The following is a 281,687-nucleotide window of genomic DNA, read 5'->3' on the forward strand; positions in this document are numbered from 1 at the left end:
TCGTCCTCCTCCAGAAGAGGTATATGACGAGAGCTCGTCTCTTCAGGCCCGCAGGTGCACTTCTCTAGCTGACCGTGTCACTGCTTCCTGTGGCCAAGCTGCACCGTGCAACATCCTGGCACTTCAGAAGCACTGTCCTGTTTATTGCAATTTTATCATGCCTTTATGCAAGATGGTCCCTTTGGGTAGAACTGTCAGCCGAATGAGTCAGTGTCGTTATTGGCTCGCTAACACAGCTCTGGGCTGGGAGCGTGTGGCAATAGGAAGGTCTTCATCCAGCCGCAGGTTGAGAGGTGGTGATGATGATGGTGAAATCTGTTAGCTCACTTCACTCTTCCCTGAATGCCATCTGTTATTCCACTCTCTGTTCTTGCTTTCCAGCAACTGTATTGTTTTCCTTTCCTATTGATTACCTTGGAGCCTGGAAGTCTCTGTCTCAGAAGGCGAGCGCATCAATGTCCCTGCATGATCCGCTCCAGTGTTTCTATTCCTATTTACTTTAAGTATATCGCTCCTATTTACTTTACAGAGCCAGCCCTACCTTTTCTCTGCATCTGAACAGATTCGCTTAGATGAACTTGATTCTACTGGAGCCGTATGAAAGAAAATGCGTTTGTGCTTCGGCACGGCAGCAGCTCTGCAGTCATGTAAGGCTGAGGTTGCATAAGACTTTATTACTTACTGCTGTGTGCAAACATTCTGACACTCTTGTCTGATGTCTTTACTTCAGCCCCTCCTTCACACCCTCCTGGTGGTTTACAGGGGCTGCAGAGTGAAAGACTCAAATTAAACACTGCAACCTTTACTCCTGCTCAAAAGCAATGAGCAAATGACCTCATTATGTAAATATTGAAATATGGGTTCTGTGTGCTAACTCTATTGTATTCGTGGCTGAGTGGAGAAATAAAAGATTATTAATAGGTAATCTTGTATGGATTTATATGTTTACATTCATGTTTATTTATTAACAACATTCATTTAGTAATTAACACTTAATAAGTAAAGCTGATCATTCCTCAATGCATGGTTCATGAAGAACTAGTTTTTAAGCAGCACATTTTCATTACTGAGCGGGTGTTAGTATGCACTCTTGAGTAATGCGGATGTGCAGGTAATTACACTGTTCTGACCTTAGGAGCAGGCTGTGGCGTTTATGATGATTGACAGTGATCTGGATGAGGCAGATTGTGGAGATCAGAGTTTTCAATGAGAAAACCAGTTGGATCTGCTTAATTCCAGTCTCCTCTTCTTTACTGCGGGCCACTGTTCGTGTGTGTGCCTGGGTCTTTGCATAAGCTCTTCCACACATGCCACGCAATGCAAACTCAGCAGCAGTGCTGGTGACAGCGCAAGGGTGCAGAAACACCACCGACTGGCTGACGTTCTGCTGCTGGGGAAACTGCCTGTGGCTTGAAGGTGCAGTAGGTTCATTCCTGTGCCTGCCAGCTCCTCCAGCCCATGCCACATTCTGCAGGTTGTGCGGACCACCTCACGCCAGTACCTTGTACTTCTGCTTTTGAATGAATGAGCACAGTAAAAGATGCAAAGGATATGGCAGTTAGCTACTGTGATAACATTCACGTTTCTGTTCTGCTGATGTATCGACAGATGCGATCAGGCCTGATAACATCTCTCACACAGCCCTGCTCTGTTTGGCACAGAAACTCTTCCTCTTGGCCCCTGCTGTTCCCTTTCTCCTTTGTCCCCTAAAAGTCAAGTGTAGGAACCTACGAGAGGCTGCGGGCTGTAAATGGGGAAGCCACTTGTGATTTATACGTGTCATTTCAAAACACAAATGCACAGAAATGCATGGAGCCTTTGGGGTTAAATCCTGGTGTTGGTGCTAAGATCAGAGTGGAGAGCGGAGCTTTCGTAAGATGAGGTCGACATGTGAGTAAACATATCCTGTAGAGCCACCACTTCTTAAATCTCTGCGTACACCTGATTCCTGTATTGTTAGCCTGACAAAAACGGCCCTAAACAGGGTGTGTTTCAAAAGCTCTGAGCCTTGTTTTGATGGCAGTGCATTGTGTGTGTGTTGTGTGGGGGTATATTTGTCAGGACAGCTCACAAGCATACGAACCTTCCATACACAAGAACCATTGTTTTTTGTTTTTTTTTGCGACTGCTCATTTAAATGCAGTTCCTGTGTGTTTGCACACACTTTGGTCTGCAAACACACGCCCAAATCATGTCCTTTGAGTTCGCCATGAAGTGAAGATTCTTCTGTGAAATCATCATGAACTTTGAAGACTGAGGAAAGGTCTGATTTAGATTTTCAGTGAATCGACAGAACATACAACCACTCTGTTAATGGCTTTAGTAGCTATTACATACAGTACTCTTCTGTACCATACAGTAGGCTGAAAAGGAAATGTGATTGCATTTAGAGGTTGCTGGTTTGTGCTCTGTAAAGGTAAATCAATACTGCCAAGGGGCCTGATAATTATTCTCTTGAATTTCATGCTGAAGGCTGGAACACTGGGGAAAAGCATCAGTCTTGTCCAACCCTTCCTGACAGGAAAAGAGTAGGAATTGTTTATGCTTAAAACAGGGACTGAAAAACAGATTTTATCATTAAAAATGTGGAATGTGGAAAAAAACTGAAACTAAATCCCCAGAGAGTGTGGCTGATATTGTTGTCTACACCCAGGACCAAAGCGAGACTCCAATATATGCTTGCTTTAAACTATTTTGGTGTGATTTATAGAGTCCAAGACTGTAATAAATATATCTAGGTAGATAAAAAACAGTGTTTCTTTTGTATAACACACCATTCACAATCTGACTTCCCTGAAACCGTAAATACATATCACCTATGGGTTGTCTTACCTTCTTTCCTAGACAAAAAGAGCACAAATGAAGGCTTGCCAGGTGGGCACGTAGCTCAGGTGGGCTCTTTCCTTGCAGACTCGTCACGAGGGCCTGGTTAGTACTGCAGTGCCATTGTGCTGACACTGTTCGTATTACACTTCAATTACAGTTCAAGTTAGATTAGAAGACCTTTATTATCCCAAAACCTGGGGAATTTATTATAAGGCAGAAATCAAGAATTTTCACATGAGGGGTGCCTGTTCAGATGTTGCTCACTTGCTGGCTCGTAGTTTACTTATCCAAATCTCATCCCAGGTGTTTCCTGAAGAATCCCAGGGAATCTACCACTGTGACACCATCTCTCTGCAGCTTGTTCCGGGCACTCGCAGACTGACACTGTAAACGCCTCTAAGTATTTAAACGTCTGTATAGTAGACACCTACTCATTAACTCTTCTTTGAACTGACCATCTGTTTTCGAACTGCTTTATCCGAATCGGGGAATCAGGAGCCCATCCTGGCAAGCAGTGGGCACAAGGCAGAATACAGCCTTGATGGGATGCCAGTCCTTTCACAGGGCAGACACACAGACCCAAACAGCGAAACACACACTGCACACTCACACCAGGGAGGACACCAGAGCACCCAGAGGAAGTCCACACCAACACAGGAAGAACTTGAAAGCTCCAACCAGGCAGCACTCCGGGTCAGGAACCCGGCAGAGCCCCCTGGAACCTGACCTGTGCACATCCGCAGTTCGGGAACCGTCTGTGGCTGTTTCAGGGCCTTTAGCGGAGCCTGTGTTTGATCACAGTGAATTTGCCGCTTGTGATAAGGGGCAGGTTGCAGCAGTCCTGTTCCTGCACGTATCCAGGTGCTGTTCTGCATGCTGACCTTCCAGCGATGTCAATCAGCTGACAACAGATGCTCTCCTCTTCCTCGCCGTACTTTACTTTTGTTCATCTACCTGTACAATTTAGTGTAATGGTTTGGAGGCACAGCGCTCATTGTCAGTGATTATCAATATTTGATGCTCATTCTGTCTACACTGTAGAGTTTAAACATACAGAGAATCAACCGCCTCTGCTTGTTCCTTTGCATCTCGCACTCTGGCGCTGATCCCAGCTCAAATCCAAAACCTTTCAGGATTTCGGCAGTTCGGTCAGATCCTAACAAGTGCAATATAGGTATTTCCCAGTGAATGCGACAGATGGACGAGTGACTGTATTTGAGATTGCTGTAGCTCACCTTGCTCAGGAAATGGCCGCCAAGCCTGAAGAGGACAAGACTGACTGAGCCCCCCAACTCATTGTCCCGCCCCACCCCCGTTACTTTCTCCAGGAATGAGTCAGGGAGCTGCTTCAAGTGTGAAGTTGGGCGGCAGGAGGAGAGCGAGAGAGATGAGCACAAGTTCAGGAGATACAAATACACAGAAAAGAGGATGTAAAGCTCATATTAGGATCTCACCTTCCTCACGCATATCTGTTAAAAATTGCCTCACTTTTAGACATAACAAGAGCCAAGTCAACTGTCGTGCTGTTTGAATATCTTTTACAGTCCAACTGCCACGATGGTGTGGAATTTAAGTGCTTAATGGGAGTCACACTGGTAAGCGTTAAAATTGTAATTAATGTCATAATGCTCGCAAGAGGCTGTATATCACACTCATGCTGCCCAGGCAACGTCTCAAAGCAATTTTGTGAAAACCTTCACTGTGACCAAAAACGGGGCATGAAAAAGGTTTTCTTAAAGGGATCTGACACGGCATTTATTTATTGTGCTGGAATAAAATGCACAAGTTTTTAAATTAAAGATCTAAATTATATTTGTGTGGGTGTGGAAGCAACATCAGCAAATTGTCTCTAGAACCGCGTAAGAATTGTGCATTTATCCATGATAAAAAGCACAGCTGCATCGTACCCAGATGCTTATTATACTGTACACACCAGCAGTTAACCTGTATATGAGGCAGTACTATACTTGCTCACCAACAGTTATAGGAGAAAAAGATCAATAAGGGATCTATGACGCACTGCAGTTAACGAAATTCAGTTTACTACTGTGAGGAAAACGCGCTTGAAGGGTTTTCCACCCTTTTAAAAAAATACAGCGTTTTGTCTTTACACAGCTCTTGAATACGGACTCCGACTCCTACCCGAAGCGACATGGAGTTCGCATGTTCTCTCTGGGTCTGCTTGGTTCCCCCCCGGTTGATCCGGTTTAATCCCCCAGTTTTAAAATGCGCCGCCCTGACGTCACCCCGGGTCTGCGCCAAGCGATGGACTGGTATCTAATCCAGGTTGCAGACCCATTTACGGCCTGTGCCTACCGAGTTAGGCACCAGTTTCTCGGGACTTTTCTCCCGGTGGAAAGGTGAAAATGGTTAGATGACAATAAATACCGATTAGGCGTCCAGCTCCACTGCCAGTCTGTGTATTATTAAAACACGTTTCGTGACCTTCTTCTGTGTGCTACACTTTCTCGACTCGAATGCGCCTTGAGCTCACTGGAACTGTGCAGCATGTGCTTTGCATTAATTTCGGCGTTATGCTCAAAGTAAAAACGCATTTGTATTCATGTAACTTTACGCATGAGGTCGCAAATTCTTTTGGGATGTTTATAAATGAAAACGAGGTGCCGTGTTGCAATACAGTGCACGAGCAAACTGTAGCAATTTTGTAGCAACATCTAGAATTGCACAGTTTATACCAGCATTAAATCCCCAGGAAACAGCCTCGTAGACGTTAGTGGATCCTGAAGCAAAGCGAATCTGTTTAAGAAAACCTTCCTTGTTTCCTGATCCTGGACCAATCATAGGGCAGTGGTGTTGAAGCACAGCTACAGTATAAACCTCGACCCAGTGACTAATCAGCGCAGTCTGACTTCGCCTCAGTCACAGCACCCGCCTCGCAAAGCAGTCCCATCAACAGAAGTGCTGTAAGTACCGGTGGTTGCAAAGGTGGAAATAAGAAATAATTTTATCAGTGAGATGGTTGTTTGTTCTTTGTTGCTTTTTGTTTTCGTTAATCTGTGATGTAACCCCAGCCCCCTGCGGGTTGTTTCCAAGACACGCACAACGGAGAAATAATATGAATTGTCCAAGCAGATCATTTCGGGGCTGTTAAAATTGCACGCAGTGGCGCTTAACAGCTGCGTTCACGAAGACTTAAAAGTTCAAAAACTTTGACACGGTTCGTGTGCGCAGCAAGATTCCAGCTCCGCTGTCACATCCAGATGTGAGGGAGTTGTTTTCTGCTCTTCTGCTCTCCTGCTCCGGGGGGGTGGACGCGGAGACACTGTGCAGTCCCGGTTTCTCCAGCCCCGTCTCATTTCTAAGGTGTTGACCGAGATCTCCGCTGTGAGTTCACCGTCTGCAGCTACTGCAGGATCTTGTTTTTTTTTGGGGACAAGATTTAGAAGACCTGGTGGCTATGCAGACCGCGTACATTTCCATATTTTGTAACAAAAAAAAACACATCTCGATCTCGTGTACTGGTCAGCAGTGAGTATTGCCCTAGTGACCAACGTTTTGAAGATTCCATGGCCTGAAGCAAGTTAAACCTTTTGCAAAATTTGCGTGCATTTTTTATAGTAACTTTTAGCTACATTGCCTGTATCCTCGGCACTTAACGATGCGATAAAGGTTAAAAAAGTGTAAACGAGGACAGCACTGTGAAATATTTTTGCAAATATTCCATTTTCTTATTTCTGCATCAGTGGTGAAACTAGAGAATACCCCTCCCCCCATTTAATACCAAAGTTGTTTAATATTTAAACCAGCAGCATTGTAATATTACTTCGTCGCCTCTTGACTTCTCGGTGTCTGGGATGTGATCCGGGAATCCCATCAGCCGGGCGCGGCAGAAGACCCCTCCCGACTTCGAGACTCTCGTAGCTGGAGCAGCGCTGCACGGGGTTTCTGAGTCGGACGCTGAGATTTACAAGTGTCCAAGTTAAAAGTGGGGCAAACAAATAACCAAGAACATGCCAAATGCTTTGTAAAGCACTGTAAACGTAACGGGTTCGCAGATTTAGCATTGGAAGTGAATTGAAATAATTGTAGAGTGTGTCCGAATTAAAAAACAAACTCTTGCCTTTGAGGTTTCTCTGTTTCTATGAGTTTACGGCATATTTAATCCGCCTGAAGATGCGAGCTAGGGGTGATTTTATTCCGTATGAACGGAATAACCACCTTTTAAGGTTATAATTGTGCTTTTTTCAAGTGTTGTATCATATCAGAGAGAGCTTAAGTGCTTCGGGACGGGTTTCCCCATTTCTATACAAAAGCGGTTTTTGTTGGCAGAGGCCGAGAGCTGGTTCGCCCCTCGGAGCTGCGGTGCCCGAGCCTGTGCAGACGAGCAGGCTCTGGGACTCCTGTCGGCTGTCTTGCTGCTTGGCCAATTCCGTGCAGTTTTGTTTTCTCTGTGGCTCGCAGTCATGGTGTTGTTTTTTAACTAAACTCGACACAATAGTGAAAACCATTTAGTGACTCGGCGGCATTTCCTGACTTCGCATGTTGTTTCAATAAAACTTGCTCTCAGTGAGCAATTTGGAAATCCGAGCGTTAAAGACTCCTCCCCTTTCTGTTCAGCTTCAGCATTGCAACAGGAGAAGCGTAAATACTGGCCCTGCAAGTGGAAGTGGATTCGCAGCTGGGCGTTAGTACTGGACTGTGGGAGAACTGGACTGTTGCAGTGCTTCAGCGAAAGTGCACTGGGGATGTCGAAATGTAATGTCTGTATTACGTGGAATGGCTTTCACATGGTGACCAACATCTGACAGGTCCTCAGGTGGATATAGTTCTCTGAAAACAAAAAGACCTGGAGAGTCTAGAAAACTCTCAAGCAGATGGGAATGTGAAACCCTTTGCGTTTATGAGCTTTAGAGTGGAATCGTTTCTTCGTAGCAGAGGTGTCTCTTAGATCACCTGACGAACCTGGGTGCTCCTCATCGTTCTGTGAGCTCGGTACTCATTCGCTGTGTTGGAAACCTCCCAGTTTGTGGGTCTTTATCAAGGGTGTGGCCAGACGGAATCGACCCGGTCTTCCTGCACTGGTTTGACACCCTGAGGAGGTGCCAAAGGCAGGTACAGCTGAGGTACAGCTCGGAGGTAAAAGGCAGCTGCCAGGTGTGTTTTACAGCGAGCAACTCCCTAGATATTATTTTGTGAAACTCGGAGGCCGCAGCGTGTTTTAACAGGCCCAGGGGGTGGCAGATGAGAGGAGACCACAGGGAGAAGCTAGAGAGACGATAATTAGCTGTGTTTGCTGACGGTTGTGTTCTTCAAGCAAGAGGGCTGCTGTAATTACAGGGAACACATGGATTCTGGATTTCTGTGCATGTTGTAAGACTGGGAGCACCTACAGGAATGTGGTCACTTGAAATCCTTTTTACACATCCGTGAAACGCCCTCTGTGCTCAGTGCAGATCTCCTGTTCCCCGCGCTGCAGCGCTCAGTTACAGCTGCACTGGTGGCCAAGTCCTGCGTCTCTAAGATTCTCGTCATTTGCTTTTACGAAAATATATGAGCAGCAGGCCGTTTGCCCTGTTTAAGCCTGACGGATGGCTTAATTTTAAGATACGCCATGAAAGATATATTTGTTCTGCCTTGAGCAATGATCTAACTCCTGAGGGCAGGTGAATGAAGGTTCGTGGCAGGTAAGGTAATCCCGGCAAAATTCTACATGACGCCTTCTCCGGTCAGGATATGGGACACAGATAATGTGCGCCAAGTTCTCCTCTTCATCTCTCTTTCCCCCCTCCCCTGTAGAAGAGGCTGGGCTGATCAGGTTCCCTTGTCTGACAACCCCAAGCATGTGGTTTTCTTCGGAGCAGGGTGGATTAAAGGAGCTTCGTGATAATCAATGAAGAAGCCTGGGAACCCATAATCTGTGCTAAAATAAGGTACACATCAGAGAGGCAGCCTGGGAAACCAGCCCCCACGAAAGGGCAAGGGGCACCTAGAGCACAGCCTGCAGTTACGACAGAAGAGTCCAAATTAGAGAGCAGCTCACCCACAGCCAGTAGAGATCTGCAGTGCACAGCTTTGTGAAGTGAACGTGTGGACATATTGTTCTACAGATTAGTCCCCGATCTGCAGTCTTACCAGAACAGCAGAGCAGTTACAGACATCCAGCTCGTTTGGTTGCTTGGAGCGGACTGGTCTCGTCCGGCTGTTTCTTGTGCTCCCACAAGCCCTTGCGGCCCCTTCCAGGGCAGCGGAAGCCCGTCTCAGGGTGTGAAACCGGGCCGTGTCACCCCCAGCACTCCCGGGGGTGTTCAGGCGGCGGGAAGGAAGCATCGGTCTGGCACAGCGGGTTTCGTGCTCGTCAGCAGCAGGAGAGGGTGTGCCCCAGGCGCCAGTCCGCCCAGGCGCCAACTGCCAGAACCGCGCAGACCTGGGGTTCCTCACACCCCCCTTTCACTCGGCTTCAAATAGAAATTAAGCCAAAACGATGTCTTTGCTGATCGGGTTATGAGTTTGTTCCCAAGTTAGTGACATTTGGCATGACGCAGGCGATAGCGGAATTACATTTGGAAGGTCTGACACTGTAGTGTTCCAAACACGTGGTGAGATTGCAGTTTTAATGTAGGTCAGCAGTGTTCTGTTAAGGTTTAGGTTCCTGGCTGCTTATCACTGTAAAGTCACGGTTGCCCAACCTGAGCTGTAACCAAGACGTGTTACTTCAGCTGCTGTTGTCTGTTGGACAATAAAAACAGCAGGTGTGACATCATGGTTGTTACTCCAACTCCTGTTGCTCAAGAAAATTGCTGAAACAACACTGGGCTGTGGTTTAAACCCTTGTGTTTCTGTTGTTTCGATTGAACAAAAACATGATAAATGCTGGTCACAGACTAACAGCCTTCTTGAGTGCAGGGAGTGTACAAAGGCTGTCAATTAATTACAGAGTGGGAATTCTCTGAACTTGTTCCAGTAAGTGTTTAGAGCTACAAGTGCTCCACAAATCAGAGTGCTTGCTTGCCTGCTCTCTGTAGCTGTAAAGCAATAAAACACAGCACAGACCTTGTGTGGGGGAGGAATTCAGTGTTTTTCTTCCTTCTGTGCTTAGAATAGTACATTTGCATAGAAGCAAATACGTCATGTCGCTATAATGGTTTTGTCAAATGAAGTAAAATCTTTTTTTTCCCCTTGGCCACAGCTCAAGTGTATCTGTATCACACGTACCTGTTTTGGTTTCAGAAAATGGGGCGCTGTGGCTCCAAACAGCTTTGCTCAGAAAGAACTACCGCACCTCTGACTGCTCTGTATCTTATCAAGACTTTGTCTGATGTTTTTTTTCATGTTGATATGAAAAGAATGAAGCAGGATAAGAAACACGCCACCGTCAGTGCCATCTCAAATACATTTCCTGTCCCTGCCAGATATAGAAATGAACATTTCGTTTTCTTCTGTTGGACCAAATGTATCTTGATTTTAAAAATACAACAGTCATAGTAAAGGGGGAAAACTCAAGTGAGCTGAACTTATGTTTGTATGTTTTAAATAGGCCAGTGATTTTGTCCAAGAACAGACATAGGAAAGCTGCCAATATCACAGAGTTCTGCACAGTTGTGCTCAGGCCTGTCCCACTGCTGTAAGAATGTGGCTCAGTTATTCTCCAGCCAGGAGGAAGGGTCGTTGATAATGACTTGATCACTGTGCACTTGTCTGTTCACTCAGTGTGGCGACATGCATTGTCAGGTTCTGCTGACCCAAATACAGAAATCCAGTTTCTTACAGCCATATAACAACCACGATGAAGGATGGCCCTCTAACGCTGATAAAACCACAAATGTGTTTGTGTTCCCCTCTGTTCGATAATGATTACGTATTATAGTAATTACACAGAATTGTGTTTTATGGTATTAAAAGCATTAACTCTTTAGGTTTGGATATGATACTCTATAAATACAGAACAAGATATGAACATTAAATCAAATATCTGCATTGCCTTTATATTGTTGACAATTAACCGATTAGAGGCTATTTTATGTCACTGTATTAGAACTCCATTAGTGCGTTTCATGTTAATAATTAAGGAGGTGGTCTGAGGGGTGAGCTGTGTCAGTGTGCGATGATGCAGAGGAGCAAGTAGGATTTAATTCTAACACTTAAAGGTAGGAAGAAATAGAAAATAAATTTATCATTAGGTTGTAGAGCCTTCTTTAGGTGTGAGAAGGGTAGCAGGCAAGCAACAGGCGCAGGGCAGGGCAGGACACACACAGGTAAACACACTCACACCAGGGCCAGTTTGACCAAAAGCCAGTTAACCTCCCGGTATGTCTTTGAGCTGTGTGAGGAAACCCACACGAACACGGAGCATGCAAGCTCCATGTGGATAGGAGCCCAGGTGCTGAGCCCAGGGCAGTGTTAACCACTGCACCACTGTGCTGCCCAAAGGCACAACAGCTGCAACGTTATGATTTCCGAAGACCTTCTGCAGCTCCTAATCCTAACTGCTGCCAATGGTGACTCCAGTGCAGTGGAATGGGAGTATTTTTATAGGAAGACGCAATCAGGAGAAGTGTCCTTTTGGTTTATCTTACCCAGAGACGCTCACGGTCGCGTCGCTACAGTAACGTATGTTTTCTATGTGTTCTGCTTCTCTTAGGAAGCTCTCCAGATCTCCTGCCTGGCTTCCTGCCTGTGTAATAAATTGAGGCCGTTTCCTTGCCAGGACAAACCCCAAGTATTTTGATGGCAGGGTGCATTCCCAGCATGTGGAGGATGAAAATGTCAACACGTGTCTCTGTGGTTTACGTGCTCTTCAGTGGGGGGGGGTCCCCTCCTGTAGGTCCTTTGGGCTGGGGAAGAGCTGTACAGGTGGGAGGGCGTGGAGGAGGACACTGCGCTGTCTGTCCTGCCCTGTGAGTAGTATTCTTCTGTGCCGAAGGGAGAGGAGCCGCTTCAGACGCAAAGTGAGGCTCCGGGGGAACCGCGAGTCACTCCTGTGTTTCCTGGCATGGGTGTCGGCGACGTACCCCGGGCCTCGGTCAAGGGAACTCGCAGACTGACCTGCGGGGAGTTTGCAGGAGAATCTGCAGAACCAGATTCCTCCCTTTACTCACCCTCCGGCTTTTAAAAGGGCTCTTCCTTTAGTCTGTCGTCCGGCTTCAGGCCAGTTACTGTTCTAGTTACTATTCGTTTTTTTCTTCACTCAATGAAGCCCTAGACGTGCTCTAAGCAGTCTTTCAGACCAAGCCTCCCGGGACAGGGTGTCTGGGTGTCTGGTTTGGGATAACGCCGCTTGTCCTGTCCTTCCAGACCATGGTGTCCCACAAAGAGTTCGAGAGTGCTGGGAAGCAGCCCGGCCTGCAGATCTGGAGGATTGAGAACATGGACCTGAAGCCTGTCCCCAAGCCTCTCCACGGCAGCTTCTTCACAGGCGACTCCTACATCGTCCTGCAAACCACGGCCGCCCCCTCCTACAACATCCACATGTGGCTGGGTGAGTGGGCGTCGGCTCTGTCCACGCACGCGCAGACTCGGAGATTACGTTTGTTTCCTGTCTCCTGCACAAGGGAAGTGGTTTGCTTCTGACCGTGGTTTATTTTTGTGAGGGTGCAAAAAAAAGAGAAGAAAGTAGAACAGTCTTGGCAAGTGAAAACGCCTGCAAGGTCAATCGAAATGGCTTATGAGTAAGTTTTTTTTTTATATAAGTGCTCCTTAGAACAAGAGACACCAGGGTCCCAATTCATTAAATCCTCTTTTTCATGCTTGGAAGGTCAAGCATTTTGATTTGGGAGCTGGGGGGGCTTGTTCTTACTTCCCAGCATTAATTTGGTAGAAATCTTTCATGACTTTGACATTGAGATTGTACTCGTTAGAGTGCCTCCTACTGGCCCACAACATGAACTCTAGAGAGCATGTGTTTGGGGCACAACAGCTGAAGAAAGTTCCGTTCCTCTAGTGAACTGCGACTCTCAATCTTTTCCCATTTGACAGAAGGTTTCCAGCACTATTAGAATGTTTGTTAGGATATCTGTCACAAATGCACAAAAAGAGAGAGCTGAGACTCTTCTGGGGAGTCTGTAGAAGAACTAAAAGAACAGCTTTGCATTCTAAATGTTACACTTCACTTCCATATTACTTTGCCATTAAAAAAGACGCTCTTCAGCTGCTGGATCTAGATCAAAACCTTTCTCCAAAACGGCCAAAAAAAGAAGCTGGGCGGCAACCACAGACATATTGAAAGCAGATGTTTTAAGCTTTTCGGGTGCAGTAGTGTTTTAGAAGGCTTAAAGAGATAGTATCTTCGGGAGTGGAGTGCTGTTTCCTGAGCAGACAGGGGGCAGGTCCTCTCTCCTCAGGAGTGTCGGGAGGGAGGCTAAGAGCTATTTAACCTCAGTGAAGGCAGTTGATACGAGCGCACATGTCAGAGAAGTGCATACTTCACCAACAAAGGTAGCTTTGTTCCATGTGATCAGCATAACCCCTGTGCTTTTTGAACCCAGCAGGAGCAGAATCGGGGTGTGGCTTTTAATTGACGGGCCTCGTCCAGGGTCTGATTCGTTCGTGTCCCCGCAGGAAACGAGTGCTCCCAGGACGAGAGCGGTGCTGCGGCCATCTTCGCCACCCAGCTGGACGACCACCTGGGCGGCGGCCCCGTGCAGTTCCGCGAGGTCCAGGGCAACGAGTCGCTCACCTTCCTGGGCTACTTCAAATCGGGGATCAAGTACAAGGTGAGCGCAGGCAGCCCCCCCACTCCCCACCCCCCCCCCCCCGGCAGGAACAGCTCTGGCATTCTGGGAATGAGGGATAAGGGTCACTTTCAATCGGAGCAGTCACTGGGAGATCGGAGTATTAAAGTATTTCTAAGAAGGACTTTAGATTTTCATCATAGTGAACTACATTTCCCTTCTGTTTGTTCTGCTTTCATATCCTTATGCCACTTGTGAATCACAGACCCCTTTATTATTCTTGTTCCACTTTGTTATTTTAACCTTTTCAAAAAAGGGTATTGAAACGTCCTTTTAGAATAAGGAATAAAATAGATAAAAGGATTTAACGCTGAAAAAAACTTTAGACACATTCAATAATCAGACAACATGCTGTTCCTGAACTTGGACTTAAAATGACTGAATTAGAGCCCGAAATTCTCCGTCGTTTAACTATGTACTGTGTGTCACTACAGGGGCACAAGAGAAGCTGTCTAGTTTCAGAAACACAAAAGCAATTGGAAAGCATACTTGTGACTGCCATTGGAATATGTTACAGGACTGTTTCATATGCTGGACTGGTTTCTTGACGTCCACTGTTCCTCATTAGTCAGGAGGGAAAAAACTGAAAGACTGTCATTTGCACTGATCAGTGTTTTTGCTCAATTCAAACGGAGTGTTTGATCTGGATCCTGTTTTTCTCTTATCGGACTTGTGCTGAGCGTCTTTTGTGGCGAGAGAGTCGTTTCGCGAGAAACCAGGTGCCCTTTGTGGAGACTTTGTAATCTGTCTCAAAGAAAAGGACCAACACATTTCAAAAGTCAGGATTTTGCTTATTCCAAAATTAACGTGGTAGCTCCAAACGAGACTAATGGCACTGTAGGGTGATGAATATCATATAGAATATATCATACTCTATATGATATTGCACATTGGTGGTGGTGGAGGGGAGTCCCCATTACCTGTAAAGCGCTTTGAGTGGAGTGTCCAGAAAAGCGCTATATAAGTGTAAGCAATTATTATTAATTATTATATAGAGTACATATAATGTAGTACAGCATAGAGGACAGCTATGAGCTCCCATAAAAAATGTAGTGCTTAGTAATCAGCAGGATTTAAGGGTTTAAAGGTTTTTCATGAACAGTAAGGGTGTGAATCAGACCCACTGTAGGCACTGCAGCGTGTAGTTCTGGTTGAGCTCCTGCCCCAAGCTCATGTGGTGGAAAGACCTTTGACCCCCCTCTGCCTGGTTCCAGATTGGTGGCGTGGCCTCGGGGTTCAAGCACGTGGTGACCAACGACGCCAACGTGAAGAGGCTGCTGCACATCAAGGGGCGCCGGATCATCAGGGCCACCGAGGTGGACTTGTCCTGGGGCAGCTTCAACAAGGGAGACTGCTTCATCATCGACCTGGGCAAGGTGAGCTCCGCGGGCAGCCCTGTCCCTGCTTTCCTCCTGACGCAGGTCGGCTCGGCTGAAGTGTTTGATTGCACGAGCAGAACAGGGAGATTTTTTTCCCCAGTGCTCTACATGTGCTGACCTACAGCTGGGCCTCTGTTATGTTCTGTATCCTGGCTGTTGACAACTTGAGGCTGTTGTTTTCTGAGCTGAAACTCTGCAGAACTTTCAGTAAACGGCGTGTGTAGCTCCTGCTGCTGCAGCTGGTCCGTCTGGGTGGAGATGACCCATGACTCCCCAGCCCTACGGACGGGCTTTGGCTTAACGGTACCAATTCAAGTAGGGCCAGATGTGCGGCGGGGTCACCGGCGGCCCCACAGCTGCCGCTGCAGACGCCTCCCTGACCGCCGGCGTCTCGCCCCCCTGCAGGACATCTACCAGTGGTGCGGCAGCGAGTGCAACCGCTTCGAGCGGCTGAAGGCCTCCCAGGTGGCGATCGACATCCGCAACAACGAGAGGAACGGCCGCGCCAAGATCACCATGGTCGAGGAAGACGCCGAGCCCCAGGAGATTATCGCCGTGAGTGGGAGCGCTGTGCTTTCGCGGCGCGGCCTGGAGATGCACCCCACTTCATCACTGCGCGACCGCGGTGCTCATTAGGACTCAGTCTGACCCCACTGCCTGCTCCTCCGTTCTTCTCTTTAGGCCAGTGCTCGCTCACAATTAGAGAACCCCTGCTCCCCGTTCTCCATGCTGTCGGTATTTGCAGAATACTTTCCTTCTGCAAATATCTTACAGGAGGGGACCCACTCATCTACTGCTATTGAATACAGCCCCACCTGGGTGACCGGCGGCAGCTATTCTGCACCAGCAGCTCCGCTGCACAGCGTGTTAGGCTCGGAAGTGTTTATTTAATTTATTTCACCAGATGAATTATGGGGAACTTTAGGTAGGCAGGCCAGATGAAGCCAACCCAGCGTGAGATTTAGTCAGTGATCTGGGGGTTAACAGCCCTGCTTGTGCAACGTAGCCAGATAGTTTGGAGCTCAGCTTAAGATCTTATCTCAAGAATGGCACTTTCTGCTGCGTGGTGCTTGCAGTCATCTGTACCGAGGCACCGATTTGGAAATACTGGTTGAAAGGAAAGAGTGTCCCCCTTTCTGGTCCACCAGCACCACTTACAGCAGGCTGGTTCTCCCAAGGTGTCTCCTGTCCTAGTACTGATCGTGTCCAGCCTAGGTTCTGAGATCTGACGGGATCAGGGTACAGAGTGGTGGAGCTGCATTCCTGTGACACATGTTTGTTTGTTTCATTTCCCAGGTTCTGGGTGCGAAGCCTGCGATCCCACCGGGAGGCCCTGATGACGAGGCTGTGGAGACTGCCAACAAGAAAAAAGGCAGTCTTTACATGGTGACCAGCCCAGTCAATTCGTTAAGATATCCAGTAACTGCCCGAGCTTGTAAGAAGCATGAGATACAGTACATTTCGCCAACAGAAGCCTGTGAGATGATTGGGAGAGTAATTGAAAAAGATGCTTTTGAATGTTTTGCACCAAGACGTTGTTAAACCTTCTATAAAACTGAACAAAAGTCATTCCACGCTTTGGGGTTTCGTAGAAAATGTATCCCTGGCAGACATGCCAAAATGGCCATACACAGCAATATTCAGGTGGAAAATGGAAGCAATATTTACTCCAGCTCTGGGGTGAACCGTGACTTGAAGCTGAAGAAAGCGGTCAGACGTCTGTTCCATTTGCACAGGAGAAACTATGAAATTAAAACTTTTAATTTCAAAGTGAGTTCCCTATTAAATGTGCAGAATGAGAACTGTTCCCTGTTATTGGGGCGCTCAGGACATAAACACAGTGTGAAGCGTGTTGAAACCCCCCCTGTGTGTTTCTGTGCATGTGAGCTCTTTTCTTCTGCCGGGACAGGTCTCAGATGCTACTGGGTCAATGAAGACATCCCTTGTGGCTCAATCTAGTCCCTTCAAGCAGGCCATGCTGTCCCCTGATGAGTGCTACATCCTGGACAATGGAGTGGACAACAAACTCTTCTTGTGGAAAGGTGTAGTAGTTCTCACTTTTTTGAAACATTAGATCAGTAAAGTGATGTGACCTGCTAAACATACTACAGATTTCTGCAGCTGCATATTTCTTGCTGTTAAACTTGTTTTAGGTGTAAACTAAACTCACTGTGGTTATGGGTGGAATTTAATTATAATTCCTAAGCTAATCATTATTTTTTTTCTGTCTCAAATATTTCAGGATCGAATGCCAACACTGGTGAACGCAAAGCAGCAATGAAGACAGCCGAGCAGTTCATCAAGGACAAAAATTATTCCTCCAAAACACAGGTACAGCGATAATGAGACTGAGAAGAACTTCAAACCTTTCACATGCAGGCTCAAAGAGTTTTAAAAAACAACAGAAAAGCTACTTTCATAGCAGTTGCTTTTAATTTTATTTTGATTCACACTTTCATCAGCATGGTTTACTAAACACCAAGCCAGTTTATTTAATGTTTTTTCTGTGGAATGGTTTTTCTGCTAGAAGTTACTGTATAAGAGAAAAACATAAGAAATGTACAGACAGGAAGAGTTCTGCTTGTGTTAACTTGCCGGTCTTAGGATCACATCCAGCTCTTTCTAGAACAAAGTCTGGGTTTTGGCCTTAAAGCACGGCTGTGTACCTTGTTCCAGGCTCCCACAATCCTTTGCATAGGTTATTTTCTTTCTTGCATATACTCCTCTCATACATTTGGGATTCCTCCCACAGTCTAGAGATACACTGTCTATGTCAATTACTGTAGTGTCTTTCAAATTGTCCCCTTTCTGCCTAAAATCAGGAATGCTGTCAAGGGATGAAGTGATGCAGCATCACGTTAGTAAGACATTTCAAGCAATCATCAGTTTCGTTTATTTCCCGGCGTGCCAGAGACCGCTCAGACAGTGTCTGCAGCTTGTCTGAGCACCCGCCGCTGTGAGAGCACAGGCATGCGGTGTGCGTGTTGCTTGGCACTGGAGCGACTAGGTTCCCTCTCTCTCTTCCTGTGTGCCACCTGCAGATCCAGGTCATCCCGTCGGGGGCCGAAACCGCTCTCTTCAAGCAGTTCTTCTCCGACTGGAGGGACAAGGACGAGACGACGGGCCCGTCCAAGGCCTACACAATTGGCCGGATCGCCAAGGTGGAGCAGATCCCCTTCGACGCTTCCACACTGCACTCCAACAAGGCCATGGCAGCCCAGCACGGCATGGTGGACGACGGCTCGGGCAAGGTCCAGGTGAGACTGAGAGCCGGGCTGCACCAGAATCTGTAGACCCACACCGGGCTGCGCAGGCGCCCCACTGGTAAAGAGGTCCAGGTGAGACTGAGAGCCTGGCTACACCAGAATCTGAAGAACCACACCGAGCTGGTAGACCCAGCCCATTGGTAGAGCAGTGGTAGGGTTCCAGATCAGGGAGACCTTTCCTGTCTGGTTGCAGTCTTGAGGTGCTGTGATGAACGGGAGTACCACAGGGATCTGTACTTGGACCAGTGCTCTTCTTAATTAACATCAATCATCTTGATTCTGTTAAGGTTAGTACAGTAGTCAGGTTTGCAGGAGATATCAAATGAGGACAATTGGCAAGTACTATAGAAGCAGCAAGTGAAATTCAAGACTGGGCAGACACCTGGCAGTTGATGTTTAGTGTACACAAGAACAGGGTGTTGCATGCAGGTGGTCAAATCATCAGATTCATGTACAGAATGGGAAACACTGAGGAGGAAGAGTCTATGGATGAAAAAGACTATGATGACACATCATTTGCATCTTATGGACAGTTGGAAAGGTTGACAAAATGTTAGCATGTGTAGTTAAAAGCGTGGAATTAAATCAAGGCATGAATGTTTGTCTTGAATTTTGGTCACCTTGCTATAAAAAAAGATGTTGCTGCTGTGATCTGTGAGTTTGAAAGGTTTCAGTCTAAATTTGGTCAACTCTGTACAAGCTGAGCAAAAGATATAGACGCAGGTTGTGTGAAATGTTTATAGAGAGAGTATTTTAGAACTGGAAGGCGAAGATGAGCTTTGTCAGAAATACCGTTTGTACTGTGGTAATCTGTAGAATCTAAAGGTTAATCCTAAATATATACTGGTGCTAAAACATACGCTTCTCTAATACTGACACTTATGGTTACTGATGAAGATGGTCTAAAGTATAAAAGCTGCTCGTAAATGACTGAGTTCACATTCGTTCTCTGGAAATGGCCTTTTTCATCACCAACTCAAACTCAATTCAAACCTCCGCTGAGCTGCCTGGACAGGCACCTTTGATTCAATTCCACTCAACTTTATTTGTCATTATACGTACACAGGTGCAGAGTACAGTGAGCAGTGTTGCTCATGAGTCACTCGGGTGCAGTATATTAATAGAACAGAAGATAAGACAATAGACAGTAACACAATAACATAACAGTGTAACCAAACAGTGTAAATTCCTAGCAGAGCGTGTTCTGTTCACCTGTGCGCTCTGTGCACACCTCTGGGATTTAGATGTTTTGTTTTTTCAGATCTGGCGCGTTGAGGGCGGTGACAAGGTTGCTGTGGACCCTTCCACTTACGGACAGTTCTTTGGGGGAGACTGTTACCTCATCCTGTACAGCTACAGGGCCGGCAGCAGGGAGCAGCACATCATCTACACCTGGTGGGTCTGCCGAGTCCGGTGGCCATCTGCAGTCCCCGCGAGACACATCACCGAGTGCTGGCTGACGCGCCTGTTTAATGTAAAGGCCGATAACGTAGCAATTGTTAACTAGACTAATTCGGGTGTTTTTTTGTTGTTGTTGTGTTGTCGCAGGCAGGGGCAGAAGAGCACCCAGGATGAGCTGGCTGCGTCTGCTTTCCTGACAGTGAAACTTGATGACTCCATGGGAGGATCACCAGTGCAGGTGCCTCTCATCGGCGTTAATTATCTGTATGGCCCAGCGAGACTTCAGATCCCTGCGGGGGTTCCCTTTTTGCTTTTTCTCAGGCAGAGGCAGAGTCTTGGAATAATCCCTTCGAATTCCCAGCCGGGTCTCCTGGCTAGCATGGGTCTCTCTTTCCCTGTTCAGCTCGCTAGTGCGGACGTTGTCTGATGACCTCTGCCTGATGTTCCAGAGGCTTTGCTTTATTTCTCTGGTTGGATTCTGAAGTCCCAAAATAGAGAGAAGCATTACAGTGTATTCTTGGAACATCTGGAATTAGTCTTCCAGTAGGGGGCAACCTGCTTTTGTGAGAGACGTCTATGGATTGACAGTAAAAAAAATTGTGAAACAGATATTTCGGTAACAGTGGATTGAACTCTTGTCCTGTGTGCTAGCAGATAGTAAAAAGGTCCTGATCTTCCCTGAGGGAAAGAATTAAGGATGGATTTCTCAGCTGTGCATAGGAGTGTGCAGTTTGCTACCAGGAAAAACACCCCAAAGATTTTCATGCTAAACTATAGCAAAATCATAACCCTCTATGTCTTAGCCTTAGTAGAGTAAATAACCTAAAGGCCATGAAACTGATCTGCACGAGCACCCTTTCATGCCATTCGGTGTCACTTTAAAGGTGACCCAGCTGGCTACCCGCTTGTTCTCCTGCGCCCCTCTTGCAGAGAGTGGACCGGGCAGACACAGAGGGCCGCAGGCGGCTTTGCATGCGGCGTGGAGAGAGCTAGACAAGCCTGCTCCGTTGGCGTGCAGGCCTGCGATGTGATGCAGAGCTCTGCGGTGATAAGAACCAGATTGGCTGCCCCTAAGACCGCCGTGCTCGGACTGCAGGCAGCTCCTTCGGCGGTCGGAATCGCCGCGTCTGACGGTGCCTCTCGTCCCCCCCCAGGTGCGCGTGACGCAGGGCCAAGAGCCGGCCCACCTCCTGAGCCTGTTCAAGGGCAAGCCCCTCATCATCCACAGCGGGGGCACCTCCAGGAAGGGCGGGCAGACCGCGGCCCCGGGCAAGCGCCTCTTCCACATCAGGCAGAGCTCCACCAAGGCCACCCGCGCCGTGGAAGTAAGTGCCTTCACCCCCGGGTGCGGCAAAGCAGGGCAGGTGTGCGGATCACGTCTGGGCCGGTGGAGCAGTTTTTTAAGGAAACCGGCTGCTGAGGTAACCGGTGCAGACGCCCTGCGGTGAAGGGGTCTTCTCAGGCCCCCCGCGCTGCTCCCGGTAACCGTGGAGAAACACTCAGCCCCCGTGGTCTGAAAATAGAAATGCACTGAGGTGGAACATAATGTATTCTCTGTCTTAACCAACACAGCCATCTTTTGAGAGCTTCTTCCAACTTAGGGTCACGGGGGGAGCTGGAGCCTATCCCAGCAAGCAGCGGGCGCGAGGCAGGGAATACCCTGGTGTGGACACACAGACACACACACTCTCACCAGCAGGACAGGGAACACCCTGGTGTGGACACACAGACACACACACTCTCACCAGCAGGGCAGGGAACACCCTGGTGTGGACACACAGACACACACACTCTCACCAGCAGGGCAGGGAACACCCTGGTGTGGACACACAGACACACACCCTCTCACCAGCAGGGCAGGGAACACCCTGGTGTGGACACACAGACACACACACTCTCACCAGCAGGGCAGGGAACACCCTGGTGTGGACACACAGACACACACACTCTCACCAGCAGGGCAGGGAACACCCTGGTGTGGGCACACAGACACACACACTCTCACCAGCAGCTGGTAACCCACCAGCCTGCCTTTGGCCTGTGGGAGGAGACTGGGGAGATCATTCAAACCCCATGCAGAGAGCACCCCAGATCCAGAACTGCACCCAGGGCCCCCACAATGTTCACCACTGTGCTGCCGTGCTGCTCTCTCTCTCTCTTTTAATGTATTTGAAAACGGGGGTACCCTTACAGGCACTTTTTAGGGAGCCACTTTATCCCAGGGGTCCACAGGGAGAGTCTTGGGGGGCTGAACCCCAACCTCCGTTCTCCCCACAGGTCAAAGCCTGCGCCTCCTCCCTCAACACCAACGACGTGTTCGTGCTGAAGGCCCCCGACGCCACCTACGTGTGGAGAGGGGTTGGCGCCACCGAGGAGGAAGTGGCCGCCGCCAAGCATGTGGTGGCCATGCTGAAGGGCAGCGCCAGCGAGGTGTCGGAGGGCAAGGAGCCTGGTGGGTGTGGCGCGGGCGTGGAGGGGGGTCTCAGGAGGGCGCCAGGCCTTCAGCCTCGCTCGGCTCCCGTCACTCTGCGACGGTGTAGAAAGAGACGCTCGTCTGCCTCCTTAATTCCTGCAGTACAGATTTGGAAGGAAGGAAGTCTGTAAGACATTTTCGTGGACATCCACCCCTCGATCTGCGATCGCCCCGGTTCATGAAGTTTTGCCGTAACAAAATGTGTATTTTCACACGGCCCGTAAAAGCACCTCCACAGCACAGTGCTTAACATTTTTACATTGTCTGTTCTCCAGACTTGGGTTTATTGAACCTCAGGGTTTTACATGTAAGGGGAATTCCCTTTTCCATTTCACAATTTTCACCTGGGAAAAAGTTGTCAAGGAACAAATTACATTCGGAAATCAAGGGATCCGTAAATCTTTCTTCTGCTCTGCTTCAAAATTTATTTGGAAATTCTGTAGTGAAAATGAACATCTACCAGAAAACACCGCATTTAGGACATTAAGATATTAGGATTACATCCAGTAAAAATATAGACACAAAGTTTTTGCTGTACTGAGATCAAAGCTAGGTTATAAACCTAGAGAGGATAAGAGTGTTTGGCTGATTTGTGGTTTAATATCTCCTCTCACCTGTCAGACAGACTCCTCCCATCTTTGTGTGCAGGTTGGTTAGCTGTTTAAACCCCACTCCTTCCCTGCCTGTTCAGTCAGTGGCAGGTGCTGCCTCGTCTGTGTGTACCGACCCTCTGATTCCAGCTGTTTCCCTCTCGCACAGCTGGATTCTGGGCGGCTCTGGGCGGCAAGAAGGAGTACCAGACCTCTAGGAGCCTGCAGAAGGCCGTGACGCCACCGCGCCTGTTCGGCTGTTCCAACAAAACTGGGCGCCTCGTTGTGAGTAGAGACGCTGGGGGGGCGGGGGCGGGGGGCAGGCGGCGGCGGTGGGGTCAGTGTTTCAACACGCTCCGTCTCTCTCCTGCCAGGCGGAGGAGGTGCCCGGAGATTTCACCCAGGCCGACCTGGCCACCGACGACGTCATGCTGCTGGACGCTGGCGATCAGGTGGGCGCATGGCTGGACCCCCGACTTCTGCTTCCTTTCCGCCTCTTTTAAATAATCAAGGGCCTTGCAGTGCAACAGAGGCCGAGGCAGGAATCGCCCCAACCTCGCCTCCGATCCTGTTTTCTTATCGGGTGCAAGAAGCCCTGGGGGTTAGGAGGCGGAGTGACAGTGGGCTTTATTCCTGCGTTTCAGATCTTCCTGTGGATCGGGAACGAAGCCAATGACGTGGAGAAGACTGGCGCTCCCAAAATAGGTAAAGCAAGAATGTTCAAATACGCCTTAAAATGTCTGGAGATGGATTTTGCTGGACGCGGCTCGTCTTCCATTCCAGAGGGGTGACCTGCGCACTAACGCTGTCTGAGTTAAAGTGCATCGTGAGACGTCGTTTTGTTACTGTATTTGGCTTCTCCGTGGCGCGCAGGGCAGAATTGTTTGGATGCTAAGGGAATGTGCTGGGGCGTACAGGAAATTAGATTTTTCCGTTGTTTTTACAGCGAAGGAATACGTGGATTCAGACCCCTCCGGACGGCGCGGCATCCCAGTTACCACCGTCAAGCAGGGACACGAGCCGCCCACCTTCACTGGCTGGTTCATGGCCTGGGATTCCAACATGTGGGACACAGACCCCCTGGACAGAATCAGGGCTCATTTCTAAACCTGTCAGCTCTCTCACACACACGCACACACGCACGCAAGTTCGCGGGCCTCCTTTGGGTCACACTATCCGCATTCCGCCTTCCTGGGCAGGGGCTGCAGCGTCTTTTCAGTGTGGGGGTGGACATCCAGACGTGTCTGCTCACATCCGCAAATATTATTGAGCAGGGCCGTACCGGAGTCCTTTTTCCGGGGAAACGGCCTCTTACTGGAGAGAGTCAGTTCCAGGGCTGCCTTTCTAAGCGCATGCTTCTTCCTCTTCTTTCATGCCTTCTATCATTCTCAAGAGCCAGGTGCCAAAAGTGACAGCAGCTGTTGCTTGGCAGCTATAAGCTGTATTTGCCAGTTGTGAGATATGGAAACACTCGGCAGTAAGACATTCCCGCAGCACTGGGGGAACACAGGCGTGTTCCCAGAAACAAGACAGTCATTCAAACCATCATCTTCTATTTGTTTTATTTCGAAGGAATTGATTTGTTTTCAGATGTTACCTAAAAAACGTTCTCCTCTTCCAGGGATTACAAAGCCATAGGCTTGTGTTACTGGTGCCTCTCTTAAGCTGAGCTGCTGATGGCTTAAGTGATACTCGCTGGCATGACATTTTAAAATTCTGGTTTTATTCTGTTTCTGGTGTCTACAGAACATGGTTGGTTTGTAATAAACAACAGTGGGCTTTTTGAAGTGTTTTGCGTTCTTTTTTTGTCAGGTTCAAATACTACAATCTAGTTGTATCATGAATAATTTTAGACAGGCACATTTCGAAGGGATTGTTCATGGATAATTGCTGCACATCAGACTTGCTTGGTGCCGGTGAATTCATGAAGATCTCGGTGCCCCGCTGTGCAGCAAGGAATACTGCGATCTCTCAGAACACGTGTGATGTGTGGTTAGATGAGGCATGAAAGCAGGCTGTGTGCTGGAGTTAAAGGTGTTTGTGAAGACTGGCAATACTCGTTTCAAGAACATTAGAAAGGCCGCAGATGAGAGTGGCTTCCCTTCTGCCATTTCAAAACCACGAGCAGTCACCCACAGCAAGGACAGCGGGCGCTGAAGGCAGCGAGACGCTGCTTACAGGGGTTCCTTGTGCCCGTTGCTCACTTCAGAAAGCATCAGATACAAACAGACCTGTGTGGATCACAATGATACAAAACACCTGCCTGAGGTACCAGCGTCTGTGCAAAGACACAGCTTCCAGCCTGCTGGGCAACGTGTGTCAGATCTTCACACTGAAGCTCCAGCCCAGTGACGTCGGAGACAACGGTGCACAGGAGTTGAACAGTTTCACTTCAGGTTCCAATAATAACACAGGCTGCTGATCCAGCTATTGACACTGACAATAGTAGAGCTGCAGAACACCTACCGAACTGGTTTACTGACAAACAGAGAAGCTATAAACCCACCAAGTAAATCACACAACCCACCCGTATGCCATACAATCACTCTTTTATACAGCTATTTATGTCAGGTGACTTCATTCCAGAATGAGACAAGAGCCCGTTCTGAAGCACCGCATTGTGCCCTCTAGTGGTGAAGCTGTTGCCCTGCAGTCCCTCTCTCGGGTTCGCAGGGAAATCGGCTCAGCATTTTCCTCTCTGTCCCTGCTTTAAGGCCAGTCTGGCACTCAACACTGTCAGCACACATGATATTGTACTGGCAGGCAAGATGCACAGCCATCTGTCTGGACATCCTCACTTCCTGTGCTGTCCATGCTGCTAATATGATTACTGTAAGCCCCTGTGTCCATCTGGAGCTTGTGTAAGAGACAGGAGTCAATCCCTATAATCCACAATGGGCACAGGTGTGCGTTTTTCGCTGCTGCTGAGTCAGCGCTCCTGCACATAAAGCTCTGGCGACAGCAGGAGGCTGTGTTGTTTCGCCCACGGTCTAGCTGGAAGCTGGAAGCCCGAGCCCAGACATGGAGCAGAAAGTGGTGCTGATCACGGGCTGCTCCTCAGGGATAGGCCTGGCCCTGGCCGTCCGGATTGCCAAGGATGAGAAGAAGAGGTTCATGGGTAAGTGGCGGTGGTTGCTGGGGTGTGGAGAAATAAGGGGAGACCCGTCGAGATCCGCAGAAGGCATGATCGCAGCGGTCTCCAGCCCTGGTCCTGGAGAGCCAGCAGTGTCTGCAGGTTTGCTAGGTCTCTTTAAAGCACCAGTGTCTGGGGGAGGCCGTTAAATAGGTCCGGTTGAGCCCCTGACTCAGGTCAATAAGAGCACATCTGGACTGAACACCTTCAGACACCCGCCGAACCTCCAGAACCAGGACGTGATGCGACAGGGATCCGTCAACACGTAGTTATTTCCTTTGTGTTCACTCTAATTTGCCTTAGTTTTTTTATTCATGAGCAAAGACAGAATTTGGATGGAAGACAGATTACATGTCTGACACTCTACACTTTTAAAGGGCACAACCAGCCCTAGGCAGCAGGGTTATAGTTCAGGGCTGTGTATGTCCTCTTAAGTCATATACAACTCTCGAAGCTGTAACTGGAGCCCTGACTCAACCCTCCGCAGTGTTACAATGTTGATGGTTTAAAGAGACATAGAAATCATGCTGGATTCCGGACTCTGAGGACTGCAGCTGTTACAGTATGTCTATCCTCTGCCAAAACGAGCTGTGCACAAGATGATGTCATAAAGCCGAGGTTTGAGCAGTGAGTTTGGTCGTATTCCAACATACCAAATGTTTCCTCTGTCATGGTAATTTTTATTCATGTGGTAATTTATATTGTGTCAAGAGGGGCCAATGAGATAGCTCAAAGGGTGGCTAAGTTAAGTTTAAAGTGAAGCACTGGACTTAGCCATCCCCTCATTTCATCCAATTAAGCAGGCTTTCAGGCAGTAAAGTTTTTTGTTTGGCGATGTTTCAGAAAAGTAGATGGGTTTCAAACAGCAAAATAGGGGGAAGGAAAGGATTTTTATTGAACAGAACCCGAATTAATCAGGGTTACAGTAAAGGGTTTTCTATGTCTCCTCACAATGCTGTAACTGTGACGAGCGAGATCTGAGCATTAGGACTGACCAAGAAGCTTTCTGCTGCTGTGGGAGCTGGGAGGAACAGCAGCCCAACGCTCAGGCAGACCCTGACCCTGCTCCTGCCCCTCCTCAGTGTACGCCACCATGAGGAACCTCAAGAAAGCCGACGACCTGATAGAGGCCGCAGGGAAGACGTTGGGCAGGACGCTGGAGATCAAGCAGCTGGACGTGTGTGACGAGAAGTCCATCAAGGCCTGTGTGGACAGCATTCCCAACCGGAGGATTGACATTCTCGGTGAGAGACCGCCGGCTCCCTGACACAGGGACTGGAGACCTGGGGAGGGGTGGGGGGGTCGACACTGAGCTCATCAATCACTGGTGTCTGCACACAACGGTCATTAGTCCGAAGGCTCAGGAGTCAGGAAAAATATTCCATTGAGTAATTCAAAAATAAAAAGGCTGAAGGGTTATGTTTTCATGCAATACTTAACTTGTGACCCTTCAGAATATAAAATAGAATTTCTGAATATAGAACAGCACCTCTGACAGGCCTCTGACTAGACTCCTACGCTTCTTAATCATAATACCTACGATATTTCTTACCATTAGGTGTGAATGTGGGTTTTACAGTACATGCATCTTTTTATGCAGCTAGAGCTCTGTATTACATCACAGCTTCTGTTTAGAGTCTGCTGCCTTCTGTTGCCAGCTGTGTGAAATTACCAGTTAAACTGCACAGACTGTCAGAAGGCAGCGAATGTGACTTTTAAAGGGTCGGCATTTTACAGTCGCTGTTCATCTCCTGGCTATTTAACTCAAAACAGTGTGAAACTATTTGGTAATTCCACAGTAACCACTTTGTGGATCACACGTGCAGTAAAGAGATAGATCTTGGAGATAACCAGTCTGGAACAGATGTGTCTTCGGCAGACTCTCTCTGAAAAATGTCATCAGAGCCCTTGTCAAAAGAGCCGATTTCTCACCATGTTCCCATGATGCCTTGAGATGACCTTGCCCGTACACCCCAGCCAGAGTGCTTGTATCCGGGACGCGGTTTGAAGACCATCTGTGTCACTCTTCTCTGGTGATCCTGCAGTCAGCAACGCCGGGATGGGTCTGATCGGGCCCATCGAGTGTCAGACGATGGAGGAGATGAAGGCTGTGATGGACACAAACTTTTTTGGCCTGGTACGGCTCCTGCAGGAGATCCTGCCCGACATGAAGAGGAGAAAGAGCGGCCACATCGTTGTGATCAGCAGTGTGATGGGGATTCAAGGTAGGGGGGGCCTGCAGCCAGCGGGTGACCTTTGACCTGCATGCTGAGTGATCCAGGCTAGCTGCAGACACGGCCAGAATGCTTGTGGCCCATTCACGTATACATTATAACATCCAGGCCTGGTCTTGGGGACCTGCACTCCTGGTTTTCATTCCAGCTGAGCTCTCAGTTACACCATGAAACACATGATTGTACTAATAGTACTAATAGTGCTAATGTGAATTCTTCAATTATTTCTATTTTCTTTTCACAGGCATATTGTTCAACGACATTTATGCTGCATCCAAATTTGCTGTGGAGGGATTCTGTGAGAGTCTGGCTGTTCAGGCCCTGAGGTTTAACCTGAAGTAAGTTCCTCCGACGGACTGACATGTGAGGCAACTAAGACCCCCTTTTCGAAACGAATGGAAGCTAATGCAATCCAGACACAGTAAAAATAAACAACTGAAAAGATGCAGAGAAGTATTCGAAATCTGCATCAGATTTGTTAAACAGACCAAGCACCGGGCTTTTGATGCTGTCTGCTCTTGGAATTTTCCTATTCTGCTGTTAAGTTGGAAAAAAAACAAGTCACTTCCTGCAGAATTTTCTTTGCTGTATCATTTGCTTCCTCTTGTAAGTGATCAGCGGAACATACTTTCCATTTGTTGCTGGATCATTAACCCCTTTTCTTCCTGTTGTATTATTTCTGTCTTTAACTGCACACATTTCAGAGAACTCCAAAAGGTCTGTGACATATTACATTATTGCCAGGCAAACAGCCTGTTGGAAAACTGTTCCAGTGGCGCATGAACTTCTGGGGGTCTAAATCTCCTCATTCTGGAATGGTCCTGACCATCTGTTTCAACAACAGAACTGAATCAGCAAACAGAGACGTAAAAGCAGGAGTATTGACAAGGAACACACCCATGCCCGGATCTTTATCATTATTTTTCCTGTGATTACAGCAGGGGGGATTTCTTCTGTTCTACAGGAAAGCAGAATAAATCCTGGAGACAGCTGCGGTGAATTTAATCACGGACAAGGTCACGCTGTAAACCGAGCAGGGAGCTGCGTCAGCATGCCTGGGCTGCAGAGGAATAGGTTCATTCTTCTGGAAGGAAAGGGAAAGGAAAAGAAGAAGGCTCCGAAGCCTAAACAGTGTTTCTTTTCTTGACCTTTCAGAATGGAATAAACCTTTGCGTGATACCATACTGGCATTGATCAATAACCGTTTCTTTTAAAATGAGACAGTATGTCATTGGAACAAGTAAAGGTTTATTCCATGCTGAAAAGAGAAGAAAAGAAACATAATGTTTTGGCTGTGGAGCCAAAACTCCACTTTGGCTGTTCAGCATGGAATAAACCTTTACTTGTTCCTGACACAGCTCCCTACTTGAACTACTTCAGTATGTCATTGGCCAGCTCCTGTGTTTTTCTGCCTGAGAGCGTGAAAGAAATACACTTGTCTTTCCACTTTCTCAATTCCAGCATCAGCCTTATCGAACCAGGCCCTGTGATCACAGAATTCGAGCGCAAAGTTTACGAGGAAGGCCTAAAGACAGACCTCACCAAAGCGGACAAAGTGACCGCAGACATGTTCACCAACATCTACATGAAGAACTACAAACAGATCTTCGAGAGCCTGGGCCAGTCTCCAGAAGATATAGCAGAGGTAGGGATCGGAGACATGCACAATAAGCTCCTGACTTCCAGTATTCTGTTTGCCATGTGCAGCTCCAGTAATTTGTGGTCACTGGGTCAAATATACAATTATTCATTTGGCACTTTGAAGCTTTTTTTAAATAAAAATATAAACCTAGGAGCAGTCGATGATAATGGATCATCGTGTAGCCTGGATGATACCACAAAGCTGTGTTTAAGGCAAACAGCTGCTGATGTTGCATGTGTAGTTCAGGCAGTAAACACAGCATATTGCTGATTTCCTTCTATCACACAGCCTCTCGGAAAGTAACATTATTCTTCAGACATGAAACATATCGCCCATCAGCAAAGAGTTTCACAGAACAGAAAATGAATTATTGCCTATTCTGATTTTATATAACTGAACCAAAATGATAAATTGAAGTATTTCCTGTTTAATTTTCATAAAGATTCAGCTTTTTACATCTGCTTCCTCAGCACACGCTCAAGATCATCAACGCAGGGACCCCACCCTTCCGCCACCAGACCAACACCCTCTACACGCCCATGACCACCCTCAAGTACGCCGACCCCAGTGGCGACCTGCCCATCGACACCTTCTACAAGATGGTGTTCGAGCACGACAAGGTCTTCAACGCCAGCCTGAACTTCATCAAGCTGCTGCGCTGGAGGAGTCGCAAGAGCTTCTCGCTGGGGAAGCCCCAGTCCTAGAGCCGCGGGCATGCCCCTGCGCCGCCGCCGCCGCCCCCTGCAGCTGCTCTCCGGAAGGACGGCCTCGCCCGCGCCCAGCCTCTCTAGCCCCCCCTCGCCAGGATGCAAGCCTGCTCAGGAGACTTCGAGTCCAGGGCTGTCCCGCCCCGAAGGCGGGACAAGCGTGTGGATGAGTCTAGAGCAAAGGCCCGCGTGGTGCATCTTTAAAAAAAACAACTGATTTTCAAACCTGAGTTTTTCCTCGGCGCGCTAATGCTTCATTCTGTAGAGGTATTTTAATAGCCTGAGCTGGAGAGCGTGGAAGATCGAGTCTGAAACAAGTACAGTCCAGTCTGGTGCTGTGTGTGCTTGACGCCATTTCCCTTTCATCTGTTTTTTGGTGTTGAATGGTGAATGGTGTGCTGCCTTGAATGGTCACTGTTTGTCGCTTCTGCTTGTCTGTTGTTATATTATCACCTACAGTAATAACCCACTCTGCCAGCAAGGGCAGTCGAATGAGAGGAACTGGCGCAGAGGGACTTGGAGTGTTGGGCAGCATTGAATGGGCTCTCCGTCTCTCCTAGAGAAAAGGCACCAGAACGGTGTTCATAAAGTCTGAGTCTCGTTCTCGTAGTAAAAAACCCCATGGATAACAGGTACAAAAGGTTACATTCCAATGCAATAAAACAACAAAATGCAAATTGTATATGCTTCCTAAACTGTGTAAACGGATAGAGATGAGATGTGGTTCTATTTAGAGAAACTCTTCCTGTTAATGGAGTGTTAATAAAGGTTGTCAGAGTCCAAGAGTGTCCAGCCTTGCACCTGTGATACGTTTCTCCCAGCTGGTTGTGGGGGATGAGGATTGAGAGAGCTGTAAAAAGACAGTTCTCAGTAATGAATGAGGCACACTGTTTTTGCACTTGTGTTTGAATTCTTTATTCTCAGTTGTTATTGACAGGCAGCCCTGAAGAGCATGTGTACACTCCGTTTACAAGCAGCTCTTCAGAGCCACTGAATTTCTACAGCACATTCTTCATCTGGAACTCACCAAATAAGAATAACCAATTCACAGCTATGCATCTCTACATTATTCAGAGACCAGTGTACAGTATGTCTTCTCCTGGAATGCACTTAAGGTTAAATGCAATTGTCAATTGGCAGTTGAGGTCTTTTGTCAAAGGGGTGTACTGCCTGCATGAAGTACATTAACATTTAATGAAGTGCGTTCGTGAAATTGGTTACTCTGAGTAATAGCGCTATTTGGAGAAAAATATAACCAATCAGTGTCATACACTAGTACTAAAATCAGAAGGGCTCTACCTCTGAAAGTGGGGTATTGATGTACTTTAAATGAAATGTCATCATTTTGCCATTTTACCAATGGTATATCTTTAGTATTTCGTTGTAATTAGAATAAAATGATAACATAAATCAATGTTGCCTGATAAGGCAATAGGTTACTTAACATAAAATCTTTCTGTAAAGACTGTTGAGTAATTAAATCAAAGCCCAGCTCTAGAAACATATGGCCTGGTAATGGGATTTACTGAAACTAAATCCCACAACACAGTGAAAGATCTAAGTGACACAAACACAAATCTTCTGTATATGTAGCCATTTTATCTGCAACAATCAAGCAGGACACCTGGTAAATCTTACTCTGTAACTTCACTTGCCAATGGAAAATCAACCAGAAATGTGTCTATCCTAAAGATAAAGCCCATGTGTACTTTTTCTGGCAAATGGTGAAGAAAACTTTGGAAAAAAAGAAACATGACACCTATCAAAAGCACACCAGCAGCTTTTATAGAAACAGCTTTAGATAGATAGATAATACTTTATTAATCCCGTAGGGAAATTGATGTGTTACAGCAGTCCAGCCCAAGACAAGCAAAACAGACATCAGAATAGTTATAAAACAAAAGACAAACAAGATAAATAAAAATAAATAAATACATAGGTGTGTGCAAAATGTGCTGATCATAGTCACTGTAAAAACAATAAAAAGACTAAGACTAAAGACTTTAGACTAAGTTGTATAAATATAAATTTAATATTATATTTAAAAATAAAACTGAGGTTCTTGGAATAGAATATTCTATATATAATCCATCTATAGAATCACAGTGGTGTAGTTCAGTGCTGTTTATATGAACACTAACCTATCCTCATCTTTAACTTAACTATCATTCTACAGAGTATACATTTATAGTAAATTATTAAACTTTTTGCTATATTCAAAACTTTTTTAAAGATAAAAGGCTGCTGACTGTGCATCGCCCAGGTGGCGGATAACGTGAGATCCTTTTAGATAACAAACGTTATATAACCGCGAGGAATTATTATTATCCTGTGTCGCTAAAGCTCATGGCAGCCAGAAAGCGATCGAAGTAGATGTTGGGGGCGGCGCAGAGTACAGGTCTGTGAATCGGGAACACCGCTGTTGCACCTTCAAAGGAGGTTACTTCACCGCAGCGACTCCTACCCACCCAGCTGAGCAAACGAGTCCAGCATTTCCGTGGGTTAACCTGCAATGAAGTAGCAACCTGTAAGGGGGTAATTTCAGTCCTTTTACTGTTGCCGAACTCAGGATAAGATCAGGCTTGATAAGCCTCTAGGCTACGCTATGGACGTTATTCTCACGCAGAGTTAAAAATGCATTTGTTTGTCTATGCGTATACTGCAGGTCAGCCGACTTCAAGGGAGCTCCACGCTGGGCAATTTCAGACCCAGCCACAGAGCATCCCTCTGGCTCGAACTCCCCCTATTGGTCGCTGTGTGGCAACATTCCGTGACGTCGCCGGATGCGGAAAAACGTCACCCGTTGCAATATGGGATAGCTTCCGGAATCGATTAGAAACCCTGCTGCTTCAACGCCTGGTGCTGTGGACCGAGCACCGAAATGAATTAACAAAAGTATTATGTTATTCTCGGAGCTGGTGTTATAAGCCTTATTGTTTATAACATTAGAGAGAGAGAAAAACAGTCCCTTCGAAACTGTGGAATTACAATGCAGCGGAAGCCAGTCTAAAGAGTTTAGGATCATGTGTAAATTAAATAGCAGCTGAGGCGATAGGAAATCTGCTTGGAGACCGGCTGATTTGATCCTGTTGGTTTCTCCTACGCTTTTTTTCTGGTGGATGAAAAATCCAATAGGTCGCTTTGACAGCGTTAGACACTGTGCAGGGTGCAGCGCCATTGATGTAAAAGCAGGGATTTGGGGTGTACTTAGGAGTTTGGCGGAGAAGCTGTAGGTTGGTGCAGTTGAGACTCCGTTCGGGCCGCCGTGGAGTCGAATCGCAGCTGAGGTTCAGTGTTTCGGGAAAAGGACGGCAGGACAGAATGGCTTCTTCGTCTGGGAACGACGACGATCTCACTATACCCCGGGCAGCTATTAATAAAATGATTAAAGAAACTCTTCCTAACGTGCGGGTGGCGAACGACGCCAGGGAGCTGGTGGTGAATTGTTGCACTGAGTTCATCCACCTCATTTCGTCGGAAGCTAACGAGATCTGTAACAAGTCGGAAAAGAAAACGATCTCTCCTGAGCATGTAATACACGGTAAGAGTCGTTACCGATGCCTATTATTCAGTCTCTTTTGGGGGGGCGAACTGTTTTGCTCGCAGATTTGTGCGGCTAAATCGTTTGCTAATGGGTCTCGTTTTTAACCTCCCCCTTAAAACCACTCCCACTCGCTGACTTTGACAGCGAGGCTTCACACACTGTTGTTGTATTGTGTGGCTTGCTTGTTAAAGGGACAAGAAACAATTATGGCAACGCGTTCTACGGTTTGGGTACAGCCGAACCCTCTGATGTACATATTCCTTCACCTCCTGGATTTATTTAAATGTAACGCAGACAGACCAACCCTGCTGCGAAGCTTTGTCATGATCCTTACAATTCTGTACATGATGGGAGCAAAGTGCTTCCTGAGAGAAATGACAGGAATCCTGATGCTTAGTGTCATGAATTACAGCAGAGGTGCCGGAGGTACTGTGTGCTTTAAACCTGGAACAGTGACTTTCGTGGGTGTCTTAAAACAGGACTGTCTGTTTTGTCTAGCGCTCGAGAGCCTGGGCTTTGCCTCCTACATCACCGAAGTAAAAGATGTGTTGCAAGAGTGCAAAACAGTCGCGCTCAAGAGGAGGAAGGCAAGCTCCCGCCTGGAAAACCTCGGCATTCCTGAGGAGGAGCTCCTTCGGCAGCAGCAGGAGCTGTTCGCCAAGGTAAAGCCGCCAAACTCGCATTCCGTCTCCTCACCTTGTCACTGCAACGCTGGGGGGGTCTGCTACTCTGCCCCAGTGGTGCAAGTGGGAGTCTGCTCTTCCTGGATCATGCGTGCAGTAGTGCTCTGTGCTGTTTGAGGACATAAGGATACAAATGACAGGAGGCCACACCCAAGATGCTTTAGCTCATCCTGGTTGGCGTAGAATGATGCAGACAAGAGCCCCACGGCTCCATCCTGGTTTACCCTGGTGGAGCAGAGCTGGTTACAGTACCTCACTGGGGGTACACCAGCGCTCTGCAGTGGGGACTTGTACCCATAGCCTGCCAGTCAAGAGTCCAAAGGCTCACCCTCTACTCGACACCGCCTTGACCTTCGATCGGGTGTTTCATTTTCTGTGGATGTGCTGCCTTCATAGTCAGAACGCTCTTTAGCCCGCCTCAGCAGAGGAGCAGTCCTCACGCTTACTGAAGTGAGGAATGGGAAGCTTTCGGTGTGGTCCACATCCTCTTTGTCCTGCTGGTGCCGTGACGTTAAAGTACCAGCCCCGTCCAAACCTCGATCTCGTTGAATGTGTGGAAGGGCTAACAGAGCAGTGTACGGTACAGGGTGGCCTCTCCCGTCGGCTGCGTGCCCCAGCCCCTGTAGGGCCAAGACTGGTTTAGATTGCAGGTGAAGGTGAAGCCACAGGAAGTCCACAACAGGAAGATGGGAGCTCCAGCGGAGCCCTAGCAGCTTGAGCCAACGCTGCGGGCTGTGAGGCTGTGGGCTAGAGTGTCTGAACGCCAGTGGAGCTGGCGAGGTGTGCGCTGCAGGAGTGTCTGAACGCCGGTGGAGCTGGCGGGGTGTGCGCTGCAGGAGTGTCTGAACGCCGGTGGAGCTGGCGAGGTGTGCGCTGCAGGAGTGTCTGAACGCCGGTGGAGCTGGCGAGGTGTCCGCTGCAGGAGTGTCTGAACGCCGGTGGAGCTGGCGAGGTGTGCGCTGCAGGAGTGTCTGAACGCCGGTGGAGCTGGCGAGGTGTGCGCTGCAGGAGTGTCTGAACGCCGGTGGAGCTGGCGAGGTGTGCGCTGCAGTAGTGTCTGGACGCCGGTGGAGCTGGCGGGGTGTGCGTTGCAGGAGTGTCTGAACGCCGGTGGAGCTGGCGGGGTGTGCGCTGCAGGAGTGTCTGAACGCCGGTGGAGCTGGCGAGGTGTGCGCTGCAGGAGTGTCTGAACGCCGGTGGAGCTGGCGAGGTGTGCGCTGCAGGAGTGTCTGAACGCCGGTGGAGCTGGCGAGGTGTGCGCTGCAGGAGTGTCTGAACGCCGGTGGAGCTGGCGAGGTGTGCGCTGCAGGAGTGTCTGAACGCCTGTGGAGCTGGCGAGGTGTGCGCTGCAGGAGTGTCTGAACGCCGGTGGAGCTGGCGAGGTGTGCACTGCAGGAGTGTCTGAACGCCGGTGGAGCTGGCGGGGTGTGCGCTGCAGGAGTGTCTGAACGCCGGTGGAGCTGGCGAGGTGTGCGCTGCAGGAGTGTCTGAACGCCGGTGGAGCTGGCGAGGTGTGCGCTGCAGGAGTGTCTGAACGCCGGTGGAGCTGGCGAGGTGTGCGCTGCAGGAGTGTCTGAACGCCGGTGGAGCTGGCGAGGTGTGCGCTGCAGGAGTGTCTGAACGCCGGTGGAGCTGGCGAGGTGTGCGCTGCAGGAGTGTCTGAACGCCGGTGGAGCTGGCGAGGTGTGCGCTGCAGGAGTGTCTGAACGCCGGTGGAGCTGGCGAGGTGTGCGCTGCAGGAGTGTCTGAACGCCGGTGGAGCTGGCGAGGTGTGCGCTGCAGGAGTGTCTGAACGCCGGTGGAGCTGGCGAGGTGTGCGCTGCAGGAGTGTCTGAACGCCGGTGGAGCTGGCGGGGTGTGCGCTGCAGGAGTGTCTGAACGCCGGTGGAGCTGGCGAGGTGTGCGCTGCAGGAGTGTCTGAACGCCGGTGGAGCTGGCGGGGTGTGCGCTGCAGGAGTGTCTGAACGCCGGTGGAGCTGGCGGGGTGTGCGCTGCAGGAGTGTCTGAACGCCGGTGGAGCTGGCGGGGTGTGCGCTGCAGGAGTGTCTGAACGCCGGTGGAGCTGGCGAGGTGTGCGCTGCAGGAGTGTCTGAACGCCGGTGGAGCTGGCGAGGTGTGCGCTGCAGGAGTGTCTGAACGCCGGTGGGGCTGGCGAGGTGTGCGCTGCAGGAGTGTCTGAACAGGTGGCTGTTGTTGCTGCTGTTGCAGGCCCGGCAGCAGCAGGCAGAGCTGGCCCAGCAGGAGTGGTTACAGATGCAGCAGGCGGCCCAGCAGGCTCAGCTGGCAGCGGCCTCTGCCAGCGCCGCGAGCCAGGCCGGCTCCTCTCAGGACGAGGACGAGGAGGACGACATGTGAGCCGAGGGTCCCGGGGGCGCTGGCCTCGCTGCAGCCCCCCGCAGCGCCGACTTCCTCTTCTTCTGCACGTGTCGGGGGGCGGGGGCGTCGGCCGAGCTGCGATGCCTTCTGCCCGTCGGTGGAGTCCAATCAGACTGTACTGTCTCCCGTTCAGTTTCTTTTGTTTTGTTTTAAGATCGCGCCATCGGGGAAAAGCTGAACTAGCTGTTTTTCTTTTTGTGTTTTTCCCCCCATTACGTCATACTATGAAACCAGACAGTTTGGCTAGTTTTGTTTTGTGCTTTTAAAGTGACCATCATCTTACCTGTGGTTCCCCCACTTGCCCATCTTCCCTTTCGCCACTTTTTGTTTCTTTCTGTACCAGTATGGAGGTTTTCTTCAACAAGTCGGTGATCTTGCACACGTGGCCGAGATGAAAGACCTTTACATTTCCTGAACAGCAGCAATGTCAGCAAAGAGGATGCCTAAATCAAACATACACATAATCAAAGTGTGGTGGGAAAGTGTTCACATTCTTCAGGTATTGCCCCCTTATTTACCCTTTTGTATTAATATATTTTCCCTTTACAAATCTAAACCCCTCTGTTGGAATAGGTGTAGCAAAACAGGTCTTATTGATCGCGATTTCTTTTGACCCCTTAAAAAACTCATGTATGATTTGCCCTGTTCATATGGAAATATTCTCCCCTCCCCCCTCCCCCCTGCCCTTATAAGCCCTTTAGTGATGCACAGAGCTTCGCGTAAAGACTTTGAAGAAAGTTTTTGCACCGTTTTGTAAAATGAAATGTGACTTTTGGTTACTTTTAGGTACTTTTTTAAAGAAGTAGTGATGAGATGATGAAGATAGGTTGAGGCTTTTTTTTTTCTCAGAACAGTATTGCAGTTTATAACTTACTGCTCACAGGAAGTAAAACCTGGGGACAAATAGGAATTACTTTCATCCTGTAGTACCAAAGAGAGAACTACCCTGGCAGGAAACAACCCCCACGAAGAAGCCTTGGGTGCTAAGGTAAATTTAATGTAAGACATTCTGGATCTTCTCTGCATAAATTTTCCATGTATAAGAATAAACTTTAAGGTCTTCTGCTTGTGTAGTGAGTACAAAAATGTAATTTTCACATTGTAAGCTTGTTTGATTAGTTTTGATACCCGAGGATACGGATTTTTCATGAGCAATGTGTAAAATCTGCATTGTGAATGTGTGGTGAATCATAAGTGATGATTGGTGACTTCTAATGGCAATTACCTGTTTCACGCCTTTTCACAAGCTGTATTCTCTAAGCAATAAAATTGACGTTTTATAAAAAGTGAATTGTGATGAATGTAAAATGTATTTCAGAACTGTTTGCTGCCTTTCCTCCACCTCTGCTTAAGAGTTTAAAATAACATGCTGCTAAAATCTCATGCCCCCGACTCCCCGAATGTTAGTCTGATTTAAATTCATCATTCTCAATTGACAAATGAGAATTTTAAAGACTCGGAACATAAATCCTTCAGTTTTTTACTCGCGTCTTCTTATGCAGTGTAGCGGGAGAGAGAGCTTATCCGGGCAAGCAGTGGGTGCAAGGCAGGGTTCACCCTGGATGGGACACTAGTCTATCGCAAGAAAGACAAACACTCTCACGCCTGGGCCAGTCTTGCCAGAAACCAGTTAACGTGTCTTTGGACTGTGGGAGGAAACCGGAGAGCCTGGAGGGAACCTACATGAACGTGCTGTGACCTGTAATCAGCTTCCCGACTAAAGACTTGTCTTGGGGAATTTTTCAGGTGGGTGGGTGTTATAATTTCCTTTACTGTTTTGGTGCATTTTTCACAACCCTTTTGGTATTTTGAAAACCCACATTACAAAATGTACACGTGGAATCTGTAGGTGGGACAGGAAATCAAACCCATCCAACAGATTTCCTTTGCCCGATACCAGATGCCACAGGCATGCAGACAATCCAGTGTGGGTTCTTGCAGCTTCGTTAGTGACCACAGGGCGGCGCTGCTGTTGTAGCTAGAACCGCGTCTGGTATCACGGTTTTCCGCAAACAGTTACAAGGATGCGGTCTGAGAAACAGGGAGATCAAAAGCAGCTGAGTTAAGCATTCCCATGACGAATGCTTCTTCCCCCTCGCTCGCCTGATCCGTAGTGAAGTAACGTTCGTGTTCTTGTTGCTGCATGCTGCTTCAAGTCTGGGAAGCTGACAGAAGCTTAACTGAGAGCACGTTTACAGTCATATCTTCCAACTGGGATCAATTAAATGAAAAGCCTGGTTTGAGTAGCTTTGCCTCAGAGAGATGTAAGGAGAGATAAAAGCCTTTCCTTTTCTGACTCAGTTCCACAAGGCTCTGGCACCAGCGATTAATAATTGATAGCAATGTTTTTTTTTAGCAGGCAGCGAAATTAGCTGTTTTTGCAGCGGGCTTTTCTTTAGAGTAGAGATGGTGCTCAGTACAGCAAATGCTCTCCATCAGCTTTGTGTGAAGACTGGGCAAATGACAGGTTTTCCTGTGAGAGTCACTTGGTGTTTTTGTGAAGTATCAGATGTTTATATTGCAAAAAAAACCTTAGGTCCTGAGCATTTGGCAAGGAGAATTTAATACTTGAGACAGCTGACGAATATTTCCTGCTTGGGGGAGTCCTTAAGATATAATGAAAATTCCTTTGAAAAGCGTTCTCTAAAAAATGTCAAAGCACATTTGGAATCAATTTATTTTTTCTCCTTTTAATTGGTACCACATTCGTGATAAGCATGCCAAACACAGGCTGCAACCCGAAGTGCAATCGCTCTCAACAAGCTCGTGCAGGAAGCTGTTTTGTTCTGTGAGTCTCTATTTAAAGAGCCGCATTTCTAAATTAAGTTGCAAAAAAAGAGCCATGTTTCTAAGGTGTGTAGCTGCTGTGCCGTCCAGGACACTTATGTGTTTTGTGTGTGTGTGTTGAGACAGTTTGGGGTTGAAAGCCCTATGGGCTTTGTAATTGAAGGAAGCTGATCCCCACAACAAATTATAATAGATTTCACCCCCCTTCAAATCTCACAAGGAACAAGACTAACTGTAAATTAAATCTCTCATGAATCATGGCAAAGTCTATCTTCACACACGCGTTCATACCTACGTAAGTAATATGGTGACTCCAAACACAGGACAGTGAGAGAATTCTCCTTCCTGCTGGGACAGGGTGTTCTGTATCCTGGGGCCCAATTAAACTGCTCCTCTTAAGCGGTTTCAGTGGGAAGCTTGTGTTGTCCCAGAGAGTCGGATTTGAGTTGAATGGGGCGGTCCTCGCAGCGATCGTTGTGCCTGGGGCTCTGGAGGTGTGTGGGGTAACGGGGGCCAGTATAAATGTTGTTGTGCGAAGGCAGGCATCTCCACAGGCCTCCGTTCGAGTCACTACAACAACGCTGTGGGAGGTGGGGAGGGGAGGAGGGGGCTGTTCTTTGTATCAGCTACCCTCTGGGATACGGGGGGTGGCTACTTGAGAAATCATCCCATCTCCCCCCTTTCCGCTCCGGCATATCCAGAACCATCCATTCACGTCCGCAGCAGGAGAGCGGGGGATTACTCCGGGCGAGCGCTGTGAATTCCAGAGAGTGCTTTCTTTCCATCTCGCAGCTGGTGGCAAGGGGATATTGCAACATGAAAGCAGCCCTGTCAGTATCAATCATCGTTACTCGCGCCGCTACATTCCAGAGTTTCTGCTGGCCTCATTTTTTTTTGTAAAACTCCACAGTGACTGAAAGGACCCCCCCCCTCCCGGCTGGGATACTGCTAGGTGATTCATTCCAGTTTTTCGGCTCGCTTCGTCCTCAGTCATGGATACTGGGATATGTCCTCTAGTAGTGTACTGTTGCTGCTGCTGCAAGCTCTCCCCTCCCATGTGTTCCCATTAGCTTGGAGCCCATTTGTAAATAACGTCACGCAAATCTGCTGTTCCGGACTCTCGCCCCCTTGCTAAGGGTCTGCTAAGTTTACATTTCCCCCTCAGTCCCCCACTGCGTTCTGCCTCTTCCATAGAGAACGGAATAACACTAATAAGCCAGCATGACCACACTTGCACCTTACTCCCCAGTCTGCTTTCCAGCATCCCAGTTCATTATCCCCATGATGCAAATGCTCTGTTAAAACATGGAAAAAGTTATTAAGAAATAATATTCACTAACCAGTGTCTCCTGTGTGTGAGAGACATGACAATCCTGTCTTTACCTCTAGAGGTACGTGACTTTTCAAATAAATTAAATCGCTGAATGTCCAGTTTGCGTCCAGACATCCCTGGAAGAAGTCCAAATACTAAAGGAGTGCTCCATCCAGGTGCACCTCTCTGAGCGAGCAGCAGAGCAGTAGGGCTTTCCTCTTCCCCAGAAGGGGCTTCACACACTTGACTTGGACTTTCCTGAACACTTTGAGCTCCAACAGGCAAGCCTGGACATTTAGCATTCACATCACCTGCACGTCGCCCGAGATCAATGGACTTGGAATATCAGATTGCACTCAGGTTCTGTCTTGTAAGGTGCTCTCTGGAGGTAAGCCACAAGATCTTAAGGTAAAGAAGAAGTACAAAAAACCCAGAGTTTTGGAGATCTTATGGGATTAATGACAAGTAACACACGCACTGTATACCTAGGCTTTTCAGTGGGATTATCACTAACACTTTAATCTTCGTGAGGTTTAGGGTTAGTTTAGTGCAGTGAACATATAGTTTAAACATGCTGTGCATTGGAACCCATAATGCCTGGTCCTGCTCAACGCCAGTTAAAGGTGGCACTGAATTTGCCACCCTGTGATTAAAAGAAGTGCCTGTAAAAACAGACAAACTGGACTCATTGCAGCTGAGTAATAGGCGCTGGCACACCCAGCGTTTCAAAAGCCTCACTGTAAATATTTATTTGGCCAGATTCCCTTCACAGTTAATTTTTCTTGTGCTGGCCAGGGACGGTGTTTGAAACGAGATTAAAGCAGGTTCCTCTTAGATACAATAGCATGCGGGCAGGTGCCAACATGTAAACTACTCAGGCTAAGTGCAGCCCTGCTGGCCTGGCGGCACGATGTGAAAAATTGATAGCACAGTTTAATTTTAGCTGCAAGCATTTCACGGGCCTTCTGTAGGTGACAATGATTCCACGTTCAAAGCCTCGGATGGAAAGACCAGACAGAAGCCGACTGAGGGAGATGTTAAGTCAGGGAGCCATACTCTGGCGAGTCTAGACACAGGATCAGATTCTGTGATTCTGCGACCCCCTTCATGTCTGCTGTGTTTTAGCACTTGCTTTCCAGAAGCATACACTTCTATTCAACAAAACCCCGTTACATTTGGAAAAGGATGTCCCTTTTACTAGTATCTTGAAAAAAGGGAGCAGAGAAAATGGCTAGAGTTAAAGTAAATGTCCAAACACTCAAGTCAAACACAGGGCTATGGTTTCACCGTGGAACGCTGGGGCCTTTCATGAAGAACAAGTGAACGATGACATCACAGGGCTACTTAGGAATAATTTTCTTGTGGTAAAAATGTTTTTGTCCAACAATTATTGAAAAATGTTAAGAGTCACTGTATGTGCTTTACATTTTCGCTTAAAATCTTACCACTTCTTCACTGTATGATAAACACAGCTTCTGAAACATGCTTATCAGCCACAAAGATATCAAATATATGCTGGACTAATGAGTCACGTGAGGGAACAGCTTTAGTGAAGGAATCCATTCGTGTGAGGTGGCTGAATCCCTGCGATAGTTGACAAAGAATACACCTCTCTTCAAAACGCTTGCTGAAGAGATGAAAATATGCTTATCATTTACATCAAATGCAAATCTTTTTAAACTGACTCCAATGCTGCACTTCCCTGATTCTTTCTTATATCCCATCTATACAAGTGTTTAATTTATGCATATCATCATAAGCATTGCGTGTATTTATAAACTGCATTTTATAACAAATGAGGCTTTACTGCACTGAACTCACTCCCCAGCCACATCCAGAACTACACCTGAGAACAGAGTCCAAGGGAAAGGGAACACTGAGATGAGACGCTTCACTGGTGACAGGCTGGTCTCATTGTGCCTCCTGTTCTCAGTTTTCCTTCTGTCCTCTGGGTTCTGTTTCGCTGTTTGTTCTGAAGAGTTCCGCTGGGCTGACACTGCCCGTGTCTTTGAGGATTGTGAACATTTGTATCAGGTCTCCTCGTGGTCTTCTCTGTCCGAGACAAACGAGCTCCGGTTTCTTCAGCCTGTCAGTGTGGGACAGTCCATTAAGCACTGGGATCTATTATGTTGCTCTTCTCCGGACTAATTCCTGAGCAGTAACATCTTGTCTATAAGTGGTCACCGAAATTGTACACCTTATTCTAAATGAGGTCTTAATAGTGAATTATTTAATTTTAACATCCCTTGATTTAAAATATATGTTTGTAACTATAGATCTCCATACATTTGGCCTTTTATTGCATCTAGAAATAGGTAGATTCTTCTACCCATGTTTCCAATTTTATATCTAGAATTTCTGTTTTTGCTACCTGTATGTAAATATTTTTAACTTTCCATTAATCATGATCTGCTATGTGTTTCTTCCATTCTTAAATTTGATCTAATCCTTTTTTTTAATTGCATTTCCTACTTCAAATGTGTTTGCTGTTCCTCCTAGACAGGTTTTGACTGCAAACATGTCAGGCTGACATCCCGATCATTGCTATAAATTCAAGAGGGTCAGCGATCCTGTGGTACTCTAGTAAACACATCACCCCAGTCTGTGCATTCATTCCATATCTGTCTTCTTTGTTTTTATTCACTAATCAATTTTTAATCCAAACACACACATTTCCCAAATGCCTACCGCCAGTCATTTTGGGACTTGTGTCAATACTAGAGTTCTAGAAGAACTTTTTATTTATTTAAGCCTCCACTGCAATATTCCTTTCCAATGTCTCTCTTGGCTTTTCCTCCTATCTTTTTTAACCCGTGCTTACAATTCTCTGGCATCTCTTTCGCTTTACATGTATCCAAGTTTTCTTTTCCCTTATTAACTTTCTTATTGATTTGGTAACCATTGGCACACCATTATTAGCTTTCGATGTCCTCGCTTTTAGGACAAATCTGTTCTGCAATAGAAGCAGAATGTTTTTAAACGTTTGCCATCCGCCCTCCACTCTTCCCACACCCACCCTGTCTTATTCCTCCGAAGTCTGATTTCTTGAAATTGTGTCTTGCCGGAGAAGACGAGATGGATAGCACCTTTCCCCTACAGGTGTCCCAAGCGGTCATGAACTCGGTTTGCCAATTCTGTTTCTGCAGGTCGCCTTTCCCCAGTGTACGTGCGATGACTTCCAATAAAAAAAAAACCGCTTCTGCTTATGCACACAAGTTGTTCGTGTCATTGCAGGACGTTCAGCTCTCGTTATTATCTGATTCTGGTGGTCTACCGTGTGTAACAGTGTACCTCTGGCATGTTCATTTGTGTTAATTAGCCGGACCGGTATACATCCAGAGAATTCTGATTCCTCTAGTTTTAGTTCCAGAGCCTGAAATCTCGGTTCGATCTGTAACGCTACACCTCCCGTCTCTGCAGCGTGTATTTACTAATGTTGCCTTCATTCCCTCGCATTCCGACAGCCGTGTCCCTGAGATCCCAAAAACGTTACCAGTGTCTGCTGGTGGATTCCCTTTCCCCCACACAGCTTGTTCCTAATTCCCCTGGAATGTGGCTACAAGCGCTTAATTAGCTGCGTCTGCGACTTGGCTTCTCCCTGTGAGTTACAGTAGCTCCGCGTGTATTCTCCTTGTAGGTTTTCGTCGGCTGTCTCCTCCCTTCCGTTTTATTTTATTTTTATTAGTGTTGGTGCATTTCTAATCCTGGGCATCGAAACCGGAGAGGACCACCAGAAAGCCCCAACCTTTATTCCTTAGGGGAAAGGGTTGAATTCCGCCTTTAGGCGAGAAGACTGTGTGATTTATTCTGTATTAATGAAGACGGAGTAGCTCGCTCGCCCGTATTTAGCAGTCGCCGTCAGCCTGCAGGACGATCGGGAGAGTCATGTGATTGAGTCTTTTTCCCTCGCCCTCCTTTAAAAAGCTTGAAGGCAGCAGCGAACCAGACACAATCTCGGGCTCCGTGTCGGCTGTTGTGTGCACCGCTTTTTCTTTTTAATCTGTTTTTAATTGCGAAGTTTCCCCCCCAGAACTTTTAAAGATGGCCGGGGCAATTATCGAAAACATGAGCACCAAGAAGCTGGTAATCGTAGGAGTTACCTTGCTTATCTTCCAGGTGCTTTCGTTTCTAGTCGGAGGTTTGATTGGTGAGTTCTGCTTCGTTTACTGTAACTTTCTCCGGTGCCGTTTTGTCCCCCTCCCGCTTCCTTTGTTAGCGATGTGTTACAGTATCAGTGACTCGCTCCTATGATCTAATTAGTGCGGCTTTTGTACTTTGAAAAGCAGAGCTCCGTGGGGCTCATTGAGAGGACGTATCGGTTTTTTTAAAGGCTCTTTTTTGTTCTGAAAAGAGAAAAGTTTTGGCCTAGTTTCAGTATTGAGTTAAGAAGGGGGGGGGGAATGTTGGAGCATGGCGACTGGTGGCGTGAATGAGTTGTATAGGATTTCAAAGTTTTACTTGCACGCTGCTTTGATTTCAACAATGTCCCCGATTCAGCTTGAACAGGGAGGTGTTTAAGGCGACGACTTTGCTTTTTGTGTGCATCTGTGAGGAAATCCTCCGTCGGGTCAGCTGAAGGAAAAAACACCGCATTTGTATTGCATATACCTCGCAGGAGTGTTTCGTGTTTGCCCATAGCTACATTCTGCTGGGAAGTTGTCCATTTCTCGAAGCGATCGCTGCAGCAGTTTTGTTTTAACGCAGCGCTGTCTTTGTCGTTATTTTTCTTTCTGTTACAAAACATCTGAAGACGAAAGTTTAAAATGACTCAGCTGCAGACGAACACCGCGAATCCTAAGTGATTTTTTATGGATCCGCCTGTATCCATTTGCTTCGTCCTAATTGTTCATTCAATGGTTATTTGAAAACAATACCTTTTGCTGCACCGGCTTCTGTGAACTGCATTAGCCAGTTATAGGGTTTTAAAGTTAAATTCGATATAAACTTGATCTGGTTCCTAATAACAAATAAATGCTGGTTGATTCAATGTGCTCTAGTTGACTTGCAGAAACTGAAGTTCATCGACCCGGATATCTTTAAAAAAAAAAAATAGGGGTACTAGATTTCGATATCTGTGGATGCGTGTCTTAATCTTCACAGAACAAAAACAAAATCCGAACTAGTGCGTATCACTCGAGTAAGATGTGCTGGGGGTTTTTGCTGGAGCCGTGGATATGTAGCCTTGAGGAGGGAAAGACTTCAGATTTCAATATCAAAGGGTTTCTCCGACCGTCCTGATGACGGGAACAGGACAGATATGAAGCGCTGGGAGGGGAAACTCGTTCGTTGCAGTGCAGGTATTTTTAAATCTTGGAGTTCCGCTCCATTATAGAACTCAAGAGGAATAATAAGGGTGTCTTTATTTTGTCAACAGATTCTTAAAATATTATGTAAATGTACAGTACTATGGCTACATTTAATACCACCACCTATTTACTCGCTATCTGAACGTGGGATTGTCCACTAATGTAGTTATTTAATATCTGTAAGATTCCCCCCCCGTTAATCAACACGAATTGTTCCCCAGGCACTGCGTGTGTGTGGACCATGCGTACACAGAACTGCAGGCGGCCCCTGTCCGGTTCTAAACGGCTGAACCGTCACGCCAAAGATCGGGAACGCCTCCGTTATTGATTCAAATTAAGCAAATCTGTTCAGGGCGGGACGCTAGTCATTTTGGTGGTTCCAGATCTCTAAAATAATTCAGTGAACAATTCTGCTTAACCGATCACGGTGAAATCTTTCTCAGTCTATAGGAATGTCTTTAATGGTCGCTTATGAGACATGATCTGTGAAATTCTAAATGTGAGGGATTTTACACAGAATTCTCATAACCCTCTGTGTGCTGACTTCACTATCGCTTTTACATCGTCTGTAAAGGGACGTAGTGATGAGATTCGCAGTACGTTAACCGGGCTTATTATACCCAAACACACATTGAAAATCTACCTCTACCTCACATGTCAAAAGCTCACTCCCCATCATTTCTACCCCTTTATTTTATTCTGTTGACGCATATTTTTGCACATCGTCTGTTGTTGTTTTTTGCACACTGCCTGTTGTCTCTTTCTTTTGCTACACAATTGTGTTGTTGTTGTTGTTGTTGTTGTTTTTTTCTCTTTGTACTACTTATGTCCGAGAGCTAGCTAAATAGCATTTCGTTATACCACATACCATGTATATGAGTGTAATGACAATAAACTTGAAGCTTGAACTATATTGTATTTCCTGCTAGTTAGGTGTTGGAAGGAAATACAGAGAATCGAAGCATTGCCTTTCTCCTCAAGGTGGACTTTGCTCTCTGTGATGGAGGGGCAGGACGTGGTTCTGTGTGGAATCTAGCTCCATCCTCATTTCTTTCATGACGACTCCTTCCTGCCTCCGTGTTGTCCGGGGACTGCCTCGCTCCCTGCTTCTCCAGTCCTTGCACTTGCTCTCGGATTGTGGAGGGCTCAGCCGGCCTCCCCTCCCCTCCCGGCCCGCTCTGCGCTGCTGCAGTGAAGCAGCCTGCAGCAGGTCTCCTGTTTAGAACCCAGCTGGAACCTGTCGGGTTCTTGATGGGCTCCCGAAACGAGCTGGAGAGTAAGAGCTCAATATTTCGCGATGAGTACAAGTTAAAACTCATTTATTATTTTTCCCGAGAAGGTCTCATTGTGATTTATGAGGATACGCTCCTGCATTAGGAACAGGATAAGGTTTATTCTGTGCTGATAAGAGAAGAAAAGACGTTTTGGCTGTGGAGCCTTCCTCAGGTGTCACAGGCTCCGCAGCTGAAACGTTGTTTCTTCTCTTCTCAGATGGGAATAAACCTTTACTTGTTCCTTTACAGCTAACGCAGCTCCCTACTTGAACCTCTCCTACATTAGCCTGCTCCATACAAAAATACTTTTCTCTGAATAACTTGTGCAGGGGAAGACGTGGATGGTGGAAGTGGCCGTGTATCGGAAAGGCCCACGATGAGCCTTTTTTTCCTTTTCAGGCGGCACCCCTGAAACCGATATTGGTTCAGGGTTGATCCCGAACTCCATCTCCCACCTGGCCTCATCAGAGCTGGAAGCAGGCTTGCACATGCGCTCCAGATGACAAACTGGAGTTGTCATTGTCCTGCCTGAGAACTCAACTGGAGCCAGAACCAGAATGTTAGACCTCCCGGACCAGGGCTGGGAACCACAGCAGTAGTATTTTATTAGGCTGTAATGCTGTGTGAAAGCTTTCACATTGCATGGTCGTGAGCTTGCCTGAGCAGGCGGAGGAAGCCTGTCTGTTTAGCATGCAACCCCCGTCTCTTCCATTCACTTGGCATGAGAGCTGGCTGTCCAGGACCTTTCCAGAGGTCTGTAAGTGCTGTGGCTGGCCTGCTGCTGCCGCACAAGGAAGGGTCGGCCACCCAGAGCTGTGCCCTGCTGTCCACACCGAGCCCCAGTCGGCCGCTGTCGTGACGCAGTGAAGACCTCCGACTGAGGCCCAGGAGACGACAGGGCCACCGAACGCGAAGACTGAGGCTCGGTGTGGAAGAGCAGCCCCGCCCGGGGGAAGGCTAGCGATGCTGACAGGTGCTCTCCTACAGCGTGAACGTTTCGACCCCAAGGAAGGGTGTAGAGAAATGGAGGAAGGGGCCCTTCGAAGGCCTCGGTTTTCTCCTCCGGTTGTGGGTCTCTGTGGGGCTGCTCTTCTAAATGTCGTTGGGGAGTCTTGTGTGGGAGTGTTCTTGGTGGTGCTGTGCCCCATCACTGCTTTCGCTGTTTTTCTCCGCGGGCCCCCCTGCTGTGATTCCCATGTTGTTCCCTGATGACGAAGCAGTCCAGCACACCCAGGTACTAGGCCAAGCTCATGGGTTGCTTCTTTTTTTTTTTTTTTTTTAAAGCACTGAGGACAATCGCTATAAAGCAGTGATGTACTTAACCGGTTGTCTTTTCCTCCCTTTTTTTTTTAAAGCCGTTTTTGTAGAATAGCCAGTGTCAGTCGGAGTCTGTGCATGTATAGGTGACTGGAGAGTACAAGTGAAGAACCAATTCAAATTCCTCGTGGGTATTTCTGCAGCGTGAAGGTGTCCGAGGTGCATGTTTATTGCCGGAGATGACGAAGCCAGCAGCTCGGGTGATTAAGTAGCTTGTTTAGGCCATCCTGCCTGTTTGATTTAATGAAGCCGAGCGCTATTGTACTTGCTCGGCAGTCAGCAGCAGCGCTGCCACAGCGAGGGTAATTGAGTAGAAAGACACACGGCTCTCTCTGTGTCGGGCAGCTCCACTCCGCAGGCCTCCAGACTGCGGGCTGTAATCGCTGTGGACACTGCAGCGAGGGGCAGAGGAGCAAGTTGGGCATTCTGGGTCAGGGGTCAGTGGCCAATTTGATATCAAGAAGCATAATTTCAGTGAACTGCGGGCCATTCCTGTTGCCGTTTGTTTTTATTCTGCTGAAACATCCTGTAGCCTGTTGCTCTTTGACCTTGTGCCCTCTGGTGTCCTGTAGGGGAAGATCACTGTTTCAATTCTAAGAAGCTGGTTGTTGCCTTAATTGCAATTTGGCAATGAATGTCGGTATCAAACACTTGATATAGGAAGCTAAGAATATAGGCTGCAAATGAGAGGTCATTGTGGTCATTTGGCCCATCTAGTTGGTAATAAGTATAAATAATAGTACTGTGTAATTAAATATCTGAAGTAAACTTCAAATATTTTTTTGTTCTATGAGGTGGTTCATAATGTTGCAACATTGTTGCTTTATATCCTATAAAATGTTGTAGAAATCCAGAGCAAGCTACTGCTACCCAGCTGTGCTGTTGAAGCCGATGGCCGGTTTTCTCTTCATTTACACATTTTTTTTTTCTGAAAGATCCTCAATCAGCTAGCTATTAACTCCTAAAAGAGGAGGCACCTTTCTTATGCTCTGATGTAGGGAAAACTGAAGCTCCAGCTATTGCTTGGTTAGGGCTGCCTTTTCTTTAGATCTAGCGAAGACAGTGATTGTGCATTTACAAGCTGATAATTCCCCAGGTGTTGTACAGGGGGGTTTTCTTGTTCATCTTTCAAGTGAGGGTAGGGTTTAAATGTGTTTTATTGGCACATGCAATTCCTTGTTTTGTTTTTCCTTAAGCAACATGAAAGCTCAGAAACCGAGTTATTAGAAAATGGGGCTCTGTGATAAAGAATCTTATTTTCCTTTAAGAGTGGCCTAACTTAGAAATAATCGGATGTTTGCTCAGCAGTGTTACTCCACCCCACCCCCAGAAGAAATGAATACTTCTAGTGTTTACCCTTGCTGGCTAGACTGCTCACACCCTCATGTCTATGAGTAGTTCAGTCAGCGGTGGTGATGGGTCAGAAAATGTTCATTGGCAACCTTTTAAGGTCACCTCTGACATATTTATCTGATCAAACGGGATGTAATCGGCATCTGTCCGAGGCTCCTAAATGAACCTGTGGTCTCGGCGAGAGCCCTGGAAGACTTCATCATGGGCTGGCTGGCTTTGCTGGCTGAACTCTGCTCCACTGAAGTTATTTACTGAAGGAAACAGATGGCATGAAACTCCAAGATGCATTTCCCGGCAACCAGCCTGTAAAGAAAATGCTTTGTGGTTTTCAGGGCCAACCTATAACGTCTCGAGTCAGGAGGGGAGGATCTGTTTGCTATGAGGCAAAAAAAATAGTTTTTTTGGTGCGTTTCAGCTTTAGAGCAGGAATTTGCTTGACTGAGTTTCTCATTTGTTTAGACTGCAGCAGGAGGGTGTAGAGCTCTCTTCTGCGAAACGTCTTTGGGGTCCGCTTGCCACGCCTTCCCTGGCGAAGTGTCTTGTTAAAGGAGATGTGTGGGCCTGTCTTTAGCCTGGATGACCCAACAGTTAAGGCGCTGTCCTTAGTGCCAGCATCCGTCTGGCTCAAGGCCTTGAACAGGGCTGCTGTCCGTGCTCGTGCTGCCCCCGCCCAGCAGGTTATTGAGCCTCATCCCGGTCTTGTATTCCATCCTGTCTCTCTGGAAAGCCTTGGATCTCCTTCCGGCTCCTTGATGTCTTCCAGGTGACAGTGTGTTGGGGAGAATGCCATTATCCGCTAGCCCGCAGACATGCGCTCCTGAAGGAAGTGTTGGGTGAAGACTGAGTCTTTCTCATGGTAATTGTGGGAGGTTGCCCGTGTCTGATCTTCTCGTTTCAGTGCGAGGAGGTTTAGAAATGGAAGGAGGCAGTACCTGTTGGTTTGTCACTCCGCGACCTCAGTTATTCGTGTACCAGATCCTTGCGCATTTACTAAATAAAGTCTCTTATTCTTTGGAAAAAGCCTCCACGCCCCAGATGCTCTTCAGCCAAGATGATCAAATTCTCAGCACGTTGTGAATCGGTTCACGGAGGTTTTGCATAATGCTCAAGGTCGCAAAATGTCAAGTGCCTTTGAGATGTATTGCTTTCGGTGCTTCAGCCTTTTATGACAGCCGGGCCTCTTGCAGAAAGCAGCAGTGTGAGGTGGTGGCTGTAGGAGGGTATTCCGTTTGTTTTTTTTTTGTCTCCGTCTGAGGTTTAATGACTTAAAGGAGTTTGTTTAAATTGAACAAGCCGATTGTTTTCCTAGTTTTAGTATGAGGCCTTCTGTCTGAAGGCAGAGCACCAACGTCCTGCCAGACCAGGACAATCCCTAACTGGGGTAGTGCTATCCACAGTTATCTGGGGTGCTTTCAGTAAGCAGAGTCCTCTGTTTTGGTGCTATAGAGCAGACGATGGCTCTTATTGACAACTTTCGCTTTCCGGGAAAAAACCGAAATCTACCATTTTGAAGAGTTGACCCTGCATTAAGGTATGGTTTTGGTGTCGGTAGTAATTCAAAAATGATAACGATTGCTTGCTTTTGTAAAGCACTGCATTTATAGGACGGGAAACTCCTCATCCACCACAGAAGTGAAGTACCCCATTCCGAGGTATATTAGGTGGAGAAGCTGTTCCGAGCATTGTGATGAGATTTGATCTGCTGTCAGAACCTCCGTTAAATCTGTCATCTGAGGGACAGCACCTCCCACAGCACAAGGTCCATTTCAGTAATCATTTCACTGTTGCAAGGGTTCATGGGATGTACGTCTGCTGCGATTTTTCTCCGAAATCGCCTTTAAAAATTTCGGGCAGTAACTTGTTTGAATTCCAGATTTCAGTTTCTCATTTGCTGAGCAGTGGGAAAAGTCTCCTATTGGAAGCATGTAGCCAAGCGATGAGAGTGCACAGAGAGATCCATTGTGTTTCTGGCCTAATGCTCTCCCAGTCACGAAGCCTGCCAGCAAGTTCAGGTTCCAGTATGTGAGGCAAAGCTAAGGAGTGGGATAAAACAACTGTGATTAGCACCTCTCATTTGAGGTCTGTGAGTAAAGCATGAAAGCAGACTCACTATAGGCTCATTAAGAAAACAAGACCGAAACCTCTGTGGGCTGAACTAGCCCTTGAGTCATTCCTGAGCAAAAAGGTTTTCCACCTACTCGCTCAACAGGCCACAGTACGGGACAAAGCATCTTCCTGTGGTATGGAACACCGTCTAAGAGTTCAGGTGGTAGACCAGTGCGACCCACGTGTTGGAAAGTCTGTGTATTTGTCTAGGCTTTGAAGAAAAATATAATCCGTAGGAAGTGAGCCTTTAACTGTTAATACTCTTCCTGTTGGCAGTAGATGAAAATCCTCTCTCTGATGCAGAATGGCCCCCCGGTAGGCTGTTGTGTAGTGCAGAGGATTGTGGGAAGTGTCCCCAGTGATGGAGCTGACCTTGTTCCGGTTCTGCAGCTCCCAGCCCCACCTCTGCGGTCCACTACCTGGCGACCAAGTGCGTGGACAACCGCAAGCACCACCAGAGGACGAAGTGGTTCATGCCCTGGGGCCCGAACCAGTGTGACAAGATCCGGGATTTCGACGAGGCCATGGGCAAGATGATCGAAGCCAACGACATCGTGTTCGCCGTCCACGTCCCCCTGCCCAACAAGGAGATGAGCCCCTGGTTCCAGTTCATGCTCCTCATCCTGCAGTTCGACATCGCCTTCAGGCTCGTCAACCAGATAGGTAAGTGGTGCCCGCGGGGCTGCTGTGAGCAGGGGCACGCGGACGAGCCGGAGAGGCCCGGTCCTTGAAGATGAGAGCCCACATGTTGGGACCCGTTGCACGTCCTTGTGGAGGCTCAGGTTGCTGGTTTTTACTGGTGAGGCTTGCTTGATTTGCTAGCAGCTGCTTATTGAATCTACGTGCTACAATATATTAAGTGTGAAAATATCCAAGTGTGGTTTCATGTGTTGCACTTTGTTTTCAAGTGCATTGCTTTTGGCTGGTTCTGGCACATTCTTTTCCTCCCACCTGGCAGCTCCTTGTACTGACCGTGTTCTGTCTGGACAGCGGCCTTGAGGTTGGAGAGGCCACGCTCGTTTTAATCTCTGTGCCTGTGATTTCTCTTTAGATCTGTTTAATAAGTGTGCTTGCGCCCAGACGGGACATTGTGCCCTTCAGATACACAATCTGCCACATGCCAAGCCCAGAATAGCCTGGAAAGTGTTATGCTATGCAGGGGTATTGTCTGCGATCTGTAATTGGCATTTGCTGTTGCATAAAAGCCTTCATGAAAGAGAGAGAGAGAAAGGGGTGGAGGAGGGGTTCTTCCACACTGATTCAAAGGAAGTTCCGGCACAGCGCTGATGTGATATGTAATCCGCCTTTCCCTTTTTCCTTGTTGAAACATGATCGTGGGATTGTTATAGCTGCAGTCCAGTGCATATTTTAGACATTTTCCCCCAGAAACCATTCTGAGGGTTGGGCCCTGGCTCCGGGCCAGGGCCGGCTCTCAATGGGGGGATTAAGGGATAACATGGCTTCTTAATGAAGGGCCGCTGTTGAGCTGCACGGCCTGGGAAAGCGATCGGAACGCAGGCCTGGGCCTCATCTGAGGCAAGAGCCATTTTCTGTCTGCTGGGGACTCTGTTCGCCTGCGTCTCCCAACCGCAGGACGAGAGCTGTAAAGGAACCTACCGAGTTACTGTTTGTAAGGAATCGAACCCATCATCCTGTCAAGTTTTAAGATTCTAGCAGCATGTTGCATTTCTTGCTTGTAGATCAATGCTGGCCATCGCTCTGGATTTTAACAGTGCGTTTTAATTCGGATGTGCTCGTTGCTGTGCTGATATTCCATCTCTGACCAGCGGCCCGATGGGTCTCTGCATGAAGAAGTCAGCCTACACCCTGGCCTTGCAGACAGCAGGCGAAATCTTATCGTTCGAGCCCGTTTCACCCCAGCTGTTGCAGGGAGTGTGAAAGCACAGGCATCTGGGAGAAATGTCAGCAGTTCAGGCCCCCTGTTCTTTAAGGATGTGAGACAAGTGGTGTTTACATTGACGATGTCCCAAGACTTAGTTGTAACCTTTTCTTTCCACAGCTGTGATTTTTTTTTTTCTTTCTCTTCTGCCCTTTTGAAGGATCTCCTTTTCAACAGTCGGCTTTGTTCGTTTGGCAGGTTTTAATTAAATATAACAAATTAGGCATTGTGAGTTTTTCGGACGTGGCTTTTTCGGAGAACGGATTTTTTTTTTAAGTAGGTCCGATCTTTCTTCATGGAGTTGATACTTCTTGTATAGTGACAATGCTATTGAATGGGGAAATGCAAGACCCCAATGGGTGTTTTAACTAATTGATAAAAGAGGTAACATAACTGTAAATAGAACTCAAATCCCCTCTCAATGCAATAAAGCCCGTTCACACAAGCAGGGCGAAATGAATACCCTGCACAAACGACTCTGGCAGGCGTCCAGCAATAACACAGCTGTTGAAATGGCTTAGTCGCCAGGGCAGTGAGCGCTGTGCAGCAAGGGAATGCTTGTGAGGAGCAAGCTGACATTCAGGCGTTTGGCAGCAGCTCCGGGCTGGAAGAAAGATGGCAAAGAAAAAGTGCCAATAATCCCTCCATTCTGACCGCAGGAATTTTTTTTTTTTTTGGGGGGTCTTGTTTCGTAACAGCACAAGGGCCCCCTTTTGAAATGTGAAGTGCGATTGCATGGCTGTGCAATCAGATCTAAACGGGCCTGTTGCAGGCCGCCATTCCTCGTCTCCCTCATGCGGTCCAGACGAGGTTTGAAGGCCCGGCGTGCGAGTGTGGCACGGGCTCGTCACGGACAGGGAAGGGCTGCAGTCCCTGTGTCCCAGGCTGTGTTCTAAAGCATAGGCGTCGATGTTATTCTTGAGTCTTGGCAATGGGAGCTGCAGGAGAGGATGCTCACCATGTGCGAGTTCATGTTTAATCTGAGATGAGTTTCAGGTTTTCTGCCCTGACGTTGGGTGATGAATGTCTAGTCGGTGGACAGGCTCTTGGTCTGGGTCACTTGCAAGGCCATAGAAGTGACGTCAGAAGTGGCTGTTGTGCTTTTATACACCCAATGAATCTGGTTGAGGAGAAACGAGGCTCAAAAACCGATGGCCTTCGGCACACTTCTGAACCTGGAAAGAAAAAAAAACCTACCTCATCCAAAACCAGCCTCCGGACGGCTCCCTGGAAGATGGTAACCCAAGATGTTCAGGTGTTACGCGGGACTTCAGCTCCTCTGTGTTCCTCAGTCAGGACCCAGTTCGTCTTCCCTGCCGGGTTTCCCTCCAGATTTAACCGGCCTCTCTAATGACCTTTTCCAACAGTGCCAACTGCCAGCGCATCGCTCATCGGGGGCGTTTTATTACACCGCTTGTTTGGTTTCATGAAATAAAGCTTTGTTTGAAAACGTTATCTTGAAGCCTGACTGGTGACATAGCGTGTTCTTGAATGCTTTATTCACCTCATCTGCCTAATGTCGTGAAAAGCTGCTTCCAGGCTTGCTGTTTCGCACGGAGCCTAGCTGGAAACCATTACTGGAAGCCGTTTGGCGGTTCCCGAAGGGGGGTAACCGTTTTATCGAGCTACGAAGTCCTCAGTCCCCTCCCTGGTAACTTGGAATGCGAACCGTTTGTTCCTGCAGAAACGGGAGCTGTGGTGACCATCGACGTCGGCCTGGCCTACAGGGACGACACTCTCAGCGAGTGGACAGAAATGGCCCATTCCACCGAGCAGCGCAGGCTCAGCTGCAACTTCTCCACCCCCAAGGTGAGCTGGGCCAGCAGGGCGCCGGGCGTGTTGAGCAGAAGCCCGTGGCGGGTGTGGAGTATTGGGTCTATGATTGTCTGAAGACATTGCACTGGCCTCTCCTGTGCCGTTCCATTAATAGTTATGGTATTGGCAGCAGCCTTGGTTGATTAACATGGCTTCTTTTCAAGCTTCAAAGAAGTGCAATTCTTAATGCAAGTCTTCCGTGTTTAAAGTTCCTTGTAGTGGCAAAGCAAGACTGAATCTATTCATGGAAGAATCTTTTACGGTCCAGAAATTATTCATCCACAGCCATAAAGGGTAAAAAAAAAAAAATCAAGTGACTTTCTTTGCTGTGTTTAAAGACTTTTCTTAAGTGCGTAGGCAAAGCTTTGTTGACCACATGACTTATTACACTCCTCTATACCGAGCTGGGCATCTTGTCCATTGCAGACGCCCGAGAACGAGGGTCGTCACTACGAGTGCGACCTGCTGCCCTTCATGGAGGTGGGAAGCGTGGCGCACAAATATTACCTCATCAACATCCGCCTCCCAGTGAACGAGAGGAAGAAGATCAACGTTGGCATTGGAGAAATCAAAGACATCCGTCTGGTGGTGAGTATGCCGTCCCCTTCATGTCAATCCTGGTGCCCTGGAAGGCTCTAACTGACCCAAGCGCCTGCTCTTGCTTGTCCTAGGGCATTCACCAAAACGGGGGCTTCACCAAAGTGTGGTTTGCCATGAAGACCTTCCTCACGCCCAGTATCCTCATCATCATGATCTGGTACTGGAGGCGAATCACCCTGATGACGCGGCCGCCGGTGCTGCTGGAGAAGTAAGGTCCCGCTGCGCAGCAGGTGTTCATGGGCCGCGGACGGCGCTCGGGTCGCCTTCGTCGACTGTGTGCAGGGAAGCAGCCTTGTGTCGGTGGTCTTTCAAACCTTCGGGTTGTTGTCTTGTGGCTTGAATTTTTATATTGTTCTGCTTGTGTGACAGAGGAAGTCCGAGGCCTTGGGTAATGATGATTCCAATAACATTCAGTTTTTTTAATCCTAGAGCAAAGTTTTTCGGTTCTGTGGAATATGCAATAGTTTTTTTAAATAACTTTTACACGGAAAGCTTTTATTTAAAAACAAAAAGCTTCCTTTTGGCTGTCCTCCTGCTGCTGTGGTCACTTCTGCAGCCTGACTAGACTTAATGCAGTTACACAATAGATATACCCTCCTACACAGGCACTTCAGCCTTTTAAGGGCAGTCGGCATCGGAGATTTCCCAAACTGGGAGCTGTACCAGCGCACGGATGTGCGATTCACTGGGGGAAGTAATTTTTTAATGCTGTAAAAGCATTGGTGTCTCTCTGATGTCACGCTTCAGTATCTGAGCATGAGGATGGAAATTGAAAACCCTTTCTAAAGTTAAAGTGTGTGCTTCAAGTGGTCCCTGGTGAATCTCTCGGTGTGGGAACGAAGCCAAAAGGATACAAAGGAGATTCATTGAACTGAGGTTTGCATGTTTTTTTTTTCATGTTTCTAAACTAGATGCATTTATAGGCCAGCAGAAGAACATGTAGTGGCAAGAAAGCAAAAGTTATAATGTTTTGCACAATGGAATTCTTGGCGCGATGCTTACAAAGTAGAGATCTGTTGTTTGTAACATACTGGCACCAAAACAGAATTTGACCTTATCGTGTCTGCGCTCTGCAGTCCACGTGCAGGTCTGACCTGCAGCTCGCGTGCACACAAGATGAGCTACGCCGATCTCGTCGGTGCACTGGCTGGAGGTGCTCTTGTGTAATTCCACACTGAGCGCAACGTTGCCTTTTTTTAAATTTAAATTAACCCCTCCGGCGCAATGAAAGTCGTCGGCCGGCTGCCCCCCTCTGAGCGCACGTTGGTTTGGGCGCGCTCTGCAGATCAGCCAGGCTGGCCTCTGTGTGGGCTCCTGCTGCTCTCCGGCTGAATCGAAGGCCCAGCCCTGGGACCAGAGAAGAGCCCTCGCTGCCGGCCAGCTTGAAGCATTGCTCGGTTCAGAACCCCAGGGCAAAATGGCAGGACTCTCCCTGCGGCCCGGGGCGGTGTGGCACCGTTCCCGTGGAATCTTTAGTGCCAAGCGGAAGCACCTCTGTACACTGGAATGTCATAATTTGGACGTGTGTTTTTTTCGGGGCTGAGCCGCTGTGCCGCGGACGAGCTCCGCCGTTTCTGATCCGTCTCGCCGTTTCTGATCCGTCTCGCCGTTTCTGATCCGTCTCGCCGTTTCTGATCCGTCTCGCCGTTTCTGATCCGTCTCGCCGTTTCTGATCCGTCTCGCCGTTCAGGGTCATCTTCGCCCTCGGTATCTCCATGACCTTCATCAACATCCCCGTGGAGTGGTTTTCGGTTGGCTTTAACTGGACGTGGATGCTGCTCTTCGGAGATATCCGGCAGGGGGTTTTCTACGCCATGCTCTTGTCGTTCTGGATCATCTTCTGCGGGGAGCACCTGATGGTTCGTATCGGCTCTTTTCCTGCCGGACTCGCGCGTTGGGAGTGGCTAGCCGGCAGAGTGGTCTGTCCTTTTGCGCTTCCCACCCGAGGCGCGCCTGCCCCTGCGCTCCAGAGCTGACGTGCCCGGCAGTTACAGACCGCTGCATGGCCGCGTCCGCATCTGGAGCGTCTTCCTCAGATCGGAGCGTGTTTGGTTATTGAGAGACCTGACCAACCTCGCGTTTTGTACATGAACATATCAAATGCCATCGTAAAGCCATATTTTAAGATTGAATATTTATTGGCAATGAAGTTACCTTTAACACGGCTTGGAGTTTAAACTTTTGTTGTTTCCGTCTTTCGATTCGGGGCCGGAATGAGTCCGGGTGGCAACGTGAAATATCCCCACTGGGAATTCTCTTCCAGACGCACTGGAATTTATCTTGAGCACCTTTACGTGAGCAAGAATTTAGCATCATAATTTTTGCTGTGTAAATGCGCCGAAAAAATGAGCTTCGCTGACACTTGTGCTGTTAAACTGCTGTTCTTTTTACTCCACAGGACCAGACGGAAAGGAATCGTTTTTCAGTTTATTGGAAGCAAGTTGTCCCGATTGTGTTTGGCTCCTTCTGCCTCTTCATTTTTGACATGTGTGAGAGGTACGCCTCGAGTTTCATCTCGACAACGTAACTCCAGAATAAATGCTGGATCTTGGAAGCAGGCGCAAGCCACTTGCATGAGTTTGCCTCTGCTGAAAGCTCTGGACTTGAGGTCTTTGGTGTTTTACTTAGCTCCTTTCTCCAGTTCCTCCCATTTCTTGATCAGATGGGGAAGCATTAAGATTTTTCTGTGAAGTTTATATTTTAAATAGGAAATGTTTTATTTCAGGGCGACAGTAGAAAGCTGCGGAACTTACAAGTGCTCACTGAATAGTTGATCTTTCACCTCATCTGTTTTGATTGATCCACAATCTTTTTTTTTTTTCCCCCAATCAGATTTTTAAATCTGCATCAAGAAACTGAACTTCTAAAACGTTCCAACCCCTTCAGACCTGTATATGTGTGCCTCGGCACCTAAAGATTAATTGGCGCAGGAAACTCATTGGAAGGAATGGACGGTTAAATTTACAGTTCTTTTAATGGGCTTTGAATGATTTAGTTTTATGTAGAGTTATATTTATAGCCGACATGGTCAGCGTTGTGTGCGACCAGGTGTTTGAAGATTGTAAAGGAGCAGGCAGGGGCTCATTCCGCTGTGAGAGGGCAGACGGACGCAGTGTTGTGGCCGAGCGTCACTGCTTTCTTCCTGCTCTTCAGAGTGGAATCTGCTTCCAGTTCCTTGTGAGGCTGACAGAACCCCCCCCTCACCACCCCCATCCTTTTAGAACAGGTGACTCGTGCTTAAAACCAGCAATCGGCAAAGGCAAGTCAGCACTGGCTTTCTTCAGAAAGCTAGAGCCGGCTTCTGCGCTGCTTCTCCCTGGGCCGGGCGGGCGGGACCCTGCTCCGAGACGGGCCCTGCGATGGGCGGGCCGGGGGGAGCTGCACCCAGACGCAGGGGGGAGGAAGCCCTGAGCCGTAACGCACAGCTGGAGCTCGGGGGAGGGACTGCGGGACCAATAAATGGGGGAAATGTTCCTTTGAAGGGGGCGATGTCACCGTGTCTGGAGAAGAACAGCCAGGAAGTGCTTGAGCAATTTAAATGAAGCTTGTGGCTGTGAAGACGGCTGTAGGGTTGTTCCTGGCAAACTGCCTGCCCGTCTGCTCGCCTCTTCAGTCCCGGTGGCCTTGTGCATCATCTGCACACTTCCTTCCCCTTGGCGTTACTGAGTCGGGCTGCTTGGGTGAAAGAGCCCAACCTACAGGTGTCTGCACCCCAAAAACCCCGATCGCTCTGTGGTTTCTTGTCGTGTAGCAGACCGACATGGGCGGCGCGGTGAGCAACTGGAATGCAGGTTAAGTGCTCCGAGACATTTTTGTTCTTGGGTGTCTGGAAAAATCAATTTGCGCAGATTGGAGACAATGGTCTGCTTCCGTCAGAGATGGGCAGATGTGTACGGTTTCCCAGTCTACAGAAATGGACACACTGAGGAGTCCTGTGCAAGTCCTTTTTAATTAGGAACCAATTAAAGCCTAAATATCCCAGCTCCCTTGTCTTCCTAGCTGAATTAGTTCAGTTTAGCTAACGTGTGTAAGTGCAGACCAAAATATTATTTTATTGATATGATGGCTGCATTTATCAGGGATCTTTCTGCAGTTTTGAGCTCGGGGTTTTCATCCTGAATATCTTTTCTTACAGAGGGGTCCAACTGAAGAACCCATTTTATAGCATTTGGGCTTCGGATGTGGGAACGGAGCTGGCTGTATCCTTGAGTGCTGTGCCAGGGAGAACGAAGATGGGCACTGGATTCCTAACTTGTCATTAGGCATAAAAGGAATTTCTTAATTGCACCTTAGCTCTGACATCGGTTATGGATTGTAGAAGGGTAGTGGTTTTGTCGATTTTGTTCAAATGTTTGTATGCTTTCACAAAAGTGTTATCACAGCTGTGGTAAAAAGCAGAATTTTAAAGGGTTTTACTGGGAGTTGATTTGTTACAGCTGCTAAAAAAAAGTGTTTCAGACATTCAGATCTGTACCCTAGTACCAGCCTTTTCCCATTGGGTCCCTGGGAACTGGCCTGGAACATTGTGGTGGGGGGCTTATTCACCCAGCTTAGTGTGCCGGCGCCCCTGCGGTCCCTTGTGGGGGCGCTGTTGAGGGATGTCGAGAGGGTCTTTCCAGTGGGGTTTCCCCTGGTCTGTGATAACCAGAGGATGCCAGCGCAAGGCCCTGCTGGGGATATTTATTCAGCTCTCCATCAGACCCCCCCACCCTCTGTTATTGTTTTATTAGTCTAGGTAATGTTTCATGGTGAGTGGAGTCTGATGATTGTCTGGCAAATCCCCTCTGGAAACTGGCAGGGAAATTCAGTGCAAGTTTAATTAGCACTCTCGCACCCCAAAGACAAGTTTCAAAAGGGATGCGTATCTCGGCTCTGAATAGCTGTCCTAACACTCCCCTCTCTCGCTTGTCGGAGAGAGGCTTTTGGCTGCTATTAATTTGTGTTACTAGGCTGAGGTGAGCCAATGTGATTAGTTCCACCTCCCCCGAATTATGGCTCCTCTGTCCAAGGGTCTCTTCTGTTGTGGAATCCCTCTGCCTCTGCATTGGAAGGATTGGTTTCAGCTCCTTTTGTTTCGATCTCTCCAGTTAGAGGCCTTGTGAGCCTTTTCCACAAGGCTAAGGAATACAGATCCATACATTGACGTCCTCACGAATTTCATTAGTGTTTTGATGTCTGAGCTTTGCCACATCGGATCGCAGGCGAGTCCTGTAACGAGGATCTAGCGACCAGGCAGTGATGTGGAATTAGCCGGGTTCTGCCAGAGTGCACTTGGGTGGGAGGTCTAGGGTTCTTGGACACAGCGCCCCCTGTGGCCTTCCGAGTGCTTGCAGGCTTGTGGTGTTGTCGGAGAGGGACGCGCCCCACCTCCAATTGGTGCTGTGCCTCCACTAGGGGGCAGTGGTGCCTGTGACCAGTCAAAAAAGTAACGGACCTGACCGGGGGTGGAGCAGAGGAGTCCTTGCTCTCACCTGTGTGAGGTTGGGAGGTTTTTATCAGCGAGCCGAGAGGTGAGAAACGCAACTGGCTACTCCCAGTCGGATAGGTGTTGCGACAGTGGTTGGCAATTGTAAATTCAGCACAGTGCGGTGCCGTCCGTCCGTGTGTGTGTGTGTGTGTGTGCCATTTCCATGTGGAGATCTTGACCGCCTTCCTCCCTGAAGAGTTTTCCTTGACGCGAGCCAAAGATGGCATTCATCATCGTGGCGGGCATCTGCGCCTGCCTGTACTTCCTGTTCCTGTGCTTCATGGTGTTCCAGGTGTTCAGGAACATCAGCGGGAAGCAGTCCTCTCTCCCGGCCATGTCCAAGGCTCGGCGTCTGCACTACGAGGTCAGGGGTCGCTCTCCTGCTGTGGAAGGCAGGCGGAGGGTTAACGGAAGGGAGTTCTGGGGTGGCAGGTTGAATTGATATTCTTGCTCGGTTGAACGCTTGCCAGTGGTGGATTTGAGAGATATCTGCGATTTATAATTACTACTTCAGGTTAAAAAAAAAAAACATACAGTACTGCAAAGCAGGCTTAACGCTTGGTTAGGAAATCCAGAGGATGCTGCAGGTCTCCAGAGACTCACACTTCTGCTGTCGCTCTTACTTCTTGCACTGAATTTTAAAAGATTCACACTCCCTCTCTGTTTGGCTGTGCCCCACTTTTTCCAAATAAACCTCTTGACTTGCACTTTTCTAAAGACAACTTAAGACAAAGCACTGATGGCACTTAGTTCATTGAGGCTTTACATGACGGTCCACGTAGATTCCGTTTCATACCTTCTAGTGTGCAGCAGCGTTGTTAACACTTGTCACCACTACACAGCAGCTGTTTGAGCTTTAATCGGGATGCTTGCTCCATTTCTGTAATAGATTCTAATCTGCATGTTTTATTTTTATTCAGATTTTTTTTTTTTCTTCCTAGGGTCTGATCTTCCGATTCAAGTTCCTGATGTTGGTCACTCTCGCCTGTGCTGCCATGACGGTCATCTTCTTCATCATCAGCCAGGTAAGGAAGGGGCAGGCCTGTCTGTGCCTGAAGCCCTTTGAATGGGGGGGAAAAACATTCTTTCACATTTCTTAACACGTGACCTGTGTATCGGTGTAGGTTCTAACATCTGTTTGGGGGTAGTGAAGTGGGAATGTGTGACCTTCAAGAAAGGACTACTGTCTATATGCTTTTAGCAGTCACTTTTCTTGAAATCCAAGACGGTTTCTACAGCTACTTCTTCCTCTTGCACACTCTTGATGTGTGCACAGTTGGAGAGTCCCCCCCAATTTCACTGCTCTTGCGAAGTGACGTTTCTCCAGCCCCCTCTTCCTCCCTGACGCACGCAGCTGCTCCGCGTCTCCTTGGACTCACGGTTATGACTGCCCCACGCCGTTTTCTGTAGAATTCCCGCTGGAACGCAACGTCTTGGGGATTCGGATCTGGACATCCCTGTGAGTGGGTCAGTCTTGTCCCAGACATCCCGTGCAAAGGTTTTGGATCGCCCTTTCTGTGCACCGCGGGGCAGAGGGCCGGCGGGGGCAGGGGGCGTGAGCGTCTCTCTGCGTGCGACCGCGAGGCCCTGCAGGCCTGCAAGCTCAGCGCTGAGCAGCGGCGCCTGGGATCGGAGCTGCGCTGTCCTGTCCCGGCGTCGCAAGCGTCCTGGCAATCAAAGTCTGGGCCCGGTGAGGGACGAGAGGGGCCTGACGGGTCTTAACCGTCTCCCGCAGGTGAACGAGGGCCACTGGCACTGGGGCGACTACACGGTGCAGGTGAACAGCGCCTTCTTCACGGGCATCTACGGGATGTGGAACCTGTACGTCTTCACCATCATGTTCCTGTACGCACCCTCGCACAAGCGCTACGGGGACGAGCAGTCCAACGGTAAGACCTGGCGTGGGGGGGGGGCGTCGGGGTCACGTGCAGCTCGGAAGAACCGAATCCTGGTCGTCGCTCTCGGTGTCCATGTGCGTGCGTGTGCGTGCAGAACACTCGGCATCCGTGTAGCACTTTCGCGCCACCGCTGTTGAGAACATGCAAACGAGGTAACCAAAACGTTTTAACAGTAATTTCAAGGACCGTGATCTGGTATTAAGCCGACTCTTATTTTTGGAAAAATGTCCACTCTGGGCCTGTCAGGTCTGTAGGGTTTCAGAATCTTTGATCTTTTGCTGCCCATTACTGTGTCCAGCACATGAGTAACCGTGTTGGCAGATATACATGTATAACTTATGTCTGATGGACATCTTTCTGGGGCGGGGGGGAAGCTTTAGATTTGTAAATAGCGCCCGGGTCCCTAGCATGATCAAAGCGATTTGTTTAAACTAGGTGCCTCTCGTAGTACGAGCCAGAGTGCACCGTCGCATCTTGTCAAGCGTTTTCTGAGCACTCCCGGGGAAATGTGTTCAACGTTTGAGCCTCCCTGGAATGTCGATCAGTCCCCCCTCCCCCTGCACTGGCAGTGTGTGGACGGCCAGACTCTGCACATGCTTCCGTTTAAGGTTTCGACCTTCGAGTCCGTTTCTCAGGTCGGGTAAATTCACCCCGGGGGGGGGGGGGATGGAGGGGGCACAGGTATTCGGCATTCTGGAAGGCCGGAATGTATTTCAAGCGCCCCCCTCCCCCCCCTCGAGGAGGAGGGAGCTCCCCGTCCCCTTGAGGGGTCTCCCTCGTGAGACGCTTCAGGGAACGCCAGGAGGAGTCCAACCAGCGAGACGGCTTGCATGGTCTCCACTTTGGTCATCCTTTGTTCTATGAAAAAGAAAATGGAATCCCCAGCCAGCCTGGGTGAGCCCAATGCCATCCAGACTTCCATCCAGGACCGATTTGATTTAAAGCCGCTTTTCCCCCCTTTTGAACGGCATCTTGACTCTGGCTGAGCGAGGGCATCCTGGCAGCTCTTCCCTCGCAGTGCGGTTATTCGCTCAGGACAGATGCAGCCGATGCTCCTAGTTGATCTGTGTGATTTTAGCTCGTAATGAGACCAGAGCCCTCATAAGAGGCTGCAGACTGCAAGGTATCGATGCGTCTGTAACTCAAACAAGTCTCTTGTAGCTTCCTGACCCTCCCGTTCTCACCCAGTGCTCAGACACCCACGGTGGGTCGGTGTGAGGAGGCTCCCTCTGCCCTTGCTAGGTGTCAGCTCATTGATCCCGGGCCTCATCCAGACTTTTCTTGTAAGGTGTGAACTGCCTCCTGGTCTTGGGTGTGAAATGGCCTCTCCTATTTCCCCCGCGTGTCTGCAGAAGAGAAGGCCAGTTTAAGGCTGTCGGAATCCCTAGCAGACCTAAAGCTCTTCCCTTCATTAAGACGGTCATGTACGATTTCCATGGAACTGTTCTACTGCAGGTGATCTGGGGGTGAACAGTGGCGAGGACATTCAGCTGACAACCACCATCACGCATGTGGACGGCCCTACGGAGATCTACAAGATGGCTGGCAAAGAGGCCCAGGAGTAACTCATCGGAGCGTCTCCCTACTTCCTCTCTCTCCCCCAACCTCCCCCCCCCTCACCCCCCCCTCCCCACTCGCAAAGACGTATTTACATGACGCTGGTTTTCAGGAATGACACAAACACGCATGCACAACGCCCATCGACACGCAGTGGTGACACTTGCTCTGTAATTATTTCCTTCTGCAAAGCCAGTACTTACTGCTCTCTCTGATGTGGCAGCCCTGCAGAAATCCCCATGTAAACTGAGCAGTTTAAAGAAAGGGTACAGGAGAGGGCATCTGTGTGTCGCAGTGGTGGGAGTGCGCCATCTTGTGGACGGAAAACTAAAGTTGTGGAAGTGAAAAGGGCAGAGAAACGAAAGGCTTTTCTCTTCGATCAGCTCCTGGGGTTTGGAAGACTCGAAGTGCCTGGTGGTGACTGAAAGTCCAGGTTTATCTTCTAATCATACAGCAGTAAGTGTGCTAAAGGTACAAAGGTTATTGGTTCTGTGCATAAAAACACTAACATGTATTACATGTTTCACAACATTCTTGAAAATCTTTTGTATATATATATAGGGAACAAAGATTTTTCTGTTGGATTCATGTACATTTTGCCAACAGTTTTGGAGTTTTTATCCATACTCCAATAAAAATAGAGCACACGCATTTAAAGTTGTATAATAGGTGTGTAGAAGAATACGATCCAAAAAAAAAAGGAATTTTCTGTGTATTATTTTACATATCTCAAAAGTGTGAGAATTTGTTTTTACATCATGGCATGCATTTTATTTCTTATCCACACTCCAATATATTATTGCATTTAAGTGGCACCCCAATGATACCAGTGTTAGGAACACTCCGGCCCACTTTTGAAGTCCTTTTACTCCTGTGTTTAGGAATTTACAAGCAATTTATAAATGCTTAAGGGGATGTTGTACTACTGAGTTCCTTAACCGTCTTCCACATACTTCTCTTCAGGGGTGAGACACTTTGACAATGGGCTGAGGCAGGCGACTGGAGGGCCTGTAGGTTTTTGTACAGTGCACATTAAGCTCAACGTGTTACGATGTAGATATATTTCTTTTCTATCCTGTGCTGGTTTGTACATGTAGGGCAGGTTTGCGTTAAGGCGCGAGGCCAGGCATCGCCGATCTTCAGCTTGAAGATCTGTGTGGATGGCTGGCAGAAAGAGTTGATCTGTGTTACACAAGTGGGATTGTAGATTTGCCTTTTATGCTAATTTAAATAAAATACTTCTACTGGATGGGGAATTCTGTGCTCTTTCTGTGCCCAAGTGTGAAGTCTTGACTCTTGTTCGTGGATTCATCTGTCTGAAAAGGGGGGAATTTAACAGCAGCTTTGCTGTGACTGCAGGCCCAGTTTAAACTCCCACCACACATAACAAACCTTGGATTTGGTGGCCTCTTACATCTGTGTCCTGCATGACCAACAGGAATGACTGGGCTGGTCACTTCCAAGTGGCTGGGCGGGAGTCTTGCTGTGGTCTATCCTTCCTTTTTTGATCCGTTTACTGTAACCCTTACTGTAACCCTTGGCACCTGTTCTGCCAGCCTTGTGGAGAAAGAAGTGCACATGGTGTTTCTTCTTGAAGACTGGACGTGATTTTCAATAGGGCTCTTGACTTATGGGTTTTTTTTTTTTTACTTTTTTTGTATATTGCTTTTTAGCACGAGCATGTTTTTTAACATCTTTGTAATTTGTAGAGGTAAAAAAAACACCCAGCATGGGCAGTGGTTAAATTGGCACGGTGGTGATGAGGAAGGCCTTAAACAAGAGCAGGGGTGTGTGTTGCTTGTGGAGTTCTGACTGCATATGTAATCGATCACTGGAACAAATTGAAATCCCCATGAAGCAGGAAAACTCCTGCTGCAGTGACCAGACCCTGCACAGTGCAAGACTGTCTTCACTGCACTTGTTTGTGGAATCAACATCTAGTAGAGACTTAAAACATTTTTTTTTACTTGCGGATTGTTTTATGCTGGGACTATTGTTCTGTGCTATCGTGTGAAGACTGCAGTGCAGTGTTCTGTTCAGTCTCTAATCACCTTTAGCTGAGCTTGGAGCTGGTTTTGTGGTTTCTGGTCTGTGAATCTCGGGCCCTGTTATACAGCCTGTAGAGTGTGCTCTGCTCGTTTTCATTTTTCCAGCATTTTTTCATCGAACTGTCCAGTTACTTCTCCACTCAGGCAGGTGAAAACCAGTGCAGCCGGTGTTCCTCTGTGGACATCAGGAACGCCACTACTGCTCTGGCTGCATTGGCACATGCTTGTCTTCAGCTGCACCTACAGACTGTACGGTGCAATACTGACATCCTGTGGACAAATAAAGCATTACCTTCAGCTTTATGGCCCAAACATTCAAACGGTATTGAATAAAATATTTAATAGGTTCTTTATTCCAGATTGGTTCCATGCGATCATCTTAAAGATAAAGCAGTAGCAATACTTACGCTAAAGATATGTTACCCAAGGATTTTAACTTCATAAGTGTTGACTTCAGGACTCTTAATGTTGCAGAGATGTTTGTTTTTATGTCAGGATTTGTATTTAAGCTCTTCTGTTAGCAGTATATAATTGCTTACCTGTCCTACCAAGTCCTTCGGCTCCATCTCCCCTAAACCTCCATTCCCGTCTCCACTCCACTGTCTGGATGATGGATGGTAGACCGGAGGTGCTGTTTGATTATTGACACCTGCCACCATCTACATCTGGAACAGCTATATAGAACATTTTTTTTTGAAGACCACTGTCGTACGAAAGGGATCTCAGCCCCAGACCAATACCAGTGCGTCTCGTGCCTTACTGCTGGGAGGGAGCAGACCCAAGGCGCTGTGGTGCCCGAGGTGTATTTTCCTCCTGACTTCAGACAGGAAGCTAAGCAGAACAGGGACCGTTTCCTTAATCTACGGTAGCCTATCTGCAAACACCTGTCTGGACAATACCGCCCTCTCCCCTCCCTCTGGATGGGCCTCTGGTAGGCTGTAAGCGTGTCACTGTGTTATTCCACCTCATTTAGGATTACATTGAAGGATCAATCGAGGTGATCGGAGGGAATCTGCTTCATTCCCATTATCACCCAATGTTTTGTTTTTTATTTTGCACTTGGGAATGATTGCTTGTGATAAAGCATTCACTGCATTTTTCTGCTGATTTAAGATCATGCAGTAGCAAATCTTGATCAGAATAGTTACTCTTGCTCAATCAATATAGTTTTTAGCTACACGTTTATGAAGTGAAATGAAGCTGCGCTTCTGCACCTTGAGGAAGACCTAGTTGGGATTTTTCTTTTTTTTTTTTGTTGCTCTACCAAAAACTAACCTTAAAGAAATGGAGTATCTTCAGTCTTTCAACAAACTTTATCACAGAATACCTCTGGTTAATTTCTGAGGAAGTCATCCTGTTTTTTTAGCTAGAAATCTAGACTTAAACTTCAGCACTGTGCTTACATAACTGACTGGCCATCAGATACTTGCAAATGAATTTCTGAACAATGGAAGGGCTTTTAGTCTCTTCAAAATCAAGGACATGTTTGCAGGCTTTGGGTTTAATTAAAACTTAAAAGCTTCAAGGCTTTGGAGTTTATTTATGCATCATTGAACGATGCACTGAATTTGTAGTATGGCAGCAAAACCCATCTAATCCATTAGGAAGAAGCTGAATATGTGTCTTGTCAGCACTTGAAATATTCTGTATCCTTTTAAAATACTTCATCTGGTTTTTAAGGTTTTTTTTCCCTCTAATGCACCACATGTACTATCCTAAATCTAAAAGCAAATATTTCCTGGGTGGATTTTTGTGTTTGTCAGCACAGGTTCTGCGATCTAACAGTATTAGGTAAAGCGACTAATCCCGAAAACAACCTCTTACTTCCCACTTTAAAATGCTCGTACTTGTGAGGAATAAACCCTATAGAGCCACTTGTTGTTCTCGGGGATGGTGAAAGGGTCCTTGCCGATGACAATGAAGACACTACTTAGGTTAAAGGGGGAATTTCTATGGAGCACACTTCTGCAGTGTGTAGCTCCATGGTGTGAAGGGATGTAGGGTGGGGCATTTGGCGGGGCAGTGGCTCTGTGGCTAAGGATCTGCGCCTGTGGCTGGAAGGTTGCTGGTTCAAATCCCACAGCCGGCAGAGGAATCCTACTCCAGTTGGGCTCCTGAGCAAGGCCCTTCACCCCAGCTGCTCCAGGGGCGCTGTACAATGGCTGACCCTGCGCTCTGACCCCAGGCTCTCTCCCTGTCTGTGTGTCTCATGGAGAGCAAGCTGGGGTATGTGAAAAGACCATTCCTAATGCAAGAAATTGTAAAGGGTTAATAAAGTGATATTATTATTATAATTATTATTATTATCCACCCATCCATGTTCCTGGGGCAGCCAGAGTCTGTCCCAGCAGCACCTGGAGCAAGGTGGGATACAACCTGTATGGGATGCCAGAACTTCGCAGGGCACACGCACCCACAAACCTGACCACAGAATTACCCAGCCTCACTACAGAGCCTCATTCCCAGTGGAAGCTGTGGTGTCTGCCTGCGACCCCAAGTCACGATGTGTTCAATCAAGGAGAGTTTGTCGTCCCAGGCCGTGTTATAAAAACGTTAGCGCAGCTTGCTTTTTACATCGTGGTTTTGCAGCCGTGAGAGAGCCAGCTCAAAGGACCCAGTCGTGCATGAGACGGGGGCCTAGACACAGTATGCTCTCATCAGACACCCTCCCACTCGCGTTGTGCTCCTGGTGGATCGCAGAGCTTCAGGGACAGCGGTGCTCCCGGGTTACAGCTCCACCCCAGACTGCCCGGTGTGACCACTAGGCGGCCTCAGCCTCTCTCTGCACTACCCTCGGTCCCCTTCATCGTCCCGGTCCCGGTCTAGATGGCTTAAGGAAACAGCTTCTGCACCTAAGACACCCACTGGCTGAGAGGACGCCGCCGGCTGCATTCTGCTCATTTACTAACAACGATTATAATAATAATAATTTCCTTACACTTTTGTAGGGCTGTTCCGGACACTCCAGTGCTTCACAGGTAATGGGGATCCCCTCCACCCCGACCCAGACGATGCTCCAGTCCGCTCCCCACACACCAGCTCTCAGTGCGGAGGAGAGCAGAGTGATGAAGCCAGTTCAAGAGGGGGGTTATAAGGAGGCCATGATGGGTAACGGCCAGGGAGGTATTTGGCCGGGACACTGGGGTAACAACTAAAAATAAATTTTAAAAAAAGCACAAGCAAATGAACAGCCTCCCTCTCTGGAGCCCGTTATGTGGCACTGTGCTGCAGGACCTGCCGCCAATGCTAGATTTTTTGGCATTTCCGTGTTGTGTCTGTGTGTGTGCTGTGAACAATATCCGTGCCCTTTCACACTGCAGTCAACAGCAAGAACGATCATCTCTTCAGGCCCGCCTGCCCGCACCGCGGCCCCACTCGCAAACTCGTCGTGACCAAACTCCCACGACTCATCTGCGGTAATAAACGACAGGGATCTTCCTCCCACCACCGGAGTCCTTCCCCTCCACAGGAAAGGCAAACAGTAATCAAATCCACTGTCGTTGTCAATTCGTCTTGAAATAAAAGAACCTCTAGTTGACACAGCAAACCACTACTGGTTACGCCATTAAAACAGCTCGTTTTCTCTCTCTCCTCATCCTTCTTGCACCCCTGCTCATCAGTGATAAGTGCTATTGTACCTCTGTCAATGCCAGAAATCTTATTATATTGCTCTGGTCAAAAAAAGAGGTTTTTCACAGTACCTTTGGGATTAAAACGGCAACAGACAGCGTTTATCTAACGGCTTCTCTTGTGATCTTTCTTGGCTCTTAAATCACCCTTTACATTATTTAAATTCCTTAATAAATGACAAATCCCATAAAGCACGGCTTGATTATATCCCCCTCATTGAACGTCAAGCAATGGATATACAGTACTGTGTGAGATACAGCTGCGCACCAGCCCAAACCTTGAACATGCTGACGTTTGTACGTGTTGCGAAGTATGAATGAGAACGCGTCCGGCTAATGGCGAACCACATGATGTAATTTGGCGTGTTTTTAAGTGCGTCCCAGCCGGCGCCCCGGCCTTTCGCTGCGAGTTGGGTGTTTTGCTCGGGAGAGACTGACCGCCTCTCCTCTCGCGCTGGCCCACTCCCACTCCCGCTCCCGCTCAGCTCAGCCCTCGAGACGCGGACACGCGCTGCTCCCCGTCCCGGGAAGATCCAGTCCTGGAAGCGACCATCGGGGAGGTCTGTTGGCTGTTTTATATCCTTTGACTTTTATTTACCTGCGTTCTCGCATAATTTAATGAGCTCGACGGCGGCCATGTAAACGGAACTTTAAACGCCGTAGGGGGCTGGAGATACAAGACAAATGCATCGGGGCGAAAAGATAAAATTCCTAATACAAGACGTTGCATGTGGCCACTAAAGTGACGTGATCTTACACAGGTGACCGCGTTCCAACAGCAGCGCTGCAGCGTCTAATTGGAAAATTAGTGTTCCTTCGAAATCGATGACGCAAGTGCGAGTGATCAAGAAAAACTGATCCGATTCCGTTTCTGTGATGGAATAACTTGAAACCCGGTATGATAGTGGAATAGATTGCTTCTCTTACGCGTATACGTGTGCTTAGAATGCTGTTATTATTAACAATAACGTCAATCAAGTTGTTTCGCCCAGTTGTTTAAATATAATACCTCTACTTTTAGCTACATGCTTAGGATATTCTTAGTCTCCCAGGTAAGACTCAATCACAATAAACACAAAATATGGCACTTGATTCATATTTATAGAAGTACTGAGACACAGGTGGTTGGTTTTATTTAGGTTTTGAATAGTGCCAGTTTCATGTTGTGAACAGCACCGTGATGACAGCAATCCTTATGCAAGCGCGCAAGGAGCTGGCTTTGTGATCCGCTTTCACACAGACAGAATCGTTTGGGTATTATTCATTTTATACACGTAAACTTAATACAGGGTGTTTCAAGAAACCGGGAGAATACTCAAGCGTGTCCCCCGCGATTTAAATCCTATGTGTAGGCTGAGAGACTGGGTAATATTTAATGCGTTATCCAAAAATCCAAATAAATCAGAAAAATAAAATCGAAGGGCTGTATTTAAGGACATACTGTAGGATGTGTTTCAGTAAAACATGCAGCTCAGCTTCCGACCGGCGACTTCCACAGCCTCATGAATGGGCTGGACCATGCACCGGAGACATGAATGAACAGGAGGGGTCTCACCTGTACTGTCGCCGGCGCCAACACCGCGCTACCCCCGGGACGCGGCACTGCTCTGTTCACAAGGTGGGCGCTCGCAGGACGCAAGCGGACACCCCCCCTGAGCGACTAGTGTGGAGCTGGCGGCGGCGGGAGCGGGGTCCAGTTTCCCAAAGCCTGACCCCCTCCGTCGCCAGAGTGGTCTTTACCCACCGGAGGATTTCATATGCGTGACTGTACGGCAGCGGAATTTCTATTTACAACACGGCGGGCGGGCACGGGCAGCGAGCTGCGCGCAGGTAGGTGGGTTTGCCCGGAGCTGACCCAGTAGCTCTGTGTGTGAAAGAGCCGGGCCGGCTGGGAGCGCGCCCCGTCTTGCAGCCCAGGAGCCCATGGATCATTAGAAGCGATCGATAGCCGTTTTGTCGTTCGCAGGGAGTGTCTGCGCTCGTCCGTGGCAGCGTTCTCGAGGGTTTTTTCTTTTCTGTCCTTCTTTCAGGTCCAGCGGGGTAGCTGGTGGAGACGTCAGCTCCGCTCGCTTTCGTGATGCGTTTTGTAGAAACCGTTGTGTGCTCGCACTCGACAGCCGTAGAAACCCGTTACCTGTTGCTCTGTGTACCATAACGACCTGTATGATTCAACTACATGATAACTCTGCCGTCGCTGATTTTTTTTTTATGAAGCTGAATTACATATTTCACTCCCAAAGGGTGGCATTGCGTTGTCGGAAATTCGTTAAAAACAAACATCAAACACGTTTTAGCCACGGGGGAAGATTTCCCCTGTGGCAGACAACATTTTCAAAGGAGGTGAAGAGGCTTTAAAATTGCCTTTGACCGAAATCCAGCTCCTGATGATGCGAGACAATCCCCTTTAGTTCCAGATGCAAAGGAGGCGTCATCTCGCAGGTCGCAGAGTACAGGCTGAACAAGCCTGATGTCAGTTCTAGCTCTTGAAAGACGCAAATCGCCTGGGGATATCACCATGTTCAATCGCACATAGAGTCGCCTGTGTCACCGTGATTAAACACTCGAGCGAGGTAGGTGTTACAGGGGCGTTTTTTCGCAGTTTCAGTCCGGCACAATCCTTCCAGAGGGGCCGTTTCAGAGCGGTGTGAGGTGAATTGCATTGCGATGGACAGAGGCTGCTTGATCGATATTCTTCAGCCAGGTTCGTTTTTCCCCCTGCGAAAACCATCGATAGAGCTTCACATTTTCCACATTAAAACGAGCATAAGAAACTAGCAGTCGAGGCATGTTCGTTGCTAAGTTTAAATCCCGAGTTTATTTGGATTTGTTTTTACTGTAAGAAGCTTCACTCCTTCAGTGTTCTTCTACTACACTGTAGGTAGGTCCCTTCTCAGGACCTAAAGGCCCCTGGGGGAAAGGGCCACACTTTTTCTCAACCATCTGTCACTGGAGGTGGAGGTGATGAGATCAGCACCACGCTCCGGCCGGCCTGTTACCCCCAGAAGGATTCACCCCCGGTACTGAGGGGGCCTGTGAGCCGTCTGGAAGGAAGCAGAGCTCCATCGCTCGCCCCTGCCTGGGATTGAACCCGGGGCCTTCCGGTCAGGAGCCAGACGCCCTTGCCGCCTGAGCTCCCACGGTTCCCTGCTGCCCTGGAAGCCGGCCGCTTGTCCCGATCAGGACGAGTGCGTGTCGTCCCTGTCCTGCGCGGGGGTGTGGCCGAACGGGCTGTTCCCCCGCGCCTCTGACCCGACTCCCGCCTCTGGTTTTCCCGCACAGGTCCGCTGGGCATGTGAGCTCCGAGACTCGGCCGCGCCCACCCGCCGTCGACGAGCGTCTCGGCCGTCTTCTCCCGCGCCAGACCCCCGAGACCGCCGGCCGGGGGAGCAGGAGGCGCCATGCCGGAGCAGAGCAGCGACTACCGGGTGGTGGTGTTCGGCGCCGCCGGGGTGGGCAAGAGCTCGCTGGTGCAGCGGTTCGTCCGCGGCACCTTCCGGGACACCTACATCCCCACCGTGGAGGACACCTACCGGCAGGTGATCAGCTGCGACAGGAACGTGTGCACCCTGCAGATCACCGACACCACGGGCAGCCACCAGTTCCCCGCCATGCAGCGCCTCTCCATCTCCAAGGGCCACGCCTTCATCCTGGTCTACTCCGTCACCAGCCGCCAGTCGCTGGCCGAGCTGCAGCCCATCTACCAGCAGATCCGCCACATCAAGGGCGACGCCCAGACCGCCCCCATCATGCTGGTGGGCAACAAGAGCGACGAGACGCAGAGGGAGCTCCAGGCTGGCGACGGGGAGGCCCTGGCGGCGCAGTGGGGGTGCTCCTTCATGGAGACCTCCGCCAAAATGAACTACAACGTGCAGGAGCTCTTCCAGGAGCTGCTGAACCTGGAGAAGCGGCGGACAGTGACCCTGCAGGTGGACGGGAAGAAGGCGAGGAGGCTGAAGAGCTCCGACCGGCTGAAGGGGAAGTGCTCCCTCATGTGAGGCCGCGCCGCCCCCCGCCCCCAGAGCCGGACCTGCCAGCGGTGTGAACGTGGCGCCAGCGCGTTCATCAACACGCAGCGCTCAGATCTGTGCGCGTGTGCGCGGGAGTTCACACACACACACACACCAGCAACCCTCATTAACATTCCATCAGCGTGCGCTGTGCTGTCCAGATGGGCTTTGTGTAGCGGGGTGGGTGGGTGGGTGGGGGGACCTCTGTTTTTGTACACCAAAGATGTTCTGGTCCTTAACTGAAAGCTATTTTTTGTGCATGTTCAATGCAGCTGCCGTAATCCACAGATATATTTAATGCGTATTGTCATGGAACTTTAATTTTTACTGTTTATGAAAGATCAGTAAAGTTGGTTAACACCTTTTACTGTTTTTTGTGGTTTCTTATGTAAACATCTCTTGCAAACAGAGCCAGTGCTTTTGCGAATCAGATCTTTAGTTATGAAATGGTCAGAGGATCATTTTAATGTCTTTTCCGAGGTATTGCACACATACAGGAGGAGATCCCTGTATACAAGTACTTGCTTCCTGTTGTTGTCGCAGGAGGGAAACTTTCTTTGCAGGCAGGTAGAAGACACAACACAATACATTTAACAGTCCACATCAGGCTTCATCAGCACTAATTGAAGTAAATTAAAAAGCCAGAATTCTCACTTCTGCTAACAGCCAGGCCAACTCGGCGTCCCAGAATCCCAGAGCTCTGCTCGGGGTCTCGCACTCGTCTTTCCTGCAGCTCTCGGTTTCCTTCCCCTGCAGAGGAAGCCTTCCCGCAGTGCGTGGGCTCAGGGAAAGTCCTCCCACGCGGACCATGAGGCTCCTGCTCATGCAACACGCTTGCTCACCAGCGCAGGGCAGTTTTAAATGCAGAATAAAAACCCTTTCACAACATCTTGCTGAATATCAATTCAATACAGTTTTTGTAGGCCCTTTGTATCATTATAGAAGACACTATAGTTCCTCACCATTGGAATGTAATAGGTGCTTCTGGCAGGATAATTTTTCCTTCACATTTATGCTCCACTTAGCAAACCTGGCAAAAATGTGCATTAGAGGTACATGGTTTCCTAGCAGTGATAACTACAATTGAGGTATTTTTGTGACTGCTTTCATTGACAGCATTTGATTAGTTTGCATGCTGAATTGCTTTGGAGTTCAAAGACGTTACCGTGCAGCATTGCCTGCCTCTGAAGGATAGTTATTATAGAGACAGTATTTGAAGCCATGTTATCAAACATTGTGCTGGAGATGATGTTTCTTTTCCGCCAGATTTGCTGTTGTCAACAACCAGCACATACAACAAAAAAGTTAAAGACTCAGATATTTCTTCTGAATTCACCATTCAGGGGATAACTTTATCGACCCCTGAAAATGGCCCGTGATCTTAAATACCACAGATCTGAACTGGCTCATAAAGTGTGTTTAGGGGGATTACAGACTTAGAGATGGGATGCACAATTAAATGTACTCATGGAATGTAGAAGTATTTATCACTCCTGGGAATTACCTCTCTGACACATCATGGGGGCAGCAGAGACACAGACGCACACTGGGCTAAGCTGCCTCTGACTACCATGGAGACAGGGCAGCTATCTGCCAGCTGCAATTTGTCTTCTGAACGGAGCTGCTGCGTGCTTGTGTGTAGGTGTTAGGAGGTAGGTGGGAAATACGCTCATTGCATGAATAAATCTCAGCCCACAAGAAGCACAGTTCCCTTGCCTGTAGGCATTAGAGGTGCCCAGGAAATGCACATCAAAGATATAGACAGTATGTAAACACATTGCAGTGCCTCAGACATTGGCATTCGTCCACTCTTTTCAGAAAGTGTTTTTCCTTCTAAATGCAAGCTAAAGAAGATCTGTATTTTGTAGTATAAAAAGTAGCAAATGAATGGGAGGTGGAATTACAGACATCACCTCACAGCCTGAGCAAACCAAGCTCATGGAAGTCAAATAGCAGGGCTCGTTTTCCTTTTGCTTCTGTAGTGAAAGACAACATCAGCCTGGAAAACAGAGCTGAAACAGGTGGTGAACAGCAGTCAGGTTATTTGGGGCTCTGGAGGAGAGACGGGGCGATGTCTGTACTGGCAGATGTCTTGGTCTCAGCCTGATGGCTCTGGAGCTGCTGTGGAGATTGCACCCTTGAGGCTGTTCTCAGTCTGATCTGGACGCTGCCTGAGAGGGTGACAGGAGATTTCCCTGTGTCACTGCCCATGGTGAAATTCTGCATTGGCCAAGAATGTCTTCATTAATCAAGAACGAAAAAAGACGATCAGATAATGTTGTATCGTAAACGATGCCAACTAGCGATCCAGCGGTGTTATTCCCACGACCCGCTGCGCAGCGTCTGGGAAACCAAGGTCTCTGGGTTCCGGGGGGAGGATAGTTACAAAGGATCTGACGGAAGGACACCACCAGGAGTAGAGCCTGCGGCTTAATTTGACTCAAAATGCGAAACCTCGCCCGGCCCAGACACTGAGAGGACTGGCAGGGTGATTGCTCTGTCTGGGAGCAGGACAAGCATGTGGGACTCGACGCAGTGGAATAGCTGAAGTTTCCCTGCAGTTACAAACCTGTCGCTGCAGAAGCGAATCCATTATTCCCTTGTGCTCAGAAAATCGATCCCTCATCTGGCTGGCTGGAACTGGGTGCCTGTAATGACAGTGTCTTTTAACGAGCTCTGTGAATTACGGTCTCACATGACCTTATCATGGGAGCAATCAGAACGGGCCCACCTGCTTATCACAAATCACTGGCCTAGTGAGCAACTGGCCACCATCCAGCGCTGGAACAAAATTTGTCATTTGAGTTTCACTGTAAACAACAGTTGTCTAACATGCCCAGAAGAGTTTCAAAATTTGATATTAATATCTAGGAGTTAACTACTAGTGATTCATTTTTGGTTAAGTTTTATTAGGGGGTGGAAAAACAACCCTATTGTTGTTTAGATTAATACTTAAATCCTTCTTCTTAAATTATTTTCAAATGCAGGGAAATCCTACACCAAATGAAAACTCGTGAAAGTGGTCAGGATTGCAAAACAAAGCCTGAAAAAGCTGACTCGGAGCAGACGAGCAGATCACGTTTCGGGTGCCATGTTGGATTCTCGACATAATTCGGTATTTGTGAAAGCTCGTCTCAGAAACTGCATACTGCAGAGGTGTGGGACATGGCGGCTCGTATCACGCTATGTCCAAGAGAAAACCACACGTTCGGTTCAAGGTGAAGGGTCGTGTGCATTGGACTCCATCTTGGATTTGTCCGAAAAAGCATTTACACCATGGACCAATGAACTTGAGTGTGTAGGTCATGTGCATGTATCGCACTGTATCTCTGTCAGACTCTGGAAATAGCATGTAGTCTAACAGGTCCCACCTAAAGGGAGCCATAACATCTTCCACAAGAAGGCTTGTGGAAATTAACTTGATATGGCTACCCAAAGCAAGCGTCCAGGAATGTCTCATAGCTCTGAAACTCAGTGAACAGCACTACATGTTCATGTTCATGATTTAGATTTATTCAAGACAGATGGATTGGTCACATTGCTTGGCCACTACATTGAATTTATATTAAAAAATCATGTGATGCTGTCTGATGAATGCTCTTGGCCAATTGGAATGAGCTGTGATGTATGAAAACAAGAATCCATTTACTCCCACTATTTATCCCAACAGGTGGCAATGATGACACATTCGGCTGCCAGGCCCTGAAAATTGAATTTCAGGAGCCTTTCTTGTGACATATACAGTAGGTTTATTTGAGTGTTGTAAGCTTGAGCACAATCACAGAAGAACAGTAGCACGTGAGAATTATTGTCCACGTCTTAATACAGTTTATTGGTCGCATGACATCATTAGCCCGGTTCGACCTTTGACACATCTAACTGGTCCAATCAGGACCTAACCTCTAACTCCATAAGGAGCACAGACGGGGTCATAGAAGACAAATAGGAGTTACCATGTGCTCAATCAAAAAATGACCTTGCCCGTGACCTGTGATCTGTGACCTTTCCTAATGATCTATGTGAATCAATAAGGTCCCCTAAGAGGATTTTCCCTGTGACCTTTCCTAAAGGTCAAAGGCGAAATTCTTTTACCAGACCGAACACAGTTCACATAGATCCTGATTATACTGGAACACACACACAGCAAACCTTTTGTTTTGTATCTAACAACGTCTCTTGCTTCCGAAAGTGGACGTATTGGCCTGGTCGGTGATGTTCACTTCTTGCAGTCGTGTTTTTGTTGTGACTGTTTCTCAAGCGGGAAGCGCGACAGAAGTCGTCGATGGCGATTTTCATCCCACGTACAACATACGAACTGTGTTTAACGTTTAGGGCATCCTATACGTGACCCCGAATGACATCTGTGATACTTGTAATAGTTGATTTCGAAATTCTATCAATCGCATTCTGGGAGTCCTGGCTTGGTCATGGAAAGAGATATAAAACGGTAACATCGCAGCGCTTCATACGGGTTCCAGTCTTTAAGGTTCAATGTTGAGGGGGGTCACCGTTCCTACCACAGGGGGGCACCAGAGAAAGATTTTCGTAACAGTTTCGGTGAAGGAGGCCTATTGAGTATTGAAAGTTTTTTTTATTTTCAAAGAAAGAGCAAGGAAAACAAAAATGTCAATAAACGGAGCAGAATAGGAAGCGAAATGGTCAGTAAGCTTTGGGACTTGTTCTGCGGCACAGCGCTTTCACTAACTTTTTACCAACAGAGGATTTGTTTGTAGTTTGTGCTCTCCTCTGGTGAACTGATCCCCAAAACCAGCCCCCTGGCAGTTCTTGGACTTCTCTCTTGAATCATCCCTCTCTACGAGAGCTTCTACTACCGGCGACAAAAAAAATCCAAAATGAGTCACTCTATGTCTATGTGACTTTCTGCTAATTTTTTTTATCAATCTTTCTCTTCTTTGCAGAATGCCTAATAAAAGATGGGGCAGTGGCTCTGTGGCCCAGGATCTGTGCCTGTGGCTGGAAGTTCGCCGGTTCGTATCCTGTGGCCGGCAGAGGAATCCTACTCCCTTGGGCCCCTGAGCAAGGCCCTTCACCCCAACTGCTCCAGGGGCGCCGTATAAATGGCTGACCCTGCGCTCTGACCCCCAGCTTCTCTCCCTGTCTGTGTGGCTCATGGAGAGCAAGCTGGGGTATGCGAAAAGACAAATTCCTAATACCAGAAATAGTATACGGCCAATAAAGTGATCTTATAAGATACAGATTATTTTAAAATGTTGCTGTTTTAATTTTTCTGCATGGCAGAATAACAAAACCACATTTTCAAATCCAATATTGGTCTCCCAGAAGCTTACGGGTTTTTTCTCGGACTACTTCCGGGTCTGGGTCAACAGTTATTCTTCCTGCGGCCTCCCCAGCACAACGCACAACCCATCTTCCCCTTCTGCGCTGGTGGGACCTGGCCAGGCCGAGCGTCTGTCCGCTGTGGGAACGAACCTCTCTCCTTCTCTCTGTTTAGGTCCACCTGCACCTGCTCTCCTCGGCCTAGCTCTGCTGTTCAATCAGCCTTTCATTCCCTCCTGAAGAGACTGGCGCTGGCTGCCGGAACAGGCTCTTCTCTCTTTCGGAAGCAGGCTGGACAGGTGCAGAGGGTGATCTTGGAGAAAGCGGCTTCATGCTTTGAATGGCAACAGCGTTTTAAATAGCTGCTTGTTCTCTGCTCCTCTTGTCCTGGGGAAGAGCCTGTTCCAGCTGAGTCAACGCAGAAACCAGCACAGTGAGGAGCTCAGTGAAGATACCCCAGGCCATCCGGTTAATGTGTGAGGAAATTCCCCCTGTGTTCTGGATGAGGTGAAGGGGCTTATCTCTGAGGTGCCAACAAAAGGGATTTTTTTTTTCAGTCAAAGCCAGAGGGAGACGTTTGACTTAAAGGTCGAAACGAGTCGAATGCCATCGGCGATGTGTTGGGGGAAGAAAGCTCTCTGTGCTCTTGTGAAAGAGGGCAGCGCCCAGCAGATCGTCACCAGTTGAATGCCTTTTCTGGGACAGAAACAGCACGGCCTTGGATGACTCCTTTCACTCCAGGGGCGCGCTGTGGCCTGTATACGAATCAGCTGCTGGCCGTGCTTCGCGCTGGCTCCCGAAAGACCCCTGCCTCCCCCCCACCTCCCGCGGTCTTTGTAACCCCCCAGGAGGGACAGGTTAAACGCTTGCCGGTGGTTAGAAAGGAGAGTTGAAGGCAGAAGTCAAGCGCTTGTCTTGCCGAGAGACCTCAGGCTGCCTGATGCTGCCAGGGACCTCGCACTGCAGCTGGGGACGAGCACGACAGCAGAATTTCAGATCCTAACCAAAGACACTGATGCCTTCAGGCGGTCCTGGTCGTTCTGCAGGTTAGCTCACTCTTCCCTCATCTGTGCTCTTACTGGACCTTCGCCATGCCTCACCACGGCTGAAACCTGTTTTCGCTGCTTGTGCCTCACCAAGCAGGTGACTCCTGAGGGAGCTCAGAGCCATGGTTTCTGAAACCTGACCGGGCCCTTTCCCCCTGGTGCTTGGAGTTTGTGTGACTCATGATGTGAGTTTCTCTGAACACTGCACCAGGGGGAAAGTAAATCACGCCCCCCTGAGACCGGCAAGTGTCTGAGACCAAGAGACGACACATCGTCACGTGAAAGAAAAAGCACAAAAAAAATGAAATTAAAAATATTTTATTCATACCCAGGGTGGCGATTTAGTGACAAGTGCTGTAACATGCAGCACATTCCACATAAAACAATGATACCAAGGAAAATACAAATATGAGTAGATTTTGAAGGTAGCCATGTGTAATTTTAAGAAGGTTCATCTGTAGAACAGGCTCGGTTCAGTAGGGCTCACCAGTGATTTCTGAGCTGAGGGTTACAACATTTTGAAAGTGGTTTTTGACTAAGTGATGTGAAACAACAGACAAAAGAAAAGGTTAAAATACTTTTCACAGATGAGCTACAAAATGTTGATAGAATTTGTTTTTTTGGACTCCAAAGGAAGTCGGTTTTCTCACCCTTTCTGAGCATTGCGGGGATTTATTCTCAATGACGTCTCTGTGAAGTTTATCGTCAAACACAGTGCCCAGATATTTGATGCTGTGAACTACACAAACAGACTCGCCATAGATTGTTGTGGGAACGATCCTGCTTTGTTCTTTTTAAATCAACAATCATTTCTGTGTTGACAAATTCATCCAGAATGGGTCCACTTGTTTGTCCAGGCTCTGAGAGAGGAGTGGCTGACACCCTGCCATCAGCAAACCTGATCATATCGTGATTCTCACCAGCTGCTCTGATAGTCATCAGCACACAGATTGAAAGGAGGGGAGGAGAGCAGACTTGGGGTGAACTGGTAGAAGTGGAAATAGGGTCAGATGCCCATCCATTAATAAGAACACGTTTTGTGTTCTATTAGTCAGAAAGCTAAAGGTCCGCATGATAAATCGACAATCCCCATCTGAAATGTGTGACAAGTTTTTCAATTAAAATTTGAAGTGGCGTTGTACTAGAGGCTGATGAAGCATCCAGCTGAAGAAAATGTCACATTGCAATGTCTTCTCTTTTACATGTTTTAACCCATCGTATCTAAGCATATTTCCTTTAACACTGGAGTAGGGGTTTTGCCTTTCTGTAGTAATTTAACTTTATGCCACTTGCGATGAAACCATTTAACTTGAACTCCTGCCTGGAGCTGTCTGAGATTATCGCATGTGTCTGTGCCCTTTACGATTTCTTCTCCCGGACTAATTTCTTTCTGCGAGACAATGTTGAAGCTTTCCTTTACTGTTATACTATAGCATTTTAGGCTTAAAGCTACTGTCTCCAGTATGGCCTTCTGAGATTAATCCAGGTCTCAGTACGAACTGCCAAGTCATTTCAGTATGTATTATATTTTACCATAATTGTAATGTAAAACTTTTTTATTTGAATGCATTTGTAAAATGGCCAAAACTAATGAATGAATTTAAACAAAGGGCAGCGTTGATTTTGGAACAGAATGTCTGGGGAAGAAAGTGACTCTGTACGCTTGGTAAAGCAGATACTCACAGCTGCAGCTTGGGCCCGTGGGGTTTTAATGCAGACCCTGCTGCAGGAGGATCTTTCCAAGCTCCGTGTTTCAGAGACACACCTACATTTTGTTTCTTCTGCGGAACTAGAGGACCTGTGCAATGACGTGCAAAATCTCCGTGGCATCAGGGGTGAAGCTGTATGCTGTATTCCTGTTCTTGCCCTCGCAGACTCATAACAGACAGGTTGTGGGTTCGAGTCCCTGCTGCAGACACTGCAGATGTACCTTGAGGCAGGCTCTCTACCCCAGTGGCTCCAGCCCCCCAAGCTGTATGTAGGGGGACCAGCAGGGCTGGGGGGGTGACCCATCCAGCACCAGGTGTGTGTGGTGTGAGTTTAAGTAACCTTTTTTTTAAGCTAAAAATAACACATCGACATTTCCAAATAGGTGTAACTCTTCCTTCCAGTTGGTGGGTGCATTTTAAAAAGGTTTGTGGAAGGGATAAAGAATCACACCTATTATTCAATTATGACGTTGTACTTGTAGAAAAGACCAAATCTTTTTTTTCTGCTTGTGTCATTTAGAATTAACAGTGCTTAACCATGGGTCTGTGTTTTGCATCTCAACCACTACAGCTAACAAAGCACCACCACGTTCAAACCACAAAGTTCATTCTTTGTTTTTAAAGGCCATCATACAAAGGCAAGCTCATAGAATCGAATAGCTTCAGCCTTGAGCAAAAGAGACTAAGAGGGGACTTGACTTCAGTATTCGACACTCTCAAAGGTCAGTGCTATGCACTATTAGTGCTTTTAAGAAATAATTCCTTTTTTAATTTAAATTGTTAGGAATTTAAAGAATCAAAAGGCAAGCCTAATGGAAATAGCTTAATTTTCAGCTTTTATCATCGTGAATTCCCCTGGCTGTGAAGTGTGTCTATTTCTGTATCCGTTTTGATATTTTGTCTCTTTTTTTTTGTATTTCTGATCTTAAAATAAACACTTAAAAAAAAAGTGATGTTTAAAACAAAAAACATAAACAAATGCTGCATACACCCCGTCTGGCTTTCCTCTCCTAGAAACGTCCCTTTCCCATCCGGTACCACCCAGCTGATACGGGACGCACCCGTCCCAGCTGAGCGACCTCGGCGTATTCTTGAGGATAAATACTGTGGGGGGCGTTGGAAGACGTCATCACTGTGCGTGCATGTACGTACAGTACTTGTAAGCGACCAGCACGCCGGCTGACCTGCAGACCCGTCCAGTCCAGCAGGCCCTGGCGCACACGCTGCCGCCGCCAGGGGGCGCCCGGAGACGCGGAGGGGGGGGGAGTCCTCCGCGGGAGTCCTCCATCCTTCCCACCATTCCGCTTTCCCCACTTAGGCGGAGCGGAGTGAAAGGTCGTCTCTCTTGGTCACCGACAGAGTCGTCGGGCGGGGATCTGCGAGCAGAGACGGCGGGGGCCGAGGGAGATTATGTGAAAGAGACGCCGGGAGAAGGAGAAGAAGAGGAAAAGTGAGTGAGTTCGGGGGTTATTTCGCCGGGTGAGCGCAGGCGGGCGGGAGCGAGGCAGTCCGGGGGAAAGCGGCTCCGGCGAGGCGGTGCTGGGGCTCCGGCGGGCCGGGTGGGTGTGAGCCGGGGCTGGAGACGAACTGGGGCTCCGTCTTCCCCGGCTCCTTCCTCCCCCGGGGTCGGGACTGCCCGGTCGCGGCGTGTCGCGGCTGTTCTCCGGCACGGCGAGGGGCTCGGTGCCCGGTTCTCGGGGCTCTGCTCACGCCTCCTCGCCGGAGACGAGCGCCTCTCCCAGTGTCCCCAGTGTCCCCGGCTGCGTGCTGATGCACGGGCTGGTTGTGTGTTGGTGTCCAGGTGGTGGTGGGTGGGGGCTGTTGTGGTTGGTTACATAGCTGGGCGACCCTGTGGGGCTGTTGGCGGCAGCTGTTTTTGTGTGTGTGTGTGTGGAAACGCTGCGCCCACTTTTCGTGATGCGACGGGTTTTGTAGTCGTGTTGTCGTAGGAGAAACGAACTGTAGGTCGGGGACCCCCCCACACGGCGGTATCGGGGTGCATCCAGGACGGAACCAGCGCTCAGAGGCGGGACGTTCCTGCCACGGTCCGGTTGACTTGTCATCTTGTAGCCTTACAACGTGACGATTGTCTGGCGTCGCCTTTCTTCTTGCACCGTCGGTGCACAGGATTTAGATGTGTTCTTCTAACCTGACAGTGACACCGGCGCGGTAGGTGTGCTTGTGCGCGAATTGCTCTGCAAAAAAAAATATTTTTGTGAAAACCCGTTTTGAAACGCTTTCCGGCGCATGGGTAACCGGAGTTCGTTTCTGAGCCGTGATTCAACTCCTCCCTGGTTTTGGAGTTGAGTCTTGTAGGCTTCACTTTGGTCAATTTACATTTCACGGTTATTTCACGAATTGGCGTTAGTTTTCAGTCTTTTCTGTAGGCTGTGGTACCGCCTCACAAGAAAAGGGCGTCAAAATGTTCGACGGCGAATATTTCTAGATTTTAATGCTCTTCAGCGTCAGCTGAGCCTGATAGGCGATCTTCAGCCCTAGGGTGTGTCTCATGAGCAAGATGAAGGCGGTAATTTGAAACTGTGGACCGTGACACACTCTGACACTACGTAGTTTTAAGTATTTTTTTGTTAAATGACGAATTTCCGCGACTGAGGAGGGATTCACCCGTTGATATCTGACAGGACCCGTCGGAGACTCCTCTCCAACGAGGGCTGGTTTCTCCCCAGTGCACATGAACGTTTATTGACTGAAACTGTGCACTTGATTTGGGTCCTGGAGCCGGCGGGGTGGTCGTGATCTTTCTTGATCATAACTTAAATGATATTGTCTCTTTGAGACTTTTTTTTCCCCACCTCCTAAAAATTTGACTAGGGCTTGTACTTGGGATCAGCCCTGCATCGATTCCAGGCGCTCAAAAGTCTCCTCACTCAGGCGTGTCGTCTGAGTTGTAACCTATTGGTGTTCTACACAAGGGGAAAAAAAACACTTTGCGGGCGTCTGATAAAGTGTGATCTGCGCTTGTCTGTTCGTCGTAAATTGATTTCATATTCAGAGCCACTTAGACAAAGATAAGGCAGCAACCTCTTCAAGCCAAATTCGGAAGCCCCTGCTTGAAGTTGTGTGTGCTGGACGTGTTTGAAGTCGAGTATCTAGGAACCCAGGGACTTAGAGCAGAAATGGATCAAGAGGCAATAAGATTAATTCAGATTTTAGTTGGCATCGTTGATTAGGGAGCTCACCTGGACTGAAACCTGTCGAAACGGCGAATCCGCAGGTGCAGGGAATGTCTGCTTTGGTTCTGGGGTTCCCAGTCCCGGTCCTGGGTACCCCCTCAGCATTCATTGCCATTGCAGCTGAGCTCTTCCCTGAACCCCCATCAGGGCACGGACACGTTCCCTCGTTAGAGCATTCGCAATTGGTTTCCCCACTCAAAGGTGGGAGATTTGAGCTTGAGAGATACGGTAGGTAGTTACAAGGCGACCTCCTGCGTGTTTAGGAACTGAAAGCCTTTAGAGTTCGACTGAACCTCTCCGGCCTGTTAAAAGGGTTCAGTTACTCAATTGGGTGCTCAGGTGGAACAAAAAGCAGCAGTTGTGCGAGACCCCAGGGACCGAGACTGGGATTCGCTTCATGGTGGGCTGGCAGAGGGTGTGTGGTAATCAACAAGCTAACTGAGCTCTCAGTCCTTGAAACGCATTCCTAACAGGCTCAAGTTTGCATAAGCTGTGTGATTTGCATGGGTGTAATTTTAGATGAAGACTGGCATTATGTTTGCAGACATTTCACGGAAGGGGGTTTTCAGTGGGTTGTGTTGCGGACCAGCTCTTCCTCGGCATCAGTAGAGTTAAACCAGCACAGCCTGGGCCCTCCGCTGTGGAGGTCGCACCTGCCCTTGGAATTCATTCTTTTAGCTGGGGAGTAGGAGCAAATCCTCACTTTTCTTCTTAAACATCCCCCCCCCCCCCCACTTTGATACTGGAAATGGAAACGATAGTGAAGCGTTACTCTGCGCTGGTCTCCTAGACCTACCTCTATCAGGAACAGCATTCCTGTTGGGAGAAGGTGACTTCTATGGGGGTTGCGTCTGTTTAGGCATGTTCCTTGTTTGCCCCCCCACCCAAATACTCAGTTCTGGGAGTTCCTGGCAGCGCGTTGCTGTGATGTGGAGCAGGAAGGCCGTTCTTAAACGTCTTCATGTGCTGCCTGTCTGCAGCGAGCGAAACCCGGCTCCGGGGGCAGGCCGGGGCTTTTCCGCATTGTGAAAGAGGCGGCACCGCTTGCGTAATAGTCTCCCGAGTCACCGGCAGGGTAGGGCAGTGTTGGTCCTGGGGGAGGGGAGCGGGCGGGGGGGGGCAGCCGGTGTGTCTGCAGGTTTTCTAGGTCTCTTTAAACCACTGCGGTTGTTAGATTGGTCCTGTTGGGCCCGTTATGAGCTCACTGAGGTCCTTCAGTCCAGCGTTGGAATGGAAATCTGTAGCTCGGTGCTCCAGGGCTGAGGATCGCCCGGCCTTACTGCGTGCACTTTAAATGTCATGGAGTGAGCGAGCAGTTCTGCAGTGAGAGAGCATTAAGCAGTAGGGGGGGGGGTCTTAATTGGCTTAAGCTTAATGGTTGGTTTTGATGTTGCAAATGTCAGTGTTTTTGCGATTTGTCTTTAATTGACTCAATGAAAGATGAAAAAAAAATGTTTCAATAACTGCTTTTAAGGACTTTATGGCGTTTATCAATCAAGAGTAATTAAGCAGGCACCATCCGTGTAGCAGTGTGAAAAACATCTTAAAAACACTTCTCAGTACTTTTTTTTTTTTAACGTCGGACTAATTTTTAAAGTTTGGGCTAGAACAGATTTTACCAAGGGAAAATCTGATTTGAAACATTTGTCTCCTTCAAACACGAAGGCATGAACTGAAATTTGTCGTTCTGATAAACAGTAATGACCAAGAATCAGTGCCTTCCATGTGATTGCGTAACTTTAGCTTGCTTACAGACTACCACAGTATCCCTCAGGTAGCAGCAGAAAAAATTCACCCAAGTCTCTTAAATAAAATCAGGGTGAAAATCTAAAAGGCATTATTACAACAATTACAAAAAGACCATACTTTTCATCTTGTTCAAATATTACAATGGTTACCAGGAAGTATCAACATAACAGACTGTAGAAAAACTTGAGTGTTGCAAAACTGTAATGGGGAAATTGCAGCAAAGCTATTGCAGTTGAATTCCAGTTGTCGATGACTGTGCTGCGTTTTGTAAGAGCATCTAAATGCCAGATTTTGTTTTGTTAATTGACAAGTTGTGGTGTGTACTTAAGTTGCCTTGCTCTGTTAAACAATCATTTTAGAACCACCAATTGGGGAAAAAAAAAGTCAGATAACTAAATATAAGATTTCAGATTAAGCACAAAATCGTGAACTTTGCGAAAGTACTGTAAGTCGCAATGTTGTCGCAAACTGGCATTCGAGTTCCCACGGATTGTGACGTGATGCGGCCCTTCCTGCTCACTAGTCACTGTGATGACTGATGTGATGTACGAGCGAATAAACAGGTTGTGCGGCAGACATCTCACCACAGCACTGTTCCAACATGATCTGCCTGTAGAGTTAACAAGCAGTATTTGTTGGCAAAACAGTCTTGAAATTGAAAGTAATATTTGGATTGGATTAAAAGAGACGTATTCACAGGCCGGCTTCTTTACAATGTCATATGGCCACAACACGTCACCCGAAGTCTTGTTGCCTCTTCCTGGATCGCCCAAGACGGTGCTGGGCATACCTGGAAATTGGACCTATTTTGTGATGTAAATGGGTAGTTTTACGCGTGACTGTGTACCTTTTACTTTTATTGCGTCTTGAAACGCACTGATTCTTTCTAACCCCGGGATATAAAGAACTTAACGTTTCAGTTCCTTCAAAGAAGATGGAGCTGGTGGAAAGTGTGTTTCTGGCGCCCAGTTTCCCCCCCACCCCCAAAATTTGCTCACAACCTCCTGAAGTCTGAACCGTCCAGCTTCCCTCAAGCTGGCCAAGGCGATGTGTAGTTCCCGCTGAAGAGGCAGAGACCTGTCGATCCCGCCCCCAGCCACAGTCCTCTCCGCAGCACGGAGAGAACAGAAATAACCAGAAATCTGCTCCCAGCTGGATGACCAGCTCACTCTTCCTGCATCTGGGACCCATTGTGGCTTCCAAGTAAGAGTAGTTGTGTGTTACAGTTTTAAAATACTTTGGTGGATTGTGTAAAAGGTTTTGGTGTGTAAAACTGTTACGCGTTTGGATTTTTTTTTTGGCTACTGTCTGAGGCATGCAGGTTGGTCTGCCCACTGACGACGCAGCAGTGGTTAACTGTGGAGGGAGTGTGTGATTAGCAAGGGCCCCTTGTCCGTGTGTAAAAATCGGTTACGAAGACGCGCTCAAACTGAAAAAAACATCCTCGCATGTAATGTTTTAATTAGGCCTTGGAACTAAACCTTCAGCATGTGTGTTGACTTCTGCTCTGTTTTAACTTCAAAGTATGCCTTGAATACTGCATTGGTATTTGTAGTGCATCGTTGTGTTAAGATGCTATAGTTTTGTGCCAATTAACACTGCACTATGGGTTTGTGCTGCGAAATGTTTTGGGAAAAACACAGCTCACTTAGCGTCTTAGACATTCCAAACCTGCATTTAAGAGAAGGTTTTGAATGCATAAGGAATGTTCTGAGCCAGAGGAGACCAACTGGCCTGTCTGGCTCGTTTGGTTTGCAGTAGCTGACGTGAGGATCTCCTTCAACCTTTTCTTGTAAGAATCCAGGGTATCGGGTTCAATATGGCTGGGTACTTTGTTCCAGACTCCCACAACCCTTTGTGAAAGAGCGTCCTATTATATCCTCATTTGCCTGCTGATTTGCGTTTCGCGGTTTATTTTGAAGCGCATTCAGTTCGGTTCTCTTAGTCTGTGTGACTAGAAGCGGGAATTTCTGATTTCATCTTCCCCGGACTGATCTCAGATACATTTTTTTCGTAATGTGTTGAGCACAGTGTATGCGCGCTCTTCCAAATGAGGTCCTACTGGCGCGTTACGTTTTTTTACCTGACTTTGTTTGCCTTTTTCAAGACTTTTTTTTTTCCCAAGCGACTCTTTCTTTTCCTAGTTAGTTTGTTTAGTTCTACGTGAATGCAGTACTACAAGCTGGCCTCCCGGGTGTTTGCCCAGTCTTTTGCAATCTTTTGTTGATGGTCCAAATCTCTGGGAACCGGACCACCTGCAACTAAAACTCCTTCACCCTCTTCCCCTCCAGCAACACCCCCTCCTTGTAACTGAAACAAAGACACCTGCATGAGTGCTCTCTCTGTCTGGAGTCCCGGTGTCTGCTCAGACCTGTCACTATGCTCACTTGGTGTGCTTGTGGAGTGTGGTTGTTACTTCTAATTAAAAAAATATATATAGAGAGAGAGAAAAACAATTACATTTTTACGTTTTGGGCCTTCAATGGGTTATCATCCATCAGTGATTAAAATGATTCACCATTGTGAAAGTGATCTAACGCGGGTCAAACAACGGCTCATCCATGTGTGAGGTGAACCCTGGCAGCAGCACTTTCTGTCCTGATGATGAGGGGAGCCGTTCGGTTCGGTGTTGCAGCAGGGCTGTGTGCACGAGCTGTTCGCTGCCCCTCCTGTGAAAGGACACTGCCGATCTGTTGAGCTGCCTGTGAGCTCCCAGGGATGGACGCCTGGTTTTTGCTGGTTAATTACAGAGACTCGCATTAGTATGGCTTTGCTTCGTACTGGCGGCCTGCATCTTGCATTAGGGGTTTTAGTTTGCTTCCTGTGACACGTAACCTTCTAGGTGTGTTTCGTGATTTAGGAAATCTCTAGCTAGCGGTATGTTTACTGGTAGATGGAAGTGCCTATGTGCAGTGCCATCAAAGCTCATTTGGGTGGTTCTCTGCCCTTGCAGCTTTCAGCCTCTGTGTTCTGCTGTGACCTGCTGCAGCTGATTTCTCAGTACGGCGCACAGTTCCTGTAATTAAAAAAAAAAACATTCGAATGTTCAGTATAGTTCTGGGAAATTGAGTCTGATGACCATTTTATCAGTCTTAAATCTTTCCTGGAAATGTTTTCTTTTTAAGTGAGGGGAAGCCAGATTCCAAGGCTTTAAATTTCCGAAGTGTTGAGTAAATTATAATGCAGAATTAGAGAGAACGCAACTAAGTGTTGCCTGTCCTTGAAACAGGTGAAGAGTCTTTTGTTGGTGGGGGGGGGGGGGGGGGGCTGTTGTGACTTGAACTTTGAACCTGGAAACAGTTTGAAGGAGGAAACAATTGAGCCAGGGTTTCGCTCTAAAAATAACTACTGCTGCTGGTGAGAAGTTAAGGAAAGGAAAACTGTTAAATTACCTGAGGTCCTTATAGTCCTTAATCCCTACCACTGGGAGCCATTGCTCAGCCGCCATTAGGCAGGGGTCTCCCTCTTCCTGCAATCAGAGTGGCATGATGTGGCCCCTGCAGTGGCTCGTTTGCGATTAGCGTGTGAGAAACACAAGGACTGTGGCTCTCTGTGTAAACAGTGTGTGGTTGACGGGGGGGAGGGGTGGAGTGGCTCGACTGTGAGAAAATAAGATTTTACAGCAGGTAACGGGTTCATTGTTTATCGCAACTTCTTAAATCAGAACAAATAGGTAGAAATGTATGGCTTTTTAAATTTGATTTTATGATTTCTTCTTTTGCTTTCTGAGCTGTGTGACTGACTTTTTTTTTTGTGCAAAATCAAACCTGCACCGCTAGTGGCAAAATGTGACTCAAGCAACAGCAATAACCAACTACAGCGTTTACAGTGAAGAGTAAATATACTAAATATAGTTTTCACTACAGGCAGCTCTCATGCCTTTTTTCTTGGAAGAAGTTTTTAATGTATTTTTTTGTCATTTTTAAATAAGTTTGTTTGCAGCTTTTTTTAAATTGTTTTGATCTTGGCAGAATTATCTGGGATTTCCTTTTGTGGTATAATTATGGAATCGAGTTGATTCCCCCCCCCAATACACTGTTCTTAGAGGGATGAGTTGTTTGAATGATGTTGTGATATTTTTTGCTACACTGTTACTTTTATGCACATCTGTAGATATTTTTACCTTTTTTGCTCTCCCTAAATCTCCCGTAAAATATTTTGTTAGCTACAGGTAGATTATGTGGGTAATATACTTTTTATTTTCCAAGTTTGTTAGCAGATGACGCTGGTCATCATTCATGTGTTTTGAAATGTGTAGCACTCTTCTTTGATCTGTTTTGTAGACCGTAATCATCAGGAAAGGCAGTCTTTCCTTTCAAATTGAATGAATACATGCATCAAAACCATCATCCCTGGATGAACTGTTTAGAATCTGATGCTCTGGATCTCTATAGTAACCTGTGTGCTGTTAAAAATAGCGCAGCCTGTCCTCGGTTGATACTGCCGAGGTCGGCCTGCTCCATTCTGAGCATCTCTGCATATTGACAGTGACCTCCCTGTGGGCACATGTAGGGTCAGACCCAGTTTGATTATAACGAGGCTTTTGCAGATGGTATGCCCACGAGTCGTGTAAACTTTCTATGTTCCAGCTCGCCATGCAGTTGTGGCTACAACACGGTGGTGTACTACTGTGTAGCAGCAGTACTGCTTAGTTCTGAAAACCGTCTTATAATTGCATTCCTATAAGCTTCCCAGAGCTGGCGGTGACTGTGAAGAGTACGTGGCATTAAAACAGTCCTTATCGCATAGTCAGGGCGCCAAGTGGGGTAGTGGTGGTGGTGATCAGCACTGTTGGCTCTCACTTCCAGGGTCCTAGGTTTGATTCCATATAGAAGACACATTTGTAAATACAGGCTGAGCTGTGTTTTATTCAAACTGTGGTTGTGTGAGGCTAGGCAGGCAAGTATACCAGCACAGGCACGTGCAACTACTTTTATCAGGAGGTTGAAGGCTGTTTTTCTGGCAGTTTAAAATGAAAGTTGGATTTCAAGCTACCTGTGGCGTAATCTGTGCAAATTTACGCCCGTAACCTCAGCAGATTGATTTTATGCGCTTTAAAAAATAGAAACATGCTTTTGATTCATAGCAACAAGTGCATTTTCCTCAGAATTAGATTTTCTTTTCTTCAGAGTGGCAAAGGAGTGTTACCTGTGTACACTTTGTGCTTTCCGTTGGAGGTTTACAGGGTAACATTCTTGGGAAGAAAGTATTACTCATGCAAAACCCTACACCCACAGAGGGTGATGCTCAAGTCAGCGTTGAGTGTTTGCATTCATGCAAAAGGTTTTCAAGTTTGTCCAAGCATCCACTGCAGGTCACTGTCCTTATGCAAACCGACACCCATAGGGGTTTTAACTGCATTTAATTGAGAAAACTGATTAAATTTACCTTTGGCTAATAATACCCAAGTTCCACGAAATGCATTTCTGTTTGCTATAGTCAGTGTTGTGAGTAAGAGAAAATAAGCCTGAGAGTAAGAAGTTCAGGAAATCAAGAACTGGGTCCACCAGTTTTGGAACTGCTGAGCACACTGGGGCTGAAACAGAAAGGAGGACGTAAGGTATTGCCGAAAATCGCCCCCCCCCCCCCCCCCCTTCTTCCTGACGCACATTATCAGCGGCGCATGGCCCCGACAGGCTGGGACTGATCCGTCCGAAAACGCAGGCTGGATCAGTCGCTACACGTTGACAGAAATGACTCGAGCAAAGATAACGGTGAGAAAGAGGTGGCTAATTAAAAGGGGCAGGTTCTTTTTTCTGTAGCAAAGGTGGTGTTTGTTTGTTGTTGTTGTTGTTGTTGTTGTTTTTTGCTCCGTTTCGCAGTTCTTGAGTTATCGGGTGTTTAAGGCGCACCTTGATTTTTTGTGGCAGATGTTGCTGCAGATGCACTCGATCACGCTGTAGAAGAGAGGGCCTGCTGGACTGGGGCATAAACTCATGGTGTCAATAGCAGGACAGCACACCACAGCCTGGGCCTTGGGCCTAAAGCAGCAAGTGGGGACTGTGCTGAAAAAAGAGCACCTAGTGGAGGTGCTGTCCATCACGCTGTATTTCACCTGTGGCCACTCTGTATTCCAGATGTGCGCCATTCTCATGTTTACAGTCTTGTTCAAGAAAGTACGGATTTAAGTGTTTCTTTCCCAGCTTGTGGATACAGCGTGTATACCTTCCCCATCTGTAGTGGCTTTAAGTGGGGATGTTTTAAAAATGAACAAGTAATAGGTTTATTCCATGCTGAAAAAAAGAAGAAAGAGAACACAACGTTTTGGCCGTGGAGCCTTCTTCAGGTGTGTCTGAAGATAAATAATGTTTTTAAAACATTTTTAAAATAATGTTTTAAAATGATAGCTTTATCATTAAACTAGTTGTCTTGCCCCACAAGATAGTTTAAAGTTAAACTTTTAATTATTCATCTTCTGGTCTGGTCCTCTGTCATGACCCTGTCGCACCCTGTTGGTGCAGCGTGTTAGTGAGACTTAGTTGCTGCTTGATTTGTTAGTGCTGTAAAGTGCTTCGCGGTTCTGGGATTTTGCAGAAGGTGCCGTTTTGCAGCAAAGTGTGGCTTTGTCCAGTGCTTCTGGTTTTTCTGTGTTTAAATGACAAAAGTGTTACAAAATGTGAATGCGCTCACAGCAAAAAAATGTGTGGGGGGGGAAAAGAAGCTGGTTTGGAACTGTGCATTTGTTTCCAAGACCGGTGTAGCAGCAGAGAAACAGGGCGCTGAAGGTGACTGCTCCTTGACTGAGCAGGGAGGCACATCGGTGTGCTCTGCATAGCGTGGCGACAAAGGGCCAAGGAAACTCTAGACTGAGGAGCAGGAACGAAATACAACATTTTACCTGATGAGCCTTCTTCAGGTGTTCCTCAACAGCTGAAATGTTTCTTCTTCCTACTTTTTAGCATTAAATTAACCTTCATTTGTTCCTTGAAATCTTATCCCATTGGGTGTTTAGCCTTTTGTTTCCTGTTTTTTTTTTTTTAGAAGAGTGCAACGTCAGATTCTTTTTTCAGGTTCGGAGCACGCTTGCGTGTGTTGCAGTTGTCATACCCAAGTGCTTCCTTCCTTCCCATGGCTCATTACCCAGATCTCGGTGACAGAACTCCCATTCACCCCTAGAGCTGCAATTACAGGGGTTATATTTCCTGACTGCGTCATAAATTGATGATGTGTTTTTAAAGACTTTAAGAATCGTTCCTAATGATCTTTTACCCTTGTGTGCGGCATGCTGTTGGCCTTGGGCACACTCACTCTTTTGCTTCATAGAAGCATGCTGGAGTAATTAAGTTAGGAAAGATCGCCAACGTCATTACGACCGATGGCGGCTTGTTTCCTGGTGGCTGAAGCTTGGTCTGCAGCCGACAGGGACACAAAAGGAACTCATTTCAAGTAGCCTTGAATGTGGTGCATCTGGTCCTGATTACTTCCGAGAGATCCGTATGGGAATATTCTTGACGTTTCTCGCGAGGCATTATTTTGACAGATTATGAAAATTCCCACTCCAGTCAGCACTTCGGAAACCTCTGCTGACACTCTTTGAAACCGGCTACCCTTTGCCAATGCGCTTTTTGATCTCTCCGGTCCCCACATGCAGAATGGAGATGCAGTATCATCCACTAGCGCTCCCAGCCTGTAGCTTGCCGTGGCACTTATAGTTGCGGGCGTACACCTGGTCAGCGTCGTCATCTGCTCTCCCCACCTCCCAAATCTCAGACCAGGTTTTAATATGGTTAGCGATGCTGTTAACAGGTAGGGAGCTGCTCCCAGTTTGTTTCTGGTTTGGAGACAGGGTTCCTTTTCTGACCCCTGGGCGCTTCTAAACCAAGATGTTCCTACTGCTCCCTGGATACTCGTGATGGTGGGGCTGACGATGATGATAATGACTCTAGCCTAGCCCTCCTAATGGCAGAACCTTGTCAGGCTGTGGCGTAGGGGAACCTTGACATTTCCCCACCTCGTGTGGATCCCGGCCTGTCTGGACACAGGTACGGCGCTCTTTACCGGTCCGATCCACAGGGCCCAGGCACATGAGGAGGCTGGCTGTTCATGTCGGATCTTTATACCAGGGGTTCCTGGTCTTTCCTACAGGCGAGGTCTCAAGTTACACAACCAGACTTTGAGTTGACTTCATAGTGGTGCTTGAGTCTTCTCAGCTCTTAAACATGTTCAAAGTTGCCTTTTAACTACTGCATTTCTTACATAAAATGAAATCAAAAAGTGTGGTGCGGGATTGCAGCGGATTGCTTTCTGTATTGTTTCGCGATTGGCTTCTTGCGGCCCAGACTTTTTGTTCCCCCCCCTCCAAGCGCATCCAGTGTCAAAGGTCAAGTGACCCTAGTCAGATTGCGAGCTTGAAGTAATTCTAACATCTTGGCAAATACTGACAGAGGCAGTGTGGTAACAGTGTTTTAAGTTATTGATTATTCTTCTGAATCACGAGGGGGGGGAATAATACAGAGTTGATGAACAGTTACTCTGGAATTTTTTTTTTTGCGAGACACCACTGGTATAGCAAGGCTTGTTGAAGATTCAGGCAGGCCCCAGTGGTTGTCATGAAATGTTATGCCTGTGTAGAAGAAAATTTAATATGGAGGCTCTTATTCCAGTTTTCATGCATATAAACTAATCAGGCAACCACTTCTAGATCTCAAGGCAAAGCGCCTTTAGAACCTCAGAAATGTGTTATAGTATGTTAATGACTCCCCTAACCAGTGAATGCTTTTGTTACGGTAATCTTGAAAATGATACGGTGGCCGGTCCCGATGTCCTCGCAGTTCGGATCATTGATCCGATCGGAGTCTCTGTTCCTTTCCGAAGGTGCGCTTGTAGTCCGTGCGTTCTGTCACAGCCCTGTGAAGTGTGCACTGCAGAGCTCGAGCTCCGGTCTGGTCTCGCTGCAGCTGAAGCCGCAGTGTTTACAGAACAACAATGCAAATTTTGTGCCCCTTTCCTGGATTTAAAGCTGGTGCTGGTAGCTCTTTTCTCACAGGATCGTAGTACTCATTGTTTAGACACATCACAAGCGTTCACGGTCAGTGACGCTCGCGGTTCATGGCAGTGCATAGTGGATCACTGTGTGGCAGATAATATTTGGGATAACAGTGTTTATTTAGACTGTGGTTTTCTACAGGTTAGCTACTAAATGTATTCCACTAACAGGCTCGTTTGTTAAAATACATGCTTTAACTTGCCTTTACAGGGTTAGTTATTTCACCAAGATGTGTCTCTTCTGTAAGAGGGGGTGGCATTCAGTTGAGGTTTTTTCGGTTTTAAAAAAGGCGCTCGGGCGATTCTGGGAGGTTGCTGCTCGGGGAGAAAAGGGTTGAGGCATCCTGCTGTCCTGGCACCCATCCCATGGGCGTCGCGGCTCCGAGATCCGGCTGGGCAAGCCGAGGCCTCTCCCAGAGAAATCCCTCCGAGTTTGTGCCGATGGGTTTACAGGGACAACTTTGCGTTTGCTGGGCTCTGTACTGAAACCACCCCCCTCGGGCTGCGAGTGTTTGGACGTTTGTGCCGTCAACCAAAATTGAAACGACTGCCTGTCTTGAGTTTTATTAACAGGATTGCAAAAATACCTTGCCAAGATATGTTTATGTGGACAATAAGAGCCTCGTTGTCTGGATGGCCCAGCTGTATGACACTATGCACTGCTGGGCCATCCAGACCTAACTGCTGTGCCTGGGGCACAATTGTGTCTTCTGTAGATTTTTCTGTATTCGTTGAGGCCCAATTGTTCCTGAGATACTAATACTTTGTGTGATTTTTTTTTGGAAGACTGTGTCTTGCAAGTAACATGCGGCGAGTGAAGCTTTCCGATGAAATAGGACTGTTCTGAAGAAGGCCGAAACGTTGTTTTCTTTCTTCTTTTTTTCAGCATGGAATAAACCTATTACTTGTTCCTGTTCTGAAGAAAGTTTGTTTTCATTCTGGGATTTGTTGAGTTTGGCCTTCTGACAGCGATCGTATTTTGCACTTACACAAGGAAGTGAAAGGAGGCTTGAGTTCTTGTTTACTTGGTTTTGAATGTGAAAGTGCAGGGGAAGGTCAGTCTGACCTGTTACTGACTAGTGAGGCTGCAGGCCTCAGGCCCCAATTACTGCCTTGCCTTTGAAGTAGTATTGATCTCTTGGCCGCGGTAATTTTGTACTTTAAATGTTCACTCAAAACTGCATAACGTCAATAAATGCCCAATTAATACATCTATTAGGAAGCAGCAAAGAAGAGATGAAACGGTGCTCTACTGGGTTCAGGAAACAGCAGTCTCTTAGGTGTTTAATAAGATTTCGTAGGGCAGATGCACTCACTGCTTTATTTTATGTTGGATTAAGTTGCTATGGGAACTGAAGAGCATAAAAAGGCATCTGATGATGTTTTTGTTAGCTCTCAGGCCTGTTTCCCTTTGGGGAAAAGGTGTGCTGTCAGTATAACAGGAAACTTATATGGACTTATTTTGTAGGGATTTATTCAGGCACAAATTCTCCCAGCTGAACAAAATTCTCTTCCTCGTTTTGTTTTGGTCTGTACCGTTCTGTGTACTAATTGGCCCCTGTTGGTGTTTTAAATCTTTACCGCAGACAGTGACCTGACATTGATGGGACAGAGATCAGAGAAACGGAAGCTGCTTTTGATGTTTGTGTTCCCCTCTCTTTTGTACATTATTGAGTTGGAAAAAATCATCACGTGGTGATCCTCTGCCCTGATGCTGAACAGTCCTGTTCGTTTGCTACCTCTGAGGAAGATGTGGTGCTTAAATCCTCCTTAAATACTCAGCCCCATCCCGAGTATCAAAATTAAATATACGAAGTACAAACAAGTGGTCTTTGTACTTTACTCATCACTGGGCTGTGATGCTTCATGAAATGATGTTTTTTTTAAACTTGTAATCGTAATTTTTTTGGGTGCAATTTCTGTACTTGTATTATGCTAAATACCTGTGTCAGTTTGACTTTTTCCCGTCGGATATTGTGGAAATTGTGGAAATAAGCCCACAGGATGAGAAGTTTCTCATCACCCCACCCTGAGGGCCAGATTTAAAGGAGCATTTTGTTTTGCCAAATCCAGAGTTTTGCGCTGAGCCTCCTGCCTCCGAGAGAGCCCTTTTGGAAACGTGCAGTAGGACTGCACGTTGATGTCCTGAGTTTCGTTTGCAAAGTGATTTTTCTGAGGGGCTGGCCGGAGTGCGTGTGAGACAGGGCAGAGGGGGCCAGCTGGAGGAAGTTATTTCTGTAGAGCAGTGTGATGCCTGATGGTGATGACGTTCTTGGTTGCCATATGGAAACCGTCACACAGAGACCCCCCCACCACCCACTGGCTCTGCGTGTGCCTGACGTGTTTGTTCTCCCTGTGGGTGACGCGTGACCACCGCGGTGCGTGGCTCAGGGTACTAACGGGCAGGTGCAGGAGTGATCTGTGCTTCTGGCCGTCTTTGATTCCACAGATAAAGCCTCCGAATTAAATTTGACATCCAGGGGAGCTGATGACATGAGGTGGCAGCGTGAGAGAGAGAGTATTTTTTTTTTGTGCCACTGTGCTGAGCAGATTGGACCTATCACTCCTCTTGCTTCTGTGACATGTCCAATAACGTGGCTCCTAGCAATTCGGTTAAAATGTGCTTTATGATGTCTACAGCTTGTGAGATCTTAGGCGTCCTTGCCGTATACTCACTCTAGCTGGATTTTAGTAAAGAGGCTTGACCCTGTTAGGAGATGGATGTTCTGTGAAGTGTCTTGAGGTCTCTGGTCGTATCTGGAGGTGTAAGGCATGTTCAAGACCAGGCTGAAGGAAATGAGGACCCTTTTCAGCAGTTGACTGTCTTTGGCACACAGTTGTTTAATTTGAGAGACAAGGCATCATTTTCTCTACATTCGCTATATTAATCCACACAATATGTGCGAACTATAAAATGTTGTTATGCGGTGACCCACCAAAGTATTTGCTTTAGAAATCGTTGAACTGCATACCGCTTTAAAGAGCGTCGGTTGAAGAAGACCGATCTTACACGGTAGGTTGGAGATGTCCGAGCGCCGCGGTTCAGGAAGGATAGTCAGGAAATGCGCTTTCCAAAGGGGCCTGGAGTTTAAGAAATGTTTGCAAAGCGTGTTCAATGGTTAAACATTACGCATTGCTTTTAGAGTTCAGGTGGTGCACTAAAGCAATTAACTTCTCTTAGACTAATTATGGCCTTTGGCTTTAATCTTACTGTTCTTTATGTGAACAGCACTGACACTAGTCGGAAAGCTCTTGTGCACTGGCCAACTTATAATTTCCTGCCGGTTTTTCCATATAGGAGCTGTTACACACGAGGCAGCGGACTAGTGATGTACTTTTTCTCCTCGAAGCGCCACTGTCTCGAACCTCGGAAGATTTCCGGTTGGCAGCTCACCCGGTTGGCCTGGTAAAGCATGTCGGCGTCTTAACATAAAGGTTCGTCCTGCCTGCTAGTCCGTTTTAACAGAAACTGTAATGAAGGCTGCGTGCCTCGGTGAGGAAGGGGAAATTAAAATTTCGGCATAGACTTGAAGTTTCCGTTACAATCGCCTGTTCGGTACCCAGGGAGGAGAGAGAGCTGCAGGGCCTCAGGCTGGAAGTTGGTCATTCTCTGATGTGCAATGATTCTTGAACATTAGACCATGTAGTCACGGCCCATCACAGTGTTTCCTGGGGTCTCTCTCTCTCTCGCCGAAGCTCAGCCAGCTGTGACAAATGACCTCCTGAGTGACGTCACAGGCCTGTGGAGAGCGGAAGAGATCCGGCTGTCCCTGAGGACATGGTGCCTGTATCCGAGTGTATTTTGGGAGGCGAGACATAAAACTCTTTTATCTTCCCAGCTTTCCAGGAACCCATTGTAGGAGAAAAAAATGGCCATCAATTTTGCTTCAGCAACATTTCATATACTTGGCTTTGTTAACGTAAGAATAGACTATTATGGCTCTGCCTTTTGCGCCTAAAGCCTGGGTTTTGATGCCATCATAGATTACCCTTCAGCCATTTTTGTGTACTGAGCATCAGAAGGAACTTGTTTGGCTAAAGCATTTATCCAAAGCACTTAAATTTGCACCCCTTATATGTCTGGAACGTTTTATTGTATACGCCGGAGTGATGCACAGTGCTCAAATGTACTACAGCCCTAACCCATCTGCGGTTTGAACCTGCAGCCTTCCGATTGCAAATCCGGCGCCCAGAATGTTTTTCGGCTTAGTTTTGATTAATTTTCTTTTGTGGTAGGCTGCGATTCACTTGCTTGAGAGATTTTCCAAGCTGGTGAGACGTAAGTGCCAATAGTCCGCCAGTGATAGCCAGGATTTAGAAGACCATGGAGTCGTGGCATCCTGCCAAGATTGATGGAGACATCCATGTTTGATGCTGTAAGCAGTTTAGTCATTGCAAAACTTCGCTTGTAGCGATTGATGGTGGCTAACTGCATGGTCCCATTCAGAATGCTCATGTAACAACAGCTTTCTTGCAGGGTGAGGATGTGACTGTGATGTCATATATGCCCTGGTCACCAGCCTTGAGCCCCCTTGAACGTTCATGGGATGAGCTGGGGGTGATTTAGTGCCTTGTAGGAGTCGGAGACCAGTGAACAGACACATGCTTGTTCAGTATCGATAAATGGGTGCATTACCTAGCAATGCGCACTGTGCGTTTCTGGCAGTAGAATTGAAAAGCATGGGGTGGAGTGTCTCATTTGCTGGGCCTCCATATTTGTCCTCTATCAAGTGTCATATTTGCATGTCACATAAACAGGCTTTGCCTGGGGATTGAGGAACGTGTCTTCAAGAGTCTGAGATTCTCGTCGCTTTGCCCTCTGGGGGAGGGTGAAAGGAGACATTGCTGTCATTTCTTAAAGCTTCATGTTGGTAGAGAATCGCTCTTGGTTGATAGAGTGATGCAGTTAAAGGGAAGTATGGTAGGCAGACAGGAGAAGGTTTTAGTGGTCGGGATCATTGGCAGGTCCTGATATAATGAGTAAGCTGAGTAGAGAAGCAAAAAAAGTTTTGTTTTTGAACAATCGTCCTAACACAGCAGTATTACTAAGATAAATGAGTCTTTTGTAAAATTTTCATGCTTCACGATCCCTTCATAGTCCATTCATTATTCATTTGAACATGTGCTCTGCCAATAAAAATGTGGTTCTGTTTTTTTTTTTTAAACTTGCAGTTCCTATTTTGTGGCTGTTCAGTACTTCTTCACTGCCGAAATCTTCTTTAGGAGATGGGGAAATTGTTTAATTTTATTTGAGCACTGATCTCGCTTTGCCTTCCACAGCAGTGTTGGCCAAAAGCTTTTATGGAAGGGCACGGTGCTCTGATTAAACCCCTGCATTCTTGCTGAAGTGCTGTTTGAAAAGAGCTGGTCGCCTCGGCTCGGTTTTGTTCTCAACCGTGTCTAAACCAGGAGTTAGCTGTTCAACGTACCATTCCACACAATCTACTCTTTTCCTTCGGAATTAGGAATTTACCTTGGTTAAATTAACATTACCTGTTCCAGCTTCATTTAAAGCTTGCTGCTCTCAAAGTACTAACAGCGCAGTGTGAAAAGCAAAACCAGTCTGTTTAATACATGGGATATGAGGTATTAAAAATGAGAATTTGACTTTGGGTGCCTTAGGTTGGCTGTTTTTACTTGCTTCTGTTACTTTCTTTTTTAAAAGCGGTGCATAGCTCTCTTATCCACTCCATCAATAGAAGGCAGGGTTGTTTTCCAGATTAATGGGATGTTTTGCTTGCGAAACCAACGAAAATTAAAATTGAGCCCATAGCCCGTTCACAGTCATTTCTGTCCTTAATGGGGAGGGAGGAGGGGAGAGCAGGACCGCGGGGATCAGTTCGCCAGACTCGTGTCGCGGGCGGTGAATGCCGGTCTCAACGGCAGACAGTGCAGAGCGGAGCTGCGCTTCTGGGCTCCTCACGAGGCACAGGGTTCGACTCCTCTGCGCTGGAGGCCGCTGTGCCGAAGCTGTGCACAGCGCGCCCTTTGTCTGTGTGACGTGGACGGACGTCAGCGTTCCCGGGGAGGGGGTGTCATGGATGCGTCAGGCACTTAGGCAGGCTGTGTGGCATGATCCGCACAAGACGCGCTTGGGAGGGTCTGCAGCTGCTTGTCCGTCTCCCCCGCCCCAGCAGGCTTCCCCTCTCCACCCCCCTCCAACCCCTCTGGCTTTGAGGATTCACCCCGAGCTGGGGTCACGGGTCACGGGGAGGATCGGACCGCGTGTTGGGAACCGACCCACAGACCCGGCGTCTGCCTTTGGGGGGGGGGGGGGGATGAACGTCCGAAGCAGGTTGTCGAGAGGCAGCTTCTCTCGTCCCGTCTACTGAAACGTGCTGGCAGCGGGTGACATCAAAGGAGAAGTCAAGGGGCCGGCAGAAGCGAATTGCACACTGAAAAGCAGAGAGGGGGAAGTGTGGCGCTTTGGCTCTGGGGGGGGTTCTCGAGTTGCCTCTGTGTGAAGGAGGCTCCACGGCAGAAGAGGGTTTTCACTGTGGCTTCAGACTCGGGACTGATAAATGTGTCATTTCCATGTGGGGTTCAGAATCTCAGTATCGGTGCAGAAACATTTCTTGCCGTGTGTAAAAAAAAAAAAAAAAAAAAAAAAAAGACTGTTTTACATTAAAGTCCTCAAAGCGCCTGTTCTTGCAAACCCGAATTGGTGCCTCGCACAGTTAACGTCACGGAGGTACTCGAATGCACAACATTGCAAGCCACCTGAAACAAAGACCCACAGTAGAGTGACATTTGTTGTTCTTGTACCGAGAAAGTGCTTTAATGTTTCTTATTTATTTCCATAAATAATGCAGCGAATGCATGTTCTAAAACGGTATGAAAGACGTTATTGCCCGCAGTTGTTGATTTCGGATGTAGGGACTCGGGGAGGGTGATCAGCCTGTATCCCTCAGCTGATCTCAGATGCGTTCCCTGAGGCCAGGTGTTTCATCTCTCTGTACAGGGAGATAGGGATCATCAGGGCGAAGCTTGCACACTGTTGTAACTTCTTAGCAGATGTGAATCCCGATAGCGTTTCTTTTAATCAGCAGGTCTGATAAATGGGCATTGGTTACCACAGCTTCAGAACATTTGCCTAGCTGTGGCATTTTTTTTCACAAGGTTAGTTTAAGATAATAGGCTGGATGTTTCTCACCTTTTTCAGATGGTTTAAAGCATGAATTGTTCATCTGTAGCATTTGTTCAATTTATGGAATGGGCTTTTATCCCATGTAAGATTTTTGTGCATGCCTTTTCCACACCGATGCCCTGTTTCTTGTTTAGATTTTTTGCGTCAGATGTTGGTGTCCCTTTGCCAAAGGAGAGGAGATGCTGAGGGGAGAGGTCAGAGCATTGGAAACTGAATTAGCCTTGAGCAGTCTGAGACAAGTAACGCTAACTGGGATCAGCAGCTGTGAATCTCATGGGCTGCATGTACGTAAGCAAAGAAACACAAACCAGTAGGGCTAGTAGTCAACCTGGTTCAAGGTACACAAGCTAAAGCATTTGGATAATGCTGGTTAAGATTTTTATTTTTCCATGCTGTAAAGAAAAATATTCCCCTGGACTGAGAGGAACAGCAGTCTCTGCCAGACTCGATTTTCCAGATGACGTTGGTGCTCGTGCCGAAATGAATTTTTTTTTGCTGATGCAAACAGAACTGAAGGAAACACCTTGTGGGGTTCTCCTGTTTCCTACGAAACTTCAGCTTTGTTTTTCTGTCCTTTTACAACCTTTTTTCTTTTTGCTTGATACTGCAGGCGGGCTTAAAAATTAGCTTCTCCATCTCTGTACCTAGTGGTGCTCTTTCAAATGCGATGAAAACCTGTGGTTTTCTAGGTGTTTGCTTTGGGGGGGCGGTGGAAATCCTGATCTTTTTTTTTTAAAGGTTTTATAGATGAGGAATGGGCTAACATGCCACATTCATTTATTGCCAGAGTGGGGTTCATCCCAAGACCACATCTTCCCAGTGCTGTGCGACCAGGATGAGTGGTCGGAACAAAATTGACCTGCCAGCCACGCGTGTTCTCCAGCGGATCTTCCGAACCTCCGAGAGAGCACGCTTTTTCAGGCTCAGCGAGGCCATCGCCACATCCGACAACACGGGAGAATTTTAAGATTTCCTCCTCGTTCGGTAACGCTGTGGTCTGTTTTAGAAGTGCCGGTGGTGGTGGGGGGAAACGTTTTCTAGGTAATCAGAAATCTGTTTGTCACTGGGGCGTTTAATGATTGTCCCTCATGCCGGTTGCGCCCTATCAGTGCTCCGTCACGTTCGAGTGAAGAGGTCGTGTTGCACTGAGGTGGAGTTTGAGCTGGGAGGATGTGACTGGACGGTACAGGTTGATATCCACTGTGTCGGAGTGGGGGCAGCGTGGGGGAGTCCAGTCTGCCGTTTTTTCTTATTTCAGCTCCCCATCATGAGAGTTTTTAGCGCCTTTGTGCGGTAATCTTACATTTCAATCCTGTCCTCCAGCAGCAGCGCGTTTCCCCTTCCCCGCGGACAGGTCTGCGAGCCTTGGAGGCGGAGTGGAGATCAGACTGGCGGAGACGAGCTCCGGGCGCCACAGCCAAGGAGGACAGGAGGGGAGCGCTGTATTAACTTGTTGCTTGGCAACTGCTGGAAACCGCAGGCGGCAGAATCTTCTCCCTTCTGGAAATGTCACGATAAGAACTTGTTCGGGGTTCGATTCTGGCGAATGTGGCTGGTCGCGAAATGAATCCGCCTTTGAGTGACAGCACACAGTATAGTGCATCCATTAACATTGCCATGGGGGTGAGATGTCAGTAAGCACTGGTTTTTGAAATAAGCACTTTAAGAAGCGTTTAAGTAAGCACTGGAAATATATATGCAGTGGATTTAAAAAAAAATAAAGTAGCACTGCTTTAAAATTGAGTTCGCCTGAAGGGGCTTGGAAGCATTGTTCTTCCGTTTTCTTTCACATGAATGAATGCCTGACTGCATATGCATGTTTATACACTATATAGTCATACACATGTATAGGTTGCATTCTGCTGATGGGTTTCTCGTACTGTACTGTGAATTTGGTATGACTTTCCTCACCCCCTTGACATTTTAGCTTACAATGTAAGCTGTTTACATTGCAACAATTTCGACAGGACGTGAGATTTTTTTTAAAGGACACTGCCATAGTCTCTGGCGCTTTTGAATAAATACAGGAAATAGAAATGTTTGGACTTTGACAGCAGCATTTGTTCTGTTTGTGATCTACTTCACTCAGAGTGATTGCAGCTGTAGAGCCCTGGGTCGTCTCTGTGCCGTGTTTCATACCAGTTGCCTAGCAATCTGTAAACTGGCACAGCGTTTTAAGCCTCTATCTGAGAGTTTGTAATGAATTTTACACTTCATTTAGCAAAATAATGTAACGTACAAATGAAGGGGATCACAGTTAAGAGAAATGGGTCCATTTCTGTTTGAAATTTATAACTAAATAAAGCTTTTAATGGAGCCGTGAGTGTGAAAGAATTTGCTTATGCTTAATGTGAGACAATATATCCAATTTATGATGGCATCCGTGTCCTACATGTGTTTCATTCACTAAAATGAAAGAGATGAAGCCCTTTTCTCTGACTTGCATGCAGAAAGAATTGCAATTTTTCCCCCATTGTTAGGGGACCACAAGATAATATTAGTTTAACTACTGTTTGCAACCTTTTAATAAGATTTATGGAAGCGCTGAATTTTTGTGGGTTTTCCTGTAGTGGTGATTTTCTCTCCAGACTTCAGTATGCCCTGCTTACATTGGACAAAGCCCATTTTCAACACCCAGCTTCAATGCAGACATTGTGCACACATCTGTACTATTTGAATATGCACTAAAGAAGCACGTGCTTTCGTCCCCTCGCTGTATCATCTGCTTCATTCAACACAGAGGCTAATTGATCAGTTCCCCCTGAACAAATGACCTTCTCTGAAGATGCTGGGAGATTAGGGCATACCATGTGTTCAGAAAGCCTTTGAGTCATTGAAGGAGACGGAGCTCCTCGGATGGGAGTGTTTCATAAGGCAACAGACTCAGGGATTCTTTTCCTCGGCCATGTGCTTTCCAGACTCGCTGCCTGGGAAGGCTTTCTGAACACGCTTGGAGGCTGAGAACGCAGGGCAGAGTGTCTAGCGTGCAGCATCAGATCATTCCCCCTCTTCGCATCCCTTATATGTGAAGGTATATACCCACCCCACCTGGGTCACCCTGCTGTACACCAGGGGCACCAACACAGCCCGTGGAGTGGAGAAACGAGACATGACTTCACCAGCTGAGTGAGGGGGGCACAGGCCGTACAACCCTGAAGTGGGATATGGCCAGGGCACTCAGGTCAGCACCTGTACAGAGCCCACAGTATTTACTGGCGAAGCAGCCAGGGCTTCAGTTTAGAAATCTCATCGGAAGGATGGCATCTCCGGACAGAACGGTGTCCCCCATCGCCATACCTGGGCCTTGCCTTAGAAAGCAGTGTCTCCAGGGAGAAGCGCCACCTGCTGGTTCTCTCAAGCCAGCTTGAACCAGCGGTCCCTCGGAGGTCTCCCTTTAAACTGCTGGCCAAGCCCAGCCTTGCTCGGCCTGTGAGAGCTGACAAGATCAGGCAGCTTCTGCTGTTCGTCTGCTTATTCGACTCATGTTCTTGTGTGAATTACTGGGACGTTCCAGTCATCCGGCAGGTTTCCTCACGTGGGTTTTCAAGTTGGGGGGGGGGGGGGGGGATTTTTAAACTGGTGAAGAATGACTTTTCATTTTATTGCTTTTTAACGTGTGCAAAAAATGCTAACCTGCCTCAAGATATAATGTGTTCAGAGGCAACGTGAGGAATGCATGACTTTGCAAAGCAGGTGGCAAATTCACTGAACATCTGGAGCTCCACGCTGCGTCCTTGATCCTGCAGACACCCAGAAAATCAGAAGAATCATTCTTGATTACTAGTTCAGGTGGGGAGCTGCGTCAGCAGGCGTAGGCTGCAAAGGAACAAGTAACAGGTTTATTCCGTGCTGAAAAGAGAAGAAAGAAAACAACAATTCGCCTGTGGAGCCTTCTTCGGGTGTGAGAGAAGACGTGTGCTCACTGCTCACACCCGAAGAACGCCCCTCAGCCGAAACATTGTTTTCCTCTTTTCTTTTCAGCACGGGATAAACCTGTTACTTATTCTTTGTTACTTCTACATTTAAACAGTAGTAATTTGTTTTCTGGGAACCTTCATGGACAGTGCTAATACAGTATTCCTTGTTTCCCCATGTATATTAATACAGTTGATCTTGGTAGTATTGCTAATTATATTGCTGTTCTCTGCCGGAGGCTTGCTGTGTCATGTACAGCATGGTTCTTTCCAGCTATGTCACTATGCGGAAGAGTCCAGCTCTTTGGGATGCGTCCCTGTGTTTAATAGCATCATAAACCCAGGCAACCTTTTTTTGTTTAAGCACAGGACAAGTGAACCGTGTGAACTAGGCTTGTAAAAAGCCTATCGGTGTAGCTCATAAACCTGAGGAAAATTAATGTAACTAAAAATGACCTTTCTAGATGAGCCGTGGCTCAGCCGCCTGTTCCTTCTCGACCTGTGGCAGATCAGTGCAGTTTTGAAGCGACGCTTTGCTTCATTATTTAAATATAAGTCACAGGGGGCAAGGCCTTCCTACATTGTCTTCTGCAGATATTGCTGCGTTTTTGGACTTAAACTCCATCAGGTGTTAGAAATGAATGCACATTTGCCACCCTGTCCTTGAGTAAACGGTGGGGAATGTATAAAGTGTTTTACACAGCACTGTGGACCGTAGGGTGTGAACACGCGTGCGATTACAGGCTAATGCAGTGAACACAATAGGCTTCTGTTTTTTATTTTCCTCCTCTGGTCATAGGTGAAGTAGAATTTACTTCTACCTGGAAAGTTTTTTTGGTGGCTGGAAAATGGCTTGATCCACACCTACTGGTAAACATATGATCTCAATGGTTGCGAAATGATTAAGCTTCATAAATAGTGTACCTTATAATGAATGTCTGTTTGTGCTCTCCCATTTTAAGTTTCTAGAAAATTGAGCCCACGTCCGTTGTATTGGCTAAGGCATGGGTAGCTAATTTGAAATGAATTTTGTCTGTTGTCGAGTTTTTAAGGTTGTATATAGTGGGTAGCTGGACATTATCAGCAGAGAGAACTCTTAAAAGCATATCAGTCTTAACTCCTTTAAGATTTAGATCCTTGGTTTGTTTTTACTTTGTCAAATACATGAATCTAAGGAAATGATTTTTTTTTTCCCCCTGCTTCGCTGTGTGTCACAGGCAGGAGTGAAAAACGAGCCTCTTATTTGCCTTGACTGGAGGCAGTTGTTTCCGAGAAAGAATGGTCTTGTTTCTGAGAAGTTCCTTGGGGTACAGCAGGAGATTTGAATCCGTCAGCTGAGCCGTTGAGCACGGCCTCTGTCTGCCCGTCCCTTCTCGCCTGCCTTACCGAATCGCCTTTTCTCATCCTGCCTCTCCGCCGCTGCCCGAGGGTGCGTGGAGCCGAGTCGCCCGCTGTGGTGCGGTATTTTCAGGATGCTGGAAGTCGGGGGGGCTGGGGCGCGTCTCTGCGAGTCTAAGCCTCAGGTGTTGAAGGAAGCGGTGGAGAGTTCCCCCAGTCCTGCAGTCGGTCTGCACCGGGGGCAGCTCGGAGTGCCACAGGGCCGGGGGGGTGGATTCCCTACCTGCCCTGCCGTCTGCAGCCCTCCCGCAGTGGAGATACCTGTTCAGAGAGGAATGTGGAGAAGAATGCGTGTAAATAGCTCTTGGTGACAGAGGAAACAAAGCACAGCAATGCAGCATTAAAAAAAACAAAAAAACAAACTGGAAACACCAGATCACCAAAATGTGGTTTCAAGTGACGAAGCCCACCATCAGTGCTTCCTTGGGATTTTGAGATATCAGGTGTACCGTATTCCCGTTCTTCACGTCTGAGTAATTTTGACCATTTTGGGGGAGCGCTGGCTTAACGCGGGCTCAGGTAGGCCTTTGCTGCCCCCTTGTGGTCAGAAATGGAAATGTAGTAACAAGATGAGATCAGATCACTTTGTCTCACCCTGCAGCCAACCCTGCTTGAAAGTACTGTTGGTGTTTTTCCATTGTCTTACAGCCTGTAAGAACATCACAAAGATTATAGAAAACACAAAGCCATCAGATCCCTCTCTCTCCATAAGACAGTAATAGCTAAGTGATTCAAGGGTCTGTCCTTTCCTTGAAAATTTCCTGGGTGTCCCATTTCTGCTGTTATGCTTGGGGAAATTTCTACAAGTGCTATATTAGCACAACAGCAGGTTAACATTCTGTGGGGCCATGGGCAAGTGGGAGCTGTCCTGACTGTACAGTTTGCCGGTGTTAATAAGGGCGTGAAGGAATCCGCTGGTGTGCCAGCGCCCAGGCGATGTAATACACTTCTCTAAAGGCTTGGGAGGCCTTAGCAGGCCGGCGCTGTGACAGTGTTGCTTCACACTGGGGGCTGTACTCCAGGCAAAAGTAGTAATAGTTCATGTGTGATTCAACATCCTGGAGCCTGTATACATCTGCTAGAGGGAGCTCAAGATCTGTTCCCTTTTTTTTCTGTGCTTTGTCTCAGATCCCACGTTCAGACCGAGGCAGAGACGGTTCAGGGTCACCACCTTCGTCGCTACAAAAGGTGAGGTTTTGTTAACTCGTCTCTTTTGATTGACTAATGGGCTGGGAGAAAGTCTGTGCTTAAAAAAATGTACTGTGCTTGTTGATGGCGATGCCTTGTGTAACTTGCTTTCTTTTTCAACTGCTTCATTTTACTATGAAGGAAAGACGCTTTGATTTTATTTGCTCTAGGTACAGCGGTGTGACCTTCTGTCTTTTTCCAGCCTTGATGAAGTTGTTTGTATTGCACCCAGTACTGTTGTGTTTCCTGAATGTGGGTTTTTGTTTCCATTTTATGATTATGATTGAATGCAGTGTTCTTACAGAAGTAGCTGTTGCCCTTGGTCTACAGGTTCTAGCCAGCAGTCCCCTTTCCTGCATCTAAGCCATTCTGGCATGCTTGCTGATCTTCCAGAATAGTTTTTATGCAGTATGGTGCAGTGGATGCCACAATTAGCTCAGTGCAGTTATTCCTCTAGAGTTTTTTTTTGTAGTTAACCTGCAAAGTTTTAAAAGAAGCATAAGAACTCTCTTCTTGCAAGCAGTTAAGCAGGGCTTTTAACTGCAAGTCCTAGTGCCTAGTATTTCAGTGTGGGTCCTGTCCAAAACCTGTCAGTGAAATTACTTCTGTTACCATGGGGGTTGTGGCACAGTCATGTGCTGCCTAGGTTTACCTATCGGATGTTCCCCTGGGACTTAGTGAGAGCTAGGGAGTGGTTACTACCAGTCCCCTCCCTGGGGTTTATATCTTATTCTTTAAATTGTCAAGTGTTATTTTACCTAAACAGCTACCTAACCGGCTGTTAAGAGGTGACATACCTGACCTTTTTTGCAAATCGCGGCCTTTTTCTCTATTCATTAGTAGTCTTGTATGATGTGTTAGTTGATTCTGCCCTCTGGTGGTTAAGTTTGACTCCATGACTAGGATTCCAGCTCTTTTGCTGCTGTGCCGAATCTGGCCTTTCCTGTGTCCTCTATCTGGATAGAGCCATTTGGCCAGGAGGTGCGGATCTGGACTCCTGTCCTGTCCAGTTTAATTTAGGAGCCGGGATTTTCAAGCACAGGAAAATGGCTCAGTGTGGGCTGGCCTGGTAATACCCGACTAGTGGATCTTGCTTTTTCTTGAATGGTCAACAATAGAGGAAGACCCAAGTCAAAAGAAGAGTTGTTTCAGCTGGAATGTGTTTTTCTGGAGGTGCATTTTCACGTGCTCCCACCCGGCTTTATTCCTGCATGCAAATCGTGCTGAAAGTGCTTGGCTGAGATCTTCCTAAATGCTGGCTCATCCGCGCAGTTCTGCTTACCCAGCGCATGATCAGCATGGCAGTGACACCAGAGGCGGGCTTTGGTGTGCCGGAGAGGCTGCGCTTCCGCTTCCCGGTCAGCAGAGGGCGCTGGCCGCCCACGCAAACGCACTGGCACCCTCCAGCCCGCAGTCGGCCTGTTGCGCCTCTTTTTCGACCTCTGTCAACCTGCGTGCAAGGAATTCTAAGGGGAGGCGTTCGTGAACTACTTGTTATTGGAGGACGTTATAGTCATTGTGTTAAGAGGAGTTATTTATTAAAGTAGAAAGCAGCTGTTTCAAAAGAAACCGAGGCTGTCCATCACGCATGGAGCGGGACGCGGTGTCCCTTGCTCCGAGCACTTTCTTAGTCTTGTTTTACTGGACGCTAGATGGCGTGGTTGCTTCATTGGATCTTAAACAGCACACACAATACTGTACTCCTGAAACGTTTTACCATTTGTTTTGAAGTGCATTAAAGAATATTGGTCGCAGAGTTTTTAAATTAAGGGAGAAAACCTGTGATCGGATTGGTGTCAAAAAAAGGTTCAGCGTGTCGGTAATTGATGTTAAGGGACGGTAGTCTTTTATGGCACGGTTTTAGACAAAACTCGGTCTGGTGTAAACTTAATTTGGTAAAGAGTTCGTAAACCATGAAGCAGAACCTGCAAATTCTAGCACAGAATGTATAATTAAAAGCATCTAAAGTGAACTTCAGAAAAGTTTTTTTATTTTATTTTCCCACCACATGGTTGTACGGGCCCCAGTATGTTTTCCGCCTGATCGAGTCTGATGCGTCTGTAGACCATGTGGGCTGTCTGGCACTGGGCTCCCAGCTGAGTCACGCAGTGTTAAAAATAAAGAGGCTGCTTGTGTGCAGGTGCCTGGTTTCATCTCGTGTCAGGAATAAATTACATGTGCTGGAGTGTCTATTGTGCCTGTGATCCCCTGTAATTGCTGTGGAAGTGTGTGAGCAGAACTTAACCACTGCCATGCTGACTGCACAGGTGTCGCACAATGGCGCTTTCTCCAGCTTGACAGGTGCGCTGAAAGTCATCTGAACGAGCTCTCTATTGTGAGTTGTGTGGGATGGGTTTTTGTACAGATGGTACAGGAATGTGCATATGTGCGAGGATAATGATCTAATGCGCGTTGTCTATTAAAACGGACCGTATAAAGCAGCAGTCCTTTGTTAGATTTGATTTACTGAAATAGTTCTGTTTTTTTTCCCCCCCTGCCAGATGTGCTCCACTGAACAGACGACAGATGTAATGCGTGCTCAGTGGCTCAAGCACCTTGGCCTTAAGTTGTGTGTGCAGCAAAGGAAAGTGAAGGTGCATGCCGGTAACGTCCAAAAGCGAGAGAGTGGCATGCCTTTTGTCCAAACACCCAGGGTTTTAACATCCTGTTTACCTTGGTGCAACCACTGAGAGCGTTTCTTGTTTGCTAGAAGAAGAGCCCCGATTTGTCACCGTTGTTTTCACTCCACGCACTTGCGCCGAAGAGGTAAATGGGTTCATCTTGGTAGCGAACTGTCCTTGGCTCACGAGGAGTCCTGCGGCAGGTAGAGCCAGGCGAGACAGATGGCTGACCCACCTTGCGCGGTCGTGGTGTAATTGGCAGTTTCCTGCTTTGCCAAGCGTGTTCAACACTGTGCAGCTGCGGGTTTCGTTTCGCACCTGAGCCGAGAGAGATGTGGTACCAGGCTGTAGAGGGGGGAGAGAGGGTTTGTGCAGCGTTCCCGCAAATCAAGCTGCCTGACTGCAGGGTCCATTCTGCGTCGGGGTCTCAGTGTGCCTCGGTCGAGTAGCTCCTCACGTCGAGCAACTTTTATTGTTCCCGAACCTGGAAGTGCGGGTCCGAACGAAGGCGTCTGAAACGGTGGCGGAGGCTGCTGGCCCACGACGGGCCCCGAGGCAGCGCCGGCTACCGTGTTTCACTACCGGTTGTCCAAATATGGGCGGCTTTCCGCAGGGAGCTGCATTCCGCCAAGCCCTGCTTTTATTGCGGGCTTCCTGCTTGGCGTGTTTGGAGAGCGAAGGGGTTTCTGCGCCCCTGGGAGGCTTGGCAGCCGCTGCAGGAGGAGGTTCTCCCGCTCCGGCTGCTGGAAGCTGTCGCAGGAACTTGCCCGGCCGGCGCTGTGGCTCTGCCGGGCTGGAGCTCCCTTTGTCTGAATGTTCGGGCTTCAGACGGCTTTTGCAGACGTGCTGATAAAGTTTGCATGCATTTTGAAGACTTTAGAGAAGTAGCTGTAGGACGGGGAGGGGGGGGGATTCCTTGGGTGTGAAACAAGAGGAGGATTGTGAGAAATGCAAATTTTCTCATTTGACCCCGAGCACGTTACTGCCATTTCCTTTTTCTTTTGAACTCGAAAGCACCTGTGTTTAGTTCTGCTGCCCGCGAGAATAGTGTTTTTGCAGAAGCCTCTGCCTCTGGGCCCCGACCGTGGCCTGCTTTGTTTCATTCTCCCCTGCGGGGGCCAGCGCAGAAAGCTCCTTCATTGCCAGGTGGCATTGAAAGCACCGAAACAGCTTTTTTTTTTCTGTGAATCTTGTTACTCAGCTGTAACAAGTGTCGCTTTCTGCTCAGACTCTCTACACACGGGAGGCAAGCAAGAGTTTGAGAACTTGCATGGATGAATACACAAGGGCACTGGGTTAATTCCCCCCCCCCCGATCGTGGCACATGAGCAAATGATGTGCTGTAACTGGGGCCCCGAGAAACTGTCGTATGTCTTGGTGGTCCGCGTCTCATTGTAGCCCCTTGACGCCAGCTTCCATTTGGTGAAGAGGACACACTGGCCTTCATGATTAATGCCGTTTCAGGAAACGACCCCCGCGTGACCTACAGCCTGTATATTCTGAATCTTTCCTGCCCTCTCAGATCACTGACACAGAGGTGTCTGTGCCATGGTAAACACGACTCTGCAGACGTGTTTTGAATGCTGTTATGTAAAACGCTAAATCAAGATGAGGATTCTGATCCGAGCTGTTTTACGTTCTCTTTTTTTAGTAATATGTTTGCCAGCAACATGTGACTTACACTTCCCACACAAATTTTTCTTTTGAAACTCACGTTTTCTTGTTCTGTTGCTGCAGTTGTTGTCCAGGTAACAGTCTTTCATGCATGCTTAGGACTGTAAGAAAAGTTACAAACGGGGACGAAATTGGGCCAATCTGCTTTTGCTTGACAGAAGCCAGGTTATCAGCTTAAGTAGCGTAGCTGGGCACCATGTTTCTGACTGCCATAACCCTTGATCATGTAGTATAATTGGAGCAATGCTAAATTACAGTTTTAAGAGTCCTGAAGTCTGTAGACCACAGATTAGGATGCCTGAATCAGCTTGTGTATTTCTAAATTTAACAGTCTGCCTGTTTAAGAAACAAGACAGAATCATTTCGAAGCTGGAAACAGCTAACACTGCCTTCAAGTCTTCTTGGCATAAATAAAACATTAATATAGATGTTGCCTTTACTGTACATCTTCCAGTTAATGCGATTGAGCTGTGACGAGCACGCCTGAAATTTGCATTCAGCACACCCTAAGAAATGCTTTTTAATGTATTTCATTTTACACTCTCTGTGCAGTTTCACTTCAGGAACTTGAGTGCTTAATCAGCCTGGAGCCCACCCACACACTCCCAAATCACTGCACCTGCTGTATTAATTAGAAGTACTTGTTTTACCCCAAACATAGGAAATGAGCATGGTTTTTGACAGGTTTGTTTTATTAACCTAAATATTGTCTTGTGTAAGTCAGTCTGGCCTATTTTTTTTCTTAACAACTAGGTCAGAAAATCAATACAGATCACATTGCCAGTAGAAGGGCTGTCTCCACACAATAAACAGTGTTACTTTATTCCTGTGTGTTAGTTATCTGGGTTTTCAGTGACTGACTGTGCTAAGGTTGCAGTCCTCGGAAAAACACTTGGCAGTGATTTTAGAAAAGGTATTGGAAGGAATCAGAAGAAAGAGATTTGCTAGGTTGTAAAAATATCTGGATATTTTGAGGATTGTGGAATGCTCTAGAATATTTTTTAAAAAATATTTAATAGTTTGTGGTTTTCAGTACACAGCTCTTTCATTCACTCTACTGAGGTTCCTAAGTTGTGCTTGTGGGCAGGACATTTTTCACATGCTTGGGTTTGATGTGGGCTTGGGTTCTTTCATGTTTTTTTCTGATAAAATTTGATGGGGTTGTCTGATATGTTTGAAATGTCTTTTAACATAACGCTTGGTTTTATTTGTTTTCTACACTAGATGTGAAACTGCTTGCATCTTACATGATGCACAAGAGAGGTGTCGCAGTTCAAGGTGCAAGGGCAGCTGGAATGCGGGTGCTGCTCTACATTGAAGCATTTTTAACGTTTAACTTAGGAGAACAAGCCTTGCACACCACTGAGTTTTTTTTGTTGCGTAAGCAGTCTTGTGATTTGTTTTAATTGTTGAGTGTTTTAAAGTACACTATAGCTTTGGTGCTATAGTGTCTTGCTGTACTGAAGCAGAACTTTTGCAATTTTGCAGCTTCAGTAATGGAACTGAAATGAATTGCTACTGTATATGGAGGCCTAGACATTGAACATACTTGAACACTGAGTTACGCCTTTGCTTGATTATTCAGGAACGGTCTGTTGTAAGTGGAGTTTGATGAATGAAACTGTGAACCTGAATGAGTCTTTTAATATTCTCCCATCACAGTCTTGTGATGTGGCAGCCCGCCTGTCCAGCTGTCTCACGTTGGAGTGGAGTAGTGAATTGACAGCCCACAATGGTGTAGCTATACAAAGCCATTGTACCACTTAACAGCCTGGGCATGGGAATGGGCTGACTGGGGGGCACACAGTCGAGGTGTGTTGTCGAGAGGCTTGGTGTGCTTCACATTTTGAAACGTCTGGCTCTCCTGGTGTCTGTGGTGGTATTAAATACAGGTAATTATTCCGTCCAAAACTCTTAATTAGCCCGTGCTTTCTGTTGAGAGGAGTCCCTCTGGAGCGTCTTCTGTAGGAGCAAACAGGCGACCATCTGGCCCTGGAAAGGGGTCACAGCTCTCAATCTCTTTTCAGCCCTTTCCCTCTCTCCCTTGGATGGCATCCAGGCAGCCACCCCTCTCCTGATATTCTCGCCAAGCTGCCCCGCTTCACAGGGGGAAAGAGCCGTTGGAGAGCTTTCCTCCTGCTCGATAGTGATCTCTCCCAGGTGCGTCCAGCCACGTGTGTCTTTCAGTCGGACACTGGTGGGGGTTCTCACACATTAGGCCTCGTGAGGATTCTCGCAGTGCTTTATTTTTTATATACTTTAACTTAATAAGGTTCATTTAATATAGATCTCGGTTTCTAAATGGTTTCGGCCATTTCGAATAGACTGCTGGCTGGCACGGGTTGTGTGCGAGACTGTGGTTTTCACAGCTTTGTGTTGGAACAGGCAGGCAACGCAAACAACTTTGAATTGCCGGATCGTGGCACCTGCTGAATGGGGAGTCCATTAGTGGGCTGTTGTAAAAGTGTCTTCATGATCACCGCATCTGTGAAAAATCACCAGGTGTTTTACTGAGCTATTTTTGTACAGTAGCCAAACGTGGGATCTAGTGTTCACTGCTCGTCGGTGATGCTGATTGCAGTGGGCACTGCACTGGTAGCAGATGGGTTTGTGGGCGCTGATGTTGAAATAGCGGGGTGTAGTTAATGTGTGTGCTGAGAGGAGCTGCTGCTTTTTAAAAACTCGTATTAAATTCTGATCTAGGAAAATTCGCAAACGAAATGTAGGAAAATTGGTTTGTCCCAGCAGTTTGCAGTGTTCTCTTGATTAAAGTGTTGATTGTGTCCTGATACTGGAATGAAGTTGCACCACTGATCTGTAGGCTTAACAGCAGGTGTATACAGTACCTCCTCTTCAGCAGCTGGCACCTGGGGGCTGGGTTGAGAGTCGAGAAGTTCAGAAACTCGGTGCAGATCTTTGTCTCCTCAGTCGGGAAGATTTGTGCAAAACCGGGAAAGCGGCCCGTTTAGAAGCAGCCGCCTTGAAATGCCTGACAGCTTTCGGATAACCGTCCTGTCTCCCGCGAGAGCGCTGTTCACGCTGTCTGGCCCAAGTCGCCAGAAAGACACAGTCACGTTGTGCTGATGTTATCCAAGATTGGCCCGTTTCAAGTACAAAGAACGTTCATTCACGTGCCTTTATCTGTAACGTGTGGGGTGACGTTCATCTAAATGTTGGCCGAAAACCTTTTGCTGTTGCCAGATCCAAGAGCCCTCAGGATCTCTGGGGGACAGCCTTATTCGGCAGATATTACCTTAAATATGGCCTTGGCATGCTTCTAGATAACAAAGCCAAAATAATAAGAAACGTTATTTTATATAGTGCCTTTAAAGGTGGCTGCTCAAGGCGCAAAACCGCCTAGTGATCAGAACACATGGATGGTGGAACTTGGCGTGATGGGCGGACAGCATGAGGATGAGCCGATGGATACAGCCCTGCGGCTCTCCGTTTGAGACTGCCAGTGCGCCGGGATCTCCCTGTGACGCGGAAAATTGAAGCAGCGCACAGATTAAAAATAATTTTAACTGCTGGCGCTGTCTTATCCCCTTGACTCCTTGAGTAAATTCCCGCGGGACGCAGAGCCCTGCTGAGCGCACACTGCCAGTGTGGAGGAGATCGTCGGGAACGCAGGGTGATTGATGGGGGGGGGTTACATCCTAGGTATTCAAACATTTAACTCATTTCTTCAGGAATGGACAGAAAATGAACAAGTGCTCCTCGAAGCTTGCTCGTACTAAATGAGGGTACTAGTCTGAACAAGAGGGCGCCGTGAAATAATGAGTTTATGAAAATAGTGAAAATGTTGAGGGTTTTTTCCTAAAAATATTTTTGTTAACATGGTTAGCTATTGGCCATATACAGTGTATGGGAGGGGGGAGATCATAGATTCTGAAACCCTATGTACCCGACATTGAGTCTAAAATCTTTTAGGAATATAGTAGGGAGGGCCAATAGCATATCATAATATTTGAAATTACCAATGAAACTTGTTTAAAATTACCTAATGAGCATGCCATCAGCTGGGTGTTTGTTGTCCCATAATGGATGAGTGAGTGTGATGTCATCCTCCGAGACCAGACCGGACTGTTATTTAACCAAATTGTTTTTGAGGCAGTGGCAATACTGGTAACTGGTATTGTAACTGGTTACAATTGTTTGCTTGTTTTTTTTAAAAGCTGAGCTCTAAAAGATTTTGTAAAGAGAAAGTGGGATAAAATAAGTTGCAGCCAGTATATGCTTATGTTTTGCTGAGTCATTTCACTGACTTGACATTTCGTTCCTTGGGAAAAGGACTTTGACACCTTCTGTAACCCAGTACGAGCAAGAGGCCAATAGCATTATGTCGCAGGATGACAACACCACCTTGTGACACTCATGACAATAAGGTACATTATGTTCATCAGCGGTGCTGGCAGAGCATTTGATTTAATGCTTTTCAATCAAAAGTATCATAAAAGGGTCGTTTCCTGTATTGACTTTATGGCCAGCCGCTGAAAGCATTTGATTAATAATGCTTTTTTAATTAAGGTGCCCTAGGTTTTATTTAATGTCTTTTAATATTTGAAGAAGGGAGGTGTTTTATATGTATGTACAGTGTAGTAATACATAACAATGGTAGTGAAAAGCCAGGCAAATCCTCACAGTTTGTTACGAAATACATCATTGCAGTTTGTTAGATAGCTACTCGCAAAGCTCTGGATAAGGTGCATATTACCCTTCCATTTTAATAAGCTGCCATCACTGCTGTCTGCAGAATGAGGGACAGAAATACTGATGCTGTGCCTTTTGTCTTCATTCGTTCTGCTGATGTTTTCCAGCACCGACTCCTTAGAAAGCGAGACAAAGCCATTTGATCCATCAGGCCTTTTCAGTTTTTTAGTAGGATTTGTTATTTTTGTTTGGGATTTGTTATACCCAGCTATTTCTTTCAGCTTTCAACTTTTCTTTTTTTAAACTTAAATCATAATTATCGCCACTGTATCTGTGCAGGTCAGTATGACATTTAATGAATAGAGGAAGCCTACAGTTTAAGAGGAGGAATCCCCACACCTGGGGCAAGAGCTTAAGTGTAGACCTCTTGACATATAATGAATGTCATCTTTCTTGTAAGTGTTTCTCATTAATCGTAGATGATGCCAGAACTGGAGTAGAAATTTCGCAAGCCCTTGCTGGGAGTCACGCTGGTGTAGGGTCGAATTAACATATTATCCAAAGGCTGCTTCGGAGGGTGAAATGGCAAACGCGAACAGGACACCTTGCATTAGGTTACAGTGTGGAGGCGTGGTTAGGACTCTGGACTGGAAAGGACTGGGGTTCAGGTCCTGGTTAGGACTCTGCTTGCACGTCAGGGGTACTTCACTGAAGTTGCTCCTGTAAGAGCCCTTCAGTATATCAGTGCTGTACTCGCAGCCATCTCCCTGCACACAGAAAGAAGAATTAAAACCTTGCACCTGCTGAGAGGCCACTCAGAAGTGCCTTGAGAACATGCTGGTTGAAGAGCAAACCACTCTATGGGAGGAGTGGAGAGTGATCTCGGTTCAGTCCCTAGGTGTTGGGGGCTACCCTGCAGCCTGGCTAAGGGCTGTGAGGAGACCTGCTGTTGGCTTGGAGGAGACTCTGCTTCCGGGGGACACTGAGGTTCAGGTTATTTGTCATGTGCACAAGTGCAATTAAATGCTTGTCATTTGCAACGAAATACTTATCATTTAGGGGCTGAATTGACACTGCTAATGCAAATTGGCTTCCTCTCAGGGACTACAGCTGTGGTGGCTGTCTGCAGCTCAGAGCTGGCACACGTAATCATTTATGTTTCTGCTCTGTTCTCATCCTGTATCCCGGAACACCCGTCTGCTATTTAAGACCCTCAGCTCCCGTCTGGGGCTGTCCACCTGATTCCCAGCCAGCTCTGGCACGCTGGCACGCCAGCCTGGGGATTTTTTTTTTTATGTTGCAACACTGTACATATGGGCTCAAGCCTGACTGTGCAAATACAGATTTTCTTCAGCTTCTGGTCTGCAGACGCGCTGTGTCCCTCCCATGGCAGTGTGACAAAGAGAACATCGGGCTGTGCTGCTTCCCATCCGCAGACAGAATCGTTTTCCTCGTTGCTTATCCGCTGTTTTGTTTCTTGGGCAGGATGTTGGCCTGGTGGTGGAGTGGAAACCTGCCCACTGAGCCCACTAAGCAGCTTTTCTGTGCAGCCATTCCCATCATCTACTGTACTGAGCAACAGCTAATAGTCATGGGAATCTATTGTTATTGCCAAACAAGTGGTGGGATCTCGTCTTGATTTTGTAGTTCATTGTAAAGAGGATGAGAAGTGGAAGACGGTGGTCAAGTCCAGAGTGCTGACAAGGTCTTTTTTATTGTTCTTTTTACAGAACTGTTGAATTTATGAACTACTCCATTGTTAAGGAAGCTTTTAATATTGCCTTCAGAATCAATTTTTTTTTGACAAAACAAGTTTGAATTGAACCCATAACCTGGCCATCTGTGAAGAGCCCCAGTGATCTCTTATGCAGCAAATTATTTGAAGTAGAAATAAACTTAATATTTGTTCTTGATTTATTTATTTTTTCCTGGAGTTCACGCAAGGGCGACTTCGGTGTGCACAGAGGGTAAATTGGTAATCATCGAATCAGTATTTAATTAGTATTATTTCATTAGCTTTATCCATCTGCAAAGGTGCATCTAAACAAAAAACTTAAACCAGTCAAACATGTTGATGTCAGCCTTCTGCTGTGGGGAGTCAGCAAAGAAGGTTCTCAATTGCTGTTTACTTTTTATTGGTGAAATTGCTAGGTCTTACTGCACGTCTTGGTAAGTGAAAACACCCAAAGCCGTGTTCAAAAAGTGGGGTGGAGTTTGGGTCATTGTAGAGTGCAGGATTTTGCATTATTGTACCAGAGATAGCAAGTATCAGCAGACTTTGTTCCTCCTTTAGTGGAATTAGAGCAATTTCCATAATCAGTCCTACTAATGCAAATGATTCCAAGGAACACTAGAGGAATTTTGTCCCAGGCACGAGGCTGAAGAAACAGTTATACAACAGCACCCAGATAAAAGGGAGATGCACGATTAATCCCAGGCCCTGGAAAGGGAATCATTTCTGAAAGACGGTGGCGTGTGACTCTTAGAAATGTCATTTTCATCTTGGCGGGTTACAGAAGCGGAAAGATTTCAGAGCTGTGCAGAGGCTGACGTAATAATGCATTGAGGGAAAGTTCTGTGAAACAACTGCACTCTGTGGGGAAAAATAAACTCCACAGCCTTTGCGTCTGCAGAGCTTTGTGTGCTGCTATTTGCTTTCAGTTGTTAGGAGAGGCCTACATACAGCGGGATTCCTTGTTTAGTCAGCGTTACCAGCAAGCCTTTTGTCTTGTTTTTTCAGAACAGTGTTCAAAGGCGTAAACCAGGATATGAGCTTTTTGAACTTTGGTGCTCAGTCCTGCTTACGTAAATCTTGCTTTGTCTTTATTGGCGATGTTGACGTTGGATCAGGTTGCCACTGTTGTAATCAATTAATGAGCCGTCAGACCCCCTTGTACTTCCCCCGTGGAAAGACCAAGCACGCACATGTACCACCAGCATGCTGTCAGGAAATGTTCACATTTATAGGAAGGCACTTAAAAATTAAGCTGCCTCTTCCGATTTAAGACCTAAAATGTATCCTCAGGTTCATCATGCATGTGATAGCATCTTTAAAATTGCATATTGAAATGCCTGCATGTCATCCACCACAGCGTGAGGCTGAATGAGCGGAAGTGCTCTTTTTTTTTTAAAAACACATCCCGCGGAGTCTTAACTTCTGTTAAACCAGAGGAGTTTTGCAGTGGGCTTGCGTTCTGACCTTTTACTAGATGTACGACATGAAAAGTTTTCAGCATTGTTTTTGTGTGCCACGCTGTGCTAGCGTGTGTTCTTTACTTTATTCTCTGGAAAGTGTCAAATGAGTGTGTTTCTATTAGAGTAGTCAGGTGGATCGGTGAGCTCATGCGTTGCCCTTTTCCTTACCAGGAAATGAGAGCTGCATGTCACATCCAGAAAGAGGGGAGAATTGTGCCCGTAACCTTCCTTCAGTTCCAAAGTCTTTTCTCTGCAATACTGACCCTCCTGAATATTCATGGCCTGCTACAGCTGAGGATTGTTCTCTGCGCCCGGTCCTGTTGCGCCGAGTAATTGTGTGATACGGGAGGAATTTCCTGAAAATGAGATCACCAGCATTACTGGAGGCTAGCAGTCAGCCCCCTCCAATTAGCAGTGATTTCATCAGCCTGGGCAGAGAACAGAGCAGGATGACAGTCAGGTGACTGTGACAAGGCCTTTCCCCTGCATACAGAGGAGCTGGCTTCAGCAATACGCAGTGAAAGGCCTTATATGGAAAGATCAGGAGCACTGTGGTGATTTCATTTAGCTTCCCCTTACCACACACATTAAAGATTTTTAGGACTAGATCATTCTGGCATGCTTTCCTGCTTTCGTGAAGGTGGTCGTCTAGAATTGCTTTTTATTTCTTGCAAATGCAGGATGGGTTTTGGGTTGCTGGGGTAAATCCCAAAACATGCTGTAGCCTAAAGGGCATGAGGAGCAAAAGTAAAATCTGAACAAAATCCCTATAAAATAGGACCTTGAAGTGAGGTGCTGTTGTGGTTGGAGGACCACATGCGGACCGTCCTGCATTTCAGTGATTAGTTTGTCATGTGCACGAGTGCAATGAAATGCTAATTTGCATGTACAGGTATGCTCCAATACACAAAGACATTAAGGAAATGCCAACTTAAATGCAAAATAGCAGCATCAGGCACAACAGTTAAAGAACGCTCAACTTTAAGGATTCGCAGGAAGAAGCTGTAGGGCAGGTAACCCTGTAGCTGCTACTAGAGGCAGAGCTGTTTTAAGGACTCAGTAATGGCTTACATTTCTTTTTAGGTTTTTTTTTCTAGTTACTGAAGCAGTGGGGAGGATCCTGATGGGCAGCCCCAAACACCTCCCACCCCCCCCCCCCCCGCAATTTAATTTGTTGTGCCTGCCTTTCGAGAGCCAGTTCTCATCGCGGAAGGCCTCTCCCGCCGCTACGACTGCTGTCCCACACGGCTCAGTCTGGCGGTGTGGCGGGACGCTGCGGGACTGCCACGCTGCTCATTTCCCCTGAATTGCCCCCCCCACCCCACCCCACCCCCCACTGTGCACTGTGGCCATTCCCAGCTGGATTGTGCGTTGGGAGAGGGGTGGGATTCTCGCGTGACAGGCCTCGCCTCCACCAGGCCTCAGCTGAGGGCAGTCGAAAGGTTGGCTTTAAAGGACAGGGAGTCCTGCTGACCCTCTGCAGGGTGCCGAACACGTGCCCGGCCGCCCGCGTGGCAGTCCGGCCCCGGCCGCCGGTGGGCCGTTGCTGAGCACAGGGCTCTCCGGCAGCAGGAGGGCCCGACAGCTTCGCTCCACTGTGGGGTACTGAGCTGCCTTGGCTTCAGTGTCTAGGTGAATTGTTGTTGTTTTGCTGTTGTGCTACAACTATATCCGTGACTGTGTATCGAATGATTGATTCCCTGTATGCCGTGGCCGCTTCTGGTTTATGCAATAACTTGGCAATTCTCCCCCACACACACACTTACCGAAAAACCATCTTCTGGAGCGGCCCTGGGGTAACATTGCATCCATGGAATAGCTTATGTTATAATAATAATGCCTTACGCTTATGTAGCGCTTCTCTGGGCACTCCACTCAAAGCACTTCCCAGGTGATGGGGATCCGCCCCACCTGGATGACCTGCTGTGACCTGCTGGGCTGCGGTTTTCACGGTGGCTGCAAGGGAGCACGTGGGAATATATCGAATAGATTTTGCGATGCTGTTGCGGTGCTGCTTTTACGAATTTGCATGTGCGCAGATTTATACAGTAGATTTCATGCAGCTTGGAGAGATACCGTTTAAGCCGATGTAGACAGAACGAAAGGCTAATGGCATATTTGGTCTAGAGAGCGAGCTAACTACAGGCTGCTGCACAGTAATATACGTCTGCTGCAGCATCAAGTAACAGAAAACTGGACGCCTCCCTTGTCAGAGCATCTTGACCTCACACCCGGAAGGCATTGCGCTCTGAAAACCTGTTTGCAGAGGCTTTGCACAGGATTGACTTGCTGGCAGACAGGGCAGTAATGTGGGTGAACTGTGTGATGACAGAGAAGAGACCCTTCAGTACGGCCCATCCAGCCCTGGGGCAAGGCGGGAGGACACGGGTCCTTAATTATCCCAGAGCTCCACTCGGAAGACAAGTGGCCTGTCCTCTGGGCAGGTCACTCAAGTAGGCTTCCGCACACAGGTGGAAGTTTAACAAAATATATAAAAGTTTGTAAATCTCGCATTTGTTCTTCTTTGGTAGAATTCTTCTCTGTTAAGATATGTCTAAACGTTTTACGGAACAAGTTAATTCCATGCAGGATAGAATGTATAATGTATATTTTACCTCAGATTCTTGCTCATTAGGTTTTTTGTTTACAATATTTAATTTGAATATTTCCAGTGCAATAAAGAGGACAGTGCAAATTCTTTGTATTTTCTCCTGCTGTTAATCTACATAATGTTTATAGTAGATGTGTCATTATGATCTATAGCATTTATTTTTTTTAGTGTTCTCAGGAAATATTGCTCAAGCAATGCGTGATGCATGGGGATGGGCTATGTCATATGAGGTTAGTGCTTGAAATCTCATTGAGGAGTACAGTCTGCTAAAATCTTGGCTTGTGGTCAGTGGAAGTGCTTTTCTTTCTAAGAATCTCAGTGACTTTCATGTGCTTTGTTATTTTTCCCTCAACAGCAGATTCATGATTCGTGTGAGAAATTGTTCGTCGCCAAATGTTCTATCAAAACATATCTGCGGACTTTCTTGCACTTTAAGCGGAGGGTACTGCGGCATGCAGCTTTTTCCTGTTTTCTTCGTCTGTAGGGGAGGCTGCTTCAGAGGTGATGTGAACATGTCATTCTAGACGGTGCTGGGTGACAGCTTTACAATTGTTAAAACTTCATGGGAACTAGATATCCCCCCCCAGTGAGAGTACTTGTTCACATTCCGGTCTCGATAGTAAAGATGGTTTCTCATGCCTCTACTCTCAGTGCAATGCTTGTGGTTTCCTTTCCTTGCTGCCTTTGTCTCTGGTAGTTTGGCTGTTCTGTTTATGACCCTCCTTGGATTCCTCCTGCTGGGCTTGGGAGGATTATCTGTGTTTGCCTTGCACTGCTCTTAAACATGCGAGGCACAGCTCCTCCTTTAAGAATCTTTAAAACGTGCGTATGAGGAATCGTGCGAAGGAATTTGCAGTGACCCGGCTGGCCTTTTCAGTATTTTGTTTGTCAGAAGCGCTTGCGTGTTGCACAGCTACACTCCCTGCGCTTGAACAGAAATGCCGCCGATATAATTTAAGCGTTTCATTGCGATTGTGATTGCAATCATCAGATGAACAAACAGATTGTGACAAATAAACTGAACTGAATATGAATTAATTAGTCAGTTGTACAAATCACATCGAATGGCATTTCAACTATTTTTGGATGTGGAGCTTTTTAGGTGTTCAGCTGAAACTAGGCAGTACAAGGAGGAATTCTGTGCTTGCATTTTTCTAGTTTTATTGCGTCAAGTACAGTACAATGCACGGTGGTTTACTGCATGGGAGCTACAGGTTTCTGTGTTGGTACCCTTCTGCCTGCCTGGATGAGTCTCAGCAGAACCTCCAGAGGGCTTTACCGTTTCTAAATTGGGTGGATCAATTCATTTGGGATTGCGCAAGAAAAAAATGCAAGCGAATGGACTGTAATTCGATGAACTGCGGTTGTACTGAAACACTTTGGAGCCTAGGACAGTGCTCACTGCTAATATAAAGTGATGTTAGACTGCAAGAGGGTCAAATTTGTGTTATTTGTGAATTTGTGTGTAGTTAGCCTTTGTGCTGTTTTGGCAAGTGAATGAGTTTTTTTAACTGTTCACAAAGACATTGTGCAGGCAGTTAATGAAAGCATGACAAATTGTGCCTCTGAGATCCTTTTTTTGTTTTGCAGACAAAAGCTTTGAAGGAGCTTTGAAGGAGAAGTCAGCTAATTGTGCATTTCATGTTCCTACCTGTTGAGAACCACACTCAGAAATCAAGTGCATCTCCGACTGGCTGCCTTACCAAAAACAATATTTTGTGTAAACAAGAGTAATGAATTATTGCACCTGTATTTAGCTCAGGTATTGTGGTATCTGTTAGTGGGTGAAAGTGGGAAATGACCGAGAAATGTGTCCTTGATGGGACTCTGATAAGGGGAGAGGTTCTGCTTACACGTGGCATATCCAAGGTAACAGTGTGACAAGGTTTTCATTGTGCATTTGTTGGCGTGCAACAAGTGAAGACGGCTGTCGTGCAGAAATGGGGTGAGGTCTGTTCTTTTTTGGAGCATACAGAAAACAGCATTTCAAGTTGTGTTCGAGCTGCAGATCAATTTTTTGATCAACTATTATAGTTTCACGTTCAAAGAGTTTCAGAGCTTCTATACATCACCCAGTGAAGGTTCTTAGCTGATGCACGAATAATATGCCATTGTAAATTTAAGGTTCTGTTTTTGTAAAAGTGTGCAGAGCTATAATGAATTCTACAAAATCACAAAATTCAGAAAGCATTATAATGCTTTGTGTCCACCAGTATATAAAACGGAGCAGAGGAGATCTCTCTTCCAAATTCTTTTTGCTGTTGTGTTCTTCTGCATGTCTTTGGCCAACTTGCACTGGGGGTTTTTAATGGAGAGTTTTTGGAATCATTTGGAGAGGGTTTTGTGCAAAAGTTTATGGTTTTTCACATGCTTAATGAATGCCTCGTTGTATTGCTGAAAGAAAATGACGGCACACCTTTGCATTGAATGATCTTGGACATGAGTTTTCTTATTAAGCATGTCTCGGTACTTTTGCTCAAATATTCCCCATGCAAGCACGACCCTCACTGGGCCAGGTGGACTGAAGACAGACAGATTTCAGATGCACAATTCGGGCATGAGTCAGCACTGTGCATTTTAACTGTAAAGTAGATGTTAACAAAAGGGAATGCTGCAGCATGGATAAAGACATTCTCAATCAGAGAAGTCTGCACCGGTCCTGAAAACAGACAAATTGCCATTTATAATTATAAGTCTTGTGGGTTTGCAGGATTCCTCTGAAATGAGTTCAGTCTAGTCGGCAGTCTAGACAGGGAAGCACTGCTCTATTGGACCACTGGATTCTTGGTTGTTATATAGAGCCAGTCAGAATTGGAAGGGCTCCTCTAATGCTGTGGGAGTTGGATATTTAGCTTTTGGCACCTTCTTGATCCCTCTGGGGAGCTGAGCAAATTACCTCAGCTGTCTCCACTGTGATAGACCAGAGTCTGTGGGTATAACGTGCTCACAGTGTTATAGAGTAGCATTACACAGTCTTTGCTGCTGAAAACAAAAGCAGTCATCAGGGAGGTCATGGTTCAGGTTACGCTGTTACACAACAGGAAATTGAAACTGTAGTCCCAGTCTTTACACACAGAGCAGTGTCCCAGCACAGAGTAGCTACGTAACATTCCAGTAACTTGTTCAAACAGTGACTTGTAGTTAACCTCCAGAAGAACGGAAGTGAAGAACTTCCTAAATGTTCATGCATATAGTCTGGATGTTTGTGAAAGGCATGAAAAAACAGCACTAGGAGCTCCTAGGAGCGAAATGCGATTAATCTTTTTCTTCTGGCAGGTGTCTTTCAAGAGCTGAAAGTTCAATTAGCTTCTAAATGAAACCGATTGTGCTTAATTTTAAAAACAAGTGGTGGTTCATGTTTGTGCAGGAACTCCCTGTGCTGTTGATAGAATTAAATAACTTGGTAACAATCAAAAGGAGCAGACAAAAGCAACTGTCAGATTACATTATAATGTGATTTGAAACTTTTCTGTTTCTGCTGTTGCTGTGAAATTAAATACCTATTGCTTCAAATGTCTACTGGCAGACAGTGTACAAATACGTGCATCTCCAAAACTGCTGGCTCAGGTGGCAACTTAAAGCAACAGTGGCACAAACAGGGCATTGTGAAGCATAAAAGGAGGCTATTGTAAAGTGTTAAGATACAGCTCCAGGTGAAAGATGCAGGGTTCATTTGTTCATCCAAACTTGACGATTAGTCAGCTCGCGCTCATGGTGGCGATTGTTAAACCTGAGCCAGTGAAAATGGCAGTACTGTTCAAGAGAGGCTGCAGGCCAAACCAGGAACATACCACACACAGTGAGAGAAAGATCCCACAGATAACCCCCTAGGAAACGTTTGTGTTGAAAACGATGTGCACTTCCTGACCCATCAGAGGACAGGGGTTAATCGAGGCATGTGGGCTTCGTGGATATTGAAACGCCACTGAAAAACGAGAAGGGCTGGCGCTCTTTGATAGTGCCCATTGATCTCGCGCCAGTTTAAACTCATCTTTTGAAAGGCGGGCTTTCTGCAAAAAAAAAACAACAATGAGGAGGTGGAGAGGTGCCGACGGCAGTGAGAGAGACTTCAGAACAGAATCCAGTGCGTTTCGGTGTGTGAAAGTAGAGGTCTCCTGCATGGTGGGGGCAGTGTGACCTCATGTGTTATACAAGTAACTCAGTAACTGGCTTAGACAGGAGTGCTGAACCCTGAGCCAAGGGTCTCCTAACAGGGCACGTAATTTTAATTGAACACAAATATGTGTTCACTATATATGTGTTTATTTTAGATTTTTAAAACAGGGTGAAGACAAAGGTGAATACAAAAGCAGGGTGGGCTGTTGTCCGTTTTAAGCTGCAGTCTCCCTCTAGGCCCTATGTCGTCGCCCATTCAGCGCGGACACGCAGGAGGTTTAGACGAGTGTGTGGCGCCCCCGGGTGCACCTTGGTCTGCTGTCCTGCGTGTGCAGCAGGTATGGAAAAGCGAGCGTGCTGATGCCTGGAAAAAAACTGGAAGCAGGGGGGAAATATAGACGGAGAAAGAACTGTTATCTCTGTAAAATCGGCTTTGAAATACAGATAAGATGGACGACAGGGGCACCAGATCTTAATTCGCCTTTTACTTTAAGGGGGGAGTGAATGAAAAATGCTCCTGTCCAGCATCCCGATTTCATTGTGCCGGTAAAATAAACTCGAGTTCTGTCTCCGAGATCTCGGGTGGCAAAACCTGGCATGGAATTTCTCCGCGGGCTTCGCCGTATGTACATCGACGCGCTCGGACAGCCGGTTCCCGGAGGAGAGTGGCAGACTCGGAGCACCAGCTCCGTTGCCGGAAGCAGTGCCCACAACGAGAGCAGGAAAGCAGAGCAGGCTCTGCGTTCAATTAGAGCAGCATTCCCTGGCCTGCTCAGAGTCAAATCAGTCCACCTGGAGCATGTTTGTGTACTTTTGCAAGTGTGTACAAATGGAAGCAGCCGGTTAGGCCCTCATCTGGCCTGCCTGACTCTGTGCCAATGTGGATACTAGATGGCTAATGGGCTGTTTCACTTCCTGTCCTTTATTTGTCAGAAAGTTCCAGCTTCAGGTTTTATAAAGCCCTGTAAATGCCGAAGCAGTTTCTGATCAGGCCTCCGTTCTGACTGTGTTATTTGTTCTTCACCTCCTTGCCCACGGTGCAGATGGTGAGTTACACAGAGGGCCGGTGCACTTGAAAGTGGCTTTAATCTTCAGAAGCTCCTTACCTTCCTCCTGCAGGACGTACGAGGAGACATGAAATGAAAAACGGAGGAAGTGAGTGATCCGAGTCTGGAGTTTTTTTTTTTCTTTCTTTCTCTGGGAGCTGTGCGCCGGCGTTTTGTTATGCTTGGGCAGGAGTCATGAGCCTGTTGTCGGCCAGCCCCTACAAGATCAAAAAAAAAGCGTAATACCCACAGAACTGCTCACACACATGGGTTCTGCCCCACAGTAGGTCTGGATGAAAAACTTTTTTCTGCTCTTTTTCCCCCTCTTTTCCACCCACCTCGGAGCCTTTGATAACACAGACAGGAGACATGCCTACAGCTTGACTAATCTGCTTGCCGAGTTTTTTTGCTTGCAGTAGATTCACTGACTTAGCCTTGGCAGCTTCGAGAACTGTCAAAGAAAACAAAACGGCATTGCAAAGATTCTCGTTCACCTTCTTCAGACACCAGCCTGTCGATTCTTTAGAAAATTTAAAAGAAGGGATTTTTATGTGCGCTTTAAACTTTGCATCAAAGTGCATCCTTTGGATGCCAACTCCACATTCTCACCTCTGTGGGATCTGTGAGGTGGTCCTGCATCTGTACAGAGAGTTCTGAAGCTTAATTGTTATTAACAGAGCTGTGATTTAATAATTAGAACCAAAGTTATTGCGTGGCTACCGTATTCGATCAGGTTCCAATGACAAGCCCGTGCTTGACTAGCATTGTGCTGTGGAAACCCCTCGTACAGCTTTTAAAACAATTCCGGACTCCTTTTTAAATTCTTAAAACATATGCATGAAGAAACAATTTCCTGGAGCGCTTAAAAGATGTTGCTCATTTGCACTCCATTACCGCACAGGGGGTGCAATTAATCGCACAATCTCACAGGGATGAGATTCCAGCATTTTTAAAAGACATGATATGAAAAGTTTCCAGGAATAACAGGATTTGAAAACCTGGCTTTCTGGGTTGGTTGCTGCCATGGTTATCCCTCACAATCGAATTTTCTTCCATTTTTTGGAGTTACCATATTTACTATAGTTACTGCATTACTGCGAGATCAGGTCAGTTTTAGATTAGTGCTAATGAGGTGGTCGGTGAGACTGACCATTAAACTTTGTATAATTGCAGGGGTGATGTGTAAATGTTTGCCATTTGCATTTAATGGTTTCTGCTGTCAGTGCACAGGTCTGTCACAGCGGGGTCACGAATTCTTTTCACTGCTCAAGGTGTATTGTAGAACCAGATGCCAGTGGCATTGTTTCTTCACACTAGTGGTCAAGACTTCCTGTTGCTAAGGGATGTTGGAAGAGATAGTGAGGTTAATAGTCAGATAAGGGATCTCCTGAGTGTCCTTACTGAGAGGTCACCCACGTCTGGGCATGAGAAAATCTGGGAGATCTCATGGTTGCTCTTTCACAGTTGAGTTTCTCACAGTTGGAGCTTGCATACGGCATATTTTGCGCATTGAAATGCGCTGTGCTCAGCATGTGCAACTCTGCAGTTGAAGGTTTATGCCTTAAGGGCAATTAGTTAACCAGACTTTAAAAAAAAACGTTTCAAATAGTTTTATTACTGTTTTGACTTCTGTTTCATTTTGTCAAAACAGCGTTATGCATACAGCTTTTCCCTCCTTTAAAGAGGGATAATAATATGCTTAAACATACTTTATTATTGTAAATAAGGTGAAATTGAATCTTGTAAAACCTTCTTAATAGCACTGAATGGCAGAATATGCTGCATGGCAAATTAAAGGTTTGTAGATGCTTTTTTAGGTTTATTTCCTGCTTTAAAAAGCTCTGCGCAAGGTGGTCTCCTTGCTTCTAGCAGCATTGTGTTTTCTCTGATGTGCAAAATGTTAACACAGTACTTCATCATCTCTGAGCTGCCTAGGTGGTCTAGCTGTGGTTTTCCTGCCTGGGAACACAGACTTATTTAAGGAGCGACATTGCCGAGACTGGGACCACCAGATCAAAAGACGTAGGAAGTTGGCAAATCAATTCAGAAGGTTCCAAAACCAATGTCATAACCACAAAATACTCACCAGACATCCCTGCCTGGAACAGAGTGGGAGACATGCGGCCCTGAGCACACCTTACAGCACCGTGGAGGAAACGAATCTCGGCATATCCTTCTCCCTGTGCTGTAACCACTGTCATTATGAGCGTGCCGGCATTATGGGATATTCCGGCACATGTGGAATTGTTCACCCGGTCTACTCAAGGAGCCCTTTCCAGTATTGATCCATGGCGTCGGCACCAGTAAACCGTAGGATTTTGCTGTGCCCCTCATGGTATCGGGGGGGGGACAAGGCCCGGACAAGTTGCAGCAGCAAAGGGGCTCGTTTTGAGCTTCAAAGGCTTGGAGTGAAGATCTGAAAAAGATTGAAATTTATACTTTGTTCATTTCTTTATCATCAAGATTTTTTTTTTTGGCGGTGCATATTTGCTTAGTTTTTTAGGAAGGCAGTTTGCTTTATTTTACTCTTAATTAAGTATTTTTTACTGCTTCTGTCCCCGGGAAAGTTTAAAACTGCACCTTTGGTAATTATAGTAAAATTATCTTTCATTGATGTTGCTGTGGAACAAAAGGATAATGATTTTCTTACCAGCTTCCTTGTCTAACATAAACAGTTACCAATTCAAGCTAGGCTTTTTTGCACCATTGAAATAAGCCTGTCCTCAAGACTGATGTTATTTTTTTGTCGTTTTTGCCATGCTTGGGAGGAAACATACTTCTGTTTGTAAATTTTGTAGAGGGAACCTCTAAGCATGAAAATCAAGTCCTGCCCACAGGGGTGATAATTCAGGACGGGGGAGTGGGTGCCATAGTGAAGATGCACGCCTCTTGAGGCCAAAGAGACCGGAACGGGCCCTATACTGTTCTGTCCTGCACACTGGAGAAACGTGCCCAGGAGTTTCAGCTGTTCACAGGCAAACAGTAGTCCTATGTTAGGTTTTAGTAGTTTTTCTGACCATAAAAACTGTTTCAAGGAGGAGGAGGGATGAGCTGAGGGAAATGGCATGAGATATTATGGCCTTTGGTTAGTGTTCTAGCTCAGACTCGGTGACCTACAGTCTGCTGCAGAGAAGCAGACCACAAAACGTGCAGCTCGAGCAGGCTTTTTTGGGGGTTCTGAAAACTCTTAAGTAAGCAACATCTGTACCGATGTGGAGCGTTCACCACTGTTTTGAGGGGTCTAGCCTTGCATGCTGGAGCTGGGGCGAAGTGGTGGCTCTGTGGCTCAGGATCTGTGGCTGGAAGGTTGCCGGTTCGTATCCCGCGGCCGGCAGAGGAATCCTACTACGTTGGGCCCCTGAGCAAGGCCCCTTAACCCCAGATGCTCCAGGGGTGCCGTATAAATGGCTGACCCTGCGCTCTGACCCCCAGCTTCTCTCCCTGTCTGTGTGTCTCATGGAAAGCAGGATGGAGTATGCGAAAAGACAAATTCCTAACACAAGAAATTGTATATGGCCAATAAAGTGATCTGATCTTTTTCCTGTCGCTGTCTCTCGTGCGTCCTCACCTTTGCCAAACCTCAGCTCGTTCTTCCTGTCCAGTTGCCATTTTCACGGCACATCTTTAATCATTTAGCTTCAGCTAGGTCAAGGAAGTGGTAATATATTTGTTCCTGTTCAAACGGGAGGGAGCTGATTAAAGCAAATGGGAGCTTTATGATTTCCAGCGTGCACAGTATCCTGTGAATACTTCCGTTGTGCAATGCTTTCAAACCATGAGCGCTGGTCTCTGTATCCCAGCCCTTCGCCCTTTGGCACAGTTTTTCAGCACCAGGCCTGCCGTTGGAGCTGTAAAATCTGACATCCTTGCACCGAGTCTGACGTGTGGCTGCATTTTAGAGCTCGTCACCTGAGCTCGTGGACCACAGCAGTTGTCTTTTATTCCTCTTGCCCCATCCAGCACTGTGAGCTGCAGCTGGTGTAGGTTTGCCAGGTTTAATTCTGTCTGTCCTGCACTTTTCCAGGAAATGTTCCAGTAACATCTTTGTCTGATTCAGGTTTTTTGAAATAAATTAAAAGCACACGTGTGTATGGCAATATACAAAGTGTTAAAACCTTTTTAGTTTTTTTTAAATGCTGTGTCAAGTGCTGTGTCAGTGTTCAGTGCGCAGTAGCTTGGCTAGCTCTTTCTGGACGATCCTGGAACTTGAGAAGAAATAATTGGCAGATCCCTTCTGAGAAAGAAAGGGAGGACTTGCATTTCCCAGAAAATGCTGCACAAAGCTGTTCGTTGTAACCAAGTTTATCTGCCGTCTGTGGTGAAGCAGACAGTCAGGTCAGCGTTGCGTTCAGCTTGGCTCATCACTTCGGTCAAGCCCAGCTGCAAGTGTGCTTTTCCCCACGTGGGAGCAGAACAGTTCTTCCTCTGGCTTGGCAGCGAGCGCGGCAACAGGTGGGCAGCGAGCCAGCACTGTCCAGTAAAGAGCGTTAAGATGCTGGTGAGAGAGGCCTGCAATAAACCATCTGACAGCAGAGCTCTTGGAAGGGCATCGGTCTAATAACACTTCGTTTGCACCGCCGCACAAGTTAAATGGGCCAAACGGCTTCTTGCTCGTAACTCTTCTCGAGAGCAGGGCACCATCCTGCCAGCTGCTCCAATGCTGTAATTGGCTGGAGGTATTATGGTAACCGAAACTGAGCACCGCAAGCTAAACGAAGCCTTGATAGTGCGATATAAATGGTGAAGGTAACTTCCCTGGATTTGAAATCCACCTTTTTTTTTTGGGCCATAAACCCAAGCATTCAGTTTGCTTTTTTTTTATTGCTTCCCCACATTATCTTGATGAGGGCTGAGAGTTTTCTATGTAAACTCCCAAATCCCTTTCATCCGAAGCTTCCTGAAGCTCACACTCGCCCATGTGTTTACTAAAAATGTGCTGTAGGTTCCTACTTCCTCTTCACTTATCAATGTTAAATGTTTTGTCAGTTGTCTGCCCACAGACAGCCATGGGTCTTTTTTTTTTAATAATTCTCTTTCTGGTGTTGTTTAATATCCCTCTCTGTTTTTAGATCTGCAAATTTATTTTGCTTCCTTATTAGAACAGGATCTAAATTGCTAATGTAGGACGGGAAGAGCAACAAAACTAAACCATGGATTGAGCTGGGAGCTGCATGAGCACTGCACAGTCAAGGTTAATTCCGGGCTGGAAAGTAGGAGAAACACGGCGTTTCAGGTGCGAGGGAGAGAGGAAGGTGGCAGGAATATAAAAGCACAGGAGAGCCAAAGGACAGAGCAGGTGAGGATGGATACACAGGTGAGAAACTCTCCAAACCAAAGGACTAAAGCTGGCTGGAGTTTGTGCTCCATTTAACCCATTCTTGATCTCTGTGCAGGTGTTACCTTGGATTTCTTTGGTTTGCACGTTAACCAAACTGGTAACACAAATGCCATTTTCATTTGTTCAAAGAACTCCAGTACTTCTAAAAGATCTTTCCTAAAACCGTGTTGCTCAACCGTGAGGTAAACTAGAACACTTACAAAATGTCATTTAGTTGTTCTAGTTTAGCCCTTCAGTACCCCCTCAATTTATGTGTGGGCAGTTAAAATCTCCCTTTAACATCACGTTTACTACGTGCCTTGCAGATCTCACTGATAGGCAGGGTTCCTTTTGGCTTATCGTGTGTGCACATTGCTGTGGTAGTTCACAAAGAGGATAGCAAAACCTTACATCGCTGTGCGCTTCCTGCTCTTTCCAGGATATTCAGTCTGGTCGGAGATAAAGGTTAGGAGAACAACTGCTGCTTTTAAAGAAGAGGGGTGGTGATTAATGCCCCTTATCCCTGCTGCCCTTTTGTATGTTCAGTATACAGAAAGCCTGTGCAGAAGGAAAGTGAGAGGAAATGTATTTTTTGATCCTTAAAAAGATAAAAAGAAGTGAGCTATTGTCTCATCCCGTTCCAGTTGTGAACTGTAAAGTGAACAGTTGGGGGAGGAAAAGATGGCAGACAGCAGATAAACCTGACATTTCCCAGCACCACTTAATGCTGAAATATCAAATCAATTGTTGTTGTTCTTCCTCCCTTTTGATTTGAATAAGAATTTCCGCAAAGGTTTGGGAGGGAGGGAGTGCCGAAAATGTCTCATCACTGAGCACCTCTGTCCCCTCTGGTTGGATGTTCAGGTCCAGAAATCAGTCCAGACATTTCTCCCGGGGCCGAGCATTTATGGAAGCATTAGTTCTAAAGGGATGATGTAAAACAAATGACCTTTTTAAATCAATTTCATTCGGAACGATGCTGGAGTGTGGTGCACAATTTAGATGCCATGAAACTGACTTAAGAGGAGTGCAAGGAAAAAGTAGTGCCTGTTTATGCCTTACAAGGTCTCACAGAGCTCAAACCCCCACCTGCTTCAGCCGGTCATTGGTCTGTCCTGACTGGCTGCTCTGTGAGACTGCGGGTCTCATGCGACACGTCTGCTCTTTAAGTGAGCAAACAGCAAAGTGCTGCCTGCGTTTCCTTTATCTACAAGGATGTTCAAGGAGCAAATCCATTTTGTTAAAATGCTCCAGATGGTGTTTTATATACCTGGCAGTTTACAGTTCACTTGAGAATGTTTACCGACTGCAGAGCTGCAATAAGTGGTCTTGTTCAGGAAGCAGGTGCGCCGCTGGTGTCTCTTCCCCAGTTGCAAAACACTTGTGTACAGGTGTTCCTGTTTTTATATGGTTACAATTAATCAGTTAGGATGATTTGCTGCACTTGCTTGTAATGATGACAGCAGATAAGCTGCAGTTGTTCAGGCAGTACCTGTAAAAGAGTTAAAGACCCTTATTAGCTTCTCCATTTTTGCATATCCTCCTTGTTCAAAGGAAAGGAACTTCTTTGGCAAAATACGTCTTACTAATAAGTCTGCTTTTGAGTGATTCATCCCTTCAAACAGTAGTAAAGCTTTAAAATACAATCAAGGTACTTTTTTCCTATTTGTCCTGCAGAGCAATCTATGAAGCTTCAAACGGTTAAAGGCAAAGCTCTTGTAACAGGATCTGCGAAAAGCAACTGTTGTTTTTATTAAAGGTGGTCTAATAGTTTCCACAGTATTTTGTTATTCTATTGAGCTTGTGCGTAGAATTTCACCTGCAGTACTGTGGAACTCTGTGTTAATGAATACTGCTTATTTTTGAGTAATAAAGACAAGGGTGGGGACTGCAGCCTGAACGAGATCTTCAGTGCCAAGTTGGTTGGTTTCTGTAGAACTGCACTTCTTGGAATTCTCTGCAGCCACCGAGAGGCTGACTTTCTCTGACTGTGCACGTAACAGGCTCTCTGCCTTTCCGGCAGCCCAGAAACACACTGGCTCAGAGGTCAGGGCTTCTCTGCCAAGGTCACACAGAGTTTACAGCCACCTGGTGAGAGACTAGCTGTTAAACTCGGGAGTCTTTGTAGCAGTCTACCTTCACGGATTGCTAAAGGGGGGGGTCTCTGCTCGATCTGGGGAGGTGCTAAAGCTCTGTCTGGTGCACAGGCCGCAGTCGGAGGGAGAAGGGAGAATCCCATGACCTGGTTCTGTGCTGACCCACGTGTGGCGCTGTGCCTGGGCATGTTCCTTGTGCGCTGTAAATCATTGACAGGCAAGGAAGCTGCGTCCGCGGTCGTCACCAGGTTAAAGAATGCCGTGTGGATGGCAGCTAAGTTATGCCCTGCCCCAGGGGCTACATGTGCAGTAGAACTTCACTAGAATACGACTCGAATCGCCAGGGTCCCTTCCGGCCAGAGGTGTTAAGGCAGACTGAGCATGGTGGCAGTGCTTTGGTTGTGCTTTTCAAAAAGGGGAAAACTGCTTTCTGATTTTCCAGAGTGCAAGCAGGCTTTTGGACCTTCCCTTGCTGCAGCATGGTATTTTGGAGAATTGTAATTTTCTTTGGTTGGTTTACTGCTTTTTTTCCCCAAGGTTCGTGGGGTGTTAATCTGAATCATGTTAGGGTGACCTATAAGACTCTCACCTTGGGAAAAAATGGACCCATTTGTAGTTGAGTCGAGTTTGCAGTGCATGCCACAGTAGGAAGCGCAGAACTTCCTGTATGTATTTGCTTTCCTTCATACAAGAAAAACCACAGGTGTCTACTTTATGCTGATAAGGATTTATCTTCTGAAAAATCAGCTATTATTCCGATATATCATCTAGTCATTACTGCCCCAATTTTCCATGAGTTGTAGTCCTTTTGCAAGAACTTTGGTGGATTATTTACAAGTAGCATTCACAAATAAAGATCATGCATGCACCCTGATGGGAATGCGATGCATTTTTCCTGTGCTCTCAATTTGATGATGACTTGCAGATAAACCCCCCCCCCCCCAAACTGAACGGTGGCCCCTCTTTGTTTTCCACGAGCTTGATAATTCAAATCTAGCTGGCTCTTTCTGCAATTCATCTTTCTGCAATTCTTATCTTGCGCAACACGTCGTTCTTGGGCAGAACACGGCATTGCATTTTTGTGTAAGCGGGGTCATTAGAAAACCTACAACAGTCACTTTTGGGAAAGCGGTAGGAAGGAGAGCAAGCAATATGTGCCAGTAGTGGTTTTTAGACATGACATTGTTCCAGCAGTTTGTGTATGCTTGAGAACACAAGAATTTGAGAAGGGTTGCAAACACGTAGGCAGTTCTAGCGTGGTTAATTTTCCCCCCCCCCCCCCACTTGTTGACCATGGATCTCATTCAGCCATTGAAACTTATTCCTGTATGCGTTTGTGTAAAGAAGTGCCTCTGTTTTCGGGAGAGTTTGCACTTGTTTCACTGTGGATTCGGGTGAAATCTGCTGGATTGCAGGGTGAAATCTGCAGGTCCGTGTTCTGACACATGAAACCGTGGTTTTGAATATGCCGTCAGTCATGTAGCGGCGGTACGGCTGTGATTACTTCCGAAACACAAGGGATGTCTTCATCTCCGAGCTGCAGTGACGGCTGTGGAGCACTGCAGGGCTTTTGAAAAGTACACCAAGTGCCCGATGCTGCCGTAGGCACCGGTGTGACGTAACAATAGTACAGAATAATTTCGTCAGCTTTGTTCTGATCCAGCCCTCTGATGATCTTTTTGTTTGTTTGTTTGTTTGTTTGTTTTTCAGGTTAGGATCACCTCCTGCCCCACTGCAGTTTAACTGAATTGTTTACTTTCAAAGGTAAAGGTTAAGTCTTTTGTCCTATTACTGTCCTTGAGTTTTCTTTAAGGTCTTTTTGAGCAGTTTTATAACGTTTTTATTGATTTGTTTTGAAACAGGTGTGTGTCTAGTTTAAAATGTCCTCAAAGATGCCCAGTTCAAACAACATAGCGCAGGCCAGGAGGACAGTGCAGCAGCTGAGGATAGAAGCCAACATCGAGAGGATAAAGGTAACGCTGTTTTGGGTTTTCAGATGCATCCCTCCCAAAACAGGAAGGGCATGTCTCTCTGGTTTCACTGAAATGGCCAAATTTAATACCAGAAAAATGCAGTGCTGTAGAAGGAGGATGAGGCCCCTGGTCCTGTGTTCGTCTGTCATTTCGAGAGGCCACCCAACGCACTGCATGGCAGAAGAGAGGGGCAAACCGAGGGATGTCAATTGTGTCAATCTGCAAGCGCATTGATCTGTGAGAATAAAGCCCATCATTCTGCAGACGTTTTGCAGGCCAGTAAGACAGGCTGGCTGTGCCGCTCGGCCGCTCCACGGGTTCGATGCCACAGACAGCCGTGACCCTTTGCGCCTGCTTTCTCTTGCGGTGCGACTGGGACCTGGGGTTTGAGCCCCCAACCCCTGGGGTCCCCCGCGAGGGCCACACCAGCAGTGGACAGGCCCTCCTTCAACGCCAGCCCCCCCCCCCAGGCTAGGGGTCATGCACGCCCCCCGGGGGCCCTCGCACGAGGGGTCGCCTTCGTAGCGTGGCAGTTGTGAACGCGGCTGTCGGCCGTGTCGGATGTTTTAACCCCTGTCCTTCCTCTCCCCAGGTGTCCAAGGCGTCCGCCGATCTCATGCACTACTGTGGAGAGCACGCCAAGCACGACCCCCTGTTAATGGGCATCCCAGCATCGGAAAACCCCTTCAAGGACAAAAAGCCCTGCACCATATTGTAGTGGACAACTGAACTCGGCCTTTTAATGTTTTTATATCTATAGACCAATTTTTAAAAAATCTTATTTTAATAGTCTTAAGGTCTCCTGATTAACCCGTCCCAGACTGAAATACACCCTCCCCTCTCCCCCCCCCCCCACACACCCTGCAAGAATGGTTAAGAACTAAAATAATTTTGTTTTGTATTTTAGACCAGTAAAAAGAAGAAAAAACGTTTTTAAGAAGCACAAACCAAATCGTATAGTAATTAATGTGCCAGGAAACGAAAGGAAAGGCTTGACTTCAGATTCAGCTGCAGTTCTGGGGGAGGGAGTGTTGCAGTTTCTGACTCCTTAATATATTGTGTGTTTGAGACCAAAGTTTCCTGATAATTATACTTGGAGCAGATGTGCAAATCCAGGTAGGATACAATCTTTAAGGATATTGTAGGATACAATAATTTAATTTCTTTTAATTATTGAAAATTTGAGTTTTTGCGTGCTGGCGAAATCACTGAATAAGATTTGCTGTTATTGCCAACAGTTTGTATTAGGTTAAATGTTCTTCGGATAATTTATTATGGGTATGGGCAAGGCCATCTTGCATAATTACCTTGCATACATGTAAAACTGGCCAAGGAGTGACATCTTCCAGAAGACTGTGGCGTTCACTGTTAATTATCCTCTGTGAAGAAAAGAAACCAGTTCAGCCTTCCTGCTGCCTGTGGGAGGGATTGGGTTGGGTTAAAGGGGAATGGCTTGACATTAAACGAGACCTTGTTAAAGTCACATGGCTTTTGTGACATCAGCACAGTGACGTCACTGCAGTGACAATACGCCCACTGCAGCCACTCCTCTCTCTGCTGGTGGGTCATTTAGGGGCAGTGTGAGTTGTTAGGAGATTTCAACTCGAAAGGCAAAATTCCTGGGAGGATTCTGAGGTTTCCCAGTGAATCCAGGAGTAGCAGGGAGGGGAGGGGAGAGGTTTCTTGCTCATGGCTTTGGTTTAACTTCTGTAGAGGATAGCAAGCAATAATTTTTTTGGGGAAAAGGTATTACAAAACATTGTAATAATGTGTGATAATGGAGGAAAAAATGCATTCCAGAAACACTTTCCATATATAGTATTAAGGTTGCTAACTTACAGCAAAAGGAAATTGAAAATACATAGTCTCTGGTTTAAAATGTACTTAATCTGCAGATGTGAAACGTGCATAGATTAGTAAAATCTAGAAGTTATGCAGGAACGTTTGCATCATCGTTTACTATGAAGTCCTTTGTGGTTTGCAGAATATTCCCCCCAAAACGTTCAAGAGATGTTTATTACCGTATTTCTTGTATTTTATCTGTTGCAGTCTCATACACTAAGCGGGGTTCATCCTTACTTTTTTATAATGTATAAAGTCTTTCAATAACAAATGGGCACTAAAATAGTGAAAATAAAAAAAAACATCCACTTAGCCTGAAAGTAGAACGAATTTAGTCTTTGAAAAAGTCTTTCAAGAACCATTCCAAAATCCCTAACATCATTTGGGTACAATCTGCATAAAAACATTGATTTATATCTAATGTGTAAGTTTCACATTCCAAGTAATGAAGCACAGAATTGTATACTATACGCATTACCTTTGACAGCATTGATCCTTAGAAGAGATGAGCTGAGTTACCCCATCTGCTGCGGCTGTTTTTGTGTTAGGAAAGACTCTGGTATCATCGATCTTGGTGACACAGTAACTAACCCTTTAAATGAGTATGCCTTATAATAATATGAAGGATGTTTCTATTGATAAAATAATTTTTAGTACATAGTATATATGATTAACTCTCAACTTGTGTGCCATCTTGCGTAATGTACCAGATTGATTGTACCAGCAATAGAGAGAAGAAAGTCTGAATGTATTTTACCACATGGTGCTCTTAGCTCAGTTTTCAAACTGTTGTTGTCTAGCGTTAGGTGAGAGGTGTAGTCCTTTTCCAGTTGGGTCCAAAATTGAGTATTCCAATTAGTGTTCCACTTGTGGTCACGTCACTGAGATAAACATCTGCTGTGGTTTTGAACCTGTGTCATATTTCCGAATGTTGCACAACTTGTATGCCACAGTGCAGCGTAGAGACCAGCCTACCAACAATGGCCTTATTTATGAAGCGTCTGTTTTCATGTCAGAATAGTAGTTAAGGTCGCTTGAAAGTGCTTACATTCTGAGCTAACTGACAAGCCCAGTAACGTCAGCGCCACGCCCGTTCTCCCTTTATTTTGCATGAGCTCACAACACTGGTTCTAACTTTCCGATGCGCATCGAAAAGCCACCGCGCCTCTCGGCTGTGTTTCAACAGTTTGGACTTGTCTAGTGTCCTCTGATGGGTGGCAGGACCAGGAAGTCAGTTTGACCAACGCCTGCTCAGAGGGGGGAAAAAAAGGGCAAAACAACTGCTGGCCTGCGAGAGTTAAAGAGATGAGCTGCAGCTGCTCACGCGAAAGAAGAGCCCTGCTTCTGCTGCAGCACCGTGCCATAGTCTCAGACAGTCCCTCGGTGTGTGATGCTTTCTATAGTTTTGAAAAGGAGGCCTGCTTTCTATACTGTGTACTTATTAGTTATTCTGCTATTGAATTTGTTTTTGTATTGTAATATATCTTGTATAGCTCTGCAATCAAGGTTTCTTTCACGATCTGTGTTGCTTTTACTATTTGCATTTGAATTTCAACAACAACAGATTACACAGAGAACATGTTTCTGCCAACTTCACTCCCTGGACCGAAGATGATCACTATTACTTTTTTTTTAAGCTTGAATCTTTTCTTTTTCTTCATGATTAAATGCTGGAGCTGTATTTTTCTGGTACTGTAAATGTTATACTCCACTCTTTCAGACTTCATTAAATATTGTAAGTGTTTTATGACAGCCGTGTTCGTACTGTGGTCAGTTTTTGCATTTTGAAAGTTTGAAAAATCAGGTCCACATTAAACAGCCAAGATGTGGATTCTTGATTTGAAAAATGTGATTTGAAAAATGGTAGAGGAAAAGTTGAGCTCTAATAATTGACTTCAGGGTGAAAGTTAACTTCTAGGGATGTTTTCATGTGACATTAAATTCAGTCGTTGTTTGTGTAAATTGCTTCTGTCATTTTCAAACACTCAATCTTGATGTGCTGAGATTTTAAAGAAGGTGGTTGGTAACAAATGGTTTGACTTCTGTCTTTTTAATGAAGCAGTCATTTAATATAAAACTGTAATAGCACCATTTCAATGAGATGTTACTAATAAATGTTTCTAGTTGCATTCAGTACAAGCCCTTTCTCTTGTGTAGTTATCATTTGAGTGTTAAATGTGAGACCATTGACCAGGTGCTTTTAAACCGCTTGGGTTTCTGTGGTGCTCAGGGAGAACTCGGTGGAGCACACGACAGTAATTCCAGAGGAAAGATTCTTATTCCTTCGCGATGCAAACCCTTAATGGCCGCAGTTGGTGGCACATATAAAATCGAGTCCTTTTTTTGGGGGGGGCAGAATGAAACGTTGCTTGAAACACTGTATGACGTCGGTAGCAACTACTTCAGTTGAAATCTGCCCAATGCGTCCAGCTAATGTGTTAAGTATTTGTGCTAATCCAAAGAACGGTGGGCTGGTTCACATTGTAATTGCTAACGTCAGTGTAAAACATCATGAAACTATGCAGCTAGCATGGCTTTCTTCCACTCTCCAGCACTCACGATGGCTCATATCTTTGGATGAGTCGTGTGCCTTTATCGCCCAATTCACTGCCCTGGCACAGCTTTCTCCATCATTAGCCCAGATGGGACCTTTGTGCTACAGATGACACAGGTGCTCAGCTTATTATGCAAAGCCTCTATATAAGCCATGCATAATGTGGGTTTTCTTTTGTCCATATTAGTTATAAAGCAAAGAGGGGTAAAATGGAGCAAGCCTGCACGGCAATGTAAACAGTTTTCTTTGTAGTACCAGGCCATTTTCACCCAAATACTGTAGCTACCAGTTCTGTGTCAGGTCAAGTCAATATTACATCGTGCTCTCATTTCTATTTTGGGACTGCACTTAGGTGTGTTGGCGTCGCAATCAAATGTGTCTTGAATGGTTTTTTTTTTTTATTGCCGAGCTGCAGTTAAAATCCAGGTCAGATCACATTTGCTGCCCCATTTCTGATGTGATCTGCCCTTGTTTTTCTACTGTAGTGAATGGAAGGGCTCTGTGGCCTTCTGATCTCCACTGACAGGGCTTCCTGACCGCCTGCGAGGCTGCAAGATTAATCTGTAATACCCTCCTTGCCACATCCATGTGGTCATTGAAAAAGTCACCCGCTTTAGCAAGTTGCTAGTGGTTTCAGATGATGCATTTTAGATTCTACATGTGTGTTTTTTGTAATATCTTATCCACCTACAGCTGGACATGATCGTTGTGACCTCAATTGTTGTTTTGATACACTGGCTCTCCACCCCCCCCGTTCTTTCCTGGAATTACTCTTGACTTCCTGCTGTATTCATTCTTCTGTTCCCAGCCTCTCTGAGCTTGTGACTATCATTTTGAACGTCACCCTGTTCCTTCACGAAACACAAAGTCATCTCTAGCCCCTCTCCCTGTTTTCTTGTTATTCGTGGAGCAGCAAACGCAAAAAAAAAAACCTTCAGGGGCAAACACAAGCCTTGTTTACTCTCTGTTGCTGTGATGCTGGGCTGTTTGTATTTCAGGCTTAAAATATTTTAGTGAGGCTGATCTCACTCTTTCCCCTTAGTAAGACATACCTGCAGGACATGTGCACCCTCTTCTGGAAGGGTTCTAGGTCTTGTCAGCGTTGAGTCCCAGTCGCAGGGACCTCCCTTTTTGTCACAGGCAAATTTATATTTGCCTAAATATTTCTTCAAGTTCCTGGAACAGCCCTGCTGAAACTGAGCTGGCCTGCCTGGAGTTCCCACCCTCCTCCTGCAGCTCCTCGCACGCTGGCTTGTCCCATGGACAGCCCTGGCCTCGCTGAGCAGCAGCAGCCAGGTTATCGGCGGTGTTTCAGTGCCGACTGGAGACCGGAAGCCAAGTCTTGCGGTCCCAGCAGCCTTTATCCTACCCTGTGTTTTCAGCCTCACTCACTTGACTCCAGGACAGTAGATAACTAGGTCCTCTAAGCATACTAAAAACTTTTATTGAAATATGTATGCCTGAGTATGTATATTGTAATGAAGTTCTATTATCTGAATCCAGGGTTCTAAGGGTCTGTTTCAAGTCCTTTCTGGATTTCCATGTTCCCACAGTCTTGTTATTTTCGGGAAGGTATGTGTCCGGTCAGGAGCAAACCTGCAGCCCGTTGGCAGAGAGCAGCTGTGAGAGCAAACAGCTCTCACTGTGGAGGAATGTGCTGATGCCAAAGCGAAGCCACGTTTATCAGCCCTTTGGTCTTACAGTTAAAGCCAGAGTGCCTAGTGTGCAGGGCGTTAACGATATCTCGGCTCGATCCTGCATGCAGAACAGTTTCTCTTACTGTTTAAAAAAAAAAAAAGTGATTTACTTTGACTCCCACTGTTATAGTTGCCCTTATCTCATCGGTGGCTCAGCGCCATTTACTGCTCGGGCCGACCAGGCTGGGGTCCTCGAAGGGGCTGAGCTAATAGTGAATCAGCCTTTTCTTTCCAGTTGCGTGGGCAGGTATCAATTGGCTATTTATAGGCACCCAGAACAGAGCAAGGTTTCTTAACCTCGACCGTCCCACCGAGCAAACAAGGGGGGAATTTAAAAATAGCTTGAATCGCCATTTCCTCTTTGCAGGAGAGAATCTATTTTGGGAAACGTCAGAGTGCTGGGTGTGGAGCTGTTTTTTTACAAGAGGCTTTGCCGTCTGGGACATGTGAAAACATGTTCTTGCGAGTGCTGGCGGGGGCATTGTGTGAAGGGACCGGAGAAGGGGGATCATGCAGAAGTGCAATGTGGACTTTCGGCATCTCTTTGCACACTGTGATGCAGAAAATGAAACTATTTTGCCTCATAGTTATTCAGTCAGACAGGATATACCACACATTTAAAATGAAAATGTTTAATTTCTTATGGGAGGAAACCCTTCCCTGCAGGAGGGAATGGGTATCAGTTCGCATTTCGCAGGTATGAAAAGGCGGTGCAGATCTTTTACATTTTTGTTTTTTTGTTTTTGTCCTTGTGCCGCGTCCAAAAATGTTATGCAACTGCTCACGCAGATGTTGTGAAACAAAAACCGCTTGAAGAGAGATTTTCAGTAACTGCGCGGTGGAAGGAACAGGAAGAGTGGACGTCCTGTTCCGGTGAAACTGCGGCAGTGCGAGTGTCTCAGGATGGAGGCAGTCAGTGATCGGGCCTTTAGCTGAACTAGCACCCCAGAACCCGTCGACCTGCAAGAACATGTTTAACCACAACAGAAAGATCAGATATTAACGTTTTTTTCTCCTTAATGTCCTGAATTGCACTTAAGAAGCTCAACTGAATATCTTATAGTCTTTTGTTTTTATAGCTAATTCTTTCATCCCATATTTACCCTTCCATGTATCGCAAAGGGCTGAGCCTTTGTCTGAGAGACAGAAAGGAATAGCTCTAAAGCCAGGCCCCGAGTCACTCTAAAGCAAGCTCATACCAAAGACTACCTCTGACTGGAAGAATTCAGTCACATTTTTAAGTCTAAGCAGTTAGTCAGAACCGTCAGGCTCCACCAGGAATGCTGTCACATCACAGGTAATGGTCTGCAGAATTCATTTTTCTAACGGGTCATTTCCAAATGTCGTGAAATGTGTTCAACCTCGTTATATTGAAGCCCTGTTGAAGGGGTGGTCATCACCGGTGCTGAAACGATGTGGCACGTTAGGCTTCCGCTCAGGGAAATTAGAACAACTTTGGCCATCGTGCTTTCGAGATCTGTGTGCTACCCTACCCTGCCTTACCCAGACTCCTCTGATAATTCACATCAGGGTCTTCGACAGCCCGCCTCAGGTTCACAACTGCTCTGCACCTGCAGGTGAAGTGTGGAACTAAATCGGTTTTTGCCAATGCTGTGATGTCACAACCCTTGAAAAAGAAGACTTGAATAAGCGTTGTTTCCTTCCTGATTTCTGTTACAGCTGCTGGCAGAGTTCACTGCGATTCTTTTTGTAAGACGGTTTATTTTCCCAGCCACTGTACTCCTGGGATTGACTGAAGCTCGGCGGACAGGAATATAGACCGGAAATTACTGCTGGGAGAACCTGATAACTCTTAGTCAAATGCTCCCTTCCAGTGCCACCTGATCTGTAGCCTGTGTGAAGGAACAGCAGGTTCTGCAGAGACACTGGAATGGAATGTGCTGAGGTCATGTTGACAGCTCCTGCACCAAGAGCACACTCGGGGAATAATAGCACCTGAAAAACTCGTTAAGTCTCATACTTCTCTCTCTCTCTGTACTTTTGCCTGAGATCACTCTCCAGCTCCAGCAGGGCGAATGCGAGCCCTAGACGTTGGCACAAATGTGAGCTGGGAAGCTGGTCTGCAAAGATTAAGCTCCCTGAAAGGTGACGAGGCCTTGAAAGCGATAAGCATGTTTGCAAATAACCTGAGCCAAGAGGCTGGTGTCTTTGTGACACCTGCACATGAAGTTCCAATGAATTTATCTGATGAGAACGCGCTGCTCCAGTTGGTTTTGTAAAGAGAGGACAGCAGGCACCACTGGCAGGAGGATGGAACTTAACTCCCTGCGAAGAGTATCGAGCTCTGAGCGCTCGCTGTGAGCATGACGCCAGCCTGCTCATGCGGGCTCGAGCCTGTCCTTCCTCTCGGAGCCTGAGCGCTCTTCTGCGTGGGGTGTGTGAATGGCTTTCAAGGGGGACAATTAGTGCTCTGAGAGCTGCACCGAACGATGGGTTAGCTAATGGTATCAAATGCAGAACCTGCACCCTGTAATAATCATTATATAAGTTTCATGAAGAGGTGTTTTTTAAGACAAACTTTTATACACTTACAATAGCACACATCATCAATGCGACAAAATGGAAGAAAAGCACAGCTCGTTGTCTTTGTGAACCCGGGAGCGGATCTTTAGTTCTGAAGGGCCCCGACGACTGGCAATGGGACGTTTCCCTTAGACAGTACGTGCTAAACCATGCACAGCCGCCCAGAGCCCTGCCCGAGGAACAGGCCCATCGGCACCGCGCTGCTGCCAGGACACTGCACCTCTCCTGCAGGTCCCTCTCGAACTGCGGATTCCCGAACGGAAGCTTTGTTTGGAAGAGAGTGTTTTGAATAGATGCTGCTCATTTCAATGATGCTGCAGTGAGACCATGGTTGCAAAGGTGACAAAGAAGAAAAGTGTTTGTTTTTTTTAGTTTATTGCACCTTATTTATTGTGGGTTTTGTAGATGCCCCTCTTTACGTGCTGGGTTTGATCCTCAGTAATGTAGGGCACGTCGGCCTCATACACTGAGAAGCAGGGAAACCACAGAAGGGTCACAGCCTGGGTCTACATGGTTAATCTCGCTCACGTCAAACTCCTTAAACTTCCTGACACACAGGCTTGCCCAATACACTCCTGCTGTATATGCCATGAGCTCAGTCTGTGACATATAAACTCCACAACACAACATCATAAGGACCAAGCAGTCAGGACTGGTCACAGAACAGCGCGATTATTTCTTTAGTCGTTGGTCACACGATTCTCACTGCTGATGTGAAGACTCGATATTTGCCCATTCCTTGCGTGCAAACCCGTTACGTAATGGTTTTCAAGCTTTTTTTTTTTCTTAAGACTTCTAAAACATGTTGCTGGTGAAGCTGCAAAACGAGATACTGAGAATGTTTTCTCTTCACATGATTTTATTCTGTCCTGGGGATCTCGATGGAAGACCAGCAACAACACACATGCAGTGGGTCTCCATCCTTTAATACACAGTAGCTAAATGTGTGCAGGGGAATTCTGGAAGCCCTCCAGGGGGCACTATCTTTAACCCGCAGGAGAAATCTGATCGTGAATCAACAGGCACTGCAGTCCGAGCTCTCCGCTTTCACAGCGCCGAGGAGAGCGGGGTCAGAGACTGACGAGCGAGCGAGTCAAACGTTAGTTTCGACCTTTGAACTTTTCACAAGGACAGTCGGCCCCAGACCACACAGGAGCAGGCAGGGTTGGGATGCTTATCTCTGTGGTCCTCCTGTGTTTGTCTTAACTCGCGTCCGTCCCCGGAGATGCCCGTGCGCTGCTCTGATAAAAAAAGACTATCTGTGTCCCTGCGATATGGCTTTGGTTAATGGAGGTCTGTCATTCTTGGGCTTTCATGAGAAAATCCCCTTGCGTCAGGGGGTGATGCTAGGAGACCTTCTCATGAAAAAGTCTCACGGGACTGAGACTGAGACTGTGTATACCGTAGTTTGTGATATTTGAAGAGGCTCGACAGCGTGGGAGCTGCTCGTAACAAGGCGAGCTTAATTCCACGCTGGAAACCGAAAAAGAAAAATGCAACGTTTAAGTCTGCAGAGGCTCCTTCACGCACCAGAAACGTTGTTTGTCCTTCTCTCTGTTTTTTTTCTTTAAACCTGAAATTAATCTCTTGGCAGTGTGAGACTTTCATACACGTAACGCACTCAGTCCAAAACCTGACCAACAGTAAATTGTTTTTCCTCTGCGAAAGCCGGCGTCATGCAGTTTTATTTTTTTTTTCTAATGATAACCTGCACGTCTCGTCGCGGCCAAAATACTTTTTTTTCAGTTGCTGATAACAGCGCTATAATACGCAGCAGAGGAGAGACCCGTGACTGACACGGGAGGGCTATTCGCGAACAGGGTCTCGACAGCCTTCGACCCCTGAAGCAGACGGTGCCGCTCTCTCCGGCACTGTCGGTGCTCCTGCGCCTCATTTCTCGTCCCGCCTCCGCTCCTGTGCGGGACGAGCGCTGCGCAAACTGCGCTTTTCCACATCCACGCTGGAGTGTCCGGTCTCGACTGCTTCGCCATCTGCGCCGAAGGCCGGTATAATATCGCACCGCTTTCAGCTGCGCCGCGGGCTGCAGAATGAAGCCGGTTGACAGAGCGACACCCGGAGAAGTTTCCGAATGACGGTGTCCGTGACCGGGGTCAGCGGGGCTCTTTCTCCATGGAGACCCGGCTGTGGTGCTTTTGTCCTTTGTACAGTTCGCACAAAACACACAATGGAAAAACGCGCGTGTGTGCGTGCGTGTGCGTGTGTGTGCGCTCTCAGTGCCAAATCCTGTTCTTTCCTTTCGTTTCCAGTTTATGACCTTGGGCTTTTATCAGTCAAGGTCGGGTATTTTCACACGCTGCTTTAAATAGCTCTTCCCAAAGTCGTCCCCCCCCCACACACACACCACTCCACTCCGAAATGAAGTGTTGACCAAACCTGAGAAAGAAAGCCCACGCCATCCCCAGCTGTAACATCAGATGTCTCATTATGCAAATAACCGCTGTTCTTAACAAAACAAAAAACACCTTGAAGCTTTCAGCCACTTTCAGGTGACGGGTGGGGGCAGTTTCAGGCCATCCAGAACAGCGCAGAAGGAAACAGAAGAACCAAGCGCTGCTTTTTTGGACAATTTATCTTGCACGGCCTATGATCTTACGTGCACGCACAAATGGTTTATTTTTCCCTTCATCTGCTGCATTTATCCCAAGCCGTGTCCGCCCGCAGCCGGTTCCACGGCCGGGTGGCGCTCAGGAGCAGCGCAGGCGAGGTGCCGAGCTCAAGGACACAACAGCGGTGTCTCCCCTGGGACCCGCGTCCAGGGCCGGACCCGCCGGTCCACACCGCTGCCCTACATCTTCTTAAGCTGTCATGACTGGCAAGTTCCTGTGTTGCAGCGTTATGTAACTTCATGCATAACACCCTCCCCTGCCCCACTCCGAGCCTCAGATAACCTCATCCGAACTAAAGCAGATTTTAGCGTTAGGCGCCAGATAAGCTGCTGAGCATTTGAAACTGCAGCAGTATCTTTGAAACCTTGCAAGGAAGGGAACTGGTGGCCTGGGCTTAGGTGGGGAATGAGCAGCAGCTGGGCTTGCACACCAGCAAAGCCAGTACTTGCTGTGCCAGGAGCGGAGAGAACACGCAGACTCCCCACGGACAGGCACTTCAAGCTGGAATCCACACCAGGGGCTGTGTGGCAGTAGTGCAGCCCACGTCACAAGGAAAACCTCTGTCCCGAACCCTGTGAACGGTCCCAACGCATCAAAATCCTCCCCTGCAGGCACTAGCAGAAGCAGAACTCCCCTGTCTCCTCTGCTCCAGGCAGGCAGAGAACTCGACCTGCACACGAACACGAGGTCCAAGCCATTTATTCAACAAATCTGATGTTGGTAGAAACGGCAACATAAATACAATAAAGTTAATATAATAAAAAAATAACTTAACAGCAATGAAAACAAAAGTTACCGGTCAAACGTTTCTTACTCAAAATAATTCACTGCAATGGCATTCTGCAGAAGGCATCGTCATTGCTTATCCAAAAGTAAGGGTCCGAGCGCTTCTCTTTTAAATAAGAGTAACAGAAAAACAACAACAGCAATAGTCATGAAGATAACGGTAATAATTAACTCCAGAATCTCAAAACACCCCGTGTTTCCTGCTGTAATACCTAAAATGGGGACCGGCTCGGCCCGTGGCGTCTGTCCAGTTTCAGAGTCCCGGCTGAACCACAGATCCCCTCCTGCGAGGCTGATGAGCCCCCGGACACGGCCCACTTCCTGCTGCAGAGCAGGCCGGCCCCCAGTCTGCTGAGTCACGCCGCCGGCCCACGGCCCGCTGCTCCGCCGGGCCGGCTCCGCCTCTCCCAGCCCAGCTGCAAGTTATTTTCCACCAGCGTGAGAGGTGGTGGTGGTGGTGGTGGTGTTTTTCATTTTTTTTTTGTGCCTCCTGAGTTCCTCAGCAGAGCATTCCGGCAATCCAGTGCAATTCATCGGAGAGAGGGAGAGAGAGGAAAACGAAGGGCTGGCGTCGCAGTCCGGCCCTCAGCGCTCGGGGAGATTGACGAGGGGCACCCACTGGTCCAGGCACCGGCTCTCCCTGCAGAAACCGTTCACTTTGCTCAAGGCGGGGTCTTTCCACGCCGACGAGTGTGGGTTCTAGGGGGGGGAGAGGAGGAGAAGGGGATATGAATAGGTGCGGTTTTGTTTAGCACTCTTTGAGGGCACCCCTGTGTAGAGGGCCGCAGTCCCAGAGCTCCCTTCCTCTGGGGGGCGCTGCAGGGGCCCTGAAGGGGCTGCTCTCCTCCTGGGTTCGGCCGGCTCTGTGCCACCCCTGCTGGGGCCCAGGGTTATCGCTTATTGACAGGCACCCAAACCCCCCCCCCGAGGTTCACAGGCACCAACCATCACAGCGCCGGCGGCGGAGACCAGTCAGTTAGTGCCTGTGGAGACCAGTCAGCCCCCCGCCTGCACCTCTCTGCCCCAACAGACACAGAGAGCACCAGCCGGCTCCCCTGCAGCGGCACGGGCAGGCGGGCGGGCACACTCACCGTGACCAGCACGCAGTGCAGGTCCTGGGGCTCCCCGCCCTGCTTGGCGGCCCCCAGGATCTCGGCCAGGCGCCCCATGTTGCCGACGCGCAGGATGTTGATGTCGTTCTCGCAGCAGAACGCCTGGATCAGCGTGAAGTGGATCTGCAGGGCCACGTCCTTGACGTCCTCCTCGTCCGTGGCCAGCAGACACAGCACCACGTTGTCCGGATCGCTGGACAGGAGGGCAGAACAACAACAACAACATCATCATCATCATCCTCCTCCTCCTCCTCCTCTCAGCGCGCCGCCCGGCCCCGGACCGGCCCCGGGGCTGCGGCCGGACCGGCAGCGGACACGGCGGAGGCGAAACTCACACGTTGAGCGACTTGGCCGCTTCATAGACCCCGACCGTGATGCATCCCTGCGGCAACGCGGAGTGCAGCACTTCTTCCAAGGCTTTTCCCACGGAATCCATTCTGGAAAATAACAGGGATGGGGGGGAGGGAGAGGTGAGTCAAAGGAGGAGGAGAAGCGGCGTCGGTCCCGGCCGAACTTCCCCTCGACCTTTGAACAGCTTTTCCGTTACAGACGGTGTCCGTCGACGGTCTGCGAGCTCCGCCGTGTGCAGCCCCGCACACCCCCCCCCCCCACAGGACACGACACACGGAAGCCGAGCCCACGGTTGCGGGCAGGACCGACCTGGGTGGGAACCCCGACCGGACCGGACCGGACCCGACCGGACCGGCGTGCAGCCGGGCTGTCGCGAGCGCAACCCGCCCCGCGGCGCGAGCTCCCGGCCGCACGGGTGTCCCCGAGACCGGCCGCACCGCGACCCCCGACTTGATCTACACGGGCACCCGGCTCGGCTGCACCCCCAAGACACCCGTCCGCGCTTGGCTTTCGGAAAGCAACAGGGGTGCTGCGGGCTGGAATGAATGAACCGTTGTTGTTGTTGTTGTTGTTGTTGTTTTTAAAAAATAATACACGTCCAAAACACAAGGGTAGGCTCGGGACTGAAACTACCGCCGCCGGTGCAGTCACCTTTCTGCGGCGTGATCTCCACTGAGCTCCTCAAAAGTCATGGTGCACAATCAGATCCGGGAAGGTGGGGGGGTGGTGGGGGATACAATATCCAAGGTGGAGGTAGTCTCCCGGGAATCCCGGCGCTGCTCCAAGGAGAGTAATTCCCAGACAAGGCGAGGCGTCCGGCGGCTCCCGATTCTGTGCGCGTCTGTGCAACAGGCGCTCCGTGACTGCGGACGAGCTGTGCCGCTCGCCACCTCGGCACTACATCTGCCCCGATTTGCATGCGGGAGCTGATTGGCCCGGTGCTAATGAGGGAGGAGGTGTGACCCCGCAGGGCTGGGCCGCTGCGCTCTCGCCGCCCCGGCTGGCTGGTCTGATTGGAGCTCCGTCCTACAGCAGCCACAGCCCGGTGCACAGCGCCTCAGTCCAACAACTCGTCTTTTTAAATCCGTGCGCGGACACAGAGACAGAGGCAGAGGCAGAGGCAGAGAGAGAGCATGCAGGTTTCATTTGCATGCAGGTTTCCCCCGACAGACAGGAATGAGAACCCGAGAATAAGTTTTTCTGTGTGTTAGTGGATTGGAGCCCTGCACTGTCAAGTGGGATGGCTGTGCAGCTCAGCCCCGGGGGCGGTGCGTGCGGAGACAGCCGCTTTATTTGCAGTTTAAATACGTCGAAAGAATCTGGTGAATGGCGACCCCGAGTGGCCAAACCGAGGGAGCTCAGCCCACTCGGGTGGTGATTGATTGCCTTAGCGGGGTAATGGGGTCATTTGCACAGCCAGAACCAGACGTTGGTGGGCGAATAATGTGCTTGTCGGGGTGACAGGGATTACAATGCAAATTAAATATAAGGCAGCGCAGACGGAGAGGGGGGTGTAGAGTTGAAAACCCGCGCTGAGTTAATAAGGCAGGGGGCGTCCGTTCCCACCGACGTCCTGCGCTTTCCGAGACGCCTCTGCCTGCAGTTCCGAGGCAGAAATAGAAGTTCGTGAAAAGACGCTTCCGGTCCGGTGACCCGGCAGCAGGAGGGCGGCGGGCGGCGCACCCGCGCGGGCCCCGGCAACAGGCTCCTGATTGGCCAGCCGCCCGTCCAGGCCGGCACGAGGCGGCACAGGGGATTTGAGCGCGAAAAACCAGGTACCCGCGAGACCCCGAGCGCGGGTGCGAAGGACGACGTTTCTCGGGAGTCGGATTCTTCACGGCCGCTTCACACACGTCGATATTAACGTAAAGAAAATAAAATAACCGACTTACGATAGGTACACTTATTTTCCTCCTCGCACTTTGCTGTTCGAAACTCCCCATACTCCCTGCGAAGGGCCCATGATACGGCCTCTACACCGGTATCTGAAGTAACAAAACATAAAACAGTTTGAAATTGGTTAGTCCATAATTAATTTCAAATGCGTTTAACATAATCGCTATATTCACCGATTCCTTATTTCATTCCACATGAAATAAAAGTATAAACTAATGTTATATTAATACAATGCAGCGTGCGGATAACCCAATTTTCGGTCAGTAAATCAATCAGCATGGTTGTGATAATGTTTCTGAAACTAAGGCAGCTGGCCTCTGGATTAATAGTGGTTATTTTTATTAGTCTTTGTTGTCAGACTCCATGCCTTTAAGATTAAAGGAAATTGCTGTTTTTCTATTGTGTGTGTGTGTGTGGGGAGGGTGGGGGGGAGGTTAAATTCTAACAAATAATAATTAATTTTTTTCTGCAAACAAAACAAGGGAAGGTTATTCAAAAAAGGAAGTTTCCTTACCTACGAACCTCATTAATCTGTAGAGTGTTGTATGGATAACCTTGGAGAGTTATGTGGGTCCTTTAAGGCTCCCCACAGGCTGAAAGGGATGGTTGAGAGCTGTTTACTGTATTAATTTAGCCCTGACGCCTGGCAGACTGCGAGATTCGACCGGTACGGGACTCCTCCTGCGATCAGGTCCACCGGTTACACTGACCCACACACGCTTCGGATTCTTCACGTGAAATGGAAAATGTTCCTTTTGGTTACAGAAGGCCTTGAAACAGTTCTCTATAAAGACCCGCTTGATATATTTATGTACACAGATGCTGTAAGGAGCCTGTCAGAAGCGTTGAAGACGTTAGGGTTGGATCAGGGTCACATACCTGTACAGTACATGACTCTTAATAGCTTTTAGTTTGCCCACTGAAGGTTTAAACAGGCTGTATCTCCAGTAACCCCTTCCCAGGTATTGGAAAGTAGTGTTGCTCAAATAAAGACAACATTTACTGTTCCAGGATTTATTTACTTGAAAATGTCCACATCTGACCTGCAATCCACTGGGTGCGATGCAATTTGTATCCAGCTGTGATGATATCCGATATTTACAATAAATACGTTAGTTGGTTTGGGGTTTAGGAATTAGGATGGGGACACCAAGCTCAAGAACTCAAAAAGAAGGAAAGACTGAAGGAAGTGAAGAATTACAGGGTGCAAAAACGAACCCCCAACACACACACACCAACCCAGTCAAAGGTATGACCTAGAACTGCACAGACTAACATAAAACACACCAACACCCTGAAGCTGAGTTCAGAAACAGGAAACCATGTGACCCACTAACGTCAAGCTGCTGAGCTAAACGTTGTAGCCAAACTGCAAGCTTAAAACATAAAAACACCAGTCTGTCCCCATAAACTGCAGAGCCTTGGAAAACACAACCAGGCAGCAAAACTGGCCCGGCCTTTATCCCGCCACGCTTTGAAAGTAAACAGCGCTTGCTGTTCAGACACAGAGCCGTCTCATGACTGTCCTACTGTTCGACTTGTTTCCAGTCAGTTCTTTATTGCAAGAAAAATAAAATGACACAGCTCTGTTTCACAAGTTGGCAGTTATATTGTCTTTTTTTTTTCTGGCACTCCCGGCTGAGAGGATTCAAGGCACCTCTGTAATTGTGGTTTCTGCGTTAACTGCAGCTCAAACAGAGAGGCCTTTGAGGAAACAAACACACACTCAGTGCTCCTTGCTCGCACCCTGGAATCCCTGTTTAACCCAAGACTTGCACCTGAGCCAGCTTTCATACAAGCAGTGTAAGGTTCAGTTTATCAGGATATTTTGTCCAAGAGCTATCATGTCTCCTTTTCTTATTGAATGTAAAAATTAATGTGAACATCAAAGGCATGCCCGTATGATGTTAACAGTGGTACACCAGAGTAAAAGCATAGAAAAGTCCAGTGAACCACAATGAAATCGCAGTCCATGCATGGTTATGCATTAAGAGTTATGGTATAGAACTTTAGGAAAGCATGGCCAAGGAAACATTGTCAATGTTGTCTGTCTCCGTACAGGTGATCCCCTAGTTTAGCTCCAATAATTTTTTTTTAACCATACATGTAATACAAGTCACACTTTTTGGTCTGTAATAACATGGTGCGGTTTTATATTTACAGTATTTGACTGAAAATCTTCTTTAGAGCAAACTATATTTCAGCCCATTTATACATTTATATGGGTGCAGTACCTCGCTCAGGGGTGCAACAGCAGGGTCTCCCCTGGAATTTGAACAAACATCCTTCCGGTCCAGAACCCTGCACGCCAGTGCCCTACTCCTGTCCTGTCACTGTTTGTGTGAGCACCATTTGTATGGAAATACATTTCAATAACAATTCTCCAGTTCGCTTCTTTAGCAGTTGTTGCAAGAGCTGTGTTAAGGACTCTTAATTATGAGTAGCATCTCGTTTCGCCATCGGGCCCTGGAAATTTATTTTCACTGACCTGCAACTCTTCTGCCTTCTTCTTTTATGTGAATGGCATTGAATACAGAACATATTCCTTCTGTTGCCTGAGGCGTGTGGTCGAGTTCTTCCTCAGTGAACACCTGACTGAGAAATTAATTTAATACATCAGTCATTTCCCTCCCATTGTCTAGAAGTTTCCCAAAATCATGCGGTATGTTTTTTTTTTATAGTTGTAGGGCTGAAAGAAACTTTATATATTTTAGCCTCCACTGCAGTATTCCTTTCCATCTCTCTCTGGCTTTTTACATTTTCTACCTGCATTTGAAATTTAATGTTCTCCTAATTTAACTGGATCTTTTACCTTTAATTTGCCCTTACTGGTTTGTGGAAGATTTTCAATACCGTTCTATTTGTTTTTTATTTAATCTTGGGATAGTGAAAGGAGCTTGAACACTTAATTCATCTTAATTACTAACCTAGGAAAAAAACCGAAACTAAATTAGCACATCAGACGTTTCATATTCTGGTTTTCCAAATATAGAAGAAAAACGTTTCAATGCCTACACCTGAAGAAGGCTCCACGGCCGAAACGTTGTGTTCTCTTTCTTCTTTTTTTCAGCATGGAATAAACCTATAACTTGTTCCTTTGCATAATATAATATATAAATTATTAAACACAGAGGTACATTCAAAACTTTGCCTTGCGTTATTTTATCCATCACAAACTGGTCATCGCCAGCTAGCGGGCTGATTTATTAAAGCATACCCACACAGAACCCAGCAAATTTCAAAACGCATGACATATGTGAATGATAATCGGTTTTAGAAAAAGTGTGAATCGTGCAATCCACTTTCAGATAAAATAAAGTTGACTTATGTCTTAAGTCCCTTCTCCACATGGTGGGCAGCCAGTGCCGTTTTGATTTTCGGGTACACGATGAAGTTCCCCGAGAAACCTCGGCCGGGAAAGAATGGTTCCGTCCTACGTGGCAGAGACGCTTTCGGAGAAAGTCTACGGGACATGAACGGAATGATAATTAAATTTGCCATCTAATTAATTAAAACAAAAAACCAGAAAAGAAGCTCTTCAACGTCACAAAAGAATTCAGAAAGAATTTAAAATGTGAGTACACCGACCAGGTTATAAGTTTTGTTAGCAATAACGTTTTAGTTGTTTTTTTTTTCCCAGTTCTTAAGAAGAGCGACTTTTTTTTCCCCCAAGTAGTTTTGCTGCAATCCGGTGTGATTTTTGTCAGATAACGGACAGGTGCGGTCTTGCTGAAGGTGAGGTTTTTTTTTTGAACCACTACGCCTTCTTGGCCTTATATTTGTTTCAGAGACGAGGTGCAGTTGACCTCGTATGTAATACAACATGAACTTATCTGTGTATACGCGTGGATTATGTGTTAACAGTTTTTTTTATTGCCTTTTAAGAAGGGAAGCATATTTTATTGATCCGAACGGCTTTATTGTAAACACGCAGAGATGGTAACAAGTACGGTTATGCGTTTAAAATCGTAGATCGAATTGACCCTTACGAGAAAATAAACTACAGCGCCTATTCAAATGTCCCACTTTTCGGTTATTTTCGCAAGGCGAATTGTCAAGCAAATATTCAGTCTGTCAGAACCGGCCGTGTTTATTACTATACTTTTTGTGTATTCCAGAGGACACGTTTTTTTTTTTTTTTAATATTGCAGTAGGTATTGTAAGGAAACCGCGATTGCCCTTTTCTGTGACTCGTTACTCGCTTGGTCTGATGGAAAGTTTGAGAGCAATTTGATCCTAACTTCTCTCCTCTTCACAGACAGATCATCGAAATGCGAAATCGGTTCGTTTTCGGCTGACGTCTCCAGTGTTTCAGGCTGGGGCCTTACAGGTAATGTCAAATTTAAAGACCGCGTTCCCCTGCCTATAAAACGGGGTTATTTTCTATTGTTTTCTGTTTTTTTTTTCTTTAAAGATAAAATTACACTTCTGTTTTTTTTTTCTTAAAGATAAAATTACACTTCTGTTATTTTTTAAACAAAGAAAGATTTGATGTTACTAAGTGTTTCAGGGCAAAAAAAAAAAAATCCAAGCAAAACTGTAATCCTAATGATGGAGTACAAGTGGAGTGCGAGGAGAGAATCTGCACAACAGTCCATCCACCTAAGCCTGTAGGAAAAATAATGCCTTTGAGCAAGAAAAAAAAACGTCCTAAAAATGCTCCAAAGGAATTCCATAAATACTTACACAAGATTCGAGATTGACCAAACACCAGTCGGATGACATCAATGGCGTTTGTTAGTGTGTGTACAGTATCGCAGTACATGCAGGTCACAAGAACACACTCCTGTGGAAAACACTGGGCTCAAAGCGTTCACCTTTTAGTCTACAAAGACTCAGCTGTTTATGTTGATGCATCGTTTTCTTGTTCTAGACCATGTGGGGAAAACACCCATTCCTACAGACAGAATGTTAGGATCTGTAAAAAAAAAAGTGCAGATATTAAATCATACGTACATTATGGATACATTCTACGGTGCTCGGTCCAGGGTATCAGGCTCCACCAGCATGGCTGAGCGGCTTGTTCCACACTCCCACCGCCCTCTGTGTAAGGAAGCACCCTGCTTTTGGTTTTAAATGTTTCGAAATGCACTGCCATGTGGTGCAGATGCACTTCCACGTTGAAGCTACTGAAGAGCTCCCCATGGATGACAAGCCCTTCAGGAATTGCCTGTGATGCAGGGGTTGTTAAACTAAGGGCTCTATTGATTAATTCCTGAAGGCAGGGAGCAGGCCGCTGTTTCAACGGCCTGCACTTTGCCCGTGCTTGCAGAGGCCCAGCCCTGAGAGGGGTCAGGCTTGCGGCTGTGCTGTGGTTCGGAGAGGGCTGATGTGGAAGGTGTACTTTGACAGCAGGGCGAAAGACTGTTCACTCTCCTTCAGGCCAGAGACTGTGAAGAAACCACGTAAGTCTGAGCGAATACCCCTGGTTTTCTCCTCCTGCATGCAGAAATTCAGTAGGGTTTCTTTTTTTTGTGTTAAACTGTAATGCAATCTGTGCTTTTTAAAGATGTTAATTGGCATATTAGTTTAAATAAGCAACTGCGTACAACCTCGTGAAGTCAAACTAATCAAAACCGAGAGAGACGCTTTGCTAGTTTTTACTTATTCTACAATTGATTATGGTTTTCCAAAAAAGGATTTGTTAGTTTTCAGATCAAGGTCTTTTTTCCCGTGAAAGCAAACATTTACATTTCTGAAACCACTTTCGGAGTTTGTTCACCTCAGAAGATGGTGAAGTAGATAAATATAGACTTGCTCATTAGCTACAGATGTTTTTCAGTTCAGTTTTCAAATGAGAAAAACGACGAAATGGGGATTTCTAAGGAACGTTTGTTTCAGTCTGTGGGTAAAACGGGTCAGCCTACAGCTGTGCCTCTCCGTTCTCACCCCAGTCTAGTCAAGCTGACGTTCTTCAAACACAAAATGTTGAAGAATTCGAGATTGCAAACAAGATTAATATTTCATTGGCATTTATTTATTTCAAAAAGCCAGACTGCTGTGAATCAAAACTTTTGGGAACCTCCCAGAAAGTTTTTGGTCTTGTACCAGTTTTTATTTTTAGGCAGGCCAGTGACGCATGCCATCTTTACATGTGAAATGAAGCTTAATTAAGTGAGAATGATCGTGCATTGAACAACAGGCCCAGGGCCGGTAGCTGTGCGTGGTGTCGGGGAGTCGGAGCCCCTGAGACTTTTTTCCTCTCAAAGACACACCCAAAAATTCTTTACGAAAAGATCAGTTTTACTTCCTCTTTCTGCCACATGTGAAACCCCAGTTGTTGGAGTAAATCGGTCCCCCTGTGACAGTACGGGGGGGTGGCGCCATCGGCCCACTTACAGCGCCTTGCAGAATGTTTCGAACCCTTGCAGCAGTCTTTGCCTTTGGTTGCTTTCTTCCTTTTTTCGGTCCAGGCCAGTTGGAGTTTGCCCAGTGGTGTGAGGCGTACATGCCCCCAGGGAGGCGCTAGGCGCTCGCGGGACGAGGATGGACCGCGGCGGCTGCCAGAGAGCCGGTTCTGGCCCGCGGGCCCCACAGCACCACCCGCACAGGCCCGCTTCCAGGACGGGCTACCCGGAGAGGCCCGGCGACAGGGAGGGTGGCTTCGGGCACAGGCCTGGTCGTTACGGCGACGCCTACGCACCCGGTCGCTATGGTGACGAGCGCTACCCACAGCCGGACCCTAGGGGGAAGCACTGGCCCGTGCAGGACCACCGGGCCAGACACCATGCCAGCAGCCCCCTGCCCAGAGCCGCCGTCGCCCCTGGATACTGCAGCACCCCCATTCCCAGGGGCTCCTACAGCACAGAGAGGCTGCCCGACAGGTCACAGCATAAGGGCTCTCTGCTGGTTTAGAGATTTCTGAAACATGAAATGGCTGATATCGTGACGGACGCGAAACCTGAGAATGTTGGCTCGCTGCTACTACTATATCTTACAGCTGATAGAGCTGTTGCTGCCACTATTACTGCAAATTAAAAGCTGCATGCACTCCACTGAAAGAGGTAGATACTGTTAGGAATAACAAAACCTTCCAGGTTACCTGGTGAGGTGTGAGTGCAGCTTCTGGGCTCCTTCCAGAAGTCACCAGCACCTGGGTACTCTCTCCACACCCTGACCTGACATCAGTTCAGCACATGTTCAGCCTCTGGAGGGCAGCTGGGTACAGAATGTTCCGGAGGAGCTAAATTTAGAGTTGCTGTGTAGGTGCATTCACCTTGCTTGGCTTCAGCCCTGCATAGCTGCAATAACAAACTGCTAACAAAGCACTCCGGGCAGTTGCGGACAGTTTGCTGGAAGACGTCTTTTATTTGTTCCCCGAAACGAGAGTCTTTAGTCTTGTGGTCTAAGACGTCATCGCCTCTCACTGGTGTGGTGTAACGCTGTCACAGAGAGGGAACGAGCTCAAGACAGTTCGACTCGCCGAACGGCTCTCGCCCATTGTTTCTGCCTCTCCTGTGCACAGGAAGGGAGCTGCAGTCAGGAAGCCTTGATCAGAGCTCCCCAGGCAGGGGGAGCAGATCTCTCTGTGGCAGAACGGCCCTAGACGGGCCGCTGTTCGGCGTTTCTTTAATGCATGTTAATTAATAGAGCAGCAGTTCGCCATTAAGCACTGTTAAATAACTTGTCTTTATCAAGAATTTATTTGGCTGATTATTTTCTTCAAAGCGACATGATTGTTGTTGCAATCTCTGGTTCATTTTCCGAACATATTTCGGTGCCGGTTTGTGCAGTTGGGTTTGCTGGGTGCAGTGATGCCCTCTAGTTCAGGTTCAGGCAACCAGCAGCCTACTCAGTATTCCACACTGTTTCCCAGTCTGTTTCCCAGAGTTCATGCATTGAAGTGTGCGACTGCCTCTTGTCTTTTAGGCAGGTCTATGACTACCCTCCTTACAACTCCCTGCCCTGGGCCCCCAGGGGGGATTTCGGCTACTATGATCACGGCTATCACCAGTGGTACCACCCACACACAGGTAGTAAACTCATCTGCCCGCCTGTGCAAGAACGCTTTCCCATTCTTAGCTGGCTTGCTGCCCCTTTTGAGTTCTCAGTGGCAAACATCTTTAATGGTTCTTGTGAAAGTACAGTCTTGTCTTCATAAAGCGTGTGAGCTGCTGTGGCTTAGATTGTAACTCAACATTTTCCTGAAACTGCTGCTTGTGTATGAATATCCGATCTTCAGAGACGTTCTCGCACATGCTCTGCATCTTACACCCTGGTCTTCTGTCTCACTGTGGTTTCAAAGCTCCGGGTTTCAGATGCAGTTCACTGGAGGGTGGTAAGAGTGTGTTGTCTTTATCTGAGAAGGTGGTGGTTTAACAGAGAAGCCTCAGGTGTTCCCTGAGAAGCATGGACAGTGCAGGACATTTTCTCCAGCTGTCGTATCTCTTGTGGTGAAAGCCATGTTGATGTGTTACCTTCAGTACAAGGATGGATTGCCAGACACCGTGGACGGGTAGTGGTTTGTAGTGCAGCCCCCCAGATCTTAGGTTTTGCTCTCAGGTTAAGGAGGCGGGATAAACGTCTGTGTGGAGTTTGCGTATTCCCCCGTCCATATGGGTCTTCCCTGGTTTCTGCAGTCCCTGGAATCCTGTCCCAGCCATAACCCCTCCTTGTGTGTGCTGGGTCAGCCTCTGGGTTGCCACCACCCTCTACAGGAAGGAGCATATCCCCTTTGTCACTTTGCAGTGATATTATATGAGCATTTTGTTTAGTCACTTAGCTGGAGCTTTTATGCAGAAGGGCCATGTTGCATTTTCACGGGGGGGGTGAACGGCGCTCCTCGAGAAAGGCCTGTGATGTTTCGTCTCAAGGGCGGCGAACGGGGGGGGGCTCTGTCACTGAGACACGGCGTGAACCGGGGACACGAGAGAGGAGCTTGAACTTTTAAACCATCGAATGCAAAAAAAAAAAGAAAAGGTTTAGCTGAAAAGCAGCTTGTGTTGACGTGTTTTTTTTATATATATATATGCAAGGATGTGCTAATAAAGTCAAGAAAAGTCAGAGTGTTTCAAACCCTGTGATTCTGTCCAGAGGCTGACAGGTGGGCTCCCAGCGTCCCTCCACAGGACCCCTGGAGGCAGAGCCCAGGCCAGGGGTGGAGGCACGAGCCGGACTGGAGCAGCCCCTCTTTCCCAGAGCCGCCCACCGGCAGGTCAGTAGGGCCCTGCAGACCGGACCCTGGCAGGTCGTTCCGGCCCATGTGCTCCCTGGAATGAGTAGCTTATGCTTTGCTCTGTCTGTTTGGTTCTTGAGACTTAACTGCAGGATTCTCGGCACACGGGGACGAATGGTCTAGTGTGCATGACGGTAGCAGAGTGTGGTCTGGAGAGAAGTACTGTTGAGTCCAATATCAGTTTGCTATTCCTTGGACAGTGTTTGGGAAATCTTAAATAATTCATTCTTGCAAAACCCTGAAAATTTGCTTAGAATACTGAAAAAAAAAATTAAGGGATGCTTGTCTTTTGAACCAATGGCATTTTTTAATAAAAACGTTTTGTAGGGGGGAAAAAAAAAGAAAATCAACAACCCAGAATGGCAGTGATTTGTGTTCTTGGATTTACAAGAGCGCAGCAGGTTGGGTGATATTAACACAGGGCCCTCGACTGTCGGATTGTTCATGGCAGCCGGCTGAGCCTGCCAGGCCAGTACCTCTCTGCCAGGGCTTGAAACCTGTCTTTTCACTCTGTGTTCCTTCCAGCTACGACCAGCGCCACAGAAACCCCCGGCAGGACTACAGCACTCCGGGGAGCCCACACCATCCCAACGGAGACGTTATCCGGGAGAACAGAGAGCGTTTTGGAGAGGTGAAGCTCAAGTAGACCAGCGAATAAAAATGAATGCCAAATGCCACAAAAAAAAAACAAAACAGCCCAACACTCGCAGGCTTGGCGCACAAGTCCACACCCGCTGCCTCCACTACAAAGCTGTATTCTTCCCAGCTCACACCTGGCCTGCATGATGTGTTGTTTACGTATTCAGTCCATCTGAGGGAAAGGTTATTGCTGAGTCATTCCTGTTTTGCCTTTCGGTCTAACTTAGAAAGATAAGTCGGTCGGAAGCTGTTATAAACAGATCTGCCAGCTCTAAACGGGTGTTTACTAAGGACAGAAGAAAGGTCACAAATGAGAGAAGCCCTTTGGCCCATCATGCCTGCTTGGTGGTTAACAGCTAATTGATCCAAGACTCTCATCCAGCCACTGCTGGAGCTCAGCAGTGTGAGCCTGGTCAGGACCTGGAGGGGAGACTCCTGGGAAAGCTAAGGTTGCTGCTGGAAGAGGTGTTAGTGAGGCCAGTAGGGGGCGCTCACCTTGCGGTCTTTGTGGGTCCTAGTGCCCCAGTATAGTGACGGAGCTCCCCTTTGGTGTTCATGGTTCTTACCTCCTCGTAGTTTCCCCTGGTGCCGGTTGGCTTGTGTTCCTCCTGGAGAAGTCCGCTGGGCTGGTCTTGTCCTCCTGCAGTCTTCTCGGTTCAAGACCGAAGAGGTCGAGTTCCTTCTGGGACGGTCCCTCAAGCTCCGCCTCTCTCCTTCTCCCTCAGTTCCCTCCCGGCGGGTCGGGGAGCCTGGCGCGATCAAAGGCCTCGGGCTTGTCGTCGAGTGGCTACGAGCTGAGCCAGTACATCACCGACGGCACCGAGCACAGCGACCTGCTCCCACGCTCTCTCTGGGGCGACTCGCACACAGGTGGGCTCGGGTGGGCCCAGGTAGACTCTGGTGAGTGAAAATAAAACTACCCATAATTTTTCATGAGGCTGCATCTCTCTTGCAAAATGAAATCCTTTCCCAGTTGCTCAGTGCCGCTGTGGAGTGTGGGGCACCCCAGTTTATCTGTAAACACCGGAGTGACCTGCCAGGGAGTTGGGGTGACTCTCCCCAGCCCGCCACCCGATTTGCTTCAGACCGAAATCAGAGAAACAGGCTGAAATCACAAATCACAGTTAACTGTCTGTGATACTCTCATGCACTCTTGAACTTTTCTGCTTTTATCAGTTCATTTATGTTTAATTATCCAAATCTTTGTCACGTCAAATTTTTCTGAATGTGAATAAGTACATTTTTAGAGATGATCTATCGAAGAGAAATATGCAGCTTGTACTGTATGCGTGTACGTGTTTTTCGTAAACGCATTCCTGAACTGAGCCAGAAACTAGGTCAGTCTGTTACCTGTCGCAGGTGGGTTGATCTGCTCAGATTTACATTGAACTGTATGTATTCAAAACAGTGAGGCCTTTTATTTCAGTCATTTTGTTTTGTTGCAATATGATTGCAAACCGCTTCAATAGATTTTACCTGGCACGGAGAGTTTGGATGCTGGGATTTGGTTACCAACACGTATGCCTCACAGCAGTTCCTCCGATGTCTCCCTGCAAGACTTTGACTTGCTCCCTCCAATACAGGGTCCCCTCTCTTTTGTGGGAGCTCTGGGGCGTCATGCTTGACATCTGTGGGGGTCCTATAAACACTGTTACCCCGACTGCAACATGTCACTAGAGCCTTATGGAATTGAGAGCAGCTCCCGTCTTCTCTGAGCTGCCCTGTGTGGTGGGAATGAACCATTTCTCTCGGGGTGTTTCAACGTTGTCACTCTCTCCCTTCCGTCCCCTGTCAGACGGCGCAGACGTCCCCCAGCTCTCCGCCCCCCTGAAGTTCTCTCTGCCTCACGTGCGGGCCGGATTTGGGCCCGCGGGCCAGCTGGTCCGGGTCAGCCCCAGTCTGCCCACCCAAGGGGAGCCGGCGCTGGTGGAGGTCCACAGTCTGGAGGTATGTCTGCCTTCATTTCCAGCTGGGCTCCCTCGCTAGCTAATCAACCAATCAATCAATCGAAAGGCCTAGATGTTCGTTTGTTTTATTCACAATGGTGGTTAACTGGTAAGTCACATGGTGCCAGGACACGGTGTGAATGAGGGCGCATGGAGGTCCTGGAGTGTTTAACAGTGACGCCGTCAAGCCACCACTGTTGAGAACAAGCAGACAAAGTAGCTGAAACATGCTTAAACAGTTACTTCAAGGACCATGATATGCTCTTGGCTCTACTCCAGTTTTTAGAGCTTTTCCACTCTGTCGGGCCTGTCATCGGGTCTGTAGGGCTTCAGAATCTGACTACAGCATCTCCCACTAGCCTGCACAGTATGTAGTTAATGGGTAACCGTATTGACAGATATTTCCGGGGTAGAATTCTCATGTTCTTGAAACCGTGGTTTAACCATTTCTGGATTCGAAAGGGTAGAAGCAGATGTGTAAGTTCAGACTGGGAGCCTCCTCTAGAATTAACCGGCTTTTGGGAGCACACCGTACTGTAGGTTGTCGCCTCATTTCTGAGAAAACGTGCCGAGTGTTGAGCAACACTGCAGTGTAAAGGCCTCTTCAGTTCCTGACAGTCCACACTGGCACTGCCACGGCACATCACGCCTCTCACTTCCCTGGGGGAGCTGCTAATGCAATCTTCGGATTTCATCTTCCTGCTGCTGTGACTTGGCTTTTCTTTCTTAACCACGGTATTTACGGCAGCAAAGTCCTGCCTCATCTTATTTGTGAGAACAGTCGATCTTGTGGTTTGTGTTTAACTTGTTGCCGTGCGGGAGATCCGGAAAACCCACTGGGTCTGTCAGTGTGGTGTCTGAGAGCAGCGCTAGCCTCTCGGCGTGGCTGCACCCTGGCATGCTCAGATCAGCTCTGTGGAGACCGAGCGTGCCAGCAGGATCTGAGGTGTGCGGATCGTACCTGAGCAGATCCTGTCTGTCCCTGTCTCGGGTCCGCTTGGCTGCAGCGCACTGTTGTGCAACCTGTGAGTTCGGTTCATGGTGACCTCGTCGCTGAAACCGTTCCTCTGCTTCAGACGCTTGAAATCTCATTTACCAGCGGCTGGATTCTCAACCTGCAAGCGACCCGCACTCTCACTCTGGCGTTTTTCACAATGATTGGTGTTGTGCTGGGCCTTGCAGAAGTATCCAGACCTTTTCTAGCATGCGATTAAAAATAAAACCGGTGTACACACGTTTTATAAACTTAATATTTTATCCACAACCCGAGTGCTCAAACGGAAGACTTCTAAGGGTGAGATAGGTAATTGCAAATGCCGACACAAGCGTCAGAGGAAAGAACTGAAATATGTTGATTGTCCAGGTCCTCAGTATTTGACGTTAGCCCTGTAGACAGCAGTTCCAGCCGCATGTCTTGTTAGGTAGGCCTCTGCCAACCTTACCACCCGGTTGGCGCAGTTTTTGCCCACTTGCCCTGGCGGATTTACTTTCACATCCTGCATGAAGATCAAGGATGGGCTTAGTGGAGCACAGCCTCTCGATGGGCAGATGTAAGGGGTCAGCTTCAGCCCTCTAGTGTGGACAGTTTCTCACCTGTGTGTCCATCGTCTCCTGTCACCTGACTCTCTCTCCCTCACACCTGAGCACTCAACAGCTGTGAACAGTGCATTTCTCCTCTCTCTATTAGGGACACACGCCGAGCACTCAATTCATTTAGGTTTGGCCCAGCACAGTGTTTTAATACGAATGCCACTTTATTCATGTTCACACTAATTCCCCATGCATTTCTTTCTTGTTGCATTCGTGCTTTGAGTGTGTGGAATAGGTTGTGCCTGTAACATACAGTAAATTAACTGCTACTTCAAAGTGTCGTGAGATCCTGCTTTAGCAAAAAAAAAAAGGTGAAAACCTGGCCAGGGGTGTGAATACTTTAGCAAAGCGCCACGTGTATAGTAGTGCCTGTGTGCTACTATACTTAAACTTAAAAATAAACAGAGTTAAACGACAGGCAATTGATTCCAGTTGTCAGATCACTTATACGTTTCACTTCTCCCCGGATTGTCACCTGGGGCTTTTGAGTCCAGCAGAAGGCAAGCCTGCATCATCTCACTCCCTGCTGATCCCTGAGCGGATACAAGGACCGGGACAGTAACAGGCTGCCCCTTTGCTTTGCCCCGAGCCTGCGGTGAGGCCGGAAGGGTGCCGGAGGGTGGCGGGGTGACGGAGGTCAGGCGTGGGTGTCTGCCTGCAGGAGGCGAGAGAGAGATCGGTCGCACATTAACGAGCACCTGGCCTCACCTCCGCAGGTCATCCTCATGGACACCCCGGAGCAGCAGGAAGCGAGACTCTTCCCCGGGCCGCTCGCCAGGTAGTGACGCTCTCTGCACCTGCGGGCGCCTGTCCGTGTTCACCTGTGCACCCTTCAGGTGTCGTAGTGCTTGTAGTTTCTTCTCCATTTTTTTTTTTTACTTTGTGCGGAAGTGTTGTGCTCGAGTTGCTTCCTCTCGTTGTCCTGCAGGTTGTACACATGGCACGTGTTAACACGGAGGCTTGTATAATGACGTAGTCTCGGTCTAATCTGCCTTCTGACTGCGTGTGAACCTGGGGTGGGTCAAACGGGAGCACCGCTAGCTGAAGTCCAGCCCCGGCCCGGGGCTCCCTGCTGCGTTGCCCTTTCGGAGATCGAGAAGAAACGATCACGCTGCCTCACCCCAGCCTCGTTCTTAATTGTGCACCACTCTGTCGGCACTCTACAGAGGGGCCGTCATCAGAGCACGGGTCTTTAAAAGAAAGGAGAGAGCACAGCAAGGTTGCTCCTGAACCTGACTGACCTTTCTACTGTGCTGCCATGTTTTTCTGTAAATAAAACTCCCCCTTTTGATGTGGCTGGTTGAGGCGTGTGGTGACAACGGAGCACATCCATCTGCTCCTGCTGTACGTTGTTACATAGCCGCTCTGTGCACGACCAGCCTGGCCAAGAGCATATCCTGCATTTACAGGGAAGACCTGCACAAGGTGGATGCAATCACATTTGCCCAGAACAGAGCAGACACCTGCTTGAAAGACAAAGCTCTGCAAGACCAGACCTCTGCTGCCCTCCTGTGGAACCTGCTAGTATTGCTCTGCAGACAGAATGGGGTAAGTACTGCATATTGCCCGTTGCAGAATGCTAGTGCAATTGGAAAGTACAACATACGCTGTTGGTCAGTATATGGATAATTATACAATTATTTGAATAATTGACAGGGACCTTTGTAGCTTACTTTGTGCTCCACACTGAGATAGCGGTGCATTTTATTTCAGCTGTAGTCAGCTTATCCGATGCCTGGATCTGCGCCTGGCTGCATCTTCTTTAATATCCTGTCTGTCCAGTATTCCTCTGCAACAGAAGCAAGGACCACAGATTGTTCTTCCCAGTTTGCTGTAATACCCTCACCTGTGTGTGATAACCAAGACAGACATCTGCGCTTTGATTAAGGATAATCGTCCCCCCCCCCCCCGTAACATCAACACAGCCCACGTGCATGTAGGGGAAAGATGGCGTTGTGTGCTGGAAAAAATAGGCACTTAAGCAATACTGTTTGAAACGCTGCCGTGCCTTTCCGTCTCCAGAGAATCGTGGGCTCGGATATCGCCGAGCTGCTGCTGAAGGACAGCAGGGCGCCGGGGCGGTGTGCTGGTGCCGCGGGCGGGCCGGGCCCCGAGAGTCTGATCGACCTGAGCGAGGGGCCCCCCCCCGCCCCCCCGAGCGACGCCGCGGACCTGCTGACCGGCGAGCGCGTGCGGGGCGCGGAGTCCCGCGGGCAGGCGCTGCAGAGATACACGGGGCTGCTCCTCCGCGGGCAGAGGAAGGTAAGACCCCCGACCGTCCTGAGCTTCACCCTGACTGGGAGAATGGGCCCTGTTCTTGCTCCGGGTCGGGCGCTGCCAGAGGTGGTCGTTGGTCTGGCTGTTGACCTGGGGGGCTCTGGGAGGGCCTGTGGATCCTGTACTGGCGCAGCTGGCTGAGCCTCTCTCACACTCTTCAGGAGGCCCTGGAGGCGGCGATGGCCAGCGGCCTGTGGGGACACGCCCTGCTCCTGGCCAGCAAAATGGACAACCGGTCGTACACCACCGTGTTGAACAGGTAACTGACCAGCCGGCGCCACACGCGTGTGTTTTGAAGTGCAGTCCTTGTCTTAGAAGCGAGTGTCGGCATTTTGTATCCAGCCAGGACAGGTCCCTACCACGTTCCCTCATTCTGCCAGCACCCCCAGCGGGCGCCTCCTGCTGCTCGGTTTACCGCAGTACGTCACCGGCTTGGCCGTGGTTGCCACGGTTTCAACTGCTCCACTGTGGTTCGCTGCACTGCATCATGGGAATTTATCAGCCCTGTATAACCAAGACCTGCAGAAATACCGTGGTAAACTTGCAGTTGAGAGGCCTGCACATCAAAAGGGGCCTAGACACTCGTCTACAATAAAGAGTCAACTGCACGTGCAGAATTGCACTGCTTAGGTCTTGCTTTCTTTAATTCTCGAGCTCATAGTTCAGCTGACGAGTGGAATTGATTGTCGGCGCGAACAGCCGGAAGCAGAACACTGTCCAGATGTTCAGCCACAGCAGTGGAGATTATCAGCCCTGGTGCTGTTGTACAGGAGGTCACGCACGACTGTCAGGTGGTGGGGAGGGGATTCCCAGGGCTGTGCGCTCTGCTGTTGTAAAGTGGTGACCTGACCATGTCTCATCTGTTCAAAGGTCTGTTTTCCCTGTAAACATCATGCAGCCTGTTGCAATTGTGTAGTATCTCATTACCTCCTTCTCCTTCTCATATTGGTGTAATTTAGCCGTTTAGCTGTGAGTGATCTCATCTTTCAAAGGCTTCTGCTCTTCTGACATTTATCACCCTGTTGTTGTGCCCTCTGCCTGCCTGTGCGTGTCAGGTTCACAGGGAGTCTGGCTGTGAACGATCCCCTGCAGACTCTGTTTCAGCTGCTGTCCGGACGGACCCCTGCAGTGTCCACGGTACATATCCCTTCTCCTGGTAACTGCGAGCTGTCCGACCGGCCAGAGCCTGTCTTGTAATGAATGTTTGGACTTCTGTCTTCCACACATGGAACGTGTTGGTAAAATGAATTTCTTAGTCCTTGAAGAGAAGTAGGTGTGTAAGGAAAAAGACCTAAATGTACAATTTGATAGACTTTGTACAGTTTTTTTAGTTTAGCAGATATTCATTCTATAAAGCAAAATGGAAAGCTCTGATCGTATTCATTTCGTTCCTTTTGCACGTAGTAGTTTCGTCAGGTTTGGCGCGTGACTGTTAAAACGCGTGGGGAGACTGGGGGATGCTGGGAGTTGGCTGCTGTGGCTTACGAGTTCTGAGCCACAGACGTTTGCAGGGAGATGAGCTCCAGGTCTGGAGTCTTCTTCATTTCTCCTCTGTCCCTGTCGTCTTAGTGCTGTGGGAGTGAGCGATGGGGTGACTGGAGACCCCACCTCGCGGTTATACTCTCCAACCCCCCTGGAGACCCCACACTGCATCGCCAGGCGGTCACTACCATGGGGGACACGCTGGGTAGGAGCCAGAAACCGATTCCTCGGCGTCTTGAGTTTGACAGTTGCTCTATGTGGGACTGCCTCACTGAGCCTTCCACTCAGTTGAACGACGGCCAGAGAGGGGCCTTTAGAGTAAACAAGAGTTAGGGAGATGTTACGATTCACAGAAAGAGAAATACTGCACCACAGTGAAATAGCCCCCCAAGGCAGTTCCCGTAGATCGGTTTAGAAGGGTCTTCTCGGAAGTCATTTTTGGAAGCATGGGTAGTTGCCGTAGCAACCAATCACTGTAAGAAAGGCATCAAAATAAACCTCTGTGTCTTGAAAAACCCACGTGTGAGGCACACGCTGGAGGTGATCCCCGATGTGAAATGAGATAAAACCCCATCCTTGAAAATGTGGCTGGTTGCTCTGCGAGAACAATATTGTTTAATTTGTTGTTCTAAATAAATTAAAATTATTTAATTTAAAAATTATTTTACTGAGAGTGGGACAAGGTCTTTCACCTTTAATCTTCTGTGAGGTGAAAGACCTTAATGTTTTGCAACAAACCGGGTGGGAGGATTGTGCAGCGTCTAACCGTGAGCAGTCAAAGGGCTTCAGCGATCACACTCTTCACTTTGTGTTCACCTCCCCCAGCTGCCAGAGGGCTGATACATGCTGCCCATTTCTGCTACCTCGTGGCCCAAGTTCCCTTTGGGGTCTACACAGCGAAATCGGAGAAACTGGTCCTCCTGGGTAGTAACCACTGGTAAGCCCTGCTGAGCGGAGATCTGTGTCCTATTGCTCTGTCATATGACGGCTCACAGTGCAGTGCGGTTCGTAATTATGGGGGGCCTCAAGTCTGGGTCTTGTCACTAGCCGGCTGTGACGCACTGATGAGGGAGGGGTTAGTCGGCCTGGGCCCCTCGCGACACACGGCGCCACAGCGCCCCCCTGTGGTCTCCCGGGTGATCGCAAGCTTGCGGCGCTGCCGCCGAGGGTCCGGAGATCTCAATCCACCCGCGCTCTCCTGAGCGCCTTCGCTCCCGGGCGGCCCAGGCGCTGTCCTTGCCGGGACGGTCCGGTCAAACCGGGGCCTGTGAACACTGGAGTCTGTGGGAGTCCGGGGGTGAGGTTCATACTCGTCGATGGCGAACGTCGCTTACCGATTTCTCCCTTCAAAACGACCACTCCGCCGTCACGAATCATAACGTGACATCCAAAAGTAACAAAAAAAATTTGAATGACGCGTACCTTGAATCCAGAGACGGAATATACCTGATGGGGCGCGGAGATCGCGCGTGCACCTCGTGTGAAAAACACGCGCCCAAGCGCCCAGCTGGGTGGAGGGCGTCCTGTACCGTTCTACAGCGGAATCCCCTGCGCTGCCGTCTCAGCCCTGTTTCTGTCTCGAGTTGTGGCTTTTGTTTCGGTCTCTGTCGTTTCGGATCTCGGGTTTTTCTCGAACGCTCGACACGGAGCGTGTTCCGGGGGGACGCCGGCAGCCCCTCCCCGATCTGTCTCGCTCGAGGTGCTGGATCCTGGGTACGCAAGCTCCCTCTCTTTTTCACAGCCTGCCCTTCCCGCAGTTCGCCAGGAGCTCAGCCATCCAGAGCACCGAAGTGCTGGAGTACTCCCGGCTGCTGGGCGACCCCTCCGGCTTCATCGCGCCCTTCCAGGTACCCTGCTCGCCTGCGCCGCGGTCTTGTGTACAGTTTAAAGTGTTGTGTGGCTGGTGATGACTGGCCCTGCACAAGGTACACTTCTGTGAGCGTGCACGATCCACTGCTTGTGCCTTCCATCTCCTGTAGCCCACTTTGAAATGCATAGACGCTTGGAAGATGTACATTCGCCTACATTTATTTATTGTCTTCTTGTTGCCGAAAAAAGTAATAAAAAATGCAGACATCTGTCCCAAAACAGAGTAACCAGCACTTGGTCATATTTTCAAGCTGCCTTACTGGGCAGTAACGGAGACCTGCAGATCTCTCTAGTCCCAGAAGATTGAAATGCTAATTAAATTGTGAATGAACCTCTGTTCTGTCTCGTTTGTCTGTGTTCTCAGGTTTACAAATTTCTTTATGCGTGCCGCCTGCTGGACTGCGGGCTGGCTCCTCAGGCATTCCACTACTGCGAAGTGATAGGGAAGGCACTGCTCAGGCAAGAGACCCTCCATGTTGTGTTAGTGGAAGAAGTCATCAAGGTACCACTGCACGGCCCTGCACCTCACTGCATCACACTGCACCACACTGAATCATGCCACACCTCACTGCACAACACTGCACCTCACTGCATCACAACACATCACACTGCGCCTCACTGCACTACACTGTACCTCACTGCATCACAACACATCACACTGTACCTCACTGCATCACAGCACATCACACTGCACCTTACTGTACAACACTGTACCTCACTGCATCACAGCACATCACACTGCACCTTACTGCACAACACTGTACCTCACTGCATCACAGCACATCACACTGCATCACACTGCACCACACTGAATCATGCCACACCTCACTGCATCACAGCACATCACACTGCGCCTCACTGCACCACACTGTTCTGTTGTGTACCTGCAGCTGGCAGACAGGCTGAAGGCGTCAGGTCCTCAGTTTCGTGCTGGAGGAACAGAGCAGCTCACTGAGGACCCCGAGTGGCTGGTGGAGCTGCGGCACAGATATGGTCTCCAGCAGGTGAGAGACCCCTTCACAGCACACGGGCCCCACTGGGGACAGCCTTCACAGCACACGGGCCCCACTGGGGACAGCCTTCACAGCACACGGGCCCCACTGGGGTCTGCCGTGCTGGAACAGAGGGATCGTCTCAGTTCTGCACGTTTCGGGGACCACGTGCTTTGCTTTTAGTCTAAACCTCTGCCCCAGGGAGCCAGCTTGTAGAAATTCCAGTGGGGGCTCTCTACACTTCTTGGGAGAGGGGGGTGCATAAATATCGGGGGACATAGGGGTACATAAGCAAGCAGGTGAGGGGGTGCATGACCGCCAGTGTGGGTGCAAGGTATGAAACATGAATGGTACTGCACGTGCTTACGCGAAACTTAAGCCGGACACTTAATCCTTCAGGTGTTTTCCTGGTGTGCACTCAATGTCGGCACCCCCTCTCCTAGGTTTTTTCATGAGTTCATGACCCCCTGAATCGCCGACAGAATCTGGCCTCTCTGTCCCTCTTTCTGGTTTTCTTTACTGAAGACTGAATACACCACTGACACACGGGACTTTTCTGGGTGGCAACATGAAATCAATGCTTCTCTTTCGTAACAGGCAGCTCTTATTCCTCGGGATGCTTTTCCGGGTGAATTACGTCAGCAGGGGCACCAGGCTGCTGATAGTGTCTTGAAAAGGGAGCTTTGTGGCACAGCAACAGGAAGGCAGTCGGGAAGGCGCTGAGCTTGCAGGACTCTTTCAACAGCAAGTGCAAACAGCATGGCTATATAACGCCTGTTGTCTTGCCAGTTCACAGCTATTAAACTGTAAAACTGCTACAGGGGTATTACAGCAGTTGTATAATGTTATGGGTTTATATTCAAGTGTTTATGAAGCCATTTTATAAAATGCGTCATTACTGATTGAAAATAGAGATACAATGTTTTACTTTGCTTGACATGTTGCACTAAAACAAATGTATTTATTTAGATGGGGAGCTATGGTGACTGTGACAAGTATCAACCACCTGCTGATGAAACCACTAGCCCATGGGAAGATAATGGGATCGACACAGGTAAACCGATGTGCACCGACAGGCCGAAGTCCTCTTACAACAGCACGTGTCTTTTCTAGTGGGAGAATGAGATGCCTTTTCACTTGGCAGCCACCAGGGGGCAGACTTGAGTGTCTTGTGGACCACATGAAGGAGACCACTGTTGGGAAGAGGCAAGGTTTTCCACTTCCTGTCTGAAAAGAAATGACAGCTGGCAGCAGCAAGGTTAACTAAATCACAAAGGGTCACATCTGATCTCACTTCGATCGTCTGCTGTTGAAGAATGTCCCATGCAGGGAGTTTGTTTGAGAAAAAGAAGACCTTCAGAGTTGTCTCTTTGACACATCCAGGGCTAATGATTTGTTTCCAGCGAACCGCGACGGGTGTGACATGGAGCTCCTGCCGGGATTGCTGACGGCCGAGGCACACGAGCACAGTCCAGCTGAGCTGCTCCCTCAGTACGAACTCCCTAAGGATGCGGAGCAGCACCCCGGCCGCACCTGGACTCCTCCCCAGGCGGCTGCAGAACATGCACACAGGGAGCCTGCAGCGCCCCCTCTGCCCGGAGGCCAGAATTACCACTTCCGGGTCCAAGATGCCACCAATCCACAGGATGCCCACCTGGATTCCAGCAATCCTGGGCGGCTCACCGACGGTAAGGATCGCACAGGGTGGTGATGGGATCCCTGTGCCTCTCATAGACACAAATGACACCCTAACCGGTGGATGTCAATTCTAAAATACCAACATTACATATACAAGCTGGGTGCAGTTTTTTTGTTAATTGTTTTGTTCATCTTGCATTGACCCACCCCCGTGCCGTAGATGGGACTGAGACAGAGCCTCAGCCAGCTGTTGCAGTGCTTGATTGTACAGACACAGCTGACGTCTGCTGGGTCTTAACTGACAGCTTCGCTGGGCTGACGGAGCCGGTCTGAGCTCTAGTGCACAGGCCTGCGGGCAGCAGAACTCATCGGGGGGACAGTGAGGGTTTATAAAGGAATATGGACATGGAAAAAAATGATCTATAATCTACCTATTTTATTTAATAATAATAAAATGAATTTGGATTTAAAGAAAATGGACTTGCAGAGTTTTAGAAGGGGCTGCACTGAATCTGCAGGTGATTTTAGATTTGTGACTGAGAAGCGAAAGCTACACTGAATTGAAGAGGAGCTGGAATGTTTGTGCAGCAGGGGAGAATAAAGTCGGTCTTCTCCCTTGGTGTCAGCTTCACAGCTGCTGTCCTTTGTGCTGATAGTCAATCCTGTTTCTCCTTACAGGTTGCGAACGGCGCTGGGGGGACGGAGCTGTAAGTTTTCCAGCAGGTTCCTGTTACAGCCCCTGCGGCTCACAGGCCAAGTGAGGCTCGGGTTCTCCTGCACATGTGCGAGATTTGATACTAGAGCAGACGCTGCACTGGGACATGATATTTGAAATCCTTAAGATTTAAAAAAAAAAAAAAAAAAAAACCTCCTGTCCTGTTTCTTGCAGTTAGTTACCTTGGCGTGTACTATAACTCTGCAAGTTCTAGCCTACACCTGCTCGATACTCATTACTTCACTGCTGGTGAGCATTGCCTTGGGGGAATGATCATGTCTGACGTATGGAAAGAATGAGCAATGATCGGCACTGTGTACCGTGAAAACTCTGGACACAGAAAATAAGAGTAAAAGACGTGCTGTGTCCTTTGCAGTAGGATTGTAGTGAAGACCTGAACGTAGGTGGGGTTTCTGTGGTGGCGGAGTTGTGATTGAGTGTCTTCTCTGCCTGAGGGCGACGCACGAGGGGGTGGCGTCCCGGTGCTGGCGGGAGATGTGGATCCGCGCCCTGCCTCAGAGGAGCGGAGCGGCCCCGGGCCGGGACAGGTGGGTGACGTCACTGCGCCCCAGCTCGCCGCTCCTGCCTCCTGGATTGCTCACATCTTAGCGCTGTGAGCCCGGCGTCTTTCCACACCAGAACCTAGGCCCTTCCTTAACAAACCGGAGTTGGAGCTTGGATACGTTTTTGAGATGTTCGATAGGAGGAGGAAAAACACTTCACCATCCGCGTCCCTCGTTTTACCGCCTCCTACTTCCCTAGCCAACTTCTTTGAAGAAAGCGACTGAAAAGACGAGGGATTTTATTACATTTCAAACGCATTCACATTCAAACAGCTTTATGGGCATGACTGGTAAATTACAGTGTTGACAAAAGCGTACACAATCAATACATCAACATACATTTATAGTACAAATGCAGCGCTGGCCATTTACATACAACAAACGACACGTCGAACATTACTGACAGACAGGCTCACTGTTCCTCAGGCTGTGCCAGGAGATCACATACTGGGCTGCCAGTTCAACCGAGTTCCCTCTCCCAGTAGGATTGGGAGCTGTTCTCACTCTGGCAGGTGTGGGAATTCTGGGATTAGATTTGTTGTCTTGGGGAAGAATGTTTGTCTAATGCCAGAGTATCTGTCACGGTGCAGTAGTCCAATGTTAACTCAGTCCCTGTCAACAGCGTTTGGATGCACGGTGAAGTGTATTTCTCCCTTTTTCTCTTTTTGTTTTCCAAGAGCTCTAAACGGGGGTGGTTCAGTTGGTTCAAGTCCAAACCCGCCTCGCGTGTGGAGCCAGCCGCCCGGGTGGAGGGAGATCGAGGCACTGACGGGGCTGGAGAGGTACAGCGCCTGTCCGCCCTGCTCCTCCAGCCCTCGGAGAGAGGACTGAAGTGGAGTCTCTGAACCCAGACTTGCACAACACCGTGTGGCTCTCTGAGGCGAGCTCCGACGCGCCGCAGGGCGACCCGAGACCGATTCCCGCCCTCCAGAGTCGCTCGTTCGACACCGTGGGTCGTGCGAGTTAGTGTTGTAGACTTCGGATACATCCAATTTCAAACAAACCCATTTTCCCCGTGAATCTGCCCCTCCCCGGCAGACCGGAGTCAGACTGCAGGTTCTTATTTCACCAGGACGCCTCAGCCCCTCCTCTGACGGCGCCCCCCCCAGGAGGATCCGGAGCAGCGTTCCCCCCCCCGGCCTCCACAGGAGTCAACCCCTTCTCAAGACGGGCGGGTAAGGAGCACGAGCAGCTGAGCGACACTGCCCCCAAGAGGCTTCTCAGAGCACCCCCCTTACCCAGGGATTGAGTACCTGCAGTGCCTTGTTCTTACCACTGGAGGCAGTATAGAAACAAGGAGCCAGATTCATTTCTGGGCTGAGAAGAAAATTCTGCTCCTTGAGGGGGCTGAATCTTTTTGGGGTAGTCGAATAGAAAGGCAATCCAGGTATTGGTCTAAGTATAGGTATAGATATAGGTAATCCAGGTCAAGCCTTGTGCTCTGTGATGGACTGCTGTCCTGTCCAGGGTGGGTGCGTGTCCGGTGATGGACTGCTGTCCTGTCCAGGGTGTGTGCGTGTCCGGTGATGGACTGCTGTCCTGTCCAGGGTGTCCCGTGCTTCCGGGATGGGGTTTGGGCCTGCAGAGACGCTCACCCCGCATGAAGGGTGGATGAATGTTAAGCTCATGTGTGGATGATTTGCATTGCTGCCGAACGCCGGGTGTGGTAATCCGTCTCTGTGCTTTGTGTGTGCGCACTGTGCAGGGAGACGGGACACGGTGCAGGAGGGGAGGCCTCAGCCTACAGAGGGAGGGCTCACGGCTCTGTCTCAGGTAGGCGATGCTGCAGAAAGAGGAGCGGCTCTTCCTCACCCTTGTACTCTTGGCAGCCTTTCCCGCAAGAGCTGCCGAGTGTCTGAAGCGGCGAAATCAATCAGGCATTACTAATCGTACCTCGAGTCACTTCCTGTTGTCATTCCCTGACCAGCAACTCATGACGCCGGGAACATTCGTGGCCGTGGTGGTATAAAAGACGGTCTCGCTGCTGCACCTGGTCCGCCGCGCAGCATACAGTTAATGAGTATTATGCAAGTAATTGTTAATTAAATCTAATTTTTTAATTTCAGGAACTAAAAATACCTTGTTTTCTTTTCTGTCAGGGACCTTGAGCTTAAAACTTAGTCACCCAGTTCAGCGGGACTGGATTACTTGGGTCCAACACAACTACAGGTCTCAGGAATTATTTTAATAGCCACAGCTGGAATCCGATTTTACCACGGAACAGAAGAACTCATTTGAAACCCCGTCTGTGCCTCCACTCTGGAACTCGGAAAACCCTTCAGTTCTCGTGTCGATCTGGAAGCCTCGTTGAGCACATCGGAGAGTCCTGGACATGTTTTTTTAGCCTTTATGCTACCGAGGCAGTAAGAGGGGGCTCAGGTTAAATCTGCAGCCTCGCACGCTGGTGGCCGTGCTCTTGTGTGATCGTGAGGCTCCTCTCCTGGCTTGTTCCCCGCTCTGTTCAGCACATGCAGGGGATGAACTGCAGCCTGGCGGGGTTTCGCTTGCTCAGTGCAAATGGGCACACCAGCCACAGCACCTCCTTCAGCTAATGTTACCAGTTTATTCAGATACTTGCTGATGAACATCATTCCCTAGGCAGTCGTCTCAGCAATTCCTTCAGCTCCTCTGTCTATGCTAAGTGAAATGTAAGAGGTGGAGGGAAAATACATTTTTATGCCAATATTACACACCTACGGTATATGACAAGTTATTTTTTATTTATCCTTTTTTTTTGGCAAGAAGCACAAATCTGGAAAACAGGCATGTTTCCCTAGTGTCTGTTCATAGTTCTGTTCTGAGTGAACCTTGACTATTAACTTATGCCTGATGTGTCTGACCCACAGTGGTATAGTCTGGGGGCTTCAGGAGTATACAGTTGAAATGCTTAATAAAAAAAACAAAACTTCTAACAAAGTATCAAGGGTGTAGGGTAAAAAAAAAAAAAATCACTTTCCCAGTTTTAGCTTGAACTTATTTTCTTTTGTAGATATTTTTACAGATGAATAAAATGCAGTTTTGAGTTTGTTATTGCTATCTAATTTGATAGCAAAAAAAATCTGGTCACCTTACATAAACACACTGGCCTCAACTGAAGATAGACGAAAAGCAGTTGTCATTTCTTTCTAGAAAATTGGCCCCACTACAGCAGCAGCTTTTAATTACTCCAGAATTGTTACTCATTAGCAAATCTCCTTTTACCATTACTCTGCAGATGCCTGTCCTGCACAAGCCAAGTGTTTTTTCTGGGCTGGCGGGGCCGGCGATGTGGGCTCTGCTCCAGCTCGGTGCAGATGTGTCCCCGTTAGCAGGAGTCAGCTCCTCCTCCACAGACAGCTCCTCCGCCAGCCCCAGGGTCACAGTGGCAAACACGACCACAAGCCACGCCCTGGCATAAAACGCCCCCCAGTTCATCCTTTTGTCAGTTGCAAGACTTTGGCCAACCAATATATTTTAGAATTTAAGATGCCCAAAAAATTATATCCTTTGATTTTTTTTTTAAATGTATTCTCTAATGAGTTTTTGCTAGAATTATCCTACTCACTTCTTACTTTAACATATGGGGATCTTTAATCAGTGACAGAAATCTACTATCTCCGTAAACATACATTAAACAAAGGTCTGTTTCATTTTAAAGAGACCAGGGCACTGTAAGAGAGGGGGTGTTAATGCTGGTGTCCTGGTTAAGTTCCACTCTGTGCCAATACAATATGCCCCCCTCCCCGTTCCACCTTCATTCAGTTGCTGAAAATTTCCTACCTGCTGGTGCAGAATGGCTGCCACATGAAAGCCAGGTAGGGCTGTACCGAATTGGGCTGTGAAAACCACTCTGGAATTCTTCAGGATGAAAAGCACGAATATAGATGCAATACATTATTGTTATTATTGTAACAAGGCAGGAACAACAACAACAACAACAACAACAACTGAGTTTGTGCAGTGCAATGGGAGAGGATCTCAAGAGTTTTGCATGTTTGACAAAAAAGGGTAATGTTCCCTTTTAACAGCTATACTATGCCAGTTGCCATAATCTGAATATTACAAGACTGTTTGGCAGGTGAGATGCTATTTCACACCCATTGTGCCAAACACTGCCAACTATTCAGCAGGGACAGCTTCTGGCAGAACATCTAACATCTGTAGGCTGAGACTAATTGAGCACTGTTGACGCGGGCAGGACAGTGAGGACCTGTTGTGAAGATTAAATGCAGCAGCTTGATTTTAGTGTGATCTCTGCTGGATTCCACTCTACAAACTTACTGTATTAACGCTCCACCAGCTACTTGAATTGTGGCTTCTCATAGCCTCTGTTCCAAGATTCAGTTCTCACTGCCTGGCAGTGCAGGGGAAAACACGGCTCTTGTCCTGTACTCCTATCTGAACACTCTGAGCTTTCAGACAACTTTAGTTTCAGGCAAATTTAGCTTAAAACTTACAAATGTTTTTTTTAAATTATTTCTCCAGACTGTTTCTTAATGAAATGTTGGATTCAATGGCTTTTCTAATTGTTGTTCTTTTGATTAAATTATTCAACCAATATGCTATAAGTGAATGTTTTGTGTTCTCAAACAGAAATAATGTTCGAGCAATTAAGTAGTTTAATTTTGCAAATTTCTCAAACAGTATACATACATTTTTTTCTCCTCCATAAATACATCAGACATACTGCAAACTTCCACCTCTGGGCTACTAAAGAACTGGCTGAAGCAGTAGAGTCTGAAGGGACTTTACCTCTGGAGTCACTTCTAGTTTTTCCCCAAAGATGAAGCCATTGAGACAATTTAAATAACTTTTTACTACAGAAATCACCTGGGGCTCTTTTCACACACTGCGCAGGCTGTGGTTTCAACTGGTGAGAAAACTCAGTGAAACTGCCAACCTCACTTGTTTCCTGTGACCAGCTAGTCACAGTTATACACCACTTTTACACTGTTTCGGAAACAGCCAACCAAGTCACAAAGAAGGGCATCTAGTACCACCATCTGCAGCGAGTCCCTAAGTAAACTATGCACGATTCTCCAATCGTGGAAGAAAAACCAAAATCCTTCGCATGACTTCGACCTGGAGAACCTTCCTGCAGATGGAAACTCTGGTACCGATGGAGCTTCAGTAACTCACTGCAATGAATCCGCACTGGCACTCGCCCTGAGCTCCCTCAGTTTCAGTCATGCTCTGCTTTTCTCTCGCTCCTCGTTACAGGACACAGCAGAAAGCTCTCATAACTGAATCCTTCCGTTAAGTGTTCGGGATACCAGGCCACAGATCTATGGCAAGATAAACACATTAGTACCAAATGCATAACCAAGTAAACGGATTCTAAATGCAGATGCCTATCTGAACAGCTGACGCTCGTAAGGGGTGTTGGATTCAAGTTACAAGCTCAGGGAATGAAAAAGAGAGGCAGGGCAGCACAGCGCACTCCTGTAAGCTTGGGTTGATTCTGTTACTGTTTGCACTCTCGTAAATTGAAATTGAGTGCTGGCCTTTAACTGGCTGGACACTGTGTACTTTTCTCAAGGATGCCAAGTGAGTAAAGCAGACCCAGCTGAGGTTGCGACCACAATAGTGCGGATATAAAATGCAGCAAGTGTCACGTACCTGTTTGTGCCAACCCTCACTCTGTATAAAACTGTAGCACAGGCTGAGATGGCTACAGGTTACAAAAGACGTGATAATGACCAAAAACACGGCAGGGATTCCACTCTCTGATGCAGTCTCCACAACGTGTATTAGTATTGGCCAAATTTCAACTAACTCTTGGAGCTTGAATGTGAAATCTCACTGGGAGCTTGAGAACTAACTTTTTTAGGTCTTTCTGAAGGCAAAAAAGGTGTCAAGTAAAGAGATTAGACTACAGACATCAGGCAACGACAACAACGTACTGCTGCCTGCGACGGATGTAACAGCACACAAACAGCCACGGAAACTTCCTGCAGGTTCCAAGTTCAGATTTATTTTCCCCCATTTCCGAGGCCGTGTTTTTGTTCGGAAACCTGCCGTTTTCCAGGAGCGGGCCTCATCCCGGAGAGGCGTTTCCGAGAGGAGCGTCCGGAGAGGCGGTTGAGCTCTTCGGTTCGAGCTGGCCGGACCGGAATGCTCGTCGCCGTCACCGGACCCCAGAGCGAGTCCGCGGGCCCGGCCGCACTCGGGGGGAAGTGGCGGTTTCCGGGGAGACGCGTGGGCACCGCTTGTTCACAGGCACAGGCGTTCGGAGGGGTCACGGCGCCGGCGGCTCCTCCGTCCCCAGGGGCAGGGCCGGTGCCTGCCGGGGGCCCCGGAGCGCGGGGGAGCGGCGGCCGGCGGCGTGGGCGCGGCGGTGGCGCGCCAGGCGGGACGCCTGGGCGAAGGCCGCGCCGCAGTCCGCGCACGCGTGAGGCCGCAGCCCCGAGTGCAGCGTCTGGTGCTCCAGCAGGTTGGAGGACTTGGTGAAGGACTTGGAGCACACGGGGCAGGCGAAGGGCCGCTCGCCGCGGTGCGTGCGCTGGTGCTCCGCCATGCGGCTTGGAACGGCGAAGGCCTTGCCGCAGTCCGGGCAGCGGAAGGGCCGCTCGCCCATGTGGGCGCGCTGGTGCCTCAGCAGCGACAGCGGCCGGTTGAAGGTCCGGCCGCACTCCGCGCAGGGGAAGGGCTTGTCGTTGTGGTGCACGTTGCGCTCGTGCTTGCGCAGGTCGGAGGAGCGCACGAAGGCCTTGGCGCAGGCCGCGCAGGCGTAGGGCCTCTCGCCCGTGTGCGTGCGCGCGTGCTTGCGGAAGTCGGAGGACCAGGTGTAGGCCTTGCCGCACTGGGGGCACTGGTAGGGCCGCTCGCCCGTGTGCAGGCGCCGGTGCTGCTGCAGGGTGCCCTGGTGCGAGTAGGCCTTGCCGCACAGCTCGCAGGTGTGCGGCTTCAGCCCGCGGTGCGACCCCATGTGGCTCAGCAGGTTACCGGACTTCTTGAAGGCCCGGCCGCACTGCGGGCACGTGTGAGGCCGCTCCTCCCCCTCCCTCCTGCAGCCCAGCGGGCCCGGCTCGGGGAACGACCCCTCCCCGCCGGACAGGGCGGCACCGGTCCGGCCCGCGCCCCTGGCCTCTCCTTCTTCCGCACCCTCCTCCTCACCCAGCTCGGTGCCCCGGGCCGAGAGAGCACCGAACCTCTCCGACAGGCTGCGGCTCGGCCCGCCCTCGGCGTCCGGGAGCTGCAGGCTGCCCTGCAGGCGTGGGCCGAGCCCCCCTGACGGCGGGCTGCTGGAGTCGGGGTCCGAGGGCAGACTGTAGTCACCTGCCACCCCGTCGGCATTGATGAAGGTGATCGTCGCGCCCGGCAAGTCGAGACCTTCCTCGGGGCCCTCGTCATCCTCCCGCAGGCTGCAGGCCGACGTCAAATCCACGGAAAACTTCAAGTCACCTTGGAGGCTAAAACATCTTCCTTGAGTCCGATGGGCCATGTTCCTTCACCAGGAGCTCCTGGGCGCTGCTAAATCAGGAAAGGGCTCCTCCGGGCAGACTGTCCACTTCTTCAGCACACCTGCACATTTCAAACACACATCGGGTTTCGCAAACAAGCAGGCACCTTTCTTCACCTAAATGTTTGAGTACGCGTGATCCTGAATGTACAAAAAAAATAATTATACTGGTGTTTCAAACGGAAAGGCAGCTATTAAGAGTGAGAACTATACAAAAATACTAAATTGTTTTATAGGGCACCATTAAAAGCAATACTCATTCACCCAAAATGTATATAAACAAAAATGTGTTCTAAATTTTATATTCCTACAGTTATGACTTTTTTTTATTGCAAACATCACCACACCTCCAGAGAAACCTTCAACCCAAACACACTTTTACAATAATGACATTCCTAACACATCGCCGCCAGTGGCAGCTTTTCCAAACCCCTTTTTAAATGATTATAGCTAGTTCCAGAATTAACAGTAATTGTACATAACACCTCAGTACATTGACCAATTCCTTACCTACCCTTCTGTATTCGAGCGTCAATGTTCTTACAATCGCAGCTTTCTTGCGTAAAGCACAGGTAAACACATTGCAATCGAGGCAACGAATCGTACTCTTACGCAAAAAAACAACAAACGCTTCCACTGCGCCTATTAAAATGAAAAACTTTTTCACGCCTTGTGGATGAAATTGTCGGGTCAGTTTCGGAGAACCCGCTGGCTTTCCGTTTATAGCTTTTGAACGGCCAACAGCGACAAGCTGGGCTGTTTGCACCCAGATCGGATGACTCCGAGCACACCTCACCTGTTCACCGTGCCTGCTGACGGGTCTCCAAAAACGCCAGGCGTCGGAATGCATTTAAAAACGCAGTTAAATTACCCCCCAGCAAAACATCGTTTAAAGATGAGATCCTTTATCACTATGCACTCCCTAACTAACGTTTCCTGTGTCAACTCATTTAAAGCACTTCTTAATAAAGTTACTTAAGTATCAGCAGGTTTGAATTACGTCTCACATTACCGTTGTATTTTATATGCATAACAGCGGCTTTAGTTGTGTAGACCAGGATTTATAGGGTTGGAAAACAACCCTCAACATCGCCAGCAGCAGCACGGGTGCCACACGACTGAGTTGAACGAGCGTCTGCAAAGCTGTCGTTTCTACCTACACGGCGTCTCGCCAGGAGAGCCCTGGTCCGCAGGCAGACACCAGCTCACCGATCTGTCAGTCAGGGAGAGGGTACGAGCTGGCTCGTCCGCAGCAAGCAAGCATCATGAACTGCAAGCAGGGAGCTGCGTCAGCAGGCGTAGGCTGCAAAGGAACAGGTAACAGGTTTATTCCTGCTGAAAAAAAGAGGAGAAAAGAACGTTTCGGCTGTGGAGCCTTCTTCTTGACACCTGAAGAAGGCTCCACAGCGAATACGTCGTTTCCTTTCTTTTCAGCACGGAATAAACCTGTATATTTTTCCTTTAACTTCGTCTTTCCTGAAGCCCTTTATCGACGCCATTAGGAAAATACATCGAGAAAAAAAAAACGTTGAAGTGACCTGGGATGTCTTACTTGTTTAAATCCCCGACTACAGCTTCCGTTTTTAGTTTACTGATGCTTACCTGTGCTTTTTCCAGGTGTACCTTTATACACACTGTAGGTTCAACCGCTTTGGCACCTTTGTAATTACAGCCAGTTCTCGCACGTTGGACCGGACGCCCTGCGTGTTTTTCCACAGGTGACGCAGGCTGCGGTTTCTCTCGAGTGCTACTACTGTCCATAGGGCAGCAATTTAACCGTCCCCGCTGTCCTCCGCCGCTTTAATTGATAAAATTGAGAGAAGTAGCTCGCTTGCTTGTCTTACGCACTAAAGGACTTGACCTCACCTTTACAATAACCGCTTCCTTGTTTGACATTTTAAGATAGCGTGCTCTACAGCTGCTGTCTTTGCGTCGATCAAGACATTTTGACAACCAACCTACCGTGTCGGCGTGTTTACGCGCTCGGCGGCCCGTGTGAGACGGGCTGAGCTGTACTGGGCTCGCTGCTCGCTGCGAGAGGGACAGGCTGTGAGCTGGGCAGAGCTGTCAGAAGACTCTCCACCCCGGGCACACGATCCGGCCACTGGACACGTCCCGACGCTCCGCGAACGCAGGGGATCGGATGTCCAAACGCGAGACGACCCTCCCCCGCGGCGCAGGCCCTGGAATCCGACGGCACATCGAGTAATTTGCGGTGCCGCGCTGGGGGGGAACAAAACATTTTTTAAATCTGTCGGTAGATTTGACCGAGATGAATTTAAAATAACCCGCCGCCGCAACGCGACGCCTCACTTCCTTTCAGAAGTCGTTTGCGTTGTCTCTACAACCCGAACAGAGGCTCGGAGGACAGGAGAGGGGACGAATATTTATTCATCTTCATCTCATGTCTTCCGTTCTCATTTTGCAAGGAAAAACTTCGACGGACACAAAACCTCTTAAGATAACAACACCATACACTTATGTAAACGCCGTTACATTTCCTCTAGAAACGCGGACTTTGAAATCATTCAAATAAAAAAAAATGCGATGAACACCCATTCTCGTCGGTCCTAAAGTAATACATGAATGTATTTTCAAAATATCGCGCTCACGCCTTTAAATATTCGGAACTGAAAGGTGAATATAGGTACAGCCCAGTGGAGAAAGATCACAACCAGTGAAGACATTTAATACGCATTGAGCATCACAAGAATCATCACTCTGTGCATGCATAGTTCTTAGAGAAATGTGAACATATATATGGATTAACTGATTTCAGCGTCATTTTTAATAATTGATGATCCCCGACTCATTCGATTACACGTGTTCGAACTTCTACAGTGTGCTAGATCGCCACATGAGCGAGAGGTGTGATCTGGCACAGTGGGATGAGGGGGTTTAACCCGCTGGATGCCGCGCAGTGAAACTCAACGTGCAGTAACGGAGAAGAGCCCATATACCTCACGTAACCAAGAAACCGGCACCTTCGCGCCATCGGCCAGGTGGTCTCAGGCGCCCTCCGGACCCTCCAGGTCCTCATTAGAGAGGAGCTCAGGGTTTGTGCAGAGCCCCTGTCGCGCTAATTGCCCTGAACAACAGACCAGTCGGTCCCGGAGCTGCTCGACTCTGTGGAATAACATGCCAGTGCGCCTGCCACGTTCTCCTTTTACCGACGAGACCGTAGCGAATCTGTTCGTAGTTAAGGTGCAAATTATAATAATAATAATAATAATAATAATAATAATAATAATAAACTAGTTTATATAGCGCCTTTAAAGGTGGCTTCTCAAAGCGCTTTACAGGATGACAACAACAACAAATAATACAAATCTTAATGTATTGTATCGCAACGGGGAGCTCAGGCGGGCGCCCTTGCCGCATCTGGTCGGCCCCATCCCGACTGAGGCTCGAACCCGGGACTCCCGCGTCTCTCTGCAGCGACCCAGCCCCGTGAGCTAAAGAGAGATCTCTCCACAGCCCAGTAGCTGTGGTCCTGCTATCACAGGGAAGGGCGGCGACGTCACCCGCTCTGGTACGCCGGCTCTTACACAGTGCCTGTTGGCCGTAAGCGTTACAGTATTAATCCATTATCTTAATATCTTATTTACGCGATTAGGATTCTGCGGTCACTCAAAACGTACCGTAAAGCCTAAATCAGACGTGGGCAGCGCAGGTGCCGTACCAGTGGCAGGGACAGACGTGCTGCTGCTGTGGTGGGGGTTCTCACCTGTCTGTGCTCGCCGGAGGGGAAGCACTGGAGCTCCGAGCGGACAGCGACACCTGTCCGTCCTTAAGAGAGGCCACAGTAAGGAGCTGCATGGCGTGCGCAGGCCACAAAGAGGACGTTTTATTCCACGCCGAAAGGAAAAGAAAAGAGACGCAAAGTCTCGGCCGCGGAGCCTTCTTCAAGCGACACCTGCTAGAATAGTATGACAGACGAAAGCAGCAGAACGTTAGTATAGCCGATCGTGCGTAGGCTCACGGTGCCACGACTTGTGACTGTGAATGTTACATTACAGAAATAATCTTAATTAGAAACGCGCTTCAAAGACGTACACACACAGCAAAACACTCAGAAGACGGGAACTCCAGTTCTCGCCCAGAGCTTTTTAGCAGCCGAAAAGCACAATTCCGCTACACTAGGTGGCTCCGTCTGCAGACTTATTCAGCCTCTGTGGTACAGGATCAGCTTTTATAGCAACGATGCCAAATCAGAGCAGCGTTTATTAACCAACACCGCGAGGATGAAACCGCAGATGGTCGGATTGATTTAGCCCAGCTGGTAGACGGTTGTGTCCTTTTTTCAAGTTATTACCGCCACTCTGTGTGTATCGTACCTTACTGAGAGGCGATTTTGTGCATTTTTAATCCTAAAGTTGCCCAATGCTAAAAAGATGGGTTCTTTCTCCAATGCCAGTTAACCCAGCGAGCGCGTCTTTGGAAGTGAACCGGAGCTCCACGCGAACATACAGACTAGAACCACAGAAAATCATCTCTTCTGCATCCATTGGTAGGTAGGTCCCCTTTTCAGCACCTAAAGGCCCCTGGGGAGAAAAGGGCCACACTTTTTCTCAACCATCTGTCACTGGAGGTGGAGGTGATGAGATCAGCATGTTTAAAATGTACGTTTATATAGTTTTCTGACAAGCTTAAGTGTTTTTTGGGCAAGGAGCAGGTCTGTAGAAACAGCGTGATTAAAACACTTGTCATAAACGCATTTCTCTGTGCGTTTAAAGAGGAACGTTATGCTAAAATAAATACACTTGAATATATATTTCAAGTCTAAATGTACTAGTACATTATGGGTCTAAATTATCATTTAACTATCGGTATTAATGTTTAAGAAAATTATTAACTGCTAATATAGTGGTATAAAAATATTGATTAATATTAATAAAGTGGAAAGTCCCTGCCTATGTAGCACTCCTGACTCAATCTAATCTAGTTTCTGCCTACTCCTTTGCAGTAGAAAGGCCGGAGTCCGGGTCCTTGAGCACAGTTTTCACCGTCACCGCTAGGTGGAGACAAAATACCATTCTTCCATCGGCCCTACCTTATTCTCCCATACTACAGAACCCAATTAACAGGTATATGGGGAAATAGCTGTAATTGCCAAGGAACAATTGCCTTCTGGTTAATTGGAGTCAGATGTCTATAATGTGACAAACCGAGGCTAGTGAAATTGATCCCCCCCCCAGATAACAGGATAGATTATTCTTGTAGGTCCTAATCAAAATTAACAGTACCAATTGTACATGTTTAGTTAAAAAATGACTGCCCTACAGAGTTTGGGACGTTTCGCCTTTTCAGAGTGGTGAATCACGCATACCCGGGCACTGGTACATTTCGCAACACGATTGACATTCGGATGCAGTGCTGCCCTGCGTCACTCTCCAGGGGGTGTATTGGGAAGGAACACTGCTGTAGCTCCTGCTCTTGCAAAGCCTTCATAATGACTGCCTTCAATTTGTATAGAGTATCCTTCCGTGTCCCTCTGGAAAGGGTTATGCAAGCATATTCCATTCCATACCCACCATTGCTTGGCTTGAAGGTTTGGATGTATCAACTTACACAGACAGAAAGCCCTTCACACCTGTCCATTCCTCACCATCAGCAGGCTGACCTTCACTGTAACTGCACAAACAGCCCCCCAAGAGCATACCGTCTAAACCTGGACCTGCTGGGTCTGAAGGTCACATCGCGAGGCAGACCTGCACGTCATCTTTAAATGGCTGCCTCGCACCCTGTCTGGTGGGAGGCTGTGCAGGGGAACAGGCTGTGTGCGCGCATGAGGCTCGTAGGAACAGCTGAAAGACGGAGAGAGAGAGACAGAGAGGGCAATTGTTCAATTGGATGAGAGAAGAATTAATACCTGGATGGGCTCTCTTCCAATCAGAGATATTTGCTCCTGGGGCACTTTATCAAAAGTCAGAAATTGTCTCGTCACACGAAACAACACTCTTGATTTGGAAACAGGACTCAGAATCCAGTGTGTATTGGAAAAAGAGCTAGACTGGTTCTCTCTCTTTGTGCAATGGAAGCTATTCTGGGTCTGTGAGAAAGTATTGGGTCAGATGTATATCCTCTTATCTGTAGCTTCAAAGTCTTGGCTAGACTCGTTTTCTCCACAACCAGTTTTGCACAAATGACCCATCAGCCCATTCTGAAGTCAATGTCTTTTGTTACTAAGTAAGGAAATACTACGTTTAGACCACAGCGCTTGCAAATAAGAGGAGGTCATTAGGGCCACATAACTTGTTTGGTAATGAATGGTCACTAGACCTGAGGATCAATACCACACTCCAAAAATCACAGAATTGCAACACTCGTCGACATCACCTACAAGTCTCTTTGCGCGCGATCCGGTTTCCTGCTCGAAAAGGACATCCTTCTCCAGTCTCACTGCCACACAGCGCGTCTCCGTCTCCGGCCATCGTCCGCCCATCACTGCAAAAACAGAAGTTAAGGCCCCAGCCGCGCTCTGGCTGCCAATGTACTCAATCCAATATAACCCACATAGTCTGGCACAATCCACTGTGCCTTCAGCTTAATAGGGCTTACAAAAGGCACACACAAAAAAAAAACACTCCCGTTTCATGAGGCGTGAAGAGGTGGACTCTGGGAGGCTGGGGCGGGGAGCAGCAGCACACAGACCAGCCTGTGTCTCGGATATTACTGCATGACCTCTCTCGAAGCCCTGTCCGCCGGCCCGGACGCCGTCACCTAGAGGCCTCTGGTGGGGGAGTGCAGCGGGTCCCCCCGCCTGGTGGCGAGATCGGGGCGGAAACACGCACATGCACCCCGTTTTCTACGGGGAAGTGGGGGGAACCGGGCTGAGGGCGGACACTTACTGCACCCCAGTATGAACCGTAACCACCTACTCCCGACTTTCCCTGCTCGTCTCTAACCGGTTCTATTTCTTCCGACCCCGTTTCTACATGCGGCAGCAAGCCGGTGTTTATCGATAGTTCTCTTTAATCTGTCGCCTATTTCTACAGTCTAAAGAATCTTTTTTTTAAATTGTTTTTATTACTCGCACCACCTCTCCTCCCCAGAACCAAGACAGACCCCCTCTGGTGGTGTTGAGCGCATATATGCAGAAATCAGCCTGCAGACAGCTGAAGCCGATTCCTCTTTCCGACTTCGTGAGGAATTCAGGTCCACTCTAGCGGCTGACTCGTATGCCGCCCTCTAGTGGCCGAAACTAGTATTACACCCCCCCAGATCCAGCTGCTCTGCTACAGACAGGTAAGACATTTGCTCTGAAACCTAGCACAGTGACTAACAGTACGCTTAAACCACGCCGCACCTGTTCTCCAAAAATATAAAAAAAACTATTACATAAGAAAGAACATCTTTCTTACACCCGAAGAAGGCTCCACAGCCGAAACGTTGTGTCTTCTTTCTTCTCTTTTCAGCACGGAATAAACCTGTTACTTGTTCCTTTGCAGCCTACACATGCTGACGCAGCTCCCCACCTGAACTAATAGGAATCTTTGTATTATTAATTCTAGTTTTCAATCAAGCTGTCATCAAAACACAAGTGTAGAGTGTTGGTGCTTAAGTTGTGTTCAGAGCCGTAGTACAGAAAAAGCAATCCTACAGTAATTATTCTAGAAATTAAGCACATTTTATGAAAAGGATTTTGTTTGCCTAAGTGGAATTCAGGAATGTTCCAAGAGAGGCAATGTTCTAACAGTGAGCCAAAGGAGAAGTTAAAGGAAGCGGACAAGAGGCTTATTTTCATCATTTAGACACAGGGAATTTCGGAGATTAGATCTGAGGTTATGAAACGTAATCTTTCATTCATTGTTACACCGCATTTTTGGACAGCAGCAGCTATGTGCATTAAGGGATTTGCTGGACGCATCGATTGCCAAAAATACCACTCCCCCCCCAACAAATAATCACCAGATCCTCAAATCTGCATCACACACACTTGTTCTATTATAGTTACTCAAACCAAGGCCGTATGTGTGTTTCGAGGAATTCTAAACCTGGGCTGTATTTCCCGGGGTGAAATGCTGTCTGGTGAAGGGTTTCCATCCATCTCTTTTCTGACCACTTCGTCCACTCCAGGGTTGCGGGCGAGCTGGAGTCTGTCCCAGCAAGCAATGGGAGCAAGGGACTGACCACTGCCCTAAGAACTGCACCAGTGTGCTGACCGCAAAGAGTTTCCAACAAAGAATAAACCATTTTACAGCCACCAGTGGCAGTAATGTTCTGTCATAAAAAAAAGTTAAAAAGTGAAACTGGGTCAGGATAGTACAGGAACAGGTCTGTTATTCGCTATCATTCGAAGATATCCTGATGCTAGACATCTCTTTCTCTTATCGGCTTTAAAACATCTATAATCATATTTATTGTTTTATGTCTGGAAAGTTACTAATATGGTTATTTGCTACTTGACCATGGCACCAGTTCTCTGAGGGCAAGGGTCAGACTGGCTTGTGATAAGCTGATAAACTCAAGAAAGAGCAGAGCAGGAGTCTGTCCTATGATTCATGTGAGGGCCACGAGGGTAAACATTACCTTTCTCCCTGCATGCCAGCAGTGTCTGCTGTCTGGAGTGACTAGACACCACGCACACTGCTGCCTTCAGAAGACAGGGGCTGACCAGCTCAGTCACTGATTACAGAGTGAGTGTGCTAAAAAAACAGTACTATGTAGTGAATTAAAAAAATAAGGAGTTGGTGAGCTCTGATTCCTTGATTAGTGGCCCTATGCTTTATTCCATTGGAAGGAATCTTGACATATAACAAATTGAATTATTTCATGTATGTTTTATGTTAAGGGTGCATTTTGTTATTTTTATTGATAAAAGATGTTAAACGTCAGTAGACAACAAAGAAAAATAAAATTAAAATATTGATTGAACGAGCACACCCTCCCTACACTATGGCAAATAGGCGAATATGGTAACAGTCCTTCACATGACTTTAGGATAAATACACCTGTCTCTGTAAGGTCCCTCAGTCAGGTAGTATGGTTTTGAAAACAACTCAGGGATAAAGTTGTAGAATTGTTCAGATCAGGACAGGGGTATAAACACATTCCAGACACTCCATGTTGGAGGCAAACACACCAGCTGGTTTATGTTCTAGTCAAGTGCTCACAATAGATCACTTAATTGACTTAATAATAGGATTAATCTGAATTGTTTGATTCTTTACAGCTCTCAAACATGTTGGGGTTTGCCTTTTAACTGCTGCATTTCCTAATTGAAATTAATTCCCAAACGTCTGAGCAGAAATAAAAACAGGCACATGTTCTAATCAAGCAACTTAGTAGTTCAATTATGGGTTCTATTAAGCAATTAAGCTTGGCTGGAGTGAAAACCAGGAGTGTGCAAGTCTCCAGGATCAGGATTGGGAATCCCTGTCCTGGGCATCGGCCCTGTGAGCCCTGGTGTATTGGCGCTGTCTTAAACGGTTGAGATCTGGTGCTGTTTTCATGCCCCTCCTGGTCTTGGTCAGTCTTCTGTCAGGGCTGTAGGAACTCCTGTCCCCTGGAAACAGCTGCAGTCACCAGCGAAGAGGACAATGATCGCCCAGAAAGATTGGGACAGCAGGCTGACAAGATGAAGAGTCAACAGCGGTCATGCGTCACTAACCTTCTTATTTGTACCTGTTTAAGAGCTTTTTGTATGCCGATGAAGGCCATATTAAACAAAGTCTTTGTGTTTAAGGAGGACACCCGGTATTTACTGTGGCAGAGTAGGAGGGAGGAAATCAAACCTCATTTTTAATCCTGATGCAAGAAGAGATGAATGATGATTGAAGCGGGGCTGGTTTATGGCTCTTCCTGAATCCCGCGGGGCTGTCACGGTTGCCAGGCGATCCCTGTTGATCGTGCCCGGCACGATCCAGCACATGAGCTTGTAGACAGAGCACCCGTCTTGTGACCTTTTTGGTAGCTGCGGGCAGCATTTTCTCAGAGGACCCCTTGCCAACAGGATCATTTCTGGACTTGCGATCATTTGTACCTGTGAAAATACCTGAGGGTGAACGGTACAGTATCTGTGCAGGGCCACATGGATCGCATGGAGAGAAGTGGAAGGAGAGAATGTAAACACATTAGACGCAGATGAAATATGTGTCTTCTCCCCTTCATTAGCCCTTTGTGCAAATTGAGAGTGTATTAACAGGCCTGTCATTAAGCAATGGAATGAGTAAGCATGCAGACTTGCCTTACCTGGCTGAAGGACTTCCTCAGCACTTTCACCAGTCGGTGCGGTACTCCTTTTCAATACTGCAGCACATTCCTGAGATTCTCCCGCAGGAGATGCATCAGATGGGAGCAACCCCCTGCGATGAACTCGGGAAAGCAACCAACAAAAACACCAGGAGTTCATTGAGGAAGGATGTCCCGCAGCTTGTGGACATTGTGATTAAAACAACAAGGGATCTGATTTTGTTTTATGCTTCATGCTTTGAGCAACAGATGGTGCACAGATCTCTTTGGCCGTTGTGTTACCAAATAAAAGCTAATGGATGTTATGCAGTTTCTGCATACTGATTGCAAATACAGCTGGGCTCAATTTCAGCAAAATATCCTCTGTGCTTGATTATAGGGAAACTGACTAGTTTATTAATGTTGTTTTCTTACACTCGATGCAAAAGACACTAGCCAGTCGGGTAATGACGGAGATATGTAAAATCATTATAAAGTCTGTATAAGTCTATGTAAAGTCTATGTAAAGCAATGCCAAGGGGTCCAGTGACTGAGACTCAGTGGGAGCTGCAGAACAAAAGCACTCAGCTTTCAGAGTAAGTGGGAGTTTTAGATTTGGAGATTAATGCCTTACAAAAAAACTCTAATTCTCAAAACTGGTCTTGGAATACCAATTGATCACGACAAAGGTTTCTTCTTACAACTGTGCAGCTTCTCTCTTTCTGAACTGAACACTTGCTGAATTGCTGCCTTTGCTGGGCAGTCCTGCTTTCATCTCTGTATAAATGCCTTTAGAGTTTGGGAGCAAAAATGCATGACGATCATTATTGAGAAAATGCATCAACATCAGTGTTGTACCCAGTTCTTTGTAAAAGTGAAAACAAAACAATTGCCATTATCTTTCTTCCAGAGCAAGCTCAAGTGTGTTAAATACAGATGGTTAAATTGTGCACCAACACTCATATAGAGCTTGTTTTTCAAGGATATTACAAAAATAATTATTTTTGCATGGAAAGCTACAGTATTTATCTCGGCATTCAATGATTCAATGACTCACTGAAGTGTTTTTTCCCCAAAAAAACTTACTGATGTGCTTTTCCAGAGCAGTGAAGCTCAACGCTGAAAATATTTCGCTTACACTTTCAATCAGTAGTGATGGCCGTTTTGGGGAATGTCTCTTGGCTACAGAAACTGTATACAGTACACAGGCAAGGGCCGAATTGTGCATAGCCACTATCAGCTATTAGTCCAGTCCTGGCTCCCAAATAACTGTCGAGGAGGAGGTGGCAAATCTATATGAAACTTACCAGGTCACATAGAACATGGTCCCTGATTTTGGAAAGGAAGAAGGCACGCACAACCTATTTTTCTGCAAAATGGTAACCAATTGCAGTCTATCCCAGATCTGTAATGCTGTCTTCTCTCTATATGATTTTAGCTCATGCTTTTTAAGACGTTTTTTAGAAGTGCCATTGCTCTCTTAAACTCTGATGTACCAGCCCTGTATTATTCGGAGCACTGTATTAATATATCTGCATATATGTCACACTTGAGCCTAATGTTTTTTTGTGCATTATTGTATGTTATTGGTATTTACACTGCATTAATTGTATTTTGTAAAATGTACTCGATATATACAGTTATTATTGTTGTCTCGGGAAAGCCAAAAAAAAATTCCAAAAAGGTGGACAATAAAGGAGATTGTGATTCTGTTTCAGATTCTGAGAATCCGATTCTTTAAAAAAAAACATCTTGCTTTGTGCTATTCCCGATTATGTATTTGATCTTCGTCCCAATAAATAACCTTTAGGCCGAATTCTGAATGTATCTTCAGTTAAAGCTAAGAAGAAAATACATTTCATGTCCTACATCACTTGTGCAGTGCATTGGAAGTGAGCAAGTGTGTTGTACATTTCCACCTGGCTGTGGTTATGCTGCTTGAGCGCGAGACCTGTTTGTAACTTGGATAGTCAGAATTTTCCTTTTCAGGAACATTTCACTTTCCATGTGGTGCGTGCAGGAGGCCTTATTGACACAGTGTGGTATTTGATCAGATACTGAACGTACTGTACAAATCACCGTCGTCATTGTCTTGTCGGTGGATTGGACAGGATGGTAAACAAAGTGCAGTACCTGTTTTCTGTCAGCAGGGGGAGCCTTGGGCTGCAGAACTGCTTCAGTGAGAAAACAAAAGTAAATGCAGGCACAGCAAAGCACATTCACAACACTGAGCAAAGACACTGTGTACCCAATATCATATTGCATCTCAGCTCCTTACATGACTTGCAAAAACTCAAGCTCGCCAAGTCTTGACTTAATTCCTTTCAGCTGTGCTCTTATACTGTACTTGAATATCGTGGTCACATTGACTCACTGATGCCCAGCAATGCGTAACATTCCTTTCAGCCCCTCAGAATGGCAGCAGGTCCTGTCCACAGCCGGGCAGATTATGGCTCAATTCATAGCTGTGATTCAGATGACTTTGTATTCATAATCAAAGGGATCAGGGGTCTGGTCTTGAGCACCGGACTTCCACACGATGCCAAAAATGTCTCTCTTTTGTGAAATAAAAAAAAAAAGCTCTGGCTCTTTGGCTAATAGGGCAGCTCTGTGCTGTCCGCAGCTGTGACGTGTGAATTTATTTGTTCACAGCACAGAATCGGTTTTATATGTCCTCACTGGCTTGCAAAAAAAAATATTCCCCCCAATTCAGAATGCGGGCCGCAGCACAGGAGAAGCTCTCTGGACACATAATTAAAAATGTGACAAGATGAGCCCTGATACAATTTTAGAGGTCCATCATTTTCTAGGTTCTGGGCTTGTCGCTCCTTCTGTCTGGATTTTGCACGCTCACCCCAGTTTGGGGCGCTCCCCAGTTTCCTCTGGCATCCAGAGACAGGCTTGCCCCTACAGCCGGGCCCTCTGCTTCCGGGCTCAGATCCGACCTGCCTTCCTAGGGGTAGGTGACTTCCCGATGATGGATGGACAGAACGCTAGGATTCCCAGCTGTTTCGTTTATTCCGGTCAAGATCCAGTGGAACCGGCTGGGAAGCGCAGGGCTACACGGCCGCACACGCAGTTGCCCTGACCCAGACGAGCCCCCTGGTCACATTTACGGGTCTGCTGTCGCTCCTTCGTGCTGAGTCGACAGCACCTGCCAATGGGAGACTCTGAAAAAGGGGGAAAAAAGCAGCAAATCAAAGCAGAGTGTGCTATGATATCATTAGACGTGGTACCGTTTACCACATCTTATTATACCTTGTTATTATTGTTGTAGATTACGTCAGTGATGTCTTAAGGAAGAACGAGTGCTTATACAGTAAGTACACATACTTCAGCTCTACATACGCACTTGAATGAGTATTTATTGAGTAACAGGTTGCAATGTGCACCACTGTCCTTCGAGCTGCCCCAGCCTGTACTGTACTGCCACCAGCGTGTCGGGCCGAGCCCAGCCAGCAGGCCAGGGGAGAGGAGCAGCCCAGACTGCTCAGCGCTGCTGATTTCTAGTGGCAGCTGTAGATATGAATCCCCTTGCCTTTCACTGAATGTGTTCGGTTAAAAATGAGCAAGCAAGCGTCGAGCACTGTGCTGCACTGGAAAAGAGCAGGGAGGGGGTTGAGTGCTTTGTGTTGTAAGACACTCGGAAGCCTAATGAAATTTCTGCATTCCTTCTGTCAGGGAGTTTTATTTCCTCAAATGCGCATCACTTACTTTAATAAGTGTTCAGCATGTACAAGACAGAATGCGTATAAAACATTTTATATCCCGAGCAGTGTTTGTAGGCAGTGAGCTTTGCTTCCCATCAGAGGCAGAAAGAACTGCTCCTGGGTTTTTCTCTCTTCACTTTGAAGACCAATTTCCCGAGAAGTTCGTCTTCCGATATAGTTCCTGAGTCACTCTCGCTGCGTGAAATGTTTTTCTGGGAGCGGAGCCATCAATTCGAGGAGACAGGTGTCGTATTGAGTAATCGCTGCAATTATGGTACAGACAAATAACGCTCAGAAAGTAACCTGATGTATTTACTACTAGGACAGAACTTAAAGGATCCAGACTGATCATTTCAAGGCTGAGTCAAATTTAACTATTTCGAAAGATTTGTTCAGGGGTTTAAATAGAAGTGTTGAGTGAGGTCACACCTGTTGAAATGTTATATACTGTGTATTTGCCACTGTGTACTGCAGGAGCTGAAGACAAACAAGTATCAGTATGCACGTCTACAGCTGGGAGAATGTTTAGTAATGTGTTGCTCCTGTGGTTTCCCTCGCCTTTGATCGATAATAGTGAAACCGTACACTCTTCCAATCCAAATACTCTGTTAAATAGAAAGAAAAGGGAAAACTTTACATTTTAATGACTTTCCCACAGTATTTCAAAAACAGAAAGGCAGAGGCTGGGAAGCGGGCTTCACTAACAAGGTTAGGATAAACAGAATCCCTGTATGTCCACTTCTGCGATTTGTCCCTTTGCCAAGAAGGGGAATAATCGCTCTTTATATCTGAGGGGCCAGGGGGACAACATTTGCATTGTCCAGTACAGCTGGAGCAGGTCTCTGGAGCGGACAGGGTGATGCGATTACACCATGTGGATCTCGTGTTGTGACATTACAGAACACTGCGGTTCAGCTGAGCGGGAACTGGACCGTCACAAACAAGCTGACTGGCAGCACATCCATCCTCACCCTCAATCTGAGAGCAAGGTGTGTGCGCAGATTTCCTTGATTTGACAGTGTAAGCGAACCCCCTCTTTGCTTCTGGAACGTTTCGGCCTGTCCTCTATGTAAAGAGCCCAACTGTTTTATAGTTCAGGTGGGGAGCTGCGTCAGCATGCGTAGGCTGCAAAGGAACAAGTAATAGGTTTATTCCATGCTGAAAGAAGAAGAAAGAGAACACAACATTTCAGCCGTGGAGCCTTATGTTTGTTCTCCAAGAACATTCCCTCCTTCAATCTCCTGTCAGCTCTGCTGATAAAAGATAAAGCAAATAGCTCTAGATCTCTAGTCTGTTTGCAGACTGAGTCTGACAAACTGTTCCAAGTAAATTTGTTGTTCCCAGTGGCACTTATCTTAAAACAAGTAGGCAGAAAAGTTGCCTTTCAGCAAATACAGAGATCCAGTACAGGCAGGCAAAGAAAAGAGAAGTACGAATCTCAGCAATTAAAGCAATCCCTGGGACACTTCAGGACGATGCAGTATGGATTCCCGGCCATTCATTGAGTCAGATTAGCCGCCACTGCACCCTCCCCAACCCCGCCCCCGTTGTGGTTCCCATCTCTGTCAAACTGTTCTCCAGCGTTTAAACCTTCATGAGAGCAGTGTTACATAACTCTAGCGGACAGGAAAAGAAACTCTTCCTTTTCGCAGCAAGAACACGTCAGTGAGGAGGGGATGGCAAGCAGGTGAGCAGGCTCAGCCCAGCGGAAGGTTTCGGGGTGTTGAAAGTTCACGGCAGAACCGTCCTCAAACCCGTCACCATCACCTGGACTTGCAGGTCACACCACAGACACGCACCTTGTAAAAAAACCTCAGCGATCCAAGGTTTGTTGTTTTTCAATATATACAACCCATGGTGCAGTGTGCAACAGCGGACTGGTCAGCGGTCCCCGTTCTGCTGGTACCGTTATGTGGGCAGATGCAGGTTAGGGTGTGCAGCACTTCAGATCTCAGAGCAGAGGAATCCGGGGAAGCCTCCTGGTTGTGTTTAAGCCCGACAGACCCGACATGTGCCTCAGTCTAGAGGAAGACTCCCGGAGAGGCACGGCTGGAGAAGAAAAGGCTGGTGGGCGTTACTGAGAGCAATGGCAACGGCTGGGTGAATGTTCCCATCATTAGGCTGTTCTCTCGGCGTTTTATTGAAGCCTAAGAGCTACGTGGTCTGTCCCTCGTCGCTGCCCCCGTGTCCTGCGCTGCCTGCTACGTGCTGTTTGTGTTTGTTTGGGGGGACCTGGGCTAGTGTGTTGGGGGGGGGTGTTGTTGGCGGCACAGAGGGGTACAGTGAGGGGATCTGCCTGCCCACCCCGCAGGACCTCCGAGTGCTTTTCCCAGCCCGTCTCCAGACAGAGAGGCAGAGAGGCAGACCTGGTGTGCTGAAGCTTGCCTGGGAAGCCAGAAGAAACCCGCGTTATAAACGAGCGAGCCGGACCAATGTGTTTCTTTAACGGCTGTGGCCAAGAGAACAAGGGGAGAGGACGATGTCGCGCTCGTTGTGTACCACTCGAGAGGCTTTAAATACGCGAGCAATGGCGTACTCCCCTACAGCGATGGCTCTGTAGCTGTTTCAGTGGGGCAGCAGAGGCTCGGCCGGTGTGAAGAGCAGACAGAAGACAGCGGGCTGAGCCAGGCTGGCCTGGCGGGAGAGAGGTCCAGTAGGAATAGCCGCACACTGGAGTAGACGCTGGGGTCGGGCCACCTCTACTCCAATTCAACACTTGGTCCCCTTTGGCTTCTGCCAGTGTGCAGCTGGGGGGAGTGCAGACAGCTGCAGGTCGATGCACCCATCGGCCTCTACTCGTCTGCAAGTCCTCTTCTCCCTTCTCCCCTGTTATATCAAGTGAGGGGACGCTCTGATGAACGAATCCAGATCACAGTCTTGCTTTAGGAGGCTGTGAGAGATCCCCCTTTCTGACAGTGTGGCAAGGGGTCTCCACATGAACCGTAATCCTGTCTTTCCACTGACAGCAAGAGCCTCACGCGGTCGATTCCGGGTGGCCAGGTGCCCTCACTGACCGTCTTCCTTTTTCACCAGGCTGCTACCAATATCATCCCGCGGTAGTCTTTCTCGGATTTGTTGTACCGCACGGAAAATGGACACTGCCGCTCACTCAGAAGCTGTCTCACCACTGTTGGACCTGCTGCTGCTCACAAGAGCCCCTCTGAGAATCTAAGTGGCAGAGGGGTTCTGTCTTCTCTGGAATCAGAGCTGGGCTGTGCCGTATGATGTTCCCATCCAGAGAAGCTCCTCTTGGGTGAATGGAAATGCATCCTAAAAGACAAAAGCTGACCTCCAGGAACAATCGCCTCACTTTTTGACGTCCATTGCTCTTCCCTGCTTTGTGTCCATTCACCGTGTGGTTTTTGGAGAGGCATTAAAGTCTCAGATGAATGTTGACGGACTGGAGAGAAGAGCAAGAACTAGGCAGAGCTTAGCACAAATCTGTGATTGGCATTTTGCTAAAGCGATGCGCTGTCCTCTAGGATTTACATGGGAGACTCCTGACTAACACTCTGTCCTATATTCAAGGTCTCTTTGTCCATCAGGCCTGGAGTGCATTTTCAGTAGTAGCGTTTGTCTTGATGTTCTGTAATAATTACACTCTAGTTCTCAATTACCCTGATGCCCTTTCATTTTTAACGTCCATTGTGCTAAAAGTTTTATTCGATGACTCTCTTGTCCCAGGATGCCAGCTTTTAGGGTTTAGTGTGTCTCTATAGAGAATTGTGTAATGCTGTTAAGAACACTTCTCTCACCAGAAGGTATTAGTCTGGTCTGCAACTTCACAAATTCATTAAAGAAAGCCTTTCTGTATTTTACTCACAATACCCCATATTATATTTCTGGGAAGTTCACAGCTAGTGTTTTTTTTCCTGAAAGGCCCCTCGCTGGTTTGTTTCATTTAGAAAATGCAGGCCTTGCAATCTTTTTCTCACATTTACTGGGTTTAATCCATTTGCAATCTGCTTACTGGACAAAAGTAAGAGTTGTGAAACTTTAAATCCACGTTAGTGTAAAACAATACTAGTGCCATTATGTTCAGGAACAAAATGAACATTTAACAAAACCAGTCAATAGTCAATTTAAGGAAATGGCTGTTACTTTCTTGTGCCTGTTGAGGCGTGTTGGGCCCAGTTCTCTCCAGGTCTGAACGGAGTACTTAACTACTAACAACTCTCCTCAAAAACAATTGCTCATCCAGCAGATTTGTGCTTCTAGAGTAATAATCTCTTGAACTTATTGAACTAAGTGCTTTTCAGTCTGCATTTAACCAGGAAGGAGCAACTCAACTGTTTTTTTCTTTTGTGCAAAACAAGAAGATGCAAAAATGAGGTGGATTCATAAGACTCTGGCAAAGTCAGGGCACTAAACAGACTAATAAAATCAAACACTTTTCTTAATGGCAAAAATTGCTCTTGGCATGAATTATGAAAAAAACATAACCAAGCAATCAACATCTACTATGTCTTCAAACCTGGAAAAAGGTTTTAATACAGTTTTCTTTTACAGCTCTTGCAGGTTCCATACATTCACTTTTGGGAAGCGATTAAAAAAGCACTCTGAATACGAGAGCATGCATGGTAAAACTGGACGCAGAGAATCCCTATCAGTTAGCCAGCCTCCGGTTATACTATTGGTAAACATTCAGAACCTGTTGGCTCATCGGGGTAGTAAAGCACATGTCCGCGACAGTGTGTGTCAGTCTAAAATGACACACAGCGTAGAAAAATGCAAACACAGCAAATTGTGCTCAATGCAGAGTCAGGCAACAGCCTGCGCACCCCCCCCCCAGATGACTCAGGAAGTATCACACACTCCAAAAGACAAGCACCGCATGACCTTAGAGAGCTATATTGAGGGCTATGAAAACACAGCTCCACTCTTCCTGTATATGCACTGCTCTGCTGCTGTATGCCAGCTAGTTCAAAAGTCACTGAGTGCTGATGAGGCACTGTTTCGGCTCAGGACAAGTGGTTTTGCTGAGAGCATGTCTCCTCCGTCTCCCGTGCGCGGTCTTCATCTTAAAATAAAAAGTACAGCTTTTTTTATATTCCAGCCAAGGCTGCTGTGCTATTCCTCAGAGCCTGACGCCTGGGATATCTGACTGACCTACTTCTCTTAATTGTAAGTGCCTGATGTGATCGTGGTCATCTGTGATAGTAAGTGGTTAGCACTTGCTGCCCCAGATACCCTTCTGGAAGCACATCCATCATCAACAAGCCCCCCGTAGAAAACACGCTAAGGGACTTTGCAGTGTACAGTGAGACGAGCAGGTGGCATGTTTCTCCCAGTCTCATTTCCTCTGGCCCACAACGACAGCGACGCAGGGCTCAGCCCGGCTGTGGCTTTGAAAGCGCAGGGCCACCATAGAATCAGGCCTCCAATTCTCGTTTAGCAATTCAACGAATCCACCTGGCGCCTAAATCTTGTAGAACATCACAAACAATTCTTGCGTTAACGTGCTCCATCGTCCCGGCAAGCAAAGTCATTTTGTTGACAAATGGAGTAGGAGGAGCAGCTGCTGGGATGGGGGTGTTGTCATATGGTGACACACAGCCACATGTCTCCTGTTATTCCCTGTCCATTCCCGCTCTGTGAAGCAGACGTGTGGGCAAACAGACGCATGTTGCTGTAAGACATGAACACAGGCACAGCAAGTTTGGGCACAGCAAGACAGCAAGATGAAGAACCGAATTCAAAGCCAGTATAAAGATGCCCCTAGCCTTGGAAAAGGAAGTTAAAGCTTCCTGTGTGGGTAACATTTCTTCATCAATTACTTGTTCGTTTTTTTTTTAAAAGATCTGGCTCAGCGAGATTCCCCAACTCGAAGTGCCTGTAACTTAAAACCGAATGGATCTGGCTGAATCAGAAAGTTCATTATTGTGAAAGATCGACTTTGCAAGGTGTTGATCACCAGAGTTGGCAGCTAGGCTGCATTCTCACATTAGGGTTGAGTGACACCAGCTTTCACTGTTGGGGTGTTGTTTTTCAAGTCATGGTGAAAAGCCAGTGTCTCGAAGAAAGTGAGAACTTACAGGAACAGGTTCCCGTGCCAACCTGTTTCCACTGCACACAGCTTCAGCTCCCCTGAGCGAGAGGATACAATGCTGACCGTCTTGGACGAAGAGTGAAGGAAGTAGTCATTTCCTGGTTACACCTAGCCTGCTTCCTCAGAGGGGAGTTTAGGCCCGTTGTGCCCAGGAGTATTGAAATGCTCAGCACTTTGTGAGTTTTATAGCACTCCTCTTTAATCTTCCCTGGTCCTCACTTGCTCCTGCCTTTGTGTATAGCATCAACATTTATTGCGCTAATAAGAGCTGGTGGCTCATGCATCCTGTGTCACACTGCACCACTTACACCCAAGATTTATGACCATATTAAACTGGAAAACTCCTTTCTGGTCAAGGTCACACGAACGTATAACTCAACCTCATCTGGATATGTGTGAGGAGGGAGCAGCGTCAGAGTGCTTTGGCTGCAAAAAGCAGGGTTTCATTCCACTCTGCAAAGAAAGGAAAAAACACGACATTTTGGCTCGGGGTCTGAGGTGTCACAGCTGAAGAAGACTTAAAACCTGAACTGTTGTTTTTCCTTTCTGCTTTTCAATGTGAAACTAACTTCTTTTCTCTTATCATTTGATGCAATAACTTTTACAACCATTCTGATTTTTTCCATTTTCCCTTGAAGTTCTCTTTCATTATTTAGCACGAGTGAAGACTTGGAAAGTTACAACCATGTGGTTTTGAGACACGTTAGTGCTGACTCAGCATTAACTAACCAGTTTAAAATGTCCAGCTAAGCTGGTAGAGATATTGTAACAATTTTCCCAACAATGTAAACAATGTTCACCATCAGCACTCGTTAATCAGGCCCTGTCAGACTGTCATTGATTCTGCTCTTTCTACTGTACAGGGGATCTTTAAGAGTTTCAGATTGGAGGAACTCATTTCAAGAAACCCTTCTCAAAAATGAGCTCCCAATTATATTTTCATAGACAAATACCCTGAATAATTATTGTGGATTACAAGCAGGATTGCAGGTCAGCAGAGTTTATCCCACACGCTGGATTGGAGCCAAAAGCTCTCCTTGGTCTCTTCAAGCTGCCTGGACAGAATCCAAGGTCCTGCAGGTGTTTCTAAACCCCAATTTCAAACCCCACCCTGCATGGTTGAAAATTCAAGAATGAATCACAATGTGACCCTGTCGGTTTCTGAAGAGGACGCTACGAGACCACGACCACCAGTTCCCGGCCAGCTGTGTATACTGTATATCATGAACAAAAAGTATTCAGGCTGTAACGTATTTCAGATTCTTCGGCAATCTATCCTTCTGCAAATGTGGCAAAGGAAAAAACATACCCTGCAATCACAAATGTGATTTTGCCTCAAGGACAACGTAACATTTCATTTCAACCTAAAAAATTATTGACATTTAAAAATGATCTTTCATCCCAAAGGGCCCTGTATTGTTTCGCGTATAGATGGGGCCCCTATTCACCTTTTACTGGAGTGCAGCCACACCTGGGAGACACACAGAGGCCATTCTGCACCAGCAGCCCCACCTGGGAGACACACAGAGGCCATTCTGCACCAGCAGCCCCACCTGGGAGACACACAGAGGCCATTCTGCACCAGTAACCCCACCTGGGAGACACACAGCGGCCATTCTGCACCAGTAACCCCACCTGGGAGACACACAGAGGCCATTCTGCACCAGTAACCCCACCTGGGAGACACACAGAGGCCATTCTGCACCAGCAGCCCCACCTGGGAGACACACAGAGGCCATTCTGCACCAGCAGCCCCACCTGGGAGACACACAGCGGCCATTCTGCAACAGTAACCCCACCTGGGAGACACACAGCGGCCATTCTGCACCAGTATCCCCACTGCCCAGCAGGTCAGGGGGAGGAGAGAACCACTGATGCACCAGCTGAAGTAAGAGGGGACTTGGGGGGGCCAGTCTGCCCAATCCCATAATGGAGCTGAGCCAGGACACCAGAGTTAGCACACCCCTACTCTCGCGCGCAGCCACGTTTGTGACCGCAGGGCTGTGAGCTCATTGTAAAATGTGAGTGTTGGACTCAGTGTCCGGGAGCTTTTCCCTTTCTTGTGTTTCGACTCATTCTCTTACATCCCAGAAAAAAAGACATCAAGCGAGGTTTTAGTTTTTTTTTTAACTTAAATGAAAATTCAGTGTATCCCTAAACTAAGCCTTGTGCCTCACATCAGTCCTGATGGATTAAGGACTGGTTTCTGCTCTGGGAGTAACTCCCTGCACAAACAACATGAAAAGTGGAAAAAAAAAATATAATAATAATAAACTACATGCAATATGAACAAACGAAGAGAAGTACATTTCCTGTAAGATTCTGTCTACAGTGCAGTGATGTCTCATACTGACATCATGACATAAACCGAGGAGCAGACGGAAAAACTGAATTAACTGCGATTTCTGCATCACTTCTCTGCAGACGTGAAAGTTTTTTTATGGCATTCATGCTTACTGCATTAGTGGTGGTGGTTTAGTTGATGCAGTGAGCAAGGCAAAACGTCTTGAAACGGACACACCAAGACACGCCAAGAGGGAGGCCAGCTTTGAAAAGAGAGGCGCTGTACAGTATGTGAACAATCACTCCATTAATTAAAAAGGTGATACCCGCACTCATCCTGCAGGGTTTATATAACTCCTCAGTGCTCATCTGGGCTTGTTTTACCCCAATATAAAAAAAATCTCAGGGTATTATTTTAGCTCATCAGGGTTTGACAGAAGACCATCCCTGCTTGCCCGAGAAAATGATTTCCGAATGTGAGCTGGAGAGCAGGCAGTGGAATTTCTGTCGCAGAAGTGTGTAGTGCCTGCTCGTCTGAGGAACAAAGTGAGCACTGTGCTAGCTGTTCTCTCTTTTCTTTCTGAAGTATCAGTGTCCAAAGTACTTGACAACCGCGGCAGGCTGGGAACCAATCAGAATCCACGCAGCAGCACTGTGCTGTGTGTAGAATCTGCAGGCTGTCGATGCTCCAAAGCCCCGGGTGTTTGATTGCGTAAGGACAAAGAAGAAAAAAACAACATTTTTTAATGCTTGAGAAGAAAAAGAGGTTTACCACCTTGGTCACTGGATAAGAAGAAAAAAAGAGAAATAAGTGAGGCCCATTCGTTACCAGGCCGTAGCTCTGGAGAGCGCTAGGGAGGAAAAGGGCACAGTCTCTACACAAAAGGCTGAATTCAAAACGGAATAAAGGACCTGGAGGAAGAAGGACAGTTATCTAACAGAGCTGTTTGCGAAGGGAGGAGTTAAGGAGAGAATAAGAAAGACGCAGGGTTGGTTTAGTCCAGATCTGGCCAGTTCTAAAGACCTGCTGTTGTGTTTTTTTTTTCTCCTTTGCTGATTTATCAGATCTCTGCTGTTAAGATGTGCATCTTTGACGCACAACACGCACCGAGTTTTGCACAGCGAAAGTGCCAGGCAGCTTTGCCGCAGGAGTTCCCCGAGACAGAACCCACTTTCTAGTGCGAAGCTCGGTTTGTGACCCCAAAATTGCAAGCACCCAGGTGCCGGAGTGGGAAACATGGGATTTGACACGCAGCTTGTGTGCTTCCGTTCCATTTTGGCTCAGGAGGAGAAATGCCTTCTGCTAGAGAGGTAGACCTCAAGGGCAGCTCTTTGCCTACTGTTGGAAACACGTTCAGAAGGCGGAAAGGGGAATAAGGCAGCGTGGAAAGGCCTTGGGCATGCGAGGAACTGACAAGGCACTGGCGGCTCTGTGCGTTTGTGCATCTGCCCCTTCCGAAGGCAGTCCTCATGCTTCGCTCTGCCGATCCAAAGGGAGTGCTGGAGCGGGGCTCTCCTCGTTATATAACGTGTGCCGTGACCGGAAGCCCCCGCACGGCAGCGGGAGAGGAGCTTGGGATCTCTCCGCAGACAACAGCGGCCCTCGACTCCGCGGGAGCTCCGCATCTGGGAACGGGGGAGGGGGACGAAACGTTTCAGACAGAACGACCGGCTTGCCCGCAGGGAGGGGAAGAGAGAGGACGAAACCTGAAAAAAAGGCTGAATTTTAACCCGTTCCAAAGCAAAACACTACAGGGTTTACACAAAGGCATGGGCCTAGGTGGTGGTGACGCCAATGCTGAACAATGAGCGCACCTTCCTTTACATCCAGAATCCCAACTCTTCTCCTCTCCACTCTCCGCCTGCCCCCCAGCCTCTAATTTGGAGGAGGAGAAGGACCTGCTGTCCTGCAAACACACTGGTCAAGACAACTGTCCCGGCCTCCTAACTCATGCTGCAAGAGAGCAGCTCTCATTAATAACACAAAAGGCACTTTCCAGAGCCTGATTCTGGGTCACGGTAAAATAAAAAGCTTTGTGTTGAGGAAATTAGCGTTCATAACTCATAAAATAGTGGCTGCAAACATGTCCCTGTCTGAACTTGCTCTAACAAGGATACCCTCCTTGTTACTCCACAAAACATTCTCCCCAGTGTTCAGTGCCATGTGCAGAGAGACGTATTCACTGGATTTATTTTTCTGTTAGCACACACAATCAGCACAGTACATTGCCACATCACATGTCTTAAAATTTGATTGATTATTTTTATACACATATTCCTAAAGATGCAGCTGTCTCTCCAGCTCTGCTATAGATTTGTATTCTTGCACAACCTGGCTGAAGCAGGCTGGCCAAAATTTACTATGTAAATTTACTATAAATTTTCACTACACTTAATTCTTGGGTGTAGTTATTTCCCAGTGAAATGCAATTTTAAAAAGTCCCTCGCATGTAGACCTTATGTGTCATCACTGGGTATCAGGAATCGGATTCCACTGAGTCTTTTGTCTGAACTCTTTTGATTTTTCTTCTGGCTTACTTCAATAATAATCAGATTTGAAATATTAAAAACAACATTTTGTTTTAAGGTCCAGTTGAAATGTGGCTGCGGCTGATCTTCACACATGTCATAACAATGATCGGTTTGGCAGTTTTGACACAGGATGAACATTGTTTCAGATCCGATGCATCTGAAATCACGTAAAATCAATGGCAAACCGATCACTTGTACTTTCCCAGGCTCCAGAGTTTTGAGACAACAGATGCTGTGAAAGTCTCTGTCTGGCACCAGCCTTGCTGCCTGCCCACTCAAATATCACCACTATGTCCTGTTTCAAGTAATAATTATAATAATAATTGCTTACACTTATATAGCGCTTTTCTAGACACTCCACTCAAAGCGCTTTACAGGTAATGGGGATCCCCTCCACCACCACCAGTGTGCAGTACCAACTCAAGAAGAAACTCTCTTTCACCTTGTGTATCAGCTTGAAAGCCATGGAGGTTATCTGACTCTTTAGTTTAGGGGGGAACTCTTCTTGACCAGTCTGTCGGATGACTCGTGGCATTGATGAGATAGATCAATATTCGCGAGACGGCCGGGAGGTGAGCGTGTCTCTGAGCTGAGGTTTTAAATCATCAACACAGAAGAAGTGGTCCTTCATTGAAAGTGAGGATCCTTTCGCTACAAACATGAATGAACTGGGTGCCCATTGGTCTCTTGTGAGATAAGGAGAATGGCCCCATTGACAACAGATAAACAATACCAACAGAGCCAGCTCATTGTTTCCACGTTAAATACCTAATGAATCTTGTGACTGCGAGAACAGGGTGTATGTTCTGTTCTTCTTGGCTCACAAAAGAATTTCCAGCAGGCCTTTGCAATTTTATGGTTTCGATGCCCTCATGCATTTAAAATATCATTTCTGACTGATTCTTACTTTCGGAAGGTACATGTGCATACACAACCTCCGGCAGCAATACTGAATCCCTTTATGAGATAGATGGCCGGCGAGTGCCAGCTCTGTTTTATCTACGTATGGTTCTTATGATGAAATCGGTAATTCAATTCTTGCTGAGCAGCAGTCAGCAAATCAAATGCAAATCCAAGAAGAAAACATCAGAGACTCTCACGCAACAGAGAGTGCAGGAAGACTGGAGGAACAAAATATTAAAAACAGAAAGTACAGACTACTTTAAATTCTGAGTTTTGAAGTGCAGAGGGTTCAGGCTGAAGGTTGTCAAAGTAAGCAAAAACGAAAGTTTTCCAAAGTGTATTTTGTAGCAATCCCATTTTATGAACCAGAGTAGACCTGAAACCAAAACCACAACATCATAGGAATGCCAGACTTCACCCATTACAAACGTGTATTGAACACTACAGTGCTCTCCAAAGGAAGAAAGACTGTATCACAAACAGCTTGAACAGCCGTCTCAACTCCTCCTCCTCTTACCACTCTGGGGACAGGAGTCCCAATTCCTGCCATAGAAAGTAAAGCCACCGATCTCCCTGGATCAGAGGGCGAACGAGTGTGTCGTGATGGACGAGGCCCAGTTTGCAATGAAGAGGGAGAGCTGGGCATGTCGGCTGTTTCAAACCACCGAGAAACCATGGGTGAAATGAAAGGACTCCCCCAGTCACAGACCAACAGTTTTGCCACGAAGGACGGCACGCTGATCTCTGTCTCACGCAAGCGAAAGCTTGTTCCGGAGAGGAGCTCGCTCTCTTAATCCTGGGATCTCACACCGAAGAGACAGAGAAGCTTAGCTGAGCTTGCACTTGTGCAATAAGGAATCATTTCACATTCCGGCCCGTAAAGCCTTTTGATACGACACTGTAAGACCTTGTTCACGTCACTGTGCTGCTGTGGGAATGGTGTTCTTAAAGTGATTTAATCCCTCGCAAAAATAAGTAACACAAAGATGCGAAGGTCAACGAACGTGAGTGCTGATCTACAGGCATCTGATTTGTGACATTCTTTCCCTTTGGTCGTTTAATTGTCCAGGTTGTCGAGTTTGTAGTCCAAAACAAACCTCCTCAGTATAAAGAGGGGAGCGTGACATTAATACTCTCGGTACTGCAGGCTCAAGCTCACCATGAGTACAGAGACATTGTTTTAAGTCTTGGTAGTTCTTTCTTTTGGAAAATGACATTACCGTCAACCTTTCAAAACATGCCACTATCACAGAGACACGTATAACTTACCCCGTGCAGTTTGTTTGGGGACTGACTTCACACCTAAATGTCGACAAATGCAGGTAACACAATAAGCTATAGACATAACACAGGAATCACTGAGCATGACGATGCTACCTATAAAAAAGACTTGTGGTGTGCTCCTTTTCATTTTATTAACAACGAGGAGAGGAGATTAAAAAGAGAAGGATATGATATATTACTTAAAGGTATAGAGTTCAATTCAAGAGATGTTGAGTTACAAATAGCACAATGCCATAGAAGACCATGAGAAGACCTGATTCAAGCACTCAAAACCCTCAAAGTCACTGATAGTTAACCCAGTGGGCTTCTTCAGAATCTGTTTTAAACAGAAACCAGAAGACACAAGTGGAAAATATGTGAAAGTAAATTTAGAACTGAGTACAGGAGGCCCACAAAACACAACAGGTGGTGGGAGTTTGGAACGAACTACTCATGTTGTTGAAGTCAAAACCCAAGCTTCTTTCAAGAAACAGCCAGATAAGATTCTTAAACAACTTAGCTAACAGCATCCAAATGACAGAATGACCTCCTCTGGATTGTAACCTCTATTATGTTGCCAGGTTTTATGAATCAACACAATTTACAGTCCCACCACCCTACACACAAACAAGTACAAAATTGTTGATCGCTGACTTCTTGGCTGAGCCTTCGATGTGAGCATTGTGTGGGAAGTAAGAGGCTTACAGGAGTCTTGAAACTGGACTGTGCTTCTGAGAGGATTAACAAAATGCAAACCCTTTTTCAAGGAAATGGTTGAGTTATTTCAATAAATGACACATACAGTATCAAAGCGCATACCTTTTTAAGTTCATAACACTACCTCTCTGGTTAAAAGCACTGGCTAGGTGTAGAGAGCAGGGTACACAATTCTGAAAATTTCTTCTAGCACTATAACAGTGTAACATAACCTCGCAATCACGGGTATCTCACCCGTGATTGCGAGGTTATGTTACACTGTTATAGTGCTAGAAGAAATTTCACAGAAACACAGTCATGACCGAAAATTCCTTCTTGTAAACAATACCGACAGAGCAAGCTTGTTTGAGGCCACTTTGAGGCCAGTTCATGTAAAGACAAATCAGACCATCACATATCAGGACTGTTTGCATCACTCTGGTTTTCCGGGAGAATGGGCTGGCCTACGCTTACTCAAGAGAGGAAATCTGCTCCTTCCTTTCTATTGGCCTATTTCCATTTCTATTGGCTTTGCTCATTGCACTCTATGTCTAAGCCTGAGATATGAGGAAGGGCATTCCAGCCTACCTCAAATTTAAATCCAGAGAGCTTGATTGGTGTGACTGACAAATAAGTAACAGTTAGCAAGACACTTAAGGACATTTCCCCAAATATTATCATCTATATTATTATTATTATTATTATTATTATTATTATTATTATTATTATTATTATTATTATTATTATTGTTATTGGTTCAGATTCTGGAAGGTGCAGGAATTCTAGGATGAGGTTATTTATTTGGGGGAAAAATGTTAGTTTAATCCTGAAATATCTCTTGCTGAGTGCATCTCTGTCTCCGCTTCTCACCTGCTGGCTGCCGAAATCTGTTATCAGCACGTTTGACAACGGCCGTTACCCGGACACTGAGAATGGTGGCGATATCTTTAGGGAGTGGAAGCAGTGGCAATGACTCCTGGCTGTATCCATTCCAGTCCCCAGTCCCCACCCTGGTTTCTCCTGGCCCTGCCATGCCCATGTGTGGTTGGTGCTAGAAGTCCTTTTGTCAGGGAGATCCCTTCCAATGGAATGCCAAGTGACGGTGTTGTAAATGAGCTAGTTTACTGTGGCCTCCTCCCCTACTACCACAGGCTCAGCCATGCTATCATCTGAATTGCAAAGTCCAAACCTTGAGGTGGTCCAACCACAGCGATTAAACCCTTAGAGAACACTCATGTCTGCTACACATGGCTGCTACACACTGAGGAAGTATCCTCTAACAATTAAAGATCATGGCTATTCTACAACATAAGAATATAATAAATATTATGAATGAGAAGCAGCTCTTCGGCTCATCAGGCCTGTTTGTTAGTTAGTACCTTCTGTGCTCAAAAATGCAGTTTCACAACATGAGCATGGTTTTAATTGTGTTTACAGCACAGGGAAAGGAAGGACGGTACTGAAAATCGTTGTCGCTCACTGAAAAAACAAGCAGCTCTGTGAATAAAGAACTCCGCAGTGTGAATCAGGCGCCTTCTTGATTTGAACGAGCTATCTGACTGTGCCAATGTCCCTCTGGAAAAAGACGCTCTGTGAATTCTTTGGAAGTGGCTGGTTATCGCATGAAGAGAAGTGCAGAGCACAAGTACGCAAGTACAGCTGTTCATTAAAAACCCAAGTCAGCGAAGGGGGAAACAATGATCTGTCACACCTGGGGAAAAATATGTGACAAAATCTATAATAACGTACATAAACTCTTCCCAAGCATGGCTGCACAAGCTCAGCGCTTTGCACTTAACATTTCTTTCATCGTTCTTTTACAGCATGCTGTGCCCAGGAATTCCCCGCCATCACCTTAAGCAGCAGGGAAACAGAACACGAAAATGAAGACGTGGACTTCAGGCAGCTGAAAGGCTTTTAACCACGAACAGACAATAAAACAGAGAGGGCACTCAGCTGTCGAGATCGCCCTTCACAACTGACCGCCTCAAAATACTGGATGAAAAAGAGAGGACGAAGCAGGGCCTGTTTCCAAGATCATTAACCTCCTGCTATTATCACGTTGTTTTTCGTTCCTTCGGTATGGCTCACCTACAGTATTGCGCCTCAAGGGCATTTCACTTTTCTCCAGCTGTGTTTTCCGACCGGTGCGCCACGCCTCCAGAGATGTTTGCGCAACTGAATTACGGGCAATTACAGCACGTGAAGGGACTGGTACAGAACCAGGACTGTGCACGCACTACTCAAGCACGGGCGGTAATTATTTATTACTAATAATAAATCCCACCTGAAGATTTGAAAGTGCAGTTTAAAAATGAACCATTTCCAATAGTTCTAAAGCGTCCATGTTGAGCTGCTTTATATAATCTGTATGTGCATCAATTCTGTACACACTGGTTTGCAGGGATTTTAGGTATTTTCCATTGTTCTGCTTTTTTCACTCAGTGTTTTTCCTTCTGTGCCCATGCATGCTTTTTCTGACCGCTTAATCCAGCACTGGGTTGCAGGAGAGCCAGAGCTTATCCCAGCAAGCGACAGGCACAAGACAGGGTGCTTCCCGGTCCTTCTTAAAGGTATAACACAATTCGACAGCAGCCTTCCACTGAAATAGTAGACACTGTGTTTCAAGCTCACAGCGAATCCTGATAGACCTGTATTTCGTGGCACAGGAGGCAGCCTTTTTAAATGTATAGTTGTGTAGAGAGAAGTGAATCATGTTCATGGCGAGGAACGCCTGGCATGAGTGACCCGATTGGCCAACAGGATGGGTTCGTGAGTACAGCCCTCCACGTGTATCTCACATGTCATTTACCTCGGGTTGTTGTGATCAGACTTTTTTTTAAATACCGGACAATTTGAATTAAGGACTGACAACTGGTAAGCTTGGTTTCTCTTCACCCAAACCCAGCTGTACTCGTAGCAACGTTGAGTGTTCCAGTAGTATAAGACACTAATAGAGGCTTTGAGGAAATTGCTGACACTGATATCACATCTCTATAACTCTTGATTGTGTCTAAGATGTCTAAGACTACATATATTTAATTTATCCCTTACTCTACATCTGGCCGAATCTAAATAAGGATTTTTTTTTGAGAGAGCCCTTATCATGTTAGAAACCTGTTCCCATAATGTCAATTTAAGCGTGATGAATTCTAACAGGAATACTTCATTCCTGCTCATACAAAATGTATTACATGCAGGTATATCTGTGATACTGTCAAGTCACTGACAGGAGAACTAGGGATTCTTACTTTGAAGCTTTAGTAAGCACTTCTGAAACAGCACTGCTCTCAGACTATAGCTCTTGTAAGGTTAACAGGAGAAGGGTGATGTGGGTCTGCCTCAGAGGAAAAAAAGTAAAGAGTTCTGTTTCTACTAAAACAGTTTTCTGATTAAACCATTAGTCGCTGCAGACATCTGAACTATATTAGACATGCCCTACTGAAGTTCACTTAGCATAACCGAGCACTCCTCATGCATTGCAGATCCTTTAATTTGATTCCCCATTGCAGCTTTCTGGGCCTGAGTCAAACAGGGAGCCCTATTTTAAAAAGGGGGTGCTCTGTTTTTCGGTTGCAGGCCACCCTTCTCCCAGACCAACGACAAAAAAAGAGGTCAGGTACAGTACCATTCCTGTCCAGACAGGTTTTGTGTCAGACACCATGGGAAGGAATAAAGTGAGGTTTATCCTCTCGTGCCGGAATTCTGAAACCTTCAAATGGGTCACCTGCCTATTGAATTCTGTCCTTATCTCCGTCCCGATTTGCTTGCAGCTACAATGGAGTCCCTGGCGTCTCAGCTCTTCCCACAGTAAGACACCTGTGAGACTGAGTGCCATCACCTGAAAGCCAGGCTCCCTGGGGAGGCGAGGAGACACAAAGGCAGGCTGTGCAAAGGGAGCACCGAGGAAGGAAACGAGGCCAGGGACCCCGGACAACGGTAACCGATACTGACGGACAGAGCTGGTGCTGTTGCTGGTGCTGTTTCGGGACAGTGCTGCTGTTCGCAAACAAGGGCACACTGTTTCAATAAAGTCAGGCCCCGCTTAAAACGGGCTGCTTGGATTATCCCCGTGCTTTTAATTTCTTCCATTCTCTTTGCCCCGGACCAAATACTTTCACCAAAACAGCTGTGGTAGGAGCTCAAATGGTATTAAGCTGGGGTAAACAGACGTGTGGGTACTGTATATGTATACAGTATATTTGCAGAAGTTTCCATTGGCAATCGTGCAATTTCTGGTAACCGATGAGCGCAAACAGCACCAGTAGAGGAAACAGAAACCTTCAGTGCCACCACACTAAGATTATCTCCAAACAAGACCAAGGTTCCCTAGTCCTGGTCCTAGAGGCTCACAATCCTCCTGCTCTCGATTCCAGCTGAACCTAATTACTTAATTACTAATGAGTTGCCTGATTGGGACATTTGCAGGGTTTTTTTTGTTTTGTTTTCATATCAGACGTTTGAGATTTTATTTTACGCGGGTGGCGCGATAGTTAAAAAAAAGACAACTTCCAACATGGCCAAGAGCCAAGAACAGCTTAACATTTCCAATAAATCCTATTAAGTGAATCAAGGGTTTAATTGTGTAGCTGTTGTTAAGCTGGACTGGAACACTATCCATGCTGGATTCCTGTGGGCGGTGGTCAGGGAGTTCCCAGCACACCTGGAGATGTGCCTTGACAATGGTACTCACTGGGGTTGAGCGACTCAAGCACACTCCTGCTAACAATTCTCACGGAAGGCTCCTCAGCCCCTCAGATCCCACGCGTAAAAACCTGTCAGTCCTTTCTTCTTACAACGCGAAGCACATTTCTTTTCTAAAATAAAATATGCCTTTTTTTAAAAATAAACAAAACAAATCATTCGGCTCGCCTTCTCAGTTTCAGTATATAAACTGCAATGTTTAAAAATGCATTAAAGACAGTGACGACACACCGTCCTGCACAGCTCTCTGTCTGGAGTGAAGACGAAGATGACCTCGCCTTACCCTGAGATAGCCCTGCCACCGCCTGATCTGTGTCATTGAAGTTAAGACAATTCTCCTCCAGCTTCAGATGTTTTTTCAAATTCAATTCCCCGTTGAGTGGACCGCGTGCAACTGACTTATCGCAATCTTTTAAAATGGTCAAAGCACACAAAAATCTCACTCACGCGGTGTTCCTTTCGGTAATTCACACTCCTGACCGAGCCGAGCGCAGCCGGGAGGCAACATCTGACTTTTCGCTGGCGGGCACGCAATTCCCCTGTCAGGGAACAGCCGATACCTGCTGGTCCCTGGCGCTGCCTGCGCCATCCCGGTCACCAGCGAGCTGGACAAGCGGCCAGGAGAAAACATTTACACACTCAGGCGAACAAACACCTGCTGCTCCCAGGGTATGCGTGTCTGCAGGGCACAGGGTACATCAGAAAGATACGTTTTTTTAATTTCGCCCGAGCAGACAGAGTCCCGGGACGGCGCCCCGCGTACGATCCTAACAGCATGACTTCAAAAAAAAAAAAACGATCTCCATGAATCCTACATTTCCGTTTGCTTAAAATGTCCGGACAGGTGTCACATACCAAGAGTGTAACAAACCTCGAAAGTCAGAACTGTTCACGTTCAGCCCTTTTGAAAGAGCTGCTTTTTCACAGTGAGGGTCACAGCGGCCAGGAGCCCATCCTGGAAGTGTAGGACACACGCTGGATGGGTGTCTCTTAGCGAGACGGGCTTGTTTTTAGGAGGTAAAATGAAACCAGGACTGCTGGAGAACCCCCTCCCCTCCCTTTAGATGACATGCAAACTCCACACAGAATGTGCCCGGGGCCAGAATACAATTAGGGATCTGAAAGCTAGCAGCACTAATCGACTCTCACACCGGGCACACATTAACACACGAAGGTCCATTATTTCCCGCGATGTAATGTTTTCCAGCTTCGAAAGTTGAACTTGTTCTGCCAGCAAGCTAAAAGTATAATTGTATCTTGTTGCTAAGGGTAGGCTTTTGGCACCGTTTTCGTTCGGAAAATGTTGCATGTTCGAGTCAAGATGAAGGCAGTGTCACAGGAACACAGAGGGCTGTCCCCGGGACCGAACTGGTTCTGGTCCCGAGAATTACCATGAGACATTTGGCTGATAATTCTTAAATCTCGCTGCTCTCTGGCCGCTTAATCAGGAGTGTTCTTTAAGGCACGTACTTTCGACTGATATCAAACTGTTCTGAACTCTTTCACAAGCAGACCTATCGGAATGATTACGCTTGAAAAATGGAAAAGGAGTCAAACATCTGTGAGGGAGATTATCGTCCGTCTGGGAGACTCATTAATCCCGGCGGCTTCACCTCAGAATTGACGTCAGACAGTGGGGTTTCTTTTAAAAATGATAAGTTGTTCTTTTTAAATAGAAACTGATTAAAATATCCCAGCTGCGCACTTACTTGACTTCCTTTGATATCGTCTTATTAAAATCTGTGAAGTAGTTGCGTACAAAGATAAAACCGTGATAACACACAAACTCACTGCCCACAGTAAAGAGTCCAGTCTTTCCTAGAATACAAGCACGCCCGAGAATTACACAGTCCGGGGAAATGTGAGTCTGTTTTCGTCTTACTTCAGAAAGATGTAGAAAACACCCCATGTTCCGTTGGATATAGCCAAATGTTTTAATGCAGATAAAAATCTCTACCTTTAAACGGAGATTTCAAGAAAAATAAGTGGGTCGTGTAGGCTGGGAAAACGTGTGACGATGCACCAAAATTGAGAATGTCAAAAAAACCCTGTACACTACTACTGAGATCCCTTAAAGGGGTTTTAACCAATACAGGTAGTCGCTCTTATTTTCTGATTACATTAGAGAGTGGAAACTACCATAACAGTTTTAATATAACATGCGCCTTTAATGTAACTGTCAGAATAATTCAATCCTTCTTGTTATTTAATGCTTTCATCAATTTCCCTACGGGGTGAATAAAGTATTATCTATCTTTCCAAAGCAATTTACATTGATCTGATATTCGGTTGGGTTCAATATTGGAGCAATCCGTGCGAATGGGTACCGCAGGACACCGGTGTCTCACCCACGATGTGAGCCCACAACCGTTCAGCTAAACCCACAGGTTGTAGTGATCTATGGAACTGGACACATTCACCGTTTGACACAAAACTACTGGCTTCCAACCACGGCAGCGCTAAACAGCAGACGTGGATGAGGCCAAAACTCACTGAAAACTGCAAAGTCATTCCACGGACATTCCATTAAATTTGTGGTTTTGATATCGTCACGCAAGCTTAGTCTCCTCCTCCGAGGATGTACGAACAGGCCGCTTCGATACTGCTGCCGTGCGAGTAGTGGGCTTGGTTCACCGAATACCGCCCGGGTAAGGAACTAATCCTTTCATAACTCGGAGCTACTAATTGCTTTTCATAAATATTCTTTCCTGTATTATCTCCACAGACGTTACAGGAATATAAATTATACAAATATAAAAAGCACATTACAGGCCTAAAATAAGAACAGATAAGAAGACAGATGCACACAGACCGTTTTATAAAGTCTCTCAATATTCTCAAATAGTATACCCTAAGAAAATGTCCCTATTCCTGTACCGTGCACACTCTGGCTGCTGTCGCATCATCCAGGTGGGGCTGCACACTGGTGGTGGTTGAGGAGAGACCCTATTACCTGTAAAGCGCTTTGAGTGGAGTGTCCAGAAAAGCGCTCTACAAGTGTAAATGATTATTTCCTATTCTACGTCATTGTCTATTGTTTGTTTGTTTGTACACTGTCTTGATGCACTGTTTGCACTTTGTTTTGTTTTTTTTTACACTTGTTTTACAATCGAGAGACTTTCTGTAAGTAAGAATTCCATTGTACCAGCACCGGTTACATATGGCAATAAAGTTCAAGTCAAGTCAAGTCAAGGTCTCGTTTGCAATTCACTGTCCCCCTGGAAAACTGTGTGAACGCGGATGCATCTCAACGCACATGCGCTTCGGCGTGGCCTGTCAGGAACCCCGATTGTGCGTGACACGGCCGCAAGGCCGACGGATGCCTGCAAGACAGTTCCCTCGCTCAGTGCCATAGGCGCGCGGCTTTTACATAAAAAGCAAGCCTCTCTTCTAACGGAACGATTTAAGAACCGTAGGACGGTCATGTGATCGCAAAAGGTGGGAGAAATGTAGTGGGATATTGGAGCAACATGTTAGTCCCCGTGAGAGGCACAGGGGGAGGAGGTTAGCTGTTTTGCCAGGTCAATGGGCTTCTGGGAAGAGCGTGGGCGTTTGTGCCTGTGTGTGCCCTGCGATTGACTGGCGTCCTGCCCACGGTGTACCCGGCCTCGTGCGTGCTGGGATGGGCTCCGGCTCGCCCAGAAGGAGTCGTCTGAAAACGAACGGGTGGTTACTCCCGATCACATCCAGTTCTGTATTTTTTTTTACAGTTCCTCCCATTAAGCATTATAACTGTAACTGTTGTAATTGCCGAGTTATCTCAGCACAGAAATTCGGCTCTGACCGAGCTCTGAACTCATCCACGGCCTATTCCATGAAAGCAGCTGGACGTGGATGTGTTTGTTGCTTTCTGGCCTCCTGAAACAACACACAAAACTGCGGAGACGACTGGGAAACACTTAAGAAAACATTTTACATAAGAAGAGTGTGTGATATCATACGTAGAAAGCGCTGCCTGGAATTCTGTTTGGCGGCACATCTGGCCTGTGCCAACATTCCAGAGGCTGGCTCCGCAGAGCACCCACTCCTTTTAAAGCAGTGGCGAGCCCCTCGAGCGCCTGGTGTTGTTGTTCGCGATGGAAATATTCCACCGAGCCAGCGGGGGGATCAGGAGGTTGAATAATAACGGCCGGGGTTAGGGAAAGCACGAAGCCGTGCACGCAGAGGCCAGGTGAGGGAGTCGTTCCACCGCAGCTCGGAGCCGAGTCCCCTCTTACAGCCCCGTGGGCCGCGGCGCTCATGCTGCAAACACACGACGAGGAAGCAAGCAAGCCGCGTCCTCGGACCCCAGTCCGGCCGCCGACTGGGCTTTGTTTCGTGACGGCAGTCTACATTCCGAGACGACCCCTTGCTTTTCACTTTCCCTTTCACCCTCCGAGCTGAATCAAAGAATACATTTTGCGGGTGTGAGCAGGGCTGCAGGAAACTGAACAACAGTATTGCTCTCCCATCTGTGGTGTGTAGGATCACTTAATCCTTCAGGAGACGGGCCCTATTTTGGGCAAAGCCATGCCTGCATCTTCTGGTCACTGCTAGTTTTAATACTCGGAATACTTGGCCAGGGGACGAGGAGACTCGAACCCGGAGTCAGACGGAGTGAGCCCGGGGGCAGCTGCAGGGTGGAGATGGGTCCGAAGAGGGAGGTGTGTGAGTTCGATATATATATATAGGGCTGATTTGGTCATGATGGTGATCAGGAACAGCTGTGCGAGAGTGACTTATTGTCATTCTTCCCAAAATCCATCCCTGCTTTCTGACTAGCAAGTGATTGCATAAAAGGTCCCGGCGAGCCAAAGCACAGTTCGTCAGGCACAGGTCTAGCAGGTTTCACAAAGAGCGTGAAATACTGGTTTCTCTTTCTCCAGCCGTCAGGTGATCACGTCCAGCACTCGCTGTGTGAAAGCGCTGAAGTCAGCTCACTGATGGACGCTGGCCTTTTGTAAGACTTTTACACTGGTGTGGCATCTTTTAAATACGTCGCTCTCCCTGCTTCATACTCGCTGTGGTTTTCCTCCTGCTTTCTCGTCTTTTTCCTCATGCAGATAATTCCCCCTCTCCGTGGAACAACTGCAAATGTCATCTATCAGAGCATTAAATACACCTCACCAAGAGTCTGAAATGAACAAACCTTTGAACTGTGACAGAGCTCCGCAGATGGGCTCTTTCAGAGTCACCTTTGTGTTTCCCTCACTGGTTTGGCTATTTGCTTGCCTGTCTGTGTGTCTGAGTGTTTTTTCTTTCTAGCTGGTTGGGTCAAGAGGCCCCTAAATCTTTCATCTACATTCTATTGTATATGACATGAATATAAATATATTAAATTAATATATGCAATTCACAATTCTGTAATAATGTGCATTAAGGAATATAAACAGATTAACATTTATGTATCACTAAAGACATATGTAATTAGTGTGACGCACATACAGTACATTCAAATATTCAATTCTCAATTTTTGCCATCTTTCATCTGTAGTTTATTTAAAGGATGAACAGTGTCTTTAAACATAACTATTTACGTTAAATCTACCACAAAGGTAGGGAATTTCAGTCCAAGAGGTATGCGAGTCGGTTTTTGAAGACCGAGTTCCCATAGCGTGGAGGTGACTCATCAAACTGCAGAGTGATCAGAGTCATCTGAGGTCAACAAAGCAGTGTCCTCACCCTGGTAGCGCAGGACTAGCAAGAAATATTACTTCCCGATAAAGGTCTTTAGAAACCAAAACTTCCTCTCATTACTTCCTCATGAGAAGAGTCCTGAAGTACTAGCCTGTGGCTAAAGACATATTCCTTTACGCGTCTCAAAGAGGGAGTAATTCCTGGCTATCAAGATAACTAGTCTTTGAGAGCAGACTAAAATCTAGGAACTGAAATGTTCTGTATGAAGACCTCAGTTCAGCTTAGTGAAATGCAATGAATACACTCCAGGGTGCAGATGAGCATTCCCATGGAGACCCTCTACACGTGCAAGAAAATGATTGCGACTGTCTTCTGCTTGTCTCCGAAGACAGTTACCCAGATGGAGTGTCCATATGACCGTGATTCAGCACGGGTGCTGACTGTACACGTCCACAAAACTACAATGTTCTTTGCTGAAAGTCATTTTTTTTATTGGCACCGGTCCTGGTGGTGAGGCGGTTAGCACTGTAGTTCATAGCTCCTGGGTTCTGGTCCGAGGGGCTTATTGGTTCCAGTGCTCAGACAGCATGTTGTGTTTTTAATGCCTCTTGGAAAACACTGTGTACTTGTTGATCCCGTGTGTGGATCACGATAACCGGAAACCTGCTTGCTTCGCAGTAGACACAGCCTACTTGGGAAGAGTTACCAGTCAGAAACACATATGAATAAAATCTCAAAATAAAATATTAAAAAAAAGAAAAGAAATATTAATAAAATTGCAAAAATAATGTGAATATTGTATTTTGATTTTGGCTTTTGCTTGCATTCTTTATCGGAAATCGCCCCCATATCATTATTCCCTTTCTTTAACTTCCATTTTAAGGATCAAAGTTCTGTTTTACTGAGACACAGTCCACGGGACACAGTATGGTCACATGACCCAGTCTCGTTATGCACATGCAGGTTAAAGAACAGAGCTAGTAGACAGACAGAAACGAAAGTACACTGATAGGGTTCATGAAGAACACAGGTTTGTGACTATCACCAGGAAGGTTAAAGACAAGAGACAGCTTTTCGGCACCATCTAGCCCACTTGATACTTAGTAGTTAATTGATCCAATGACCTCCTCCAGCCACTTCTTGAAAGAAACCAGGGTATCAGCTTCCACAACATAGCTGCTTGTTCCACACTCCCACTTGTCTTTGCGTAAAGAACCGCTGCCTTTCCTTGGTTTTAAATGCACTGACACACAGTTTCCAAATGTGTCCTCCAGTCTGTGTTTCACTGTCACATAAAGATGAAAAGATCAGACTGATTGGGTTTGGGGGACAATTTAAACAGCAAAAACAATAAGGGATTGTACGGGGCGTTAAAAGGCCCGGCTTGGCCACAGGGTGCGACTGACGAGTTGCGAATAGCCCACCGTTCCCTCACCTTGGCTGAGAACAGGCACTGTCTGCTGCCCCAGGCCTGGAGGGGGTGTAACCACCTGCTGTGCTCAGTTTACCTTGTTAGCTATGTCCCTCCAAAACCTGTCTAGAATACAATCTGGTCCCTTGCGCAAACAGCAGTTTTGTTCTGTGACACGCAATGTAATTATACGTACTTATGTACAGTACATGGGAGTAAACCTGCTGGCAAGGAAAGGCATACATTTGGAGCAAGAAAACAAGAAAGGGGATTGACACACCTACTGTGGCCTGGGTTTTTGCATTATTTGGTGCGTTTGCACCACTTACTGCTAATATTTTCTTCAGGGAAAATAACTTACTTGTCTGTTAATTTTCCAGCTGTGAATCACACCTAAAAGAGAAATCTAAACTTAGAAACTGCACTAGTTTGCCTTGAAAAGCAAATTGCTTTTCATGAGCAACTCAGCCCGCAGAGGGCCAGTTCCTCTTCCCTCTTTCATTGACGCAAGCAGAGGGGGAGGCGTGTGTGGGGTCTCACAATCTCAATCAAAAGCGTTGAAATGAAAGCCCTCTCAACTTTGGGCCATATTTTCACAGAGCACTGATTACTTCACACAACAGGCAGCAGGGAGAAATACGTTGTTTTCCCCTCTTTCCACGCTCATCTTATCACAAATGCAGTTTTACTCCGTCAAAAATCTGCATTTTTGCATTTAGCGCTGTGACTCAACCCAACAACAAACGACTCGACGACAAACACAAGAGTGGAGAGGGACAGTCTGTACCAGGGTGGAGAGGCGGAGTGAAACACAAGACTAACCGAAAGTCCAAAAATAATTATCTTCCAATCTTAGCCATATATGACACTTCATCAGGTTGACTTCTTCCTTGGCGGCCTTACTGAATTCTCCCACCCTGCCACCGAATTGCATGTGAAAAGCATCAGCTGCAGCGATGTGCTCATTGAAATGTGTGTCGAAGGGTGCAGTGCTCCGCACAGCTCTTAAGGCTCCATTGTTTCTCATTCATGCCGAAATGGGCTGCAGTTCAAGCCCTCTGGGCCGCACTGTCCTGAGTGGCTTTCACCGACCAGGCGTCAATAGCACCGCGGGACACCGGATTCAAGGAGGGAGAGGAGAGGGCAGGGAACTGGCGTGCAGGGTGGGGAGCAGGTCCAGTCCGCGAACGGCAGGACCGCACTGTGGTCTCCCTCGCTTGTCTACTGTGCAAAATGTGCAAAAGCAAACAGAGGAAGTGAAAAGTTCTGGGAAGGCCCGCGCTGGCCCTGCCCGTTGAGCAGAAAAGGAGAAAGCTGCATGCCTCTCGTTAACGATCAAGGTTTGAAAGACATGACTTCTTAACAAATCTGCCCAGGCTCTGCTTGTTCTTCTTCCGCCAGCTTTGAAAGAGCTGGGAGAGCCGAATCCTGCCAAAATGCTGCCGACTCGATGCTACTCACTTTCAGGCACCTTTTATGTTTGTTCTTCCTGCAGGATGAGGGAGCTGGGAAGCGGCTCTCCCACTGTCCTTCCGTCTCCTCGTTCTCTGGTCGGTCCACCAGCTCCGTCCAGCTTGCTGGCGTCAGCGCGGGCTGTCCTGCAGACGAATACGAATCGAGTCACGCTGGACACCAGGGGCTGCCCTTCCTGTTGGGACTGTTGGGTTCTTATACACATCACCCTTCTGCAAGGCAGAGCTGACAAGCAGACAAACACCGTCTTTATTTCCCATCTGAAGTGGTTTTTGCATTTCTAGAAGGTCCTTGTAATGTAGTTCAATTATATTTGACCTGCAACTCTGTATGCATGAGAAAACAGGCCCAGCAGAAGCCAGCCACACGGTCTCTATCGAAAGCCTTGGTGAAATAAAGCCCACCTGTAGAATATAGCGCTTAGTTTTCCAAATTTCAGAAATGCACCGTCGGCGTCGACAGGATATTTCCACTTTCTGAGTTGTGTTAGGGACAACAAACTTTGGACATCAGGATTGAGTTATGGCAACTCCATTCTGAGCTACGATGCTGCACGTTAAAGGAAAGTTGAATAATGAATGTGTACAGAATTAAAATGCATCAGATAATTTGGTAACTGCACAATGAGGGTCTTTTGTGGTTGTGGATTTGGTTTGTGGATGTGGTTTTCCAGTGTTTGCTGCCAGTTAGAATGATTATACCAAACTTTCAGAGATTTTTTTTCCAGGTTCATCCCGTTACCAGCTACGTCAATTCTCGTTTACAAAAATAATCTGCTAATTCATTTGAGTGCAGTCAAGCAGATTCCTTCAATCCACAGGTCCTGAGGCCTGGACACTGCTTCAGTCTGCTGGCTCAATCCCTTTCCTGTCCGAACGCTCTCTCAGGACTCGCTTCTATCACCCGCAGAACTTTTATAACAGCGGGTTTTGAAAGCTTATCATGCTCAGTTAATGTTTGCCTTTGTTCTACTGCCAGCGTGTTCATTTAACTACGGTCTGCAAGGCGGACAATGTTCTCTTGCTCCTCTGATGCAGATCTAAGCGGTTTCAGCCTGTCCTGTTGCTGATTTGCAAAATCGTCTACATCGCTTTTTATGTTAGATAAAGGGCAAATGCAAAACTCCGCCTGAAATCAACTGCTGCTCATAAAAGAATTGTGAGGTTAAAGATCTTCTCTGCATTTGCAAAGAGAAACACGAATGAGGAATCACCGTGGAACTGCTCGTGTTCGTGTTGCCTTCATCACCATTTGCTCAAGAGTCCTGTTTACAGCACTAACGCAAACCAGGTGTGGCAGCTTTTACTGAACTCCCCAGAAGAAGTGGCCATTACAGTCGTCCATGTCCCTCAGCCCTGGATATTCTATTGGCTGAATCAGACTCACCTCTGTGAACAACTACAGCTTAAGCACCAGCTCCCAGCTGCGGAGACATTCTTCAACAAGAAGCAGATATCTGGGGTATATCTGCCCAGATACCTTCACATAATTGCTTACATTTATATAGCGCTTTTCTGGACACTCCACTCAAAGCCCTTTACAGGTAATGGGGACTCCCCTCCAATGTGCAGCATCCACCTGGATGATGCGACGGCAGCCATAGTGCGCCAGATCGCTCACCACACATCAGCTATCAGTGGAGAGGAGAGCAGAGAGAGCAGAAACCAATTCATAGATGGGGATTATTAGGAGGCCATGATTGGTAAGGACACCGGGGTTACACCCCTACTCTTTACGAGAAATTTTAATGACCACAGAGAGTCAGGACCTCGGTTTTACGTCTCATCCGAAGGACGGCGCCTGTTTACAGTACAGTGTCCCCGTCACTATACTGGGGCATTAGGACCCACATAGACCGCAAGGTGAGCGCCCCCTGCTGGCCCCACTAACACCTCTTCCAGCAGCAACCTTAGTTTTTCCCAGGAGGTCTCCCATCCAGGTACTGACCAGGCTCACACCTGCTTAGCTTCAGCGGGCTGCCAGTTGTGAGTTGCAGGGTGATATGGCTGCTGGCTATACACTGACAGCTCTGAAGGCTGCCAACGTAAAGCAAGAACAGTGAGCCTGCAGAACTGAGTGTGCTTTGTCTCTCACTCACGGCTGCTTTTACACACATAACCCTTACAGCTGCTTTACCGAGCCTCATGAACTGATATCTGCACATTTATCCGTTTGAATTATGACATTGCTTCTGTAAATGCAAATGTCACACGGCTTTGCATTACATGAAATATATGAGAACTGTTGTTGTCACATTCCAAAGTTTTTAATTGGCCCCTCGATGCCGATGTGACGTGTTTCTTCAACAGGTCTGCTGGGTGAACTGGTGTCTCTACATTGCCTGGGTGTGTGTGCCTTGCAATGGACTTATATCTTGGCCAGGCTGAAGCCATGCCCTGTGCCCTACATGTCTGGGATAGGCTCTGATTTACTAGGGACACAAGACCCTTCCTGATAAAAGATACACAACTATTCATCGATTACTTAAAGTCAACACTTTCGTCAACTTTGTTGTTTTTCCAATACACACCATGAGCTCCCAGGCTAAAGCGGCAGTGTACTTTGGAGGACGCTGATAAGAAAAGATTGTCCACATCAGAGAAAAGCCCTAGAACATACCAGTTACCTTGTGGACACTGATGAGGACAATGCAGAGGCTTTAAATCTACACCTCTGTGTGTAGGGGTCTTAAACCTACACTGCACAAAAGGCTGTTTTTGAAATGGACTTGAATTTTATCTTGAGGAAGCTGTGATTTCTGCAGTTTTGTGATATGTAATTAAAATTTTAAAAGCCTTACCTGTACTGGTAGGAATGCGGCGACTCTGTCACCTTATCCAGCGTTCTGCTGAGCAAGCTTTTTTTACAGATACTGGCAGAACACTCTCCCTATCAAAGCTGGCTGTATAATAATAGCCTTGAATGCAGTTTCTGTTTTAGTGTCTCAGACAGATTCTTTGCAGAAGCACAGAAGCTTTTTACTCCCAAGTTAAAAATTAGCCTTTTACAACTCACTGAAGGAGTCTCTGCACAAGGCTGACATCATTTAATAGTGAGTTGTCTTACAGCCAAGAATGAGACAGCTGAAGGGGATGTTTTCCAGGTCATTTCTGGTGAATTTTATATAATTACTTGGGCAGAAATGTTTTCCTCTCTGTGCAATAATGCCATGTGACGTCTGCTTAGGATTACAATATATTTGCTCCATATCGACATTTTCACATAAATTTACAGCTTTAAAAATCAGCAGCTCAGCTGAGGGTAGCAGGAAGCGATAACCTTAATTTTGCTGTAACACAGTTCTAAGCCAACGTGTGGATTAAATAAAAACTTTCAACTTTTATCTTTGTGCTCTGAATTTATTTTGTGCTTTTTTTTATGTATGATGCTTTGTGGTGCTTTATTGCCACATGGAAATCTTGAATGAGAAATGTGTAGTTCTTGTTCAGTGATGGCTAGCTAAAGTGGTATACTGCCGCTAACCTGGGAGGAATAAAGTATGTTGAATTGAATACAAAAGCTATTCGGTGCTTCCAGAATTGTTCTCACATTGTTCTTTGGAGGAAGATACTCGTGATTGCAACAGATTTATTTCTAACAGTCACTTTCTTTCTAAAGGTGTAAGGGATTACTTTTTTAAACTAACAATAATTGTAAAATCGGGAATGATGTGACTTGACAATGAACAACAATGAAATCTCATTAGTAACACCGTCTTAAGGTACCGTGTACAGCGATATATCCTTAAAACTCTTTTCCCCATCTTCTTACTTACTTAAAACAGCAATGGCTCACACAAGTAACTTGTAAATGTAAAGGAGGACCTTTTCATTGTAATTTCCCCCAGCAATATATACTGTATGCTCACACCTGAAGAAGGCTCCACGGCCGAAACGTTGCGTTTTCTTCCTTCTCTGTTCAGCATGGAATAAACCTATTACTTGTTCCAATGCTGTATGCATTTATTTGCATGACTCCAGCGTTGTGGAGAAAGGTTTCTAGCAGCGATACCCTTTGATAAGACAGCGGGAGGTCGGAGGCATCAGGACAGGGTAATATTGCTCATCCCCGTCGGAGGAGTAACAGCCCAACAGCGCAGGCAGCGCGGTGCGCATATGCACACCGTGTGTGTTCTTAAACTGCCTCGGAATTAAAAACAACGATAATGAAATCGGCACATGGCTGTTTTGCCTGTTTCTTTTTCTTTTCCAGGACAGAACACTGTGTACTTCCTCCCGCTGACCGCAGCCGCGGCTTTGAAACCCGACACCGGACATGTGCTGGACGCGGCCTTCCGTGTCTCGGCGCTGCAGGTCCTCGCAGCCCCGCAGAAATCGCGCTCTGCTCGCAGCCCGGTGGACAAGTCGATAGGTGACGACGGGCTGGGCCTTATTCATGGCAATTCCTCAAATTCCAGATAAAACTATCAGTGCAGTCGATATACGTACGGGTCTGAAGTTATAAATACGCGGCGGACAAGCTATGGGCAGCGGTGTGTGTCCTTCATGTCCAGCTGTTATAAGGAAATTTGGATATATACAGACTCAATCAATAACACCATTCTACTCACACAAGTAAAAATGATACATTCCCTTTCATACACTTCTGTAGCTCGGCATAAGTATCGAAACAACAACAACAACAACGATAATAATAATAATAATAATAATAATAATAATAATAATAATAATAATAATTAAAAAGCTATTCAAACAATATAAAATTATTCCACACGAGTTTTCTTTCTTTGCGTAATTCACTTACACAGTTCGAACCACCTGGTATCTGTGCGCTGCTCATCGTCAACGGCAATTAAACGGGAACTAAAGCGCCGTTTTTATCTTACGGGGTTGGAATCGGCATTGAGGAGTGCAATGCAAACCACAATAAAATCGACATGTTCACAGTACGTTGTAAAGCCTCCAATTTGCATCAGGAGACAGACCAAACCTCCAGGCATGCGTTTCAGAACGAGGCAACAAAACATCCGGCGAGGGGAAGCGGCCCTGCTACACTGTAAACAAGCAGGCTTGTGAACAGGTCTCCTTTAATCCAACAGAAAGATTCCTGACGATTTGAAGACGGTTTGATATACTGCTCACTTATTAGCTCTGCATGCAGATCACGTTGGAATATTTCTGCGGTGAGATGTTTGTACTTATTCGCTCCTACATCACAGTACAGTACATCAGTCATTGCAGTGACTGGTAAGCAGCAAGGGCCACTTCGCCTCACGATTCGGGGGAACTCTCCCTCTCGCCCGTGGCGAGACCATACCGTACGTTCACAACGTTCACGATTGTGTGTTTGAATTGAAATTTGTCAAATTTGTCCGTACCGCCAAATTTTGAGATTTGTAACCCTCAAGCAGCAGTCCTTGCACTGCTATCACCACTTACCAGGAACCTAAGCTCTGAATTCCCAATCCAAAGGATAAAGGCAACAAAGTAATTACAGCTCTCTTCACAAACAATCGGGTTTTTCAAAATGCAATTTCTGTGCATTTTGCGTCATAGGAATGAGACACAAGGAGTGATGCATCAGAGCCTGATGATGGGTTAAGATGTGTTGAACGACAGGCCCACAGACCACATAAACTGTCTGCGTTATGCTTAGTTACCTTGAACACATCATGAGACATTTATATATACAGCCAATACAAAAAAAAGAAAACGCCATCCATACTCCTCTTTGACATGCCAAGAAGAAAAAACAGAAGTAAGAAGAACAGATTCTTTTTGAAGAACAGGTCCTCAACGGGGCAACTTCAGACACGCTGGTTCCTTAATCAGGGCTGCTCAGCTCCGTACTGGTAACAGCTTCTGAGTCCTTGGGGGATCTTTCCATTCTCAGTACTCAATGAGCTTAAATTCAGCTAATTATTGGCTGAAGTGTGCACATGGAACAGTGTTTTGAAGTTCAAGATTCAAGACTTGCATTTGACTCAAGTTTTGGTACGTCTAAAACATCTGAGGGCTGAATGGAACGGGTAATTATTTCCCATTATTCAAATAATTAGACCAATTACATAGGAGGAGCAATGCTGAGCTGAAGTGAACTTAATACCGGATTTTGAGTTCGTTTTTGACATGTTGCAACCTCCTTATTCCCCCCCGTGTCAGTCGCTGTCGTTCGGCGATTTCGATACGTCACGCTAACACTTAAACTTTCTGCAAATCCGAGTGTGCGCAGGACAGCAAGGGAAACAAAGCAGTGGAGCGCAACATTCCCAGCCCCCTGAGCCCCCTGACTTCCTCCCATGACCCTGTGACCCTCACTCTCACTTTGAAGCTGGGAAAGATTCCAGAAACCCATCGCTGGTGAGCAGATGTGTGAAACGGCGCGATCTAGGGAAAGGACACAACGGATAGCCGCTAAAAACAACATGAAAGGCAGGTACAACCTTAAAGCTAATTAAAATCTTAATTTACTCCAAACTAAACTGGGCACAAGCACTGCCTCTTTAACTACAAAACAGACAATGGTATTACTTTCGGAACACAGGTGAGCCTGTGAAGCTCACATACGGCCTCTGCAATGACTGATCACAGGGTCTTCCACCTCCTCCAGTCACACCATGAGGCTGAGCCCATCAGTATGGCTTCCTGAGAGTGTTCCCTGACAGACCAGAGCGCATTAGGATGAGCTTGGGTAGACACATACAAAGCACGAGGCAGTGGGTGAAAAGGACTGCCTTTCCACTTCTTTAAGCAATGGTGTCCAAAAGAAGTGAATCTGGATGACTTGCAGAGGCAGACATGATGGATAAAAAAGGCTGCACAGAAGCAATAAAGAGATGTCGTATTTCAACTCCTATGGAGTTGTGAGTCTTTTTACGTAACAAACGTGTAGAAAAACACATTTAATATCAGCTTCTCCAAATGTCATACCTATTGTTTAATTTGTAAGTGTTTCTTAGTCTCATTTTTTTACTGTGGTGTTGAATTCCCGGGTCACAATCCTGTCGGGCCTTTGGTTTCTCCTTCAGACTGACTGAAAATACCTGTTCTCAAAAAGGCAGAGTGAATTTTATGTTAATGTAATAACCCTAGAAAACATTGGCACTACAGGCTGATGCTTAAAGCAAAGAAAAAGCAGCAACAAAGACAGGTCTTTCAGACTGTATCAGTCCCCCTCGGTGCTTGTGTCACTGTGCTGTCCACAGAAGCTGAGTTGTGGTCTTGTCCCTCAGACAGCACAGCAGTACGCTGACTTGGGGAAAGAACAAACTGTTGTTTTCACTTCAAGAGTGTTTCATCATCGTTTGGCATTGTTTGCATTCAAAGACCCATTCCTGGAACAAGTCTCTAATTTTCAGCAGCTCAGCAAACTGTCAAAGAAAACTGTTCCAAAACCTTCCCTTTTTTCTGACACCTATATCTGAGCCAGTCCCTGCACAGTTCTTGGAAAACACAATTCAAAACATGGATGTCCCCCCTTCTCCAGAAAGAAAAGAAAACAAAGGGAAAAAGTACATATTTCAGAAACTGAGCATGTGGGGACATGTGACTGGATCCCCTGCCAGCTGTGGTTATCCTGAGAAAGCCCTCCTTTGATGTTGGGAAATCACTTCAATATTGCAGCTTACCATATTTTGCTTAACAAGGCTAAAGACACACACAGCAAACTGGTAAATATGCTGAAGGAAGTGCCTGAAATACAGAAACAATGAAAGAAGTAAGAAGTCAATGGTCAGTGGTTGACACATTTTACTGCCTAGTCTTTGCATCCATTCTCATGAGTTGGCGCCGTTCGGGGACGAGGGTATTTTACCGGAGTGCTCTGAATGAGGTACCTCACTCAAGGGCCTGACAGCAGGGTCACAGCTAGGATTTGACTCCTCAGCTTTCCATTTCCAGGTCCAGAGACCTGACCAGCGCCTCCACACCACCTCAATCACAGCTCCCATGGCAGCAGGGAGCTGTCAGTTTCAGAAATTAACCTGTCAAAGCTGGTAGTGGAATAACTGGAGGAAGGGTGATGTGTCATTTTCTTGTCCAAGGCTCACAAGAACATGAAAACAGGGACAGGTTTCTGCTACACACCCCCACACTCTGCTCAAGACACAACTACAGTACTTCTGGGTGACGCCGAACTGCTGAAGAACCTCTGTTGTACCCTTCCCTCTTAGCTAATTTCCTGTGACGTTATATTGTAGCAATGATTCATGGGTAGAGAGTCACTAATGCGCTGCTGTAGGGCTCATGAATCATCTATGGGATGAACCGAAAGCATTCCTAGCTGACTAAAGCTGGCCTTTTCATGACGGTCTCAATCAGGCACGAGTGTGATGCAACAGGGAGCCCGAGCTGGCTCTAGTGCCGACAGGAAACCAGCTCCGGGGTTCACCGAGACCGAGAGGCTTGAGGGCTGGTGGGCAGGTAGCGGGGCTTCCCTGTGCTGAGCCGACCCCGACAGCTGCGGCGAAGAGCGGTACTGACGTGCAGAGCCGTGGCCCGGCCAGGAGGCGGATGTGCGACCTCTCGGCGAACAGGTCCTTCCCAGAGTTTCGGAAAGACGGGTCACGACTGGCTGAGCCCTGTGCGCCCCCCGCCCCCCCCCCAGATCCTCACTCCTACGACAGGGCGTCAGGCTGTACGCATGACGTGCGTCAGCTGTGTTCTCTTCCACAGTGCTGTGGTTTTTCAGACACCACACACAGAAACACGGGTCGGTGCCGGTCCATACGGGCGTGCTGACCGGATTCTTCCTTCTCTTCGCAGTAGGTGCTGCTGTGTAGAACAGCCATGTCTTTGTAACGCAGGATAAAGATCTGGGTGGCAAAGTGGGATGGAGGTTTGAGGAGATGCCTCATAGCTCTGGACGTGCTTCTGTGCAGGCGCACCGAGCACACGCTGGGCTAAGGGTGAGCAGACTGGCGATGCGTGTTACATAACTGAAATCAAACAGTGAATTTCTATGTGCTGCAGATAAGAGCAGCACGTATCTTTGGGGGGGGGGGGGTGGGTGGGGAGCAAGAGAGAGTCAACGAGCAAAGGCAAGGTGGTGACATTTGAAGGTGGTGTTTGAAGGATAATTTCTGCCTGCGGTCTAATCGGGAACGGTCATAAACGCGTCTCCTCCCGCTGCACGTTTCAGCCCCGGCTGTGGATGGACTGCATGCAACGATTATTTCTGCAAGGAAAAAAAAAAGGTCTTTCTCCAAGAGTCTGATTCGTTCGCGTGTTATATAACATAACAACCCAGCACATGTTTCTCCTCCAGTACAGACAGGAGCTGGCATGCTGGAGTCACTGGATGGCTGTCATGGCAACAGCACAGCATCAGTCACAGACTGCATCTTCCTCCCTGCGCCCTGCAACACACATCACTGCCTCGACAGGGTAGCTCAGACACTACCATGCAACCTATTTCATCTTTATTGTCAATGAAATTTTAATCGTCCCTGTACCTACAGCACCATGCCCCTGTACCCGTAGCACTGCAGAATGAAACACAAAGCTAGTGCCAAGATTGATTTTTCATTTGTCTACACGTTCGTAGTCAACTTAATTTAAAAGTTTGTTGCCAGAAATCGAGAAAACGTGCTGTCTGAAAAGCATCAAAAGTAACAAAAAGGCATCTGTTGGAGACTGTATCGAGAGAACTGCAAAAAGTCAAATCTGACTTATAACCTGATTGTAATGGCAAAGAAAAGTCATTTGACAACAAGCTCTCGTTTATAAAGACAACCTAGAAAGTAGCCAGCTACATAGGAATTCCCCATTAGTGGGCCAATAATGAGAGCAGCATATTGCTTTCAAGACACTACAGCAGGATTTGAACCCGCAACACTCCAGTCCACGGCTCTATGGATGCTGCTTCTTTTAACGTAGCGCGGTCTCCATACAGCACCGTCGAGCTGTAGAAGGGAAGCGCTCTCCTCTTTATCAGCCCGAGAAGTGTCCCAGCTGGCTCCCTCGCCACATTTCCAGTAACTCAGCTGCCTTAGTCACTCGGGGGAGTGGAGACTGCTGGCCAAGCGCTGGAAGAGACGATAGCGAGCTCTTCAGCACACTGCCCTCCTATCACTGTCACTGAGCTCTGCCAGGGACAGTCCAGACGATCCTGGACAATTAGTACCTGCCACCGAGGGAATGGCAGCAGACTGCTACCTCCCCGGGCACAAGAGGTATTATATAACAGTGTATGGCACATGTCAGCTATTATCTAGTCATCTGTAATACTCAGGTATTGTCAATCTCACGTAAGGATCGGAATCCTTTGGCGTGCGTGTCTGCCGTCTGAAACGTGATAGATATATTTGTTTGAGCTGGATAGCTATTCCCATGCACATGACTTGTGGTATCACATGCTCAGCCAGAAGCAGCACGCATGCAATGTTTTGATGTCACTGACATTCGTTTAAAAAAAAATAATAATTTAAAACAGCAGAATAAAAACTGCACAAGATTCCCGTCAGGCCTGACCCCTGGTCCTGAATCCGCAGCTTTCGAAACGACCCGCAAGGTTGGCTTTTATGGGGTCAGGCCGCGTGCAGCCTCACAGGGATGTGTCCCGAGAAATCGCAGTCCCCGGAACAATAGTTCATTCCTCCCGCCCTCCACAAGCGCAGAGCCTGGGTCAGGTTTCAGAGAGGAAAGGAACAGTTTCTTCTCCTCCACCAGGGTTCTCGCTGTGCAAAGGCACTGCTGTCTGTAAGTACTGTATAACCAGGAGATGAATATTCACGACACAGAGACAGCTAAATCTGTACAAATCAGCCTTTTCTTTAAAAAAATGGCAGTTTTCTGTGACAGTTTTACAACTTGGTCATTTGTTTGGAAGCATTACAGTACACTGCAAACCTCACTTACCTTACCAATCTTTTGTAAGTACAAATCTTACTAAGAGCCAGCGAGGGATTGTACTGATCCCACCTGGAACAACCAGAGGTGTGAAGCAAAACAATTTTAAAATAAGAACATTATTGAATAAATTAACCATAATTATCTTTGTTCATGTATATTCCAGCTGTTCCGAGTTGTTCTGGCATGGTGCTCATCATTATTATTGCAATAGGATGTAGTTAACAGAATCCTCCATATCTACACACTGTAATACATCCAAGCTCACTGTCACTGTCTCATCCCACACTTGCTGCATGTTCAGAGAAGAATGCCAGGATAATTTAAGAACTGTGGCTTGACAGGGGTGTGTAACTGAGACTGCAGAGTGAGAGATGAGCTGGTTTGGATTGCGAGCTAAGAAGATATGCTTTGAGTGACCCCACTGGGCGATTTTGCCTGGGACTCTGGTGCACTGATGCATGCCTAGATGATACTGCTGAGCCAAAACAGAGAATGTTGTAAACAACCATAAGGCACTCTTCTTAAACACTCATATTGATATGTACATATCACACCTGAAGAAGGCCCCACGGCCGAAACGTTGTGTTTTCTTTCTTCTTTTTTTTAGCATGGAATAAACCTATTACTTTTTCCTTTGCAGCCTACGCATGCTGACGCAGCTCCCCACCTGAGCTACTACATATTGATATGTATTTTCCTTCTAGCCTTCTAACAAAAAGCAAATATCGCTGGTAAACAGAAGAACATAAGAGAGCACTCCGATTCTGTCCGGACGTAGTTCTCTCATGAACTGACACTGATTTACAACGCAGTCACCCATTACCAAACAAAGAAAGAGCGACGCATGATTTCCTCTCGGCGAAAGTCAGAGCCTGTGCAAGCTAACGCCTCATGCAACACCTGCTGCTTCCCTCGCCTCTGAATGCTTCAGAAACTTCTCGCATCTACGATGCACGCTCACTAATGTTCAGTTCTCTTGTTCCTGCAAAAAGGGCCCCATTTGCACCGGATTCCAGCGATCTGCCCAACGTGCAGTCACCACCCAGCAACCCGTGCGAGCTCCGCCGGAACATACCGGAAGCTGGCTCCTTCCGAATTGTGATTGGCGGAGCGCTTGCCCGGCTCCGCCAATCGCCGGGCGGCGTGCCTCCCTGTTGCCAGGGCGCGGAGATGTAGGTAAAAGGTCCAAAAACAAACAGGGCAGCCGGGTTGCTCCATCACCCCCCCTCGTCACGCTGACGGGGAAACGGGAAATAAATATTATTGTTCCCAAAGAAAAAAAAAAAAGTGAGTCTGTTCCAGGGGGCATTTCCAAAACAAGTTCAGCAGGCGCCTGCCAGAGGCTGTCGAGGTGTAGAAACGCGTGATATGACAGATGTTTTTTTCTTGTATTTAAAGCGAGTAAACAAGTGTCGGATCCAGCACAGTTCCGAGGCGCGCTGCTTGTGAAAACTGGCTTCATTTTGTTTTGTTTTTGAAATGGCACTGTCTGTGCTCGTCGCTAAGGTCATGAAGCTCGAGTGTATGTAGACACACACGCACACAGCCGGGATCCCGGAGATGAAGCACCGAGATTAAAAGGTGGCTTTCGAAAAAGCCCCAGTACTCCGGCCCTTTGGTTTTGCTGAGTCGTCGTTTTTTCAGATAACCAGGCGTCTGTGAAAATGCACAGGGAACAAATACACGCACAGAAATGTGCATCAGCCTGACCGCCTGTGGCTGGAAGGCTGCCGGTTCGTGTCCTGTGGCCGGCAGAGGAATCCTACTCCCTTGGGCCCCAGAGCGAAGCCATTCACCCCAACTGATCCAGGGGCGCCGTATAAACGGCTGACCCTGCACTCTGACCCCCAGCTTCTCTCCCTGTCTGTGTGTCTCATGGAGAGCAAGCTGGGGTCTGCGAAAAAGACAAATCCCTAACACAAGAAATTGTATAAAGTGGTCTTATCTAGAGATTTCTTTAGAAATGGCCCGGAAATCTGGTGGTCATGTATGTAATGTTGACTAAGGAGTTAGAAAATTAAAAAAAAAAATGACATTTACATTGACTTTTTTTGAGGGAACAAGTAAAGGTTTATTTCGTGCTGAAAAGAGAAGAAAAGAAAACTTTTCGGCTTTGGAGCTGAAAGTGTGTGAACTCCACAGCCAAAACGTGTTTCTTTTCTTCTCTTTTAGCAGGGAATAAACCTTTACTTGTTCCTTTACAGCCTACACATGCTGACGCAGCTCCCTACTTGAACTACTTTATTTTTTAAAAAAATAATGAGGCAGAAATAACTACTGTCCTTTTCTAAAGCGATTATGGTTTCCCCGTTTGTTCATTAAACCCTCTCTCGCAATAGAGGCAGCGTCTTTCTTAAAATAACTCTATTGCAGACTGACAAGCCTCATGGGGGTGTTTCCTGATTGTGTCCAGTTTTCCAGAAACGCTGGAGAGGAGCGCCACTTTTAAAGGCGAAGCACAAGAGATCTTTCGTCAGTCCTGCCTATTTTATGCGGACAAGGAATTGCCCCTCAAAAAGAAAAGATTTGCACTGTTTATTTGATTGCAGTTTTCTCAAAGTGTAACCAATACTGCTCATAGAATACGGCTTCTGATCAGGTTTCAGGGCAGATGAGTTCAGCTGTAATAAACGTGTTCCTGTCCCTGAAACCCGTTGAAGGCAGGGGCGTTGAGCAGTTTGATCACCACACTGATGGGTTAGTCATACCATCTTATCTGGAACTGTGTGGCTTGTAGTCAAGGTGTTCCCCAGGGTTCCCAGGACAAGCTGTGCTTGGCTGCCAGCGTTACCAGGAATCAGAGGATTAATGATAATGAGGAGGAATGTGACGAAACACAGGCTTGGTACAGGCCTCTGCTGAAGACGGTTTAGCCACAGTATGGATTTTTAGAGTTCTAGGTATTTGAATTTGACTAAATACCTGAACTGGAAGACCTTGTGGCCTTACAGTGCTGGAATACTGTGTTTATAGTGTGATACATCCAGTATCCATTCACGTGCGGCTGGTGATGGACAAACTGACAGGGGATAAGCGTTCCACCGGGATGTGGTGAAAAGGTGAAACGCGCTTCCGATAGTTATCCGGGCTGGCAGTTCATTTCGTCCTTCGCACTTGAGAGTTATGTTAACATGAGCGCAGTGGTATTGCCTTTAGGCCAGACGTATACAGTTACAGGTGAGAAGTCCTACAGGTGAAGCCAGGAGCAGACAGGGTTTGCATAAACTAAAAATAGAAGGTGGCCTTTTTTTCTTTTTTACAATAATGAACATTTCCTTATATATTGTTCCTTCACATGGCTTTGCCAATAGGAAACAGAATGAGCCTTTTTGATTTATGGAACTAAAAAAATTGGATTTTTACTAGTAGTCCAGCAAGGATATAGGCTTTTTCCCGAGCTGACTTACTGTGTGTCCCAGATTCCTCTTAAAGTGACTGTGCGTGCACATGGGAGACAGTATTTCCTACAGTGCGTAATTAAAACTAATCTTATTTCGTCCCGTGATACCCTGAAACAATATATCCATTTGTTCTCACTCAAGGAGCACGAGAACTGGTTGGTTAGCCATCATTTTGTGAAGGTCACAGCGGTCACTGACTTCACCCGATATCTTAGTTTAACCAGGACAGTTTGTCTTTTTGTTTCACAAAGCAGATTCCTTGTTGAATTCAGGGCCTGACAACTTTGCCTGTTTACAAATCTAAAATTGATGTTTAACCTAAAAGCAATTTCCAGTGATTATTCCCAATTACAAATCTATACACCACCTGAATGACTTCAGTTTGAGCTACCCGCCTGCATTTTTTAAATTCTTTCGCAAATTAATTAGCTACAAAATCCACAACGTGGTGAAAGACTCACTTCTCACAGATTTAAGGCTTTTTGTGTTCACACTTCAAACCAAGAACCAAGCCTTCCTGCTCTTTGACATTAATTTTCTAATTGATTCATCAGAAATTCACATCTGTTGAAATTCACTAGCTCTCCAGTAAAATCTTGTGCAGAGCAGATGGCCGTTACCAAAGAACACACAGCTCAGTAGCAAAAGGGTTTAGATCCAGAGAAGCTTATAAGACACCCTGAGCGATATGGACGTAGTGACATAGAGAATCAGCTCTTTGTTGGTAAATAAACACTTAAAAAGCACACATAGGAAACTCATTTGTGATGATCCTGAGCAGGTCTTTTCAGACAGCTAGAAGTGATTGCTCTTCATTGACATAAGAGGGGCAAACTAATTTCATGCTCTTTGGGACTGAAGGTTCTGACTGGTACCACCTGCAATCAATTGCTCAGGTCCAATTCCTGCCCAGGCAGGCACTCATCAGAGGTCAGGAGACTCACATGCACCATGCACTCTCTTGGAGCTCTGCTGTTCAAAAACAAACCTTAAAATGCACAGCGATGCTACTTTGAGCCGTATTTTTCTCAAACCAAAACTTCACCTGCTTCCTTTACTTTCTGGTGAACAAAGTGAGCAGGTGCTAAACATTTCACAGGTGGGCAGGAGCATAGAACTACAAAAACTGAAGAAGGAACTGAAGCACGAATGGAGTCCCCAAGAGCATCGTGAAACTGAATAGTGTAGCCGAGTGGGTAATGGGTTTGAGCTGGTTAATTCTACAATGCGATTTTGTATGGTGTAGCAACAGTGGAGATGCTGTTTAAATGCCTCCCATTCAGATTGCTTTAGTGGTGTGAATTTGCTTAAGACAGCACTTGCAATAATGACCATGGCTCCAAAATGAATCTGATTTTCCCCCCCCCCGACAAACCCAATATATGCCATCATGTTTAATCTAATATATAAATGCAATTTCCTGTGACAGGCAGTAACTTTGTTTTAACAAAGCATCTTTCCTTCCAAGAACTAAGCAAGGATACATTCCGCATTGATCCATGCTTGCAGAGAACACCAGACTTCTCTTAGCTTAACTCCATCCTGCAGAAATACCCTACCTGGAGAGTCCCAGCGGCACACCACTAACTCCGAATCCTTTGAAGATTCAGCAACTCAGAAACAAAGGGATCTGGTTTTCAAATCCCAGTTTGGAACTCCTCTATATTACAGAATGCAGCGGTATCAATAGTGGAACAGGTGAGGTGAAGAAATACTGTTGGCATTTGCTTATTGCGGGAGTTTTCTCTACCATCAATAACACAGCAGGGTAAAATGCCTCAGCCCAGACAAGATGTAAAAAAAAAAAAAAAAAAAAAACTCTCTTATGTAAAGAGTTCAGCAGTAGAAGAAGCATATGCATGTTGGGGCAGCTGCCTGGAAGCAAAATGACTAACGCTGCTGCAGTGGAAAGGGTCAGGTTAACGATGGCTGAAAGGGGAATGTCAGCAGAAGGACTCGGCAGGGGATGTGGTGGGGTGACTCTCCTCTCACGGCAGGAGCCAAGAATGTAAAACATGGCTGAAATCAGGTCGCACACAAGCAACGCAGGCCCAGGCAAAAGGTCACTCGCGACGACCTCCGTTGGCTCCAGGCATAATCCGCACCTGGGGCCCCGACCCATTAGCTCCAGCTTACAAGAGGTGTGAGCAGACAGGGGTGTGTTTCAGTAAGGCCTGCAGCCTCATACATATGTCAGCTGGGGGAGGGGGAGATAGCGATTGTCTCTTGCTCTCCTCAGAAATCAAACTGAAGCATTCACGCTGTGTGAAAAATATAACAAATGTTTTAATGTTCTGATAAAAACCACCATGTTTCATCGCTTCAGCTTTGTTGATCGCCAACAAAGGTGTCATAGAACCATATTACACAGTGCTAGACAGCCAGAAGCAAAAAGATAAATCGACTCCTTCACACATCCGATGATAAATCTACACAAGGCAGACAAGCGGCCCACGTTCTTACAGAAAAACTCAACTTGAACTTGGACCTTGGTTTCAGAAGACAGTGTACCGTACACACAAACCAGTACGCAAAACAAGTGGACTACACTGGCATGACGAACTTTTAAAAACGTTGCTTCTCTTGTAAAAATGTACACTTCCTGGTTAGCGTTATATAAACATTACATAATTGATTAGCAGTCAATATACACAGAAAGTACTCAACTAACTGGCATCGCAGGATTTTAGGGAGGCCAACCAAGACCATCCGAGAACCCCTCACCCAGAATGGAGGTCACCAAGCTTGAGTCATGCCCAGCAGAAGTTCGCTACCTGCTTTAGTCCATTCTAGTCTTATTAAAAAGTGGAAGCTGGACAGTGGCAGAAGGCATTAACAAAGGAATGTTAAAGACTGGCTCTTACAACCCCACCATTAGGATATAGGAGGATAAGAAAGTGCCAGCCTTTAAAAAAAAAAAAAACAAAAAAAAAACCCTAGGTTAGAACTTGTAAATTGCAATTAATTCCTCGTGTTAAGTTGACCAGTCAACTTTTAAAAGCGCACATCTTAAACGGCTTTCTATTTCCTTGGAGAAAGAAGAAAATTACAGTACTAGTTTTAGACCCTGTGGCCCTATTAACAAAAGAAACCAGGGAGGAGAGGAGGAGAGGAGGAGGGGGGGGATTCAGTCCAGTTCAGGGTGTTTAGTTCTTGTACTCCACAGGTTCATCTCCCTCTTCCTTCAGTAAACATGTGCGGATCAGCGCCTCCGTCACGCTGTAGGGGTCGCAGTTGGCGGAGGGGCGCCGGTCCTCGAAGTAGCCCTTCTTGTCCTGGCCCACGGCGCGAGGGATGCGGATGCTGGCCCCACGGTTGGCCACGCCCGCGGAGAACTCGTGGATGTTAGAGGTTTCGTTGTGACCCGTCAGGCGCCTGGCGTTGTCCAGGCCGCCCTTGGGGTCGTAGGCACGGATGTGGTAACGGTGTCTCCTGCTCAGCCTCTCGATCGACTCCTCGATGTACCTGGAAGGCAAGGGAGGAGGGGGATCAGTCTCGCTCATCTGCTGCGAGTCTGTTCAGCACCGAGAACAATACCACCCCTTTCCATGGACTCAAGGGGTTCACCTTGGGGTGCAAGCAAGGTATTGGGATTAAAGCATCATAACTGGGGACACATCTGTGCCTTCAGAGGGACTTGCGCATGCAGCCCTGCGGTCAGGAGGAGTTCAGAGTTTAAAGGTTCACAAGTCTCCATCTATAATGGGCCCCTGACCAAGAGGCTCACACACTGGGACATGACAGTGTCAAGCACAAGCATCAGGCATAAAACAAAAAATAGTAACGATTAGTAAATTAAACCAATGAAATACTCTAGGATGCAGAGAACAAGTCAGAGTTAAAATCATAAATGTACATTGCTGCACGAAGAAGGTTATGCCCAATACTAATAATCCCCAAATCATGGGAGAACATTTACATTAAGACCAGGGGAATGGCAAAGCAGTCATTCGACCTTTCCAAGAAAAGATGCTTTGGCAAGAACTTACTTCAAGCCGTTTTCTTCCCTCATCTCCTTGGTGCTGAAGTTGGTGTGGCAGCCAGCACCGTTCCAGTTCCCTGGGATGGGTTTGGGGTCAAATGAGGCCACGACTCCGAAGTCCTCACAGACCCTGTGCAGAATGAACCTGGCAATCCACAAGTGGTCTCCCATGTCGATTCCTTCACTGGGGCCAACCTGGAACTCCCACTGGGAACACAAACCTATTGATTAGCACCCTAAAATAGCCACCAAAGGTCCAAGCTGGTGGTGTTGCACAATGTTACTACAGATATGACACTGAAGCATGTTTGCCAACAGGTCAAAGGACTCCGGATGTTCTGATCGTGGACAGTAGTGGCATCAATGTTGATAACCCTGCTGTGTGCTTAGCCTGACCCCTGACAGATAAACCCAGGCTGCCAGACTTCAGATGATGCATTAAGAGCTTTAGACCAGATAAGAAGTGGCATCACCAACACCCAGCGCAAGACTGCAGACTCTGCCGGATGAGATCTCGATGCCAAATGAGGCAGCTCACATCTCTGCTTATAAACCCACAGTTTAAGTCTGTACACCCACGTCACCCTGTTGCTTTGAAATCGCATCTATTATTCTTACGATTACTGTGATGGCAGCAGGACTGGCCAGTCCACTTGGTGCTCTGAGCTCTTGTCACTGCCTTAAAACGGCCACTCTTGGCAGCAGGTTGTTCAGCCTTATCGCCGTAGCAGTGCTTCATGAAATCAGGCCGGGCCTCCTACGCCCTGCCGTGAAAGACGCCGGTCAGCCCGGGCAGGGCAGAGGGGCGAAAGGTGAAAGCTTGCTCACCTGGGCTGGCATGACTTCAGCATTGGTGCCACAGATCTGAACTCCGGCGTACAGGCAGGCTCGGTAATGAGCTTCTACAATGTCTCGCCCATAAGCCTTGTCAGCACCCACCCCACAGTAATAGGGACCTGCCAAAGGAAAAAAAAAAACGAAACGATTTAACACATGAAACAGTTTTATGCCCTCAACTAGTCAGGCACAAAGGTCGACGATTTCGGCAGTTACAGCAGCATTACATTCCCGGGGACAGCTGGGAGAGCAAGAAAGCAAAGTCTCCTCACCCTGGGGTCCGGGGAAGCCATTGGAGGGCCAGCCAAATGGGTGGCCGTCCGTGCCCAGTATGGTGTACTCCTGCTCCATGCCGAACCAGGGGCGATTGTTGGCCACCATGTCCATGATTCTCTTGCAGGAGCTGCGGAGGTTGGTCTCTGTTCAGGAGGACGGAGAAGCAGGATTGAGAAGGGTCACAAACGCGAGGAGAGAGAGAGGCCTTCTGGGCCCCCCCAGGAGTCTAACTGATGCCAGGATCTTCTCCATCCCATTTTACAACAAGATCAACTAGCTTCAGCTATGACCGGGTGGTGTCCCAGACTCCCACAACCCTTCATGTAAAGACGCGCCTGTTTCCAGGTTTGAGACTACTCCACTGCTGGCCTCCGATCATAAACAAGCTTAAGTCTCCCCCACGGTGTTTAAACCCTGTTTTTTTTTTTTTACAACGGTCATGTCCCTGAACGGGTTGGTGCAGGTCTCCTGGGCGGCGCCAGCCTACCTGCAGGCCTCCTGTTGTACTTCAGCACTTCACACAGGACCAGCTTGTTGGGGTCCTTGCGGAAGGGGTCCCGGTACATGGCCGCCGGGATCAGGTACATGTCGCTGTTGGAGCCCTCGGACTGGTAGGTGCTGGAGCCGTCGAAGTTCCACTCGGGCAGGTCTGAAAAGAGGCACGGGCTCAGGAACTGACTGCGCCCCCTCCTGCACGGGCCAGCTCTTATTACCCCCCTCCCCTTCTCACACTGCCATCTGCCCCATCAAGAAGTGGTGCAACAGCATTAAACTTCCCCTCCAGACAGCAGCCCCACCTACAACTCCTGTTTCACTGCACTCTTTTTTTTACCATTTAGGATGTGACATCCTGGAAGAGTAAATCCAGGGATAAACACACAGCGCAAACACTGCCGCGGGCTCTCGGATCAGGCAGGGCTGGGAAAGCCGGAGAACAGGGGCGGGCATCCTGCTGTGGCGCCTGACCCCTCCACTCCCGGCCCCAGCTTACCTTCGATGCTCTTGGGCTCGGAGTCCAGAGTCCGGGTCTTGCAGCGCAGCCCCTCCCCGGTGCCGTCGATCCAGATGTACATGGCCTGCACCTTGTCGCCCTGGGGCAGCTCCATGTACTGCTGCTTGACGGCCTTGCTCAGGCTAGAGCTGGCGGAGGTGGCCATCTTGATCATTACAAAAGACCTGGGGGGGGGGGAGGGAAAAACTCATTTGTACATCGCTTTTCACATTAAAAACAAGAAAAGCTTCCAATCAAGCATGGAAGCTTATGTTCTAGACAATTGGCTTGGGTCTTGGATGCATTGAGCCACGGGCTTGTTTGCAAACGGGATCGTGAAGGTCGGTAGCCAGCCAGCTCGTAAAGAAGAAATATGTCCCCCCTCCCCCCAGCCTTGCTGAGGAACTGACTGTAGACTTACAGGCTTTGTAAGGCACGTTAACAGGTCTCCCGGCCAGGCTGAAAAAAGGATACCCCTCCCCCCGGGGGCTCCAGAAAAGGGGCAAACGGCGTGGCTCTCACGTGGTCCCGACCCAGCACCCCAACAGCGCCGGCCGTCACCCCCAAAAACCCTCACCCGGGGGGGGAGGGGCAAAAGGCAAGACACCGAATTTAACTGCGGCAGACGAATGCAACAAACGATAAACCGCTTTCTCGGCACAGTTTCGACACCTTTGTTTTAGAAAAGGGTGATTTTACGGTGTACAAGCCGCGTCTCCGCCTCTGAAGACCAGGAACATCCGCGCTGCCGCCGGTCGCCATGGCGACGGCAGCGGCGCAACGACGCGGCGGGGTTACGTCACCTCGAGAGCCGAGCCGGCCCGACACCGGTACCGGCACCGGCACCGCCGCCCGGCCGAACAAGCGTGTCTCCAAAACCCAGACGGCGGCAGCTGGCGTGAATCACCCCCTCCCCGGCCAGCCACACGCAGATCCTCCCCCGGCGCCCACCGTCCTACCCACACTGGTCCACGGACACACGGCGCAGACCCGGACGGTACCGGACCGGACCCGCTGTCACGATCCCAGCGGCGGTTTACCGACCCACAAAAGAGGGGCAGACGGCGGCCAGGAGGTGACGGATTACCTGGTATGGAATAAAATTCACGATAGGAGATCAGGGACTGGCGTGGTCTCCAGATGGCCGTCTCGAAGTGCCCCGTTAGTAGATCTTTCATTCTCCTACCCCGAACGCAGGGGCGACGCCGGTATTTATACCGTTGGGGGGAGGGATCCCGGCGCCTGTGATTGGCCAGCGGGGGGAACATGATCCGCTCGTGCTCGGGCGCTGGAGCCCGCATGCGGCGAGGCCATTGGCGGGCCGGCGCGCGAGACAAATAGTGGTGGGGGGGGGCGGACGTTCGCCCTCGAGCGCCGCGTGCCGTGCGGCTCGAGATGCTGCCTTTGTCCGCGGCGCATCCCCGCGCCCAGGCGACTGCGTTCACGTGGATGCGAAAGGCACGCGTGGTTTTTAATGAATTTATTTTATTTTCCCTACCCCGGGCGGGTCGCGATCCCGAATTTCGGCGTGAGCATCTCTTGTCCGGGACGCCCGGGGTTAGTTTGAGGAATTGGGCAGCGTCCGCGCCGCGTCTGTCGCCACCATGTGGATTTCAGCTAAAGCTCAGGTCCACCTGAATCTTTCTCGCCCCGATCCGGGCGGTACCGCGCTGAAGGGGGAGAACCCTCTTCGTGCTGCGGGCGGTGCCGGTACCGGCCGACACAAGTGTCCCCACAGACGGGTGACACGGCTCCCGGCGCGGCTGCAAGGTCTCAGCGTGAAGCTACAAGTAGCAGATCGCTGTGTGGGGGGGATTTGTATTGCAGCGAAGATGCCGCTTGTGCGTTCATTGCTGGCTGCGCTGATTCAAGCAAAGGGAATATTTTTTTTGGGGAAAAAAACTGCAAGTGTCGATTTAGTGCAGTGTCGCTGCAGCGGGGGAGCAAACTAAAGTCGAGCCCCCGTGAGCCGAGTTTGAGTGTGGTGGTGGTGGGGGGGGTCGAGGGTCCCGTTTTTCCCAAATTCAAGGAGCTTTATTGTCAATGGCCGACGGATTACAGTGTGGCTGAAACGGAAACAATTCGCAGAACATTTACAGTACAAAAAAACCACCTTCCTGCCCATTTACGGCCATCACATGCAACGTTATAGGGACAGGGACAGGCTCAGTTATTGATCTACTCCGACTACACGCTGTTTGTTACGAAAATAATCAAAATCGTCACTATATTTCTGCAGAAATGTCTCAATTTCCTGTAGAAGGTCCCACCTAGTTTTTCGTCTTTTGTCTTACACGCCGATGAATTCTTAACATGCAGTGTTACAGCAACATGTTTGGGGCTTGTTGGAAGTTTTATGAGGACGGTTCGAAACAGCCAGATCACAGCGCGGCTCCGAGGCAGGAGTGAGCTGCTCTCACACCCGGGCTGTTCCGTGTCAGTTCTCTCAAACCTACTGTCCGTCATTACCAAGAATGTAAGGTTTACAGAAGGACACAGTCCCTTTATCTTCCCTTCTTATCGTAGGTAAAACATGATAGAATTGCTAAGCTAACTGGTTAAAATTAAAAAAGCGAACCACAGAGAGCGGGGCGCGTTTGTAACGATGAAAAAAGACATTTCATAGCCAGCGACTACTGCTGCATGCTGTATTGTTGTGCATTTGATAAATAAACTTTGATAACCCTTGCCGGACGCCGGCCGGCCTGTGGCACCAGAGACGAGCCACAGATCCAAGATGGCGGACCAGGCGGTCTCAGTTGCGCCCTTTTTATGACCCGGGCGACAGACCCAGGACGGCTCTGCCTTGCTGGGCGCTCTGCACTCTGCCCATGCTGTGTTCTGTACCACAAACCCATTGCACGGTGGGGTGGCCGCTGCGGCTTCAACCTGCGGGCTTGGGACACCCCCGCTGCCCCCCCAAGTGTCATCTTATCTTCGAGGCGCTCAGAGCATGGACGTGCACCGATTTCACTTCGCTCGGTGATCCCAGGCGCAACCTAGACTCCGCGGGCAGTGGCTGGAGACGTCATCCGTCCTCAAGTGACCGAGCCGCTTAAACCAAGTCCCTCTAATTTCAATGCACCATTGTTCCGCTCCCCGGCTCCTCGGTGACTCGCGGCTGTCCAGCGTGTTCCTCGCTTTGTTTGACAAAGCGTCCTCAGACCGTCCGCTGAGCTCAAGAGAACACATTATGTAACCAAAAAAAAAAAGAAAGGTCCGCGTTGAGGAAAGACGACACTCTGTGGGAGGCTGGGGGCGAGGGATGTGCCCCCGGCCAGCGGACAGTCTGGAGAGAGGGGCAGCTCATTGTTCACGTCTATCACAATTCGCTGACCGCACCGTGATCCCGGGTGTCCGGCCGAGCGCGCCGCTGCAGATCCCTCTCAGGGCGGCGAGAAAGCAAAGCCTCCGCCGGCGATATCAGAGCCACGCCGCTAACGAGCCCCAGGCGCCCGGGGGAGGTTGGAAACTCGCAGGATCTCTTCTGTTCCCCGCTCCGATCGTGGACAAGGGTTTGACTAATGAGGACAATTAATTACAGTACGGGGCGAGATTTTGAAGCGTCACCATTGAGCTCGTTCTAACCCCTGTGTATTAAGGTATTAAGCGATGTAACTGTTCAGAGGTCTATTATCACCCTTCATTGCCAGGATGTGGTCAAAGAATGCTGCAGGTACTTAGCCTTGGTCTAGATCAGCCAGATAACGGGGTGGTGCAAGGTGATTCTGTAACCCGACTGAGGTACATCCATTCCATACTTGCACACACTGCAGTGGGAGCTGGTGAGTACACCAGGCACTGTAACGGACCAGGATTTCTGATGCCCCTGCACATGCCGAAGTCTGAATCTATTTCCCAGAGCCCTTACGAAACAGACAAGTGCAGTTTTTAACGGGTTAAACAGGCAGGAAAACTATTGCATCTGCTAAATAAACATACTCCGAAACTGAATGTTAGTTCAGTTCTTTTCTCACTTTTCAGTTCTTTTTTCACTTTTCTCACATGATGATTCTAAACCATGGGGGGCATTTGTCGAAACAATCCATATTACACTTTTGTCATTACAACAACAACAACAAAACAAGTCATCTGGTGACTCAAAACACATCACCAGGTTCAAGAAAGCAAGTAAAAAAAAGGTTCCTTCAACGCCAAGTGCCGGTTACAAACACAAACAGTTTCCCTTTGTCGAAGCAGAAACTCGAAACAGCTGCGGGAACATGCTGAGGTTGTTTTTCACCAAAAAAAATCTGTCAAGGGGCGTTTCACGGCACACAGTGGAGCACAAGTGCGCTGAATGGTAAAACCTTCCCCTCGGGGTGAAAAGGCCGCACAGGGGTTCATCCTGGGACTCCGAGAGACCCCACCCCCGAACGGCGTCTGCCAGAGCCACAGCCAAGGAAGAATAAAGTAAAACCTGTGAAGGGTAAGAAAGAACGAGAGGAATTTGTCCTTCAGCTGCAGCAGTGAGCCAGCACTACATACGCCCTGACCTGTGAGAGCAGGAGACAAAGTCTGACAGATCGCAGAAGGGACCTGAACGGGTTGGGAAATTTTTTTTTTTAAAGTGAATAATCCTGAGCTCTGCTGTGCCACCTCAGCTCACCGGGGTTGGATTGAACTGGTCTCCAGGTGTGATAACGATTGTTTACTGCCCACTCTGGGCTCCCGCCTGAGCTTTATCATTCCCGAGCTGGCAGAACACTTGAGCAAAGCTGCTGTGTTGTGGAGTTTATCCCTGGACGTTAGCAGTAAAGAAAGGGGAGTGTAAGAGGCTCTACGGGCTGAATCGTCTCATTAACCAGCCTAGTGGAGGACCGGTACCAGAGTGGTTAATTGCCATACGTACACGGACACTGCAGTCCTTAATCGCGCTGGTCTCTCGGGACACATGCACTACAACAGACAACACCACACAATGCAGACAACAGGAACCATAAATATGCTGTGGAAAAATAAATAAATATGTAGCAGTGAGACCAAAAGCCAACGGTAGACTATGTAAAAAGTGCGTAGTGCAGATGTGCATTGAGGCCCTGCAGTGAGCTGCTGTTGAGGAACGCGCACTGCAGCGGGGTAGAAGCTGTTCTTGAGTCTAGTGGGCCGGGCTTTCACAGTGCGGTACCGCTGGTTGGGATCCTGAATGAGGGATGGGGCTTTATTGCGACAGCGGATGGTGTGGATCTCACCGACGGGTGGCGAATTCCCCCCCTCCAACACGCGAGCTGATGGTTAGATTGCACGTCTTTATGGGCTTGCTTCTCGTGTTAAAGTTCGGCGCTCTCTGTTTAGATATCAAGAGCTGTGTCAGGCAGCATCTCTCTTTGTGTAATGGCGCTGGGGGGTCAGAAGACTGTGAAAACAAACAACAGACGGGCAGAAACGGCCCTGCAAATCACTCCAGAACAGCAAAGCGGATGTAATCATTAGATCACCTCACTTTATAGATCTTGGGTCCTGAGTCCAGTTCCAGATGGACGCCTTCTGTGCAGACTTTGCATGTTCTTCCCAGTCTAAGCACTCTTCCCACCTTTCACAGCTCTCAAGGACGTGTTGCAATGGATGTGGGTCCTGTCCAGGATGTGGATCCTGCCTTGCGCCCCCGTGTTTCCGGGACAGTGTCTGGGTGGACACGGCCCTTAGCGGAAATAACGGGCTCTCGGACAGCGGCTGGACGGGTCCCAAAGAGACGTCTCAACGCTTTCTTTTATTCAAGTGTTCGTGTATCCTGCCCTCTAATGGCCAATACGCAGCATGACATCCACCTAATTTGCTGGATTTTATTAATACAGCTTGGATACAAAATCGGCTTAGTTCTATTAGCTTGAAATATGGATCCCAGTTTGTGCTGGGGGGGGTGCCTTAAATTGTTAATCCTTCATCTTTACTCTGCATTTGATTTTTTTTTTCATTGCTAAAGAAACCAACCCAGTTTTTCAAGGTTTCAATAATCTAATGTTGAGACTCTAAAATGCGTGAGGCTTCACGTTCCTTACAGTTGGTATGAACGTGAGATAAGATGGTTTGACCACTAAACCCCGCACCCCTGCAAGCAGCGGTCAGACTCATTGCGAGAGTCTTGCAGACTCTGCTCGTTTTGAAATTCAGTTCCAGTTCACCTATGGAGACCTAAAGGGTACACTTCTGCGACTGTGGGAAACGTAAGGAACCGTGTGGCAGTTCACATACTCGGGCGCCCTCGGGCGGTGACATTCGTGTACTGCAGTCGGCTGTAGCGCCCAAGGCGGCCCCTCACAAGCTCGGTGTGGAATTAATAATAATAATAATAATAATAATAATAATAATAATAATAATAATAATAATAATAATAATAATAATAATAAGGTGTTTTTTAGATTGAAGTATTTTGACGTTTTATTGTACTGTTTAGTAGAAAATTTGGAAAAAGAGCATTTATTTATAGTCAATTTATTAATCATTCTTGGTAAATTTCACATCCATAAATCCAAATTGTCTAATGATACTCCCCTTTTTAGTTCTTTTGAGGTGGAGCTGAAACACTATTTAAATTCTATTAAAAATGTGAGAAATAATAAAGCACGGAAAACATATGATATATGTAAAAAATACAAGTTAATTATATAACTTACTTATTACCTCTGGCGGTTAACTGTTTATTTTTCTGTTTGTGTTTATTTTCTTGTACCTAATTTGATCCTCTGATTGTATTTGTATTTGTAAATTCTTTACAAATTTAATAAAAAAATCTTTAAAAAATAATAATAATAATAATAATTGCTTACACTTATATAGCGCTTTTCTGGACACTCCTCTCAAAACGCTGTACAGGTAATGGGGATCCCCTCCACCCCCACCAGTGTGCAGCCCCACCTGGTTGATGCGACGGCAGCCATAGTGCGCCAGAACGCTCACCACACATCAGCTCTCAGTGGGGAGGAGAGCAGAGTGATGTAGCCAATTTATTAGATCAACTGATAATTGATAGGAATTGATACCCTGAAGAGTTCTCCCCCTACATTTGCTTTCGTCCACCGGTTGCAAATAAATATCGGCTAAGGTCTCCTTGTGCTGGTGCTGTTAGAAAAAAGATCGAAACTAGTTTTTGTTTCTCGCCGGTAAAAAAAAAAGGAATCCCCCCTCCCTTCAAATCAGCTGATCGATTGTCCAGCTCGCGTCCGAGGAAGCGCCACAGTGGGTCGTTGTGACGCCGCGCGTGAAGATTCGGGGCGCCTCGGAGCGGGTCGGGCGGGGTCACCAGGATGACGGCCTTGACCGCACGCCTGCAGGGTGAGAGACCCTTAAATCGGACCCTTCTCACAACACCCTGCCCGCACCGGCGCCCGAGATTCACTTCTGGCCTGTCTCTGTCTCTTTACAAGTCTCCCTTTTGATCTTGAGATATTTAATGGCACGCGTGTCGCTGCGGTCATTACTGGGTGGCACCCAATCGGTCTGAGTACACTCGCGCGTTTTAAAGAAAGAGACGTCCACACCTCACTCGCCCTGGTCCTCGACATGTCTGCTGACATAAATGACACGGACACGCGTGACGCCTGCGCATTGCTCTCAGCAGGAGACGCGGAGAGCGCGCTCAGGAGCCTCCTGCAGGACGATGTCTTCGTGGATTTCTTCAACACGTTCCTTAACTTGCCAGTAAGTGTGTCCCCGCTACCCCAGTTGCTTTATTAAATAAACCAGTGTTTCCCTAGTTTTTTCCTATATAGGACATTAACCTTGGCAAATCACAACCTTGTGGTTTTGTTCTCTGCACTGTTCTCTGTTTTAAAATGACGTTTTCTGCCTAGGTGTTTGGACAAACCCCATTATACTTTCTGGGAGAGAATAAATGGGTCCTGTGTCCTGAAATCCCTCCTCAGCAGGTGATCCTAGCTCTTATTGATTAATGAGACTGTCAGCCAGGACGTGGCTCATACAATATCATTTAAGGTGTATTGTTTGATTTGGCAGAATTATATTTGCTAAATCTGGTAATCCCCCTGTGTTTTTACCATCATTACTACTGTCAAATGCACTTTGGAATCAGAGTAACAACACGTGAGACTGTAAATCGGCCCACTATATTCATCTCCGGTCAGAAAGCGATGTATTTTTCTACCACCACATTCATTGTTATGTGCCCCAAATAGAGATGTTTTGTGCTCAGTAATAAAATCAGGGCAGTACGCTAAACGTCCCATTTTCAGCCCATTGCACTAGCTCATACACATTTTCACACGTGGTTGTCTTGGTCTGGTCACGTCTGCTTGAACACGTAACGCAGAGCACAGATACAGCCTGGCTTTCAGCTCCTGGCTTAAATGGCCGACCGCATCCTTTCGGTCTGACTCGCTCTCAGGCAGACAGCTCTTTACTCCTGCGGTATCTTCCAGCGATGCCGGAGGGGACGAGGGGGGACGGGGGGGGTTTCAGACGAGTTCGGCGCTGACAGCTGCCTGAACTCTCTGTCTCTCACTCAGAAAGCGGCGACGGACAGGTTCGTCAGGTGGCTGGCCGAGCACCGCTACAGCTACTTCCAGAAAACAGAGTTATACCTCTATTACACCCTGTGCAAAGAATTCCTGCAGTTCCCAGAAGCCCAAGGGGAAGGTAAACGCCGAGCACCGTGCCAGTGGGAGGATAATGGCTGGGTCAGCTGGATCGGACGAGGTGCCGGGGTGGGTCTCTTGCGCCTCTGTCCTGCTTCAGGCACCTTTAGGAAACCGGGCAGTTTGAGATCTCGGTCAGCACTGACGGTCAGACACCGCGAGGGTGCGATCGAGCCCTGCCACGTGTTTGTCACGGTGCCGAGAGAGATGAGGGTCTCTCCGCTCGTGTGGAAGTACGCCAGGCGTGAACACCAGTGGAATGATACTGGATATCCTTCAGTCTGTGGCTGGCGAGCCGCTTGTGGCGCTGGTCATGGTGGCCTGGTAGCCAGTAGTCTAGAAAGGGGGAAATACAAGACGTGTTTTCTGCGAGTAACGGTACTTTGCACAGCCCCCCAGCTCTCCGGGCCCTGTGACGCCTCGGGCCTCGAACCTCGAGCCGGCGGGCCTGTCCGGTGGGCCCCGGCCGACCAGTGGCTGCTGAGACGATGCCTGGGCAGCGTGAGGGGGATGAGGCGGTTCTGCTCTTTCGTCAGGGGCTCCTGCGGTATGTGAGGAAGCCGCGGCCTCCGACCTTTAACCTCTTTACCCTCGCTGATAAGAATCTGTCCCCCGCAGCAGGGAGAGGAAGGCCGCAGGCGTTGCAGCTCTGCACGTTTCACACAGAGTGGTGAGGGCGGTAGGAGAGTTGCCCTTCGACTGGCGCGTGTTCAGGGTCTTCATCTCTGAGCTCCAGAAGGGTCGGGCCAGGCGCTCCCTGGTCGAGCTGGTGCGGACCTCGCTGACGCCCATCTTCTGTGTGTGTGTGTAGGAGAGGAGCTGCTGGCGTTCTGGCTGAGGGTGGAGCAGCTCCTGCTCGTCGACGAGCCCGGCGAGTCCCAGCGGCACCGGTACCGGGCCCGACTGGCCGTGCTGAAGGCCATGCACCTGTGCGAGGGCTCCAGTGTCGCAGCCACCTGTCGGGTCACTGCAGGTCGGGGAGATCTACCGGGCCTGCTGGTGCTGGGTCACCAGAACGCAAGCAGCACGATTAACACCATATCACAATTGACACCATTAAACGTGATTTAACGGTGATCAGAGGAGCAGATACAATACGACCTTCCCTTTTCTAAGGGAGGCCCCGGTGTTCTTTGCTTGTGCAGGCTCTTCGCCGCAGATTTCCTCCGGCGCCCCGCCCGGCAGCGAGCGGAGGGAGGTGCTGGCCCAGATGCAGGGCCGGGCCCTGCTCAGACTGCGCTGCTACTGGCTCCCTCGGTTCCTCACCCACTGCAGGCGGGGCCTGGCCCGGCTCCCGGAGAGCGGCGGGCTCCGGCGGGGGTACGAGCAGGGGGCCGCTGCCGGGGCGGCGCCGGCCCGGCCCGACCTGCCCCCCGGCCCGGCGGCGCTGGGGCAGCCCGGGGGCTGCGAGGGGGGGGCGTACTCCTCCCGGCGGACCAGGCAGCGCCTCTGGCGAGCTGCGGGCCGCACCGGCAGCAGCGGATCGAGGGGCCTCGAGGACGGAGACTTCTCGGGCCCCCAGTGGGTCCCTATGGGGGACCAGGGGGTCGGCGAGGGGGAGGTGGGGGTTCGCGCGGGCCGGGGGCGCTTTCTTCCCAGCAGGCCGGCACGCGGCGGCCGGCTGCTCGCGGCAGAGCCCTCTGGGGAGCCCGACGAATACACCCGCCCCCTTCCTGCTTTTGAAGCTCTGGCGTCCGCGGGGAGGGTCACGCCTGTGTGCCGCCTGCCCCCCATTCCGGCGGCGCCCCCCCCCGGGGGAGACCGCCGCGCCAGCGAGACCCTGCACTCCGCCCTCTCCGCGGACGGGCTCGCGGGCGGCCCCTTCCGGAGCTTCCTGGAGTCCCGGGGCCGGGCCCCCGAGCTGCTGGGCCTGGGCCTGTGGCAGGACATGGACAGCTTCCTGCACCTGCTGCTGAAGCTGCAGGACGGCTCGGGCCACACCCTCCGGCAGGTCATCGCCGAGAGGATCGTGGGAAAATACCTGAGCCAGGACGGTGCCCAGCGGCCCCTCCTGGAGAGGGACACCGCCAGGCAGCTGCGGAGACTCCTGCCCACTGGGCAAGTCACCCCCTGGATACATGTGGCCAGGAATGAGATCGCCAAGGTATAAACGCACGGATTCATATTTTTATCTTCTGGAGTCATTTAAGTTTGAGAGTTCTTTTGGAAGCAAAAGGCTTTTTTTTTTTCCTCCAGCGTGCGGTGCATCGCTTGACGTCTGTCTGCTTTGCTGCACTCTTGCAGGTCCTCTGCTCCTCCTATGACGCTTTCCTGGACGACGAGGATGCGCAGTTCCTTTCCCTTGTGGTAACTCACCGATTGTCCGCTGACGGGGAATCCGCTCAGTGTGCTTCCACTCACAAGGTCTGCTGGGGGTCCGCCTCCTGGTGGTCGTAACTAGAGAACAGTCAATGCCGTTGACCATGAGATCTTGTCAGCTTTCTCAGAAACCCGCAGGCAGACAGCAAGCGTTTGCTCGTTTTTAACGTGTGGCGTTTCTGTTGCTTTTCTGTCGATTTTAATTACGGACGTTAAACCATAGTGCCAGCCAGGGAGCACAGCCGGGTTATTGGGCCTTAGTGGAATCTCTTTTTAGAAGCACCAACAGGCAAACGAAGGAAAATAAACGGAGGAGTAAAATGTATATTGCGGTGATGTGCATGATGTTTAATCCATGAACTCCTGCCAGGAGTCGTGCAGGAAATCCTGCTCTGCTTGTGTGCGAATTCGTACTGCTGCCGAGATTTATTCCGTGTAACTACCAAGCAGCTACTGCGTGTGCTGAATGTGTGTTAAGAAGTGAGACGTGATGAACTTGCTTGATTCCAAGCCGGTTCTTTTTTTAAAGCCTCTTCGGTGCTATTTTTATGGAGCACTACATAAAGCTAAGTAAACAGGAATAAAAAATCCCCGAACAAACAAGCGACAACATGCTCAGTCTGCAAGAGCTGGCCATAAAGAGATGTTTATAGGTTCGTAGAACGTGACATTGCTGATGTTCTGCAGTTAAAACAGGAGATAAAACCTGTGCGTTGCTCATTTCCGGGAATTAGGGCTATAAATGCTATACACAGTCTATCTGCGCCTTTTGATTGTGTTTTCTTCAGTGCTTGCCCCAGTGCAACAGCATTTTAAACCCTGTGAGGCCGAGAACCAGAGCTGCACTTCCCCCTGGTGGGGTGAAGCCAGAGCTACAGGTGAGGAGAATGAGAGAGGCCCTGGCGCTGTGCCAGGCCTGCTCCTTCTCGGGGGAGCCTGGCCTGTTGTCTGAGGACACCTGGGACTTAATGGCGCTGGAGGATGTCAGGAGAGGAGGATCGGTCCACCTGAACTACAGAAAGACCAGTGAGAAACGCCGTCTGTTTTTTTTTTCTTCAGATTTATTCCTTTGCCACATTCCCATTTTAATGAATGAATTAAACCACCTCCAAAGTGAAGGTGAAAGGGATGCCTGTTTTTCGGGATCGGTCAGCGTCGTGGGGGGGTCCCTGGTTTCCTGGATGTGGCTGTTTCGGCCAACGTAAAAGAGGCGCCGCTGGGAAGTGATAATAATGATAATGTTTGTTTATGAATTATCCTATACAATTTCTTGCATTAGGAATTCATCTTTTCGCCCACCCCAGCTTTTTCTCCATGGAGACACAGACAGGGAGAGAAGCTGGGGGTCAGAGGACAGGGTCTGCCATTGTACAGTTAGGGTTAAGTTAACTGACCTTTAAGGGTTAACTGCCCTGGAGCAGTTGGGGTTAAGGGCCTTGCTCAGGGGCCCAATGGAGTAGAATTTCTCTGCCAGCCACGGGATTTGAACCAGCAACCTTCCAGTCACAGGCGCAGATCCTGAGCCACAGAGCCACCACTCCCTCCCGAAAGCGTGAGCTCACCCCTCTTCCTGCGTCACATCCTGTGTGTCTGCTGCGGCCGCAGGTGTCCTGGACCTGCCCTTTGAGGAGCTGGCCCTGAGACACCCCAGGCTGGCTGCCCAGGAGCTCAGTAAGAACTACAGGCTGTTCTACACCAGAAAGCCCCTCCTGGGTACGCCCGCCCGCCCTCGTCGCGCCGCCTCCGACGTTCCTCACGGGGCAGGGAGAGGGTCTTCTGTGGGCGAAGGCGTGGGGGAGTGGGGGCCGTCGGGGAGACAGCGCGGGCCCCCCGGCTTCCACACGCATCTCCACAGCTCCAGTGGCACGGAGCCCCAAGGCGATGTGGAGGTCTCGGCTCAGGCCTCCGTCCGCCAGTGACACCGCGGGAGGAGGTCACCGTCTTCCCCCTGTCCCCCTTCCGGGGAAGGCGTGCCGGAGCCCCCTGTCCCGAGGGAGGAGGATGCAGGAAGGGACTGCAGGGCAGAAGGAGCTCTGTGACCCTGGGTTACCCCCTGCCTGGGTCCCACGGCGACGAACAAGGGCTGGGCTTGGGGGACGCAGGCTCCTGCCACAGGGCTGTCATTGCAGGGAGGTTACAAAGTCTATATCTGGGCCTTGTCGGGAATTAGCTGTGTGACGGGGCGAGCAGAGTGCAGTTCTCGAGCACGTGTGTTCCGGCGTCTGCAGGTTGTGTGCGGCAGCGAGTTGAATGGCGCGCTTCCTGCAAAGAGTGTGTCCCCTTTGGGTCAGCTCCCAAAACACACTCTGGGATTCATTTCAGTTCCTGTAAAGATAAGAAAGCCTGATGGTTTCCAAGCTGCTACACAGCTTCTACCTAACTGGAAAACACTGGGGGGGGGCTGAAAAGCACATACAATAGCAGCCAGTTAACTGAGAAAAGGTTCAACCAATTCTTGGAAACTGAACGCTATAACTTTTTAAAATGCTGGACGTATGTGCCACATGCACATGTGCCTGCTTTCTGCAGCACCTGAGACATGGTAACCTCACGTCCTGCCCTGATGTGCTGATGTGTATTGAATGGACTGTGAAAGGACTGTGTTTAAGTGACGCTAAGTGGATTTGAAGATTACCCCGTGCCTTAAGGCTATGTGATTTTAAGTAAAGACCCTATTAACTTTAAGAGCAGTTTCAGAACAGAGCGTTGCCTTACTTGTTACCTTGTTAATGTCAGTCAGCTGTCGGCTGTAAACCATCAGGCTAACAGTTAATATTTATCTGGTGTGTGCTTTAATGTGTTTAAACATTGTTAAAATGGGAAGGTGCACAATTATTTTTGTTTTATGTGCTGGAAAATCAGTGTTGAATTATGCTGAAATAATCAAATTGTGAAATAGATAATCCACTTCGTGCAATTACTGAGAAGGCATTGGTTGTGAAAAACGGGCTCTACATAAAACGTTTTCTGGTTGAGAGTTCCCTCTAGTGGTTGAAGACAGTCAATACAGTTGCAAGATCCTGCGCCGTATGCTTTAGTGTTATTCATTCTCCCTGTTGCTGGTTTGGATAATTTCAGTAAGGTGGTTAAACAAAAACTCCACTGGCAAAATCCTAACCGGCTCCTGTTGATTGACTTGCTGTCCTAGTCCCCGTAGATCCTCAGTGTATTTATGTTAAAAAGACCTAAAACTGATTATGCAGCATCTTCCTTTATATGAACTTCCCTCCCTGTGTGTGTGATCCTGCCACTGATACACCTGAATGTACTATTCCTGCAGTCATGCACAGAATACTTCTTAATGCCGACTGCAGGGAACAGCTCCAGGCAGCATAAACATCGCAGCTCAGTGCCCTGAGATTGCAGGCTGTGCCATTATAACATGCGTCCACTCCTCGTGTACTGACCTGTGGCCTTGAGGAATGCAGAAAAGCAAGTTTTATTGAAAACCAGTCTGTGGCATTGCCTTTCTTTTGGGTCAGAGTTGATTTTTGGAAATAATAGGACACAGGGATGTATACCATTCTGCATTTGGATTTGTTTATTTTATTCCCTAGCAAGCGCAAAATCCAAGCCAGTAGCAGCCAGCGTTTTCTTAAAGAAGACCAACCTTACTTTCATGAAGAAAGGCAACAGCATTGTTCGGAGGCCATCCCTGAGACCAAGGTACAAAGTTCTTTCATTCTTCTTCAGTTCGTCTGACGATAGAGGCCAGGGACAATGGGCTTTCAGTCCTGTGTTTGAATGAAGTTGTGATGAACGTTCTGAGTTTGTAATCGAACATGTCGGTATTTCATCACAACCCGTCTTGTGCTGTTTCTTTGTGGGTGTGTTGCTAATGAATGGGAAACCTGCTTTCCTGTAGCTCCACTCACTGTGGAGACGTAGAAAGCAGGGGTGTCAAGTTTGCACAGGCGCCTTTCGATGGCTTTGGAAGGTTGTTCTACATGCAGACAGCATGGTGGCGCACTGCCCCACAGCTCTGCAGGGTCTGGGGTCCCTCCCGTGTGGAGTTTACGTGATCTCCCCGTGTTCGTGCGGGTTTAGGACTACCATCCCATCCAGGGTACAGTCCTGGGAGTCTGGGGTGGGCTTGGGACTGCTGATCAGTCCCCCCGAGATCATGGAAACTCGGGGTGAAGACCGACGATGTTGACTGAAATCTGTTGGATCAGAGTTCACTGCAGTCGCAACAGTGACGAAAATTGACCACAACTAACACCTGCCCAGAGAGAGGTTCCTGAAAGCCACTTGTCCTGCAGGGGGCTGGTCTGTCAGTTCATGTCCCAGCTGCCAGCTAGGATGAAGCTAAAAGAAACCTAATTTATATGGGATTCTTATCAAGATATAATGAACCAGATGCTCTGATCCTCAAGAGGGGTGCAGTCTGGAAAATTGCCTTTGAACTAATTTCTGGTACAAATCTGTAGATCAGATCTCCGTAATGTCAAACAGTTATAAAACTGCTGTTAAATTGGAAGCATCAAAGAAACATTAAGTCAGGACCATGAGAAGAGACTATATCAAGGCTAAATCTACTCCCCAGGAGCTTTTTCCTGCAAGATCAACACCTGCATCTCCTCGAGACTGTTGCAGTGCATGGAACTGAATGAGCAGCAGTCACTGGGGAAGGCGTGCTTGTTCAGGTGTGCGCTCTGTCACGTTCTGCCTGTCACCGAAGGTCCCTGGCGGATGTGTTGAGAAACCCAGTGAACCTGGACTTCTTCAAGCGCTTCCTGAAGGCCTACAATGCCCATGGTGCCTTGCTCTTCTATCAGGAAGTGGAGAAGCTCCGGAGCGTGAGCAAGCCCAGAGTCCTGCAGGCCAGGATCGTCAGCATAGTGGACAAGTTCTTCAGCCGGCACAGTGATGTCGGTAAGACCTGTTTTTTAAAATAAAATCAGGAAAGAGTAGCTTGCTCACTCTGGGGGGGGGAGGGAGAGAACAGCTGCCCCAGGTGGAGGAGTTTAAGGACCTCGGGGTCACGTCACGTCACGTCTAGGGGCAGAGGGAATGGTGGGATTGACCAGCAGCGGCTGCAGTCATGCAGTAACCTACCTCCCCATCCGGTCGCTCTCCTCGGGCCATCCTTTCAGTGGCTGGAAGAGCCCGACGGCAGCCATGCGTGGGGGAAACAAGCTGTCCCTGGGGGGCTGCTGGGCTCGCTCCCGGCGCCAGGGGGAGGAGCTCGGCGACCCAGAGAACCCCGGAGTCGAGTTGCTGCTCCTCTGGGTCGAGAGGCTCGGGCATCTGGTGGGGACAGCCCCGGGGCGCCTCCTGCTGGCGTACCAGGCACAGCCCGCTGGGGAGGGTCCCAGGGGCAGAGGGGTGATCTCTCCCGGCGGGCCTCCTTCAGGAGGAGCCGGAGACCGAGGCTGGGGAAGGGAGGTCTGGTCTGCTCAGGGTGCTGCCAGCTCGCCTCTCCCCAGGAGTCAATGGCTTCAGAAACCGGGAGGATAGATGGAGGTTTTGTGGATTTAAACCATTCCACAAACAGGAACAACGTAAGTGAGAGGTCAAGGTTGTCCTTCCGGCGTAACCCCCACTCTGCTGAAACATGTACCTCCTCAGAGGGGTCCCTCCAGTGTGACGCCAGCATCGTCTCTCAGATCCCCAAGATGCGCCGCGTTCCTTTAGACGTGCTCTTCATGGCCCAGGAGCTGGTCGTGAAGTCCCTGGAGGCGAGGTGGTGAGTAACCCTGTCCAGGACCGGTCCGCTCCTGCAGGGGGCTGGAGGCGATATTCTCCCATCCCCCAGGACAGCTGCTGGAGTGAATTCAAATAGCCCTTGCAAACGTCTGCAGCCCGCTTTGCCGATGCTCGTCGCGATGGCGTTTCTCCGGGAACGTTAGCTGGCAGGAGATTTTCACAAAAGGGATAAAAAGAGAGCGTGATGTTTGTAAGATCCCGGCTGCCCTGATGTCTGCCTCTGTGCTGCCAACGCAGGTTCCAGCAGTACCAGGACACGTTCCCCCCCTGCTCCTCCACAGTCTCGGACACCTGCGACCGGGCGGCTGTGCTGAAGAGCAAACTGGTGAGAGCCCCTCTCCCTCCTTCAGAGGATTGCACTGGCAAAACACTGTCGTGTATGTCAGCCATTTAAAGTGGTTAGTAATAAATTTGTTTGTGTGGTGCCACCAAATTTCCTCAAGTTCCTAAAGTTGCCTTTCACTTATTGCCTTTGGGCCTTTCACACTGAGGTCATGGCAAGGGCATTCGGTTTCCCTGCACAGCGACTTGAGAGAATAACATGAAGGCGGGTCTCGTCTCGGGATGTGATCCCCTGCTTGATTCTAAACCCACTGGCCTGCTCTGGTTTTGTCTAGAAGCGGGTCTGGAGCATCTTCAGCCGGTACATTAAAACTGTCTGCAGATTTCGCAGCGCCATGAAGGACACCCCGACCAGGAGTGAATTCGAGCACTACCTCCGACACAACTTCCGGGACTTCTCAGAAAGTATGTGTGCCGTGTGATACGTTTCAAACCGAAGTGTGTGTAAATTGCTATATCATCATTATGCCATTAAGCTAAGCCATGCAGATGAATTTGGCGATCTGTGGTTAAGATCATGCTAGAGCACTGAAGTGAAGAAGTTAACTATGTTTCTGCTATTCACTGTTTATTATCGACTGTTTTGCAGCAATGTACTGTCTACATTGTGGGGTGTTGTTGGTTGTACTGTGCCTGTCCTGAGAGAACAGCACGAATTAGAATCCCATTGTACATGTGCACACGGCAAATAAACTCCTCTGTCTGTCTCTTTCTAACTGTTCTGCCTGGACAGTCTGATGCTGCTGCCCACAGGGCAGTCCAAGCCCATGGGATGTCAAAGGGGGATTTAGGTCCAGACTTTGACTTGGCCAGTCCAAAATGTGAAACGTCCTTTTCTTCTGCGGCCGTATTGTGCTTGTGGATTCAGGACGTGTTGTCTTGCTGTGTGGCCTGACTCTCTCCTCCAGTGTCTGCCGGCACAACGCTGAAGTCATAGTTCTGTCAGTGACCTCAAGCCCTCTGGTTCCTGAGGCAGCAAAGCATCCCCAGATAGTCCTGCTGGCACTCTTAAGGCCTGGGGTGGGGTTCTTCCTTTGGGAGGTGGCGTTTGGTGTCCAGCAAACGTGTAGATACAATACAGTGCCAAGGAAAAGTCTTGTTGCATCTGCATGATCTACAGTTCTGATTAAAGAGTATTCTCTGCATACATTAGTCAAATATTTTGTGTCCAGAAGAACTTTTTGGCACACATTAAAAAATGTTTTGTGTGGTGAGAAAAAGGAGTGCAGGGGGTGGAGTCCGGTCCTCAGCGTGAGGAGCAGCTGTGTGTCCCGTGTCACAGAGTCTCTGTTCTCACCCAGCGGGTCTCATCTTGATGAAGTAAGGGTGACAGAGCTGTTGGCTTCAGCCCCCAGCTCGCTGCCACTCTGGTCTCTCGGAGAGCTGCGCCGCTGTGTCTTTCTCAGGTGGCACAGAGCTCGTCTCTGCCCACGACGCCGCCGGGGAGGGAGACCCGTCGCACCTGAGGAGGCGCGTCGTCAACAACAAGTTAATCGCCGCCGGCTTCCTGGTGAACGACCTGTCGTTCTGCCTGGAGACGGAGCGGTACGGGGGCGCCGTTGGGCAGTTCCGCAGCTTCAGACCAGCCCCCTTCCACTGAGGAAGGAGCTGGAGGAAACGAAAATCAGGCCTAAGGGTTTTCTCCCGTTCATTGCTTGTTTTCAGTTGTTCTGACTCAGTGTTTGTGGCACAGCATTCCATTTGCATGCCAGGAAGCCAGAACATGATACTTTGCAAATCCATTGCCTACACAGAAATGCAGTCTAGTTTGGCCCCTGGGCGGCAGGCGCGTGCCTGCGTCTGGTGCTGACGCAGTGCCTCTGGTCCGGGCCCCCCCGGCTGTGCTGCAGGTTTCGGAGCCTGGCGGACGCCGGCGCGGTGATGGCGTCTGTGGGCATGTACGGGGAGAGCGACCAGGCCGTGCTGCAGAGCAAAGCCGACATGATCATCAGGCTGTTCCTGCGGTCCGAGATCGCTCCCAGGCTGAGGGTGGGCCCCGCTCACTGATCCTTTAACAGGGCCCTGTGTCCCGTCGTCCAGCTGCGGCTTACAGAGCTCACACACGGTGGCAGCAGAGCTTCAGGGATGCTGTGTTTCCTAGAGGCTTCTTCCTTATTTCCAAAGGAAACCCCCCAGCAAGAGCTGGATGGGTAATTAGTGCCATAATTAATGAAGGTAGAAGCTTAGGAATTTCAGTTTCCTTGTGGTGCTGTTTATAGATAGATAGATTATGTGATAAAACGTGTCAGAGTTGCACGCACCTGTTGTTTGAGTTGGAGCGGGGGAATTCACCTGCCTTGTGGAGAAGCCCTCCAGCTGAAATGCCTATGCCTGTGTCTGTCTCGTCCCCCCGCTGTCTGCAGATTAACGTCTCGGAGGTTCAGAGAGAAGCTGTTCTGCAGTCTTTCTCGCAGGGCAAGGTCGACCGCGGCCTTTTCCACTCTGCGTTCGTGACCGTCTTCCCAAACCTCGTCTTTTGCTGGAAAAAGTGAGTTCCTCCTCCCCGCCCCGGAGCGCACGCAAAATAAGCTGTCTGCAGCACTCCCACCATCCACAGCTCACCTCGCTGCAGATTCCAAACTTTCTTCCTAAGGCTGCCAGAGGCCGCTGCGCACACACACACACACCCACCCACCATGTCCACATGTCTCTGCCCGGGTCTGTTCACCCTCAGTGGGATAAACCCACAGCCAAACTGGGAATCTGAAGGAGCTGGAGCCTTTCTCTTCATGAACAGGTCCACTGTGCTCCCAGTGAACCGATCAACATGTCCTGATGCACAGAGCACCAAGTTTAAGAGTTTAACGCCGCAGTCGTGCCTGAAATGTTTTATGAAGCGGAGTAGTGTTGCACACCATTATGTGTCAGCTTAATTATCCCCTGCTGGAGTTTACCTGCAGCATTACGGCGCAGATTCAATTTTCCAGGGAGAGTGTCTGACTTCTCCCTTCTATAACTTTTAATTGCGCCCTTCTGTAAAAGTCTTGCATTAGGCAACTTGTTTTGGAAAACATTATTTCACACTTCTATTTCTTTGTACCTGGTTTTCCAAGTGCACCTGTTGTTGGACTCGGGTACTGACCAGTTTAGCTGAACGGATCTGTGACAGCTGGTCATCAGAACAGATGTTCTGTGATTTGCGTTGATGATGTTCCTATACCACATGTGGCTTTGTACATTTTTGTGTTTAAATCTTTGTTTTCCCCTTGTCTTGACCTTTCTGGTGTGTCTGGGGCTGTGCTTGGGTTGCAGACAGCCGCTTAAAAAATAATTGTATTTCAGAGCAGAGCAAATAAAAAGATTATTGAGGCATTATTGGCCTTTCCGAATCTAAACTTCCTTCACACCCGCACTGTGGCTCCCTGCTTCCCTACCTCTGCCGTCACCTTGACTTGTTTGCTTTGTCAGGTTCTGTTCTCAGAAGGTGATGAAGACTCTGTATGGAGACGCGAGAGAAGTGAAGAAGAAGGACGTTGCTGTGACCCCCAACTACCTCTACCCCACCCTCCAGAAGGACTGGCACAAGAAGATCAAGACCATCCTGTCTGTCACTGGTGAAGTTCTAGCTTCAAGAGGAGCTTGGTTTTCACAGACGAGTGCCGGTTTCCCCAAACTTTGTTAAAAGGAACTGTTTGAAAGCCATAGCTGTCTGGAGCGGCCTGGCATTCCATCCTTATTTTAAACAGTTCTGCTCTGCACCTTTTTGAAGTTAATGAACGCTTGTTATTCTATAACACCCACTCACTTTCCTTCCCTGCTCTGCTGGTTTTGAGTGGTTGGGTGTCAGATCAAATGTTATATATTTCCAAAATGCAAAAACCACCTTTTCAATTAGGTGGAGGTTTATCTTTGCATCTCTTTGCAGAAGTAAACTTTTTCTTTGGGGGGGATTTGCACTGTGACTTCAGACTGTTCTTCGGTTTGCCCTTGATGTCGCCCGGCTCCTCGAGCAGTTCATGTTGAAGGTTTGGTTCCTGCTCTTTCTTGGCAGAAGGCCTTTAACGTCTGGACCCTTCATATTAAGACGGGTGGTTGGCAGGGCCGAGGGCCTGAATGCCAGTCAGTCTGAGGGCTGGCAGACTCGGCACCCGCTGTGTTAGTCCTGGCCGGGCCTGCGTCACGTCAGGGAGATGTGTGCAGTAATGGGCTGCTCTTGTGTGCACCTCCAGATGAGTTCACCACTCTGAGGTTCACCCTGCATCGCGGCCTTCAGCTCATCCTTCCCCAGGCAAAACTGGACATCAAAGGTGAGGGGTGTTCAGTCTGAGGGGTGTTGGGTGAGGTGTGTTTAGTTCGAGGGGTGCTCAGTTAGGGTTAGGATTATGAGGGGTGTTGGGTGAGGGGTGTTCAGTTCGAGGGGTGTTGGGTGAGGGGTGTTCAGTTCGAGGGGTGTTGTGCGACAATGAGCAGTGCTCAGTATAGAAGGTGAGGTGTGTGCAGTATGATAAGAGAGGGCGCCCATACAAAAGATCAGGGGTATTTACCAACTGGAATATTTCACCAGGATTTTTAACAGCTGAATGATGGTGATCTGCCTCTAACCTCTAAGCGAATAGGTTTAGCCAGCAGGTTTTTTTTTTTGTTACTTGGTAGCATTGTGCTGTAATTAACATGGGAACACAATCCAGAGAAAAGAATCTTGTTCACATTCTAACGCCACAGACGTGTTCAGCAGTGAAGCTTGCTGGATGTCAAATAACTGTAACTGTACGTCGATACTCGAACAGCGAGCTGCACGTAGTGTTTTGCCTGGACGTACTTGAAACAGGTCCTTGTAAACACTCCTGCATCTGGCTCAGCCGGGCCAAGGGAAGACAAAGGGGAAAAGTGAATGCCTGATGCCCCAGCTAGTGGAAAGCATCATGGCAATAATACATGCTGATTGATGCTGTCGTCAGAAGGCCTTCATTTCCTTTTTACAAGTGGACAGATAATTCCTTTGTTACTGGCAAGTGTAAGTGTTTATGTATTATCAAGAATGAAGCCTCGTCTTTAGCTTTCTCCCTTCTGCTTAGTTAAATCCTTTCTCTGTTTTAGTTTCTTATTAAACAGGCCTCCGTGTTAAAATTATTTAAAAAAATGTACAAATCGCTTTAAATTGCTTTAGTGGACAGGAAAGGGTTGACAGAAAAGGGGACTGAGATTTCAGCCCTGATTATCTGGAGCTCACCTCACTACAACACCGTCCTGACTGTTCAGCAAAACGTTACAAACCCGTCTTATGTAGGCGAGGAAAAAGTGAGGACTTGCTTGGAATTTAGTAATTCTGTTGAATTAAAACAACTTTCTGAATCTGATAGAGCTACGTTTCCTTGCAATGTGCATGTGACAATTCAGACAACTTATCAAAAATGTTTTTGTTTCTCTTTAGTGTGTTCCAGTGTCATCGCCCCAACAAAATCCCCCAGCCATCATCTCTTGGTTTCTCCCACCAGCCAGGCTGCGGAGTACGTCTGCACTTCCTTTTCGATCGCTAGACTCAGTCACTATACATCTGTGCATCCTGGGAATCTTCCTAAGTGGCAGGGAGACATGCAAGCTGAGAAATGAGTCCTTATTCTTCAAGTGTACAGTACCTCTGAACAGACAGAAAGCTATTAAAACTGCCCCTAAGGAAATGTGCGAGGGAAGCAATTGAAGAGCACACAGTACTCTGAATCCCACTGGTTCACTGCAATACAGCCAAGCGTGCGCAACACAAATACCATTGATCATTTTCTTTTCCTTCAGATATTTAAATAGGACTTACTGTAGAAAATGTAAGTCTGTATTTAAGTTATAATTACGATAATGTTTTGTTTCAGCAGGCATGCTCCACCTGAATTGCAGAGCAAGCAAAGGGAGCCTGTTGTGCAAGTACACAGGTGAGTGTGAGAGACGCCCTCTACGGCTGCAGTCATTTTGACGTACAGCAGTGCCTCTCTCAGGGCTGAGGGAGTGTTCCAGAGACAGGGGGCCTGTGGGACCCGGAGCTAATGGAGGCAGGAATGGAAAGGGCCCCCTGGGGATGTGTGTCCAGAAACACTGTTTCTTCTATTTGAGTGATACATGAGGAGCACCGGCCTGGGCTTTCGGCATTACTGAGGTTTCTACCGCAGAAGCCCGGAAGGGCCCAGACTTGGGCTCATCCTGGGGGTCGACGAGCGAAGTCACAGGGGCCACAGTCCCATCGGCTGGGAGCTGGGAGCTGGGAGCTGTTTTCCTGGCCTCTTGCCTGTAGCGCAGACAGCTGTGGGATACACAGCTCCAGCCTGCGCTGAGCGAGCTCTGGCTGCAGCAGCCTGGCCTGTGTCACACGTCCCAGACAGACAGAGCTGCTTTTATACAGCCGCATCTGCAGGCCTTCAGCCAGCGGCCCTGCAGACAACCAGCACTGACAGAAGCGGTGCTCAGTGAGGGATTGCTGCACTGTAGTATTTCTGTAAAATATCTGTAAGTCGTATTACAGGAGAAAACAATTCCTGGTCTTAGTCTTTGCATAATACAGCAGAGAGATGTTGGTCAGTTTTCCATTTTGAGTAACTGCACCAGTGGAAAAAAAGGTATATAGTAAAAAAATTGATCCCTGAGTTCATTAGGGAGAGTGTTTGTGTCAGGGCCCCTCTGTCAGGAGGTTCAGAAAGAAGATCTGCATCTGCAGTCGGGAATGGACCCAAAAACAGGGGGCGAAACTGAGCCGCTGGTGGGACGTGTTCTGTATACAACGAACAGTCCACATAACCATTTTTGCAGGCCAGCTCCCTGATTTATTAAAACAAAAGCTTTCCTTGGCTTAAGACATTTCACAGCTGAGACTGCGCGTAGAACAGGGTTTTCATATCTGTGACGCCTGACATTTGCCAAACACAGACTCTTACATATTTTCCTAATGAACCTCTCCTTGAAGGGGTCCTTCTCAGAGTCACATTCTTCTGCTTTTCAGTTCCCACCAGCCCCGTGCGGAAGGGACCTGTGCCCCTCAGCTGGCCTGACGCTGTCCTCCGATCAGAATGAAATAAAACTGGACAGGCTGTGCTCCTGGAACTGTAGGCCTTGTTCACCCTTTTCACTTTTCAGCTGTTACCATTGATTTTTTTTAAATGAGGTTTGCTCAGTGGGCTCGCACACTGTAATGGATGCTGCTTAATACCAGCCACTGTAGCTGTGCCAAGGAGTTTGCTTGTTTAGCCTCACGGTAGTACATCAATACTGCAGTCTAGGCAGCTGGGGTTCGACTCCCTGCAGGGGAGTCAGGGCGGCAGCTTCATTACGAATATTAAGAATTAACTGCACTTCTGTAGCGCTGTTAATCCCAGAGGATCTTACAGCACTTTACATATAGAAGAGGACCATTATATCCAGCTCTGAAGCGCCGCCCCAACTGGGGAGACGCTCAGCAGCCCCACTTTCACCAGTTAAGCCCAGAGGGGAACTTAGGCAGGATGCTGGGGTCAACAGACCCAACTCTTCTGAACGATACCATGGGATCCTGTAGGACCCAATAGTGAGAACTTGGGTTTAATCTGAAGGACTCTGCCTTGTCCTCAGCATGTTGTTTCCCAGCCGCCACCCTGGCCACGCTCTAGGAAGTTGTGGTCCAGAGGGAAGAGCACCACCTACTGGTCACCTAACATCACTAAATGGAGCTGATAACGAAAGTTTGTGAGGGATGAAAAAAGCCAAGGTCAATCTGACTCGGCTGTCGGTAATTCTCAATTGCTGCTGATGTCATTTCCTCTCCTCAAACACTGTAAGTACTGGGCGTGACCCCCCCCCACCTCCACCCCTGGGTCAAACCCTGGGTCACTCCTCACTCTGCAGGGGGTCCCAGCCTCCTCGTCCCAGGACTGGGACGTGAGCCCTCAGCCAGGCGGGTTCAGCCGGACCAAAACACTCCATAATCCTGTCGGCGCCCTTAATTCCTGGGTCTTGTTATTCCTAGCGCTGCTGGATAAGGCACACGAGCAATCGAAGTTCCCCGGCTCGAGCAGTGAGGTTCTCCTGACATGCTCATTCGAGGGATGTGCTTTGTCTAACTGGAGGAACAGAAAGGAGGCAGCAGGGTCTCACAGCCCCAGCAGCCTGGAGCCGAGCCCAGCTGAGGACTCAGCCTGGCTGCATCGTTGCCACCCGGGTCAAAGGCCAGGGAAATTTGTTTTATAAACATATATTTTTTTTCCTAACAGGAAAGAGTATTTTTCTCATTTCCATGTTTTACGCTGCTTAACCACGATTCTCCCGAATGGATATGCACCGTCGTCGTGCCGTATCTGAAATCTTCCAGCTGCCCTGCTGTGGGCCTCGCCCCTGTCCGTGACCGCGCGCCTGCACTGCGTCCTCGGGGGCTCTCCGGGCCTGTGCCCTGCGTGGACGTGTGCGAGTCCAGCTTTTTCCTGCTTGTCCGAGCTGACCTGAGGTCCTCAGCTGTTGGTGACCTACAGAGCCCGGTGAGACCTGGTGGACTGCTGCCCCCCACGACTCACAGGTCCACCTTGCAAAATAGGTCTGCGAGTTTCTTTTTCGATTTTCACATCTAAACCTTGAGACATAGGCACTTCCTTCAAGCACTTCAGAGTATCGGTGTTGTATTTAATTAATTATTCTTTATTAAATTGTTTTGTACTAATACTTCTTGTGTGTCGGGTATGACTGATCATTGACTGTGTTCAGCCTTCTGTGGTAGAACTTCTCTTTGCTAAACATTACTGGAAGCTAAAAGCAATTAAGCTCTCTTTATCTCAGTGTGAGGCAGTAGTGGTGTTTTTTTAAAGATAATTGCTCGAGTTCTGTGGTTACGTATGGTGTACAAAAGCATACATACAGGGTCCTTCCATTATTAATTATGTTTCCATAAAAAGATTTGGTTTGTGGGGAATTAGTATGCAGAACAATGTTTTACATATCAGAAAATTAATCTACACAATCTACATAGCAGTTTGAAATAACTGGAGTTTCTAACATCAAATAATTAGGACAGGCCAGCTGAGAATCATCTTGTATGCATTGCAGCTCATTGTAAAATTATCCCTTTGTTAACAATATAGGAAGGTAATTAAAAAGAGATTGAGAGTGTTTCTATTCACTAAAAAACTGTTGCCATTGATTTTTTAAAATCCTATGCTAACTAAAGTTAATTTACAGCTAAAAAGCTTAATGCGTTCTCTATTGTGGGTGTGAGTGAATTATGAATCTGTCTTCAAAATCTGAAAGAAAAAATACAATTGACAATATTACAAAAGTGTATTATTAATGGTTCATGACAGAAATACTGCTTATGTGAGTTACTGCTAAAACCCATGTGAAGATCACTATGTCTGATACCATATTAAATTTATTAAATGTGACAGTCAATATAGAGTAAAACTGTATTCTTCATGCTGCATAAAGTTCTATTTAATATGAATCAGGAAGTTTGTCTCATTAGTCTTTCCTTTCACCAATAGATAAGGTTTTACTGTAATCTGGTGCATAATAATCTAAGATATTTGAAACTAGAAAAGTTATTGCATATTAAAACCACTCATTTGATAAATAATAGACATTTTGTATATGCTTAAAGTCATACTGATATACGTTTTAAACTTTCTTAAATTAAGCCACAGTCTGTAATACATTGCTTCAGTCATTAACCTTTCGCCTCTCAGAGATACAGGCTGCAATTGCTAACTCTTCCTTAAACCAAACATCAACTTTCTGTATGAGCCACACTTCTTACTTCTTTACACAAAGAGCTGTGGGTGCCTGGAACACCAGTCAGGACTCCGATGCCCAAACTCCGCACGTCTGCAGGAAGTGATTTGATGGAAGTTTTTGTAACTGCTAAACTACCAAACACACATCCTACCTATTGTTTGAATCTTTCGGATGTTCTTAATGAACGGGCCTGGATAATTTGATAAGGACAAAGATGATTGACATTTCAGTGTCTTTTATGCAAGTGTGCCAGGTCTTGTGAAGTGAAAGGTGAGTTATGGTGTCCCTCCGCCGTTTGGATCAGTGGTCCATGTGGACCAGGTGTCTGGAATCCGAGGAGAGCTTAATAAATCCCATTAGGGGACTGTTTTGTTTTTTAAACATGAGACCCTTTGGGCAGATGTCTTTTGGCGATTCCAGTCTTAGTACGCTGTGCTGTTGCTGCAGTAGCCTCTGTGTGGTGGGCAACACTTGGACACGGTGAAGACCCTTGACCTCTAAGACTCCTCACATCATGCCTGATTGTTTTGTACTCCTGCTTCAATTGATGGCTGCAAATACAGTTTGATGTGGTTACAAACGGCAGCCACATAAACTGATCATACATTTATACCGGTCAAATTACAAGTGGACAAACAGCAGCAACTGTTGAAGCTGTCGTGTGCCCTCCTGATGGTAAAGGGCCACGTGTTAGAAATGTTAAAAATCTGGTTCCTAAAAGCCTACTGGGTGGCGAATCGAAATGTAGAAGAGGCTGTAGGGGCAGCGGAAAGGGGCAGGGGCAGTTGGGTTTGCCCTCAAGGGCCATCTTAGCGAAATGTCAACCGTGTGAGGGAGGCTGTATATTACAGACGGCGGTTTAATTCCCTAAACAGGCATTTAGAATTAAACAAACAGGGGCAAAATCCCCCTGTGAGACAGGGCTGATGAATATTTACAGGCCTTGGGCTTGCAGCCTCTCTTTCATCACCCCGCCCCACTCTTAAATCTCGCAGGCCTGTCGCCAGCGCAGAGCCACCCCGAGGCCCGGCTCTCTCCACGCCGCGCCGCTTGGCCGGGGAGCGAGGGAGTGCGGGGGCAACTCGGGCCGGCTGCATCGGATGTCGGATGCAGCGCTGGGATCCCCACCCTCTGCATCGCACCTGTCCCGGGCACGGCCCTGGGCCCCCTGCTCCGGACAGCTCCGCGCTTTAAAAGGCTGGCAATTCTGGGGTGCAGTTCTGCTTGCCCTGGCTGTGTCTCGTAAACATATCTGGAATTGAGCTGGATATAAAATAGTATAGTATTTACCGACTACACCCTGGTCCGGCTCTGCTGTCTAGAGGCCAGGTCTCCGGATGAGCAAGACTGGCCCCGGTCAGCACCGGTCAGCAACTCCAAGGAAAACCAGGTTTTTGCAGTTAGTGGTGTTGGTGGACCAGTAGGTGGCGCCCTTCCGTCTAGATGAGAATTTCCCAAACAGTCCCCAGTATGGCGACCGGGGACACTGTACTGTGTGGGGAGGGGGGTTCATCCTTTGCACGAAACCTTAACTCAGTATCCTGGATAAATTCCACTCTGGGATTGTAAGATCCGGCCATCGTGTGGTTCCCCCTTCATCTTGTCTGCTGTGCCATGGGGTCGCTGGTGCAGAATGGCTGCCAGGTGTCACCCAGGCGGGGCTGCACAGAGGTGAGCCACGGGGGTCCCTGTCCTTGTGATGGGAACCTCTGTGTGAGCGCGGAGGAACTGCAGTTAGAGCTATTAGCATTCACAACACGCCAAGCCGCGCACCCAGGTGTCGCAAGGTTGCACTTTGTTTAGTTTTGCCCCCACCGAGTCGCCTCAGACAGCTCTCGCCGAAGCGCAGCCCCTCGGTTGTGCGGTAATGGAGCGCGTGGGCGAGGAGCGACTAGCACCCCGCCGGTAGACCTACGATCCCAGTAGAAAATCTGTGTGTGGGAGGCCTGGGTGGTCACCTGTCTGTCAGAGCCGCAAGGAGATTTTTTAGAGAAATGGAAAGGGCGATTACCTTTAGTAGGTAAATTCCCTTAAGGGCCCACATGCTGCTCATCTACCCCCCACCCCCCTCCCAAAAAAAAGGCTTTCTTCTCTGGATTTCAGGATAAGCCCCGTAACCAGGAGTCCATGGGTCGAGGTCCAGGTGTGTCCCAGAATCCCCAGTGATGGTGCTGCTGGAATTGTGTTGGACGAGGGTGCCTGCAGGTTGGGTTGGGCCAGGCCTGGGCTCTGGTACGGAGTTGTGGCAATGCCAGAACAAGCTGCCCAGCTGTGTTATTGAAGCCGACACCCTGGGTTTTTTTTCCAAGCGACGGCTGAATGAAGGCCTGGGATCAGTGAGCTACTAACTGAAGCGCTAGAGGGGATGTATGGCCTCCCCTCGTTTGTAACCTTTCTTCCGTTCTTAAAAAAAGTCTTTCCCGACGCCGGAGTGCAGCTGCTCCTGTGCTGCTGCCCGCAGCGTGATGAGAGACAGCCCGTCCAGCTTCACGTGTGGCCAGAGGACATGCTGCTGTCCCCTGTGCCTAGTGCAGCAGCCAGCAGGGTGAAACCTCGAGCTGCGCGTTCTTGGAACGTAGGATAGCTTGTGCCCGAGAGGAGGCAACAGCGTCCAGCCAGCTTGCTTGACTGCTGGCAGATAATTGATCCAAGCGTCTCGTGGAGCTCTTTCAGTACAGAGGGCTTGGTAGCACCTTAGACGACGGGGCTGGGCAGCCTGGCCCACATCCGCTCCACCCTTCACATCTGAAAACGTTTTAAACAGAGCTTCCCGTGTCCAGTGCAGTGCTCAATACACTTCCCCATAACTTCCAGGAGAGACGTGTTGGTGTCGGCTTGGTCAGTGCCTTCCAGGGATCATGTCCCCATGGAGTCTCATGTGTAAGCAGTAGAGATGAATTTTCTTCCGCCTGCCCGTGCGGGACCCTCCTTTACACCCTGCACAAGGTCTGGTTGTATCATTTTTGCCCTGTTACCCACACTCTGAGCAAAACTGGACGCCACTGGACGCGAAGGAGGCCCCACTAATATGCGGGTGCAATCGCAACGTACTTTGTGACGTTACCGGGGACATTTTTTAAACAACAACAACAACAACAACAAACCAGGCTCGAGGCTGTATTTTAAAATACGGTATGCACACGTTTAGTGCACTTGAGAAGTTGCCATGGGAACCGCCTGTGCCTGCGAGGGGGTGGGAGGGCGCGAGTGGGGATGTCAACCTGGAAGAGGGAGTCAATAACAGGAGTTCACGTGGCCTCCTGCCACGCCCTTCCCTGCCCCGGCTCTGTGCCCCGCCGCGGTCGCATGGCTCCTCGGTCTCTGGGGGGCGCCACCCCGACAGCTTCCCTTTCGCTTCGGTGGGTTTAATGAGGCAGCATTGACTCCCCGGGCCTCGAACAGCGCTCTTGCGTGCCGTGTGCCCGGCAGGAACAGCGGAACGTCATCGTGACCATGGATGACGAACTTTGCATGGCAAAACCCGCGCCTTATTTGTCCCTCTTCCTTATTATCGTCATTCATTACGTTGTCCGGCATGCTCCCCCCCACCCAGCAGACCCGCATGGCCGACAGTTGCTCCAGCTTTGTGATTTACAGTGCAAAGTGTAAGAAAGGGGGACACGCAGCACGGGCAGTGATTGCAAAAACCCTGGGTGGAAAAAAAAACACACACACCTTGAATTACCCAGATCATCGCTGCTAATCGATCGTGGTGATTCCTCAGTTTCACATGGATGCATTTGGTTGCAGTGTCAGTGCGATTGTGGCCTGTGCAGGACTTAACCAGCGGCGGGAACAGTCAAGTAAATATTTGCATGATGTGTAATAACAGACATGGAGGCTGGGAAGTTTGAGGTCCTCCAAGATCGAACTGTACAGCTTCACACACCAGCCCGGAGCTCGTCGCCTCTTCCTCGTTGCCTGCCGAATGTCAGATTTAATGAATATTTAAAAAAAAAAACAGGGTGTCAGCATGCTACATTGGTTAGTAATTGTAGATAAATCTTGCACTGAAAACAAACAGAATCTCTCGCAACACTTTTGTGAATATATAATTACTGCTGTAAATCCCCTAATTAGCCTGTTTGTCAGTGGCTGAAACTTGCAGTGAAAACAGCATTTTAACAGATGGCTTTCCGTTTCTTGGATGTGCCTGCTTCTGAGTGGGATATATGTACTGTCAGACACGCCACAGACTTTCTGTTGCCGGGAGCTTTTTCCACTGGATATGGCCCAGGGATGAGAAGTCAGGCATCGAGGATTTCTTGTCACTTGACATTGTAAATACAAGGCAGTGCTGTGTGTGTGTGTGTGTGTGTGTGTGTGTGTGTGTGTGTGTGTGTGTGTGTGTGTGTGTGTACACGCGTGGGGGGAGGTTTATTTGGAAATGTAACGAAAGAGGAGGTCCTTTGTGGCCTGTTGGAGTGAGAGCGGCGCTTCTCAAAGGAACCTCGCGTCATGTTGTCGCATCGAGTGCGAGTTTATTTCTTATTTTTTATTTTTATTGTATTATTTTTTTTTAAATGGAGATGCGACGTAACTCGGCACGGGAGTGACGGAGCACCTTCACGTTCACGGCCTGCCGTGTCGTGTTAGAAACGCCTCTGTGTTTCCTCTGGCATGCTATGTCTGATCTTAACCGGTTGTACCGATATGCATCGTCCCACAGGGAATTCCAGCACCCCAGTTAAATCAAGCGCATTGAAAACGGGTAGCGAGTGTTATAGATTTGGCTCAACCTGCTCGGCTGAGGTTCAGCCCCCTGGCCTGGGGACCCCCCCTGCAGAGTGAGGGGTGACCCAGGGGCAGCTGCACAGGGGGAGCCGGGGTGGAGGAGGGGGCAGAAGGCCAATTTGAAGGGGAGGAGGTTGGGGTATGTTATTAATATTATATTGTCACTTAGGTAAGAACATCAGAAATGATTACAGCTACTGTCACTTCTGCTTGGACCTTTGCTGTGAACTCCAGCACGGGGGATTACCTTACAGACACACCGGAGGAAGGCCAGATCCCCAGCTCACACACCTCTGCTCACCTGTGTAGGTAGGTCTCGTACCCAGGTCACCCAGTAAGCTCTCCTTACAGTTTCTCCCACCTCTATCACATGCAGTAGGAACTAACTGAACTGCTGAAATTGCCATTAACACCGAATCCCATTATCCCAAAGTATTCCTTCCTTATGTGTTTTTTTTTTACTAAAAAAGGGGTGTACAAGTAGAGTTCATGTGTGCTTCTGAAAGCAATTCGAGGAAGATGTTGATTCCACTCTTTAAGGAACAGGGGTGTTCTGTTAGCCAAACTGAGTGCCCTGGGGCTTTTAGAGGAGCCTCTCCGAGGACAATAACATTAGATCCCTTGGAAACCTGACTGGATTGAGAGTCCTTTATCCAGGCGTTGTTGATGGGAACAGGGAGTGAAGGCGTCCCAGATCCATTTTCCTACAAACCACGAAGGAGATGCAAGGAAAAGAAGACTTTGCTGAGAACATTTTTTAAGCGAAGAATTCTTGCCGATTAGCCGAGAGAAGGGGCTTCACCGTACAGCAGAACCACAGGGCCCCTCTCCGTGCGACTGCCTGCTCTTCCGCTCTTTCAGGGGAACAGCTCAAGCCTCTTCTTTTCCTGTAGATGCGCTGAGCCCAGGGCGAGCGGCACGCCGGCGCTCCACAGTGCTGGCATGGTAGCGGGGAACACAGACTGCGCAGCACAGCCATCTCCCTCCAGATGTTCTGTTTATTTGAAAAGAAGACGGAGAGAAGGCGAGGCCGACCACAAGACAGGGAAGCTTCTCAGAATTCCACACCGCTGAGCCAAATGGTGAACCAATATGACAGGAACATAAATACATCTTATCCTGCCTCTCTCTGCAGCCAAAGTCTGTTTTGCATTTGTCAGATGTTGTTGCTGTTGATGGGGTCCTCATGGAAACCTCTTATTATTCTCTTAAAAGAAATTTCTCCTGATTTCTGTCTGCTGGCCCGCTCCAGAATTTCCACATTTCATCTTGTGTTGGGGGTTTCGGAAAGATGAAGTGTGTGTTTCCAGCAAGCCACTGACAACCGAAGTACACAGTGTCAAAGCACAACTATCGGATTCCAGAGTAATGGAGACCACTTTGACCAGCTTCCTAAATTAAGCGTATAAATATAATCAAAATATTTTAAAACGGACATGAGATTTTTCTTGTATCAATGGAAGCTGTATTTCTGCACGATTCACAGTCATAATCCAGAATGCTTAAGTGCTCATTGTGACAAAACGGCACATTCAATTATTTTGATTTTTGTGTTGTAAGGTGTGTCGTTGACCTAAGAACATTCGGTGCTTTGGTGTAGACGAATGGCCAGTCATTTATTTTTGAAGCAAGTATTTTCATTATAGCAAACAAATATCAGTGAAGATAGCGTTTCTCTGAAAACCGTTTGCATGCAGGCCTTTACTTGTGAAAGATAAAACAGTCTTGTTTAATATTCAGCCCTTGAGTAATGTACTGTATATGACTGCACTGGATGCTTATGGGGAGCTAGAATACGTCTTTGCCCCGAACAAAGACTCATCTCTATGTGTGGTATGTCTGGATATTTGTCCCAAAGACAGATCTAAATCTCCCCTCTGGGGTTAATCATTTGGGTATGATCACAGGCCTACGAGGCCCAGACATGTCTGTCAGGTGATGCATCACAGGGAACTTATCTTGCACACCCAATAAATGCTGATGATAAAATATTTAAGTTTTTCTATTACCATATAATATAGACGGTGCTTTCCAGCCTTGGGGAGGACAGAACAGTAAAATAATCTGAGGGAATGGACGCTGTCTTCCTTCCAAAGACTGAAGTCTCTTCCAACGTCACACGTCTGCCCACTTCTCTGTAAAGTCTTTCTTTTCCTTCTTAAAGGACCAAAAATTCTCCAAGACATCCTGGGTGAAAAGCAGCAAAAAAAAAAAAAAAAAAAAAGAATTCGGGATGGTTTAAAAAAAAAACTCGAATTTTGGATTTTCTAATTACCAATCTATTAGAAATCCAATTACCCTGTTGAAATTTAATGAGAATAGGAGGTTTCTTTGAATGTAATTCTTTATGAAAGTCTCAGAAATGTAATAAGACCGCTAATTAACTTTTTTCTCCTTCTCCGTATGATTTAGGTAGATTTTATGATCTTCTTTCACATTATCAATTAAATTAAACACTTTGTAAGGATGATCCTTAATGACAAAAGATGATAATAGACTGTGGTAGTCTGAACTAATTAATTGGCATCCTTTGCCAGCCCAGAATTCATTTTTAGACATTCATTACTAAAAAGCATTTTTAGGTTATCCAATTCAACTGCCACAAATATACTGCATGAGTTCTGAATAACACATGCCTACTGTACGCATTCAGATTTGCCACGGTTCACAGTGTTGCACACGAAAAGTATGAAGCTTCGAAATGTTGTTATTTTTTTCCCCCCAACTTTTTTTTAACATTTTTTTTTTCTTCTCCGTTGCTTTGACGAAATAAAGCTTTAGACAGTGGGTCTTGGGTTCATGTGAATGTTTGTTCCAGCAGACGGAAACATTACATCACAAAAACCCACAACCGCCACAGAAGATAAAATCCGATCTCTCTTGGTCTGGAGCGGGGGGGGGGGGGGTCTATATCTAACTAATTTGAATGTACTTACGATACACATGAAGGGAGCCTTGATGTTAAAAGCAAGTCCTGCTTATCAGCCTCGCAACCGATGTGAGTCAGTGGGGTGAGACGTTAGGATGGAGTACATGATGGGGAGGTTATCGAACCCCAGCGACCAACGCCACGAGTGTTGTGACTTCGTGACTACACTTTCCCTCGTCTTCCATTTCTTCTGCTGGGATATCGGGGGGTAAGGGGCGAGAGGGCAGAGTGCGAGCTCTCTCCTGCTGCGGGAGAGGACTCCCAGCAAATTAAGGTCACATTCGTAGCAGCTGAGACGC

General features: G+C 47.8%; 11 protein-coding genes and 1 long non-coding RNA gene across 47 annotated transcripts; 8 read left to right on the forward strand and 4 right to left on the reverse strand.

Annotated features, from left to right (window-relative positions):
* Positions 1–5,573: 5,573 nt before the first annotated feature.
* LOC102686150 (gelsolin-like) lies at positions 5,574–24,410 on the forward strand. Its single transcript, XM_069193904.1, has 17 exons — positions 5,574–5,750; positions 12,079–12,262; positions 13,342–13,496; positions 14,729–14,890; positions 15,299–15,448; positions 16,190–16,279; positions 16,803–16,935; positions 17,136–17,224; positions 17,935–18,150; positions 19,421–19,554; positions 19,708–19,798; positions 20,715–20,885; positions 21,838–22,012; positions 22,793–22,908; positions 22,998–23,075; positions 23,268–23,328; positions 23,570–24,410. Exons 2-17 carry the CDS (start codon positions 12,082–12,084, stop codon positions 23,728–23,730), a joined length of 2,163 nt encoding a protein of 720 aa, XP_069050005.1. The 5' UTR covers positions 5,574–5,750; positions 12,079–12,081; the 3' UTR covers positions 23,731–24,410.
* Positions 24,411–25,562: 1,152 nt separating this feature from the next.
* Positions 25,563–31,227, forward strand: LOC102683603 (retinol dehydrogenase 8). The gene is made up of 6 exons (XM_006634697.3): positions 25,563–25,741; positions 26,839–27,000; positions 27,802–27,981; positions 28,235–28,328; positions 29,452–29,635; positions 30,103–31,227. Exons 1-6 carry the CDS (start codon positions 25,645–25,647, stop codon positions 30,334–30,336), a joined length of 951 nt encoding a protein of 316 aa, XP_006634760.1. The 5' UTR covers positions 25,563–25,644; the 3' UTR covers positions 30,337–31,227.
* A 1,903-nt stretch (positions 31,228–33,130) lies between these two features.
* On the forward strand, positions 33,131–38,233 carry dr1 (down-regulator of transcription 1). Its single transcript, XM_006634698.3, has 3 exons — positions 33,131–33,880; positions 34,382–34,545; positions 36,775–38,233. Exons 1-3 carry the CDS (start codon positions 33,661–33,663, stop codon positions 36,919–36,921), a joined length of 531 nt encoding a protein of 176 aa, XP_006634761.1. The 5' UTR covers positions 33,131–33,660; the 3' UTR covers positions 36,922–38,233.
* Positions 38,234–44,651: 6,418 nt separating this feature from the next.
* On the forward strand, positions 44,652–70,886 carry wls (Wnt ligand secretion mediator). 2 transcript variants are annotated; one of them, XM_069193905.1, is made up of 12 exons: positions 44,652–45,188; positions 52,788–53,060; positions 55,982–56,106; positions 56,539–56,700; positions 56,784–56,920; positions 58,403–58,571; positions 59,111–59,208; positions 60,848–60,911; positions 62,400–62,543; positions 63,121–63,204; positions 63,915–64,068; positions 70,631–70,886. In XM_069193905.1, the coding sequence occupies exons 1-12, from the start codon at positions 45,083–45,085 to the stop codon at positions 70,774–70,776; spliced, it is 1,662 nt and encodes a 553-aa protein (XP_069050006.1). In that variant the 5' UTR covers positions 44,652–45,082; the 3' UTR covers positions 70,777–70,886. The 2 variants fall into 2 exon arrangements, with proteins under 2 accessions (XP_069050006.1, XP_069050007.1); XM_069193906.1 differs by lacking the exon at positions 70,631–70,886 and adding an exon at positions 65,533–66,883 and having other exon boundaries at positions 44,656–45,188.
* Positions 70,887–71,593: 707 nt separating this feature from the next.
* On the forward strand, positions 71,594–75,497 carry LOC102684340 (GTP-binding protein Di-Ras2-like). 4 transcript variants are annotated; one of them, XM_006634701.3, is made up of 2 exons: positions 71,594–71,871; positions 74,591–75,497. In XM_006634701.3, exon 2 carries the CDS (start codon positions 74,710–74,712, stop codon positions 75,304–75,306), a length of 597 nt encoding a protein of 198 aa, XP_006634764.1. In that variant the 5' UTR covers positions 71,594–71,871; positions 74,591–74,709; the 3' UTR covers positions 75,307–75,497. The 4 variants fall into 4 exon arrangements, with proteins under 4 accessions (XP_006634764.1, XP_015210668.1, XP_015210669.1 ...); XM_015355182.2 differs by lacking the exon at positions 71,594–71,871 and adding an exon at positions 71,923–73,141; XM_015355183.2 differs by lacking the exon at positions 71,594–71,871 and adding an exon at positions 73,162–73,881.
* A 9,089-nt stretch (positions 75,498–84,586) lies between these two features.
* On the forward strand, positions 84,587–143,839 carry LOC107078345 (guanine nucleotide-binding protein G(I)/G(S)/G(O) subunit gamma-12-like). Of its 7 annotated transcripts, none has more exons than XM_069193908.1 (5): positions 84,587–84,829; positions 110,887–110,946; positions 139,983–140,036; positions 140,135–140,245; positions 140,838–143,839. In XM_069193908.1, the coding sequence occupies exons 4-5, from the start codon at positions 140,153–140,155 to the stop codon at positions 140,961–140,963; spliced, it is 219 nt and encodes a 72-aa protein (XP_069050009.1). In that variant the 5' UTR covers positions 84,587–84,829; positions 110,887–110,946; positions 139,983–140,036; positions 140,135–140,152; the 3' UTR covers positions 140,964–143,839. The 7 variants fall into 7 exon arrangements, with proteins under 7 accessions (XP_069050009.1, XP_069050010.1, XP_069050008.1 ...); XM_069193909.1 differs by having other exon boundaries at positions 84,587–84,825; XM_069193907.1 differs by having other exon boundaries at positions 84,587–84,821.
* An 8,353-nt stretch (positions 143,840–152,192) lies between these two features.
* gadd45ab (growth arrest and DNA-damage-inducible, alpha, b) lies at positions 152,193–154,676 on the reverse strand. 2 transcript variants are annotated; one of them, XM_006634702.3, is made up of 4 exons: positions 154,410–154,676; positions 153,743–153,844; positions 153,387–153,600; positions 152,193–152,994 (listed from the first exon to the last, which is right to left on the reverse strand). In XM_006634702.3, exons 1-4 carry the CDS (start codon positions 154,448–154,450, stop codon positions 152,881–152,883), a joined length of 471 nt encoding a protein of 156 aa, XP_006634765.1. In that variant the 5' UTR covers positions 154,451–154,676; the 3' UTR covers positions 152,193–152,880. The 2 variants fall into 2 exon arrangements, with proteins under 2 accessions (XP_006634765.1, XP_015210673.1); XM_015355187.2 differs by lacking the exon at positions 154,410–154,676 and adding an exon at positions 154,068–154,132.
* A 4,133-nt stretch (positions 154,677–158,809) lies between these two features.
* On the reverse strand, positions 158,810–163,081 carry LOC138241170 (uncharacterized). The gene is made up of 3 exons (XR_011190368.1): positions 162,697–163,081; positions 160,341–160,572; positions 158,810–159,117 (listed from the first exon to the last, which is right to left on the reverse strand). It is a non-coding gene; the product is annotated as an uncharacterized lncRNA (long non-coding RNA).
* Positions 159,087–182,458, forward strand: sec16b (SEC16 homolog B, endoplasmic reticulum export factor). Of its 8 annotated transcripts, none has more exons than XM_069193914.1 (27): positions 159,087–159,389; positions 159,913–159,984; positions 160,927–161,059; positions 162,068–162,478; positions 163,524–163,627; positions 164,688–164,808; positions 165,355–165,460; positions 166,194–166,368; positions 167,264–167,415; positions 169,721–169,782; positions 170,414–170,552; positions 171,027–171,266; positions 171,443–171,540; positions 172,337–172,418; positions 172,851–172,968; positions 173,589–173,700; positions 174,505–174,610; positions 174,997–175,134; positions 175,523–175,636; positions 176,594–176,678; positions 177,028–177,312; positions 177,941–177,969; positions 178,433–178,525; positions 179,218–179,322; positions 179,613–179,715; positions 180,246–180,313; positions 180,640–182,458. In XM_069193914.1, exons 4-27 carry the CDS (start codon positions 162,141–162,143, stop codon positions 180,646–180,648), a joined length of 2,982 nt encoding a protein of 993 aa, XP_069050015.1. In that variant the 5' UTR covers positions 159,087–159,389; positions 159,913–159,984; positions 160,927–161,059; positions 162,068–162,140; the 3' UTR covers positions 180,649–182,458. The 8 variants fall into 8 exon arrangements, with proteins under 8 accessions (XP_069050015.1, XP_069050018.1, XP_069050016.1 ...); XM_069193917.1 differs by having other exon boundaries at positions 166,194–166,338; XM_069193915.1 differs by having other exon boundaries at positions 159,087–159,228.
* A 2,015-nt stretch (positions 182,459–184,473) lies between these two features.
* Positions 184,474–193,510, reverse strand: znf648 (zinc finger protein 648). Of its 10 annotated transcripts, XM_069193924.1 has the most exons (4): positions 193,346–193,510; positions 192,325–192,428; positions 191,644–191,788; positions 184,474–186,043 (listed from the first exon to the last, which is right to left on the reverse strand). In XM_069193924.1, exon 4 carries the CDS (start codon positions 185,961–185,963, stop codon positions 184,758–184,760), a length of 1,206 nt encoding a protein of 401 aa, XP_069050025.1. In that variant the 5' UTR covers positions 185,964–186,043; positions 191,644–191,788; positions 192,325–192,428; positions 193,346–193,510; the 3' UTR covers positions 184,474–184,757. The 10 variants fall into 10 exon arrangements, 9 of the variants coding, with proteins under 9 accessions (XP_069050025.1, XP_069050024.1, XP_069050026.1 ...); XM_069193923.1 differs by lacking the exon at positions 193,346–193,510 and having other exon boundaries at positions 192,325–192,538; XM_069193925.1 differs by lacking the exon at positions 193,346–193,510 and having other exon boundaries at positions 192,321–192,538.
* A 49,762-nt stretch (positions 193,511–243,272) lies between these two features.
* glulb (glutamate-ammonia ligase (glutamine synthase) b) lies at positions 243,273–248,288 on the reverse strand. The gene is made up of 7 exons (XM_006634692.3): positions 248,180–248,288; positions 247,093–247,277; positions 246,589–246,750; positions 246,098–246,244; positions 245,817–245,944; positions 244,996–245,195; positions 243,273–244,471 (listed from the first exon to the last, which is right to left on the reverse strand). Exons 2-7 carry the CDS (start codon positions 247,265–247,267, stop codon positions 244,153–244,155), a joined length of 1,131 nt encoding a protein of 376 aa, XP_006634755.2. The 5' UTR covers positions 247,268–247,277; positions 248,180–248,288; the 3' UTR covers positions 243,273–244,152.
* A 5,632-nt stretch (positions 248,289–253,920) lies between these two features.
* On the forward strand, positions 253,921–279,593 carry LOC107078376 (regulator of G protein signaling like 1). Of its 9 annotated transcripts, XM_069193935.1 has the most exons (26): positions 254,021–254,364; positions 254,651–254,730; positions 254,883–254,957; positions 255,555–255,684; positions 256,075–256,230; positions 256,495–256,656; positions 256,829–257,787; positions 257,928–258,047; positions 258,791–259,028; positions 259,608–259,715; positions 261,560–261,668; positions 262,684–262,877; positions 263,574–263,691; positions 263,949–264,036; positions 264,329–264,458; positions 265,460–265,598; positions 265,904–266,042; positions 266,417–266,541; positions 267,462–267,607; positions 268,223–268,300; positions 269,425–269,500; positions 269,858–269,917; positions 270,976–271,078; positions 271,975–272,535; positions 278,629–278,768; positions 279,353–279,593. In XM_069193935.1, the coding sequence occupies exons 1-23, from the start codon at positions 254,337–254,339 to the stop codon at positions 271,022–271,024; spliced, it is 3,507 nt and encodes a 1,168-aa protein (XP_069050036.1). In that variant the 5' UTR covers positions 254,021–254,336; the 3' UTR covers positions 271,025–271,078; positions 271,975–272,535; positions 278,629–278,768; positions 279,353–279,593. The 9 variants fall into 9 exon arrangements, with proteins under 9 accessions (XP_069050040.1, XP_069050039.1, XP_069050036.1 ...); XM_069193930.1 differs by having other exon boundaries at positions 254,023–254,730; XM_069193933.1 differs by having other exon boundaries at positions 254,025–254,730; positions 269,861–269,917.
* Positions 279,594–281,687: the final 2,094 nt, after the last annotated feature.

This window comes from Lepisosteus oculatus, chromosome 9 (genome assembly GCF_040954835.1).
Source record: "Lepisosteus oculatus isolate fLepOcu1 chromosome 9, fLepOcu1.hap2, whole genome shotgun sequence".
In the NCBI taxonomy this organism is placed as follows: domain Eukaryota; kingdom Metazoa; phylum Chordata; class Actinopteri; order Semionotiformes; family Lepisosteidae; genus Lepisosteus; species Lepisosteus oculatus.

Coding starts and splice junctions, on each gene's coding strand:
- znf648 (XM_069193924.1), bottom strand. CDS start 185,963: ATGGCCCATCGGACTCAAGGAAGATGTTTTAGCCTCCAAGGTGACTTG.
- LOC102684340 (XM_006634701.3), top strand. CDS start 74,710: ATGCCGGAGCAGAGCAGCGACTACCGGGTGGTGGTGTTCGGCGCCGCC.
- sec16b (XM_069193914.1), top strand. CDS start 162,141: ATGGACCGCGGCGGCTGCCAGAGAGCCGGTTCTGGCCCGCGGGCCCCA. Junction 176,679..177,027: donor AGATAATGGGATCGACACAG/GTAAACCGATGT, acceptor ATTTGTTTCCAG/CGAACCGCGACGGGTGTGAC. Junction 178,526..179,217: donor GCGGCCCCGGGCCGGGACAG/GTGGGTGACGTC, acceptor TTGTTTTCCAAG/AGCTCTAAACGGGGGTGGTT.
- LOC107078376 (XM_069193930.1), top strand. CDS start 254,593: ATGTCTGCTGACATAAATGACACGGACACGCGTGACGCCTGCGCATTG. Junction 265,599..265,903: donor TTCTGCCTGGAGACGGAGCG/GTACGGGGGCGC, acceptor GCTGTGCTGCAG/GTTTCGGAGCCTGGCGGACG. Junction 268,301..269,424: donor GGCAAAACTGGACATCAAAG/GTGAGGGGTGTT, acceptor GTTTCTCTTTAG/TGTGTTCCAGTGTCATCGCC.
- gadd45ab (XM_006634702.3), bottom strand. CDS start 154,450: ATGACTTTTGAGGAGCTCAGTGGAGATCACGCCGCAGAAAG. Junction 153,845..154,409: donor GGAGATCACGCCGCAGAAAG/GTGACTGCACCG, acceptor GTTATTTTCCAG/AATGGATTCCGTGGGAAAAG. Junction 153,601..153,742: donor GCGGCCAAGTCGCTCAACGT/GTGAGTTTCGCC, acceptor CCTCCTGTCCAG/CGATCCGGACAACGTGGTGC.
- wls (XM_069193905.1), top strand. CDS start 45,083: ATGGCCGGGGCAATTATCGAAAACATGAGCACCAAGAAGCTGGTAATC. Junction 56,107..56,538: donor GCAACTTCTCCACCCCCAAG/GTGAGCTGGGCC, acceptor TGTCCATTGCAG/ACGCCCGAGAACGAGGGTCG. Junction 56,921..58,402: donor CCGCCGGTGCTGCTGGAGAA/GTAAGGTCCCGC, acceptor CTCGCCGTTCAG/GGTCATCTTCGCCCTCGGTA.
- LOC102686150 (XM_069193904.1), top strand. CDS start 12,082: ATGGTGTCCCACAAAGAGTTCGAGAGTGCTGGGAAGCAGCCCGGCCTG. Junction 14,891..15,298: donor TCATCATCGACCTGGGCAAG/GTGAGCTCCGCG, acceptor GCCCCCCTGCAG/GACATCTACCAGTGGTGCGG. Junction 23,076..23,267: donor TGCTGGACGCTGGCGATCAG/GTGGGCGCATGG, acceptor CCTGCGTTTCAG/ATCTTCCTGTGGATCGGGAA.
- dr1 (XM_006634698.3), top strand. CDS start 33,661: ATGGCTTCTTCGTCTGGGAACGACGACGATCTCACTATACCCCGGGCA. Junction 33,881..34,381: donor TCCTGAGCATGTAATACACG/GTAAGAGTCGTT, acceptor TGTTTTGTCTAG/CGCTCGAGAGCCTGGGCTTT. Junction 34,546..36,774: donor AGCAGGAGCTGTTCGCCAAG/GTAAAGCCGCCA, acceptor CTGCTGTTGCAG/GCCCGGCAGCAGCAGGCAGA.
- LOC102683603 (XM_006634697.3), top strand. CDS start 25,645: ATGGAGCAGAAAGTGGTGCTGATCACGGGCTGCTCCTCAGGGATAGGC. Junction 25,742..26,838: donor TGAGAAGAAGAGGTTCATGG/GTAAGTGGCGGT, acceptor GCCCCTCCTCAG/TGTACGCCACCATGAGGAAC. Junction 28,329..29,451: donor GCCCTGAGGTTTAACCTGAA/GTAAGTTCCTCC, acceptor TCTCAATTCCAG/CATCAGCCTTATCGAACCAG.
- glulb (XM_006634692.3), bottom strand. CDS start 247,267: ATGATCAAGATGGCCACCTCCGCCAGCTCTAGCCTGAGCAAGGCCGTC. Junction 246,751..247,092: donor CGAGCCCAAGAGCATCGAAG/GTAAGCTGGGGC, acceptor GCCTCTTTTCAG/ACCTGCCCGAGTGGAACTTC. Junction 245,945..246,097: donor TGGCTTCCCCGGACCCCAGG/GTGAGGAGACTT, acceptor TTCCTTTGGCAG/GTCCCTATTACTGTGGGGTG.
- LOC107078345 (XM_069193908.1), top strand. CDS start 140,153: ATGTCCTCAAAGATGCCCAGTTCAAACAACATAGCGCAGGCCAGGAGG. Junction 140,246..140,837: donor CCAACATCGAGAGGATAAAG/GTAACGCTGTTT, acceptor TCCTCTCCCCAG/GTGTCCAAGGCGTCCGCCGA.